Here is a 240,104-nt window from a genome sequence, read left to right as displayed (position 1 = left end):
CACCCAAAAAATTCTCCTTTCTTATATGGTCCGCCGCTACCCAGCTGTTACCGACCTGATATGGGCATTTACTCTGACACTGATTTTAATAGCCCTCTATGGTTTTACCAAACACTTCCTGGACATTCAGGTTTTGGAAGTATGCAAAGTGATGATTTTACTGTAACCTGTAAGTGAACAATGATGTTTCAATCAATAATATGCACTCGGTAAATAAACTCCAAAAACAGCATGCCAAGGTTCTTGTTTTTGGAAGGGTATAAAGGGGCGCAAACCAATGTTTGATCATATCTTGCTCTCTCCTCTCTTACTGTCCTAAATCCCCAATCCTTTTTCTTTCTATTTTATTCATACGGTAATTGAGTGCATGTTTCCCCCCGGTCCTCCGAAGTATATATATATATGTTTTCTCTGTATTACCCAGCCACATTAATATTACATTACTTGCAGTCGTAATAAAAAATTCACCGAGGTCTTATCATCACCAAGGTCTTATCATCGTTAGGGACTTACCATCACTGAGGTCTTATCACCACCGAGGTCTAACAATCACCAAGTTCCTATCATCATCTAGGTCTTATCATCACCGACTTCTTATCACCTGCGTCGTATCATCATTGTAGCCTTATCATCATTGTAGCCTTATCATCACTTTGGTCTTACCATCACCGAGGTCTTATCACAACCAGGGTTTCATCACCACCGAGGTCTTATCACCACCGAGGTCTTACAACACCGAGGTCTTATCACCACGGAGATCCTATCACCGTCGTGGTCTTATCGTCACCAAGGTTTTATCCTCACTGGGGTCGTATCATTACCGAATTCTGGCGCCTTATCATCACCGAGGACTTACCATCACAGACAACTGCGATACAGGTCACGGGAACCACAAATCGTTGTCTAGATTACCTCGATATCAAGCAACGAGCTGATTGACACTGGTACTGGAGATATCCCTCTGTCGTCAGTCATGTGACGTATAGCGTCCTCTTAGTGTCGGGGCAGCACTTCTTTTCAAAGCACCTGCAGGTGCCTTTACCGGGAATAACGCTCTTCATGCAAGCCCTCCAAATCCCAATATCAGGCCAGCCAATTGCAAATGGCACCATGGCCATGGTTTGACCACCAAACTGACTGAAAACATTCTCTGTCCACCAGGGGCTAAGTGATGACAATCCACCGGACCCTTGTTATCTGATCTGCAGGTACTTGTTGTCGGCTGTGCGGAACAAGTGAGGATGTACTGTTCTCAGGCCTGATTGGCTGAAAAGCGCAACTTATACTGGTACCAATGTGATATCTGGAAAAGTCTGTTACGACTGGACCACTCAGGGCCCGTTGCCAATGATACGTGGTTCGCTACTGAAGATAATGTAAGGTGTCTGTATCATGAAGACCTAAGCTATTTGGTGCAGACTCTCACATTGAACGAAGGCTCAACCCAAAGACTATATTTCTATATTTTCAAAGTATCCACTTACTGTTACAAAGAGTATCAAAATCCTTACTGACCCCCAGTCTAACCTGTCGCCACATCTGCACTATATTAGTGGAGATTCTCACCATAGAGCTGAAATATTGCTGAGTGCGGCCTCATCATAATGGGATCAGGGGTCAGGAAAGGGCCCCAGTATGTTTGTGTTATATCCTTCTGACTTACTTTCTTTTGTCCATATCCATGTATCAAGAAAGTTCGCTACACCCCATGAGATCCAAACTCTTTGAGACCTTCAATCAGCGTCTTCTACCCTATATTGGCACCCGTGAACGGCCACCTCCTCGTGGTGGGTGCTGGGTAACGCCAAGAGCCGTTCACCCCCGTTGTGGGCCCGGGGGGATATTTGGTTCACCAACCCGTTTGCCGTGGGTTGCGGCCCTGTGTCGGTGGAGGAAGGGATCCTGGTGGTTGAGGGCATGGGGGCAGGACCATTGTTCTTGTTCCTCAGCACACCACTTTGGCCCTGACTTCACCTAGACCGGTGGTTGAATGGGCCCGGTTCAACCAATCGGCTTTTCATGCCAAGCCCTATGCATGGACTGTGTATGTGTCATTGCACAAATTTTATTTCGAATTGTTTGAATTTTCTTGGCATTACTTTTGATCTCTAACTTTATGGATTGTGAAATATGATAATATGAACTTTGCCTAGAGTCTTATGCCAGAAGGCAGTGGCTCATGGGCCAATCTGGTGGATCAATTATTTATAATTCTTCTGCTGGAGTATATCATCTGAGTATCCTTGGTGCTGCAAGTCGGAGGCCCACTTGTTTTTAGCATTGTCCTTGTGATATTCCGTGGTGGGTGGGGAGCTCAGGCGATGAACCATATTAAAGTAACTATGGCTTACACAACCTTCATTAAAAGAAACAAGCGTCAACTTGACAATATTGATGATAACTACGACCGTGTAATCCGACCGTTGAATACTGGCCACGATTTCTAATGATCGAGACTCTTGACAAATCACCTAACAAATTAAACCCATTTGCGGTATCAAAAGGTATACATGGTATCGCAGGTGAGGTACGAAATATCAGACGACTGCGTTCAGGTTCCCTACTTGTAGAATGTAGCAGGAAACGGCAATCAAGCAGCCTGTTGTCAGCTGAGCTGTTTGCTGGAGTCCAGGTTTCAGTAACTCCACACAGGACTATGAACATGAGCAAAGGGATTGTTAGAGACCGAGATCAATTGTTCGCAAATATGACTGAGCTTGACATCGTATCAGAAATGAAAGATCAAGGGGCGATTTTCGTTAAAAGATTTACAACTCGTATAAACTTAGAAACAAAACCTACTAACACATATCTGTTCCACTTCTCTTCTCCAGGTATTCCAAAATAAGTAAGAGCAGGATATTGTAATATCAGTGTTGATACTTACAACTCCAACCCGCTCAGGTGTTTTAAATGTCAGAAATATGGACACGGTGCAAATACTTGTACATTGTCTGTTGTGTGTGTTCACTGTAGTGAGAAAACACACACAGCAGAAGATTGTGACAGTGATTTTAAAATATGCACCAACTGCTCAGGCGATCATTCTTCATTTCCTAAACAGTGTCTTATTTGGAAAGAGCAAATGGAGATAAACAAAATAAAGTTTATTCAAAATATCTCCTTTTCTGAGGCAAAAAAATTGGTAAAGAGATCTGATCTTCCAGAAAGGTATGCTACAGTAACAAAAACATCATCCGAGTCTTACTCTAAAAGAACAAAATCATCCACAGGCTGCCAAACTACCTTGCCTTGGGTAAATTGCGATTCATTTGTACCCTGTACCCTTTTGTACCCACAGCTTCTGTACCCTGCTATATCATCTCAGACTGAGGAATCACTTTCTAGTACATCAAAGTCTTCTTCTGATCACAAATCATCGGCATCTCAGTCACACTCAAAGTCTCAATCGACAGCTGATAGTCAGCAAATTGTTAAAAGTAAACCTAAACCTAAGCCTGATGCTTCAAAACAACAAAGTTGCAGAGCTCCTAAAGGATCACAAAATGAAATTCAATTGTTCAACAAATATGGGTCTCTTGAAGACATGGACGTTTCTGAAAACGTCCATTCTAGGGCACACAGCTTGTCGCCCTCCAAAAGAGTGCCGGGTAGATCCCCAATAAATTCCCCCAAAAGATAGTTTATTCCAAAAATATTATACATTCTTGTCAAAGAAAACATTATCCATAGCCCCGTTTCACTTAATACTAATCTTCAGGCCGTTGCAGTACTAACTTTGCACGTTGCGTTTACATCATGCTCACCCTATATCTCCCGTCTTTGACGTTTCACAAAACCGATCTTCAAACTCTGTATGACCAACTCCCGAGGCCCTGTATTATAATGGGAGACTTAGATAGTCACAACCCACTCTGGGGTAGTGTAACTACAAACACTAAAGGTAACTTGTTGGAAGACTTTTGTTCTGACAATGATTTATGTATTTATAATGATGGTTCCAACACATATTTATACCCTGATACAGGGACCTATTCTGCTCTCGACTTGTCACTCTCAAATTCAGAACTACTAAATGAATTCGAATGGTCAGTCCACGATGACCTCTGTGGAAGTGACCATTTTCCTTCTATACTAAAATTTGTAACTCCATCTGATGTTCCTCCATCATCACTGCGGAATTTTAAAAAGGCTAACTGGACTTTATATGAAACACGGTGTGCTGCAAAACTTACACCTGAACGTTTTATTGACGTTCCTGATGCTATTGAATGCTTTTCCGATGAATTGAATTCCATTGCTGATGAGTGTATACCAAATTCCTCTGCAGTTCCACACATTCGAAAACCATGGTTCAACGATGACTGCAAACAAGCTAGGAGCGCGGTGTACTTTTAAACAGAACAAACGTCAATATTGGCCAAATGATGTATCCAAAATAAATTCTCGGACACCCATGTCCAAGGTATGAAACATGGTCCAGAAAATTAAAGGTAAAGGTACTAAATCTAGTGCCCATTATCTTAAACATGGAGATCAATTACTAACAGATAAATCAGATATTGCGAATAAACTGGAAGAAACCCTTGCCAAACACTCTTCCTATTCTAATTATGTACCTAAATTCCAGCAATGCCAAAAGCAACAAGAAAAGAAAACTATTAACTTCAGTTCTGATAACGGGGAAGACTATAATGAACTATTTTCTATTCATGAGCTCTATACCGCTCTTGATCAAGCCGACGATACTGCTACAGGAGCTGATAACATACATTATCAACTCCTGTAGCACTTACCAGAATCCTGTCTTCAAACTCTGTTGGCTATTTTTGATGATATTTGGACTTCGGGTAACTTTCCTCCCTCATGGCGTGACGCCATAGTAGTAACAATACCTAAACCTGGACGTGATCATACCGATCCGTCCAATTATCGACCTATTTCACTAACTAGCTGTGTTTGCAAGACCATGGAACGCATGATAAATATTCGACTTGTTTGGTACTTGGAAACTAATAACCTTATAACAGATATACAGTGTGGTTTCAGTAAAAATAGATGTACTATCGATCACCTAGTGCGACAAGAATCATTTGTTAAAAACGCACTAATTAATAAACAACACGCTGTGTCTATCTTTTCTGATCTATCTGAATTATTTGAACTATCTTTACAATACATTAGCTTCTAATGAGGCTAATCCTACATTTAATTGTGCCTTTAATCCTCTCTATGAGGAGTTGTATAACAAAACGTCTTCCCTTGTTCCGCCTCTTGGGCTCAGAATTAAGCCATTTCTTGCTGCTTCTGGCCTTGCGCTGGAAAATATAGCTCATTTCCGACTTCTTTCTTCTCCTCGTTGGCAATTGGTTAGGCCACAAGTTGACCTAACATTAACTGCATTTAAAAAATCAGAAACGAATTAATTACAGTATAAGCTAGAATATAATCAATTGAAACATAAATATAGCAATTATAAATCCTTATTTACAGATGGGTCCAAGGACGGTGGCACAGTGGCTTATGCCACTGTCATTGGATCCAGAACAATATCTTTTAGATTACCAGACAATAGTTCTATTTTTACAACAGAAGCTAACGCAATATAAACAGCTCTTAAATATATTCAAAGACACCCTAAACATAAACAGTATATAATCTATTCAGACTCTCTTTCTTGCCTTCAGGCTATTAAAAAATATTTCTTGTAAACATCTAATTTTAATTGAAATTATTGAATTGTATAATACTCTTGCTACTGGCCAGTACGACATTGTCTTCTGTTGGTTACCCAGCCACGTAGGCATTTCTGGTAACACAATGGCCGATCATCTTGCTACTAAGGGAGCACTCAACAAATCTGTGACACCACTTCTTATTCCCTACACTGATTATAAAGCTACCATTAGATCGTATATCCGTGATCTGATGCAGAAGAAGTGGGACACCCAAGTGGGTGTAAATAAATTACATGCAACAAAACCTTATATTGATTATACCCACTTGGGTTGTCAGTCCAGATTTGAGGAGGTCATTTTGCGGCGATGTCGTATTGGCCATACGAGATATAGTCATGAATACCTTTTGAAAGGTGAGGATCTTCCGTTCTGCATCCCTTGTGATGAAAGAATCACACTCAAGCATATCTTGCTTGACTGTGTTGAGTATTCCATCACAAGGGATCAGTATTTTAATTCACAAATTATGAAAGATCTTTTTAGCAACATTAGCCCTCATTTAATTATTGCATTTTTAAAGGAATTAGATTTGTTAACTGAATTGTAAATAGATAAATATTTCAAATTTTAAAATTAAATTTGTAACTCAAATCGTTAGTGGTAGTACCCTCAAAGGGGGTTGAAGTACTGTAAAATAATTGTCCTCCTGAGAGGGTACGTAAGTCCCAAAACATTTGAAGTAAATTTCAGTTTTCCATCGGTTTTGAATCGTAGAATAAGTGTGTTTTTACTTTATGGATAGATTGGTCTATCTATTATTGCTATTAATTCATTTGTACTTTTCTAATTAATCGTTCTCGTCACCATGTGGCTGCAACATTGCCGATGTGACGTTAAATATTAACTCACTCACTCTACCCTGTATTCAGTTAGACACACAATCAGTTAAATATTAACTCACTCACTCTACCCTGTATTCAGTGAGACACACAATCAGTTAAATATTAACTCACTCACTCTACCCTGTATTCAGTGAGACACACAATCAGTTAAATATTAACTCACTCACTCTACCCTGTATTCAGTTAGACACACAATCAGTTAAATATTAACTCACTCACCCTACCCTGTATTCAGTTAGACACACAATCAGTTAAATATTAACTCACTCACTCTACCCTGTATTCAGTGAGACACACAATCAGTTAAATATTAACTCACTCACTCTACCCTGTATTCAGTGAGACACACAATCAGTTAAATATTAACTCACTCACTCTACCCTGTATTCAGTTAGACACACAATCAGTTAAATATTAACTCACTCACCCTACCCTGTATTCAGTGAGACACACAATCAGTTAAATATTAACTCACTCACTCTACCCTGTATTCAGTGAGACACACAATCAGTTAAATATTAACTCACTCACTCTACCCTGTATTCAGTGAGACACACAATCAGTGAAGCATGCACTCGATAACATCTACAGTTAATGAAACCTACGGTCAGTGGGGTCAACCCTTAAATGGGGCCTACACTCAATTAGACTTTGCACCTACGCGCAATATGGTTGATGCTAAGTGACACAGATGAGACGAATTAAGTCTACGACCCCATAACGTTCCGGGTCTTCAGTAACCCATGATTATTGTAAGAGGGAGTGATCGGGTGGTCGCTGAAGTGGATGACACATGTCATCGTAGCCCAATTCCGTGCTCATGCTGTTGATCACTGGATTGTCTGGTCCAGACTCGAGTATTTACAGACCGCCGTCATATAGCTGAAATATTGCTGAGTGCGGCGTAAAGTTAAATTCACTCACTTAATGAAGTCTGGGTGAATTCTAGCTCATGGTTTAATGAACGAGTTCATCACTTACAGAATTCACTTTGCAAAAGGACCATCTTAAAATCTGGCGTTGTCGTCTTAGGAAGTCCATTTCAAAGGTTCTCCAATCCCTTTTTCAGTCCATCGGGTTTTTTTTAGCTATTCAAATACACACACGTGTGTTTGTTCACAAACAGCGCTCATGTTTCCAGTTGACTGTTGCGAGTGTTGCTTTGGAGATTTTATGCACGCTTTTCGGCATTGTTCCGATCTCCAAGGCGTATCGCTCGACTGTCGATGAATGTCAAGAGCGAGAATACACCAAACCAATAAGAACACGCATAAAAATTGAGATATCGTGATCAAAATAATCCCGAGCACATAAATCGGTCATGGCATTAGGTGACTGTTTTTAAAAAGCATGAATAATGTGTAGGTTAATTCTGGCCAATTTGTTTAAAAACACACACACATGGGCTGTCATGTTTCCAGTTGACCGTTATGTGGGATTGCTTTGGAGATTGTATGTGCGCTTTTCTTTAACTTTTCGGTATTTTAATTATATAATTTTAGCGACTAGATCCAAAACGAAACATATTTACATACACTTAAAAAAAGTAGTGGGGACATCGGCATTCAACTGGGATGGAAAGTATAAGCGAAACTTTATAAAGACAAACACCTTTAAATGCACCACCTTTTCCCTGTATCCCCATCCCCAAAGCAAGCGGTGCACGTGCACAACGCAGTAGCCCCATGCACGTGCATGGGGTGCCATTCTTGATTTAGTAGGTTTTCAAGAAGGCCGAAAAGTCAGTGTAGACAGTCAGTTTCTGACAATCATCTTACATCACACAGTCATTATTGTTTGTTTCTGGTCGTTTTATTGTGTTTGTGAACATCGTACAGACGCAAATTCCATGTCATACTAATCAGCTTTCAAGTATGCATACTATACACACACCTATGGTCATAAGGACATGCCAGTGGTGATGCACTCTCAAAGTATACTTTGTTATCATATCAACATTGATTGACTCCGACATATCTTCCAGTGTTTTAAGGGGCGGTGGGGCTGGTCTAGTGGTTAAAGCGTTCGCTCGTCACCCGGGTTCGATTCCCCACATGGGTACAATGTGTGAAGTCCATTTTCTGGTGTCACCCGCTGGAATATTGCTAAAAAGCGGCGTAAAACTAAACTCACTCACTCACTCCAGTGTTTTGAATCGTAAATAAAAAATGAAGTTAAACCACAAGTTAAACTTAACTCAGTTCGTTATTCACACCGTTAATTAGTGTTACCTGGCACACTCGCGGGGATTGCAAATCAGTTTGCTATAGCCATTAGTACGTTATAGAGAATTCGTTATTCAAGACTTTTTATATGATAATATACAGAGGTTAGTTCGGGACATTAAAAACAGTTCCCTGTAGCCGTTCGTTATAAAAGTATTCCACTGTATTTTTTTAACAGTACACATACACGGCGAAAGATCTTGTACAAGTAACGGAATTTGGGCAAGAAAACATGTCACACAAAATAAATATTTTCCCACTGACTTCCCACTATAGTAACGTTATATAGTTTGTTAAATTAAGCAAGCCATTAACAGTCATAACATGTACGTGTGTGCATAGCCTGGCCTTAAAGGAGCAATAAAATATATAGCATGGCCAACTCAGTTGGGTCTGCTATTAAGACAGTTTGAAACATTTTAAAAGTAGCACTTTTCGAGTGCTTCTGTAATGTTTAGTCCTGCGGGAATTAAACAGAAATAGAGTTGTCTTTCTTGTTTGAAGTAACGCTGATGCTTATAAAAATCATACACAAAATAATCCACTCATAGTTGGGAGTTGCGGCAACTGTTTGTGTAAATATTGTGTATCATCTTCTCATATCACCAGACATCTCCTTGTTTAGGCTGAATAAGTGAAATGTTTCTCTGTCATCGGCGCGTTACTTTCATTTGTGCGCGTAACACTTTTTATTACCATTTTAAAAAATAATTTTGACTTGACCGGCCGCGTCCTGATCATCTACTTGTCTACCATAAGAATGAGTGTCCGTCAACACTGTGAGAACGAGCGTGACAGAATCTACAACTCATTAACACCTATTCAACTTCCCAGACTGTATTTCTAAGAGAAGAAAAGATAAAAATGTGTTTCTCCCTCGTCACTTTTTTGCTATGAAAAACTGAAAACAAGGTCCTACCACACTCGTCACTTTTGAAAAAAATGTGCCAGGGAAACATCTAATTTGTTATGCAGTCGTACACATCTTTAACCACCATAGAGAATCATTAGAGGTAAATCGGTTTGAATATGGTTTGAGTGATATATGCACGTCTTCAGATACCCATGCTTGCCACAAAAGGCGACTATGCTTATTGCAAGAGGCGACTAACGGGATCGGACGGTTAGGCTCGCTGACTTGGCTGGTACATGTCATCTATTCCCATTTACGCAGATCGATGCCAATGTTGATGATCAGTGGGTTGTCCAGTCCTAATTCGATTATTTACAGACCGCCGCCATATAGCCGGAATGTGGCGTAAAACTAAATTTACTCACTCACTCTATGAAATAATCTCCTACCCGAACATGCGGTTAGCCCTTACACGTGAATACCTTGAATAGCTTCAAGCCAAAGATTATACTATTGTTAAACTACATTCCGGATTCTGACTGGAGTCGTACAACCCAGAGAAGCAACTCTACCATCACCTCAGAATGTTTGTAATCAGTCTGGGCTTTGCTAGTGATAAGCCATGTCATATCAAGAGTTGCTTCCGAAACGTAGGAGTGGTCTTTGTTCCACTGCATGTTGATCAGCCTGACTGTGAACTCTGCAAAACAGATAAGACTACCTAGACACAGAAAGAAACCTTCTATTGGTATGCTTGAGCGTTTATTCCTCGAGCTTTGACTTTCATGGCCAGCCCTTCTCGAAGACAGGTGATGTAGCCAAGACTGCTGTCATGAAGAACGAACTCAAGAGACTAAGTTGACATCGCCGGGTTGATAGGTGATAAATGTAGGCTTGGGCCTGCTATCTTTGTACCTAATCCTTGGAATGAGACAAGCAAGCATGGAATTGAGCCCATCACCCCCATGGGACCTTTCAGCAAGAAGGGACCAGTTTCAGTCCTCTGTCAGGCTGCAGACCAATCGAAAATAATAGCTGCTTGGCGACTTCAACGAAAGAGTGGACAATAGCCATGAGCCCAGACTCTGCTGACCGCGACAGTAGGGTAATTGCATGATGAATCAAGACGGCCTTTCGAAGTCCACGAGTTAGTTCGCCTGCTTCAAACCCTTTCTCTAACAGTGGTATAATACGTACTTTATGTTCGTCCGTGAATACTTTGACGGAATTCATCTTCAAACAAATTGGACAATGTCAGAATCCATTCAGCTCAATCAATGAAGTACAATGCCACATAGATTTATTAAGGATATAGATTGTGCGTTAAAAGCATATTCCAAAATTGTTTTTGTTATTCAAACCGCTGGGATTATAAAACAAGCACTGTACACATCAACATCGTTCATTCGCAATGGCATTCTTCTGGACCAGTTTTCTGATTATTGTGTAAATTGTTAAGAATGGATCGTACCAGATGCAGATGGCACCAGGTGCATCCTGTCGGCAACTAGGAAGATCACTGATTGGATCTTTACTGGTTCAAGGTCGTGGACAGACAGCCGATACATTGATTACTTGATACATACATTTACATATGTTTTAATGGTAAATACTTTGAAAACCCTGGGCCAACTGCGCTTTGAAAAGATGCTACCTTTACAATGCAATGTTGCAGTTGCTGGCCCTGCTGTGGGCGTCTCCATCAGCCGCGTTCCCAGACTCAACTCTGAGTACTTGACAGGATTACCTCACTGAGTGCGTCATACGTCTTTGCTAAAATTAAAACGAAGCAAAATAAATTTTGTTTATACTGCTTATTCAGATCGTAGACAGACTCCGGCCTGTGCCTCTGGGGCACCGTGTAGACTTTAGGTGGTCTTATCGTATATTTTTGTGTACAACAGCACCCTGCTCATTAATCCAGGTCATGCTTACACAGGCACATGATTCTTGATATGGACTTCGCAGAAACTTCACAAACAGTCTCAACATGCCTGATTTTTCCATTTTTGTTTGCTTTTTAATATTTCAGGAATATGACAGCGGTCTGTAAATAAAAAAATAATTGTAAATAACTCAGTCTAGACCAAAAAATCCAGTGAACAATATTATGAGCATCAATGTATGCAACTGAGACACGATGGCATGTGTCAATCATGTCAAGGAGCATGGCCACCCAATTCCGTCAACGCTTGACCTACATAAGCGCTGCACGACCGCTCGCTGTGTTACATTCTGTATAACTGTTTCTCACTCTCACATCAAGACTTCCGTGAGTTGACATATTTGTGACCCATCGCCTTAGAATTGACTCAGTTGTACTGTACAAGAAACCAGAGACCATATGGTCTCTGATGAAACCTCTCTTGTGAATCTTTTGTATCTTGCCTTCGTTTTTGCAAATTATGGACAATGTCAGACTTCTCAGTGTTATATTTTGCTGGTTCTGAGGGGATTTCTTACACTTTTTGTCAAGGCAAATTATTCACCGTAACAAGACCAATTCTAATCCGGATCTTCACGGATCTGATTTTGAACGAATTGGATTTTGAAGTGAAGAGCATGTATTGAGAACTACACGTCTTGTGATTAAATTATATTGAAAATGTTAGAACCCAGTTGACAGATTTAAAAAAAACGTTAAAAAGACATTTCGTGAAATGTTCCAGAGACATTGTTGAAAGTGTTCTATGTGCGTGGTTCATTTAATATTATAATTATAAAACAAGTGTTGTGCAGATCAATACCGTTCATTCGCAATGGCATTCTTATGGATCAGCTATTTTCAGGAACATTTTCAAAAACGTTTTTAAAATATTTTCGCGAAAAGGTCAGCAAATGTTTTTAAAACCGTATTATTGACTTGAATTTGTATGGTTGACGTCATCCCGACGTAATTTTCCGCGGTATTAAGGCATTATATTACTCTTAAGATGCATTTGTCGAATTCTGATTGGTTAATAGCCAAAGGATACAAACCCATGTTGGTGGATTTGTTGTGTACGGGACTTACACCCTTTCAAAACACCGTAACTAATAGTGTCATAATATTTTGAAAATCTCAACCCATGTTGTTAAATAATGTTTTGGAAACACATTTTGAAAACATTTCAATGACATAATGACAATAGTTTTGAAACTTTATGAAAATGTTTCGAAAATGATTCTGGGAGTTCACAACAATTAAACATAGCTGAATGTTTTAAAAGCACTATGAACACATATGACAAATAATACAAATAAGGTGTTAATATCTAAAAACTACATGAAATGTTTTTCAAAAACATCGTGCTATAACATAGGTGAAACTATTTCACAACATATTATTGTTTTCAAAACGCTGCATATGTTATGCAATATGCAGTATGTTATATAATGAACGCTACCCTAATGAACTGAAACATGTGCCAAACAAACACAACAATCGCAGTTTATATAATAATATTGCTCTCGGTTGTATGTTTGAATGAGGGCCGTGACTAAGATGCTACCGTGAAGAGTCAGGTAACAAGATCTTATTGTTCTAGCAGAGTGAGAGTGTGGCGCTTCTGCAATACATGCTTTAAGTTTCCTAAGAGACATGCACTTCAAACGCCATTAATTCATTTTTTAACCGCATTTGTACTTTCTCGTTTTAATGTATGGCCAATGTTGTAACATATCAGATGAAGTAATCACGTGTGGGATACGAGCATTTACGCTACTTCCAGGAGATAATTTACGAGGGGATGTCAATAAGTTTTGAGCCTTGAGCATTTTTCATACTCAGGTGTCACAGCCTATGGTACGACATTTAACCTCGGTGTGTAGCTGATGTGATATATAAGTTTTGTTTGGTATCCTACTCTCAGAAGTTATTGAACAGCTCACATTGACAGAAAGAGACCCCCCTCACGGCAGTAAAAATGAATAAAATTGAGCATAGAGCAGTAATTAAGTTTTTAGTTCTTGAAGGAAACTCGGTGAAGAACATTGAAGAAAGGCTTTCAGCAGTTTATGGGAAGTCTTCCCCTTCATCTGCTACCATCAAACGATGGGTCAATGAATTTAAGCATGGTAGAGAGAGTCTTGAAGATGACCCCCGTCCAGGTCGCCCAACAACAACCACTAGTCAGGAAAACATTTACAGAGTGCATAGACTTATGCTGGAAAGTCGTCGAATCACACTCCACGAGTTAGAGGAGACCACAGGCATTTCACACGGATCCATCGAGAAAATTCTTCATGAACATCTCGTCATGTCTAAGGTGTGCGCAAGATGGGTGCCAAGAATGCTTACAGATGAAATGAAGCAAACAAGGGTCACCATAAGCAACTCCATGCTAACCAGATACAACAAGAATTCAGAAGATTTTCACTTTAGGCTAGTAACCTGGGATGAAACCTGGATCCACCACTATGATCCTGAGAGCAAACAAGAATCCATGGAATGGAAACATGTCACTTCTCCCAGGACCAAAAGGTTGAAAGCCTCCAGATCAGTGCACAAGGTAATGGCGACAGTCTTCTGGGGTGGCAAAGGCGTCATCCACATAGATTACTTACCAAAAGGAAGAACAATGAATGGGGAATATTACGCTAACTTGTTGAGGCAAGTGCGACAGTCAGTCAAGGAGAAGCGCCGGAGCAAGATCAGACGTGGTATTCTTCTACATCAAGACAATGCTCCAGTACACACCTCTCGCGTTGCAGCCGCTGCTGTCCAGGAATGCGGGTACGAAATCTTGCAGCATTCCCCCTACTCTCCAGATCTGGCACCAAGTGATTACCATCTGTTCCCAAATCTTAAGAAACACATGCGTGGTCGTAGTTTTCAGGATGATAATGAGCTTATTGCTGCTACTGAGGCTTGGTTTGAGGACCAAAATGGCGCCTTCTACAGAGATGGCATCAGCGCCTGTCAGAAAAGATGGAACAAGTGTCTTGACTCACAAGGGGACTATGTTGAAAAATAAATGTGGTTCATACCAATATTTTGTGTTTTTCTATGCAAGACTCAAAACTTATTGACATCCCCTCGTAAGTGTGCGAGTGAGTTTAGTTTAGTTTTAAGCCACACTCAGCAATAGTCCAGCTATATGGCGGCGGGCTGTAAATAATCGACCAGACAATCGTTGATGAACACCATGAGCATCGTTCTACCAAAATTGGAAGAACTTACTTTTATCAGCGATGTCAGCGAACCTGACCATCTGATCCCGTTAGTCGCTTCCTACGACAAACATAGTCGCCTTTCGTAGAATGGGTTGCTGTAGACCTTTTCTACGCCGGATCTTCACGGGTCATATATAAGTAGATCAGTCCTTTTACGAGCGCGAGCAATGATGTTATTTTTGTTGGAATACAAACAAACTTTAACATCCTGAGTGCAAAATCCAAACCATGCAGGTTACAAGAAGAGTGCCTTCTCTGATTGGCATATCAAGGCCTATCAAACGTAAGCGAGGAAACGCCCCAAACACAAACTTATCAGAATTGTTAAAAGCCATTTACCAAACAGGAAGATACATGCACAGAATAAAGAAATGAGATCAATGTAATGATCGAGTCGCATAAATGTTTTTGGAGATATATGTTTGCATCTTATTATGTCAGGTACAGGTGAGGTGAACAGCATCGATTTATATTGATTTTGAAACGACTGTACCTTTACCAAATGTCTGGATTTTTAGTACAATTGAACAGTATTGGGCCTAAAGAAAAATACACAATAATGCCCCAAAAACTTTTGAACTCATTTTGTTAAACTGAACAATTGCGGGAGATAAAGTCTTAAGTGGATACAGTCAATAGACATTAGCTAGTATCCAATTATCTATAATAGGTTTTAGAAGGTATTCAGAGAATATCGATTGAGACCAAACCCTGTCATCGCAGACATCGTCAGGTCTTGATTGCCACAGAAATAGCCGTAAATCATTGGGTTTTTCAATAACTGTTAATGTTTGTTTAATGCCTGCCTGTCTCTCCTTTGTTGTATATGTTCGGAATATGGCCTAGTATTGTTGGTTTTATTGTTTATACGAGCTGTAGGGATAGTGGTTTGTCAAGTGATGATGTAGCATCATCGTTCAGTTTGTGTTATCTTCCAATGACAGACGGCTGGGAGATCGGAGTGTATGAGTGAGTGAGTTTAGTTTCACGTCGCTTTCAATGGTATTTCAGCGGCGGTAATATCACGGCGGGGGATATCAGAAGTGGACTTCACCTGCACTGATATTGCTGGAATATTGCTGGAATATTGCTAAAAGTGGCGTAAACTCCACCTTACTAAACAAAATAGTGAGTGAGTGAGTGTGATTTGTGTTTTACGCCGCTTTTTGCATTTTGCAGTATTCCAGTAATATCACGGCGAGGGACACCAGAAATAGGCTTCACACATTGTATCCACGTGTGGAATCAAACCCGGGACCTTGGCGTGACGTGCGAACGTTTTAACCACTAGGCTATCTCACCGTCCTACTAAACAAAATAGCCACATGTTTGATCTACATTTAGAATCTGAAAAACTCAATTTTTAACTTTATTAATCAAATCTAAAAGTACAATACAATAGTGTTATACAGTTTCTCTTATATGTCAACGTTCAGAAAATCTGGATACAGATTTACGTAATATATGCGACCGGTGTGCTGGAGCCCACAGACACCAAGGTCGAGGTGGTAAATGTTTGTGTAGTTAGAGGACTATTTAATGCAAGGTGGAAGGCGGGTATAGAGCGTTGTCGTGGTAGAAATTATCGACAATTCAGATGAGCATTAATTCTTTTAGTTCAAGTCATGTCAAATATGAAATGTTAATGTCGTGAAGTGAAACGGAAGGGAATATTGGATATTGAACAGGATTTGAATAGCACTTGGATTTATTATCAACATGGGTTTGAAACGAAGATGTGTGCTCAGAAAAGTAAATATAATTTTTAGGGTTTTACGCCTACCATATAAGGTGTCAGTATAAATGCATCTTTGCAATATCCGTGCGATGTCCAGTTAAATTTCATTTTACTCATAACGTGACTCTGAGTCACTCCGTTGTATGAATTGGAAACAAGTTCTCCTGTTCAGTTTCATACACTTGTCTAGACTAAATGTCAGCTCAATTCAGTTTAAGTCAGCTCATGTCTGCTCAAGTCTGTTCAAGTGAGGTCAGTTCAGCTCAAGACTGTCTAAATCAGCTCAAGCATGTTTAGGACAGTTGAAGTCAGCTGAAGTCAGCTCAAGTTTCCTAACGTCAGCTCAGGTCTCTTCTAGTCAGCGCAAGTCAGCTCAGGTCTGTTCATGTCAGGGCAGTTCAGCTCAAGTCAGTCCAGTTGAGCTCAAGTCCGCTCAAGTCTGTTCATGTCAGGGCAATTCAGCTCAAGTCTATCCAGTTCAGCTCAAGTCCGCTCAAGTCTGTTCAAGCCAGAACAAGTCAGCTCAAGTCTGTCCAGTTCAGCTCAAATGAGCTCAAATCTAAATCAGGTCAAGTCGGTTCAGGTCAGTTGAAGTCAGCTCAAGGCCAGTTCAACTCAAATCTATCTAAATCAGCTCAATCATGCTTAGGGCATCGTGAGCTCAGGTCTCTTATAGTCAGTTCAAGTCAGCTCAAGTCTGTTCAAGTCAAGTCAGTTCAGCTAAGTCGGTCCAAATCCTCTCAAGTCCGTTTAAGTCTGTTCAGGTCAGCTGATGTCAGTTAACGTCAGCTCAGGTCTGTTCCAGTCAGCTCAAGTCTGTTCAAGTCAAGTCAGTTCAGCTCAAGTCTGTTCAAGCCAGCTTAAGTCAGCTCTAGACGGTTCAGGTCAGCTGAAGTCAGCTGAAGTCTGTTCTAGTCAACCCGGCACAGCACAGCAGATCACAGCACAACACACAACGACAGTATAGTCGTATGACCAGAAATTATCGGAATGTGTTTAATTGGATTTCTATAATACAAATCCTTGACCAGTTGTCAAGTGCTTAGTTTCATTCAAGAGAGACAACTCCGAACTCAGTTAATCCTTTTTCATTAGTTTATGAACAAAAATTGCAAATGGTTATGGCATTGAGCACCGGGGAGGCGCAGGTAGGCCTAGAAAATTGATTATCGGTGACAGGGGGCAACTTGGTATCTTGTTTCTAAAACAAACGAAGGAGCTTAAAAACTTAAGGCTGGATATGATCGATAGAGGAACTGCGACTGTATGTAAGGAGGCAATTAGAACTGAGTTGCATGGAATGGGTTGGCAGAAAAAGTCCAGGAATTCCATCACCGACCATGAAACCTGAACAAGAGGAGCGAAGGTTGAACTGGTGCTTACAGCACAGAAATTTTAACTGGGACAATGTGAGTTTCTCAGATGTTTCCTAATAGACTGAAATTCTGGACCAAAAAAAATGGAAAACCTTTCTATCAGTGTCCAAAGTACAGTCCGAAATACAACGTGTGGGATGGCATGCCTGTGTTAGAGACAACGCCCCCCTCTCCCCCGTGTCTTTGAAGGGTATAAGGACAGTGAGCGGTCCACAGATATTCTCGGGAGGCATTCACTTCCATCTTCTCACGTGTTCTATGGGAAGTTTTGGATTTTCTAGTAGGCCAACGACCCAAAACAGGTTCACCAAGCCATGGCTCTGACCTAAATCCTAAATCCTAAATCCAAATGAAAATGTTTGGGGATGTTTGATGGAAAGTGTTAATAAGGAAAATCTGACAGATATTGCTGAAATGAAAGAAGAGGTGGTCCGATATTGGGACAGAATGTAGTATGCGCCGCCGCATTGAAGCCTGCATTGCGGTCCATGTCTTTGAATCTGGAGTTATGTTCTGCTAATGTTCACATTAATTTTAATGCTTGAGTAATGAGTGAAAAAATATGTAAAAAATACAATCCTTAAATTCCTAGTAATTTCTGGTAATACTATACATAGTGTAGCATTAGAGAACACAACACAGCAAGGATCAGCTCAGTTCAGCACAGCAGAGCGCAACCAATGTCCGTTTCCATGTCTTAGGCGACGAGTATTTCACACAAGTACTCATACCCATTCTTACAGAATCGACTTCGAATTTCCCCTCTGTACAGGAACCCGCAGGCGCCATAGCCTATATAGAACTTCTTGCTGCTTTTAGCCCCGCTTCGAATGTAGGTTGAACCGTCGGACCATTCATAATTGTTTGTCCCCTCCACAAACAGTGCAATCCATGGTCCTGCAAAATACAAGCAACACAGCTTCATGCTTAACGTTAGTGCAATGATGATGATGATGATGATGAAGAAGATGATGATGATGACGACGACGACGACGAGATTTTATGTTGGTGTTGACAACTTCCCGGATTGGACAAATGCTTCCACTGTTTATCGCAATACGTAGCGCAATACGGGTATCAGAATCGCAATGTATTGCACTGCATATTTCCTGCCGATACACAGCCCTAATAACGAGACATTTCTCATTATAAAGCGATTTAGGTTAAGAGGCTATCACCATTACTTTCCCGTATAAACTTTCCTGTATGTTCCCATTTTCACAAAACAGATCTCATTGAGGAGCGATCCTGTGGGTAAATACAGGTACAATGAAAACAAAAGAAGTAAGAAGTAATTGCAAATCGTTGGGCATTACGTACGGGAATCGATCCTTTTTGTGTAAGCAGCCATATGGTCATACTTCTCATCTGTATTAAGGATCATCAGTCTCCCGCCCTCATTTTCACATAGGGTGTGGGCCTGTGGCGATGTCTTCCGCGTCGTGTGAAGCCTGTAACACATGCGGGGGTACAGAACAGAGGTGTAGCCTTCAGACACAGGGCAAGGGTCAGGCGTTGGTAGGGCTGAAAACAGAGACACGTGAGTTTCGACGTTAGAAAAGGGGCTAAGAGGTGGAGGGCTAAAAGTGAAGCAGGTGGCTAAATGTGAAACTCTCGGCTAAACCTGAAATTGGGAAATAAGAGGGAAATAGATGGCGTCCTATTTGCTGTCCAAGACCAGTCACATCCCACTAAAATCGCTTCATTCATTCTTTTAGAACTATTAACATGAAATGTCGATCGTGCAGTGAATTCACCGACACTGTCCAGAACTTTGTCAGTGGATGCCCTTCCTTGGCACAAACAGAACATCTTAAACAACATGATGACATGGCTCGTTACTTCTGCCAAGCATCGCGTCATGGAAACTCATGCCTTTACACCTCTTTGGAATAGGTTCATACGCAACCCCAAACAGATTCCTGCAAACAAACATTATCTTGTCCGTATTGATAAGGCTAATGGATTTATTTATGTTTATTAAATTTTCTGCCTCGTTTGAAAGCAGTCTGATTGGCAAGATTCGGGAAAGGCATACTAAGTATGCGAACCTCGCCTTTGAAATGCCTCGCTTGCACCCAAAGTATACTGGTACAGTCGTGAGGCTCCCTATTGTTCTCGGTGCCCTTGGTTTGCTACCTCCTGGTATATCAGGAGTGTGCAAGAGTACTTCGGGGCTGCTCTTCTGACAGCATAGGTAATGCAGAAAGTTGCAGTGTTGGGAACCTCACATTCACAGTAAAGTTTCTGGTGGGTTCGACAAGGAAGCGTTTCTTGGGAGAATTTCCATTTGCTGTCTGGGCTGCACGTATAGGGGTGCCTGAGCTGTTCTGCGAGCCCCTCTCCTTAGCATTTTATTTACATGTGAAAACAGTTAATGTACAAAGCCCTTTAAGCCATGGTCAGTTCACGCTCTTAGAGAGCTAAGTAGTTGAGATGGAAGTCCGTTTCGAAAGGCACTTTCAAAACTTAACTGAGATTTGTAAAACACCGAACGTTGTGGACAAAGGCATAAGATAAGACTGTTCCACTCTGTTGTTGTATCATAATCAAACGGTGGCTGGTCTTAGTTTACGGTTTTCTCAGGCGGACCCTTCAACAGAAACCTGTGTTCCGACCTTGCTGGTTTCTGTCCTGTGCAACATATACATGTAACGGTAACAGAATATTTCAATTGTCCATTGGGTTTACGGCAGGGATGTATGCAGGGATGTCCAATGTTATTCTCATTATTTATAGATGAACTTTCTGTAGAATCACACAATACGGTAAACACGAAGACGGCTTGGTCTGGATGTACTTGAAATGCTAATGTTGGTATTTGTGAATGATGCAGGTATGTTGTCAGATGGTGTTGGTGATCTTTAGTACCAGTTATGACACTTTAGAATGGTAGGCAGATAAGAATGGGTTAACTGTAAATTTAAATAAGTATAAATTCTAGTTTTTAGTAAGATGTAGTGGGAAATTAGCTGCAACGGAAAAATACCTCTATAACGGGAGAAACATTAAAACGGTACACATCCTACAAATGTCTAGGTTTTGTGTTCACTAGCAACTGCAATCTTTCAACTAGTAGTATGGAGACGTCAATAGAATTAGCTATAAACGGAAATTAGGACCAACGCCCAAGGAAGAAGTTGTGGTTGGTTTTTTGTTTGTTTGTTTGTTGTTTTTTTTTGTTTTTTTTTGTTTTTTTGGTTTTGTTTTTGTTTTGTTTTTTGTTTTTTTTAAAACTAGTGACAGTCAAATACAGCCAATATATCTGCCAAGTATATGTGTGATGTGTGTGCGTGAGTGCGCGTGTGTTGGGAGGGAAGGTGGTGAGGAGATGTTAAAAGATAAGCAAAACACAAATGACTCTCAAGCATGTAAAAATGGTTCTATATGTCGGTCCACAAACACCAAATGCAGAAATGCAGTAGAATATGGAGAATGTGGGCGATTTCCAGTCTATATTATATACTTCTGTATTTCCCCCAGTAATGAAGACTTACAACAAAGAGTGAATCATGAAAATGGGTTATGTACACCAAACACAAACTTTTTGAAAAGGAATTGGACGGACAGTTAGTGTGCAAGGGAGGTAATTGGGTGGATAGGTGTTGTACTTCTGTAGGGAATCAAACCGACGCACCGAGCGAGCAACCTAATCCATAGTCCACCTGACAGCTCAGTAATACAGAGACAAATAAAGAATGGCATTTATGACAGGCAGATATCAACGTAGAGAAAGGGGACACAGTAGCAATTCAGATGTCCTTTTCGCGAGATTCGTCATGTAATATTCACATTGCAATAGTCTGATATGTCGAGGTACCGTCGACACATGGCTGTCACAAATCTGACAGCTGTCAAGAGAACTGTTCTTTCTTCAGCACATATCAGGTCACTGTTTTCTCTGGCAGCTAGGAGTGTGCACGTAATGTCCATGTCTGATTTATTGTGCAGATACACACTAAACTCCAGGCTTGCTACATTGGCTAGTTCTGTCCAGAGATTATCACGGTGTGTCATTGTGGATTGACAGCCTGTTACTGCATGTACAATCACATTGTTGAAGAACACTTATGGCACAGGATATCTGATGTCGAACTCGTCACAGAGGCGCACAGTAGAACATGGAACTGTGCACTGCCTGTAATATAGGGGTACAACTTACACAGCTTCCATGCGGAGTGTGTTTCTATTCTTGGATGAATCTGTCTGAATATGTCGAAGTCTCTTTCCTTTGATAATCGATCAGTCCACATCTTGGATTTCACGGAATAGATAGTTTTTGTTGTTAGCGTCTTCCATGATGGGTGAGTTGGGAAAATGTTCATGTCCAAGTGTTTCTCAATGTAAGTGGATAGTCCATATTTGTGTAATATTCCGATGACATTGGGAACGAATCCATAATACTTTTGAGAACGTTGCCGTCTGTATTCCATGAGTCTAGTGAGAAGAAGTTGTTTGGGCAGAGCTCGGGGATGGAGATGAAGAATTTGACTTGGGAATAGAAGTTTCTTCCTGTCGATGAATGATTATATTGGATACCAACCTATCAAACTGTGTAGGCGGAATGAAGTTCCAGCATTCACATCCATAGAATGCTTTTGGAAGACTGCATAGTTTGATAAGTTTGGCACTTGTCATCGGGTTACGAGCTGATTTATGAGCACCATACTTTATGAGTGATCTAACACTTGTTTTAAGAGACCTGCAGGTTGAGACAGTTCTCTCCATGCTATTAAAGGTTTTGTCCAGGAGAATACCCACATGCTTATCACTCTGCGATACAGGAAGTGGTTCTTTGCATATGGTGAGTTGTCCTGTGTTTACTTCATCACTGGCTTGTTGATGAAAGAGATGACAGTGGTCTTCGAGGAGGAAAAGTTGAAACGCCAGAGGCTGCTGTGTTCTTCACAGATGTGGAGAAGGTCTTGAAGACAGGGAATTCTTGGACTGACGGCAGCAACATCGCCTGCTTGTGTTGGACACCCAGCATTTACATCAAGGACTACGGCTGCTTTGTTGGAGGAAGTTAGTTTGTTCAGTAGTTCGTTTGTATAAAGAAGATATAACTTGGCTAAAAGGACACCACCTTGGCGAACACCACGTTGCAAGGTGAAGTAACGGGAGCTCTCAGAACCAATTTTTACTCAACTCTTCATTTCTCTGTAGAGAGAGTCCAGTAGTGACCACCTTCTGTTTGTGATACCCACATTGAATAGCTTCAGTTTTAGTCCATCGTGCCATACAGAGTCAAATGCTTTTGATCAATCTAGGGAAGCAACGTGTACAGAGTCATTACGTTCTTGATAGTGGTATATTGTCTCCTGTAGGTTGCAGGACGCATGGATTGAAGACAGTCCTCTTTGATAGGCCATTTGTTGCTTGTTAGGGAAGTTTGAATCTGTATGTAATTCACGGAGTCTTTTTTCAAGAACCTTCTCGAAGACTTTGGCTATAACGGGAGTGAGAGATATGCTTCTGTAGGAGTTTTTGTCAGACTTTGGTTTGTTTCCTCCTTTGTGGATCGGTACAATAGTGCTACACTTCCAGCTTGATGGGATGTGTCCTGTAGACATTACCAGGTTGAACAGCATAGAGAGGTGTTGATGTAAGCATGTGCCGCCATATTTGAGGTGTCCGAACAGTTCATAAACAAGGCAATCGTCACCGCCTGCTTTATTGTTCTTGTTCATATCGTTGACACTTCTTCGTGACTTGTTAGTTGCACATCACAGGCATTGCTGGAATTATTGCTCCTGATTTGATTTACTTTAGAGGAGACATATTCTGCAAAGTTCTTGACATATTTGGGATTGTTATTACATTTTGGAAGTGGTCTGCCCAGCCGCTTAGGATATCGGCTGTTGATGTAAGTCTTTTACCATTAAGCACAAGACTGCCTATGCTTGGACCCCTGTTAGTGTGACCCCGATCTTTTACAAGACGCCAGAATAGGTTGTGATCTAGTACACATGTAGTGTCTAGATCACAACCTATCCTGGCGTCTTGTAAGAGATCGGGGTCATACTAATGGACAGCTTAATCAACATGTTGTACCAAAATTTGACATCAACTCTTGAAACAGAAGACAGATATAGACAGAACATAAGAGTCTTCTTGAGGGGTATCCGTCTTCCAGGTTGGAATATACTCTCCGTAAAGTATTGATCAGTTTCAGAGCTGGTGTCTTACGTGTAAGGAATAACGCAGGAAGGTGGCAAAAATTGAATCTGATGCATCTCGAAGGAACTGTCCTATATGTAAAGTAGGTATAGGAGATGAATATCACTTTTTGCTCGCATGTTAAGCATATAAAGAACTTCGGTGTAGATTTTTGCCTTTGAATTTCCAAGTTAATATGATATCATTTAGCGTGTACGTTATACATGTGTGTTATGACATGTGCCATGTGTGTGTATGTAAGTGTGCGTTAGTGTGTGTGTGTATATGTGTGTGTTAGTGTTAGTGTTAGTGTGTGTTAGTGTTAGTGTGTGTGTGTGTGTGTTAGTGTGTGTTAGTGTGTGTGTGTGTGTGTGTGTGTGTGTGTGTGTGTGTGTGTGTGTGTGTGTGTATTCTACACCTCAGTGCGCCTCAGTAACCGTTGTTTTACGCATAAAAGTAGTTGGTCATATACATGTTGGTTATAAACGTGACGTACTGTATGCCATCGATGTTGTCAGCTACTCCACTGTATTATGGTTAATTCTCACCTCCATGCTTCAAGTATGTGATGGTGCCTGTTGACGTTCCAGATCTTGACACAGATGATCTGTAGATGGAGCACTTGGTCCCACGGTACGACATGGAAACGCACACATCGTCTCGCACGCAGATACGCACACAGTCCTCTAAGTTCCCTGACGTTTCCACTTTACCTACAAGTTCCTCAAGCCGGGAGTCATCCAGAGCAACGAGTCTTTCAAATTGGTATACGATGTAAGAAGTTCCTTTTGGAAAGATACCTAAGGATAAGAGGACCAGTAAATGCACCTCTCTCATCCTTCTACCTTGCCGTCGACAACGGTGTCATATCATGGAATAGATACAATTATTGACACTACTCTGGAGAATGATTAAGGGCGTAGTTTTACTATCTGTCAGTTATCGGCGGGTCAATACACGTGTGAATAGCGTTTATTTGAAACAAACATGTTCAGTTATTAGCTCACGTGTTGTTGTCGGGGCGGCAGGTAAATTGATTTCAGGTTGTAGCAGGAGACTGTCTGCGAATAGATTAAAGTCACAAGGCGAAACGCATGTCTTATCAACGCATCTCCATTGGAACCCAAACAGTTTTCAAAAGACTTAGTGGGTCTTTGACGCCGCTTTCAGCAACATTCCAGCAATATACGGGTGGGGACACCAGAAATGGGTTTCACGCATTGTACCAATTTGGGGGATCGAACCCGGATATTCTGCGTAGTGAGCGAAGATTTTAACGGAAAGGTGACAAAAGTTTGTGAAAGAAAAATTGCACAAGCAGTTTATCCTACAACACTACCAAACCAACCTTCAATGTATGTGCTAATTCCAAAGTGGTACAGTGAGCAGTGATTCATAAGGTTGGAGATTCATATTATATACATTTTCTTTATAAACGTCAATTTTTTTTCGCGTCACGATACGACTGAAACATGTGACGTTAATGTTAACTCACTCACTCATAAGGTTGGAATAAACCGAAGATAATTCGATACTTTTCCTTGTCTCTTTTTCCGGGCCATGTCTCAACCGACGTCATTTGACGTAGCGACGTGGTCACGGGTTACAAAAACTACTTATCTATCCGATTTTACGTCCAAGGTCAAATTTGTAATTACTTTCATACTCAGAGGGCATCGTACGATTTTCAATATTTTCAACTCAATTATTGCTAAAACATTGTTTGTCAATTCAAATCAAATTTCCTGCAACAGCATGGGTATGCTATATAATTAACACAAATAATACAAATAGAAAATATATGTTTCAGATGCAGATCAAGAAATGACTTATTTTACTGCAAAGTTCAAAGAATCCAAAAAGCAATTGCCATGGTTGCCAGTTGCGCAGAGACGACTGACCACATCAAATCTGCGTCCAAGGAACACAGTGGGTTTATGAATTCAGTTTAAGATGGACCACTTATTTTAAGGCAAACAATGAACTGACTCTGATGTTATAAAAGATCGACCTTCACGACCATGCAGTCAACACGTAGTGTCTACACCAAAATCCCGCTACCCAAATGGTGAAAGAACGCTACCCCAGTGGTGACAAAAGCTGGTCTAAGACACATACATAAACTATCAAACTTTAAGTCTTGCTTGAAAACACTCTTCTTCAGATTGGCATACAACTGAATACCTTCTGTCACAGTTGTCTTTTCCCAAGACGCCGTTAGGCAGACTTTCTTGGACAATAACAAGCGCAATGTTAATAACTTGTTGTTATTAGCTGTAAAAATCTTTCACTTACTTTCAATACAGTGAGACGAGACATTATTGCTGATGTGTTCTGTTAGGCAGTTTAAACTGTTGACTACCTGTATAGGTGAGCTACATTAGATGAGAACATCAGTAATCGACCCTCTCCTTTCTTAAGAAACGTCTAAAATGACTTGATAGACCTTGCCATAAATCGATAAGACTGTGTTTGCATCACTTTCTTTTTGTGAGGCCCATTTAATTTCCGGCGTCAATGATGATCGACGTGTTTTAATGTGTTTTTCCAGAAAATACCTGACGATGCCAATAAAGAAATGCATTATATGACAAAATGTTTACCTTTCTGTTTCTCTTGATTACTTTACGATGAGGAATGTCTTCGTCGTGATCTCGGAGGGAAAGAGAGACAAGGAAAACATATTCGGCCATTTTAACCAATAACGTGCTTTCCCGCGGGCAATAATCCATTTTTATAACACGTACATCGGTAAACACATGAAGACAGGCCTGACAATGAGGGTTAATGAGCGATAGTCCCCTCTAGATGATCAACTGTAACGTCGAAAATCAACAAGCCACATACAGTGATTTACTTTGTTTCTTGTTGTTTAACGCTGAATCCAGCAATATTCCAGCTACATGGCGGAGCGTGGACCAGACAATCCAGTGATCAACAGCAAGGGTATCAATTTACACAACAGGGATACGATGACATGTGACTTATTTTGCTTAATGGGCGTCAGCTTCTTTCTTATAAGGAATGTTTAGTAATACATTCTGACTGCTTCAGCGGGTGAATAGACCCTTTTGAGCAGTTAAGATTTAATCCGCAATGCTGTGTTCATAAAAAAAATGGGCGTTAAAGCGTTCGCTAGTCACGCTGAAGATGCGGGTTTTGGTGCCGTACAATACAGCACAATATGCGAAACCCATTTCTGGTGGCCCCCGTCGTGACGTTACTGTGCCAATGTAGGGGAATCAAACCTTAGTTTTTGGCTTGATGACCAGCGCTAAACCATCCCACTGCCCCTAAACAATTTATGTGCGTGCATGTGTGCGTGTGTGCGTGCGTGCGTGTGTTTGCTTGTGTGTGGTAATGACGACACAACAAATACAAGGGGTAATTAATATTTTATTCATGAAATAACAAAAAAGGCAAAAATATAACAGGATTAAAAGAAAACACTATAGAAAATATGCACGATTTCACAACTGAGAATATATCTTACAAGATTAAGAATGGTAACTGAAATTATTCAATTCAACAAAACACAGAAGACAATGATTGCAAATGATGCACCTCCACCTGCCTAAACACAGCTGTTTTATTAGGCTCCTTATCCCGTTTCTCTATTTTGAAATGCTGCATGGTTCAGCCAGTAACGTGATGAACCTCAGAACAAATAATGTTTTCCATCCACTACTTTCATTTGTTCTTCCTCTCCCATGCACATAGTCCACACCCAAACAGGTCGTCAGTCAGTTCCACAAAAGACCTCTTCAAATTACTTTTATAGATGATACAGAACTAAGGATGAATTTTAAGGATGTTTCTCCCTAAATATGTAGTCCCTGTCTTTAACTCCAGCTGGATGGGAGACAAGAGAAAGTGTAAGCTGTTAATACCATAATGGTCTGAGAAACCATAATGGTCTGAGAACATGAGCAATATCACTGATATAGTAAGAAATTATCAGTTATATGAGAAGCAATTTTAAGTGATATGAGAAGCAATTTCAAGTCATACATCAAGCAATTTTCAGTAATATGGGCAGCAATTATCAGTGATACCTGAAGTAACTGTCAGTGATATGGGAAGCAGTTTTAAGTGATATGAGAAGCAATGTTCGGTGACACATGAAACATTTTTCGGTGATATGGAGAGGCAATTATCAGTGATACATGATGCAACTATCAATGATAAGGGAAACGATTATAAGTGATGTGGGAGGCAGTTGTCATTGATATGGGAAGTAACTATCAGTGATACGTGAAGCAACTGTGCCACAGCTCAAATATCATCTCACAAACATACCATAAAGAATTCCTACCACAATCGGTAGCAAAAACAATAAAGCAACACCTGTCAAATCATTCGTAACTACTTGTGTCATTCCAGCAAGCTGGGTGGCTTGTAGGTCACGGAAAGAGACAAGTAGTTACGAATGCTGTCAAATATAAAAACTGTAAAGGAAGAAATACACTGACATTTCAATATCACCAAATAAGAGAGAAACATAACTGAACTGAGTTAAATAGTGTATGTATCTCTGTGTGTGTGTGTGTGTCCGTGTGTTATGTATCTGTGTGTGTATGTATATGTGTGTATGTATCTTTGTGTGTATGTATCTGTGTATCTGTGTGTGTGTATGTATCCGTGTGTTATGTATCTCTGTGTGTATCTGTGTGTGTATGTATATGTGTGTATGTATCTGTGTGTGTATCTGTGTGTGTGTATGTATCTGTGTGTGTATGTATCTGTGTGTGTGTGTATCTGTGTGTGTGTATCTGTGTGTGAGAGAGAATGAGGATGGATGGAAGGATGAATAGTTGGATGCATGGATGGATGAGAACGTGTGTGTAATGTATGTGACAGTGTGAGTGTGTGTAATGCGCGCGTGAGTGAGACAGTGTGTGTGTGTGCAATGTGGGTGGGAGAGATTGTGAGTGTGTGTGAATTTGTACATTTGTTTTGTCTGTACAAAATACAAAATCTTCTGAGTTCTTACAGGTGTTCAGACTCTCAACAAACTAAACCTTCTCAAAATCTTTTATTAAACTATATACATCTTAACAAACCCCAACCAAAACACATTCACCACAAAGTCACAAAAACGATTCATATCAATTTGCTAAAATACAAAGCAATATTGGCAACAACAGAGGAGACAATGGAGTGCATTGATCAGTGTTAACATCAAGTTCACAAGGCACTGATAACACAGCTTGTCAAGATAACCTGATAAGCCTGCAATCAATAACCAAGACAGATTATAATCAGGCTGCGTTAGTCCAGTCCCTGATAATCCCATCCCATCCAAACAGACTCAAGTTGTAACCAGTCTTGTTTACAGTATAAACTAACAGTTGATTCATTGATCCCACTATTCATTCTCCGACTCCAAACATCAATTATTGGCAACAAATCAGCTAATTGTATTTGTTTTTGCTACATTAATCCAGTTCTACATACACCAGCCATATTGCATACAGCCAATCGCTAACACATTGCACCTACTCACATCTCAAAATGAAATGTATTTGACCGCAAATGCATGCCCATACATATTTTGTTCCAACTTTGTTTGTTTTACAGATTGCTATTTGTGGTCCCGAAAATTTGACTGATCTATGGTAACATGTAACATACATTCTTTTGTCTCTAGGAGGCAAGCGAACAGGAAGTAATTGTACTGTAATGGTATAATGGTGTTTCACTGTCCGAACATTTTTTTTTATGCACTGTCCAGATTAACACAGCCTGAATGTATATCCTTGTCTTCATTTCCTCAAACTCTCACAGACATGATTTGTTCACATACTAGGCTGCATGAAAAACATGTTTCATGTTCACACTTTTCTCAACAGAGAATAGAGTCACTTTTGTCTTCACTGTCCATTCACAATTATCACAGCATTTCTGACTGTTGGTTCTGTCAATGGTAGACATATTGTTAAAGCAAATATTCACGTATTTCATCAAATTAGATGTAAGTTTCTCATTGTGTCATTGGAATGCTTGTAAAGAAGGGCATCCTAACAACATGTTGCTCTCAAGATCATCATGATGACAGTCTGGACACTGGGTGGTACAAGTCGCTCAAATCATCTTTACTCCACAGCAGGGCTGGTTATCAGTATAGATCATAAGGGATCAATTATTCATAATACACCAGATGTAAAAAATGTCAGTAACAAACAACTATGGTTCAAGTCACTGGAGAGAAGTGACATGTTTCTGCACTGTCTATGAACAAAACAGCTTAATGAACATAATTTAGGAGCAGGCCTTGAAGATAGTTCTACATTTGTATATTCTGTGAGATTTATTTCTGTCACACAAAGTAATGTAAGATATAATTAATGACGCAAATGATTGATAATCATTGATTTCATAATATTGATTTCTTATTGATAACTAGGCCAGACAAATTTTATTTCTTGTTTTACAGATCCGCCTGCCCTATTTTTTCAAGAATAAGAAAAAAATAGAAATGAAATTTCAGAGGACAAATATCCGTAAAAGAAGAAATAAAATTGGTCTGGTCTCCGTAATAATATTTCCCTACGATTACTGATTATCGAACATATTAGCCAGGCCTAATGATCAGTTTGGCTTCATATGTACATATACCTCGTAGGTATGAGAAACACGCAATAACGTGGTGCACCTAGTGTCGCTATGCATGAGTTGTTTGATCCCCAGGGAGTGCCTTCCAGACTGACATCCAATGATCAAGGGAAAACAAAACAGCACCTAGTTGCGTGCATATATGTGAACTACATAAATATCCTCTAAAATTAATAACAACATAAATGACTAGACAGAGGACAAGCAGTAAAAAAAGAAATAAGACTGAAAATATGAAAATGTAATTTATTTAAGTACTTGTCCTTTTGAAGGATTTAAACACTTGTAAATCTGTAGAACTCAGTTATCTGTTTTCACTTTCACTTTCCATGAACTTACATTGAATATGAAAAATCTGTTAACAGCAATATTCACTAAATTTATCGAAGCTGATTTTTGCATTACTGCTCCCTGAGCAGTGTCTGTATGTGCAGAAGAGTATTCAAATTCACTTCAACAAGCGATCTTCAAAATGGATGTTACTTGAGAAATTGCCTTCCAGAAATACAATTGGTGCAACACTATGAAATTCATGAACGCCTGACTTACTAGTATGCAAAATTATGAGAAGAAATAGTTACAGAGCTATTTGCACAATTTAAAGATATTGACCACAGAATTAAGGCCATTCGACTACAGAATACACTGGAAGCTGAGGTTGGTGATGTCATGTTACCGCATGGTTGTCATGGCAACAATGATCACGATGGTCAAGAAAACATTGTGAAGTAATATCACTGCAGTGGTATCTGCCAGATGTTACTAAATCTCACTCTATCTTACCTCTATATCTCAAGGAGTTGCATTTCGGTAAACATGTACTATTCCTTGGATCCAAATGCGAGGTCCCTGCAGTCTCAAATTGCCTGCCCTTGATTTTAATTTGTCAATTTGATTGGCTACACTACTTGGCGTAATGTGCCAAATCGATGAAAGTTACAAATCTCAAAGTTGGGATGATGATATCAACAATGCCTTATTGTTTCACCTCTTTTTGCAGCATTCCAGCAATATCATGGCTGGAGACACCAGAAATGGGCTTCACACATCAAACACAGGTCTTCAACGTGACAAGCGAACGCTCTGACCACGAGGTAACCTTGCCACCCCTTGGGAAGGACGTCTTCATGGCATGAAAACCTGCTGTAGTTTTGACTGCTGACTAATAAGAGTTACCTCCCTTACCTTTGACAACATATGATAGTTTGGTAAAATGCTAATGAAAATAAAGGGTGGGCAATTTGTAATGAAAAGAACCACAATAATGGATCCCGGGGTTAGTGTAGGTTGGCTGAAATGCTAGTTCTGGAGACATAGGGACCAAGCAATATGTCCTCTGGAAGGCAGCAACCAAATTTTAAGACAAAAGATACAGAACATTATGCTGATCTCAATACTTCTCTAAATTGAAACACTGATTATGAACATGTCAGAAATTACCAAAAATATGAACAAAGGAATGGCACTGCGACATATTAAGGACACACTGGTGATCTGAAGCATTTGATAAAGGAGAAAGCTAGTTCACATCAGCTTGACAACACAATACTTGATGAAAGATCCATGGGTAGATAACTCTGTGATTAAACCCTGTTAAAAGACTGGGATTCTGTCTCTACGCTTAAGGGACAGGTCATCGTCCAGCAGCAACAGGATCTGAAAAACAAACACAGTGCTTAACTAAATAACTCTCTATTTGCTAGGCATGATGATGATGATGATGATGATGATGATGATGATGATGATGATAGAACACTTCTATTTGATGACTGGTCGGTGCCATACATTTCTTACGAAGTAAGTCATGTATGAAGTCAAACAAAAACCAACCTACCCACAGACGGAAAGCAAACTATAACCAATATCCCCACAGACAGGAAGTCAAATAAAACCAACCTACCCACAGACGGAAAGCAAACTATAACCAATATCCCCACAGACAGGAAGTCAAATAAAACCAACCTACCCACAGACGGAAAGCAAACTATAACCAATATCCCCACAGACAGGAAGTCAAACAAAAACCAACCTACCCACAGACGGAAAGCAAACTATAACCAATATCCCCACAGACAGGAAGTCAAATAAAACCAAACTCCCATACGTGTGAGGTCAAATAAAATTAAACTCCCCATAGGCTGGATATCAAATAAGTGTAAACTCCCCACAGGTGGGATATCATGTAAGTGTAAACTCCCCACAGGTGGGATAACAAATAAGTGTAAATTACCCACAGGCAGAATCTCAAATAAGTGGTAACTCCCCACAGGTGAGATAACAAATAAGTGTAACTCCCCACAGGCGGGATAAGAAATAAGTGTAAGCTCCCCACAAGTGGGATAACAATAAGTGTAAACTTCCAAAAGTTGGGATATCAAGTAAGTGTAAACTCCCAACAGGTGGGATAACAAATAAGTGTAAACTCCCCACAGGCAGGATATCAAATTAGTGTAAACTCCCCACAGGTGGGATAACAAATAAGTGTAAACTCTCAACAGGTGGGATATCATGTAAGAGGTAAACTCCCCACAGGTGTGATAACAAATTAGTGTAAACTCCCCACAGGCAGGATATCAAATCAGTGGAAAATCCATACAGGTGGGATAGCAAATAAGTATAAACTCCCCACAGGCAGGACATCAAATAAGTGTCAACTCCCCACAGGTGGGATATCATGTATGTGTAAACTCCCACGGGTGGAATAACAAATAAGCATAAACTCCCCACAAGCAGGATATCAAATAAAGGTAAACTCTGCATAGGTGGGATATCAAATAAGCCTTTATCTATTGACGGGTATATTTAAAAAGGTGAAAGATTAAAGATACAGCGGATATTATCTGTATCACTCACCAGGAATGAAAGAAAGAGGCTAACAGCAGACATAAAGTGCCATACATCGTGGGCGTCATAAAACTCCAGCAGGATGCAGGGACGGTTACCCTCTCTCGAACCTGCTGGTGTTTTCTGAAAATCATCGAAACATGATCTTTAGTATGATGCAGAAGGTAACTACTAATATAAGATTACTTGTCTGTTTTCTGAAAGCTGCTCTCAGCAATAATCAAGCTACATGACTGTCTCTACCCAGTCTGGGATCACACACCCTTCCTCAATGTGATCTTTAAAGTCTACATGGCAACATTAGAATAATGATGATCTTTGAGGAATGACATTGAAATCTAGCACTTCAATTATGTACAAGGACCCATGAGGTTTTATACATCGTCAAACAAAAGTCACAGTGTTTTTTAATCCAATCGGTTGAAAAACATGATCGAATACTACCAGATTCCTTGAAACTGCAAAACCATTCACTGCAAAAATTGCAAAACCAAGTCCTCAAAGAGTGACAAGCAACAATGCTCTTAAGGTTATAGATAACTTTAGGACCCAAAAGGGTATCAAGCAAGAGGGAGTTTAAGTCAATGCAGAATGACTTGCAATATAGTGATGGGGACACATTGTAAGCCACGTCCCAGCAGGCCAAGTGGAAACATTTCCTTCCCTAGTCCCCATATTTACTTTTAATCATTCCATGCATAATAATTGTTTTTTGGAGCTGTGTTTAAAAAACCAGAAACCTAAGCCTAAATCCTAAACCTAAACCCTCAAAATAACCCTAATAAACAGAATACATTTCAAGCAGGGGTTACTGGCAGAACTCTTACCGCAAAAGTTTGAACATACTTACATGCCAGGATGTGAGGTGGGAGAAGAAGAAGAAGAGTGCCGAGCCCCACGTCACCATGGACAGCAGGATTATAAAGATGGCTATCCACTTGATCTTCTCTCCACTCAGTAGCTGAACAAACACAGAATTAAGTCATTCGGTTAGACAGTGTATTCCTCTGAAGATGGTAACATAACTTTCGTGTCTGAATTTGATTCTTTTGAAAAGCATCTGAAATGGTAAACAGATATTGATGAATATGTTTATACATCTTAATATGAATATATAAAAAATATCAAATATTAAAATTTCAAACAGGGGTACTGTATGTGAAGCCAGTTTCTGCTGTCCCAAGCCATCATATTGCTGGACTATTGCCAAAACAATACTCCCTCTCAGAAATATTACAAAAAATGTGTCCTTTTAAGGATTGACTGTGTATTTCTTTCATTGTATTGAGGTATGAAACTAAAAACCAATGTGCAAACTGTATGAATCCGCATAACAGATAAGTGTAAAAGTTAGATACAAAAGTTTGCCTCTTTTAGTAATATTCCAGCAATATCACAGGGCACAAGAAATGGACTTGACATGTTGTACCAATGTGGAGAATTGATCCTGGGTCTTTGGCATGACAAGCGAATGCTAGGTTACCCCATAAGGTCGAAGATGACATAAGTGACCCTACCTTCATGAGGATGTAGAATAGGCAGTACAAGAGGAGGTTGCCAATAAAGATGGCAAGGAGGTAGCTGGCGAAGTCAGTCGGCTGCTGGACAGCTCCATAGATGGCACTGAAACAAGGATTAAGTCTTCCAGAGTCAGTGAGTAAGTATGGTTTTCTGCCCCTTTTAGCAATATTCCAGCAATATCATGGCAGGGGACACTTAAAATGAGCTTCATGCATTGTACCCATGTGCGGAATCGAACCCAGGTTTTCAGCATGATAAGCCAACGCATTAACCACTAGGCTACCCCACCACCTCTGAAGTCTTCCACAGCTCCAAATAGCTTGTGTTAAAGTGTGAATGACACAGATTATAATGGTTGAAAGTAAGTTGTTATCACAAATTCAACTGTTTGTCAAGGCATTTCTGTGTATAACGTGTTAATCTAGATGTCGGTATGTTCAACCATTGAGTCCTTGGGGGTTAAACTGTACATAACTGCCACATCTTCTGATATCTAACTTCTTAAAAAATTGTCAAAACTCTTGACCTTTAATTCAAAGACAACAAAGCCATCTAAAAAGATGATAATCTACATTTAACCACTCAAACAGAAGGAAACAGCTATAAATGTTTTATTTCATCGAAAGTGTTCATCCTAGGTCAAGCCCTGTGCTATTTGTGCATGGTGCACTGTACTTCACTTGGAATCTCAAGCAAAACTCTTTAATGCTCTTGTTGACCTCATCTGGATTTAAAGTACAAAAAAATGAAATAAACTAACACTAGTAATTAGTAATTAGTAAACTTACAATGCCCAGTTGATTGCATTGCCAACCAGCAGGAGGAAGAAACGGTCCTGGGAACAAGAAACAAATTCCATGTCAAGAAGTTTATTGATAGTCATACAGAGTCTGCTAGAGAGACATATAGTCATATACAGTCTGTTAGACAGACATATAGTCATATAGAGTCTGTTAGATAGACATATAGTCATACAGAGTCTGTTAGACAGACATATAGTCATATAGAGTCTGTCAGAGAGACATATAGTCATATACAGTCTGTTGGAGAGACATATAGTCATACCGAGTCTGTTAGACATATAGTCATATACAGTCTGTTGGAGAGACATATAGTCATACAGAGTCTGTTAGACATATAGTCATATACAGTCTGTTAGAGAGACATACAGTCATATACAGTCTGTTAGGGAGACATACAGTCATATACAGTCTGTTATAGAGACATATAGTCATATACAGTCTGTTAGACAGACATACAGTCATATACAGTCTGTTAGAGAGACATATAGTCATATACAGTCTGTTAGACAGACATATAGTCATACACAGTCTGTTAGACAGACATATAGTCATACTGAGTCTGTTAGAGAGACATATAGTCATATACAGTCTGTTAGACAGACATATAGTCATATACAGTCTGTTAGACATATAGTCATATACAGTCTGGTAGACAGACATATAGTCATACTGAGTCTGTTAGAGAGACATATAGTCATATACAGTCTGTCAGAGAGACATATAGTCATATACAGTCTGTCAGAGAGATATATAGTCATATACAGTCTGTCAGAGAGACATATAGTCATATACAGTCTGTTAGAGAGACATACAGTCATATACATTCTGTTAATGAGACATATAGTCATATACAGTCTGTTAGACAGACATATAGTCATATACAGTCTGTTAGACAGACATATAGTCATATACAGTCTGTTAGAGAGACATATAGTCATATACAGTCTGTTAGACAGACATATAGTCATACCGAGTCTGTTAGAGAGACATATAGTCATATACAGTCTGTTGGAGAGACATATAGTCATATACAGTCTGTCAGAGAGACATATAGTCATATACAATCTGTTAGAGAGACACATAGTCATATACAGTCTGTTAGAGAGACATATAGTCATATACAGTCTGTTAGAGAGACATACAGCCATATACAGTCTGTTATACAGACATATAGTCATATACAGTCTGTTAGACAGACATACAGTCATATACAGTCTGTTAGAGAGACATATAGTCATATACAGTCTGTTAGACAGACATATAGTCTTATACAGTCTGTTAGACAGACATATAGTCATATACAATCTGTTAGAGAGACACATAGTCATATACAATCTGTTAGAGAGACATATAGTCATACTGAGTCTGTTAGAGAGACATATAGTCATATACAGTCTGCTAGAGAGACATATAGTCATATACCATCTGTTAGACAGACATATAGTCATATACAGTCTGTTAGAGAGACATATAGTCATATACAGTCTGTTAGACAGACATATAGTCATATACCATCTGTTAGAGAGACATATAGTCATATACCATCTGTTAGACAGACATATAGTCATATACAGTCTGTTAGAGAGACATATAGTCATATACAGTCTGTTAGAGAGACATATAGTCATATACAGTCTGTTAGAGAGACATATAGTCATATACAGTCTGTTAGAGAGACATATAGTCATATACAGTCTGTCAGAGAGACATACAGTCATATACAGTCTGTTAGAAAGACATATAGTCATATACAGTCTGTTAGAGAGACATATAGTCATATACCATCTGTTAGACAGACATATAGTCATATACAGTCTGGTAGACAGACATATAGTCATATACCATCTGTTAGAGAGACATATAGTCATATACAGTCTGTTAGACAGACATATAGTCATATACGATCTGTTAGAGAGACATATAGTCATATACAGTCTGTTAGAGAGACATATAGTCATATACAGTCTGTTAGAGAGACATATAGTCATATACCATCTGTTAGAGAGACATATAGTCATATACAGTCTGTTAGAGAGACATACAGTCATATACAGTCTGTCAGAGAGACATACAGTCATATACAGTCTGTTAGACAGACATATAGTCATATACCATCTGTTAGAGAGACATATAGTCATATACCATCTGTTAGACAGACATATAGTCATATACAGTCTGTTAGAGAGACATATAGTCATATACAGTCTGTTAGAGAGACATATAGTCATATACAGTCTGTTAGAGAGACATATAGTCTTATACAGTCTGTTAGAGAGACATATAGTCATATACAGTCTGTCAGAGAGACATACAGTCATATACAGTCTGTTAGAGAGACATATAGTCATATACAGTCTGTTAGAGAGACATATAGTCATATACCATCTGTTAGACAGACATATAGTCATATACAGTCTGGTAGACAGACATATAGTCATATACCATCTGTTAGAGAGACATATAGTCATATACAGTCTGTTAGACAGACATATAGTCATATACGATCTGTTAGAGAGACATATAGTCATATACAGTCTGTTAGAGAGACATATAGTCATATACAGTCTGTTAGAGAGACATATAGTCATATACCATCTGTTAGAGAGACATATAGTCATATACAGTCTGTTAGAGAGACATATAGTCATATACAGTCTGTCAGAGAGACATACAGTCATATACAGTCTGTTAGAGAGACATATAGTCATATACCATCTGTCAGCAGTCAGCAATGTGCATCATGCCAGAAATACAGCCAACAATCTTCTGCTGCAAGTTCTTACCAAGATGAATTCAAATGTCTCCTTATAAGTAACGGCAGTTTTTTGGAACTGACCTTCTAACACTCTTGGAGGCAAATGCCCAGGGAGTTTTATTTAAAACAGCTTAAATTTGATCAACGCTTGAAGACATGGTCCTTTGCTCAGAAATATGGGGCTTTAATATATTTAACATCAGTTTTAAAGGAAAACAATGAGTCATCATGAATCTCTTGGCTCCCACACTTCCAGAAACTTTAATGTAGATCTGTGTTACCTGCATATTTAAATATTGGTTTCATATTCAGATTAGCTGTGTTAACTGTCCTTGTCCCTGGTTCCTAGATACCTGTAGCTGGCAAAAGAACATTGTCCATGAAGACTCACCCTGTACGTCGGCCGAGCACATTTCAAACAGTCAGTCACAAACACGTACCATAGTCGCTTGAATATGTACCGATCTGAAATCAGTTAAATTTGTCATAATTACCTAACACAATCTCATAAGAAAACTCAGCACTGTTTCATAGTCAGATAACAAACCTTATTACAGCACATTTAGTTCCAACTAGATGAAACCAGATTGATCAACAAGGGGCAGGCAATTTTGTTAATCTCAGTTGTGAGTCAGATGATGTGATGAGGTCAGATCATGTCTAAGAAAGAAAACAGCAGCCTGGCCTACTCACCAATCTGCCACCTGCCCATGTAGTAGATCTGTGCACTGAGAAGCAGACTGACAAACATATGTACGATGGCATAGATGATCCAAAACAGGCCAGTAGCATAAACCTGCAAACAAATCCACCAAATGTATATACCTGAACATACCTATTGAATATTACATCTGACAAATTGACATTGACTTTGATTACACTATACCTGATCTGGAACATCTTAATATATTTTTGACTTTCATCAATTTATACAAACAAGCGTCATCAGAAGATGACATATTCCCCCGGCCCCCACATATTTGAAGGACAAATTATCTGATAGTTACTTGATGTTTTCTTAGATTAAGTTTGAATCGTTTCCATGGAAGTCATGAAAAATATAAATGCCATATATCTGTAAACAGCAAAAGGCACCACTTCAAGACCTGTCTCATATATCTGCCAAGATCTGTTCAAAGATATGAAATGGTTCTCGAGTTGTGCTCTGGAAACGAAGCCTATCTCTCCATTTTGAGATTAACTCAGAATTGTTTCAACAGAAACCGGGAAAATAAAAATGCCAAAATATTGAAAATAAAAATAGGCACCACTTTGTGGTCTGCCTAAAATATCTGCCAAGTTTTGCTGTAAGATATTAAATAGTTTTCCAGTTGTGCTCCGGAAACAAAGCCCATCCCTCCATTTTGAGACTCGTCCAAAACATTTCCATGGAAACTGAGAAAACAATAAATCACAAAAACCTGGAAATAGCAAAAGGCACCACTTTGGGGTCTGCCACACATATCTACCAAGTTTTGCAGAAAAATATTGAATGGTTTTTGAGTTCTGCTGTGGAAACGAAGCCCATACCACCATTAGACTAACAACAAAATGTTCCATGGAAAGACAAAAAAATAAAAATGCCCAAACTGTGTAAATAGCAAAAGGTACAACTATAGGTTGAGATTACTATATCTATCATGTCTAAAAATATTGAACGGTTTCTGAGTTATGCTCCAGAAACAAAATGATTATGGATAGACGAATGGAGGATGATGGACGAGTGGACAGACGGGCAGACAGACAGACGAGGCGTTGACTATATAAAAAATGCTTCACAAGAGTTTTAATATATGGTAGACTGAATTTTTGTTGTTACTTATATTCAAAGTCAAAGATGTTTATTTGTACAAAAGACCCCCAGTTCATATACACTGGAGTTATACATATACATTATACATAGGTAGCAATAAGCAGTAATTTGTCATCCAAATAGCAAACAGCTGGAGCAATAATTTGTATATTCTATAAGAGTCATACCGTGAACTATTACTGAATGCCATTCTTGATTGAACATTTTTAGACTTTTTTCTCGAAACAGATTTAAAACAAACTTACAACCCCATCTAACTGTGCCATACAAAACCGTAATTATGTGAAAATATAAGTGTTCTTACAAAAGATGCCCACCTCACTACACCAATGTTGTCCAAGTGAACAAGCATGTTATAGGACATTTTAGGTAATCTATTTTCTTGCACGCACAAGAAACCTGTAGATGATATCAAATGTTTTGGTGTGTTTATGGCAAAGTGGAAGGAGGGTACTGAAAGATTCTTAAGTTCTGCTCCTGAATGGAACACTACCACCAAATTCAGTCAAAGTCAAACTTGTTGCCTTGGAAAACCGCGAAACATATTTTATTCAGAATTCCAAAACCACCAAAATGTACAGTACACCACAAGATCTATCCATGTGCCAAGTTTGGTGAAGAAATAGTGAATGGTTTTGAAGTTCTGGTCCAGAAAAAAAGCACATCCACCAAATTCAAAGTCAAGCTTGCTGCAATGAAAACGCAAAACATATTTTATTCAGAATTCAAAAAATGTTCTACAGCAGTTTTTGTATGTATTTAGTTCTTTACTGCACAGTTTTCTATTGCTACTGTTAACTTTACCTCTACATCTCTTTGGATGTTTTCGTGCAACCTATCCTGTCCACCTGTTTTTGCAAATTGAGACAAGCAGGGGTTACTGAAGATCAATTCAAACCCGGATCTTCAAGGGTCTGGATGGAAGAACAATGGAAAACAAAAAGCAACCTTACCACTCCAATGACAGCCATGAAGATGACCAGAGCCATGCAGAGGTACGCCTGGTATGCCTTGGCATTGATGTCGGGATGCCGGGATTGGTAGATCTTCAGCATACACAAACATGCTATGATGTACATGAAGGATGTGTCTGAAACCATCAAGGCAGGCATATTCCACAAATACCGAGATTCACTGACCAAACATTTAATGGCATGTAAAAAGTGACAAAGAGTGCATGGTTTTCTAACTATTCACATATCTTCAAGCCATTCACGTTATCTAACTATTCACATAGTTTGGGGCCAGTCACATTTCTAACTATTCATATATTTTCATGCTATTCATGATTTTAAACTATTCACATATTTTCGTGCCATTCATGTTTTCTATAGAGTCACATATTTTCGGGCCAATCATCTTTCTAACTATTCAACTATTCACATATTTTCATGCCAGTCATGTTATCTAACTATTCACATAGTTTTGGGCCAATCATATTTCTAACTATTCACATATTTTCATATTTTTGTGGTGTATTCTCACCAAACTGGAAGTTGGAGTAGTTGGGGCAAACATGGTAGCAGGCGCTCATCACGCCCTCCATCACCAGGGCAATGCCCATAGCATAGAACAGGCCAAAGTGTTGGGGGATGCCAAACCTCTGTAAAAGCAACAAACAAAACACTCAGTGAATGAAAGCAGCTGAAAGTGAGTGAATGAGTGGGTGGATGCCATAGAATTTAGATGGGAAGAATTGTGGTGCCATCAGTCAATTCTAACACTGGCAGATCAAAGGGGGTTAAAGGAGTTCAACATATGCATGCACACACACACGCACGCACATACACACACCTACACACACTTTCGAAAATGACTGAAGACCACAATGAATTCAACTTTTTGGATTGGCAGAAAACTGAAAATTCCTGGATCTGTCTATGTCTAATATCCCCAGGAATGTTGCACCGAGAGGCCTCTCCACCAAAATATACCTCAAAATCTAAAAACAGAAAATGACAAAAAAGAACTTGATCATCATTCCAATTCTTGCTACAAGAAAGTATCCATCTGTTAGTACTTCATACCTGCTCAACATCTCCATGCTCTCGAACCAGCTTCTTGTGTAAAGAATCTCTGAAAAATAACCAAGACAGACGTCTTACTGTTTGAACAGGATGGAATATAATCTTAAATTCAAATTATTTCACTTCAATGATAACGTATGTGTGTTTTAGGTCAAACATACTGGTCTGGTTGACGGCTCAATCAGATTAAGTAAACTTAGGCTCAGTATTATTCGTTACCCAAAATGCTGAGTCTAACAAATCCTAGTAGAAGGTGTTGTCAGCTTACCTTTGAGCAACCTATGACCATACAATCAACCACAAGACAGCCAAACAATTTAACCAACCAGAAAAAGGTTACTATTTAGGATTCCGCAGGAATATGCAACAAATAAAAGTCCCCATAAAAGACAGATATTGGACTAGCAGTAAATTCTCTTAGGGGTTTCTAATGACATGGATACCATAAGCTTATATCTCCTCAAGATGACATCCTGGAATATTGACAAAAACGCTATTTTCAACGACTGTTTACTCATTGTTTTGAATAATGGCGTCCTCCATGTGTATCACTTGGGAGCGATAATGCAGAAGATAACATTAAGAATTTTCGACGTAAAGATTCCAACGGTATGCATGAATGTTAACTTTTGCAATGTTCTGATTGGTCAATTCAAAAGGTTGCTAACACAACCTTCTACTTGGGTTTGTTAAACTCAGTATCCCAGCATTGTGAGCAATACTGAGCCTAAAGCTAACAAGGCTGACAGGTCAACAGCCCTGTCCCCAGAGATATCATCCTGCAGTTTCACTAAAACACCCATTCAAAATCTCCTCAAACCTGACCAGTCATGTTTATATTTCATCATGCTGAGCACTAGGCAGGGACAACAAGAAGTTCATTTTATACATATTAGTAGAACTTTCATGGCTGACAGATGTTCCTGTGGTGTTGGTTGGTGAACATCATACTTGAAAATATTTCGCTCATATGATGACGTGGGTAATAAATAAAATACCACACCTGGTCCTAATACCTACAATTATTTGAAACTTGTGATCATCCTCTGGTATCTGACTGAGCATTTGTATAATTTGTATGTAATGAGACTGTGTGTTTCTCACACAGGTAAACAGTCCCTAGTGGCGGTGTGTGGTTTTGTACAAATAGCCAAAGCCACAAATCAGGTGAAATTAAGCAAACATTGAGATTCCTTGGATGGGTGACCATGTTTGGCAGCTTGAGTTTCTTTAACTTCAGTCCAGGCAAGAGAGTTTGTTCACCCAGCAGTGAGTGGGTACTAGGTGGGATATCCTCAGAGGAATCTTGTCCATCATATTTTATGCACTTAAAGCAGATAACAGTTCCAGATACTGTTTAACAGATACTGTGCAAACACTGAAGAACAGCTGTGAGAGTGAGTGAGTGATCCTACCGATGCCAAACCAGCAGAATGAAGAGTATCCCAAGGAGGACGTAGCCGATGTTGCTGAAGACGCTGTTGAAGCAGCTCAGGACGCCAAGGGGATGGGCGCAGTCAAAGTTGTAGTAGCACAAATCTTCATTCCCAGTTGCAACTAGAACCTGACAAAAAATCAACTCTTCACTGGGATGTATCTTTGTAAGTGCAAGTATTTTGTTCCATCATTGTTCAGCGACAGTCAACAGTGTGCAGTCTATATGATAATCATACGTAAATAATGAAGTCTGGACAAAGTAAACTAGTGACTGATGTCATGAGGATACAAACACACTTTCAATTTCACACAATATACCAAGTTGCACAGCCTGACTGCCTTTTATGTCCAGGTCCTGGAGATCTTGTCGAATTTGGAGTGGTCTGTTATTTTATGAGCATTTGGTTCCAGCAGGATTATAGTCATGTCACACCATGAAGGTGACACCCTGTTCCCTTCCCCCAAACCCTGAATACCAACAAATATTTCTGTCACTTGACCACCCTAGAATTCAAAACACTCCTCCACAAAAATATCAAAAGCATTTATGAATTCTCTCCACCAGGTAAAACCAAAACAAGTTACTTCAGTCAAAGGTGTACACACAGTACAATACTATTACAAGCAAATGGTCTGGACTAAAGCACGGTCTGCTATATCTGTCGCCTCGTTTAAAGCATGTTAGCTTTAGCTGTAGGTCACCATATGTGAAGGACAATTTTATTCACATAAATGTCCATTTTTTATGACTGCTAACTACATATGACTTCATTTGCATGTAGCACATGAGTCTTGAATACCCCATAACAAAACTCCCTCAATCACCAAGGAGAGGTTGGCACATTCATTTGCAACTTTAGAAAACTCCCCAGTAGGGTGCTGGAAAAATATAATTACATCATAACTAAACAAGAGTGTTTGATTTTGAAAAATTACTGGTTATAATGAATCAATGCCTGTTACTGATAATCTAGTGGGCATGTGGCCCACGTTTACCTTCTGGTATGTGATGACAAGTTGAGCTACTGGCAGACCATAGAAGATGGCAATTGTGAACAGATTCCTGGAAACAGCAGAGAAAACTTTAGGCAAGCACCAATGGAGTGTAGGGGAGTGAGCAATGGATGCAAAACTTTTAGAGGACTTTTTATAACTGTTTTCAAAATCCAAGATGGCTACCTGTCGGCAATGTTACAAGAATCTCAGCATTTTATACATCATATAACAAAGCATCCTGTAGTAGTGTGCAGTAAATCTAGCATCTATAGATCTGCCCCAGAGTTACTCTGCAAGGAGTGGAAAAGAATTATTGATATACACTCAATTCTTTCCACATACCCATCCCTCCCATCCTGTGTTGGGTGACTTATCCTGCCCATCTCACCAAGGAGAAGGTCAAGCCATCCTGATGAAACCATTTTGGATGGTATTGGAGAGACTCACCAATGATAAACCTTGTACAGTTTGGACAACTTCTTGCGACTCTTCCTTGCAAGGTCGGAGACAAACAAGGCTGTCTGGAAAAGAATTGGCAAGTTGTTTGACACAAGCAACAGTCAAGAAGAATGACAAATCACATGACTAACTATCAATAATATGGTGTGGTCTATCACAGATCTAAGTGCGAAAAGGATTTAAATTCTACTATGCATATAAGTACAAACAAGGAGTTCATCTCTACCATGGATCTATGTACAAAAAAGGACCTGAGTCCTACTATGCATCTGAGTAGAAACAAGGATTAAGTCCCGCCATGCATCTAAGTACAAAGAAGGACTTAAAATCCTACCATGGATCCAAGTACAAACAAGGATTCTACCAAACATTTCACAGGATAAGAATGTGCTTGTTGTTCCCACAGTAAAGGTAGTGATGTATGGAAACAGGTCTTTTGTCCATGCAGGATCAATAGCCTGGAACAGTCTCCCCAAGAACCTCAGAGACTGTTGTGACCTTAATACCTCCAAACCTAACCTAAAAACACACTTGTTCAAGACAGCATTTGAACTATAGCTCTTTCCTTTAATCTCATCTCTGTCTTGTGCACTCTCAGCATGCTTAAATATATGCGTGTTACAAATATGCTATGCTATGCTATACATTTAAGTACAAACAAGGATCTGAGGCCAGCTCTGGATCAAAGTCGTACCAAGGAATTCAATTCAACCCCAGTCTAGTTACATCTATCTGAAAACAGAACTTGGGTACACAGCTCCTGGCTCAGTCAAAACACGCCATCTTACTTTTGTCCTGAAGATGTCCTTCTCTTCATTAGCATCGTGAAGAAAGTCTAAGTCAGATTCATCAAGTGAATCAACCCGCCGATGTCCTGGGGGGGTTGCCTGGCCTGGGACCACTGGGCTCATCTCCTTACCTGTAATATCCATCAGAAAGTGACAGGGGTGAGGCTGAATCGGAATGTGAGGCAAGGTGAACTGTTGTCAGGGTGTATGGATGGATAGGTGTGTGGGTGTGACAATGCCAAGGTGTCTAGGTGGGTGTAGAGCTGTCAAAGTGTTAGGTGGTTTGAGGGTGCCAGGCAAATGTGTCCCTCTCCACCAAAACATCCTGTATGTGTCTTATTTGTTTCTGACTGTACTGGTGATGGCATTTTGATAGCATGTTGATGGTAGAATGACAAAAAGTTTATAACAGCATGTTGGTATTTTGATAGCATGTCAATAATGTCAGTTGATATGTTGATAGCTTATTTATAGTCTGTTGATGGCATTTTCATAGTATGTTGATTATGTGTTGATATGTTGATAGCATGTTCATAATATGTTGATATCTTGATAGCATGTTCATAATGTGTTGACAACACATTGCTAGAGCATTTCATTTTGTGTTGATATCTTGATAGCATGTTCATCGTGTGTTAACATTTTAATATCATGCTCATAATGTGTTGATACCTTGATATTACCTTCATAGTGAGTTGATATTTTTATATCATGTTCTTTATGTGTTGATAGTTTGATATCATGTTCATAGTGTGTTGATATCTTGATAATATGTTCTTGTGTTCATAACATGTTGATATTTTGATAGCATGTTCATTATGTGTTGATATTTTTATATCATGTTCATCATATGTTGATAAGTTGATAACATGTTAGTAATTTGTTGATAACATGGTATTTTGATAGCATGTCTAATATCTGTTCCAATTTGATATCATGTTCATAAGATGCTGATAGTTATCATTCTGATGGCAGCAGACATGGGGCACATGTTTCAGTCCACATACATCTCTGTGACTGAATCTAATGATGAGGTGACGATAGAGCCCATGCACACGACCTACACTTTGGAGAAAGACATGAACACATGTAATGTTTATACATAAAAAAAACTATAACTCGGCCAAAGCTTGGATGCACTGGATCATGGGAAGGCAAGGCAGACAACTCTTACCTATATTTGAACTCATGGACCCATAACTGGCACTGCTCTGAACAAAAGAGTGAGAGCTGTCGATATCTGTAAACAATCCATTCAAAACAATCAATATTACAGTAAAGAGCTATCATTCAGTTTCAAACATTATTTACTTTGTGCATCCGATAATTTAGTCAGATAATAAATCAAGATAAATGTAACTTTCTGTTGATCCTGACGTGATAAGGGAGATAACTCATGTCTTTTAAAAAGACACAAAGATTTGTACCTTATTCCATTTAGTCACTATGAGGAAGGAGAGAGCCTACTGCTTGCATTAATTTACTGTAACTGATTTCAAGTTGTACTTATGAATTCTTATTGTTACAGGTTTGAAGTAAACAAAACAAACTGGTTATTAGTCGACGTGGATAAATATTCCCCAAATATTAGATTTTGCTGATCTCTAACACAGTTGAAATAAAGAAGAACAATTTGGTTTGTACAAAAACAAATAAACAAACTTCAGGGAACATATATTTTCAAGTAACCTTAAGAAGTACAGTTGAAAAACTGAAATACAGAAACATTATTCCATTGGTGCAAAATGATGAAATATTAATTCTATGAGATTAGTCTTGGGGAAATCTCTTAAATGAGAGACTGAAACAAGGTTATACAGTTTGGATGGTAGTAAATAAAAAATCAGTAACATCAAAATAAGCGCAAGAGAATTCAAAACACAGGCACATTTTAACCTAACGAAGAATCAATGTATCCAAAACCCTTGTACATAAACATTTCCAAAAGATGGCAGAATATTCAGAGAAGCAAATACCAAATTCAGGCCAGATAAGTGAAGTGTTTTATTTGTTCCAGCATCAATCATTATCGGCTAAAATATGCCATCAGTTCTGCTGACAGACTTGATGTGTGCATTGATTTTCAAGTTCAAAATATCCCGCCTTTTGCATTGTTTCCAAGGCAATACTAGCAGCTTCCACTATCCAAAATAAATGGTGACAGAAGACTTTTTAGAATGTGAGGGAGAAGGAAATGGGCAATTATAAGTGTCCACAGAAGTAGGCCACATTTGAAAAATACCAATCGCTGCCAGAGCCACATTTTAGAAACAAACCTTGGTGCTGCAAACTGTCGCGAAATCCACAGTGAATACCGTTTTGTTTTTTCAAATAAACATCACATATTGATCAAAATGGATTGAAGTTGTTTTAGTGATCATTGCTTTGATAAGTTATGATGAGAGCTTCTTTGCTCTCTTTGAAGTTTTCCATTAACATATGATAAAATATGTTCTGAGATAAAATGACACATGCTACTGGGTCATTCTATGGAAAAGGGAAATCACAGCTTTTGCTTTGAGGAAACTTCCATTCAGATTTACTGTATTTTTATGCCTTCATGTAAACTACTTTGGTTCATATGATTGATAATAGTATAGTTTCAACTTTAAATCAGTTTCAACTTTAAATCAGTTTCAACTTTAAATCAAAATGTCATTACTGAAATGGTGGCAAAAATACTGAATTTGGAAAATCTAGCCACAAATCTTGCTTAAAAACAGCTATAAAATGGAAAGAGATAAGGGTGAAAAAAAATAATTCATAAAAGGTGTTTGAGTACCTATGTCAGGAAGCTAGTTTGTATGATCTGGGTCTAGATTTTCGAAGATCTCTTAGTGCTAATGTTAACGTATGGCACTTATGGCTATCGCAGTGCTAAGTGAGATTCGAAAATCAAGGCCCTGGACTTTTCTCCATGAATAATTCAACTGGATTTCTAGATTTTACATAATGAATATTTCATATTATTTATGGATTAGTCAATAGCATATTGCCAGGAAACCCACATTCATACAATCACTCCACCATGGCATGCCCATTGCCAGTTGTGCCACACCATTTCAAACTCTTAAATGTGATCCAACCAAAGTACTAGAATCTGTAATTTACAGAATAAGTAAAATCCCAAACAACATACATTCTATTTTACCACTTTCTAAATGGCATTGTGTACTCATAGCTGTCAACCATGTGCTAATTTAGTCTTGTTACAGGGGTACACCATACCCATAGCCTAGACAAACAGTTGTTCGACTTCCAGTTTTGTGGAAGCCATGGTGACTGAGTGGGTTAGGCCGCTCACTTTGTGAGCTGGCGATTAGGTGTGTGGGTTTGTCACAGTAGTGACTCAACCAAACAAAACTGCTATAATCTGTACTTTAGGCCAGACCAATTTTAACTCTTGTTTTGCAGATCCACCAGTTGATTTTTTTTTTCAAGAATAGGAGAAATATCTAAAATTATTTTCCCTGCTCAAAAAGTAAAATCATGATGTTTTACTGGTCAAAAATGTAAATTGACAAGAAATTGTTTTACTGTTTTTAGTCCAATAAAATAAGAAACAAAACTGGTCTGGCTTTACAAAGAAATGGTAGCCTGACAATAACACATGTTACTTTGACCACTTTCTATATGGCATTGTGTGGCACTGTCATAAGTCACACTTCAACTAAAATATTCAAATAAGTAATTCTGTACAAATTCAAAACATTTTCAAGATATTCCAAGATTGACAATTAAAAGCAAGACTTTCAAAAAAATAAACCTCAAAGTTCAAACCTAATCAAGCCAGCATAAACCTAATCAACAGTTGAGGATAGGGCACCTTTTCTTTGAGGAAAAGTTAACATGAAATAACCCACACCACAATACACAAAGATTTTATACAACAATCTACTCTACAACAAACAGCATGCATCATCATGGTTACCACTAGGCGTCCCTGCATTCTGATTGGTTGATTGGTATCCAGGTTGAATGAACCCAATAAGCTTGTCTAAAGGAAGGAAAAACAAGACATTTGATATGTATAAGTTTGGCCACCAATCACCAAAGTCCTCAAAAGGACTCAGTGAGCTGAGCTAGTGTTTGAATTAACTACTTGTCCACTGGCCAAATGCCAGCTGATCGCGAATCGGACCAGTAATTTACTGTTGAAGCTACCTGGCTAGGTAAATATTTCAGAAAATTTGTTCTTTATAAATGAATGACTATGATCAAGTCATTTATTCAGGTGTTAAAAGTCTTCTCACCACTTCTACCAGATTGTAATCTCTACCCAATGACAAATGTATCCATTTTTTTCTGTACATTTGTCCTAAAAATTTGTCCTTATGGCAGGGTGCAACTCACATTCTTTGGCTTCCATCATTCTTCACTACCATTGTTAAATGATCTTATTACTCATGGAACACTACAGAACCTGAAATCACATGCTATGCAGATGGAGAACCTTTGCCATTTCAAGGTATGCAGAGTAAAATATCACTCCTGTATCATCACTGTTGATTGGCTGCTTGATGTCTGGTAAGTTTTAATTGGTCAAGTTACATGCATGAACTTTCACTTCACGTGATTCACTGAATAGTAAAAGTGTGTCAGAAACTGTTAAAATTATAACAGTCTCAATTCTCTCTGCTCTTAGTAATTGACGACAAAGGTTTGGAAGCTCACCTCGCTCTGACTCTGAAATATCCATGAGGCTCTGACTGGTGTTACTGAAAGAGAATGAATAAATGAATCCAAGACCGTGGAAATTGACTTGTGGATAGTTTTCCATGTTGTACAAATGTTGTGGTGCATAGAAGAATATAAAGTGAGTGTGTGAGTTTTATACCACACTCAGCAGTATTCCAGCTATATGGAAGAAAAAACTAAAGATAATGCCCTTACCACTATCAACAACTTACCAACTGAGCAAGTAAGGTTTAATGTCAAATATAGCAGCATCCCAATACCATGGAAGTGGATACCAGAAATGGACTTTGATGTGGGAAGAGAACCTGGCTGTTCAATGGCTACACCATTGCCCATTACTATAAAATGAAATTTATTAAATATTATTAATTGACCTCCAGCAAACCATGCCTGTTGTGTTGTAAGACGCAGCTAATGGGGTGGGGTGGTGACGATGGCTGGCTAGGTTGATTCATGACATTGTATCACTGCACACATCAATGCTCATGTTGTTGATCACTGGATTGTCTGATCCAGATTTGACCACCATCACATAGCTCGAATATTACTGATACTTTCTACCCAACCCCATGCCACCCTCAACCCTTTACCCAATCAATCCCCTTTAACTCTCTACCACAATACACACCTCAAAACTCTACCCCATACCTCCCCACTAAACCTCACCACCCAACTCCATCACCATTAACTTTTTACCCCATCCCTCACCCTAAACCTCTCCATCCAGCTCCATCACCATCAACTCTCTACCCCATCCCCCACCCTAAATCTCTCCACCCAGCTCCATCACCATCAACTCTCTACCCCATCCCTGACCCTAAACCTAACCACCCAACTCCATCACCATTAACTTTTTACCCCATCCCTCACCCTAAACCTCTCCATCCAGCTCCATCACCATCAACTCTCTACCCCATCCCCCACCCTAAATCTCTCCACCCAGCTCCATCACCATCAACTCTCTACCCCATCCCTCACCCTAAACCTCTCCACCCAACTCCATCACCATCAACTCTCTACCCCATCCCTCACCCTAAATCTCCAAAACCTAACTCCATCACCATCAACTCTCTACCCCATCCCTCACCCTAAACCGCTCCACCCAACTCCATCACCATCAACTCTCTACCCCATCCCTCACCTAAATCTCTCCACCCAACTCCATCACCATCAACTCTCTACCCCATCCCTCACCCTAAATCTCCAAAACCTAACTCCATCACCATCAACTCTCTACCCCATCCCTCACCCTAAACCTCTCCACCCAACTCCATCACCATCAACTCTCTACCCCATCCCTCACCCTAAATCTCCAAAACCTAACTCCATCACCATCAACTCTCTACCCCATCCCTCACCCTAAATCTCTCCACCCAGCTCCATCACCATCAACTCTCTACCTCATCCCTTACTCTAAACCTCTCTGGCTAACTCCATCACCATTAACTTTCTACCCCATCCCTCAACCTCTCTACCCCACCTCATCACCTTCAACTCTCTAACCCAACAACATAATGTCAGTTGAACCTAAATACCATCTGTTCTATAATACTTGTACCAAAAAATGATATTGAATTTAAATATTTATAGCTGATTTTTCATGTCATATGACATGCAACCCTCAGAAAATACATGCTTTCACAAAACTCTGTTTACATAAATCTACAATGGATCAACACTATTAAGTGTTTGACATGCAAGCAAATCTGCACAAAAAACTCCTTACCATCTGTGAAAACAGCACAACACAACAAGAGCAATCACATAAAATATTGAGAAGAATCCAACTGCAGCGAAGATTCCTTTAAAGTACTGAGACTCTGCAATAATAGGAATAAAAACATGATTAATATCTAAAATATTATATATCTGATACTTTTCTTGCATTAAGTGTATTCATTTTCGTTTCATACAATAGCAGGAATGTTACGTTTGCTATGAATGGGTAGTACTAATCTTCAGTGGTTCTCAAATTTTCTATACCCACCCTGTCTTAACATGGATATTTTCTATGTCAGTAATTTAAACAGATTGAAAAATACAGCCAAATATTTGTACTTCAGATATTAACATGGTTGCTGTTTACAGAGAAATACATGTCAGGTCTGATCAGGTTACACATCTAAATACTTGGTCTACATCATTAAGGGACACACTCGTAAGGGACAAACTTATCTTTGCCGACTGACACAAAATGCAGCACAGTCTCATTTCATCAAGTTGTTTTATTGAAAGATAGTCATGGATGCATCCTGATTTTTTTTCTAAAAGTCTATTCCCGAAATTTTTCTTTGCCAGTGCGTGACTAACAGCAGGAATCAAATCTGTCAATATGTAATACATAGCAAACTCAGTTAAAAATAATATATTTCCAAAAGATTCATCAATAATTTCTTTGGCATTAACGGAATTTTCAAAAGACTGACGTCGAATACTGAAATATGACAATTTACTTTTAAATGATGTCTTAAAAGACAAATGCACATGCGATTTATTCGAGGCCATCTCTGCTGATAAACAATGCATGACTTTCTAACAAGACAAGCAATTTCAAGAATACAATCATACACCGTCAGATGATACTTTCAAAATAATTTATGAAAATGTGTTACAAACATAACTAGCAGCGTTTGAGAACATTTTTCTTGCTGTAGTTCGCAAAGTGTAAAGTTACATGATGGAATTCAATCGATTATCTACTCATAACATTCGACAGTTAGCTTTTGTTATGCATTTGTTTTTACTGGTAAGTCAGGGTACGCAAGTCAACAACTAACAAAAGTGTTCCTGTATTTTCTGTTGCATCTTTGGGTTGCTACAGATATATTTCAGTGTGTATTTTGGAAAATTCAATGCATACTTTATGCACATATGCAGTTAATACAGACTTCATTCAACTGACACACTGTTCTCAAGACAATATTCCTGACTGGAACTAAATAATGGATAAACAATAAACATACTCGGTATTGTTTCCTCGACAAAGATCGACACGTTCTTGACTCGAGATATGGCAGCTCCTGAAGTTTGTATCTCTTCAATTCCAAGACAGTCAAGGTCAAAGGGCTTCACAATCAGTACCACATAGAAAGCTCTCCGTTCATAGTTTGACGCCTGCAACAGATATCGGTCACTTAAAACTGCTCTGAACAGTATTCTGTTTGTTCACAAGGGGTTGGCACTGAGGTGAAGTGGAGGGACTAGGTAATGATCAACATATATTTATATCTCTCTACAATATGCATCTCATACACACCACTTCTTTCATATCATGATTTGTAATTTGCCTAATGGCCTACTCTGGAAGCTGTCAAAAGTGACAGTTGTCCAATCTGGCAAGTTGTCTACGTGTGAAGAAAGTCTCAGTCCTGTCCGTGCCTGGACGTTTATCATCGTTCAAAGTTCTACCAATACAGCAGCTGTCAATTCCACATTTCGGCACCAGTGACATGACAACTCAACAGGAAAAAAACAGACATAGAGTAGGGGGCCAACTGTTGACGGCACACCTACGGAAGAAGACACAATGCAATTTTCCTCCGATCCAGTGTCAGAGGCTTCTGAGAAGCAGCCCTCAATGACAGTGAGAGACTTCCTCAAAATGTACACACAAAGGAAGAACTTTGCTTCATCGCGCTTGACACATTTGGTATCCTACATTGAGAACTTGAAAAATTGATCACGAATCAGGTATTAAGATGAAACATACCCGATGTCTATTTTTTTCTCATGAGTTGATTTATCATAATTATGTTATCAAGTCAATAAAAAAGAATGTGAGCGCAGTTCTAATAACCATGTCAGCTCTACAATATGGCACACTGTCTAAACCAGATTATTGCTCCAGTCTAAACAAGTGCCAGTTTAGACAGCTTCCACTGTGCATAAAATAAACTAGAGCTGAGTCAAACCTCAAGTAAACAGCAGGTATTACTAGGGATGTATTTTCCCAGAATTCCTCTGTGTTCTGCCTACCTGAAGCAACATGGCAGCTTGAGTGCTCATTGTCTGGTACTTGCCAGCAAACTCCACATTACGGTCAAGGTCGTACACAGGGCACTGGAAAGAGTAATATCGCAAAACCAGATTCATTAAAAGCCTTCTTTGAGTATGATTTTAATGGCAGATATTGACAGATAGATATGAAATGCCTAAATAATATGGTTCTTTTTTCCCATTAGAAGCACACAAGCACATGACATGGTCATGAAAAGGACATACATGTGAGCAAATCCCAGCACATATTAGTACAGATGCCTTGTTCCACATACATTACCCTGGTGGAATAGCATTACCCTAGTAAAACATGGCATGTTTTGACATAAGTTACGATGAAGCCCAAGGGAAAGTGTAACCCAGATAAACAAGCATGTTACCCTGACAGGACAGTGTTACCCAGATAAACAAGTATGTTATCCTGATAGGACACTGTTACCCAGTAAACAAGTATGATGCCCTGATGGGACAGTGTTACTCAGTAGAACAAGTATGTTACCCTGATTTCCTGGATTGAGACCACCATGCAGGTTTTGGAGTCAGAATTGACTTTGATGAGGACGGATGTCACATTTTCTGGAAACTTGTACATGAAGTACTGGGGCTCCGATGGAGAGACAGTTGCATTCTTCATCTCATTATGTCTACAACATACAGGTTCATAGGAAGTAATGGTGGTCGATAATTTAAATAATCAAAGACTGGTTACTGTAACTAAGCCACCAAGCACATAATATATTTATACTGACAATCAAACAACGTATTTAATTATTAACACTGCGTAACTTTTGACTTGATCAAAAGTAGTGCCTCTGTTCACATGGTTCACCCAGCAGTCAATGGGTACCCAGGTAGAATGACATAGTAAAGTTGACCTTTTAGCACATGTCAGTTATATCTCAGATGCAAGTCAAGCCAAAGTAAGTAAACAATATCTAGTCAACTACCTGGGTGCCATTCCACAAACCAACTATAGCTCCATGACAGTCGCAAACCCCTAAAATCACAATCTTTGTGTGACATTGCAATTGGCATACTGTTCCACTAAGCATGCTAAGTAATCTCACTCAAGTCAATCATAAATTTGAAATCCAAAGTCAGATTTGCTTATGACCAACTTAGGATTTCGAAATCCTAGAGAAACTAACATTGCAGCTTTCATAACTCTAAGCAAAGAAGAAGAGCGAGCATTACTGTCAGTGTCTGTCAAGATTCTAGACACATCATTAGATGATATGCTTGTGGCAGAATGCTTGGTTTATGCTGATCAACAAAGTTTAGCTACATATATTCACAGGTACCAAGTGTTCATACTCACTTGCTCCTGAAACCAAGGTTATCACTTCTCTAAGATTTCTTGGGAAGGGTGAGATCTTAATGGGATATCTAAGTCAAGCACATGTAGGTTAGACAAAGGGAGATAACTCCTGCCTCACATTTCTCTATCTCTCCCATGAAAGACTCTCGATCTTAGCTAGGATCGGACTGTAAGTTCAAGACCGGCTACAATTGGCCTACGATGGGTGGGATAGGCATAACTTAAACCAATATGACAGAAAAATTGGCATAGCTTACTAAGACTGACTATAGATAAGATCGGTTGGTGGAACAGTTGGGTGGAGACTGGCAAACAATAACAAGTCTTTTAACTCTACTCAAAATTTGCTTGAGATAAGTGGTCACCTACCTCAGCTCAAAGTTGGGTAGGAGTTCGGCAGAAAATGTGAAGGGTGTGGCATTGACAGCCATTGAAGAAACGTCAACATAAATTGCCTCTTCTGCGTCTTCTGTGTCAGAATCAGGCAGGTGAAAGATGGGGCACAGGGTGCGGCTCACTGAGTAGTAGGCATAGCTGAAACAATAACATCAACAAGTGGTTAAAATGTCCACAAGACAGCTATTGAAATAGCAAGTTGGAATTTATTAGGGGTTTCTGTAAGTAAAGGGGAGGTGGGGTAGTCTTGTGGTTACAGCATTCGCTCATCAAGCCGAAGACCCAGGTTTGATACCCCACATAAGTACAAAGTGTGAATCCTATTTCTGGTGCCCCAAACCATGATATTGTTGGAACATTGCTAACAGCAGCGTAAAACCAATCTCAATCTCGTACTGCGTGTAAACCGTCCATTAAGCTGCTCTTGAAATAGCAAACTGGAACTGAAATTTATGGGGGATTTCTAAGCCTAAAATGTCCATAAGACTGCTCTATAAATAGCATGTTGGAAGTTAAGGAGGAATTCTGAGGTTAAAAGGTCCATATATTTTTAACTGGCATGATGGGTGATGGTGGGGCTAAATGACCCAAATTTAAAATTGCCATTGGTGACTCATGAAGTGTTTTATAGTTCTCTAGACCTGCAGTTATCCTACATGAATCTAGGAACTCCAGAAACATTCTCGTCTTCACATTAAAGTCAAGGTCAAGTCTCTCTGACAACATATCTTTCATGTTTAACTTGAGGTTATGAGAAAAATATTTGGTGTAGAAAAATCATGAAACGTAAACATATTGGCTAACAAAGTCCAAGCACTAATATTTCAACTAACATTTGTTTCTTTAATAATGTTACTTTGTTAATGCCACACTCAGCAATACTCCAGCTACACAATTGTAGATGGTAAATAATCAAGCCTGGGCCTGACAATCCAGTGACTGGCACTGCGAACAGATATTCTTGTTGTAGTGGCATTCCACCAACCACCTCACCAAGCATAACACTTGGGTTGGTGAAAAATAATCACCAATCAGAAATATTGTAGACAGGAAGTATTATTAACAATTATCGACATGAAAACTGTATCACTAACACTACCAGTATAATAATACATACTGGTAAATTATTGTGTTGAAATAGTCTGAATCTACAGATGTCATACGCAAAGTTCCATCTGTATTTACAAGCCATTCCTAATTATGTTCAGAATGCTGTTTTTGTTTGTAATTTATGCCACCTCTAATGACCTTTGAAGGTCCCAGGGTAGAATAGGCTTTCAGCAACCACTGCTTGCCACAAAAGGCAACTATGCTTGTCGTAAGAGGCAACTAACGGGATCGGGTGGTCAGGCTCACTGACTTGGTTGACACGTCATCGGTTCCCAATTGTGCAGATCGATGCTCATGTTGTTGATCACTGGATTGTCTAGTCCAGACTCGATTATTTACAGACCGCCGCCATATAGCTGGAACATTGCTGAGTGCGGCGTAAAACTAAACTCACCCATGCCACCTCTAACAACTGACAGGATAAAAGTTCATTTCTTTTTAGCACATCAAGCACAAATGGTCACTTTTGTAACAAAACTGGCAAACAAAACTAGAAAGTAAGGACGCTGATCCTTTGATTTCTATTCAAAAACATTTTGGCATTTTTTTCTCAAATTTACTTCTCCAAATATTTACTAAAAATCATCAATATTTAGTTGTCATTATTGATCTCTGTGATATATATTTGTAGATAGCCCTGTTTAACACTAAGTACAACAGGCCACCTTTTAAACAAGTGGCACAAAGAGCCAGGAAGTAATGATGCTGGATCACAGTTCAGGCATACATGAATCACTGTCTGATATCAAAGTCACAGGAAACCATTGGCACAGTTTCATGACAAACAACACACTTCCATCACATACCACACTTTATGATTACTTTCAAAATTGTTTCAATATTCTTTTATTGTAATTATTATTGGATATTTATATATTGCACATATCCATACAAGTAGCACATGCTCAAGGCACTGGTATTTTTTATGAGGCCAGTATCTACTTCATGGAGGTAATCAAGTAAATGTTGCAAGAAATAACTGAACCATAATCAAGTAAATTTTCCTAGAAACAATTTTCAAGCGTACAAGTGTCCATAGAATCCACTTTAATTGATATGTATCTGAAAAAATAACATCAACAAAAACTGCTGAACTCAAAATAAAATGCTGGTTAGCCTATCACCATGAGCTGAAAATGAAATATTGAATGACTAAATTATATAATGGTGTGCCAGCTTTATGTGGAAAGTAAGCCTCAAGGATTTATATGTTTACCACTTAAATGAAATGTGGTGGGGTAGCATAATGGTAAAAGTGTTCACGCATCATACTGAAGACCCAGGTTTGATTCCCCACGTGGGTACAATGTGTGAAGTCCATTTCTGATGTTCCCTACCACGATACTAACAGAATATTGCTTAATTCCACAAAGGTTATTCTCTGAATCGTGCTGCAATAAGGTTCCTCAGTTGTCTGAGATGCTTTAGTTAGCATACAGAGTTATGTCCCTTGGACACACCGGGAACAAGTGATCATGGGTTCGAATCACAGTTCAGCACCATATCCTTGTGGCCTTAATTAAAGAGCAAGTGGCTTACGCCGCTTTTAGCAATATTCAAGCAATATCACATAAGGCATACCAAAAATGAGCTTTACACAATGCATGCATGTGGGGAATCGAACCTTGTCTCTGGTGTGATAAGCGAACACTTTAACCACTAGGCTACCCTACCATCCCTACAAGGGTTGAAATGAAGAAGTATTACATGTAGTCGATGAAGAGCGGCACTGCCCAGGACATAATTCCTTCCCTCTGTCTTACAACGACCATCACAGGGGAGGACCTTGTGCTATTAACGCTGCTGACCGACACACGGACAGCGGTCATCTGAAACATATAAAGAAGCCTTATCTTACCTTTATGCAAAATAGTTTGATTTCAATGGTCAATGACATGTAAGAAGTTTCCGTGTCACCATTCCCAGGAAGGTGACAACTAAAAGAAAATATTACCCTGTGCCACAATAACCACCAATCTCTACACAGAGAAGCTGTATCATCTACAGTCTAACAAAGTCATTATACGACACATGCAGTGCATGGAGTTCAAAAACCATTTGACTGACTGTTTTTAAGTTTGCTATGTACACATTTATATTACTGAATTTCAATGCTTTATAAATACTCTTGGCAAGGGGACTGTTGATATTCAGAGCTTTCAAACCATCCCCGCCATCAAACGTTATTGATACAGCCCTTTGATAACGGAGGTACTTGCCCTGTTGTATCCCATTACTGAGCGGAAACCTACTGGTATTGGGAAAAGGACAACATCGTGGCTCTCAGCTGGGGGATGTAATGACATGTTACAAAATCAAAAGGAATTATATACCCCTACTCCAAATTCCAATAATCTCCCACTTCTTGAAAGTGCTTGTGCAAACAACAAAACAATAGCAATCAGGTCCGTTATTAACAGTGCTTGTGTATCACTCACATGGCATTACAAAACAACAGGATTATAACTTTTTGGGATTATTATTGTGTGTAAGTAGGTAGGCATGGAACTTAATAATGACTAAGAGCAAAATAATCTGAAATAATGAAAACTGTATACTTCAATATGTATCACTTATAACAAAGTGGCTGTAATCATATAATAGTGGTCAACTTCCTAGAGGGTGTACCACTAACCTGTAAGATCGCCCTGACAGGGCACTGACAACCTAAAAAGTACTTTTGTGACACTGTGTCTCATAGATAAAACAACCCCCTTCTACAGACTGCATTTTTTGGTCTTCAAAATTCAGCCTATGCCAAAATTTGGCTTATACACAGTAATATAGGTAAACGTTTACGTAAAAACTGAAACATTGTCTGCTTATAGAACTGTTAAAATCCCCCAATACAAGTTGCAATTTCACTATCAATGGATTGCAGTGAGTGAGTAAGTGAGTTTAGCTTTACACTGCACTCGACAATATTCCAGCTATGTGGAAGTCTGTAAATAATAGAGACTGACCCAGACAATCCAGTGATCAACAGCATGAGGATGGTTTTGTGAAGTGGGGAACCGATGATGTGTAAACCACGTCAGCGAGCCTGACCACCCCATCCCATTAGTCACCTCTTACGACAAGTTGCTGAAGGTCTATTCTACCCTGAACCTTCATGGGTCTCAATGGATTGCAATTGTTGAATCTCTGATAGCAATTAATCAGGACACAGGAGGGTGTTTGTACTTATTAAAGTTATGACTAGTTACATATGTGTATTAACAGGGAAATAATCTGGGAGTATCTTGATAAAACCTTTCCACACAAATATTCAGGAAATATTTTCTCAGTACACTGTATAACATGAACGGAAGTCAGACATCACAATCACCGCAAACAGGATTGATGACAATGTTAAGTGAGAAAAGCCAAATCATAGGTCTTAGCTTGCATCATTGCATACAGCCTGTGCTGCTGCACCCTCATGCATAGATCGATAATCATGATGTCAATCACAGGATTGCCTTGTCCACTCACAACTTCTTAGGGTAAGAGTTCTGGACATAATCCCTGTTTGAAATGTTATTTGTTTATTATGATTATTTCAAGGGTTTAGGTTTAGGGTTAGGGTTAGTTTTAAAAATTATCGATTTTTAGACATAGAATGCTAAAAAAATGTGGGTTATAAGGTGAAACAGGAAAGACTTCCACCCAAAACACCCAAGAATTTTAACAGTGAGGGAAGAAATCTTGGAGTGACATTTTCAGAAGTTGGATATGTCTTTCAGCAGAGTCGCCATCAACACATAGAGGGGAAAAAAATGACACACTATCCCTTGACCTGGTATGTCCAGTTAGCATACCATAAAAATAAAATGAGAAAAAACAATCCGGCATAAACCTGCATACCCTGCCTGTACTTTCCTTTGTATTTCCAACTTATTTTCACATTTTCTACTGATCAATCAGCATTTGTAATCCTCGCAGCTGTATGCACGCTTTCCAAATTCCAGTGCGGTGCCTAAATAAATGCACGGAGCTAACAGGTGACATGAATTGACTTATTCAAGTCATGCTGTGTGTCTAAAGATACATAAAAGTTATGCCCCTTAGTAGTAAATTTGTATATCGAACGGCAGTAACTGAATTTGGAGGTAGTTATTTGAATCAAAATGCTGTGGCAAAATCGCCTGCCGCTATGAAGTGACAGCTGTTAAAGGTCACATATACTCGAATAGGGTACAAATGCAAAATCACTTGCTGACATCGTTATAAATGAAACCCTGTCATTAAAACTGCTCATTTCGATCTTTAATTACCTTAAATCGACCTTTTTCTCAACAGTGCACAATTCTCAGCCGCAAATGAAATTTCAACCAATCAGAGCAGCGCATCTCCGTGACGTAATAGTGGGTACAGAAATGAGGGTCTGTGCAGTATTCATCTACATTTCAGGGGTTAAACTATTTCGTTTATAGGTTTTTATCGATCAAAGGATTAACCGCTAACATGCTGATTGATTAATTAGTTTTATGGGGATTTAAATGGGAGATTTGTCAAAAGGTAGAGTTTATGTATGTACATTTACTAATCTATACTGAATACACTCTGTCACGTCTGTGTCTATGTAAAACAACACCCTTCTTTCAAAGGATTAACCGCCAATACATTGATTGCTAATTATTGGCTGACTAAATAACTTTTTAAAAAGAATGACGCACATAATGCAATTAGTGATGGATACATATTGATGGATACATTCCTCAATTAAGGTAATAGCCTGACATTGCTCCTATAAATTTTAATATTTGCATTTTTTTTTTAATAAGTTGTCGTAGCTTTCAACAGAAATATTGTTTTCGTCGTTAAGTGTAATGATGCAGACGACATACACTTGGGCGTGCGTGTGAATTATGATTCATATAGGAAAACTATGAAATCTCTACACATTACATTCCTGTTATACATTCGCAGATTGCTTCTTTTTCTTAAGTTTCAAAATTCACACAAGTATGATTATAAAGTAATTAGGATTAAGTATAAAGTATAAAGACGTAGATTGACAAGTGTCTACATACTGGTGAGTGAACGTTACAAACCAAGTAAATTTAGCAAGTGAAGGAATTTATCGCACAGTATTTTCACTTCGACCCTGACCTCGCTTAGGTTATGTTACAGGTTGTGTCATGCAAACTCCTTTTGGTAATGATTCAAATACATATTTATGTAGTTTTGATTTTCTAACGTGATGTGAACAAACCATACATAATCTCATTAATTCAAATGGATTTGACTTCACGATTTTCAAAAATGGCAGCGCCCTGGCTTGGGATGAATGCTATTTAAGTTTGTTTTCACCAACTTACAAAAGGACAATTACTTTCTACTGGTAGTAAAATATATATTTTATTGATGGACAATAGGATTTTGCATGACATTGCTTATAACATAACAATTTCGCTCTTGGAAGTGAGGTGGAGGTCAGTATAACATTGCTTGCAATATAAATGTCACTTCGACCCCCACCTTGCTTCCTTGGAAGAAATCCTTATGATAAAAGTTGTGTCATGCAAAATCCTTCTGGCCATGATTCAAATGCATCTTTAAGTACCAGTAAAAGTAGTTTTGATTTTCTAACTTGATGAAAACAAATCATAATCTCAATAATTCTAACGGACTTTAGCCCCTGACTTCAGGATTCTCAAAAATGGCGGCGCCCTGTCTGAGGATGAATGCTATTTAAGCTTGTTTCACCGACTTACAAAAGGACAATTACTTTCTACTGGTAGTAAAATATGTATTTTATTGATGGACATTAGGATTTTATATGACATTGCTTATAACATAACAATTTCACTCTTGGAATCGGTCAACATAAGGGGTCAATATAATATTACTTACGATAATATTGTCACTTCCACCACAACCACATTAGTGACACCATCACCCAACCCCAAGGAACAATTGACGGCAACACAATTCGGCATGTCTTTGGTGACGTCGACAAATCAGCAAAATGACGAGCTTCCTACACATTTTCTATACATTTAACTGGAAACCGTTCCTTATATGACGTCACTGTAGGGCTCTGGTGACAGAGTTACGTAACCTGTCTGCGGTTCGTTTGCGGGCGAGAGAGAAGCAGACGGCCTTTTAGCAACTTTTAAGCGCATGGTATTAATTAACCACAAGTTAAGTTTTTTTAGGAAAAAAAATGGTGTTTCGTTTAGGACTAACCAAAAGTCTTTCATATGCAGTAATAAAAAGAGTACCAAAAAATTGAGTTTAGTGGTCCTTTAATACGTTTGTTAAAATTAAAAGAGTGATAGAGGAGTGTAGGGAACAGATGTGTGGGTCAAATGATGGACATTGTAATTCTGGCACTGCCATGGAAACACCGCATATCGATGACATGGTCATCGCAGTGGATGTTGAAACTGAGAGCAAGACGATCTTTCCAAAGAAAGTTTTAAATCGGGGGTTTTGTTCAATTGAAGTCAAAATAAGTCTAATAATTGAAAATTATCTGAGTGAATATATTATCGCCCTTGTTTTTTCGACTCAAATGCAGGTAACCAGAAGCAGCATCAATCAACGCCTCAGAGCAATTATCTCACTCTAGCACCAGAGCAATTATCTCACTATAGCACCATGCTGTCTCGTTATATTGCTTATTGTCTCATGCTCAACTTATCTCTTAGAGACAAACAACCCTTTACGATTCTTGCGGTTTGGGGTTACGGTTAGGCACCCTTCACAATCCTTGGGTTTAAGGTTTGACACCTTTACTATCCTTAAGGTTTGGGTTTGGTGTTTGGGTTAGGCATCCCTTTACAATCCCCTGGGATACGGATTGGGGTTAGGTTTAGGGCTTGGGTCTGGATCTGGTACCCTTTCCAATCTGTTGGGACACATTTTCAGGGGCAAACAACCCATACGTTTAGAGTTTGCCTTTACCTTAGAGCAGTAAAATCTGCTTTAATACAATGCTGACACATATTTCATGCCATCTAGGTCTCATCAGTACAGTCCCAGAAACAAAGGCTTAAAAAAATTAATAGGAAGGGTGTGGCATAGTGAGGTGGAAGCATGCGAAACAAAGCAGAATGGTTTGTTTTCATTTCGCGTGCTTCCGCCTTACTGCGGTATAAATGACCCGTTAAACAAGCACTCCTTAACTGTGAACGTGCTTGTAGTCCCCAGGTAGAGTGTCCGCTAATTGCGTCACTAAATAACGGAGTAAGTAATCCAGCACAGCATGTTTGAACCCCAACAGCGCTAATTAATCTGGAAAAGTGAGCCTGGTAAAGTGCAATACTCCTGTTTCGGAAAGAGTTTTGCCCATAACCCCTATGTTTCACATTGTAAATTGGCTCCAGGTGAGTCCTTCCCTGGTGTAATATTTCAACACTAAAATAAGTTCAATGATTGTTTTTTGAACATGTTCTGGTTTATTGAAAGTATATTTAGGGTGAGGTACGCTGTCAGTTTGTACGGTGGGGGTGGGTGTGGGGGTGGGTGCGGGGGTGGGGGTGGGGGTGGGGGTTACAGGCAGAACTCTTACCAAAAAGTAAAACAGACACAGTTTTATTATGTTCAGATACAAAAAAAGAAGCATGTCAAAACTCATCCTAATCAGATGAAGAATAGAATCAGAGTGCAGTTTACAAGGTACTACCTGGGGACTGCTGAGCGCTTGATAATGCTGTATCCTTAGCCCTTGGGCAGCCCCCTTCTAGATAATTAGCCCTTGGGCACCCCCCTACTAGATCCACAGAGTTAGTGAGTTAATGTTAGGGTTGGCTTACCTTTGGTGCGAGTATATGAATCCGAAAAACATCGCCGGGTAAAATGCACTACTCCCGAACTTACATTCATGTCATATGATTTGACTAGAATGAAACTGAATGGTAAATAAGGGTGGAAGTCTTTCCCTGAGAGACCGCCGTCATATCGCAATAAAATTGATCAACAACAAACAAAAAATGCAACTTGCACCATATGATCATGTTGATAGGTGCGTTTCTTACCTCGTTGAGGTCTTTAGTTCCATTGAAGCTGTAAACAAACACTATCTCAGACTTCAAGTCTACGATTTCTCTGTAAGTAGTTCCGAACTCGGCTTCAACAACAAGAGTCTGAAAGTCATTCTTCAGTTCTCCGTACGGACTGATCACTGTTCTCACATGATGATCAACCTCGCCATCAAGGGTGTTGTTCGCGCTGCTCCCTTGAGAAGCAGTGCCGATAAACAAAACAACCGATAATACCCTTAAAACTGAAACAACCATTGCAACCAAAACATTAACTCAAGCACCGGTGTTTCTTGTTGGAGAATCTGGATGGACAATCACGTGCAGTTATGAACTTCCCACGATTTCGACATTTCTTGTTATTGACGGAAGTAGGAAGTAATGAGTGATGGCGCATGCGTTAAAGGGCTCACATTTTCATTCGCCCTATCTGAACCAGCCCGAGTACAATCTGGCAATTTTATAAGTATATATTTATAAACGACATCATTTTTCATTTTCAGTCAATCAATAGATCATCTTATTTCGGTAATTGGGTCCTTAGGCCCAGAGTACAAACGACATACAACATTTTATTGTGGTGACTCATAAATAAGAGTATGAATGACATTGTCGTTCAAGCAGGTACATTGTCGAGCAGTGTAGCACATTATGACACTATGATAGTACAAAAGATGCTAGTTAACCCTTTTACATTAGGGAAGTTTCAACAATGTATAAGAGTTAGGTGTAATGTTCTCAAAAAGAGCTTGATGTATAAGTTTAATGCAATGTGCTCTAGAAAGGCATAATGATTCGTGGCAAATATTATGCATATGTATACATAAATAAGCACACAATTCTCTAAAAGTTAAAAGTCAACAAATTGAACCATACCAGTAGTAGGTAGACAAGATGTTATGTGATGTTTTTCATTTTCACAGCAAGTATATCTCGTGAAGTATATCATGTGTGGGTAGTTGCATTAGTAACAAATCTAACGTATTAAGTTCAACCTGCAAGCGAAAATTTATACTAATGTTCATTTTTCATAATTGATTAAGTCCGTGCTGAAAGGCATCATAATCTGCAAAGTTGTGTTTTCGTTGCACATGTAAAATTTAAGTAATTCATCAGCCTGTCAGTGATGAAGAATGGGAGGAAAACATCACCATTTTTTTACACATCGCATGATACAGGTTCAGGCTAAAATGTCACTACAGCAAAACGGCACCTGGCGACATATTAAGTCCGGTAAATATGCTTTGAAGTTAGAAATGATTGTTCCTACATCAAGTTTCAATTCTGGAGCACTTATTTGCATGAACAATAGTTATTTTTCACAGGGTTGATTTTTAGTCCTTGTCATTTCATAAGTATTGTACTACAAGCAACTCGTGAAGGTCCCGGGGTAGAATAGGCCTTCAGCAACTCATGCTTGCCATAAAAGGCGACTCAGCTTGTCGTAAGAGGCGACTAACGGGATCGGGTGGTCAGGCTCGCTGACTTGGTTGACGCATGTCATCGGTTCCCAATTGCGCAGATCGATGCTCATGTTGTTGATCACTGGATTGTCTGGTCCAGACTCGATTATTTACAGACCGCCGCCATATAGCTGTAATATTGCTGAGTGTGGCGTAAAACTCAACTCACTCACTCACTCACTCACTACTACAAGCTCGTTCAAAGTCTCTGTTGAGCTTCTCATGAAGACTGTCATGAATCTCTCATAAAGATGTGAAGTTAACAAATGCATATTTTGCGCAATTTAAAAAAAGGATAGGTCTTAATTAGGAGCAAAACATCTATGAGAATGGATAAAAGAAATGAAGGAAAAAACAAAAGAAAGAAATACATGTACGTAAGTGAATGAAACAAATAGTAAATGATACACCACGGTCATCCCCTCCTCTCCCTAAACATGTTAAAGAATGCAAAACTATCTCTAGAACACGTGTGATTTTTAAGAGTCTACTTTGAGACATTGTTACGATAATAATTTATTCAGATATCTTATAACGTGGGGAAAACACCTTTCAAGTTTTGTAAAACATTAAGATCAACAAGGAACAGATTTTAGAACTATATCGATCAAGCATCACAAGCATCAATGACGGATCAGATCAGATCGGCGATATGTCATATTTTGCCCACACATCAAATTCGCCCTAACAATTTGTCTAAAATTATTGAACTATCACTATTACTTGCAAACACATTTCACCCGATGGCATATTCCTCTCATAAAAATCAAAAGTGCGTGTGAAAGAAGTTTTTTAGATCAATAACTAGAAACACTCAAACAACGCCCAGTGCATGATGCTTGAGTGTTACAGTACTAAAACTTCTTTCTTTCGTGTTGATCTTAGTATTTGGCAAAACCTGAAAGGTGGTGTGATTTATACTTTGTACGTATTGTTTTTTCAGGGGAGATGGGCCGGTGGTGGGTGGCGAGGAGGGGAGGTGGGTTCACCCACATTGTACATGCTACGCCATAAAATTCTTCAGCCATGAGTTATGAACTGTCCCTATGATATGGGTGTGTGAGTGTATTTGATGTGTAGGGGAATGTGACATATCGCCGATGTGGTCTGATCTGATTGATGGTCGTGATGTTTGAGTGTTTGGGTTCTATTCATTCTTGTTGATTTTACTGTTTGCAGGGAGACTACAAAATGTATGTAACGGAGCGTGGTTACTCCTCGAAAAGCCAATTGCCATATTTGAGATGTGTATGAAAAATGTTATAGCGATTGCCTCACGTTCTTTAACATGTTTAGGGAGAGGTGGCCGTGGTGTATCATTTATTCTTTCATTCATTCACACATGTATTTCTTTCGTTTGTTCTTTTTCTTTATTTCACTCATTAGCATAACACCTGTTATTCCGGGAAAAGCCGAAGTCTTCTTGGCGGTTACGGGAAGGAGCGAATGGTGACGAATGCTATCCGACCTGCCGGAAGGACACGAACAGATGCGGTTCGCGAAGAGTTATCTGACTTGGGAATCACACGAGACAGATGGAGAAGAGAAGGCGAGAGGATTGTGCTGTCATAACGTAGTAAAGATGACTATCTAATGCATTGCTTCAAGTATTAATGCAGATAGTTTTATAGACAACGCTTCATACTGCCAGGCCGACCATACGTTGGTATCGTCATTTCCAAAGGAATAGTGAAATGTCTCGCGGATGTTTTTAGTTTATGAGACAGTTGTCACCAGGTATGTGATCCCTGTTTGTTCTTAAGTGTTATTATTCATTTGTCGCAGTGTCTTATATGTTAAAACATGTTGTATTCAAACCTTCAAAAAGAATTGTTGGTTTTACGTATTGACGTTCGAGGTCGCGAAGTAGGATCTAACGTATCCGGGAAACGACTGTTGTCGCATCATTTGTTACTTTTGTTTGTTTGTTATACGTCTCCATTCACACAGGTCGTCTATTTCTGTTTTTAAAGTTTATGCCGTCATGTTTTGAAGGACTGTCATGAGTGCAGACACAAACACAAATAATCGTAAATGACTCAATCTAACGCCAAAGTATAAATGGGAAAAACACACCAAATCTGCAGAGTTTTGTTATAATTTGTTGTCAACAATATAACAGTTGTTTAACACACCATCATCATTTTCATTCGATATTGCAAGATTTGTGACAAGGGTGTAGCAACAGCTGAGGTAACAGCCAGGTAAGTGCATGATTGATTCATCTCACACAATGAAGTTTACTGCCGATGTTAAAGCCTTAATTTACATAAGTCTGAAACTCAAAGGGGCCGACCATTTTACGCACTTGATAAATTTCTTAAATGTACATCTTGTGCTTTTGGGGTTCCAAAGCAGCATTGAAAACATTAAAATCACAGCAAACTCCATCTTCAAACACGAGTGCCCAGGATGGGGTGTATCAAAATCCACGAAATTTGAAAAACTTCATTTGTTTCAAAAACACATCTGAAGTTTATATAGCAAGAATAGATACTATTGAAACACAGTGGGTCGTTAGCACTGAAAAAGCATATTCCAGAAGACCGCCAATATGCAAAGGAGAGCTACTCCTCATGCTTCATTCAGGTTGTAAATGTGTTTGATTCTTACGTGTTTAGGGCTAAGGCCAAAGACGACCGAGGTTACCACACCAAAATAATCACACCTGCCTGTCTGTGTAATTACATATGTGACAAAGACAGAACCCAGGTGCATGAGCCATAAATCAATAAAATCTGTATTATATTGGTGTATAGCCTGGTCATTGATTGAAATTGTATATCATATATTGTCATTAGCAACCAGGCAGGCAGGCACGACAAAACAGGCATTAAGTTTTGTCAGTGACAGAGACAGCTTGTCACAATAAACATACTTTTCTCAGTTTCCATAGACATGTATTGAAACGTTTCAGTTTTCAAGCTGAGAAATTTTTAGCAATGAAGAATATTTCTCATGCTACTCTTCCTGGAAACTTGGTTTGCAAATCTGCATGTATGGGATCAGTGTGTATTTATTACTGCAGACCCAAGATGCTTGTCATCACAAGAAACATCCATTGTTCTCAAACTTTGACCATAGTGATAATCCGAGCACGCATCATTTGCTGTGTTCATATGAGTGGCCATCCCGTTCAAAAAGCTGTGCTAACCTAATCACTGCACACATGCTTTGGGTGCAGCGCAGCAAAGCTGGTGAAACCACTTTTTTCCCCCAGCATCGTTAAACTTTACAAGTTGAATTTTCATTTTTGATGATTTGTTTCTGTATGTCCCATGCCAGATTACGCAGTGTCTTCTATGGAACGAAGAAGTTGATTTTAAAGCAGTTATTGTAGAAAAGATAAACATAGTTACATACTATGTTTAGAAATTAGATGAATGTTAGACTGAATTGATAGTCTGTAAATTTTATTTGACGCCAAACTTTTACTAAATGTCCACTGGCCACGCTCTGGTTTGGTTATACAGTATGGTTCAAAATTATTGAGAATAGCTAAAGCGTTTCATATTATTAAACGAGAACAAATCAGATAAAATTGAATGTATTGTAAAAGTGAACTGACCTTTTCATGTTGTGTAGGTAACAATTTAATATTTTATCAAGTCTCCTTGAGCTTCACGGCACAGTCTAAGACGGGTAGGCATACTTCCTATCAGAGAGGTTAGTGTCTCGTGAGTTATGCTGTCCCAGTATCGGACCACTTCTCTCTTCACGTCTTCAATTTTTGTCAACCCCTTTTGATTCACACATTCCTTCATCATCCCCCAAATGTTCTCAATGGGATTTAAGTCAGGACTATATGCAGGAAATGGTAATGCAGTCACATTTTTCTCCTGAAACCACTGCTTGGCATGTTTTGCGGTGTGTTTAGGATCATTATCTTGCTGCAAAATCCAGTCATTTCCATAAAACACATGTGCACTTGGAAGGAGAAAATTATCTAATATGTTAGTGTAGCGTTGACTAGTCAGATTTCCCTCAAACACACACAGCGGGGTCGTTCCTAATAAGGATATCCCTCCCCATGCATGAAACTTTGGGCTGTATGTAGGTCGTCGATACAACGGTGCTGACGCAGACTTTGTCCATATTTTCACATTATTGGGATATACCCATATTGAGCTTTCATCAGTAAAAATCACATTTTCCCAGTCAAAGTTTTCATGTGCCAAACACCACTCAACACGCCTGTCTTTATGTTCTTGTTTCATGAGAGGAGAAGGAATTCCAGTCTTTTTCTCCCATCTAAGATCAATCAAATTTCTTCTAACTGTAGATTTTGATACAACTGTTGATCCCCTTTCTATCATTTCATACCTGATGTTGGAGATGCTTGCCCTTTGCTTTTTAGACGCTAAAATTCCCAGCCGGACGCGATCTGAGAAGTCCAATTTTCTGGGGCTCCCTGCTCCTTTCTGGTGCCCAAAATCCTTTCCCTCTTTAAAATTCTTCCTAATCCTATACACAGTAGAAAGAGGAGTTCCTGTTCTCTCTGCCAATGTATTTACATCATCAATTCCTTGATTACACAACTCAAAAATCAACCTTCTTTTATCTTCAGCAGACATTGTTGACAGTGCTGAGGAAAATGACGTCTGCTACAAATTCAGGGGAGGTAACTCTAATTGTACTATACTCAGTAGGCCAAGATGAGTTACCTCCCTTATACCATAACTTAGTTTTAAGTATCAGTGAATCAGTTGAGGTGTTAGGATAGCTCAAAGTAAGAAGAAAAATTCTCAATAATTATGAACCAGACTATACATGTATGTTTAGTGTAAACACATGTTACAGAAAACTAACATCAAACCAAAGACATGTCTATAGCTTCATGTCAAATCCAACAAAACTCAATTCATTTATGAAAACTGGCATTCACTGCCTGTCTTGTAACAGAAACATATTTGGTGCACACATCTATAATACACAGGGTCTAGGACAACTCCCACCCGGACAACTCCCACCCGGACAATTGCCATCTGGACAAATTCCACCCAGTTATTTTCACTATAATCCCCACCATACTGAAATAAAGAAATTTTACTTTGAATTTTTTTGTGTAATATTAACTTGATAAAATTGTAACATTAAAACAGATTGACTTTTATGAAGTTTTTGCTTTGTGTAATTGAAATTGAAAAGAAAAATGTATTTTATGATTTATTTTTGTGGTGTGTTTAATATTAGCTTTGAAAAATTGTGACATTAAAACCAATTCACATTGATGAAGTTTTTACTTTGTGCAATATTCTCTTTGATAAAATATAAACTGGATGAAATTTTAAGATCAAATGTTTATAAAACCAGTTTATTTGTGCTTTGTTGCTACTGTTGTACAATATCATGCAAACATGGCAATATCATCAAAAGTTACAGGAACCGTATGTATTTCACAAGATAGTGCTTCCTTACTTGCTTCCTTAAATGCTATGATTTGTTATGTATTAAATAGGATCAGTAAAACTGATAATAAAGCATGTCAAGAAGAAGGTAATAGTTCATGCTTGTTTTATATGGAATATCGTTATATGGTACATATGTTAAAATGAATACATGTTGAAACTGAACTATGTTCTTCATGTTACTTTACTTTTGGGGTGGGAATTGTCCTAGGTGGCATTTGGCCAGGTGGGAATTGTCCTGCTCCCAAAACGTGTGCCTATGACCCATCATTGGTACGCACAGGACACGTTCTGTGTGGTGATCAAGGAACCTTGCACTTGTGTCTGTAATAGTTTTTAGTGACTGTTTTCAGATTTTCTTTCTGACTTGGTTGACATGTCAACGTACCAATGCCCATAATATCAGTCACTGGATTGTCTGGTCTTGACTTGATTATCTACAGACAGCCATCATGTAGAGAAATATTGCGGAGTGTGGTGTGCACACGAACAAACTAACGAAAGTGTTTATGAAACCACTTTTGCAACGATACAAGAATCTGTTGCGAAACGTTGCATCACCTAATTTCAGAAGTTGTTCCATAAAGTTTGTTCTTATCTGACTGGGTTTTTTTGTGATTTTTTTCACAAGGTGAAGGAAGATGGAGATGGCGAGCAGCAGTGACAGCAGCATGAACAGTGCTGGCAACATCCTCATCATCATGCAAGATGAAAATGGCTGTGAGACAACAATAGACAGTGGCACTCTCAACACAGAATCCCTCATGACAAGTCAAGCTTTACAACACTTTCACAGCAATTCCATCGAAACGCATACAGGTAGCCATACAAGTATAACATCATCCAAACCAATGGAGGTTGTTTCCATGGAAACAGTTGCTGGTAATGAGGTGGAGATACACCCGAACAGCAATTTCCCAGGAGAGATGTCATACACATCTTGTCTTGTGTGTGGAGATCGAGCATCAGGATACCACTACTCAGTGTTCTCGTGCGAGGGTTGCAAGGGTTTTTTCAAGAGGACTGTACAAAAAAGCTTGACCTACTGCTGCAAGGAAGGTGGCACCTGTGAAATCAACAAATATACCCGAAACAGCTGCCAAGCATGTCGCTTTAACAAGTGCCTTCAGATGGGGATGAAGCGAGAAGGTTTGTGTCTGGAATATTGTTTTGGTCCCTACTGTATTTTGTGGGAAAAAAAGAAGCATTTTTGCCAAACTTTGGTAAATTTTGCAATCAAATTTTGGAATCACTTCTGCAAATTTTGTAACTTAATCAATTTCAAAATGTTCCTTGTATTTCTGGGCTTGATTTAAGAAGTGTTGCAAGATAACAACCTAGTTGCACTAGACAGATTTCAGATCTAGTACTTATATTTCAATATGTAATGAAAGAAATATGCATTTGAACTATTTAGATGCTTTAGTCAGGAGTTTACCCATTCAAACATTGACTTGTTCCTGGTGCAAGTTAGACAAATAACTATCAATGTTAATATTTTAATGCGTTAAAAAGTATTCTGTTAAAATTTTCTAGAGGTCAGATTTTCTGTCAGTGTAATCTGCTGGTCAACTTTGTGTGGACAGACCTTTACCCAATGGAATGTTGACTGGCAAATCACATGCTTAGTTCTAAGACCAAATCTGTCCAACAAGTTAGTATGTTACTGGTTTCTGTTCTGTTACCTTGCGCTATTTTCAGTGGAGTATCTACAGCTACCATGACCTTTTGGATGCTTTTTCTGTTTGATATCGGTGCATTTTTCAGAACTAATACAAGTTGTGATGCTTTCATTGAATAATCTTTTCATTGCTGATTTCACTGTCTGATAGTTTCTGTCACAAGTCCCTGTTGACTTGCCTGTCTCTAAATGAAAGATTTGTGCAGTCCAGAAGTTTGAATGCAAGAATGGTGTCAGGAAATTCCAAATGGTATCTTTTGCACAAGCCATTTCTTCTCTCAAATTCAATGATGTATTCGTTCATACTTGTCCCACCTGCTTGACAACAGCTATCAAACTGAGTGTATTTATTTAGAATAGGCCAACTCTTTGCTGTCTTGTTGGTACAGAGAGTCAAGTGCTTTCAGTAATGTTTTCATTTCTCCTATTTTCTTAAAATCTGTCACATCAATCTCCAAAGCTTTAGCCTCAGCTTGTCCGATAAGTGTGAGGGTAACTGCCAATGCATGCTTTTCTTCAACTACATCTGTCATAAGACTCCAAACTTCACAAACATTATCTTCCTTCAGTGTTAAGTCTTTGAAGGGCATTTAGAAGTGAAATGCATAAGAATGAAGATTTTATGGATGTCAACTTCTTTATATGAGAACACAACGTTTCGGAGTTAATGCTTACTCCTTCATCAGGTGTTGGTGATGACTTTAGATTCAAAGCCATTTTCGTCTATAAGGTGAATCTTCCGCTCTGTTACCATGTAAATTCAGCTATATATTTACTCACCAACATAAAACATCTTCTCTTAGCCACTGTCTGAAGTCAACTCCTTGTGCCTTTCAATCAGTCTAGTCCACTCTGGGTAGTCCAAACCAATCAGGATCCAAGCTCATCTGTCTTTCTGTTACAGTCTTGGTTTTATCAGGTTTGTTGTTAAACAGTATACATGCATGTATGTCATACAACTAGCTATTGTGGATCAAATCTGCTTGTTGAATATATAAATGAGTGCACTGAAATTAAAAGTTGTTTATCTGCTGTTGAAGAACAGTTTTTGTTTCCAAACAAAACTAAGTTCAGGTCACTTTCCAAAAGTCATTTGCCCTGTGGCAAATGGCTTTTCAAAATATTTTTGAACCCCTGCTTTTAATGAGTGACCATTTCAGGAAACCTATGTAGCTTTTAGCTTGTTTAAAACTAACCAATGTCCTGGAACATGTCAAGAACATATGGATAAATGCCAAATTCTGGCAGATATACACAAAAGTGCTGTATGATAGCCTTATTTACCAAGTGAGAATTTCTGCAGAAAACACAGAGCCTGACAAGTTTTTACGTTCTGTGTATTTCTTCAGGGAACCTTAGTTTAGGGAAAAGAAATTCACACAATATCTTAAACATGTCTTTAGAAATGATATTGTGTCAGGATTGCATGTGCAAATATTGGGATTTGTTGTTTAAAGTAATTTGCATCTGTTAATCTTGATAATATTTGAAAAACATTTTTTAGGAAAAATTCTTTTGGTGTACTTTCTGACCATGTTATATAATTTAAAAGATACTCAGCATGGTTTTAAAGTGTGGGTATTTTGAAGTAAATATTCAAATTTGTTTTCAGCTGTACGAGAAGACCGATCTCCTGGAGGAAAGCACAGACTAAAGCGACAACGTGTTGATGAGACGTCTCCCCTGGTAATGTCTGATGGCCTCATTGGATTTCCACAAGGGCAGAGAAAAGAGTTCATTGATACACTGGTGGAAAGTCTAATCGAGGCAGGGCCAGATGCAGTTCCCAAATATGAAGGTGGGCTCATTAGTCCAGCATCAGTGAATTGTGTGGGACTCCCTTCGAGGAGATCTGCTTTCTGTGTATCAACAGATCATGTTTGATCTCTAGGGTCAGTAAAGTTCACTTATAACGTACACGCTTACAACGAATTGCCGGTTACAACGAACAAATTCAGAAGTCCCGACTGCTTTCCTATATCTTTGTTATGAATTAACTACCGTATACACCGAACACTGATAGTACGAATTATCTGTTACAACAAACAAATTGATGGGTCCCTCTGTGCTATTTCACGCGTTAATTGACGTGTTTATAACGAACAACAAACAGGCTTCCTCGCATGGGATCAAGGGGATAATAAAATAAACTTACCTGTGAAATTTTATCATTTATTTAATCTTGTGAATCTTGTTGACATTGTCAAGGCATAAATAGCGATCTAGGAAGTCTTTCTTTCAAGTCAGCATGGAAGGCTTGTCACGGAAACGTAAAGCTCTAGATCTCGACACAAAATACCAAATCATCCAAGCTGTAGATGCAGGCGGTAAATCCAAGACTGACATTGCAGCAGACTTGGACATACAGATTTCAAGGCCAATCAGTCGTGGTTAGAGAGATTTAAGAAGCGACGAGGGATATGTTCAGCCATGACACACGGAGAAAGCTCGATTTTGTTAAAGATGCATAATAAAATACATGATCGATGATGAAATGAACGATCCATGACAATTATGTTTTGTCTTATTTTATTTTCTGTGTGAACATGATCTTGTCTGAAACCAGTGGCGTGGTGATGATTCTTAGTAATTTCCGAATGTTCACGAACATTCCCGAATCACTTACAACGAACTTCACTTACAACGAACTGAAAACTACAGTCCCCTTGAGTTCGTTATAAACGAATATTACTGTATATCATGATATCATACTCCTATGTATTGTATCATATGACCTCTGTTTCAGGATAACTGACGTCCTGTATGATAGATCATGTACAATCACTAATTTACTTTGTCAGACCATGAACCCCATTGTATCATGTGTGACTTCTGTTTCAGGGGTCTGACCGCCACCCCCACTGTGTCTTGTGTGACCTCTGTTTTAGGATTCTGGTGCCAGCCCCAAAGTATCATGTGTAACGTTTTTCAAATTTCTGACTGCCAGTATCATGTGTGATCTTTGTTTTAGAAGTCTTGCCAGTTCCACTGTATTATGTGTGACCTCTGTTTCAGGGTTCTGACGCCAGCCCACTGTATCATCTGTGACCTTTGTTTTTGGGTTCTCACCGCCAGCCCCACTGTATTATGTGTGACCTCTGTTTCAGAAGGTCTTACTGCCTTTCCCACTGTATCATGTGTGATCTCTGTTTCAGGAGGTCTGACGGCTGGCATCAGCGTGAATGAGCTGATGCAGTGTGGGTACTCAGAACTCAAGTACATCATCGAGTGGGCCAAGAAGGTACCAGGTGAGAATGCAAATATTACAATCAAGGAAAACACATTTTATTCCACATATTTATTGTTTAATGTTCCTAAATATTGGTGAATTAAATATACATTTAAATCTTTCAAGTTACTTTAAATCACACTGAAAAAGCCATCCATTTTGCAAAAAACTCGAATAAAATGTTTGACAAAATGTATTGAAGTCATTCTCTTTTGAATTTCAATGTTGACAGTACCCTGTGATTAGACTACACTTTACATTGGGGTACATTTGAAGTGATAGTGGGTGGTGGGTAGTCTAGTGAATATGGCAATCGCTCATCATGCCAAAGACCTACACGGGTACAATGTGTGGAGTCCCATTTCTGGAACATGACATGGATTATTGTGCACAGTGTTGCAGCAACTAATTTAAACCATATCACATTCCAAAACTATGTGTATACGAGTATCAGCAATGGCAATACTCTGCAAATGTGCAGAAATCTGCAGATTTGAATGCAAATCAATCAACCCTGTCCCCCAAAAGTCACTGTCATTTGTTGCCATTCCTGAAATATGCTTGTTTTGAACTGAAGTCCAGGTTTTATGCAAGAATTTCATTTGCGATTGTATTTGGTTAAGGTGTTTGAGAGTATAACTCTATCCAGCAGTTTTAAGTGTTGTGCAACAGTATACCTGAATACATCACAGTGAGTGTTGACAGTGGGGTGTACAATTCTGTAATTGCATGAATCATAGTGACTCTATTGACAGTGGGGTGTATTGACATTGGGGTGTACATCTCTATAGACGAATACATCAGAGCAGCTGTGTGGATAGTTGGGTGCACAAGAGTATTACTGAATGCATCAAAATTTATCTTTGGATGTCATGTGACATGACTATTCTCTAATGCAAAGTTTTGTATTTTCAGGTTTCCGTGATCTAGACATGGTAGACCAGATGGCCTTGTTAAAATCTTCCTTCATGGAATTGAACGTATTGAGGTTAGCATACAGGTAAGATTCAGCTCTGGACCAAAATTGAAGAAATGGTACAATTACTGAATGCCCACCACATAATGTCTGATGTGTGTGTTGTCATAACAGGATGCCCATTTGTGGTGTGTCCCACTGTCATATTGTTGAAACATTGCTAAAAGCTGTGTAGAACTAAACTCTTTCACTCCTGTTCTTGCAGTCTCAAGCAATGAGGGTGGTGGGGTAGCCTAGTGGTTATGGTGTTTGCTCGTCACACCGACAACTCCTGTTTGATTACACACATGGGCAATATGCGTGAAGCCCATTACTGGTGTTCCCCACCATGATATTTCTGGATTATTGCAAAACATGGCATAAAATTCCTTCACTCACTCACTCACCCACCCGACAGGTAATGAAAGTCTTCATGCTTTTTAAGACCCGTGAAGGTTCCGGGGTAGAATAGGCCTTCAGCAACCCATGCTTGCTATTAAAGGCGACTCAGCTTGTCGTAAGAGGCGACTAACGGGATCGGGTGGTCAGGCTAGCTGACTTGGTTGACACATGTCATCGGTTCCCAAGTACGCAGATCGATGCTCATGTTGTTGATCACTGGATTGTCTGGTCCAGACTCGATTATTTACAGACCGCCGCCATATAGCTGGAATATTGCTGAGTGCGGTGTAAAACTAAAACTCACTCACTCACTTCATGCTTTTTGTTTCAGGTCCATGGGGCTAGACAACACAATCAAGTTTGCCGAGGGATTGTTGGTTCCATCCGAGATCGCCCAGACAATGGGCTGGGGGAAGGAACTGATCAATGCAACGCTGGAGTTTGCCATTAGACTGAAGGAAGTCCACCTTGACCATAGTGAATTCTGTATCCTGAATGCCTTGGTCCTTACTTACCCTGGTAAGATGGGTTCACTTTGTACAGTTGTGTTCCTTTCAGTGGTGTAGAATTCCAGGCTTCACATTCAGTAATGTTAATGAGGGGCTTCCAGTACCTCAAGGGTGGTGGTGTAGCCTAGTGGTCAATTCGTCTGCTCGTCATGCTGAAGACCTGGGTTTAAATTCCCCACACAGATACAATATGTGAAGCCCATATCTGGCGTTCCCCTTCATGTTGTTTCAGGGAATACAGTCATGCCCCGTTTATCTGAACACTTGTGTTTTTATTGAAATTGTCCGGATAAGTGAATTTTCGGATATCACAGGCCATATGTACAAAGAAACGTACAAAGAAATGAATATAGCAGGCATCAGACATAATGTTTATTGATTACACATAAACAAACATCAGTGAATACATAATATGTCTCTTACCTGCTCATGCAGTTATGCTCGCTTCAAGAAATCAGTCATAGCTTTTTGCACTGGCTGTGTAGAAAAGGACTTTCACTGGTCAGTTCATCACTGTCGACATTCACAAGATCATCGGCAGTAACAGTCACAGTTGCAACTTGTGCATAAGATCGTAGTGCATCGTGAAATTCCGACAAGGCGGTGTCTTCTTGTGGGTCCTCATTTAATTGGATAATATCCACATGACGAAAGCAGTTAGCAATTGTCTGTTCCCTCACAGCTGTCCAAGCTAGCTTGATCATCCAGATTAATTAATTATAGTGACCCACAAATTAACTCGGTCTCACCTTGCTACTCAGAGGTAGTTTATCCTCGCACGCTTCAAAGGCTGCCGACTTCTTTCATGTTACGGCACGAGAGGCCCTCGGTAATCATACATACAGGTGCTCAGCCATCCGGTTACACAAGACAAAAAATGCACATTATTTAGTGTTTTGTATGTGAAAATGACAGTACGGTTACGGAAACCTGATTTCCAGATAGGTGAGTAATTTTACAACCTTGTGAATTCATTACGCTATATGACAATGCATATTTTATTTCAATCCCTGTCCAATTCCCAGATGCTGTGGGTATACAGAACAAGGAAAGTGTGATCAGACTTCAGATTGAGATCCTGGAAGCAATGCTGCGCTACATGAAGTTTCACTATCCATCAGATACACGCAGATATGGAAAGATGTTGCTCCGTTTACCGTCTTTACGGACAGTTAGCGCTAAAGCGGCAGAACGTTTCCTGTCCCTGACTTTGGACGGCAGCATCCAGTTGAATGAACTTGTCTTGGAAATGATTAACTAAGTGACAGTTTATTAGAAGAAAGCTGATTGTGCTTTAAGGATCAAATGTTGCTTCATCAGGACCTCCAGGTACCCAGTGGACTTTGTTGTCATGGCGGCAAATGTTACTTCAGCAACAGTTACGGACTGATTATTTTGAATCTCACTTTATGTCAGCTACACTTCATCACGTGATCGTGTCATAATGAAATGTTTCTATGGTAATTTGAAGTGGATGAGAGGCAAGTAATTGTTGTCACAGTAACATGATGTTGATGATGTTGTAACGCCTGTCTTGTATGCTGCCGTGTGACTGGAACACTGCTGAGTGTGACATAAATCTGAACTCACTCACTGACTGCTGTGTAGGACAAACATGGCGGAGATATAAGTTTATGGATGTTGAATGTCAATTGTGCAGTTTGAACAAGCATATCTTGGCAGAGTGTTTGTGGGTTTCGGATGGGACTTCATTGCGAAGAACCAGGCAGGGAAACCAGATACACTGTTTACCCTGCCTCCATTGTCCACTATCCTTGGACCCTACGGCATCCCGTCAGAGCACTTAGAGTCTATGTTGCAAAGATTGTTTGACACATCTGTGAAAAAAGTGACCCTTTGTATTCTTGCATGATATAATGGGGAGATGAAACCAACAACATTTCTGTCCCTCCATCATCATTTCTTTTCTGCAGAAGATTAGAAAAATTATTTTTTCCCCAAAACTTGGTAGACATCAAACAAATTTTTAGGGGATGCCGTTTGTTATTTTTTGGCAGGTATGGTTTTGCTGTTTCAGTTGAAATAAGTTTGATTAAGCCAAAATGGTGGCAGATTTCATTTTTCATGCAGAACTTAAAGCATATTCAACATTTTTCATCTGAACATAAGAGCTATATTTATCAGGGCAGAAGTTCTGCCTTTGACTGTTTAGATGAGACCAATGTTACTTCTTCAGATTTTTGTCCCTAGAAAACCTAAAGGCAGGAATGAAAAGCATTTGTTAGAAAATCTCCACAGCAAAAATTCATTTGAGTTTTTCAGAGGGTATGTTTGTTCAGGTTTCCACTCGCCAAGGTGCTCGAAGCACTGATAAAAATACTGTGTTGGAAAATCAGAGGTGTATAACAAAATTATAATAGCTCTAAATTTGATTTAAAACTGAACACGTAGCATATTCTACCTTTCACAGTCCAGCCATGTTGTAGTAATGGCCTTTCCTGGTGCACACGTTTAATAACAGTTACATGCATACTTTTTGATTATTGTAGTCATTTCTAAGGTACTCCATTTAGAATATCAAAACAGTTGACTTCAGCTGGTGAGATTTTCAAATGAAGACCTGTGTGTCTTCAAACTTAGTTCCCCTTGAGGAGTTTATATGGTTCATTTTGCAGTCACAGGATGTGGATAGGCGGTGTACCTTTGATGTCGTATGTTATTTTTGTAAGGGATTTTCTGAGGAAGTGTTAAAATGTGAACTGTGTTTGCCAGAATTGTTTAGGTTTCATGAACTCTGTTCACTCTGGTAAGCATCTAACTAAGATAGGTGAGTGAGTTCACTCAGAAATTGTTTTCAGTGTTCATTGATTTCGTAAATATGTTCACTCCAATGAGTATACACTGAGAGTTGAGTAAATTAACTCAAACATTTAACCATTGTCAAGAAATTGTACTATTCCATTCTCGTAAAGGTAAAGAATATTGATGAGAAAACAAAATGACTTTTGTTCTTGGCAGTGCACAATCAAGGTTTGTAAATCAGTTGCATCTACTATCAGTGACATCCTCACCAGGCCACTCAGTATGCACAACCACCCTGTTCCGAATGGAAGTGAGATGTGTCCATGTTTATTAATAAAATTCGCCAACCTGCAAGAAAGATACAAGGCCACCAGGCCTAGTGGTTAAGGTATTTGCTCGTAACGCTGAAGATACAGGTTTGATTCTCCACATGGGTACAACATGTGGAGCCCATTTCTGGTGCCCCCACCCATGCTCTTGCTGGGATACGCTAGAAGCGACATAAAACTAACCTCACTCTCATCAAAGGTTTGCTTGTTTTCATCAAGTTGAAACAAAATCAAAACTACATACTAGTTGTAGTAAATGACCATCTGTGCTTAGATTTTCGAAGCTCTCTTAGCGTTAAGATAGTCGTAAGTTCCTGTTAACGTATGACACTTACAACTATCTTAGCGCTAAGAGAGCTTCGAAAATCTAGGACCTGGATCATGCATGCCCCACAACATAACAATTTCTTCCTGGGAAGGGAGGTTGTGGTCTAAGTGACAATACTATTGCAAGTAGTATCATCCTGACACCCACCTCGCTTACAAAAGGGAAATTGTGTTATAAGCAATGTCATGCAAAATCCTATTGTCCATCAATCAAATACATAGTAGAAAGTAGTTTAGATTTTGTAACTGGGTGAAAACAATAGCATTTATGCTCAGACTGGCTGATATTTGCAACAGGGTGCCGCCATTTTTAAAATTGTGGCGTCATGGTCTTAAGTCAGTTTGAGAATCAATTAGATCATAGTTTGTTTTCATCAAGCTGAAAGGTCAAAACTACTTCCTACTCGTAGTTAAATATGTTTTTTAATCATGACCAAAAAGATTTTGCATGACACCGCTTGTAACAGAACTACAAGATCGATGTATAACCATTATGACAAGAAGTGATTTTGACAGAATGGTCAATGAAAATTAGTTGTATCTTGGAAAATAAGCAAAACAGGTGACAAGATTACCTGGCAGTAGATGATGAAAACTTCATGTTTCAAAACAATTGTCATGATTACAGGTTTAGACAAACCAGTAAATCTACCCCCAGATATGTACATGACTACTACAGTAACCCACATAGGTACACCTCACAATTACGTCTCGCAGATTGGGGATTGGTTGAAATCTCGTTCGCGGGAGAGAATTGTGCACTGTTGTATAAAACAAAGGGTCGATATAAGGCAATTAAATGTCAAAGTGAGTAGTTTTCATGAGGGGATATTATTTATGACGATGTCAATAAATGATTAATGAATTTGTACCCTGTAGAGTAAAAGTGATCTTTAATATTGGTTATTTAATGCCAGTCTGTTCGATGTGAAAGTGGTCAGAAGAGAGTAGTTGTTAAGATTTTGTTGGGTTTTTTGGTTGTTTTTGTTTTTGTGCTTGACCGTTCTCAATCCTGTTATTTACCAACTACTGTCTTAAAGATGGAAAAGTGTGCAACTTTAAACAGAATAGATGCAGATTTTAAGACAGGATGGAGATGTATTCTTTGTGTTTAGTGCATGTGTTGTAATTTATGTACGATAAGACTGGTTAGCCCAGAGTAAACTTTTCAGTCAATTTAATCTAGATTATTTGAAATAAAAAATGGAGAAGAGGTTGTGTTATTGGGGCAAAGGATTATGTCTTCGATTCCCTACAAAGGAAACTTTTCTAGCACATTCATTTTGGGACTTGATAACAGTTCTTCAAGTGAGTTGGGTTTTACCCCGCAGTCAGAAATATTCCAACTATGTGACGGAGGTCTGTAAATAATCGAGTCTGGACCAGACAGTCGAGTGGTCAACAGCATGCGCATGTAACTGCGTAACTGGGAACCATGACAAGTGTCAACCAAGTCAGCGAGCCTGACCATCAGATCCCGTAAGTCGCCTCTTTCGACAAGCATAGTGGCCTTTTATGGCAAGCAATGGTTTCTGAAAGCCTTGTCTACCCCGGACCTTCAGGGGTCTCTTCAAGTTATAAGTTCAGATGTATTACAACATTACATTAGATGCAGCAGCATATTACTAAAGGTTTAGGTCCGTTTTCTTGTTGGTACTGTTATCATGGAAATTTCAATTTACTCCAAAATACTAGCCTCTGAACTGGTCAGGAAACGAAGGTTGAGAATACTCAGAACGATGTTTTACTGACTGTTCTGGAAGATTCCTGCTGGTTAGTTGTTGGTAAATATTTGTGAATAAAGGATTTATGAAGCAAATGTGGTTTAGAGAAAATGTCTTTTTTTTCAAGTTCCGATTTAAAAAAACAACTTATTCAGTCCTAGTTTACTTTTTGATTTCAAGTAGTAGTCACTTTTTCAAGGCAATTGTCGCTTTTATTATCCCACGCGTTTAATATATAATATTAGTGGCAACCAAGGATAAGTTGGACCAGTCCAGAGAACACTTTTACAAAGAGTAGTCAGGTGGACGGTAACGAACAAACCCATTTGTTTGTTTTTTTGGAAAGGAGAGCATATGAGGGCTACTGCACATTCATGATAAAATTGCACACACCTTGCTCAGAGGATTTTAAACGCTTCACCCAACGCACTTCACATGATCATGGACAGCCTGGGACCATTCGTTCACAAAGGCAAGCGCCAGTGGACAGCACTCATACATGCTAATAGAAGCCATTTGTCAGGTCGGTGCTCAAATTATCCTTGTTTGCCAGTAGACTCCTTTCATCCATGCGCACATATAAATTGGTGCAACTTAACCGTTGACTAGATTCTTTTCATACTTACCTAAGTTCATACCTAAGTTCATACCTAAGTTCATCACAATATGAAAGGTACTAGGGACTTTAACCCTTATCAGTGAGACATCTCAAGAACCGTTCACTGGTTTGTCTTCACATTTACCACTATGCTTCATAATGGGAAGGCACAGGGCCTAGACGATTTTGATAATGTTCATGCTGTTTTCAAGGTCACTACGACACATTTCAGAATGTTAAGATATCTTAAGAACGATTCACTGGAATTTCTCCGTATACTTTCAAGACTACCTTTGACTCTTTCATTTGTGTTTTTTATAAGCAAAGTCTTTATCAGTATTATTTGTTTTTACATATTTTGTACACCATCAGTCCATGAGTCTTGAGAATGTTTCAGTGTTTGAGCACAGATTGGGAGCTAGAGAGCACGATCTTTCCATTTTTTTCTGAAACTCATTCCAGTAAGGCAAGAATGCTGCTAATATGAGCTGTAAAGTTTGTTCACCACTCCCAGATAATTTTTACGAATAAAAATATGTTTAATCCAGGTATCCAGAGACGTTGAATGGTCGTGATTTGTTGACATTTAACGTCATCCAAAACAACGACCTTCACTTTCATTACTGGATCATTTGCGGCTTGGGTTTATGTCGCCTTAGTGACAATTGCTGGTATTTCAATTGTCACCAACTCAAGACATCTATCCCCAGCTCAGGGTTTTCGTCATTTGTTGAAACCAGATGTCACGTGTTCAGAAATAGTCGAATCTGCACCAGACAATTGAGTGATCAGTAACAAGAACACCGATCTACGTAACTGGGATATGATGACATGTGAACCAGTCGGCCATCCCGACCACCCGGTTCCTGTTAGTTTCCTCTTACGAAAAGCATGGGTTGCTGAAGATCAATTCTAACCCGGATCTTCGTAGTCGATCCAAATGTATAATGAAATTCAACATGGTAACAACGAAGCCGCACGGTTTACTGTCAATTTTTGAAACTGTCGGCTTTGTGTAAAACTTTTCAAAAAATAAAGTCATAAAAATACTATAGTGAATTAGACACTGTCGTGTTCACCACACAAAATGTCTTTTAGTTGCTGCAAGATCGAAAGAGAGCACCTCACGTGTACTGCAGGCGGTACAAACAATCCCCCGTATGTTCGGAAGAGATCTATTTGGGACTACACCTTTTCCGTAAAGCACAGATTCTAATACTTTTTTGCGTTGGGTCATCTGGGTTTCGAAACCACATCCTCAGCGACAGACATCTAATCGCCATCAAAGCCGATGATCTAACCCACTCTTCCCTCGCGGCCTCCACATATAAATGGAAATGTGACAACTCGTAGCCATGATCACGTTTTTGTTTACCAACACTAGTAGATGCTGGAGTGTGAATTTATCTTCATAAACTTCAGTGCAAAGTTTCCCGAGGCGCGCTGCAAACCTTTCATCGTGTGTTCAAATGCCCGGCTCCTCTGGTCATTTCCTGGTTTGTCACCACCCAACGTCGGGTCAGAATTGATCTTAGCAACTCATGCTTGTTGTAATACTCATGCTTGTTGGGACGTAAGATGCTTGTTGGGACATAACTGGCTTGGGTGCTCAGGCAAATCAATTACTGGCCCAAGTCGCACTATAACTGTAAAACCAACCAACCAACCAGGCAAATCAATCGATCTTGAGATTTGTCTAAATCCGGGGAGAAAATAGTTAGAAGGTTGAGGTCCCACTTATCAACATGAATTGGTTAGTTTATTACGGCGTCTGATTGCGGCACTTACTGGGGGTGCGTGCGTGCATACATCATGTTCGTAAACTTTCTTTTAGGTTTGTCGTCTTTAATGATTAATGAGGGTAGGAAAACCTCTGTCGATGTCCATGTTATCACGATTTAGACAAACATATATGCAACACCATTTTGTATCAAGGCAACACCTGTATGCATGTTTACCTTTCTTACTAACAACTTTTTTAAACGTTCTTGTTAAGTTGTCTTTGTATATAAAGTGCATTAACTAAAATATTCTTATGAAACGAATTGTATAGCCTTAAATATACATGTAAATATCCAAAATATTCCTTTTTCACAGTAACTCTCGTGTATATGAGCTGGAGGTCTTTCATACTATAAATATCTTTAAACTTTGAATTGGGCTTGCAGATTTCAAATCTGGGTCTACTGGAGTGATTATCAGGTCTTGTCTCCCATGCTTTACATTTGTCAGACGTAGGCAATACATGCATCACCAAATACTTCGAATTCATTTGATTTAAAGCATGTAAATACTTGTACGTCAGGAGTTACCATCACCAAACGCGTTCGTATAACTAATAATACATTTCTGTTAGTTCACAAAATAGTTTGTCAGTCATCTGGGGGACCTATTTTTGGCTGTCCTCTCTGCCCTCTCCGAAAGAATGAATAAACTATTGTCTTGTTGCCAGCAGATGTTTTCTGTGAGCCGTTTATGTAATGTTCACCACTGTCGTCATTTACGACCAAATGAATCTGTTTAGGGCTAATGTAGACAGGCAGCGTTCTATCGCTGACGCTTTATGTATACTTGGACTACGTCTGTCGGACTAAGATTTGTGATGAAATTCGTGACGGTTTTATTCCCGTAACGCAGACCTCCCAAAATCCAGACAAAAATAGCAAACTAATTAATTTGGCTATGCTGGTCACCCCAAATTGAGGAATGGCCTGGATAATTCTTTGCTAAAATATGAGAACAACAAGGGACTAAGTAGACAGCCTTGTCTAACATAGTGAAACAATCAAAATAATCCGATAGTTTTCTCCCTTCGCCGGCAACTACAGCAGACTCCACGCTGTCATATAAATGTTGAAGAACACAAAACATTTTTCCACTGATACCATTTCTTAAAAGAAGGTAATTTAGTTCCTTTAACAATGTAGAATCCTTTAAATCTACGAAAGCACAATCAAATCTAGCTTTCCTTCGAGTTATAAGCTTTTGAACAACGAATTGAAAAATGAACATGTCGACTGTTGAATGATGTTTTTCATGGTATTCACCAGTTACACCTTCATTCTCGACAAAGGTATTAAATATCTTGTGTATGATAGCTATAAATAATCTACTCAAAGTGTTCAACGACGACATGCCCCTTATAGTTACCGGGTTCATTATTACATCCCTTTTTGTATATAGGTATTGTAATAGCAGTAGTCCATGCTGCTGGGAAATGATCTTCACACAGTATATATGAAAACAATACAGCAACGTAGGGTGCAATCATATCCTTAATTTTCTTTAAAAGTTTTGTCGTCTCCTGGTGACTTCTTCAGTGTAGCATCGCCTGCGGCAGATATAATTTCTGCAGTTGTTATAACATAAGACAGTTCATCACTTGTACAATCAGTATAATGTTGATAACTATGCTTAGTAATATAGTTTCCAATACAAGTGTCCGACTCCTGGGCACAATCATCATGAGATACAGGATTTAATAAATGGTTAGAATATGTATGCCATGCTTCTGATAAATATTATCCTTTTCCGATCGCCTAGATGAATATTATTTAACAACTTTTAAATAATGTTGATTAAATAGGTAATGATAAAATGAAGGATCACTTTCTACATTGTCAAAACTCGTTACATGGGTGATACCAGTTTTCTTAATCAAGAGTACAGCCTACTAATCACGGATGTAACCAACCACAAGTGGTTAACTGGTCTGCGTTTTGAGATGTCAACGTTTTGCCCGTCACACTATGTGACCCACACAGGTAATTGAGCCATGACATTAACATGTCTCCTGTGTTGCGCAAGGCAACACATATAGCCATCACAGATTTTACTTTTCTAGTTATCGCATTCCCACCGCTATATGCCTTTTACGCCGAATGTCCAGAATGGGTTCCATTGGAAAATGTTGTCACGTTTCCAAGTCACACCACACACAGAAAAGCATAAATTGCAATCCGGCTCAGTTACGTATGAAAAACTACTTTTGGTATATTCTATATATACATAGAACATCTCCATTACGCACAGACGTATAGGTTTGAGAACATCCTTAATTCTCACACCAGCTTTTCTGTGGTTTTTGTGTAACTGAAATATCTCTCCGTGGATGCATCGTGTCCAACAATTCTGTGCACGTCATGTCAACAAGCAGAAAATTTGGCATGTAGGAGACAGTGGAATATCAACATGTGGCAGACATGTGGTAGTTATTTGTGTACGTAGCAGACTAGTTACGTGTAGAATACTAGTATTGTGTGTATGTAGCAGACTAGTTACGTGTAGAATACTAGTATTGTGTGTATGTAGCAGACTAGTTACGTGTAGAATACTAGTATTGTGTGTATGTAGCAGACTAGTTACGTGTAGAATACTAGTATTGTGTGTACGTAGCAGACTAGTTGTGTGTAGAATACTAGTATTGTGTGTATGTAGTAGACTAGTTGCGTGTAGAATACTAGTATTGTGTGTATGTAGTAGACTAGTTGCGTGTAGAATACTAGTATTGTGTGTATGTAGTAGACTAGTTGCGTGTAGAATACTAGTATTGTGTGTATGTAGCAGACTAGTTACGTGTAGAATACTAGTATTGTGTGTATGTAGCAGACTAGTTGCGTGTAGCATACTAGTATTGTGTGTATGTAGCAGACTAGTTGCGTGTAGCATACTAGTATTGTGTGTATGTAGCAGACTAGTTGCGTGTAGCATACTAGTATTGTGTGTATGTAGCAGACTAGTTGCGTGTAGCATACTAGTATTGTGTGTATGTAGCAGACTAGTTGCGTGTAGCATACTAGTATTGTGTGTATGTAGCAGACTAGTTGCGTGTAGCATACTAGTATTGTGTGTATGTAGCAGACTAGTTGCGTGTAGCATACTAGTATTGTGTGTATGTAGCAGACTAGTGTGTAGCATACTAGTATTGTGTGTATGTAGTAGACTAGTTGCGTGTAGCATACTAGTATTGTGTGTATGTAGCAGACTAGTTACGTGTAGCATACTAGTATTGTGTGTATGTAGCAGACTAGTTACGTGTAGAATACTAGTATTGTGTGTATGTAGCAGACTAGTTACGTGTAGAATACTAGTATTGTGTGCATGTAGCAGACTAGTTACGTGTAGAATACTAGTATTGTGTGTATGTAGCAGACTAGTTACGTGTAGAATACTAGTATTGTGTGTATGTAGCAGACTAGTTACGTGTAGAATACTAGTATTGTGTGTATGTAGCAGACTAGTTACGTGTAGAATACTAGTATTGTGTGTATGTAGCAGACTAGTTATATACACATGAACATTAACCAAAAATAATTGTCGATTGTAGCAAAAAAGGATCAAAATACAGAAGTCAACCAGTTATATCTAAATACACATGCAGTTAGCATGAAATTCACGTGCTGACTCAAATGCATGCTTTTCATGCTAAAGTTTTGTCATGGTACAAGCGATTGAGGGGTACAAAGAGGTGAAATGAAGTATTCTCATTGCTTTCTTATCGACGCATCAACAAGTGAACAGTGCTGAAATTGAACCTTTTTGGACATGCCGAGGCGTAGGCTTTCTGTAAATACCCGATTGCAGATTATTGGCATGCATGAGGCTGGTTTATCCTGTCGCAGCACTGGGTCCAGATTGAATATCAATCACACTGTCATTAGTCGCCTTGTAAGGAAACATGCGGCCACTGGTTACGTCAAGGATCGTCCACGATGAAGAAGGCCGAGAAAGACCACCTCCCGTGATGACCGTGCCCTATTTCGCCTAGTGATTGGCCCATGACCAATGCCAAAGATCTCAGAGAACAATGGAGAGTGGGTGTTCGTCTCTCAACCAGCACCGTCCGATGAAAGCCGTTTTTTCTTCGTGTTACTGAGGACCGTTGGCGAGTTTGGAGAAGGAGTAATGAGGCTTATCAACAGCCGATTGTCCATGCAGCTGAACCCTTTGGAGGTGTCTCTGTAATGGTGAAGGGGTGAATCCTATGACTGTATGCTGAATCTTATCACCATACAAGGGACACTCAATGGTCAGAGATACCAATACCAGGAAGTACTGGAAGCTGCTGTTGTTCCGCATTTTGATAACCATCCCCTAGCCAGTCGGTCGGCCAGTAGTTATGGACGATGATGCTAGGCCCCATGGTTCCAAAGCTGTTATCGCACACTTGCAGAAAAAACGCACTTGACATATTACCTTGACTTGCGTGAAGCCCTGACCTCAACCCATTTGGGCATTTATGGGGCCATCTGAGGCGTCAAGTTCAAGTAAGGGATACACCTGTTCAAATTCTACAGGAATTAACCCAGGCTCTTCATGAAGAATGGCAGGGGATTCCAATGATGCGCATTCGGCGTTTGATTTTTTTTTGGTTTTTTATTTGTTTTTTTTTTGTTTGTACGTTGAACCATAGACATTGTCTGTGTGACCATAGTTTGGGACATGATAATGTATAACATTTTTAGTGCAATCCATATGACCATCAATACATTACAGCCGAAAGTAGCAGCAGTGTTGGTAGTTGTTGGATTGACACTTTAGGTGGTTCAGTTAACGAAATTATAACCATGTGTTTGGTTTCCATATCATGAATAACCAGTGTGTTGTGTTAAAAACAATCTTATAGCATGAAAATGGGTGGTGCTTAATTAATGCTCATGTGTATATATGAGGCTAGTTACCTGTGTATGTTGTAGATTACATATATGTAATAGACTAGTTTTTTTGTCTATGTAGTATAGTAGACTAAATATATGTAGTAGACTAGTTCCTTGTATATGTTGCAGACTAAATATATATAGTAGACTATATACATGTACATGAAATGTCAAAATTAATACAGTTGTTCAGTCATAAGCACATATAGTTAAATAGCTGAATAAAAGCAGAATGCATCTATTAAACTATCTGATATTTATGATTGAACACCTATAATATTTTTGACATTCTGAGCGTATATATGTACGCGACTGTATTGGCAACTCTGAACAGGAGCAGCATTGAGCCGTTAATAAACACCGTGATAAGATATTATTTGAAGAAATTTATCCAGCATTGATTTTGCATCCGATCTCACATTACAAACTTCTGTCACAAATCAATAGATACTGATACTGATACAATATTGATGCCGGTATTGGCACTAATAATCCACTGATAGAGGATCGAAGTCCTGCGCTGTCGGGAGAATGCAACAGTATCGACCAAGTCGAGAAGCCTTACGAATCATCAAGCATTTCGCTTTCCACTAGGCTTGCAACAAGTTTTTTTCCAGATTAAGAGGTCGATAGAGGTTTCAAATAAATAAACAACCATACATACGGTATATTCCAACTTCCGCTTTAAAACACCCAGACGCTATTCCCATGAGTGAGATGATTTTTACGCCACAGTTGCCATAATTCAAGCGATATCAAGGCTGGGGACACAAGAATAGGCTTTACATTGTACCCAGGTAACTGAGCCCAATACACAGCAAGACGAGCGAACTCTTAGTCACTAGGCATTTTCACCACCCCTTTGTACAAGTTAATGCTGATAAGTACGACATTTTAAAAACGTAGTTCATGTTTTTGTGAATATCATCAACGCACTTGGAAGTCTGAATTGTGAAAATATACACGGATATAACGTAATCTATGTTTGTTCTTCCTAACACGAAAAACGGCGGGGTAGCCTAGTGGTTATAACGTTCGCTCATCACGCCTAAAACACGGGTTCGAATCCCCACCTGGGTACAGGCCTATTCCTGCTGTACTCCCGCTGTGATATATATGGTATTGCTACAAGCGGCGTAAACACATGCTCACTAACACTCTGCCTAATACTATGCACAGTTTCTCGTTCCAAGTGTCCACGCCATGTCTCCTTTATGTCTGAGTGATTTTGCGATGTCCAAGTATCCCCTCTTGGACAGATTACATTTCCTTTGTGATTTCGAAAACTCCATCGAGAGACAGACAAATGTCTCCTCTCGGATACACTGTGCAATGCAAAACTTTAGTGATGACGTGGTCAGTGCAAGTGTATTGTGGTACATCATGTCAAGACCTCTGTAGATGGTCATCTGTGGTCCATACGCTTTACAGTCTGAAAATAAACATCATGAATAACACCCAGTATAATCCGGACATAACGTGATTCGAGGAGCGAACACGCCAAATGTATCTAAATGCCTAAAAGCAAACAGGACCCAAGCCCAAGATGGAAGTCTAATTAAATATCACATCGCAGGCATTGCAATCACCAGGTTCTTTGGGTTTGTTGTTTAACGCCAGACTCAGCAATATCCCAGCTACATGGAATAGCCCTGTAAATAATCGAGTTTAGACCAGACAATCCAGTGATCAGCGTTATGAACATCAATGTACCCAAATGGGATACGATGACATGTGTCAGCGAGCGTAACCACCCGATCCCGTAGGTCGCCTCTTACGAGGTGCTGGTCCCTGGCCTGGGTATGATTGGGTAGGGAAATGACTAGCTCATATTCTATGCGCAGTTTACGACAGTTCGAAATAAATTTGTTACTGTAACAAACTCTTGTAGATAAGGTGATACCCTTTATAAGAAAAAGTTCGCCGACATGCAGGATTTTCAAATACCATTTCGTGGTAAACACCTATCTAGTCTCTATCTTTTTTTCCTGTTCTTTGTTTGCAGTACTTCTTACATTATGAATGTATACTTTCAAACATTGATATTAAGCAATTAAAACATTTCATATTAGTTCCCATAAGACAACAAATGTGTTTTTTTTCGTGTACACTTCCCCTTTAAGGTGTATGGACGGGACCGCCGAGTATATACCACGGCAACATTAATTAGCGTAAAAAAGATAAAGCCAGGTTTGAACGTACCGATGCGTTTGAAAAAGATGAGATCACACCGCACCTCATCTCTAGCTCACCTCGCCTCGCCCCGCCCCGCCTCACTCTACAAGCAGCAATTACAGTGAGAAAATTGACTTACTCCTAACGCACGTCTCGCCGGCATAATTAAAGCTGAAACCTGGGGTGCATTTGCACCTTCCCCTGAAGCAGATGAGCCCAGGATCCACACAATCAGCTGTTGCACTGCACATCTTCCCCAGCATGTACAGGATAAGACGATCTGTACATGTGGAAAAATAGCCCACGATCAAGCACGCATTGGTACACACGGAGAGAGAGAAATTGTTGAGGGAAAAAAAGAGGTATGGAAGAGAGAAAGAAATCCCACCCCTCCTGCTTTACATTGTCTACCAAAACCTCGGAGAAGTGTTTTCTCCAATACTTCTAGTCCGGATCTTCACGGACGTGTTAGATAATTGTAACTTCTTTGAGAGGCATCTTCACGGGACAGTTGTAAATGATCAATCAATACTGTATCGTCTTCACTCTCGATCAACTGATCAACTCGATTCACTGTTACCTTTAACACATACTGCACGTCCAAGACGATTCTCCAAACACAGCGACCCGGAAGTGCAACTCGTCAGTGAGCACCTACCTTCTGGTATCTGTCAGGAGAACGAATTAGGAAACATCACAAATTTGAGACAAAAGGTCCCTACACATAGTCCGTGATTCAGATGAGATTTGACTACCAAGCTGAGAGAGAAAGAGTCCCTCTGTGACTTTTCAGTTTATGGAATCACGCAATAAGCTACGTGCGTTTTTTTGGCGTCATTCTTGATCCCGACCATCCGGCTTACGCCGTCGGTTCCAAATGTATTCCCGTGCTTCAAATACTCAATAACACCCGGAAATTGGCCAACACGTGATGTTTATCTCCTAATTGAATTTGTGGGAGTTCAGCATGATTATTCATGTTTAAAAAAACGGGGAAAATGTATGAAATAAATACGATTTTCCCATAAATATGCATACATACTGTTATTTTCTGGGAGAACGTGCATAGTTACAAAGCTCACGTCTTTAAGTATACATTTGCTTCCATTTGATATTCAAATCTTAATTGAAATAGACGTCTAACCAGGTTTATAGCACAGGTCCTACGTTACATTTTAAAAAAATAATTACCATCGCCTTCTTGAAACAATGACCCAGTTCAAACTGTAAGTTTGAAGCTGATTATGTAAGAACCTCAAATGTGTCAAACCACCTTGGTTTATGATACATATTTTATATATCACGTCAACCACATAAGTCGCAAGGAGGAGTGTGACAATATCTAAGTACACGCATTTTGTTGGTTTGTCTAATGCCCCAATATTCCAGTCACTTGTATATGGCGGCGGTCTAGAAACAATCGAGTCTGGACGAGACAATCCAGTGATCAACAGAAAGGGCAGCGATCTACGAAACTGGGATACGATGACATGTGTCAACCAAGCCTAGTATGACAATCTGATCATGTTAGCCGTTAGTGAGTTTAGTTTTACACCGCACTCAGCAAGCAATATTCCAGCTATCGAGTCTGTCTATCGAGTCAGCTATCTATCTGTAAATAATCGAGTCTGCACCAGACAGTCCAATGATCAATAGCACAAGCATCGATCTGCGCAGTTGGGAACCGATGACATGTATCATCCAAGCCTAGTATGACAACCTGATCACGTTAGTCGCCTCAAGCATGTGTTACTGAAGATCATTTCTAATCTGGATCTTCACTGGTGCTGGATACATGTAACTTCTTTGAGAGGTATTTAGATGCTGGAACAGTGGGGAAGAATAACAATCTTTGAAGCAGTAAGAAAGATAACAAGGTATTTAAGAACAACTTTTTTATAACGAGTGTGTGTGTGTGTGTGTGTGTGTGTGTGTGTGTGTGTGTGTGTGTGTGTGTGTGTGTGTGTGTGTGTGTGTGTGTGTGTGTGTGTAGAAAATAGTGAGCTTCACCAGGACAATGATATAAATGCAGCTGTTTTTATGCACTGTAAACCCTCACCGTAAAATATACGGTAGTTCGCTGTATTATTTTAACAGCGCTCCACCGTAATATCTAAATACGGTAAAGTGCCGTCAATATTACGTTCGTACCGTAAACAGATGTATTGTGGGATCGTTTTTCTTGAATGCCGCCATTGTTTGAGGTTTGGGACAGGCTGACAAGACATCTGACAACCGCATGTCAACTGCTATATCACAGGTTACTGGTATGGAATATGATATAATTATCTGAGGAATAGTATGTTGGTTTCTGCTGTACTGATTTGTAGTATAGTCTCATGTCTTTGCCAGGGAATATGCGTTGTCCGTCTCTTCGAGTTTTCGCAGTTGTGCACGAAGGTTATGTTTGGTTGCAAATGTTGTAGTTTTGAAACGTCCACGCTTAGGCACTATGTTGACCATTACCAGCTTCACCTAAATGTTCCAAATATACAGTTTCCATGCTGTTTCGTCACGTGTGAAAGGGCCTTTCATACTTACTCTGCATTCAAATCTCATACACTGAGAGATCATGGACAATTACACGTGTGTAGGTCAAAATCTACTCGGGTCAGAACATGTTTGAAATGTAGTATTGAATGGTGTGGAAGCCACTTTGACAGTCTAAGTAAGCATTTATCACATTTAAGAGAACACCTGTCTCTACATGAGGAAGTATTGTGTCCGTTTAAGAATTGTGGCCTTCGTTTCAATAAAAAGTCATCATTTTCTTCACATTTGTCTCGCAAGCACCAAACCTCTGATATTCACCATATCTCTGTACACCTACTCCAACAAGCAGAAAAGGATGTTGAAGAATCCTACCAAACTATAGATTGCGATGAACATCTCTCAAGAACTTTGACTGACTCGGAACATGGTGCCACCACAGCTATTGCTGTCAGTGAATATAATGATCTCGACGTCATAGTTCCGTTACAAAACAGAGATATAGATGAAACTGATGTATCTGAAAGTCAAAATTGGAATGATGAAGGAAGTCACTTTGGCCCCATCACGAATGAACAATATTTGAGAAACTTGGCATTATTTTATTTGAAATTAGAAAGCAAGTATTTGCTTCCAGTTTCAACAATCCAAAGCATTATTGAAGAGTTTAATTCATGGCATGAATTTAGTCAAAAGTTTGTGAAACATGCTGTCACAGAAACGTTAAGATTATGTGGGACAGATAATGATGTTATTAGAAATGTTAGAGAGGAAATTCAATCAAGTGACATATTTTCTGCCTGTAACAATGGACCATTGAGATCACAAAAGTTCAGATCACATTTCTACAAGAAACACTTTCCTTTCGTAGAACCTCGAGAGATATTCCTTGGATATAGCAATAAACAATTGCGGAAAACATTTCAGTATGTTTCAGTAATTGAAAGTCTGTTAGCACTGTATAGATATCAGAGAGATTCTATGAACTTGTGTCAGAAGTCTGAACAGATTGATGATGAAGATGTTTTAACTAGTCTTCATCAAGGATCTCTATTTAAAAACCATCCCATCTTGAGTAGTGGAGAAGCCTGCTTTGAGATCTTGCTGTACCAGGATGCTTTTGAGGTTGTTAATCCCTTGGGATCAGCAAGAAAGAAACACAAATTGATTGGCGTGTATTATACCCTTGGAAATTTTCCTGCTTATCGCCGTTCCAATATAGATCATATGCAGCTCGTATTGTTATGTAGGGAGGCATATCTTAAGGAATATGGACAGGACAAGATATTTTCACCCTTAGTGAGGGATCTACATGATGTGGAAGTAAACGGTGTTGAAACTGGACATGGACAAATTAAAGGGGTTTTAGTTTACATCCTAGGTGACAACCTTGGATCGCACATGATAGGTGGATTCTTGGAAAACTTTTGTGGTGAGAACTTTTGTAGATACTGTTCAGCAACAAAAACAGATATAAGAGGGTCAGTACTACCAATCAGAGGTGTAAAGAGAACAAAACACACTTATGAAGAGTCCCTTAAGGCTTTAGATGAAAATCCAGACCTTGCTCACCATAATGGCATCAAACATGAATCCGTATTCAACCAGCTAAACAGTTTCCATGTCACAAGTGGTTTGCCCCCATGTCTAGGCCATGACCTGTTCGAAGGCATTGTACCATATGATATGATGCTGATGATTGATTACTTTGTAAGGAACGTGAAATGGTTCACTTATGAACACCTAAATACACGGATTTCAGAATTTTCTTATGTGGAGTGTGATGCTCTTGACAAGCCAAGTCTTGTCAAGGCAAAATCTGATAAATTGTCAGGTCATGCTATTCAGAATTGGGTTTTTGTGAGAACCTTTCCCCTACTAATAGGGAATTGTGTGGCTGATGCTGAAAATGATGTTTGGCAACTGTTTCTGTTACTGAAAACAGTTACTGAAATTATTTGCAGTCACAGACTCAATGTTTCAAAAATAGCTACTTTGAACTCTATCATTGAAGAGTATCTCTATTATAGGAAAACCCTCTTTCCTAATCAAGACCTCAGACCAAAACATCATTTTCTTTATCATTACCCTGAGCCAATCGCGTCCAATGGTCCCCTGATCCAGTTGTGGACCCTTCGTTTTGAAAGCAAACACTCATACTTCAAGAAATGTGCTAGAAAGCTTCAAAACTATAAAAGTTTGGCCAAAACACTCGCACAGAAACATCAACTCCTACAAGCATATTACATGACTGGAAATTTGTTTCAGAGTGAACTACAAGCTGATCATAGCTCACCATTTTCACCTAGTATCTATAGCCAGTCAGTCTTGAAGGCAGTTTCAAAATATGATGTTAACGAAACCAATACGGTTTCATCATTACAACTCGTATACAGAGGTGTACAGTACAAAGTTGGCAATTATTTAGTAGTTGAAGAGAATGACAAAGGTTTGATGCTTGGTAAAGTTGAGATCATTCTACTTAGAGCAAAAACAGTCCTCATTGTATTTAAGTCTATTCAGTCCATACCCGTGCCAACAATGGGTTTACATGGCTTTGAAAATGAAAATGAATGCAAAGAGCTGAACTGTTTGCCAGTTTCAGACTTTGCAGATATCTGGCCATTGTCTGTGTACTTTTATTCAGGCAGTTTCTATTTCTCTTTGAAGGGCACAGTGCTACGCGGACACAATGGCTAGTACATCTGATGATTCTAACCACACAGATTGCGCTGATAAGTGTTTAAAGGACTACATTATGAGGATATTTGTAAACCTGGAGACTGCAGAACATGTTGTTGAGAAACTAAAGTTGATTGGGGTAGAGTCTGTGCAGGATTTATCTTTGGTCCAAGAGAAAGACTTAACTGAAGGCCAAAACCACCTCAAAACAATAGTAGCCAGGAAATTATTGAAGCATGCGTGTCAGCTGAAACGGCCTTTATTAACCTCTGCAGGTAAGACGTTTCATAATGCCTTGTAAGAATCTAATCATTGTGAAATAATTGCTTTATAGAAATATGGCATGTTGAATAACTGCAGTTGTACATGATTTGTCATAACTTTCAGAAGGGGAATATGATATCATGCAGATGTATCCTAACAATTAGATTCTAAAGTAAAACTGATACGATTAATGATAACATAATAAACAGTGAGATTTCTTCTCTTCATTATTATGTATTTCAGAAACTGAAAGTGACCTAAGTGATTGCTCAACACCTAGTACCAGCAGTACGTTCTCACCACCTCCACCGCCACCTATTGTGTTTGAAGGTAGAAATAGAGACCCTAACTGGCCACTCAAACTTGACCTAAATTGGAGTTCTATGACAAGGGATGTCATGAAGCCTCTAGAATCGAAACAGCGCCTCGTACCTACACTGAAAAGGAAATTGGTTAGACATTTAATGGATATGGTCAGATCTGTGACTGTGCAAGCCACAAAAAGACAGTTGTCTATCATTGCACAAAGAGCCGTGGCCAAATATCCAGATTCTCTTGAGGACAGGATAGATGACGATGTTGTGGGTTCGGGGTATGAATCTTTGTTGAATAGGTTAATCTCGCGAAATGACAATCTCAATCGAGGAATCTCTGTTGATAAACTCTGTTTAACTAAACATAATTTGAAAAGACGGCAAGCTGATACTGACTCATCTGATGCCGACAGAAGCAGAAACACGGGCATTTCTGCACCAAGAAGTGATTCCTATGGCTGTATAAACTGGGAGCCACATGTTGAAGAGGAGGATGAACTCAAAATAAAACATGTTCAGGCAGAACTTTTGAAACTTAATGAGGGTGATCCAAAAGAAGTCGATGCAGAAGTCATTGCAAAGGGGATGGAAACTGTATATCCCCTCCTCAGGAGCGTGATCAACAATGGCGCAAGCATGGCAAACATAAAAGCTGAGTGGCCATTTCTATTTCACACTGTAGGAATGCTGAATCACTTTGAAAAACTTGTTGGAATAAACATGAAGGATGCACTGGCCAATTCATACAGGATTAAAGCTCCGAGAATGAACAGATTTTTCAGAAATAAACTGCCACACAAGTCTTCGCATATATTTGAAGAAGCAATCAGACAGAGTCAAAATGACAATGTCAAAGCGTGGCTGGTGGCTGTGTTATTGTGCATTATGGAGTACATGGGCGAGAAACAGGAATCCCTGTTTCTAGTGGCTGATGTAAGTGAAACAAAAGCATTTACTTTTTTGTACCGGGTTGACACAAGTGTTCATACCCAGCTAGTTCATGTTTTTTCCCAGTCAGTAGTTTACGGAGAACAACAATATTGTTAGGGAAGACGAGTTACTCCATGTCACTTCATTGCCCCTTGAAATTCACGCTTCATTCCTGGATTGCCAAAATATCTGTAATGTCCTGTGACCCTGTCATTGGAAAATATATGTCTGTGATATCATAGCTTTGACAGGTTAATGTGTCTTTACTGGCCTTATATGCAAAATGTCTATTGTAGGTCACAGTCCCCGACATATTCAAACAGTACACTATCAAATCCATAACTGTAATCTGTCTTTTTGTAGGAATGACATGATTCAGTTATGTCTACATTCCTGATTTTTAAATTTACAGGTAACCTCAACACCAGAGTTTATTGAAGCAATGGACACCCCTGAGAACCCCATGATGATCGTCCATGGTGTGTACTTTGGTGTCAGTAACAATCTGTCAGATTACCAGTTCTGTGTACTAAGGATTTACAGAAAGAAGGTCACATTGCTAGATCTATATAAAATATATATATCATCTTGCTTGTTGATATCATTTGCATCTTTTTCAGGTGACTCAGTTTTAGCTGGCCAGCACTACACTGTGATGTGTGACCATTTGGTAATCAGCCCAAGACTTAACAGCTTCATTGATGCATTTGCTATGCTCTTCGCTGCTTTCTATGTGTTTAACATTGAATATCAGACTGGGTCTGCTGCCACACTTGAGTTCATACAGAGGTAAATTAAACGTGTATCTTAAACAGACTCTTGAATTCAGCAACCAGCTAGAGACGGATAAAACTATATGGAATCCGGTTAAAGAGACTCACGCAAGAGCAATAGTTCTGCATATTCACCTTTTACGTAAATTGTGGTTCAGAGCAATGCCCCTCAGAAGCCTCTGTTCTACTTACCAGGGACTTCAAGCTTAGATTCACTGATAACAGATGTTACCCTTGTCCTGTCTGCTTGTTAAAGGTATATGTGACCAATATCTCATTGGCCCAACCCTCCAGTATCAAGATAAATGGCTGTAGGATAAATGAACGGCTTCTGAAAATTGCAGACTTTCTGTTTTTCCGAAAACTGTAAATGTAGTTTACTTAGTCCTATGTATCTATTGTGAATAGCTTTGATAACGCAGAAACAATGACGTCACTGCTTTCATTTCCAGATGCTTCGTTCGCATTAATCCAGACAAGGGATCAAAAGGTTGCAAGGGAAAAAGAAAAAAGACAGTTATGAGTGCGAAAGTTCTCAAACTCATCAACGAACTTGCCGATTTTGAATGGATCGAGGCATGAGAGGGCAAAGTCTAGCAGTTGCAATACTAAGTAATGATTGGTTTGCATTAATGACAGCCAAACATGTTTTTTCCAGGAGTTTTTTAGATATTGTTTGAATTAAGTTCATTGAGTTAATTGCTGGAAGAGAAATGCATAATTTCAAGTTTAATGATAGTCAAACATGTCTTTCCAGAAGCGGTTTAGATATTGTTTGAATTGAAGTTATTGAGTTAATTGATGGAAGAGAAATGCATAATTTCATGTTCAGTGATAGCCAAACATGTCTTTCCAGAGGTTGTTTAGATATTGTTTGAATTGAGGTCACTGAGTAATTTGTTGGAAGAGAAGTACTTAATTTCGTTTTCAATGATAGTAAAACGTGTTTTTTCCAGAAGTTGTTTAGATATTGTTTAAATTGAGTTCACTGAGTTAATTGCTGGAAGAGAAATGCATAATTTCAAGTTCCATGATAGCCAAACATGTCTTTCCCGAAGCGGTTTAGATATTGTTTGAATTGAAGTTACTGAGTTAATTGCTCGAAGAGAAATGCATAATTCCGTGTCTATTGATAGCCAAACATGTCTTTCTAGGAGATGTTTAGATATTGTTTGAATTGTGTTCATTGAGTTAATTGCTGGAAGAGAAATGCATAATTTCAAGTTTAATGATAGTCAAACATGTCTTTCCAGAAGCGGTTTAGATATTGTTTGAATTGAAGTTATTGAGTTAATTGATGGAAGAGAAATGCATAATTTCATGTTCAGTGATAGCCAAACATGTCTTTCCAGAGGTTGTTTAGATATTGTTTGAATTGAGGTCACTGAGTAATTTGTTGGAAGAGAAGTACTTAATTTCGTTTTCAATGATAGTAAAACGTGTTTTTTCCAGAAGTTGTTTAGATATTGTTTAAATTGAGTTCACTGAGTTAATTGCTGGAAGAGAAATGCATAATTTCAAGTTCCATGATAGTCAAACATGTCTTTCCCGAAGCGGTTTAGATATTGTTTGAATTGAAGTTACTGAGTTAATTGCTGGAATAGAAATGCATAATTCCGTGTCTATTGATAGCCAAACATGTCTTTCTAGGAGATGTTTAGATATTGTTTGAATTGTGTTCATTGAGTTAATTGCTGGAAGAGAAATGCATAATTTCAAGTTTAATGATAGTCATACATGTCTTTCCAGAAGCGGTTTAGATATTGTTTGAATTGAAGTTATTGAGTTAATTGATGGAAGAGAAATGCATAATTTCATGTTCAGTGATAGCCAAACATGTCTTTCCAGAGGTTGTTTAGATATTGTTTGAATTGAGGTCACTGAGTAATTTGTTGGAAGAGAAGTACTTAATTTCGTTTTCAATGATAGTAAAACGTGTTTTTTCCAGAAGTTGTTTAGATATTGTTTAAATTAAGTTCACTGAGTTAATTGCTAGAAGAGAAATGCATAATTTCAAATTCAATAATAGTCAAACATGTCTTTCAGAAGTGTTTTACATATTGTTTGAATTGAGGTTATTGAGTTAATTGCCGGAGGAGAAATGCATAATTTCATGTTCAGTGATAGCCAAACATGTCTTTCCAGAAGTGGTTTACATATTGTTTGAATTAAGTTCATTGAGTTAATTGCTGGAAGAGAAATGCATAATTTCAAATTCAATGATAGCCAAACATGTCTTTCCAGAAGTGTTTTACATATTGTTTGAATTGAAGTTATTGAGTTAACTGCTGGAAGAGAAATGCATAATTTCAAATTCAATGATAGCCAAACATGTCTTTCTAGATGTTTAGATATTGTTTGAATTGTGTTCATTGAGTTAATTGCTGGAAGAGAAATGCATAATTTCGTGTTCAGTGATCGCCAAATATGTTTTTTTTCCAGAAGTTGTTTAGATATTGTTTGTTTTCAGTTAATACATTATCAGGTTGATTTTGCTGATGCTATACTGGCAATATGTTTTTTTTTCTTTTCCACTTTACCTATATCGGCAATGAGCTGTTGCAATCTTTCATCAAATGAAAGCATATGAATGGGCCATTTTCCAATAATATCGTTTTATATTTGACTAATGTCAAACAACATAAATCCCAAAGATGTTATTTTCAGCTGTTGATCATTGTGATATGGTGTCACTTACAATGCTTGGACTCAGATTTATTTCTTCTTTTAATAAATGTTCTTCAAACTTCGTTTGAGTCTTTTTTTATTGACATGGATATATATTAGAGCATCCTATCGCAGAGGTTGGATGACATTAGGTTGCAGTTGGTTGAGTTAGTTCACCGTTCAAACCCTGATAGTAAAGTCTAAAGTTAAGTAGAAATACAGGAATGTGCACAGCACATTGTATGGTAAGTCCTACCTTAGTTTACTGTTATATTATATCTTAAATGCTATTACAGAATGCTGTTATTTTTACGGTATACCGTGTTTTTTACGGTAAAAGTTTGGCAGCCCAGCTGCCAGTAGTTTACCGTAAAAATACAGGAAATGTTTACAGTGACACTGTAATTCTTACGGTAGTGTACTGTAAAAATTTACGGTAAATACTATTACAAATTGCTGTTATTTTTACGGTATACCGTGTTATTTACGGTAAAAGTTTGGCAGCCTAGCTGCCAGTAGTTTACCGTAAATAATTACAGGAAAGTTTTACAGTGTGTTTTATTTTTTTGCATAATATCTGTCAACACAATCTGTCTAGGAAAACCTCAAGCAAGCTGGTTTGCTTTGATCCAGCCCCTCACGGTCCCGTTTTGTTTGACAGTAAAATGGTTACTTTACAAACATTGGACAAGAATATAGCTATTCTCACTACTTTCTGACATCCCCTCGTACAGCCAGAGCGATGTGTCTTTGAAGGTCAAATACAAGGGTTCCTAACGATTACCGGTGTTTACAGACAGCCATCACATAGGTGAGTGTGGCGTTAAACAACAACAACAACCAACCAATGTAAGCCTTCCTTAGTTTCATGTACTTACCAATTGTTTTCTTTTTGAACGAATGGTGTATCCCTCCATCTTCCTTGTTGTAGCTTCCTGGCGTGACAGGCTGCATGAGAGAGTGTTCAAGTTATAAGCGAAACTTTGACATGAGCTTCTGTGAAGGCACCGGTCAGCGCACAGTGTGATGCCAATGTTGTAGACAAGAGCGTCACCGTGCACGTGGGAAGGAGATACCACCACCAACAGCCGCAGGATTAGCTGACGCATCATCCGAGTAGGAAGGACGGACTGCCACAGACAACACCTCCGTCTTTTAAAGCATATTCTGCTGATTTGCATGATGTGTTTGAAAGCAAGAATAACGTGTCCTTGATATTGTGAAAAAGTGTTTGGGAACACCTGAAATTATCTTTGATAACATTGTTTATGTTGCAAAGTAACATTTTTTTCATTTTCTATTTCAGCATACCGATGTCAATTGCCAAAACCTAGCAATATTCAAGCAGGATTTGCATCAATGCTGTAGGGTATTAAGAGAACCTAAAATGTATGATATGATACAAAAGTACGAGTAATATGCCGCGATTAACTGCTGAAGAGAGACAGAGGCATCGGGGTGGTGCTGATGGGGTCGACACACAATGCTGTTGCCAACGCCCTCGGATTCCAACGACCCGTGAAGGTCACGGGGTAGAATAGGCCTTCAGCAACCCATGCTTGCTATAAAAGGTGAGTGTGCTTGTCGCTAGAGGCGACTAGAGGGATCGGGTGGTCAGACTCGCTGACTTGGTTCATTCATGTCATCGGTTCCCAATTGCGCAGATCGATGCTCATGCTGTTGATCACTGGATTGTCTGGTCCAGACTCGATTATTTACAGACCGCCGTCATATAGCTGGAATATTGCTGAGTGCGGCGTAAAACTAAACTCTCCCATCACCCTCACCTCGGATTCCACTGCACCACGGTTATAAGACTTACTCAGACTGGGGTCAATGAAAACAGACCGAGAAGTGGACGTCCATGCATCACAATGCAGCAGAAAGTTTCAGCCCCACCTGAGTAGAGTTTCAGAAATTTACTATGGAAAGAGGGTACATTTCTTTGGGCGTTTAGTGTATATAGAGTATAAACCTCTTAACATATTTAAAAGGGACAAACACAGTTTACTCATTCACACTCAAGAAAAAGTCTTAAGTGGTTTTATTGTTCTTTACATATATAACACAACTGGACTAATCCCACAATCTGGCCCACTGGTTCAGCCCGGCCTAAACACTTGCAAAGGCGAGTCAATTGTTCCAGTTCAAAACATATATGTGCTCCCCACGTCTACCATAAAGCGTTTTGATGCAATATTTCAAGCAGAATCACAACAAAACAGGAACTGTAACGACACTGCTTCCTGAAAGAGATATTTGACCATTGGTAAATTCTCGTTTTGAGGTTGACACCTCGGGCAGAAAATCTGATTCAAATACATTAAGAAAACGAAAGGCAAGGAGGACTTAAATCACATATTCTCTAGGAGTGTACAGATAGATAAATCATTTACTGGCATCGTTTATGAATGAAGCCACAGGCAAACTGTAGCGCAAATATATTCGTTTGCCTGTGATGAAACCTCCTCATCAAAACTACTTATTTCGAAACTAAATGCACTTAAAGCTGGCAGGGGTGATGGAGGCGAAGAACGGTCTGATGTACCACTTACAAGTTGCACTTAAAATGTTGAATAAAACATATTTCACGTGAGTAATATGGGGTTGGAAATCTGAGAGCACAACCTAGTGAGGAAATGGGAGTGTACCTTTGATGGTGGCGATATGTTATCTTGACAATATTGTTAGCATGCCAAAATTTATCAAGAAAAGGTAGTTAATAGTATTGTTTAAACCGTGCGGTGTCAACCTTTCCTCGCTTCGCTCGCATAAAAGAAGACTGGTCATATTCTCTACGCTGCGCAACCCCTTTTGCGCTACAGTTTGCCTGTGATACAACAAACGGGAACACCCTTCTCATATTACATCACTTCCGGTTCGCTGCAGTGCCCTGGCGACAGAGTTACGTAACCTGTCTGTGGTGAAGGACTTTGGGGCAACTGTAATGGATATGTTGTTTCCCTTAAGACTAACCACTAACTCTGTAAGTCTTTCATATGTAATGGTTAACAGAGAACAAACAATAGAAGTTTATTTGTTTTTTAGAAAACCACCAAGTTACTTTGGTCAGTCCCAACACAGACTTTCGTTTCTTTTTCTTCACACCCAGACTAACAACCTTTACCTTGCATTCCACACATACTAATACAGTCTCAGTGTGTGGAATATTCGTTATCAGTAAACCAAACTGCCTGGCTATTAGAAGATATTAATGCAATAGTCGGCACTCGTAGTTTTATCATGTTGTACAAAGGTGTAGAACGCGACTGTGTAGGTTTGATAGTACAGTGAACGAGGTACTACAACCCTAATATGCAGACATCCTGTCTACCACAGTCTGTGACAAATAGTCACACATCCTCATACGCACGCACGTAGGCACACTCATTTTACTCAAAACAAACAATCACGAACTACTTATGAACGACGCGGAATGTTGATATCACCAACGCCTTGCCTCTTTTCGTTTTTCAATCCGGGTTAGAAGGTCAGAAGGCTGCTAACGTATAACATTGTATTATGGGCCGATGACCTACATTCACATAAAAAAAAGAAAAGAACTGATTTTCTGTAAGATGCAAGTAACGGGATCGGGTGGTCAGACTCGCCAACTTGCTTTACACATGTAATCTTATCCCCATTTGCGAAGACGACGCTCATGATGTTGATCACTGGATCGTCTGGTGCAATCTCGATTATTTCCAGACCGCCGCCATAGGGCAAGAATATCGCTCAATGCAACGTTAAACACAAAAACGATGAACCATCCAGCTGAAACATGTATGATAATCGCAAAGGTTGCTGACATACTGCCTCATACCTTGCTTCTTTTTGTGTCGGGGCGGTGGGGTAGCCTAGTGGTTAAGGCTCATCGCGCTGAGTGACCCGATTCGATTCCCTACATGGGTTCATTTTCTGGTGTCCCCCGCCGTGATATTGCTAGGGTATTGCTAAAGACATCCAACGCCATACGTGTTCACTCTTTTTGCGTCTGACACCTTTTTTCAGTCTGTAGATGAGTTACTGCATCAAAGGTCCCGACTGACCCGACTTCTCTCCTACACGTGAAGATACCAGGTAGAACAGGGCTTCAGCAATCCATGCTTGCGCCTAGAGGCGACTGTTCTTGTCGTAAGAGGTGACTAACGGGATAAATAGATTGCTATCCTTCTTACTGCTCGAAAGAGTGTTACTGCTCTTCTTCCTCACTGCTCCAACATCTCAATACCTCTCAAAGAGGTTACATGTATCTAGCACCAGTGAAGATCTGGATTAGAAATGTTTGAGACGGCTAACATGATCAGGTTGTCATACTAGGCTTGGTTGACACATGTCATCGGTTCCCAACTGCGCAGATCGATGTTCGTGCTGTTGATCATTGGACTGTCTGGTCCAGACTCCCTTATTTACAGAGAGATAGCTGGAATATTGCTTGTTGAGTGCGGTGTAAAACTAAACTCATTCACTCCGCCTCTCATGTTTAAATGTTGACTGACCAAAGTGTCAACATTCAAAGCCTCAATAATGTTCAAACAGTTAAAATACGCATATGTGGATCGCATTTCTAAGCTTGAGGAATCAGTCATACAAATATGACAGATGCATTTCCCTAGTTTGACTTTTACTATTTCTTGCTTATCCTCAGGTCAAACAAGGACGGTGAGGTAGCCTAGTGGCGAAAGCGTTCGCTCGTCATGCCGACGACCCGGGTTCGATTCCCCACAATGGGTACAATGTGCGAAGACCATCTCTGGCGTTCTCTGCTGTGATATTGCTGGACTATTACCATAGGCGGCGTAAAACCATACTCTCTTACTCACTCATTCATTGAAGACAAGGAGCGACTTTTGTGATAACTTCTTACTCCGTCATTCATTGAAGACAAGGAGCGACTTATGTGATAACCTGTTACTCACTCATTCATTGAAGCCAAAGAAGCGACTTTTGTGATAACTTCTTACTCCGTCATTCATTGAAGACAAGGAGCGACTTATGTGATAACCTCTTACTCACTCATTCATTGAAGCCAAAGAAGCGACTTTTGTGATAACTTCTTACTCCGTCATTCATTGAAGACAAGGAGCGACTTATGTGATAACCTCTTACTCACTCATTCATTGAAGACAAGGAGCGACTTATGTGAACCACTTTGACACTCTTGGCCCAAGAACAACCAATTGTGTGGAAGGGTGGCATTCTAAGCTTGCTGTTTGCCTCCCTAATGCGTTAAATGTAGTTAGTCTGTTAAAGGCAGAACAGAGCTACACAATAATACCTTTCGTGTAGTTGCACTCACTCAGTAACGATATTATTGCAAAAATTGCAGAGTCTAACCTGTGATTCATTGTCTCTTACTTGTTCGATCACAATTCGAGTAGAAAATGCACTTGCAATAGCTTGAACCCTGCCGTATTTGATACGAAGGTTTGTTCTGAAAGTGAGTAATATATATATTTTCCAACACACAACAGAAGGTCACGTAAGCTAATCTCTGAGCGACCTCTACGTCCAATCAAATGCGATACGGTCGAGCGGATTTAACCAGTCCGACAACTCATATTGTTCAGGATTCGGCGGGTCTTTCAAAATTCCCCTGTCACTGACACTGATTTTTAAACAAACGAAAATCCACATAAAGCACTGATATTTGGCGTTAAGTATATAAACATAGGCTTTCCTGACGACATGGTTACCATTTTCTAACAATTCTGCAACATGGCATTCTTGCATATTAAACAAAAAACCTATTTCAGAGACTGTCTTACTCACTGTAGTGGCGTGCTACATGTGTACCAATCGGAAACGTTCTTACGGAAAATAGCATTCGGAATCGTTCGGGAATAAACTTTTTCGGGGTAAAAGTTCAAAAGGTATGTGAAAATGTTGTCTTTTGCCATTTGGTAAGCAGTGTTCTGATTGGTCAGTTGAAAAGGTTAGCTGACGCGACCTTCTACTAGGGTTGTTGGACTTATATAGCAGTGTGCAGAATAAAACTTAGACTGTACGACTATGATACCTGTCAGCAGTTGTGTTTCGTGGGACTGTTTTTGTTTTCATGTAAGTTACAAATCGAAATTATATCACAAAAATTATATAAACAGCATTGTAGAGGTATACGAACTCATGAGCGCTGACGATGTTCTGAAGACGTCAAACACTATTTAGGAAGTGTACTGGTATGACAGGTGTTCACTGTAGAGGGACACCGAAAATCGCTTGAAATAAAGCAGTTGAATTTGGCTTCCAGATTGGAAAATGTTTAATCGCTCCACAAGTATAACAAACCTCTTGCTGGGAAAAGAATCCGATTTAAGCACTATATTTTTGAAAAACACTCTACTAATTTACACCAAACATTCCAATAACGAAGTGACAGAAATGACGAAGTTTCTTTCATGGGCCTTCCCTAGTAGTGATGTTACTGATGGGGTTATAACCATATTATATTAGATATTGCTTTATATTTTTCTTGTGTAACTGAGACTCATAAATAAGTTGGAATGGTGGCTTTTGTGACATCGACATTGTGGCAACCGACTGCCCTATAAACTGAGCACAGTGAAGACATAAATTGTCTAGAATGTCATTATAATGTTCACGATAATCCCTCTTTTAAGAGTAAGCCTCGAGGAAGTATTCATGGGTGCACGAAATAAGTCTGGCAGTTGATTTATCTCCCGAGAGGAATGTTGGTTGGTTGGTTGTTGTTTTTTCGCGCCGCACTCAGCAATATTCCAGCTATATGGCGGCGGTCTTAAAATAATTGAGTCTGGACCAGGCAATCCAGTGATCAACAGAATAAGCATCAATCCGCGCAACTGAGTCAAAATACCCGATCCCGTTAGTCGCCTAATACGACAAAAGGCTAAAGACCAATTCTTAAGAAGATCTTCTTGGGCCCAGAGGAATGCTAAACATGAACTCTTCTCTACAAAATGAGTTAGGGAGTTTTACTCCGCTTTAATATTTTGCAATCTCACGATAGGAACACCAGAAGTTGGTTTCCCACATTGTATCCATGTTGCAATCCAACTCAAGCGTTTAACGTGAGAAGCGGACTCTTTAGAGGACAGAGATTTACCAGTTTAATGTTATCCACAAACACTTGTATGGTGTTGTAAAAACAAAATAATATTCGGGGCCAAACAAAATTTGAATCCACAATCCCTGGTGTAACTCTGCACCGCGACTGGGACACCTGAGGTTCCACTCTGTTTATGAGTTGACTTCTATTGTTTCGCTTTCCTCGCGTCGGGCTGAAGACACGTGTCCGAACCCCATGAGAAGGAAAAGTCTTTACCATAGTTTTCCTGTATCTTGATCTGAAGACAGTATTTCTGCTTGAGTCTGCTTAATAACAAAACCAAAAAAAATCATAAATTGAGCTGTTTTAATTGTTCCGTAACACCATTTAGACGCCACACAGAAAATACAAGCCTTTTGGTATGTACACATCTTCACCGAGGCGGTTACAGGAGAATACATCACACGGAGATATCAAGATTTACCTGTGAGTAGTAACATGTACACACACTTGCAACAGAGATGTGTGGTGTTTCAAGAAACCAATGGCGTAAAGGAATGGTTAAATTAATGGTCCTTGTGCCGGAAGAGAAGGATGCCTCCTCAAGCACGCATGCGTAAGGTAAGCTCACACATGGCGACCTTGTGTTCTGCTCTGTGTTCACAATAAATCACTATTATGCTCCCAGTTGCGTGTAGTACTTGACAAGATGACATGCAAAACCCGAATCTTTGTAAGGCGCATTGTTCTGTCTGAAGGCTCCTTTCACACATCAAATGACAAACCCGAATTGGATTTTGTCAATGGCGGATACCTTAGAGAAGAAAGCCTATTTCTCATTTACGCTCACGGTTGGGAAGAGGCTACAGGTTTATCGAATACAAATTGTGATTGTTTGATACATACAGTAGTAGGCCATAAGTGAGTTATTAGAGAAATTTCCATAGACGTTCATGTTAATTAACTGTTGAAAGAATAATTTTCATAATTTTCATTTAAATATTTTGAAAATATGGACATTATCTTCAGCTACGTGTAGATAATGTTCTTTCATATTTCCGTTGATTATCGGATGACACCTGATTAAGCACCACAAGTACAACTTAATTTTAATCTATCCCCCAGACAGCCATGTCAAACCTTAGTGCTATGTCTAAAATATGTTGTTTGAATAGTTGCAGGTTTCTTAATAATCATCAGAATTTGAATTGAATGAAAATTATGTGTATGGAGCTGAGACGATTTCCCAGCTGCTAGATAAGAATTGAAAGCAACCGAAACTAAATTTATGAAAATTCTTCTTGCAAGAGTTAATTATCATGCAAGTGTGTGGGAATTTCACTAATGGTGACTTACTTATTGCCAACTACGGTAGTTCTGTTTGGGATCTGCAGCTGCAGCATTTTGGCGATTGTGTTCAGTCAAATCACGTTCAAAATGTGAGGGTCGAGCCCAATTTCCAGATTAACGTTGCATATAAAGGTATTCGTGACATATTGATTCTTAAAATGTGGACTCCAAAGGGATCGTATGGCAAGACTATTATTATGCGTTTCAAGGTATCACAAATTCGTGTTCAAAAAGGTTGCAGTAGGTTTGACATGTACTACGTGACCGTTTCTGAAGCTAAGGAATATTTTGAGCACAGCGGAGGTAGATAGAATACAGGAAGACAAAACACTCACTTTTCGCTCAAAGCCATTTAACATCACTAGCTGGTATATTTTCTGACGAATATTCAACGACATGATTCTGCAACAATTGTACGAGACAACAGACAAGAACCCAATACACAGGTTTCATTCAAATCCATTTAACATCACGTACATTATTTTGTTATGACTCATCAGCTTTTCTGACTGGAAAGATAGTTACCATGACGATTGTCAGTCGAGAACAGAATAACAATGTCCAGACCATAACAACTTGTTGTTGCTTGTCTGTGTGAGTCAGAATGTCTATATTTAACAATACTCTCAAGTTCGTCCAGTACAGGCCAACCACAGCCTGTCCGCTGGAAAGACAGCATGAACGTCTTAGTTAATGTAAACGATACGATGGCAGCACCATGCACGGCGGTCGTGTCTGTGAGACCCAGGTAACAAAACAAAGCTTTAGTTGATTCCCGCCAGTAAAAGCCTATTTGACCGCCATTTTGTATTCCTGAAAAGGAGAACAAATTGTTGGCAAAATGTAAAATATGAAATGGGTCAACTAAATCGGTTAGTCATAATTGCTCAGTTCGAATGCTCGTTTTGTTCGAATGCTTATGATTTGAATATGTCATATTTTAGTTTACGCATTGCCGAATGGACATTTGTAATTTCTGTGTACTCATTGTTGACATTTTATATAATTATTGCACTCATACGAATTCTGCGTCTCATTTAGGCAGAAAGTTTCAGAATTATTTTCAATATTGGTAACAAGCTAAGGTCAAAACCGGCTTTAAATGAACTGCACTGGAACGCAACCACCTTCCTGAAGATGACGAACCTGACGTAATAAAGCTAACATAAAGCTGCATTGAAAACGAACCTGGACACGAAGACCCAAACGTTTACGACACGGCAATACTGTGCAGATTGCAAAATATAATTATATTTGTGGGTTGGAATCGCGGTTCACATTTGTCAGTACGATGTCTATGCTTGAGAATTTGCCAAAATGGCAAGCGTCCAAGGGATTGCATTATCAGTCTGTCATGCCTTGAATAAACCAAACTACTATTAAACGTAACGTCCAGTCACAAGTAACTACCAGGTTCTTACTATGTGAGATACAAACACTGGCATATCGCTAATATCGCAAAGGCGCTTTCTTCTCCCTAAGGTCAATGGATGTCAGTCTCAACGGCACATAGTATTATCTATCTCAACTCCCTGGGGATCATGCAACTCTTGCAATCATTAGGCGCACCAAGTTATTGCAGCATTCCCATCATTACGACAGTACCCATTCACAGCTGGGTGGAATGGGACACATAGTCACAGTACTTTGTCCATATTTACTGATGGTTGCTGTATACGCAACTTGGTGTTTGCACGTATTCATGCAGAAACCATTTGGTCATTACCAACGGATTCGTGGGTTCCTTTACGTGCATAGGAATGTGTACTGTACACTAGGGGTTGTGACAACACTGAAAGAGTCTATGCACAAAATTGACTCCAAGGTTTTTCTACACACGGTCACTGGTGGGCTCAATCTCGGCACCTTAACCTCGATGGATCACTAGTTTAGCCTCTTAGACAACTTGCCCATGACTGTTGAGACTCCCCGTGAGATAATGCCTGTACGTATTTCGTCTCCTAAAGTCAGTGAGTGAGTTTAATATTACGTTGCACTCAGCAACATTCCACCTATATGGCTGTGGTCTGGAAATAATCGAGTCTGGACCAGTCAGTCAAGCGATCAATAGCATCGATCTGCGCAGTTGAGATACAATGACATGTGGTCAACCAAGTCAGCGACCCTGACCACCCGATCCCGTTAGTCGCCTCTTACGACAAGCATAGTCGCCCACTGTGGCAAATTTATGAAGGCCTATTCTACCCTAGATCTTCATTGGTCACTTCTAATATTCATTACCAGTGAACTCAGCACAGCTGTCAAAGCGACAATATGCAATGCCTCGCACATTTGTTCCGTATCAATCAATAATGACTTTCCAAATATAAACATACCGTCCGTTTAGATTCAGTTTAAGTTGCTCACGTACCGAATGTGTTACGCCACTGAAAGTACAACGATGCCATCATTTCTTCCATGCAGGTGTTTTCTGGCGTTGTTCCTCGTCGCCACCTTGTGCCAGTTAAAACTGTATGTGTTCAAAGGTTTCAGAGGAACAGGCGATACAGGGAGCTCTAGCTGCTCCACGTTGTCATACTCTGTGGGTTTAGCTTCAGTTCCATTCATGATGGCTTGCGATGGACCCTGCTCCAATGAAGGTTTGTGGACTTGAATTCCGACTCGCTCTATTCCTCTCATGTTTGGAAACGAAATAACATCTGTATCCTCCCTTCTAATGTTCTCTCCAGCTATACCTTCTGAAGCTGCTTGACCAGTTGTCACCGAAAGAGAAGGTTCAGTTTGCATTGGAGCCTTACTGTGGACGGTTGAATCAGGCAATGGGCTCTTTCGTCTCATTGTTATCAGTTTAAGCTGTGTAGCTGCTGGGCTATCATGTACTAGGGGGTCGGCTAGACGTTCCCCAACAATCCCTCCCAACACTGACGAAGACAGAACAGGTGTTTCAGATATCCCTGGTTTTTTAGATGCTTCAAGACCTGCTCCTCTCGAACCCCGCACACTACGCTTCCCTCTGGCCTGAGTGTTGTATCGACTCCATCTCTGCTCACTTGGAAACCACCGGTACTGCTGCTGACCATATCTGAAACAAAAGATGAGGAAAACCTGCAATAACGAATTTCACGACTACAACATATAAATAAGTTAGGCGCATTGGCATCATTAGCTTGACAATGGCCCGCAATTCTGACAAGCATACCAGACATCTACAGCCACTTCTTTTAAAAGTTTTACTCACCATCAAACACTGATGTATTCTTTTGTCCTGCATTTCATATCTTAAAGGTCACATGCAACCAAAAAATCAAACATAATTAAAACACATTTATCACTTATTCATGACATACAATATACATTGCTGCTTTTAAAAAAAGAAATAAAAAAATTGTAAGCGTACAATCGCGATTCAAAAGTGCCTTATTTTGTACTTGGGCTTACTTCCCCCGAAACGAAGCCCTCGGGAGACCGAACCCAGTCATAGCTGATGGATATGCACTCAAGTGTAACGACGGCTTCCGATTGGCTGTTTCATTTGCTGATATGCTAAGGGTTCATTCTGTGTACAGAAAGATGATCTGTTTGATGGGCATTTTAGAAGTATAGCCAGTCACAAGAAAGTAAGATTCTGTATGGATAACAACTTCTTTTTGTGTACTTGATGCGTCGTTTCAGTATGGATTCATATACTGTTGTCAAACAAAATCATATACCCTAAAAGAAGCCGTTATCCATGAAGAATGTAGAGATGTTGGGTTTGGAAAATACATGTTCTCCGAATTTGCGCTCGATCCAATCAAAAATCATTTCAGTAGAGATGATAAACTACTGGAATCTGTCATTCGTACAAAGCAGGACTTGAAACTGACAAGAGTTTGCACCAGTTTCCGTCAGATCCAGTCATCCGAAAAAAATGAAAGTAGTATGTTTGCAACCCACAGACATAAAAACATGACATGTGTATCTCACGTGCCTAATTACATAATGTGGCAGACACGGGACTCGGGTGCACGAGTCATAAATCAACTTATTTTCTTTATGTCGTATAGTCTGATAGGTGTTAAGTTCAAATTGCACGTGGTCAATGATCGAAGCTGTGTATTGCATGTTGTCTTTAGCAGACAGGCAGGTAGACATATAGGTGTGAATAAACCAGACACTGAGCTTTCTCTGTGACAGAGACTGCTTACCACAATCAACAAGTTTTTTTACGTAACGAGTAGATTATTTACTTGTTACACGTGACAGGAAGAACATAGGATAAGGATAAGGTATAGGTCAGGCTGTAATAATGATTTGAAAGTCGAGTAATATTTTAAAATGTGGATGTGCAAAGTGAGTCATATACATTTGTATATTTCCTGCATCTTGCGCTATCCAGACATGTGAAAAAGTAAGTGACGGATATGGAACAGATTAACCAGAATCTGCTGAGTACAAAGATTTCACGATAACGTGTGTCATTGATGTATCGTGCACTTATCCAAATGTCGATTTCAGTTATTCATTTGTCGGACTATAAATGGTATGACATGACATATGTTTATTTTGTACGCGTTTGCGTCGTTGGAACGGGATTTTACTTACGATTTTTTGTTAGGACTTATCCTACTCACTAGTGGATCTATGAGCGTTAGTGAGTATGGCCGTGAGAAGAATTTGTTTTTCTCAGACGTTATCGATAAAAGCAATAACCACGGAGAAAGTTAAAAAATATCATGGTTCCCTATGGTTCATGGTGTTGAAAAAGATGCAAGAGGTTAGATGCAACACTTCTTGCAATGTATACAGGCACATAGTTTTAACTGAAAACCTTCTGACGTCCAAACAAAATCTTGGATCCGCATGTTCTCGAAACGTCCAAGTGATTGATTAAATGCCCACAGTTTGTAGTTTGGGATTTTTAAAATTAGACGGCATACGCAAATTCTCGGATGTAAAATAAAACCAGCTTGCCCCCGCAAGTATATGCGAGTTATATTAATCATCTGACAAATGCTCATATGTACAAACCATAGTGAGTACAGGTACGTCAACTGGCAACTGAATTCCCCAAATTATCTATATAGATTTAATTGCAAGTAGATTCATTAAATGTAATGCCAATTATATTTCAAAATAGTTGAACCAACTACGGCAACTCTCTTTCAGGCCCAATATATCTGAGAAATCTTACAGGTGTCATCGTAAAACAGACTTATAACCCTTCAAACACAGACATATGCAGATATCTCTCTCGTCTCACTATGATAAAAGTTTGCAGATTTAATACTTGCCACCATAGCAGTGATGTTCACGAGAATGGCGTCGGAGATTTTTTTACTTTCGACAAAGCGAGTGAATAATATATGTAAATGGAATATTCAATATACTGTAGCTCACCTTCCGAGTCCAGCATTACCAATGTAATTTTGTTGTTGGGGAGGCGTTGGCGGATTCCGTGGCTGAACAGCTGGTCGACGCTGAGGGCGTGAGGTCGTTGTGGTAGGGGGAGGTTTCGGAATTAGGTGATTGGGCATGTGGAATCGCACCTCCTTGCGGAGTGATTTAGATGCAGCAGGGAGGGGTCTGGAAGGCTGGGGCTGGCGAGGTTTAGGAAGAGGACGAGCCGCAGGCATTCGTGCAGCTCTTGATTCGTAAGTCCGTTGTTGGGATCGGATAGGTTCCCGGAAGACTTGTCGAGGTTGGTACGCCGGTTTGTACGGTTCATATGGCCTTTGTTGTGAGTAAGCCTGCGCAGGTTGGTTATACGGCTGGGCTTGCGCCGCATACCGTTGATGCGTTGCTTCAGGTCGCGTTTCAGGGTAACCTCTTCTACGAGCTTGTGGTTGAGGTCGGGGTGGATATCTAGGAGGAGGGTAACGTTGCGGTTGTTGTCCTTGTGGAGGGTAGGCACGCTGAGGATATCGTTGTTGCTGATGCTGCTGATGTTGCGGGGGTGGGTATCGTGCATTGGCTGTAATATGACACATCCGATGATTATTGAAAACCCGTGTATTTCAGATCTGGAGCTAATTCGAGATAAATTCAAACAAAGGCATCGACAGAAAAAGCATGCATGAAATACGAGTACAGGAATAACATGACAGGGCACTTAACATGACACACAAATTTCACATCCTTCCCACGGCTTGTATACAGACGGATGAACACAACGCATTGAACAGAAAGCTTAGAACCTATTCGTGTTGACATTAAGACGTTAGTTGTAGGACACATTTTCTGTTACACAGAACACAGTTTTGTTAGGCACAGACATATTAGTTTGTCAGATGTAAGTCATGCAGAAAATTGCTTTATGTTTAGGGGATTATCAACTTCCCAGAGATGGAATGCTTTGTTTTGACTATACAGTGTGTGTTTCTAGTTTCTGATTAAATTAACATAAAATTATATCTAGTCAGTTTTACAGATTCGATAGAGTTTGAAGATGTTGTGTATGGTTGTCATTAAACAGCATGACACGACATGACATGAACTTGAAGTTCAGGACACCAGGACAGGAGGAATTTATCCTCAAAGTCTCTTATGCGAAGGGTGGGGGTTGGATCGGATGGGAGCGGTCTCTCTCTCTCCTTGCACAACATCCCACGTGTATGATTTGCTCTGATAAACCTAGAAATATCATCCGGCAGGAATTGTGGAGGCATGTGAAGCGTTATGCTCGGTTGCCAGCTGTACTCTCAGTGGCGTATATCACGTTCATTAGAGGCGGTGAGGTAGCCTAGTGGTTAAAGCGTCCACTCGTCACGCCGTAGACCCGGGATCGATTCCCTACATGGGTACAGTGTGTGAAACCAATATCTGGATTCGCCGTGATATTGCTGGAATATTGCTTAAAGCGGCGTAAAATTATACTCATCCACTCATGTTGATTGCTCTAAAATTATCTTTTTTGTGCTGGCAGTGACGCCCAGTGTGCTTGCTGTTTGTAAGGCAGGGTTTAAGCAATCAAACCAAAGGTCAGATTCCTAGATTCTAAAAAATTGGACACTCGTAAATATAGGTTGCTTGAGATAAAATAATAGGTTTGTTTCAGGATTCTTTTCACAGCTAACTAAATGGGGATCTGCATAAACGCTGTGAAGTTCACACGAAATAAACGCAGCCAAGATTTAATTTGTTCCCTGTTAATAACATGCAAAATGCAATGTGTATTTTTATTCATTAGGTCCACCATCACACGTGCTGAATGAAACGATTTTAGAACGTGTTGCTTTAATATCATTAGTCGAGAGAAAATGTGGACTATTTTAATGGATATACAACTTCCTGATTTCGTAAAGGCGACGTTTAGACACATGCTTGATAACGACATTACAATCTATGTTGACATCACTTGCTTGACAACGACATTAGGATGTTGACATCACTTGCTTGACAACGACATTACAATCTATGTTGAAATCACTTGCTTGACAACGACATTACAATCTTTGTCGAAACGACGCCTTTACAAAATAAAGTTATATGTCCATAAAAAAAACGTCTTCACTCTTCATCTACCCAACTTCTAGAATGCCAGTCAAAGGAATCATTAGTTGAAAGTTTGATTCTTTTTTACTGAATGACATGCACCATATTCTAGCTCCATGCAATTCTTGCCTGGACTTGTTTTGGTGTTTGATGGCCGCTTGGAGGATCCCGCTCTGACAGACTGTTGTTTCAACAACAGTGACAGCAATTTTTGATAATTTTCACTGGATCTTGGCCGCGGGCTCTTTCTTTGAGGAGTAGGTGAACTGGGGCCCTTGTTTTGTTGGTTTGTACGAATATTGGAAGCTTTACGTGGTTTGGGATTGACATATCTTGGCTTCAAGGACGATGCAGGTACGCCACTGACTTTAATCAGTCTTTGCACCTGCGTCTGTCCATGTTTGGCTGTTGGGCGTTTAGGAAGGGAATGGGATGTCGTCCGCGCAGACGTGGACGGCTGACGGTTGGGTTTGAACATGGTGATCTGACCTGACTGATACACACGGTACGGGGCAGCTATGTTGGATGAGAAGGGTCGATATCTGAAAGAGCGGGATGGCGTCCATCTGTTCTGACGTTGGTTCCATGGGTATCTATATTGGTCATTCTTGCGACTGACGATTGGAGCTGTAATGAGTTTAAATTTAAACTAAAATTAACTTGAAACTTGACTGAAACACAGAGTTTAGAACATTAATCCACGTTCATTTCTTAGAACGGTAAGGAAAGAGTTGGACTGAATGAAAGTGAATGTAAATATCAGGTGAAACCATTTACCATTGCCTACCCTCTATCACCCCTTCTGGCTGCTTCCCACCTCCCATCCCCACATGGGTACACTACGTGAAGCCAATTGCTGGTGTGAAGCGCCGTGATGTTGCTGGAATATTGCTAATGCGGCGTAAAACCAGTCTCAGTCAATCAGCATTATCTGTCTGAATGTTCACCATTAGTCTTACAGGTAGGAACTGCCCACCAGAGCTCTAGCAACCACCAATATTAACTCATTATGCAAAACGTCTATTCTATAGATTAGCCTGGACAACGAAACATTTACTATTTCCTGTTAATGTGTTAGACAGACTTTAAAATTAAACATTTCGTATATAATTTGCGGATCCTTCACACGATTAAGTTGTAAGATGTTCTCCACATTCTAGAAAAGATTCATATACGGATCAGACAAAGGTAATACATATAGAGAATTTCACAATCTCACAATATATCAACACGATTTGATAAAGTAACAAATATCCCAGGCTTCCCGAAGATATTTTTACCCTTATGAACGAGTGTTGATATATTTAATATCAGTAGACACCAGGGTGAGATTCTGTTTGTCATCCAAAATCATTCTTTATTAGTTTTCAATGTAAAACGTACATCTCTGAACACAGATTGAGTGCTGCCGTTAGATTTGCAGTGCAGCCATGTCATAGCATTGTGATAACATCAACGTCATGACGTCGTAGCATCGTCAAGGCATTGTACATTGTCTGATCTTATACAAGCGATATCTCCTGTTGACTGCAGGTTTAGTTGATAAATGACGATATCATTATGATAGCGGAAACAAAATAGGTTCAAATCGTGAGAAGGAGAGTATGTTCACCATGTATGACAGAGAAACAAGCTGTAATATAGAATCAAACGAAAGCATCATAAAACATTGTTATGATCAAATGAGAGTACGATCAAACATGATTTAGGATCAAATGATCCTATGATCCAAACCGTATGATCAAAACATGATTTGATGAACAACCAAGATGGAAATATATAGGATGTTAGTATATATCACAATCATAACATACATACATATATTTTAGGCGATTTGGTACATACAGGACATTAATTGTTCCGTTCCGTTAGTGGTTTAGGAGCATATATATGTTACATACCGGAGACCGTTACTCGTTATTCAAACACCTGATCATGAAAGAAAATTGAGGCATTGTTATTAAGCCAAAGACTACCGTGTATTTGAACTTATGGCGAGATATGACGCCGAGGATGTTTGGTTTTCAGCCGCTTTTAGCAACATTCCAGCAATATCACGGTGGGGGACACAAACAATGGGCTTCACACATTGTATCCAAGTGGGGAATCGAACCCGGATCTTCGGCGTGACGAGCGAACGTTGCAACCACTAGACTTCCCCATCGCCCGTTGAGACGATGAATCATGACTGACTGATTGAGTTGGGTTTTACGCCGCTTTTATCAATATTCCAGCAACATCACGGCGGGGAACACCAGAAATTGGCTTCACACACTGTACCCATGTGGGAATTCGAACCCGGGTCTTTGACGTGAAGAGCCAACGCTGTAACCACTCGGCTACACCACCGCCCCTGCAGACGATGAAACATGATGTCATGAGGCGGAAGAGATGCTGTTCCCGCGCTTCTACCACGTTGTTGAAGAGCTTGCAGCTGATGCACTATCTGTAGTATCAGGATTCGAACCCCTAATCACAGGTTACTTCGTGTCTAAGGGAGGCAACTCTCTACAGAAAATGCGGCGTGCGGCGACGAGTTAGTTTCTTATTCGAGAACCCGAACTCTTGAGAAAGTTAGGTCCAACATAATCAACTTAGTATATCACTACCATCAGTTAAGTCTTTACATAAATTAGACAGTATTTTCTTGACATCAAGTGTCCCCCAAAGGCCAGAATGATGAATATGAACTCCATAAGCCCATTCTTAACACACTGACTACGATCAAAGAATTCTTAGGGCTACGAACGTTTCGAGAATATGGGCCCTGGGTTTTCAATGTGACTAGCGGACGCTTTAACCGCAAGGCTAGCTCATCGACAGTAGAGGGGTGAACCCTGCGGGGTGGGCCAGTACTACTATGGTCCAGTCTTGAAGAAGCAGAAATTGGTCTCTATGGCGACTACCTCCTCCTGTCTATGTTCTACACACACACACACACACACACACACACACACACACGTACACACGTACACACACACACACGTACACACGTACACACACACACACGTACACACACACACGTACATATATATATGTATATACACACATATACATATACATATGTATGTATGTATGTATGTATACACACACATACACACACACACACACACACACATATATATATATATATATATATATATATATGTAGCGTCGCAATTCTATTATAAGGCTATGAATTGTATTGAATTATCAAGCTATGAATCCAAGACATGCAGGTTTACACGCATTCATAGATAAAAGCTATCATTGCCAAATAATATATAGTGTATCTAGATAGCATAAGCTCAAGCAAGAGAGGCGATATATTTCTACAACCACGAAGCACACCATGAAAGAATTACCAGGAACGCCGAGAATTTTGTCTTCGTGCCTTTACAGATTGGAATGCGGAAGAGGCTAAAAACTAGAAACTTGGTGTTTGGGGAATGCATTACACAAAGTAACTTTTAAGTGTTCTATATGAACAAAATTTGGTGACTTGTAAGTCGTATTTCTTTGTTAAGGAAGAAGATCTCCAAGGACTAAGTGGAAGCTTTCTTCTGTGCCTCAGTGCATTCATAACATTGTGCATTTGGTATTCGTTTTCAGAGAATGTGGACATGAGAGATTTGTCCAGCATCAAGAGCGATTTCAACATTTACCTTTGCTATGGAGGGTGCATGAATGAATAACAAGCGCAAAGTTTCAAAGTACGCGATATAGTCTAAAACAATATGTTTTCGTTCTTTGAGTGTAAAAATACAGCTTCTTATTTTGAACACAAATCTTTCATGGCGTGTTCCCTTTGAACATTAATGTCAAAGCAGTAAGAACAGTTTAAACATTGAGATTCCTGTGTTAGCAGTAAGATTGGCATAGGTCACTATTGAGCCATCACCGTTGATGACCTTGCTGAGATGGATCCAGTGGTCGGTGTTGCTGTGTAGTAGTTGGTGTCGGGGTCGTTGTGGTCGATGAGGCGGTTACCTCTGGCAACTCAATATCAGGAGGTTCGTATTCACCAGCGAACGTTGTAGTCGGGGCCGTGGTTGTCGTCGTCGTCGTCGTCGTCGTTGTTGTTGTTGTAGGCGCCGGTGGAGATGGAGCTTTAACAACGGAATGCATTCCTCCTGGATGACTGGTCAAAGGACCACCGTGATAATAATATGACGTAGTTTGGCCTCCTCTAGAGGATTTTACGATCAGCCAAGGTGATTGCCGAGGCTGAATGGTTATTTGTGGTTGCTCGTTAGGATAGATGACGATTGCACCTGAGTAACGGCCTTGCCTCTTTGGATCTGGCTGGGGTAGGAATGCACCAGCGTGTGCTTGGTAACCGGAGGTTCCATGATTCCATGAGTACGGCTGATAGTCCTTGTATGTCGAATAGCCACTACGCCGGGTGTTAATCTGGTCATATCTCCGCTCTGCGAAAGCACCCCTTCAAAATTATAGCGTGACGGCACGACTCCGTACGCCTTCTACTCTTACGACAGTCGTACCGCTAAAATTGCTAAATGAAACGGACCCAGTCTATTGGCACTTGCTGTTCGTTATGGATTTTAAGGGGTTTTATTGATCTCCAGTGCTTAGTTACTTTTCCATCTTCGTTACCTTTAGTCATATTTCCATGGTAAAGTTTGTTAGCAGAATGTGAATAGGCCAATTCCAAGTTGTTCTTCAGAATCTATGAGCTAGAGCTGTCATTGATACATTCTCCGAATGGTTAGTTTTGATTTAGGAAAAAGAAACGTACTTATCCAAAACAGCAATCACGTGAAAAAAAGATAAAATGACACAGTGCCGTTTTAACTGAACAGATTGTTGTACACATCTTGTTAGTGATTTTCCAAGGGCCACGTGACGCCAGGATGAGTTAGAATTTATCTTCAGCGGTTCTTAGTTGAAAGAGGCAAAAACATGATCTGGTGAGTCTCCCCGATGTGGCTGATGCACGAACCGTATCCCGCATGACTGTTGCTCATGGAATCGATCACTCGGTATTTACAGAGGTACAGATCTTGGGCCCGTTTCACAAAGCATTCGTAGAACTACAACAGTCGCAAGTCTGTGTCAAAGTATGAGAGTTACAATCACCTTAGCGTTACAACAATCGCAAGTTTGTGTCAAAGTATGAGAGTTACGATCACCTTAGCGTTACAACAATCGCAAGTTTGTGTCAAAGTATGAGAGTTACAATCACCTTAGCGTTTCAACAGTCGCAAGTCTGTGTCAAAGTATGAGAGTTACAATCACCTTAGCGTTACAACAGTCGCAAGTCGGTGTCAAAGTATGAGAGTTACGATCACCTTAGCGTTACAACAATCGCAAGTCGGTGTCAAAGTATGAGAGTTACGATCATCGTAGCACTACAACAGTCGCAAGTGTGTGTCAAAGTATGAGAGTTACAATCACCTTAGCGTTACAACAGTCGCAAGTCTGTGTCAAAGTATGAGAGTTACGATCACCTTAGCGTTACAACAGTCGCAAGTCTGTGTCAAAGTATGAGAGTTACGATCATCTTAGCGTTACGACCTCTTTCTGAAATATCGTCCTGGGCCCGCTTGCACAAAGCGATCTTAGCGCTACAATGATTGTAACTCCCATTCTCCAACATAGGCTTAAGATAGTCGTAGCGCTAAGATCGCTTTGTGCAAGTGAGCCCTGGAACATTTCTGCTTGTGGAAGCAAATCAAATACAATAAATCATGTGCAAATATCAGTGCATGACAGAATCTACACTCGACGTCGACACATACTGACTACAGTAGCAGGTGGGCAGACTGTGGACACTGGAACACTTTGAAACATTAGTTACAAAACATGTACCACAGATGTGAAGGCCTGAAAGTCAGATACAAAGGTACGGACAAAGGTTAAGGACAGTCTGTATCCCAGGTACATTGTACAAACACGTAACATTTACACTGCAGTAGGTTCCAAAACGTGATGAACGACACACACACACCGACTTCAGAATCTCAAAGCAACTTCACCAGAAATTACATCTGTGATATATGTAAAAGTAAAGAGAACTAATACTGAGGGAAACACTAACGGTTTTTCCCTGTATTCATTACGAGGTATATATAATAAGTTAGTAAACGGCTTAGCCGGTGTAACTATGATCTGTTTACAAGAGCACCAACTGTGATTAAATGTGTGGCATCGTTTGCTGATGATGTGGGTAAAATATACCACCCAGAAAAAGTTTAGACCTACTAGTGTAAATGTAGCCACTTACGGCACAGTCAGCTGTTTTATACGGGAAAGTTTGCAAAACATTCCATGCTGTTTGAAAGTGCAGTTTGCACATGAACTCATGTATTTTTAAGCAAATTTGTAACTTTGAAAAGATTATTGTCATGAGTTCAATAAATGATAAAACTCAATGAAAATTGGTGATTTCTAAATAAAGCCATACTACATAACGCAGCTGTTTACATGCACGATATTTGCAGATGCTTTTCGGCAATTGGATGCATGGTCATTGCACAATTCATCTGCATACATTTGGTTAGTGGAGAAATTAATCTTCGATGTAACCATATACATATATTCATAACATATAGTGAGTGCTTAAAATCAAAACTTTTGATGGGTGGTATATTTCGCCTCTTGTTATATCAGCCTCTTGTTTTTTTTCTGGTCAGTACTCGTATAACTAACTACAGAAATGCCTGTGTAGTGATTTCTATCTGTTAACTGTGACACAAAACAGCATTCTAACTATCCTGATCGTGGATTCAAAAGAAGTATAGTACAACTAGTGACTGTACTCTACCTAGTACAGAGATGGCTGCTTGCTGTGAACAGGATCACCTACCTGGTGGGTGCCAATGGTTTCTCTGTGCCTGCTGATTGCGGGGAGGATACTGGTTTTGTTGCACCTGGGGCCGATGATGGTGCACCCGATGTGGTCGTGGTGGTGGAGGCGTTGTGTTTTGGACGGTGGTAGTTGTTGGTGTAGGTGTGGTTGGTGTTGTCGTTCCACCCGTGCCGGTCACCCCTTCATACTCAGGGGGTTCAATTTCTCCAGCCATTGTGGTCGGTAGGCCTGTCAAACAGGAGGTAATATTACTAAAACCCGACTAAAAGCACCTTATTACCATCAAAAGAGTGGATTATTTACAGGGCACATAGCTTGAATGTCAATCAGTGCAGCGTTAAACAGCAACTCAACCAACTATCACCAGAAATGACCTTTACACATGTATGGAATCAGTCTTTGCGTGACGTGCTAATGTTTTAACAACTAGGTTACCTCAACGCCCTTTTCATGCTTCAGAAACCGACAAACCCTTAACGAGTAATAAGATAGTAAGGTTCTTTATTGGTAACAACCTCTTTATTACATATGATGCGACGTTTCGTTTCCTAATCAAACAAATCATCCGCCGTCTACGTGGAGACGTGGCAATCAAGATCCTCCACGGCCTCAGCCGCCTAGTGAAGTAGTACATACTAGCCAGCATCCACCTGACATTTCTCATGACATGTAGAGATCAAGATCCGATCAAACAAATCAAACCCTTAACCAGGTGACGAGTGTATAACAGCGCCGACACGTACTTTCAGGTGCAACTCAGCACAGCCCCTACAAGTCATGATACAACCGGTGCTGTTCCACCAGCCGTTGTGAAGAGTGAAAATAAAACAATGTTACATGACAGGTTTTTTTTGGTTTTTTATCGATCTTAACTCATGTCATTTCATCCCATATGCGTATTTAGCCCCATATGTCTTTTATCCCATATGTCCACTTTACCTCATATGTCTATTCAGTCCCATGTCTCTTTTACCAAATGTCTTTTATTTCATATGTCAGTTTCATCTCATATGTCTTTTATTTCATATGTCAGTTTCATCTCATATGTCTTTTATTTCATATGTCAGTTTCATCTCATATGTCTTTTATTTCATATGTCAGTTTCATCTCACATGTCTTTTATTTCATATGTCAGTTTCATCTCATATGTCTTTTATTTCATATGTCAGTTTCATCTCATATGTCTTTTATTTCATATGTCAGTTTCATCTCATATGTCTTTTATTTCATATGTCAGTTTCATCTCATATGTCTTTTATTTCATATGTCAGTTTCATCTCATATGTCTTTTATTTCATATGTCAGTTTCATCTCATATGTCTTTTATTTCATATGTCAGTTTCATCTCATATGTCTTTTATTCCAAATGTCCATTGCATCGCATATATCTACTTTATCCTGTGTGTCAGGTTTATGAACGCTGAGGCTATGTTCACCTCATTCCATTTCACTACCGATTCTCTATGTGGGAGCAAGTCCCGAAGTAACGCATACCTTGGGTGTTACCAATAGTCTACAAACCTAAAACCATATTCAAGGCAAGCCAGGACTGGAACTCACGATCACCGATTTCTGGCGTGCTCAAGGCTCGCAACTCTGCATAGTGAACTACGTTGTCTCAGTAGCCTAGCTCAGTTCTCTCCCTTCCCACTCACCTGAATAAACTTGCACTGCACGAACAATTCATCATTATGGGGATACGTGCATGGCCCATACATACTGGACTATAAAAACGTGGCGTTGCAGTATTTCTGCGTATTTTAAAATGAGTGGATTTTAGCAGAAATTCCTTATGGGTTTTGTCCCTTTCCTCTCCGTGCCGGATGTCCTTTTGCCACAGCATTCTAACTAGAACGGAGGTCACAGGTAGACAACCTAGTTTCCGCGCGACCATGACAAAACATGTAAAACAAGTGATATATTTAGTTATTTTAAGAGTGAGGACATATACGCCACTCCCAACAGACGTCCTGTGACATATCTCAGCTAGGAGTGATGCAAGAGGTATCTGTTCTATCATATCATTAGCATCCTTATATAGGATCCTCTGAAAAAGGTATCTGTTAAACGGATACATTTTCGACATATCTTGGACTTATTTTTAACTTCTATGTTATCCCAATGGTGATGGAATAACATGTACATACTAACAGGAAACATGTCGTTGTGTAAAATATGTGTAGTTATATTTTACGGATCCTTTTACTTTAAACCTGGATTTAACTAAACTTAAAATTAAAGCATTTGTTCAAAAGCTATTCATCACAATGACATCAAATCAAACAGGTAAACACATTAAGGAACCTGCGGCTAACAGATATATCTTGTATGCAAACAACTATATACTGAAGATGATCGCCATTTTGCATTTGTGTGAAATGTTTGATAGAGTTTAAGACCTTTGTATTTGACAAAGACATGATGTAAATCCTACTTTACACACATTTAGCCATAAAATAAAATCATAACATCAGTTCTTTTGTCCATCTATTAAAGGAAAACGATAGTGCGACCAGGAATGTCAACATAGCGTACATCAAACTCCTCAGTTGTACACACTCAAATATACCTCACGTGTAGATTCTCATTGTGTAGATCATCAGTAACCCAAGCTTGTCGTAAGAGGCGACTAACAGGATTGGGTGGTCAGCATCGCTGACTTGGTTGACATGTCATCGCTTCCCCATTGCGTAGATCGATGCTCATGCTGTTGATCACTGGATTGTCAGGACCAGACTCAATTATTTACACATCGCCGCTATATAGCTGGAAAAGTGCTCGAGTGTGGTGTAAAACTAAACTCACTCGCTCTCCTTGTGCAGAATGTTGTGTATCACCTGCTTAACAAAGGTGTCAGCATTTACACCGAAACGTTGCATCTGTTGCAACAAAGTAGTTGTCAATCCACACAAAAATAGTTCCTCTTCGTCAGACGTAAATCGGAAACACCAAACGATCTATACTTACCCGCAAATAAAACGCATAAGGTTTTCTCACGTCATTTTTTAAACATAACGGCAGTTCCAATGAATATATGAAATGAATGTTCAAGACTTCACTAGGAACAGTTGTTCGAGTTTAGAGCCACTTCGTGCGTCCGGAAACTGAAACAGTCGTGAAAACGCATATTTCATCATTCAACCACACCAAGGCAATCTTGACCATAAAAATGCACGTGCACTTTGTGAGGTCTTTTCCATATAATGCACGTGTATAGAGAGCTCAGTAGCCAGTCTTAAACATGCCGCGGCTGATTCTGCAGCAACGGGCACACACTCTGAAACTCCTGAAGCCGGTATTTCACAATATGCTGTTGCTGGGCGCCTTTTGTATCAACCAGTTCATCATTAATCATATTGTCAGTAGCGTTGCTGACCGACCTCGACCAGGACTACTTCCGGTTACGACGGCACCTTCAGGATCTCTTAAGAATGGCAACAGCAACAGAAGCAGCAACAGCAACGATTGCTACCCACTGAAGAAGGATCCAGGCGGTGGTGGAGGGGGACGTCAACGCATCTTTCAGGAGTGATGTGATGTGCATAGAGTCATGAGAACTTGTAAATCATACATTGGTGGGTTACGAGGGAATGTCAATAAGTTTTGAGCCTTGAGCATTTTTCATACCCATGTGTCACAGCCTATATGGTACGACATTGAACCTTTGGGTGTAGCTGATGTGATATATAAGTTTTTGGTATCCTACTCTCAGAAGTTATTGAACAGCTCACATTGACAGAAAGAGATCCCCCTCACGGCAGTGAAAATGAATAAAATTGAGTATAGAGCAGTAATTAAGTTTTTTAGTTCTTGAAGGAAACTTGGCGAAGAACATTAAAGACAGGCTTTCAGCAGTTTATGGGAAGTCTTCCCCGTCATCTGCTACCATCACACGATGGGTCAATGAATTTAAGCATGGTAGAGAGAGTCCTGAAGATGACTCCCGTCCAGGTCGCCCAACAACAAGCACTAGTCAGGAAAACATTGACAGAGTGCATAGACTTCTGATGGAAAATCGCCGAATCACACTCCACGAGTCAGAGGAGACCACAGGCATTTCACACGAATCCATCGAGACAAATCTTCATGAACATTTCGTCAGGTCTAAGGTGTGCGCAAGATGGGTGCCAAGAATGCTTACAGATGAAATGAAGCAAACAAGGGTCAACATAAGCAAATCCATGCTAACCAGATACAACAAGAATCCAGAAGATTTTCACTGTAGGCTAGTAACCTGTGATGAAACCTGGATCCCCCACTTGTGATCCTGAAAGCAAACAAGAATCCATGGAATGGAAACATGTCACTTCTCCCAGGACCAAAAAGTTCAAAGCCTCCAGATCAGTGCAGAAGGTAATGACGACACACTTCTGGGATAGAAAAGGCGTCATCCATATATATTACTTACCAAAAGGAAGAACAATGACAGGGGAATATTACGCTAACTTGTTGAGGCAAGTGCGACAGTCAATCAAGGAGAAGCGCCGTGGCAAGATCAGACGTGGAATTCTTCTACATCAAGGCAATGCTCCAGTGCACACCTCTCGCGTTGCAGCCACTGCTGTCCAGGAATGCGGGTACGAAATCTTGCCGCATCCCCCCTACTCTCCAGACCTGGCACCAAGTGATTACACTTACACTTGCGTGGTCGTAGATTTCAGGATGATAATGAGCTCATTGCTGCTACTGTGGCTTGGTTTGAGGACCAAAATGGCGCCTTCTACAGAGATGGCATCAGCCACTGGCAGAAAAGATGGAACAAGTGTCTTTACTCACAAGGGGACTATGTTGAAAAATAAATGTGGTTCATACCAATATTTTGTGTTTTTCTATGCAAGGATCAAAACTTATTGACATCCCCTCGTATTTATCATATCGATTCTCTACCTGGCTACAATATGTGAAGTCACTTTCTAATGTCGCCCGCCATGACATTGCGGGAATATTGCTAAAAGTGGCTCACTACATATTTTGGGGTAATTTTCTTTCTTCTCAGTTTATTTGGACACCTACGTCATCACTTATAAGTTATACATTCGCGCAGCCAAACAAGATCAAGGTAAAGTTGTGCAAGTGCATGCCGCCAGTAGGAAGTGCACATGTAGTGCAAAACCAATGTTTTCATCCTCCCGTAAAAGAAACGAAGGGCAAGGTTAGTGCAGGCAACAATGGTGACGAGACAGGAAGAGAGGTATAATTTATGATGCTAACAAGACCTTTGGACATGTATAGTTGGAATGGAAATGGGTTTGAAATCGTGTTATGCAAATAAACCGCTTACTAATGCTTCCGCCAGTCAGTGCCGCCCATCAGGTGCAGTCACGTTTGTCATTACATTAGCATTAACACTTCAACATTAGTAGAAACCAACAGCAGTGGTCTCGTGCTTATACCTGTCTGCATGTGCGTAACGTGACTAGAGCGTGGATGATATGATGTAGAGCATGTAGAGTATGAGGAGAGAGTGTGGATGAGATAATGTAGAGCATGTAGAGTATGAGAAGAGAATGTGGATGAGATAATGTAGAATACGTACAGTATGAGGAGAGAATGTGGATGAGATAATGTAGAGCATGTAGGGTATGAGGAGAGAGTGTGGATGAGATAATGTAGAATACGTACAGTATGAGGAGAGAATGTGGATGAGATAATGTAGAGCATGTAGAGTATGAGGAGAGAGTGTGGATGAGATAATGTAGAATACGTACAGTATGAGGAGAGAATGTGGATGAGATAATGTAGAGCATGTAGGGTATGAGGAGAGAGTGTGGATGAGATAATGCAGGGCATGTAGGATATGAGGAGAGTGTGTGGATGAGATAATGTAGAATACGTGCAGTATGAGGAGAGAATGTGGATGAGATAATGTAGGGCATGTAGAGTATGAGGAGAGAGTGGGGATGAGATAATGTAGAGCATGTAGAGTATGAGGATAGACTGTGGATGAGATAATGTAGAGCATGTAGAGTATGAGGATAGAGTGTGGATGAGATAATGTAGAGCATGTAGAGTATGAGGAGAGAGTGAGGATGAGATAATGTAGGGCATGTAGAGTATGAGGATAGAGTGTGGATGAGATAATGTAGGGCATGTAGAGTATGAGGAGAGAGTGATAGAGTATGAGGAGATAATGTAGTGCATGTACAGTAGGGAGAGAGAGAGTGTGGGTGAGATAATGTAGAGTATGTACAGTAGGGGGAGAGACGAGATAATGTCTTGCGCGTGTATTATGCGTAGATCGTAGGTAAGGTGATGTACGAAAATCACGATCAAATCATGATTTAGTGGATGAATTTTTCAATTATGGCCCATAGTTGAGGTCAGCATTTCACAACTGCCAATCAACTTCTGCCCAGGAATCCATTGCAAGAACAATAAATTGTTGTCAGCACAGAGTCTGATTTCATTCAAAAGAAGGCGGTGAAAGCGATTTCTTTGTTAAATATTCTCAGACAATCAAACTTTGAGTGAGTGGGTATGCTTCAATATCAATATCACTGCAGGTGACACCAGAAATTTGCTTCACGCATAGTAAGGAATCGAACCATGACTTGACGCCCGAAGGCTGTAACCACTCTACTATACCACCTCTCCATAACCAAACAAATAAATATGGAAACACTGTGTCAAAAGTAAAAAATGCCAGCGTTTATGTTATTCCATAATTTAAGTCCACCCAGTAAAATAAACACTGAGTCGTTTTCCTGACAACTTAATACCTTGAGTTATACTAAATTATACTAAACGTTCCGCTCTCATACGAAACAATCATTAAGCCATAAATGTCCGTCAGAATAAATCATATGTTAATATATTTCAAGTACGGCGAAGTCGTGTAATTCTAAAATGCTTAACAATCTTAGTATCAGGTTTGCGAGTGGTTGTCCCTCGTTGTGTGATCACGTATTGAGTAGTTGGTTGTGAACGTACTGAGAGCGGGGGGGGGGGGGGGGGGGTACGCTGCTTTTAGCAACATTCCAGCTATATTACAACCTAGGACACAAGAGATGGGCTTCACATATTGCACCCATCTGGGGAATCGAACCAGCGTCTTCGGCATGACGAGCAAACGCTGTAACCACTAGGCTCCCCTATGGGTAGGCTATACTAAGTAACAATGTACATTCATTTTGTCTTAACGCGGCTTTTTCTAGCAATCCAGATATCACGATGTATCTGCTTGAGTGGGGATGAACACCCGAGGTAACGCAAGTCTCAAACGTTACTGTTAAAGAAACTGAATCTTTATAGAATTTTCCCCGTTGCTTACCTTCCCTGAATACAAAATATATCATTCCTTGCTTATATTCATGAATGTGGTTATGATTAATTTTAGGAGTACGAGCGTTTGTGGTGCAACGATATATTTCTCTTTGGTAGGATTTTCAAGAAAGTGTTGGAATCTTCATTTGTACTGTATTTGCATTTTCCAACTATCAGTTGATCTGTGCTTTCATTCTATACGGCGGTAACGCTGTTAGTATCTACACCGAAACATCGCTTTCGTTCATAATAAAGAAGCTGCATTCTAGTAAAGAAGCTGCGATTAATACATTCTCAGGGCGCTAGTACTTTCCCCCCTCAATCATTGGACGTCAGTCTCAAGGACACATCGTATTGATAAAATCTCAACTCCCAGGGGAGCATCCAACTCTTGCAGGCGCACCTGCGGGGTACCCATTCACTGCTGAGTGGACTGGGACACATAGTCACAGTATTTCGTCCACGTTTACTACACGTTGCTGTACTCGCAACTAGGTGTTTGCGGGCACGAATTCATGTGGCCACCATGAACAGTGACAGAGTCTGACGATGTTCACACAAAGCTGACTCCAAGGCTTTTACACCCAGTCACTTGTAGACTCGATCCCGACACCTCAAGCTCGCTGGATCACTAGCCTGGAGGCTTAGCCAACCCTCACATAAGCTTCTAAATACCACTCAAAGTAGATCACAAAGGGCATTTAAGACTACAGTCCGATTGGCTGAAACCCGAACAGATGAACTGCAGTCTAACTTAAAAACAGATTAAACTAGATTAAAAAAGATGATGAATGCGGTGAGAGTGAGTGGGTGAATGGGTGGGTGAGTGAGTGAATTGAGTGAGCCATTCAGTCAGTAAGGACCGTCGCCATATTGCTGAGTGCGGCATTACGCAACAAACAGAATGAAACGAGAAAGTCGTGGGATAATGGCGCAGTGCTTCATTTTCCCAGTGTCGCGATATTGTTATTTTGAGCAACGGCATGAAAGATCAAAGTATGTGAAACCGAGACTCGTCTGTCACTCTCCTTCAATAGCAACAACTTTGTTCCAGACTTTTGAGACACTGGAGAAGACCCATTTCTTGACGGGCACAGTCAGGGCCCTGCCTGGTCACGTGATGTGTATATCTAGATCTTCACTCTGATTCTTTTATTCGTATGTCTACAAAACTCTGAAGACCGTGTACAGACTTTGCTCGTGTTGACAGATATGTCAGTTCTTGACGCCTCGTGTCAAAACCAATCATTGGTGATGTGGCGTACAAAGTTCTGGATCTCAACCGGTATGACGTCATATTTACATACACTGTAGCGTCCTGTAAAATTTACTCTCGTTCTTGGTGTATGGCTTCAGAACCAGTTACTTCTTATGTGATACTTACCATGCCTGTTATGTCTTCACGTTTACATATATTTTAGGGTTATATACTAACACACAAGCTGGAAGATATGGTGCAAGTTAATGAGTTTAGTTTTACGTTTGCTTATAGCAATATTCCAGCAATATCACGACGGAGGGCACCAGAAAAGGGTTTCACACATGGTACCCATGTGAGGAATCGAACACGGTCTTCGCGTGACGAGCGAACGTTTTCACTAGACATGGAACCAGGGCTGTCACGATGTTCCTAGCTCTACTTTGACAACAGCTCTAATTATTATTGCAGAGTAGTGTATTTGGAAAAGTACATAATTATATATTTGTGATATCAGAATTAAACCAAGCTTACTATTAGTTCAATTTTAATGGCGCACTGAACTCTGGAATGACGTCACTTCCCGTAGTTCTGAACAAATTTGTCAACTGTGGATATCGTTGTAACTGACCAGTCAATAACTGACCAATTAACATTTGACCAGTCAACAACTGACTAGACAGTAATTTAGAATCTCTCAGTTGTGTACTACCTATATATACAATAGGCTACGACTACAACAAATTCAGAGGGTGTGAGTGAGTGAGTTTAGTTTAGCACTCGGCAATATTAGCTATATGGCAGTGGCCTGTAAATAATCGAGTCTGGACCAGACAATCAAGTGATCAAAAGCATGAGCATCGATCTGCGCAATTGGGAAGCGATGACATGTGTCAACCAAGTCAGCGAGCCTGACCACCCAATCCCGTTAGTCGCCTCTTGTTATGGCAAGCAAGGGTTGCTGAAGGCCTATTCTACCAGGGTCAGATTCAAAAGGTCCACTGTATTTAGTTCTTGGTAATTTCGGTTATTTCGTTATAACCATTTATACAACAAGTGAGTGGGAAATAGATCTTAATATCCGTCAGCTCGTTAAATGCGTTTTCAGACGTAGTTTACTTAAGCTAGTTTAATCCAGAAGTCGCTTAAGTTTGCTGACGATGAAGTTGCATGTCATGAGTATGTTTCCACCCTTGACCACTGACAATTGACATACACAGTACATAGACGCTTATATATATAATTACCTGTTGTAGTCGTTGATGACGTTGGTAGAGGTGTCGTCGTGGTACTCGGCATGGGGACGAACGCTTGCTGTTGCTGCTGCTGTTGCTGCTGTTGTTGTAGTTGTTGTAGTTGTGGCTGCGGCTGTTGTTGTTGACGAGGACCACCTCGGGGGATGTAGGGGCGTCTTGGAGGCGGCATCAGCCCCCGACCCGGATCCGGGGGTGGGGCGGTGAAGTACTGCACCTGTCCGCTATACCGTTTTGTCGGAAATCTCGATGGGAATCCATCTGAGGGGGGATAGTTCGGCGGGGCGTACCCCCTTGGTGATTCCCCGGGATATGTGTTTTGTGACCCTCCTCGGTACGTTGGCGGGAACCCCCTTGGGGGCGGTGGTTCATTGTAGCCGCCTGACAGGGGTGCACTTTGGTAGCTACTGAGTGCTGGTCCGTTTTGGGATGCTTCGTTCTGATAAGTCGGTTGGCTAGCTTGACCATTTGAGTATCCGTTTTGGGTTGGTGCACTTTGGGGTTGATATCCACCTCTAGGAGGTGGGCCTCCTTCATATCCATTTGATGGCACTGCGTATGATGACTGGGCTTCACCAGGATACCCCCCTTGAGGAGGTGGAGGGCCTCCTATATAACCACCTTGTGCTGGGGGCGGTCCCCCTGGATAGCCACTTTGTTGGGGAGGTGGTCCCCCTGGATAGCCGCTTTGTTGGGGAGGTGGTCCACCTTGATAGCCACTTTGTGGGGGAGGTGGTCCACCCGCATATTCGCCTGGCGGTGGCGGTGGTCCTACCGGGTATGCCCCGGAAGATGATCCAAACTGAGGTGGATTGTTCTGGTATCTCGACTCCGTACCGAACGTTGAAGGGTACCCACGTTTAGGAACATTGGAACTCTGGTATCCGTATGGGGGGCTGTTAAAATTCGCCGACTGGAACATCGCGCCAGTTTGGTGCACCAGACAGACAGCTGAAACATTGAAATTGTTGCCTCAATGACATATCTTTGTAATATCATTAATCACTAGTCTTTAGGAAGAATTGGTGTTTGATTTGTTGTTGTTTTTACGCTACATGCAAAAATATCCCAGCTATATGGAGACGGCCTGAATATAGTGGAACCTGGCCTGGAAAATCTAGTGGCTGATACAATGAGCATCGGTTTACAGAAACGGTGTGCGATGATATGATCCAACTAAGACAGCGATCCCGACCACCCCAATCCTTTCTACGACACACAATGCTGGATTTCAAGTGCAGATAAGAATACTGAAATATGCTGCTTTCTACAACATTTCAGTTATACGAAGGTGAGTGAGTAAGTTGGGTTTTACCCCGCGTTTGCAATATTCCAGGCGGAGTAACACCAGAAATGGACCTCACTGATTGTGCCCATGATCATACCGAAATATAAGAAGAGGTATTAAGATGTCACAGGCTATCTCTTGTTAGTTGAGGTCATAAAATCTTTCACAATGCATCTGGCTCACTGGTTACACCTCTTAATCGGGGTTGTTTTGCGTTTATTCAGTGTACTTCTGTAGCGCACAATGAGCTTGATATAATATCAGTTCCGTGCCAGACCGCCAACCTTTTCTATCGACAGAGCTTCGTTTTGAGTTTTCCGCGATTTCAATGTTTCGGAGCTCGTTGTACAATAGAGCATGCTGTACGAAGTGTATGCAAGGATTAGAAGGAGCGAAGTGTTGCAAATTACAAGGGCTTAGATGTATGAAATCATACTGATTAGTATTTATGTATTCGGTTAATAGAATTAGTCTAAACATTCTGGACTAGCTATTGCTCTAAGTTAGGAGGGAACCCAGTCAACAGCAAACGAGAGTGTTGTGTAATCAAACCGGGTCTTCGGCGTGACAAACTAAGGTTTTAACGTGTCAGAACATCCTGCACACGTCAAAGGGACGTAACTCTGCAGAATGCAAAGTAACGATAACCGTGACATCCACTCCAGCTTGAAATACGCAGACTCTTACCCTCACGCGCCGATGTGTCGAGCTCGAAACAAAAGCTAGTTTCTAACTGAATAATCATTTTACGGATGTTCGGGACCTCCGATAACTCGAGTGATTGAGTAGGTTTATTTGGCCTCTAGACTTCACTTAACCAGGTTGCAGGAAAATAAAGCATATGGTGCATATTTTGGTTGATTTGAATGTGAGGAATAGGAATTTATGAATAATCAGACTGACGAGGATATACAGTCTGAGAAATAGTTGCCAAATTTTGCCAGCCAATCAGGCTAACTATGTCTGAAAGTTAGTAGACCATAAAATAATTCAGTAGCCCGAAATTTGAATGTAGACAAGAGTTTCATGATTAAGCTGCTAATCTGATGAACATTTCTATCAGGCCATAATCTTGTATGGTTTAAAACTGTGTCATAACTTTCAAGCCGGAGATAGTGATATATTTACAAAATGCTCCCACCAGCCAGTCCGACTAGTGACTGCGAAGATTTATTGGCTCGAGTGGGTTTTTACTAGCCCCGGGCTAGCGGGACATGCCCCAAATATGTTACCAGACTGGCAACACGAGCCTTTCATAGATTAAACATTTCATCTTCGTCAGAACTAATTGTTCAGCAGGCCACTCAGATACATTAATAGTTATATAATATATCACAGAACACACACTGTGAATGATAAAAGATTCAACATTACACAATCAAAACTACCCATCCTTCTTAAAAGGACTGCATGAACAGACGCTATTGTTTGAGGTGAAGAGTTGTGTTACTACGCAATATGGTTACATTACCAACACATTTTACACAAAAGAAGCAATCTAGCCATGGCACCATAACACGACCATTGCTAATGAAGAATTTCTCGCAATTATTTTAAAGTTTTATTTGCAAATTCTTACATCTTAAAGAGTCATCCAACACTAATGCATGCACTGGTTATGACAAGACTGACTGACTAAGACTTCTTAGGGCTACGAACGTTTCGAGAATGAGGCCCTTGGTAGGCTTTTGTAAATTAACATGCATAGTCGTAAGAAATCATTTACATTAATAACAACAAAAGCAATTTCTTGGTTGTTTGGAAGTACTTAAGATTTGTTTCTGTCATATGCTTCTGAACATTAAAGGCTTGACATGTCTCGTCCAGCCGCTTGATGACATGATGCTGACTTTGTAACAGTTTCAAAGACCTTTGAACTAATGAACTCATTATAAACCAGGTCACGCAGACAGAGATATGGACTGAAATGGCCATCATGATATTCCCCCAACACAAATCATTGTTATAAGACACCTTGACTGACAAAAGGACAACTGCTCTCTGATTTTACAATATGCATACCTTGGCCACGTACACATATATGTCATATATATGTATCTAAAGGTTACATACACACCCACACGCACGCACGCACTTACATGCATACATACATACATACATACATACATACATACATACATACATACATACATACATACATACATACATACATACATACATACATACATACATACATACATACATACATACATACATACATACATACATACATACATACATACATACATACATACATGCGTGTGTGTGTGTGTGTGGTATGTGTGGTTGTGTGTGTTTGTGTATTCACATTCTGTATGTGTTTTACATATGGCATGCATGTGTGGTATTTTGGTCATAAGATAATACTGTAACACCTGCACCGTTCACACAAACACCTCAATTCAATACAAAGATATTTTATTTTGTTTCTTCCCTTTTGCTTAATGAGGAACAGCATGTCACAAAAATCATAATCATAATGAGTCATCAAAGAACTGCCGCAAGTCGAAATCTAAGTCTTAAATTATCAGAGACCTACGCAAGCCTTTAAGGACAGATATTTATTTGATTTGCAGTTGTTTTAGTTCGAAAATGAATGTACAAGGTGGTATAAAGAGGATTAATAAATAACAGTAAAATGAGTCTTAGCAAGCAAAGACAATTGTATAACGAAGATTGATATACAAACATCACATTTTAATCTTGTTCAATATTTAAAGATAACAATCTGACGAGGTTTGATATACAGATATCACACTATAACCTGGTTCAATATTTAAAGATAACAATCTTACGAGGTTTGATATACAGATATCACACTATAACAAGGACTGATATTCAAAGATAGCAATATAACGAGGATGCCAGTGAGAAGTTAATACAGTGCAATGAATGTGAAGTGGAGAGGATCTCAGAAATTGACTATGTGAGTGACGTGGATTTCGTAACAGAAACAGATTAAGGCAGTTATGACAACAAGTTCATCAACATGTCCAAGATGACCAACTGACAAAATTAAAGTGAGCGGGAGGAGGGGGAGTTTAGGTGTACCCCGCGTTTAGCAATATTCCAGTATATCACGTCGGGGCACGACGTAGGAATAAGGACTCACAAATACATACTGAGTGTGACTTTCACTGGATTTCATGGAAGTGCACGATGGATCTCAGAGAAGATGTTGCATCAACAGTATAAACCTGAAGTGTGCTTCTCACTATATATAAAGGCAGCTCCCAGAATAGACGCATTTGAGGATTTTGTTTTGTGAATGGTGCATTTCTCACCTTTGTTGTATCTGTGAGACCCCACAGCCAAGATTAAAAAATGATCTACCCTTTATGCCCTTAACTTTCAACTCTTACCCAATGGCAACCATTTTTTGGAAATTGTCCAATAAATGCCTACAAAAGAAAAGTTCAGTAGACTGATCCACCTGCTCATGAAATACTCATGCACTGACCCATCCCATTGCATGTCCATGGGGAGAAGCATAGTAGGCACATGCCTAGTGGGTCCTGATCCCTCAAGACCTAAATGGACCAGCCCATAGAAGCGTAAGCCTAGCCTAGCTTGTACCTAACCCTGTCTCTACCCTTAAAAACCAAGCCTAATTTCTACGAAGAAAATAACCCTACCATTTGCTACCATTTACCGTTACCATGTAACTACATGTAGTGTAGAATATCATACAGTGATACATAGATATATACACGCATACACATATGCCATTAGTCTAGTAACATTTTTCCATACACAATATTTTAGACAAAGGCGAGCACTGTTTGTTATTAATGTCGGCACTTGACATTACCTTTAAATGAAAATGTATTTATGTTCGTTGAACCGTCTAATTCCGTATCATTACCCCCTAAAGGCATACGTCAAAACTAATTCTTTAGTCACTGTGTCACAGAAGCAGATGTGACACGAACTACCACTACTGCGGCTACAAACAACATTCAGTTCATGACTTGTACTCCACGTGACCCCAATTTTATCTGTTTCAAGCACTGGTAATGTGACAATGCAGGTGACGGTGTATCAGCGAGGGCGATGTGTCCATTAGTTTTAGAACTAAGAAAGATACTAGCTATAAATAATACATTTCTGTTTGAAGCGTTAACCATGAAATGTGCTTGACCTCGTGTTTCATGTTTGTATTCGTCGTGGATTAAGTTTTATAGGGGCATAAATCACATTTTACCACTTGCATGGACAACATTTTGAAGTGTTTCCAAGCAGCGTCACCCATTTGTGATAAACAAAATACGTGTGACATTAGAAACGTGATATACACTTTCAGATAAACGTCACCATCACCAACGATCCTTTAATGGTAGTTAATCAGTTGTGAAGTTCAATAGATACTGTTCTGTTTTTCTTTTTGCTTTCTTTTTTTTCATTTGCGTCTTTTGCAGTGAAGGGGATTGTATTGACGATGCAAGCTGATGACTCGTTTTGTGTAGTTATTGTTCTGTGGCTTAAGGTTTAACACCACAGCGTAGCGTACTGGTTTTAAAGGCTGCCTGAACGAATAGTCTGTTATATGTAAGCATATGTTTAACGGGGCCTTGATATCTAAGCGTATTGGTTTAACGGCACTCTAATATCTAAGCGTGCTAGTTGAAAGACAACATGAACGGTTGTATCTAAGCATATTTTTCAACGGCGCTCTGATATCTAAGCGTATTGATTGAACGGCATTCTGATATCTATGCAGACTAAAACACTGTCATTTACGAAAACGTTTCCGGAATTATGTTCAAGGCGCAACGAGTCGTGGTTAAAGAAACGTACAATTTGTCAAGGATTAATTGTAGAACTTGATAATGAATATTGAAAGTAACTGTTTTGTAATTTATACTCGATTTAAAAATATACACTGATTTAGTTTTACGTCGAGTGTATGTGAGTGTGTTTGGTTTTACGCCGCATTCAGAAATATTCCAGCTATATGGCAGCGGTCCATACACAGTCGTGTCGCCTCTTATAACAAGCGTGGGTTACTGGGTTACTGAAGATGCATGTACCAAGCATGGGTTCCGTCTGTATATAATGGGAAAGCTGTCCGAGCATTTACGTCACATTTTGTTGTCCATCCACAACTGGATGACGTGCCCTGCAATAGACGATAAATCCCTGTCGTGCCCTGTAATGACAACCACGCTGTCCAAAACGGCATTAAACGACCGTCACGTCAAGCAAATGAGAAGAACATGAAACCAATAAGACAGTACTATCACGGCCGTGTTCAGAATTCCGTGTTCAGAAATATTCGAACGTGCAAAATCTAACTGTACAGACCCGTACTGGAGGTTAGAAGCATCAGTGCTTTCAGCCAGGGGCGATCGGGTGGTAAGGGTAGCTGGATGATTCACGTCATAGTGAGGATGCTACTTATGCCACTCACCGGATTTTCTGGTTCAGACTCATTGTCGCCGTAATAAGCTCAGTGCAACTTTACACAGCAACAAACATTAAGCATGAAAACATGGGTACTTTTAATCATTCACTTGAAAATACCTTCTTCTTCTTCTTTTTTAAAAGTGCAACTTAGGACGCAGATGTAGTCAATTGGACAAAGTGTTTGCACGTCAAGTCGAAGGTCTGGTTCTGTCCCCACATAGGTACAATCTCTGAAGTCCATTTTTTGTGTTTTCCAGCCTTGATATGGCTGGAATATCGCTAAAACCCATTTCACACATTCACTAAATATAACAATGGAATTGAATGTTTGAATATTAATTTTATTCACCCTACCTTTTGCAACATAGGGACTAGAGACAAGAATATAAATGAAGGTTTAAAGTATGCGTTTGAAACAGATGAAATATGTTTCATCTGGTCCAGATACATTTTTAGTTACTATACATAGAATCAAGACATATTAGGTATGTACTTAGAGGGAGAGGGTCATGACGTTGTAAAGTATGTGTGCTGCTTGTTTCGTCACAAGCACCTGTCACTGTCACCGACTTCCTCTTGTCTGTGTCGCCGTGCTGTGAATGTGTCGCTCCACTTCTACAAACATGTGTTAACACATTCACATCAATCAGGGAAGGCTCAGCACATTGGGTACATCCTCATTCTAACTCGCCACTCGCTGTCATGTTGCGCAGTCAGTGGGTGAGTGAGGTTAGGATTTGATGTTTAACGCCGCAATCAGCTACATGTCGGTAGGCGGTCGATACATATTAGAGTCTGGATCATATAATCCAGTGGCCGATAGCATGAGCATCGATCTACGCAAATGGGATTGAGTGAGTGGGTGAGTTTAGTTTTACATCACACTCAGCAATATTCCAGCAATATGGCAACGGTCGGTAAATAATCGAGTCTAGACCAGACAGTCCAGTGATCACCAGTACATATGTTAACCACGTCGGCGAGTCAAACTACCTAATCCCGTTACTCGCCTCCTACGACAAGCGCGACCAATTCTAACTCGGACTTTCACGGGTTGTTGTGTAATGCGTGTAACATCACATAATGATATCATCTGTATGGGTACGCAAGTGGCATAATTAAATAATTGTCAATATTTGCAATAATTGTAAAGTGAGTGAATGTTTTACGCCGCTAGGGAGACACCAGAAATGGGCTTCGAAATTGGATTCATGTGGAGAATCAAACCTGGGAAACTTAAAAAAAGAATTCGCAACAATAATGTGTGTTCTCACGATAATTTATCATTATAGATTAGCTTCGTTTCGTTCACATTTCGTCATTTTCACTTGAACAGGTACATTAATGGGTCAGTCAGCGACAGGTCTGACGGAATGATACGAATAGTCACGAAAGACGTTTGTAAGGACTACGGATCTTTAAGGAAGTGGGCGAATTCGCAATTATATACTGACACACATTAAAAACGCAAAACCCATTTTAGCAATTCTAATAAGGTTTTATGAGCCAGTTTCATTTAAGACACGAAAATATAGTGAGGTTAGCGTGAGGTTGTTGAATAAAACCATTGTCCATATCGATTCGAACCCTTTTCATGTCGACGTCAACGTCAGCCAAACAACGTCCTTGGGTTCACTTTGGCTTTACACCAGGAGTGGCAGAACATCCCCCAAGCACCCTTTCGACTCCGTGCGTGTGTGCAGGCTCAGTGAGATCAGCAGGCTCAGTGAGGTTACACTCGCTATTAATGGACGTAATGTCTGAGTGTAAAGATGGACGTGTCAGCCATATTGGCGGAACTCTTGTAACATTTTTTATGAAATTGAAGCACAATGAAATTCTCAATAACTGCATTACAATTGGCATCCATTCTTGTAGGAGGTTGTGCAAGAGGTGCGGATATCCGGAGCGGATTACATCAATTAAATGTTACATAGCTGGATAAACGTGTCACTGTATGACGTCACTGTATCACTCATTATAGGATTACTTCACGTGAAATTAAATCACTGCAGGATTTAGACGTCACAAGTTCACTGTAATAGATTTATGTTAACACGACAATAATGAAGCTTGTTGTCTCACAAATAGCATTTTTCTAAAGACGTAGAGGTGAAATAGTTACAGGAAGTCATAAAGCGTTTTATATGTTTAATGGCCATTTCTCAGCATGGTGATGCCTGCAGGTTAAACATGTATCCGTTGGAGTCGTGTGTGGATAAATATGCAAATGAAGAAAGGTCGGGGACTATTGTTAGAGTTCACAAGTCTAGCCTCACGTCAACACGTGTTTCAATTATCAATCTGAAAGGCGGTCCACGGCAACGTTCACACCTTGAACAAGTGTAGGTAAAGCTGAGAAAACGTCCAAAGCAACAAGGAGGTCAGGTTTTGCACAGGTATTTCGAGTGTAAAATAGTTGAATTTGGCCGAAATACATTTCTGTAGTGGAACATATAACCTTCAGACCTTCATTTCACATTTCGGGTTTTTTTTTCGATTTATTCTGCTTTGTACTATTGCGATAAACTGATAGAGTGAGTGAGTGAGTGAGTGAGTGAGTTCTAAGCCGATTTTAGCAGTATTCCTGCAATATGACAGAAAATGGGTTTCACACACTGTACCCATTTCGGGACTCGAACCCGGGTCTTTCACGTGATGAGCAAAAACTTTGACCATTTGGCTATCCATATGCTACTAGACAAATGGAGCGACATTGTATTTAGTATTACAACACGCCATGTGTGAGTGAGAGTGAGTCTCAGCAGCGCCATATATGCATATTTAAAATGTGGCGTCATGGAGTCCAGTAAACCCATATATTCAACTCAAATCTCTGGAGTGACGAGATGTATTTTCATGATGATGTCACAGGAAGAATGTATTTGACAAGGTCTAGACCTACAAAACCTGTCCTTTTTTAACTACCAAGTGTTAAGTAGGTTACTATAGCAACTGTCACCGGAATACATAAGTCAAGGTGGATGTTATGAGAAGTGAGCTGGATTATTGTGGCGTGACTTCACAACAGAGGTTTGTTTGTAACGGGTTTGTTCATTGGCGCCCATATTGTTGTTTTAACACATAATACCTAAAGGTCATGTCTGAACACTGTAATTCGAAAATGATTCATAGTTATACGTGATTTTGCTTGTTTATTCATCCCGCAACTGAGATCGATGCTCATGCTGCTGATCACTGGATTGTCCAGACTTGACTGGTTACATAATTATGCTGCCGTACAGCTGGAATACTGCTGCGTCCAGCGTTAAATAACACACAAACAAACCGGATATTGCAGCCGCGATGTAGAGCATATTCTGCGCGGGGTTTTCTCGTCTGTGTGTGAGTGCGTATTTTGGAAATGTGTTGTGCGTTGACTGGCTCATATAATATCTATGGGTAGGCATGCTTGAGCGCCACTTAGCGCTGTTCATTGCCTTTAATATCCAGACACTGTCAATAAAGCCCGAGCATTGTCTCTCACATGCATCATATACAATAGGAGATTTATGATTATTGGAAATACGCCCGGAATAATTCCCCACAGTGGGACACATTTGTCGTGATGCAAGCTATTTATCCCAATACGACTCGTTTGTTTGTTTATTATGCAAGCTCACCATGTAGTGTTTTTTGTAATACTTTAATTAACCAGCTGGCCATCAGGGCCTGCTGCCACCTGCAAGCTTTAAAGTCTGCAGGCCCTGAATGAAATCTGCAGGTCCAATAAAAGCAAAACAGACTACACTGTACACAGTTTCACACTGTTCCTATAAGATCTAGCGAGGCCTATGGCACACAGGGGAGGTTTGATTTGTCAGACTGGTGTTGATAATCCTACTATACACAGCTGAACTACCAGGAAGTGAAACTGTAAGCTATCGTAACATGATGGATTGTGGATGATTCCCGAACTGTAATGAAGACAAAAAAGGAAACATTCCAGCTGAAAAATAATTGACAGATAATTTACTGAAGACCATAATGGCTTTGTAGTAACTTTATATTTTTAAAACTCATCAATACTATCATGACTCCATGTGCAGTATGGCCTGTAAACTAAACTCAATGCAACACAATTTTTGGCTAATCTGTCTGGTTAACTTTCAGGGCACAGGAAGCTGAACACATCAACCCCAGGTCCGCACAAAGTGTCACCTTCTGGAAAATATCTGTACCCACATAAGCATAAGTCATGGTGACAAAACTGACTGCAGTAATACTTAAAATTGTGGTCAGTTTTAATTACTGAATGAAAATGCTTAAAAAATAAACATCTTAGACTATTTCATCCAATCACAGTTGTTAATAGTCCTTGTCTCTTGAGCTGTTTACGGTACGAGTTCAGGAAACATGTAATTCTGCTTTTAGTGTCGAATAACCATGGGTGTTTATTTTGCAGTGTAATCCAGTAGGACACAATCGTTTGTTAAGCTAAACCTTTACGGCTCACTGACTGTTTGAATAAACATTTATGGTTTGTCGAATAGGTTTATGCTAGATATGCTAAACTCAAACTGTAGAGTTTCTGTAGAAATTTACACCTTTCCTCCGATAGAAAATCAGAACTTAAACGTGTGAAAAATTCAAGCACATTTTGAGAGTTGCAGTTTCTCTCGTCTAAAAAATAAAAAAATTCTTAGGGTAGGGTCAATTTTTTGGGACGGGCGGTAATGAGAAACGAGAATATTATTTCATATGGCCTGACATTTTTTTGCCAAGTTATTTGTCAAGTCACGTTTTTTGTTGTTGTACTTTTTTGTTGTAAATAGTATAACTTGCCATTAAACAATGCCCTTTGGTGGTTATTTTTTAGTATGTTTTACATAATCATGTATCATGTTTAGAATGACAGAAAGGTTGTCAATCATCTCCCAACGTCGAGAGCCATGTACGTCCATCAGCAACACAGGTGGACTACCGTGCGCATGCGTGACACCTAACATGACGGATGTCAGTCACTTATTTCATGTCAATGTGTTACCAGCCAGGTGTTCAACATATTTTGGTAACACTCACAGGTAAAACGTTTCACATTTTAAATATATCGGACAGTTTCCAAAATTGAGTTGGACTTTTACGCTTGATGATTTTAGGCAATGTTAGAGGTTGTGTGCCAAAGTCTTAGTTAATACGCATAATATCCTATATTAAACCCCCGTGGTTGTCAGAAGGACATCCTCTTCAACTCTCATTTTGATCTTGAATAAAATTCAAGTTACATCATTCACATAAATACACTTCACAGTCATGAATTCAATGGGAAATGACGTGTTTCTTTATGTCCCTCAGTCTCATTTCAGGTAGAAGAAATACTGTGAAAATGACTTCTGAAAATTAAGCACGTATTACATCTCGCCATTTTGAGACAATGTGAGGTCTGTGTTCACGGCACTTATTGGACTATGTTTTGAAATGCAAATATCGGATATTTACTTGGTGGATTGAAATTAATAAATAACATTCTAGCGATAACTGATTTCTGCTTTTCACCAGTGATTCTGTCCTGTATTAATTTGTACTATGCGTGTCTGTGCCTTTCCGTGTGAGCGAGTATGGTTTTATGCCACTTTTAACCAATAATCCAGCAACATCACTGCGGGGGACATCAGAAATGGACTCCACACTCTGTAACCATGTGGGAACTCGGACCCGGGTCTCCGGCGCTTAATGAGTGGTTAAGTCTGTACGAGCAAGTCGATGGGTCTGTAAGAGTGAGTCGGTGTGATTGTTGTGTGTGAGTCTGTATGTGTCAGAGTGAGTCAGTATGCCTGTCCGAGTGAGTCGGCGTGTCTGCCAATGTGAGTCTGTTAAAATGAGTTGGTACATCATCTAGATGACGGTGGGCGATCTAGGGGCGCGGTGGGCGATCTAGGGGCGCGGTGGGCGATCTGGCTAAAGCGCCAGGCTAGTGATCCAACTAGGTTGACGTGTCGGGATCGAGCCCACCGGGTGTAAAATCCTTGGAGTCATCTTTGTGTGCAGACTCCTTCTGTGTTGTCAAAACCCTTAGTGTGCAGTACACAACCCTGTCCACTTAAAAGAACCCACGAATCCGTTGGTGTATGACCAGAAGGTGGCCACATGAATACGTGTATACACCTAGTTGAGGGTACAGCAACGTGCAGTAGCCTTGGAGAAAGTAGCTGTGAATTGGGTACCTCGTTAGGACGAGAGAGCCACAGTAAACTCGGTGCACCTAGTGGCAGCAAGAGGTGTATACTCCCCAGGGAGTTGAGATTGATACTACCATGTGAAGCTCAGACGGACATCCAATGATCGAGGGAAACAAACACCAGCGCCTTGAGCAAGCAATAGTTCCATGGATATGTGCACTATATAAACATCCAATAAAGATTAAAAAAACCCACAAAAATGATGATGCACAGCACCTTGGGTATTTTTAAAGCTTCCTTTCCACATGCCTATCTGTTAATTTCATACGTCCTTGGATGCGTTGTCAAATTCCATGAATATTATTACGTTTTCATCGTGCTGTTTATTTGCTTCCGCCTTCAGCCTGAGTGACAAAGTTTGATGTAATGCAAGATTGCCCTGATGGCAAGGGAGGTACAAGGGCACATTCTTACACACACAGGGAGGGAGAGAGGAGGTAGGGGTAGAGGGATAGAGAGGATGCACACACACAGAGAGAGAGAGAAAGAGAGAGAGAGAGTCTGTAATAGTAGTATCAAGTGTACGTATGCTAATATATGTCTATTGTTTGTTACGTTTGTTGTTTAACGCAATATCCTAGCTATAGGATACTATGACATGTGTCAACCAAGTCAGATCATCTGAACCCGACCATCCGATTACTTGCCCCTTATCACAAGCATGAGTTACTGAAGACCAATTCTAGTCCGGATCTTCACGGATACATACAAGAGGATCTCTAAAATGCAAATGCACATCAGATCAGATCAGAAATGTTATATATTACTCGATTGGCTGTTAATATCTGAGTCCCACACGCGTTTGGTTCAATACTAGAAGCACCATACAGAAAAACACACCAAGTCACAGACAAACACCCGAGAGAGAGAGTGAGAGAGAGAGAAAGAAAGAGGGGAGAGAGGAGGGAGAATGGGAAAGGGAAGCACACACACACACACACACACACACACACACACACACACACATGTAGCTGTCAGTGTACTTTCGCACACCTCGTTTTCTTGTCATATGTATGTGTCCTGACATGTGGACGCATGCCCAGTGACTTACAATGACGTCACAAACACCACATCAACCTGTCCGCACAGGTTCAACAATAGGTCACACCCTGCCTATCTCCATACGACATCCTGACCAGCCCTCCACGCCATGAGATATAGTAAACAACAATATACACGACTCTCATGGGTTACCGTTCTGTCACGAAAGTCAGAGGTCGAATAATAAAACTAGAGTACCACAATGACCTTGACCTTCTCATTACACGGGAATGACGTTATACTTAAAGTAATGTGTACATTGGTGGTCCAGATACTGATGCTTGATTGATGGGAAGACAAGCTGCTGCTTCCCACAACATATGCTGTGGTATTTATATACAGGAGCAGATCGCCAAATAACATAGAACGTCAGACGGGTTAAGGATTGTGACATGTTGGCTTGTGTAATCGCTTCGTCATATTCTGTCTTTAACAGGTGCGGGCAAGCATGCTGACCTTACAACCTTGTTTGTGTGCGTTTTGTGTCGGCAGCTGCGCCAGTGTCACTGTATGTAGTTGTACATCGTAAAGCAGGTTTACTATTTCATTGCCTACATTTCTGTTCGCCTACGTCTCCAATCGCCAACAAAAAACAAAGCTAACCAATAACAATGCACCCTTACTCTTATAATGAAACCGCCTGACCAGGGCTACAGTGATTTTGATTGACAGTTCTTTATTTATTTAGATGTAAAGTATTGGCATTCTTTTGTCGTGGTTATTTTTATAAATTGCCTAAATGTCAAAATATAAGCTACTTTTGTCAAGTCTATATTTCCAAGAGGTACATGATTTGTAGTATTTTTTGTATTTCACTTTTAATCTGCTGAATGTTTTGCTTAACTTCTTTTCTGTTCACAGTGTAAATATTCCTCTTCACTATTCGGCAGGCAGTGTTTAGAGGGTGGTTATTTTCCCCTTTAAACCAAGTAATATAGTTTCTAATGTTAATTCAATTTGTCCTTCGCCCAATATCCGGTGCCATGAGGACAGTTCGTCCCCTTTACATAACTACACTCAAACAGTAGCTGCCATACAAACTCTCGAGCCTGTTTACAATATGTGCATAATGGTGATTCTCTAATTCCAACCATGAGTAAATATTAAGTATTCGTTGTTAAAGTATTATGAGTAATCTTGTATTGGAAATATTTTAAATTTTCACTCTGTGTACATCTACTGGGCATTAAATGTATATATCCTAATCATTTAGGGAAATTGTCTTCCTAATGTGTCTTCCCAGTAAGACATTAAATATCATTTAACAGCAATAAATGAAAGAATTTTATACCCTTCAAATAGAAGCCCAGTTTCAGATCAAAAGGGAGCGCTTGTTTATCATTGCGTAATCTGTGGTCAACAGATCATAAGTGTTGTTTTAAGAATGTAGGGGAATAGAGAACTACCCAAGCATTGCTAACCTCTGTGTTCATCCCGCTTCCAGTGTCAAGCAAAACCACCATTTTACCAAGAAGCTGCGTTGTTGTCGCTGATTGTTGTGGCCATACCGGCGCTGAACTTTCCAACCCTAGCCCGTACAGACACAAGACTGTATCAGGTTCTTGAAAGGCATTACACATTTGGAAGAACATTTGACAAGAGAGCACTTTAACCAGAAGGCTATCCCACCGATTAATGATTAAACGAAACCCAAAGCTTGGCAGGGTCTCGACATTGTACGAGCGCATCGCATTGGCGCGCGGAATACTGCCACGGCAGGTCACATTCGGTTAGAGTTTTGTTGATTGCAATCCTCAAACAACGCGGCGCTTTCAAATGAACTGGCAATACAGAGGTTGACGACAAGACGTCAGCGAGAAACGATGTCAGATCTACAAGTAAATGGCCGATGGGCGTTCAGAAAAGGACATTTAATTACCGAATCTTTACAACACAATATTCCAGCTATATATCGTCTGTCTGTAAATAATAGAATCTGAACCAAACAATCCAATGATCAACATCATAAGTATCGTTCATTGTAGCTGTGGTGTCAACATATATCAACCAAGTCAGCCATCCTGACCATCCCAACCTGTTAGTCACTTGGTTACGGAAGATCCAATTCTAAACCGGAACCGCAACTGGAATAGTGATAGTATTTTCCAAAATGTAATAGACTGTTTTAAATGTCTTACAAACAGTATTTAATGTATACTGAAGCACAGTTTGTTTCTCTGAAGTATTAATTCGATAGCCGTACAAAGTCTTCTGATGAATAAATATAAAACCATAGCGTAGACAATCTGGGGATATATATATACATGCTTATCAGAAAATCAATAGCAAAATACAGAGAACAGATGTTCGTTGAATTTCATGAGTAAGTGAGCTTAGTTTTACGCCGCACTCAGCAATATTCCAGCCTTATGGCGGCGGTCTGTAAATAATCGAGTCTAGACCAGGCACTCCTGTGATAAACAGCATGAGCATTGATCTGCGAAATTAGAACCGATGATATGTGTCAACCAAGTCAGCGAGTGTGACCACCAGATCCCGTTCTTCGCCTTTTAAGGCAAGCATGGGTTGCTGAAGGTCTATTCTACCCACGGACCTTGAATTTCATAACGTAGTTACAATTGAAATCTGTGAATTTGTGCCGGTGCTGGTGCTGGTAGCTTGTCTTATAACTGAACATGAGATGTTCCCCCAGTTGCTTGAAGTTTTATGCTGCAGGAGACAACATTATAGAAAACGATCTAGTAGTTCAGTGGCTGGTAGAAAGTACAATGACGATCTGTCGCTGACTCACATATTTATACTGAAAAGTGTTCACTGGTCATCGAGGGGTACATCGACCCATGGGCCCTGTTGGACTCGTGAACAGCGCATTTATATCACCGAACACCCAAATGTTAATTTTGAATTGTTTGAATCAGGGTACAAATGTTTTTGTGGCGTTCGCTAGACATATATAAAATTACAAAAGCTGTTTTTTCTACAATGCGCAATTAAACGACCCTTTCATACAGTGACAGATATAACTTTTAAGTATACAGTGTTTGGAGCGAAATGGTGGACTGACTGTCTGTTTACCTATTCTTAACGATTTAACAAAGCATTGTCTACGTGTGTGCCAATTTTCATAAATTTATATCAGTTATTAAATCAAGACGTGGAATCAAAACTTGTCTCATTTATTTTTCTTTTTTCGCTCGATACTATATATATACCTAGTATCTATCATTTGACTCGTGACTCATTACACGTTAATGACGTTATACTCATAGTGGCCTATACATGGGTGACAGATATTTATGGGAAGATGTGTCCATTCCTCCAAAAACTTCTTCTATGGTATTTATTCATAGGAGCAGGTCTTTCCTCTAACATGAAACGTCACACGGATTAAAGATCACGACATGTTGAATTGTGCAAGCGCTTCATCAAGTCTTCTGTCCTCAACAGGCTCGAGCCTGCAGACTGACATCATAACCTTGTTTGTAAGTGTTCACATATTACTTGGGCAATTTAGCTTCCCACGGCCCATCCACAGTGTTGTATTCAGAAGCAATAAATATTTCCGTATCAAAACATCTTTTTTCAGTGTCAAGGGATCTTTTTAACGTTAATTATCATTTAATTATAGCATTTGTATAAGAAATAGAAGTGTTACATAAATTGTGATAAATGGTAAGTGGTAGCGTAATCGGGCAGCTGAGATTGTGAGTGACTGTATCCTCACAGGGTTATTGTGAATGTATTGTCCTTCTATTGGGGTAAACAGGTCTCAAAACTTTCATTGTAAAGATTAACACAAAACGTAACATTAACCACAGATTAAACGTTATTTCTATTTATGGCCAGATTATGTAAATCCGGCTAAGGTCCATGCAGCCCCCATTACCCCTGGTCTGGTAATCTACCTTCAGTAGTTAACAGTCTGTAGCCAGTTTTAAGACTGCATTGTCTTTTGTTGTTAAAAATTTTTGATGTACATACTAGTTTTATATTCATAACTGTTATATTCTAATTGCTTTTACTGTCCTTGGTTGATAGGCTGTTTATAATTAACACTCTGTTTGCCACTTTTTAGACAGCATTGGCTTTAGTAGTTAAAATATTCTACTTTTACATAACAGTTTCATATTCATAACGTTAAATTTCTAGTTGTTTTTACTGCCCTTCGCTGACAGGCTTTTATTATTTAGATGTATTTATGGTGAATTTAAAACTGGTTTTAGTCACGATGTGGCTGAAATATTGTCGTTGTAACTGTAAATCTGAACTCTCGCACCCACTCACTCACAGTGTTCGTGAACCTGCCTCCTGAGAGGGTATGTAAGTTCCAAAACATTTCGAAGTCAAATTTTATCTTCCACGTTTTTAGTTGTAGTATCATTGTCATTTTCATTCGTGGCTAAACTTGCATACAGTCGCCAGCAGCTGAAGGGATGGAGTAAATCCAGCTAGGGACCATGCAGTTAGCAGAAGCACTATAAGTCCCCATGACTTCTAGTATGGTGATCTACCTTCAGTTGTTGGTGATCTATAGCTCGTATTTTATATTGTTTTGTCCAAATAGTGCTACTAGTTTTAACTTTCCACTCTAGTTTTATTTGTAACTGTTATATTCTAGTACTTTTACTGTCCCTTGGTGACAAATTTTTATAATATACTCTTCCAAATAAGTATGGGATCATAAACATTCGATTTGGACAGGACGTGTAAACGTTAACAAACGTTTCACGAGCAGACATCTTATAAACGCACTGCCATTTCCGTCTATTATCACCCCTAAACATAACGCAGTAGCCCTATTTTGACGTTTTTTTCAAGAGGGTCGAGAAATGACTTAGAACATTTGTTAGTGTTTACGTCTTGTCGTTTGTTTTAAAATGAAAATCGCATACATGCAAATTACATGCCATGCACCAATCATCTTTCAAAAGCGACTACATTCCAAATAATTATGGTTGTAAGGAAGTGCAAATGGTGATGCACTCTCAAAACATTCAATAATATCATATCAACATCGACTGACTCCGATAAATCTCGTAAACATTTATAATCGTAAATAAAAAAGTGAAGATCCCTTTCCTTTTTTAAGAGTATATATACAAGTTTCATTTCAATATTAGACATGTTCTCGTCAAGATATGGCTGAAACATTGCCGACCGTTAAATATTAAGTCACACTCACTCACTCGTAAACTTGCCATATTTCAATTCTGTGAACATCATGCCATTGACGGACATAGATACTAGCATTGTGTTGTCATGTAGGCACCAGTATCACCATTACATGGCCAGCCTATGGATTACATGTTTGGTTTTGTTATAAATGTACATTAAAACGCCGTTGTGTCGAATTTAGGTCTGTCGAAGTAAAAGCTCTTTGTGTAATACATATTAGTCATCAGTTTCAGGTTGTGTCGGATTTTTGGTAACTTGCAGCATGGATGAATGTCCTTATGTTTCAACAGAAACACAGTGGCGTCTGAAGGCATAATGTATGTTGTTATAATATGCGTCTAGGAAGCTCAAGTCTTCATACTTGAGGCTGTCAAACATTTGAGTTAAGGTCTATCCATAATGGTCTCCGTGACCAACGAAATGAACACATTTTCTTTTGAAGGCAGTTATATAATACCGATTTTAAACACAGGCTTAATGGTGTTGTCTTCACTGGATGGCCGACCTAGTGTATGTAGGTTTCGTGGTCGTGTTGTGTATACATATTCACTTTCCAAAAAAGGAACCAAAATGGTAAACAAACAGTATGTTGGTTATCTGAATACCGCTCCGGAATACAAATAAATTATAGATATACCAGTCGTGAGGGGAAAAGCATACTTTTAACAAACAAACACTAATTTTCGGGAAATTTAACAATCAATAACTGTAAAGATTGCTGCTTTTAACATTAGAACCATTAGTGTCAGAAAATATTTAATAGTAAGTTCAATTTCGTTTTACTATTTCAAGACAAATCTGCTCGACATTACACTGAAAGAATGAATAGATTCTAATGATTAATGAATATCTATTGTAGATCCATTAGAGTGGTCGTATAGTATAGATTTTGTGTCATATCCGTTAGTAGAGAAGTGTGTTTTATGTCTTATGCCAGAGTAATTGACATGGAAACAGTGAACCAATCGTGACAACAGCCACAAGAACAATATGGATGTGAAAATATAAAGGTAGAAATCTTATTTTAAAACGATGTAGCAATGGCGACTAGAGCTATAGTCATAATTTTGTGGTCTAGACTGGAATGTAAACACTGTTCGGGTTAAGACCTCGTACACGAAGGTCATAAAGCATCAGATATTTTAAAGGGTATTTCCGTCAGATACCGCGAGCAATCATCGTCCATCGCTCTGACTATTACTGATGACAGGACAGACAGTGTCACATGTGGGTTAAAAAAAGCAACATATAGTTGTCACAGTTTTTGATTGAGTTGGCGGTGGTAGGTGTAGGAGTTTTATGCCGCTTTTAGCAATATTCCAACAGAATCCGGATTTAGACACCAGAAACGGGCTTCATTCACTTGATCCATGTGGGGAATTGTCGGACCTTCGCAGCGAGGAGCGAACGCTCTTGCCACAAGGCTAGCCACCGCTCCGGTCCTAAGACATACCAATACATTAACATGCCGGTATGTCGATGTTTCGTTAGTCGAAGTAAATGCTAGTGTTTTTTCAGACAGTGTCGAGACTTTTATAACTGTCAGTGTGTACGTATACCTTCCATTGTATTTTATTTTTCATTTTAATACAATGGCGTTTAATTGTATATGCTATGCTATGCTATGCTATGCTATGCTATGCTATGCTATGCTATGCTATGCTATGCTATGCTATGCTATGCTATGCTATGCTATGCTATGCTATGCGAAATGTATTGTGAAAATGTCACCCGTGGTTTAAAGTACTGGATTATTGTTTATTGTTGCTACAATGCCACTGGTCACTGCCAGGGATCAGATGTGATTGTGCAAGAGATCAATTGAAAATGTTTCCAAAAGGAAGACTTTTGCATGTAACTGCGACATTCTCTTACCAAGTGCCAGCGAATGTATTAGCATTATTTTGTGGAAATCAGCTGGTAGCTGCAGATGTTGTTGAGACAAGGAAAGACAAGTTGTATGTTACGTAGCAGGACGATGTCATGCATAGACCGTTCAGATAAACGTGGAAACCCTACTTCAAACTCCTTGAAGAAAAGAAATCGTGAGACTTCAGAGGGTTGCTGGATACTTCCAGTTTGCCTATTTCCTGGATTAAAGGGTACAGTTTATTTGGGGGAGCTATTGTGGTGTTCATTTGAAAGCATTGTTTGTGAATTCAAGAAACGAACCATTCAGATTGGTGGTAGATACTTGTGAAACTGATGTCGAGGTGACCTGTTGCAAAATTATGCAGAATGCTTCAATGATCTTTTTTGACATTTTTTCACGAAAGTGAAATGTTTTACTGAATGAAAGGTAGCTCTTTATTCTAGTCCTCGCATATTTGCCAAACATTTTATCTTTGCCTACAGGTATAGGAAGCTCTATGGTTCAACACAGCAGTTGTAATTCGAGATTATCCAATCGGATTTTCCGATTATCTCAGTTATGTGATGGATTCACGCGTAATTCTTCAGCGTGTAGATCTGAACTTCTGTTTCAGTTTGGAAGTTAACAACAAAGAATAGGCAAACATATGGTGGGAGTTGAGGCAATAACACTTGTCGGGGACACACACAAGATACACGTTCTGGACTAAGTGCTGTCAAACTTGAATATTTTATGAAAGCTGAGTGGCCTAGATCGCTGACGATCAGGTGATTGAATTTGGTCGCATGGATTCGAATCCTGGATGGGACTCTACCCGAAAAGAATCTCTACTGTACTGAGAAAGTGTAATCCCAAGTATAATACGTCATGATAACCTTTAGTCATCCTTTTAGTAATGGTTTGACTTAAGAGACGTTTACTCCGTTAGTTCTACATTGTGTGTGTTGTTTTGTCCAATCACGTGTCTCATGTGTCCCACAATTTTGTCTTATTTGTGTACAACGAGGCAGTACAGCTGACATACTAACCTGTGTTTCCTACTTTGAAGCAAAAGTGTATTTCAGCGTTACATGACTGGTTTGATTTAGCTCTGAGTAAAGTACTGAAAACTACAATGAGCATAGAGGGACGACTAATTGTGGTTTGGTATAACTATAGTTCTTATTTGGGTGGCATTTAGAAGTTGAGGTGTACAAATACGACAAACTGTTATGGATAAAGAACTTGTTATCCATAACAATTTGTCCTATTTATAACTATAGTTCTTATTTGGGTGGCATTTAGAAGTTGAGGTGTACAAATACGACAAACTGTTATGGATAAAGAAGTTGTTATCCATAACAATTTGTCCTATTTATAACTATAGTTCTTATTTGGGTGGCATTTAGAAGTTGAGGTGTACAAATACGACAAACTGTTATGGATAAAGAAGTTGTTATCCATAACAATTTGTCCTATTTATAACTATAGTTCTTATTTGGGTGGCATTTAGAAGTTGAGGTGTACAAATACGACAAACTGTTATGGATAAAGAAGTTGTTATCCATAACAATTTGTCCTATTTATAACTATAGTTCTTATTTGGGTGGCATTTAGAAGTTGAGGTGTACAAATACGACAAACTGTTATGGATAAAGAAGTTGTTATCCATAACAATTTGTCCTATTTATAACTATAGTTCTTATTTGGGTGGCATTTAGAAGTTGAGGTGTACAAATACGACAAACTGTTATGGATAAAGAAGTTGTTATCCATAACAATTTGTCCTATTTATAACTATAGTTCTTATTTGGGTGGCATTTAGAAGTTGAGGTGTACAAATACGACAAACTGTTATGGATAAAGAAGTTGTTATCCATAACAATTTGTCCTATTTATAACTATAGTTCTTATTTGGGTGGCATTTAGAAGTTCAGGTGTACAAATACGACAAACTGTTATGGATAAAGAAGTTGTTATCCATAACAATTTGTCCTATTTATAACTATAGTTCTTATTTGGGTGGCATTTAGAAGTTCAGGTGTACAAATACGACAAACTGTTATGGATAAAGAAGTTGTTATCCATAACAATTTGTCCTATTTATAACTATAGTTCTTATTTGGGTGGCATTTAGAAGTTGAGGTGTACAAATGCGACAAACTGTTATGGATAAAGAAGTTGTTATCCATAACAATTTGTCCTATTTATAACTATAGTTCTTGTTTGAGTGACATTTAGAAGTTGAGGTGTACAAATACGACAAACTGTTATGGATAAAGAAGTTGTTATCCATAACAATTTGTCCTATTTATAACTATAGTTCTTGTTTGGGTGGCATTTAGAAGTTGAGGTGTACAAATACGACAAACTGTTATGGATAAAGAAGTTGTTATCCATAACAATTTGTCCTATTTATAACTATAGTTCTTATTTGGGTGGCATTTAGAAGTTGAGGTGTACAAATGCGACAAACTGTTATGGATAAAGAAGTTGTTATCCATAACAATTTGTCCTATTTATAACTATAGTTCTTATTTGGGTGGCATTTAGAAGTTGAGGTGTACAAATACGACAAACTGTTATGGATAAAGAAGTTGTTATCCATAACAATTTGTCCTATTTATAACTATAGTTCTTGTTTGAGTAACATTTAGAAGTTGAGGTGTACAAATACGACAAACTGTTATGGATAAAGAAGTTGTTATCCATAACAATTTGTCCTATTTATAACTATAGTTCTTATTTGGGTGGCATTTAGAAGTTGAGGTGTACAAATACGACAAACTGTTATGGATAAAGAAGTTGTTATCCATAACAATTTGTCCTATTTATAACTATAGTTCTTGTTTGAGTGACATTTAGAAGTTGAGGTGTACAAATACGACAAACTGTTATGGATAAAGAAGTTGTTATCCATAACAATTTGTCCTATTTATAACTATAGTTCTTGTTTGGGTGGCATTTAGAAGTTGAGGTGTACAAATACGACAAACTGTTATGGATAAAGAAGTTGTTATCCATAACAATTTGTCCTATTTATAACTATAGTTCTTGTTTGAGTGACATTTAGAAGTTCAGGTGTACAAATACGACAAACTGTTATGGATAAAGAAGTTGTTATCCATAACAATTTGTCCTATTTATAACTATAGTTCTTGTTTGGGTGGCATTTAGAAGTTCAGGTGTACAAATACGACAAACTGTTATGGATAAAGAAGTTGTTATCCATAACAATTTGTCCTATTTATAACTATAGTTCTTGTTTGGGTGGCATTTAGAAGTTGAGGTGTACAAATACGACAAACTGTTATGGATAAAGAAGTTGTTATCCATAACAATTTGTCCTATTTATAACTATAGTTCTTGTTTGGGTGGCATTTAGAAGTTCAGGTGTACAAATACGACAAACTGTTATGGATAAAGAAGTTGTTATCCATAACAATTTGTCCTATTTATAACTATAGTTCTTGTTTGGGTGGCATTTAGAAGTTGAGGTGTACAAATACGACAAACTGTTATGGATAAAGAAGTTGTTATCCATAACAATTTGTCCTATTTATAACTATAGTTCTTGTTTGGGTGGCATTTAGAAGTTCAGGTGTACAAATACGACAAACTGTTATGGATAAAGAAGTTGTTATCCATAACAATTTGTCCTATTTATAACTATAGTTCTTGTTTGGGTGGCATTTAGAAGTTGAGGTGTACAAATACGACAAACTGTTATGGATAAAGAAGTTGTTATCCATAACAATTTGTCCTATTTATAACTATAGTTCTTGTTTGGGTGGCATTTAGAAGTTCAGGTGTACAAATACGACAAACTGTTATGGATAAAGAAGTATTCCATAACAATTTGTCCTGTTTATAACCATAGCTCGTTTTACGCATTTTGACAGAAATATAAAGCAACTAGCAACTAACCGGTATGACCTTCTTCCAAATCAGATATTTGACGGAAAGCTATAGTATTTCCAATACTGATACATTTGCAGGCTTGTAAGTGATCACATATATTAAATCCAACCGCCCTACAATACAAGACTCTTTAACATTTTTAAAGCAAAATCAACCTCACCAAATAATAATGCTTAGAGATTTTATATCATTCGGTAATTGCAAACATACTTATAAAATCACAGGTCCACAACGAAACAAATACCATCAAATCAAAGTGCTTCGAAGTTTCATACCTTTCAAGAGATGATTTCAACTGCAAACGTATCATAATACCAGATTAATCAAGTCATTGGTTTACAACAAAGCTAACACCACGAAATCAAATTAAAGTCATAAGTGTGATCACATTTATTAAATACCTGCATTAAAACTGTAAAAAATCAAATAGTTGTTTTCCTAATACAAAACAAGTCACAAATACACAAAAGGTCCTCTGCAAAACTACCACCACAAACTCAAAGTGCTACGAGTGTTCACGCACCTGTCTTAAAACTGTAAAAAAAAATCAAATATTTCTTTTCCAAATAACCGTATGCATGTTTCCAGTTTTAGCACAGCTGCTGCAGCACTCGAAGCATTTTGATGTCGTGGTGCTACAAGTGTTCAAGTACATGTATTGAACCTTTTAAACAATCAGCTACTTCCTTTCTAAAAGGAAAGCCGTCACATTGCTTTGCAAACCAAATCACACAGCACCTGTATCAAAACTTTAGATATAAATTAAGGGTGTCTTTTCTAATCACAAACAAATCACAAATATACAAAGGTATAAGCACAACACAGAACAAAGGATCTCCTACCTATGATGAATGCACACGAGTACAGCCAGGGAGCGGCGGACCCCATAGCAGCGCCCACGGTGTGAATATCCCAAGTGTTCGTGACTGCTCCAGGAAGGACAATGAATCACAGGGGTATGATGGGACATTAAAGCTAACCAAGGTGGTTTGTAAATAGTTGAGACGGTGGATAAGAGGAGGGACGACAACACTACCCATCAGGCTGTGACAGATGTCGCTCACGCATGTCAGTCTCACCCTCTTGCCTTTATGTCCCGGCTCTTGTTTGTCATCTGGACAGGTGAACCGGGGTGAGCTCTGTGATGACTGGGGCAGGTCTGTGTGTGCTTGAAATTAACTGCCTTTTTAAAGCACGAAGGATAGCGGTGAGGGATGTTTTTCGATGTGAATGCATGATGAGCATGATGTGAGGAGCATGCTGTACAAGTGCACTCATCGTTGTCGTTCTCATCACCACCACCACTGTCATCATCATCATCATCATCATCATCATCATCAGTGTATTGCCTTATTATCCTTGTAAGGAAATAACAAGGAAGGGTGGAGGGGTGCAGGGTGATCTGAATGATCTTTAGTAACCCATGCATGTCATAACATTCGACTAACGGGATCGGGTGGTCAGGCTAACTGACTGGCTTGACACATGTCATCGCATCCCAACTGCGTAGATCGATGTTCGTGAAGTTGATCAGTGGATAGTCTGGTCCAGACTTGATTACTAACGGACCGCAGCCAAGCAACATAACGGCCTTGCACATTTTCCTTCAGTTCATTTTGTTAACATAAATCTTAATTCAGAAGGGACATTGTCACATCTGCCGGCCTCAGAACAAACACAACACATCATCTATGAAGTTGGCTATTCTCAGTATCAGTAACAACATCAAGTATGATTAACCCACACACTCACACACATAGCACAACTGATGATACATTCAGAAAAAAAACCTGCATGATTTTATACTCACGGCTGATCTGTCCACGACTGATTATAACGTGTCTTCTTCACCCAAGCTGTCATCGTACTGTTACAGAGAAAACACTAACTGCAACAAAGGTAGACGAATTGAGTGAGTATGGTCTTGCGCAGCGTTTAGCATTAGAGCAAGGTCAGCGGGGATAACAGAAATGGGTTCAAAACCTGCACTGGAACCCGGGTCATCAGCGTAAGGAGCGAACGTTTTAGACTCAAGGCTACATGTACACGAAAATTGCACACCAGCTTCAGAGAAGCATTATCTTCCAGAAGATTTGTCACTGGTTGTCCTTGCGCAGCGGCGACGATAGAAGACGGTTTTCTGGTTCTCGGTAAGTATATTTATCAAAGTTCAAACAAAGCGTGAAACATTCAATACCACAAGAGCACATAATGATTACCACCCCAATGATCATACTTTGGTATCTAATAATTCCTGTTCCTCTTATGATCCATATCCATATAATACCTAAATGCAGCGGAATCTGTCAAAACCGGCTTCTGTCCAATCCGGCATGTTGTCCAATCCGGCATGTTGTCCACACCTTCATGAAATCTCAGCCATGGCTTGTACATCTACCATCAACCCTACAATCCATCACTTTGTTTAAACTGGATTGTTTCTTCAGTCCCAATGAGTGCCGGTTTAGACAGCTTCCACTGTATTGAATATTTGGGTGGTACTTAATTGATTTGTTGGGTGTACAAGAAATATGTAAATAAAAACGATCCATTAACTTAGGTTTCATACAATGTCCCTTTTGGACAATATTTCACCTTAACTATTCTTCTGGTATGTTATGATATTCTAAATATTTTTTGGACAAGATTTGCATAAGATATGTACAGGACACAACACTGTGCACTTAAAAGAACCCATGAATCTTTTGGTAAATGATCAAATGGTGGCCACATGAAAACGTGCAAAAACCTAGTTGCGGGCCAGCAACGTGCAGTAAACTTGGACATAGTGTTGTGACTGTAGTGTCCCAGTCCATCCAGCTGTAAATGGGTATCTCGTAAATATTGGAATGCCATATTAATTCTGTGCGTGTCTGAATTGTATGCGCCAAAGGCAATTTCATCGTTTGGTTCTAACGCTTTGGGTTGTGTGAATAACGTTTTCTGTAGGTTCCAAGCAAGCATAACTCAAACTCCTGTCGCATTATACAGAAAAGTAGGAACTGTTAACGTTGGCTATCATCAGATGCATTTACACAATCTCACTTACATGACCCTCGAATTCTTCTCTTCAAAACCAATTACAAAACACGCCCACAGTTTGTGAGGTAACCATTTATCACTCGCCTCTACCAGGAACACCTTTGCATGTTAGATGTCACGAACTGATGAATATGTGTGTCTTTCCTAATTTCCATGCTTTATTTAAACACCCAAGATAAATATGAACGCTTAGGAAATGAATTTTAACGCCCATATTATTCAGCTGCAGCTTTCAAGATGCTTCTGTTATGATCAGTTCTATACCCACATCGGTAGGGTACTTTACTGGCTGCAGTTTGAGTTTTGTTTGTTTTTCATCACCTTCAATCTCGCCGCTTTCATATTGTTGTTTTTATAGCCTTGTCGACCATTTTGCGGAAAGCAATGCAAAAGCATCATGTTTTTCAAGTGTTTACCACATTAGTTGTTTAACCACGTACTCACATTATTCCAGATATATGGTGACGGTCCGTAAATAATAGATTCTGTACCTACCCGAAAACTCGGGTTCGGTGCCCTGAAAGGTACAGTGTGTGAAGCCTAGGTCTGGGTTTTACTGCAGTGGCATTACGTGCATCATGCTCGAAACGGCGTAAGAATACAAGTGCTCGCATATTTGGCCAGTCAGCTGTATCCATTTAATTCGTTATTCAAGATCCACGATTCTTTAAAATGGATATTCATTCAGCTACTTTGGTAATTGTGTGTTCAGTATTTCCTTTTACTCTGAAAATATCTGTTAAATGTGGTCTGAAAACGTAATTAAAGGAACTAGGGAATAATCAGGATCAAAACGTTTCTGTTCAAGAACATGATTTTTTTATTCAGGATCAGAACAATCAGGATCAAAATGTTTCCTCAGGATCAGAAAAATCAGGATCAAAAACTTTCTTCAGGATCAAAAGAACCAGGATTAAAACGTGCCTTCAGGATCAGAAAAATAAGGACGAAAACGTTTCTGCACGATAAGAACAATCAGATCAAAGCGTTTCTTCACGATTAGATCAATCAGGATCGAAACGATTGTCACGATCAGAACAATCAGGATCAAACCGTTTTTTTTTCAGGATCAGAACAAGATCTAGTAAAGCACAGACATACTACCATATGGCGTCAGAGGGGCGTCTTTCACAGTTTGTCAAAGTTCGCGCAATTTCCCGGGTTTCAAATGACAACTTTACACGCACACGTTATGATGTTACAATTCAAAAACCGGGAAGCATAAGCGCACCAACATCTAGCCTGCAGCGAAAACGTTTTCCGATCAACTTTTTTTGTTAAGTGAATTCCTATTGTTCAATAATGTATGCGTTATGGGTCACGAAGGGTGTGTATCGGGTTATGTCCTTAAATGGTACAATAGGTTTACCTATTAAACGATACCTCGTAGTATCTTTAACCAATGACCCGAGGTTAATATCGTTTCATCTTTTACGAGACCCGAAACAAGTGCGGCTGTCTTATCTACCTAAGGGACTATAGCTTGATTTAATGACCAACACTGTTCAGTTCATGTCATATGGGATCCTGCATGTGTATATAAATGATGTTATATGAGATGATGCTGTCATCTGTCTTTACAGGAGTACAGAACTCCGTGTACGATGAGTGTGATGGATGGCACAAGCACTCGTCAGCGACTCTCGCGAAGGTTACATCAGAGCTCGCGTTCGATTTCCACATTCTCCGCGACCCTGATGAACCCAGTTTGAACTTACACATCATGTTCACTTGTTCCACTTAATGCTGTTCACATATCACAACGTTTCCGTTTCAGTCGAGATCTTATTTCCAAGATTTCAAGTCACTGACTCACATTGTAACAAATCGAGCCACTGTCTTTGAAACTAGTTTTTAATATGTTTTACTCTAAAGTCGTGCCAATGTTAATGTATGGGGTGGCGATTTGGTGTCTGCCACACTGTAAGCAAATTCAAATTGAATCTGTACACGTTCTTATAACGCTTTTGTGAATTCTGAAACTTCCAGTCACGTAGTGCGAGGAGAATGTATTGGTACCCTCTCTATATAACCGCTTATAAATTGGTATAAAATATTGGTTTAAAATTACATAATATGACAGATTACGATTTCTACAAAATAGGTGCTACCGCCAGTTTATGGAAAATGTAATTAGATTTCAGGGATATGATCCCTTATGATTCCCTTAATATAAAAGTAGGTTGTACATAAGTGTTTCTTTCAGAGTCCAGGGGTGGAAATAACATTAAAATTCCTACAGTACTCCGGTACAGTTGCACATGTAAAATCACTTGTCCTGGTGAATTTTTCCATTATACCAGCCAAATTTCTTGTTGATTTTTTTATTTAAGAAACATAATTAACAATGGAAAGTTAACTGGACACTGGTACAGCGTCACATATAAATTGGACTGGGACGTCGGGCAATGGGTTATTTCCACCCCTGCAGAGTTCGTGTTTTCCGTTTAAATGTTCATATGAATGGCATATATGTTTTGTTAGCAACTCTAACTTTATCTCGTATATGCTTCATAACTTACTTTTTGAATCAGAATTGTATATTTCAGCAAATTACAGTCCATTAGCTGTACTGGCACTTGCAAAAAAATCGTCGTAGATCACCCTTATAATATTGCTGGGACAGTTTTCCTGTCAACATTAATAAACGAATGGTTGATCTCTAAAGTTCGGTGTTTTCAATGAAAATGGTGAATTAGGTTTGTATCTAGAGGCAGCGTGGGACTCATTTTCAAAGTAGTTCTAACTATCTTCCTAATGCTATTAACAGTTCCAACTTACATAATCATACAGACATAATGTCCAATAATATGAATCTAGAGGGACATATTCTGAATACTTGAAGCTAACTGACGTAGACAAGCTCAAAACTACAGGTCCTCTTTATCTATCACCATTTTACGGTTGGGTGATTTCAGTCCTGGTGTGATCCCCTTGGCACAGATTCTTGGGTATGATTCTTTGACCAGTGAGGAAGGTAGATATCTCAATCTACCAAGGAATGACTGAATTTGTAAAGTGTGTAGCTGTGGCTATGTTGAGGCAGAAAATCAGTTCGTATTGATCTGTACAGGTTTCGAAAATCTACGTCAACGATACATTGGGCGGTGGGGTAGTCTGAAGGGTAAAGCGTTCGCTCGTCACGCCGAAGACTGGGGTTCGATTCCTAACATAGGTAAAATGTGTGAAGCCCATTTCTGGTGTCCCCTACACTGGAATATTGCTATCAGCGGCGTAAAACTAAACCCACGCACTCTCACCAAACATAAGTTTCACTTAACACCCCAGACATGCTATAGTAAAGTGAACCACCTCATGTAATGCATATGTCTGTATACAAATGTGTAATGGATCCATCAGTGTTATTCCATGGGTCGTTGGCCCACATCGACACTGAGATAAAAATGACTCTCTTAGTACGATTGTATGGTAAAATTGAACGAATAGGCATTGGAGGTAGAACTCGGATAAACATTTCGTATTCTCAGGAAGTTAAACATATCTATGATAAATTGATAATTGTTTGTGAACAAAGAAACAATTCGGACAATAACAATGGAATAGTACGAGATGTGAAAAGTGTATTATAACAGCATTTTCAGCAAGGAAATGGTTCTGCTGGAACCACTGTGCTTTATCCTTTTGTATGGATATGGAAAGGTTTCATGATAAATTAACTTACATACTCATAGTAAGCTGATATGTGAAGAAAGTGAAGTGTGAAGAAAGTGAAGATTTATTCGACATACGTCGTGCTGCCACTGAAATGAAACGATATACACTTACGACCTCAGTTCAATGAATCTGGTTAAGGGTTGGTCTTAAGTAGCCTTTGTCGCTAATGACAGAAAAGGTTTGGAGTGAGTTAGTGAGTTTTACGCCGCTTACGGCATGTTTCCAACACTATCACCGCGGTGGACACCAGAAAAGCGTTTCACACATTGTACACATGTGGGGATTCGAACTTGGGTCTTGGGCGTAAAGCGTAAGCGTTTTCAGCACTAGACTACCCACCTTCCCTACAGTGTTTGGAAATTTAATGTTGTCTGAAACCTCTTTCCACGCACAACCGATGCTTATGAATATATCGAAGCGTTCAGTTCGATCAACAAAAGATGGCTGCCAAGAACCTGTCAGAACAGTATACTTATCACCCGCAGTTAGCCTGTGGACCTCTCATGCATACCAGTATCTAATACAGTAACTTATCGACACGATATGTACCGATTTGCAATCAGATGATTTTGGCGACGTTCTTTGCAAGAACGCAGTTGGTTTCTTTTGTTTGGTGTACTGTTTTACGCCACACACAGCACCATTCCATCTATATGACGACAATCTGTAAGTAATTGAATCCAGACAATACAGTGATCAAGAGCAAGAGCGTGGATCTACGCAGTTGGGAACCGATGACATGTGTCAACCATGACAGCCAGCCTGAGCAACGACCCCGACAAGTGCGAGTTCCTGAAGGCCCTTATTATCCCTGATCTTAATGGTCGTCTTCATCGTAACAACAGCCAATCCAGCTCCTAATTAATCTTGTTATTCAATTGGGTAACAACTGTCGTAGGAACTAAGACAGTCGACTCTGGCTGATGTTTTTACTGAAAGGACGAATAAAGCCTGTGGATCACAACATGCTAGAGTTGTTGCCTGACATGGCGTATCTTCACAGACAGGATAAAGACTAAATCATTGTCAGATACTCAAATTATATTCTATGGAATTAATTGTATTTTAAACAGTTGATTTTATTACTGACAGTTATGAATATACTTCATACCCGAGAAATAAATAAATGCTGTGGAATTAATTGTATTTTAAACAATTAATTGTATTTTAAACAATTAACAATTAATTGTATTTTAAACAATTAATCACTGGCAGTTTCCCCCATAACATTCCCTTCTGAGATACATGTACCTACAGTTCTTGCCTGACATGGGTCTGTGCTGGGACACATGTGACCTGCCTCTGCAACATTTGCATGTACCACAGCCCAAGTTGTACCTGTCAGAGCACAAGTATGATGGGCTGTTTACGCTAGCATCAGTGTGGTGATGGAAAGTATGGTGCAGTGTTAGGGACAAACAGCTTCTATCCTGTGACACAACCATATAGACTTTTGTTTGTATGGTTTTAGTATAAGTACATTTGAAGCGGTTGTTGCTTGTTCTAAATGTAGTATCGATTAAATTTAGTGTTTTTCAGTCGCATTATAAAGCATTAACGTAAAATGAAATCAAAACGTTAAACGCCACGTGCATCCTTTGTTACGCCGAGGATGTCTGTTGTTTGTAACAACTGCATACATCGCGTGTAACAGGTGAGAGAGGTGTAGCAAGATACGTTAACCTTTCTTGATATCAAAACCTTTGGATAGTGATATCATAAACACATGCTCTGTCATCGTGTTTAGACCAGTGAAAATTCGGGATAGACTAGGTCTTCGGCAACCCATACTGTGCTTCTCGCTAGATGCGACTAACGGGATCGGATGGTCAGGCTCGCTGACTTACTGATGACAAGCACGGGTTACTGAAGACCAATTCTAACCCGGATCTTCACGGATAGCTCCGAAGCTGTTTTGCGTAGTCGTCCGGGAAATGTCCAGGGACGGCTGTAGTGACCAGTGGAAGTCATCACTGATGTGGCCAGCGAGGAAACCCAATTTCATTATGAGACACACAAGCAGCGGTCATTCTGGGAGACAAGGGCTGTCCATCTCTGTCTGTGACAGGTCAGGTGTCTGGTGGCTGTCAGTCAGAGCAGTCTCTTTCCCATGAGGTCAAGCCTTGTCCTTCACGTAGCATGACGTCTTTACATAACTGTATTCAGTGTAAAGGCCACAGGCACATGCGCAATGTATATTACAATACAAAAGGAATGATGAGCACAATAACAAGAGCAGGTTTGCAAAAACAATGCGCCGCGTCGCATATGCGCTTCCTTAATATATTTTGCACACATTTATAAATAATTGCTTCTTTCACTTTGAAGAAGGTGAATAAGATAATATCTGTCTTTACGGTCAGTATTGAAGATACATCTTTCTCTTAAATCATTATGAAGAGAAAATCTTAATATTATTTCTTCTGCCTGTATTCTTCATGAGATTTAATTCATCTGATCTTAAGAGTGATAAAAATCTTCTTAAATGACGTCTTTTCTCAATATTGGTGCGTTGATCTTCATATGTTATTTAACATCAGTATAGGCGGATACAAATGACGTGCACAATACTTTCACAGCAAATTCTCGCTGATCTGTGTTCCACAGGAAAATTGTTTTGTTAGATGTGTTTCTGAAAAGAATTTGTACCCTTCAAAGGGCATTTGATACAAAATTACAAAGTTAATTTTTATTACGTTTGTTCGTCAGTTTGGAAACAAAAATTACTACTAGCTGTTGTTTAACCAAGAAAGATAGAAATACCGTTTGTGAAACAAGTCAGTTTTATGTGTGAATTACGTGATCGAATGAGAGTGTTGCTTTGCAAGAAAAACTGAGTGACTTAAGATTTTAATTCTCATCGGCAGTATTTCCACCATATGGTGACTATATCAAGTTAAATATCAGTAATTGTCACAAGTAAAGAACAAGAAAATGTCAACGAAGGACAGTAAAAGAAGTAGTCTATCACTTGACGCAAAATTATGTACAGGGAAATATACATACATAGATATACACGAGACCAGTCAGTGACCTTTAACGCTTGGCTACACCATCGCCCCTTCTTCCTCTTGGAATGTCAGTGACATGACATAATTATTGTTATTTTTTACAAGTTACACAAAACAAAATAATATTGTCCCATAACTTCTGCAGTAATGTTATGCGTCTTTCTTATTTCAACTAACAACCCTTAACAGCTTTTATTACATACGGGGACGAAAATATCGGGCTTCTTCAATGACTTTGCGTTCTAAATGCGACGGAGGGTAGCCAGCCTACGTTTGAAAGTAGATTTGATTATATTTTACTCAATGTAACGACATCTGTATTAACCAGAATGTCATATTCGTGCCCATATCATACTATGTTTATGACACTCGTACCTAAATACTGGTATATTCTAACATCTATGCACTCGTGTGGTAAACATAGCATGACAGGGGCACTCATACAGTAACACCTATTTACCTGTACACAGTGTGTGCATAGTCGTAATGCAGCAAAGAAAGTTAAAGGAGCTCAAGATATCCTGGCTATGGTCGGCTGTAAAACGGAAATCACAATTATAGCGTTTATATATACTGGTGCTCAAAAGAAACTACACAGCAAAGCGTTACAAACAAATGCACACAAATGAAAACACATACTGAGTCATGTTACACACGTACAGACCCACCCTTTCCGTCGAAAGAACACAAAAAATGTGCCACCATTGATTCAAAGCGAAACAGAGAGAGAGAAGTGTTGAAATGACCCAGTACAGAACTAACCACACCGTCATTGCCATTCGAGACCAACTCGTGTTATTCCGGGACAAGCCGAATTCTTGGAGGTTACGGAAAGGGGCGAGTGGTGACGAATGTGTCATTGCCAGAACCTTCGGCGGCACTCAGCAAGTGTCATTAGACTGATGCAACGACAAAGACAAACAGTCAGTACGTCAGACAGACCACGAGTGATAACGCCCGATTATGATCGCCACGTCCGGACAATTCATTTGAGAAATCGTTTTGTAAAGGCGACGTCAGCGGCAGCGAGAGCGCTAGAACACCGTATCAGTCGACATACAGTGTACCGGCAACTAAGACAGCATTGTATTCGGGCACTTCGACCATACCACTTAGTGCATCTTACTCTTCAAAACTCACTTCGATTAACACGGGAAAGGCGAGTTCAACATTGGCAGATGCATGATTGGTGGCGAGAAAGCGATAGCACGACACGAGAAATGTCTCGTCACGACACGTCTCTGGTTATCGCTTTCTCGTCTTGAAATATCCCCTTCTCGTCTCGTGTGATCGCTTTACCGCCTCTGAATTTTAAGCCGAGAAAGCGATGACCCTAATCAGCCACTATAGCACTATAGAGAAAGCGATGACCCTAATCAGCCACTATAGCACTATAGAAAAAGTGATGGCCCTAATCAGCCACTATAGCATCGAGAAACCAGAAGACTACCAGCACCACCTGCCACCGCTCAGCATGTGGAACAACGTCTCGTACAGGAATGGCAACGGATCACGCTTAACGTCATTTATCGTCCTACGTCGACGTCATCAACGTGTTTCGGCGTGGTCACACTCACTACTGATTCAACATTTGATGGCATTTTGCAGGGAAAACAAGTGAGTCAGTTGGGTTTTACGCCGATTTTAGCATTATTCTAGCAATATCACGACAGGGGACACCAAAGATGGGCTTCACACATTGTACCCATATGGGGAATAGAACCTGGGTCTTCGGCGTGACGAGCGGACGCTTTTACGGCAAGGCTACCCCACCGCTCCACACATGCATGGGGAAGTTTGCTAATTTTAATGGAAACAACAGAAATTCATGTAAATAGAAGTCAGACAAGGACGGTGTATACAGCGAGATTTTATGAACACTTCCACAAACACTTATCAGAGGGGTGCACAAAGCCCGCAGTCTAGACTACCAGTTGTCCCACGAGGGCTTCTATTGCTGAAAATAATACCTTCTGGGTCCACCAAGCGTACACTGATGTCCATACACATATAAAGAAAGAAAGGGATGTAACGCGCACAAAGTTGTCGAACACTCCACTCTCGATTAGAGGCGAATTCTGAGTGGGAACTTGTGGAATATACAGCCGCTTGTTGGACCCAGGACGTAATATTTTCAGCAATACAAGCTCCTGTGAGCTGTCCGACTTTCATTTTGTGGGAACTTGTAGAATATACAGCCGTTTAAGCTTGTTGGACTCAGGACATATTACTTTGAGCAATACAAGCCTCTCCGAAGTCTCCGTTGCTGAGCGGATTAGGCGGCTAACTTTGTGTGCTTGCGATTAGGACCCTAACCCTGACCGTGTGAGTTCGAGTCCCGCATGGGATTCGGCTCAAAAAAGTACTAGAATTTGTACTTGACTTGTACGTGTAATCCCAAATATAGCATATGTTACATTTGACCACTTTCTAAATTATGCATTGTGTAATCATGATCATTTAAAGATGGCGGCCACATTAGCAACCCTCGCCACCTCAAACTAAACTTGCACTATTTCACCACTCAGACACTGTATGTGAAAACATAACTGGTATTATCCTAAGACCTAACTTTTTGGCAAATTATCAATCAAGATTAATGACTGTCTTGACAATCTTGACAAGGGAATTTATAAATAAACAAACCCAGTCTGAAATCCTGTACAACTGAAAGTGTTTTTAATTAATGGGTCACAATGATCTTATCTGTGTTTTCTTGAGAAACATTATCTTGAAGCCCCAATTTCCCTCTGTCATACGAAATTAGCAGAGTTTAGGGTCGGCTGTATTCTAAACGGAGCAAGCGTAAGAGTTAATCTCGCTGGAATTCGTTTTTAAAATGGAGAGGAAATGTGAAGATCATTTTTTTAAAATGGATTTTGTGGTAAAAACAAGTACTGTTTGGCCATGTAAACATTGACAGAATTTATCATGTCGCTGGCACGGATGTTAGCTGACAATAGTTTACATCAACAGTTTTTCTGTGCGACCTGTTACAACATGACATACGTCTAATTGACATGCGTGACTAACCTGTTCCCTGACAGTGACATTAAGATTTTGGATACACTTGTCAATGACAGTTTAGATAGCCTGTTCATATTTCTCATATTAACTGCAGTGAATGGATTCGGCAGTTTCAAAACAGTGAGTCAATTCCCTATGATTTTAAAATCACATGTATGGAATGTCAACTTTTTGACTGAATACATACATACATACATACATACATACATACATACATACATACATACATACATACATACATACATACATACATACATACATACATACATACATACATACATACATACATACATACATACATACATACATCTTAAATGTGAGTAGATAGCAGTGATGTATGTAGCAACCTTCACAAAATTCCATTGTATATTAGTAACTAACGGAAGCACATCAACACACACTCGGGTTTTATATGGCATGTGCGAACTAGATGTGGGATGAGGAATGGACAGGCCACGGGAGAGCATCAACACACACTCGGGTTTTATATAGCATGTGCACACTAGATGTGGAATGGGGAATGGACAGGCCACGGGAGCACATCAACACACACTCGGGTTTTATATAGCATGTGCACACTAGATGTGGAATGGGGAATGGACAGGCCACGGGGGCACATCAACACACACTCGGGTTTTATATAGCATGTGCGAACTAGATTTGGGATGAGGAATGGACAGGCCACGGGAGAACATCAACACACACTCGGGTTTTATATAGCATGTGCACACTAGATGTGGGATGAGGAATGGACAGGCCACGGGAGCACATCAGCACACACTCGGGTGTTATATAGAATGTGCGAACTAGATGTGGGATGAGGAATGGACAGGCCACGGGGGCACATCAACACACACTCGGGTTTTATATAGAATGTGCACACTAGATGTGGGATGAGGAATGGACATGCCACGGGAGAACATCAACACACACTCGGGTTTTATATAGAATGTGCGAACTAGATGTGGAAAGAGGAATGGACAGGCCACGGGGGCACATCAACACACACTTAGATGTGGGATGAGTGAGTGAGTGAGTGAGTTAATATTTTACGTCACATCGGCAATATCTCAGCCATATCGTGACGAGAACAACTAATATCAAAATCAATTATATGTCTACTATAAAACCTGTCAACGACGGACAGTAAAACAACTAGAATATCACAAATGGAATTAAAACTAGCATGGAAAGTTAAAAATAACATCACCATTTGGACAATACACTATAAAATCAGGCTATAGATCGCCAACAACTGAAGGTAGATCACCATACTAGGACCATGGGGACTTACAGTACCTTTGCTACCTACATGGACCCTAGTTGGATTTACACCATCCCTTCAGCCGCTGGCGAGTGTACAATATGCTAGCCACAATTAAAACAACAGGAATACTACGATTAAAAACAGTGGTAGACTTAAATTTACTATGAATGTTTTTGGACTTACGTACCCTCTCAGGAGGACAATAATTTTACAATACTTCAACCCCCTTTGAGGGTACAGCCACCAACAATTCTAGTTACGAATTCAAACTACCCACTATTAAAATATATCTTTTTACAGAAACATATTACTCAAAATTCAGTCAAAAAATCAATTTCTTTTAAAAAACCAAGAATTAAATGATAACTAACGCTGCTAAAAAGATCCTTCATTGTTTTAACTGAAAAATACATATCCCTTGTGATGGAGAATTCAACACAGTCAAGCAGAATATGCTTGACTGTGACTCTCTCATCACAAGGGATACAGAAAGGAGGATCCTCACCTTTTAACAGGTACGCATGAGTATATCGAGTGTGTCCAATACGACATCGTCGTAGAATAACCTCTTCAATTCTGGACTGACAACCCAAGTAGGTATAACCAATGTGAGGTTTTATCTCATGTAATTTATTCATACCCACTTGGGTGTCCCACTTCCTCTGCATCAGGTCACGAATATAACATCTAATGGTGGCTTTGTAATCACTGTAAGGAATGAGCAGTGGTGTCACAGATTTGTTGAGTGCTGCTTTAGCAGCAAGGTCAGCCAATGTGTTACCAGAGATCCCTACATGGCTAGGTAACCAGCAGAAGACGATGTCGTATTGGCCAGTAGCAAGATCATTATACAGTTCAATAATTTCTATTAAAAGTGGATGTTTACAAGAAATATTTTTAATAGCCTGAAGGCAAGAAAGAGAGTCGGAATAAATTATATGTTGTTTACGTTTAGGGTGTCTTTGAATATATTTAAGGGCTGTTAATATGGCGTTAGCCTCTGCGGTAAAAATAGAACTATTATCGGGTAATCTAGAAGATATTGTTCTGGATCCAATGACAGCGGCACAAGCCACAGCGTCACCGTCCTTGGACCCATCTGTAAATAAGGATTTATAATGGCTATATTTATGTTTCAATTGATTATATTCTTGTTTATACTGTAATTCATTCGTTTCTGATTTTTTAAGTGATGTTAATGTTATGTCAACTTGTGGCCTAACCAACTGCCAAGGAGGAGAAGACAGAAGACGGGAAGGAGCTATATTTTCCAGCTCAATGCTAGATGCTGCAAGAAATGGCTTAATTCTGAGCCCAAGAGGCAGAACAAGGGAAGACTTTTTGGTATACAAATCCTCGTAGAGAGGATTAAAGACACAATTAAATGCGGGATTAGACTCATTTGAAGCTAATTTTGTAATGTATTGTAAAGATAGTTTTATACGACGTAAGTTGAGAGAAGGCTCATCAGCTTCGACGTATAGACTGTCAATAGGAGAGGTTCTAAAAGAACCGAGACAAAGTCTTAGGCCTTGGTGGTGCACAGGATCTAGTAGTTTTAGGTTGCTTTGACAAGCTCCACCATATACGATGGAGCCGTAATCAAGTTTAGATCGGATCAGTGATCTATATAAGTGGAGAAGGGTAGACTGATCCCCTCCCCATTTTGAATTTGAAACAACCTTTAATAAATCGAGTGCCTTCAGACATTTGGCTTTCAGGGATTTAATATGCGGCAAAAAGGTCAAATGTGAGTCGAAAATAAGTCCCAAGAATTTAGCCTCCTTGACCACTTTGATTGGGGTACCACTGAGAAATAGTTCTGGGTCCTTATGGGGTTTGTATTTACGACAGAAGTGTATACAATTGGTTTTAGATTTAGAAAATTTGAAGCCGTTTTCAAGACACCATTTATCTATTTTGTTTAAACACAGCTGCAGTTGCCGTTCAACAGTATGCATGTTTTTACCACGGCAAGAAATATTAAAATCATCCACAAATAAAAATCCATCGATTAAATCGTTTAAAACTTTAGATAGACTGTTGATCTTGATGCTAAAAAGAGTGACAGACAGAATACTGCCTTGTGGAACACCCTGATCCTGATTGTAATGATCAGACAGGGTAGAACCCACGCGCACTTGAAATTGCCTGTTATTTAAAAATTTGGCTATGAATTCAGGCAAACGACCTCGCAAACCGAAATCATGTAAATCTCTTAAAATACCATATTTCCAGGTTGTGTCATATGCTTTTTCTAGATCAAAAAAGATAGACACAGCATGTTGTTTATTAATTAGTGCATTTTTAACAAATGATTCTAAACGCACTAAGTGATCGACTGTACTTCTATTTTTACGGAAACCACATTGTATATCTGTGATAAGGTTATTAGTTTCCAAGTACCAAACAAGTCGATTATTTATCATGCGTTCCATGGTCTTGCAAACACAGCTAGTTAGTGAAATAGGTCGATAATTGGACGGATCCGTGTGATCACGTCCAGGTTTAGGTATTGGTACTACTATGGCGTCACGCCATGAGGGAGGAAAGTTACCCGATGTCCAAATATCATCAAAAATATTTAGGAGAGTTTCTAGGCAGGATTCTGGTAAATGCTTCAGGAGTTGATAATGTATGTTATCAGCTCCTGTAGCAGTATCATGAGCTTGATCAAGAGCAGTATGGAGCTCATGAATAGAAAAAGTTTCATTATAATCTTCCCCATTAGCAGAATTGAAATTAATACTTTTCTTTTCTTGTTGTTTTTGATACTGCTGAAATTTAGGTGTATAATTCGAAGAGGAAGAGTGTTTAGCAAGGGTTTCACCCAGTTTATTAGCAATATCTGATTTATCAGTAAGCAATTGATCTCCATGTTTAAGATGATGGACAGTAGATTTAGTACCTTTACCTTTAATTTTCTGGACCATGTTCCACACCTTGGACATGGGTGTCCGAGAATTTATTTTAGATACATAATTTTGCCAAGATTGGCGTTTGTTCTGTTTAAAAGTACGCCGTGCTTTAGCATTTAAAATTTAAAATTTATTGAAATTATGCACCATAGGATGGCGACGGAAATAATGTTCTGCTTTTTTCCTTGCCTTCCTAGATTGTTTGCACTCATCGTTGAACCATGGTTTTCTTATGTGTGGAAGTGCAGAGGACTTTGGTATGCATTCATCAGCTATAGATTTTAGGTCATCAGAAAACCTTTTGATAGCGTCAGGAACATCAATAAAATATTCAGGTTGAAGCCTGGCAGCACACAACGTTTCATATAAAGGCCAGTCAGCCTTTTTAAAATTCCATCTTGATGATGGAGGAACATCAGATGGTGTTACAGATTTCAGTATAGTAGGAAAATGGTCACTTCCACAGAGGTCATTGTGGACTGACCATTCGAATTCATTTAGTAAGTTGGAGTCAGTTAATGACAAATCAAGAGCTGTATATGTTCCCGTGCCAGGATGTAAATATGTATTGGTACCATCATTATATATACATAAATTATTATTTGAAATGAAATCCTTCAGAAGCTGACCTTTAGTGTTCGTGATTACACCACCCCAAAGTGGGTTGTGCCCATTTAAATCACCCATGAGAATACATGGTTTGGGTAATTGATCGTAGAGAGTTTGTAGATCAGCCTGCATAAGAGTTGATGAAGGCGGAATGTACAGTGAACATAAAGTAAGCGTAATGTTCAAAGTCATTCGCACTGCAACAGCTTGAAGATTACTTTTGAGTTTTACAGGACTGTGAATAACATCATGTCTTACAAGGATTGAAGATCCTCCACTGGCTCTATCACCAGGTGGGGAAAAGTGATGATATGCATTATATTGACGTAAGTTAAAAGTATTTGTCTGCTTTAGATACGTTTCTTGCAAGCAGAATGCTGATGGTGTAAAGTTTTGGACTAATAGGTGAAGCTCATTAAGATTAGTCGTTACGCCCCTGCAATTCCACTGAATAATATATGAAGAAACTATTTCTTTGGGGGATTTATTGGGGATCTACCCCTTGATTTCCTAGAGGGTGACAAGCTATGTGCCCTACTTTGGATGTTTTCGGACACATCCATGTCTTCTAAGGATCCAAACTTATTAAAAAGTTTGATGGTGTCATTTGAACCTTTGGAGGTTCTGCTACTCTGACATTTTTGTATGTCATTTTTGGTTTTGATTTTATTTTTGGTAATATCTTTCCCATTATTTTGTGATTGAAGCTTAGGCATAGGCTGTGCTGATGAGGACGATTGTTCTTGAGAAGATGACCGTGATTGAAATGGAGCAAGTGTTTTTGGAAGTGATTTAGCGGTCTGGGTCGACTGGTTGGGTGTGTATATTTCAGGTTTCTCTGTATCCACCCATGTCAGATCAGTTTGGCACTCCATTGACGAAGTGGATACAGTTGCTTTGTGACTGGCGGCAGAGGGTATTCTCGTAACTGAGGCATAAGAAGTGGTCTGGTCTGTTGGGGAAAGAACAAGTTTCTTGGCATCAGCAAAACTAACATTTTGCGTGAACTTAATTTTGTTTATTTCCATTTGTTGAATCCAGATGGGACATTGTTTCGAGAAAGATGAATGTGTCCCAGAGCAGTTTGCACATTTTTTAATTCTGTTATTGCAATCCTCAGTAACATGAGTTTTCTCGCTGCAATGAGCGCATGTTACCGAGTTAGTACATGTAGTGACACCGTGTCCATACTTTTGACATTTGAAACATCTCAGTGGATTGGGAATATAGGTATCAACACTGAGATTGCAATATCCTGCTCTAACTGATTTTGGAATGGTTGGCGAAGAAAAATGGAAAAGATAAGTATTAGTAGGTTTTGTTTCAGAGTTTATTCGTGTTGTAAATCTTTTGACAAAAATCACTCCTTGCTCTTTCATTTCTGCCGCTATATCAAGTTCTGACATATCAGAAAACAGTCGATCTCTGTCTCTGACAATCCCTTTGCTCGTATTCAGCGTCCTGTGAGCGGAAATTGAGACTGGAACTCCAACGAACAACTCGGTAGACATCAGGTTGGTGGATTGCTGTTTCCGATTACACTCTATAAGGAGAGAGCCTGAACGTAATCGCCTGACATTTCTGACCTCACCCGCAATACCCTGTATACCTTTTGATACTGCAAAAGGATTTAATTTAATAGGTGATTTGTCAAGAGTTTCCATAACGAGAAATCGTGGCCAATATTCGATTGAGCTGGACGGTCGAGGGTCATCATCATCATCATCATAGTCAAGGTGACGTTTGTTTCTTTTTAGGGGGGTTGTGTAAGCCATGGGTAATTTAGTATGGTTCATCATCTGAGCTCCCCACCCACCACGGAGTATCACAAGGACAATGCTAAAAACAAGTGGGCCTCCGACTTGCAGCACCAAGGATACTCAGATGATATACTCTAGCGGAAGAATTATAAATAACTAATCCACCAGATTGGCCCATGAGCCACCGCCTTCTGGCATAAGACTCTAGGCAAAGTTTAAATACATATTAACATTTTTCCAATTCCAAATCATTGCACTGTAATAATAAGTCCAAGTCCGAAATCAAACAATTCCAAATAAAATGTGTGCATTGACATGTAAACAGTCCATACACAGGGCTTGGCATGACCAGCCGATTGGTTGAACCGGGCCCATTCAACCTCCCGTCTAGGTGAAGTAAGGGTCGAAGGGGTGTGTTGAACAAAGGGAACGCGGTTACAGGTTCCCAGTGCTCTCAACCCCCAGAGTCCCGTCCTCCACCGACACAGGGCCGCAACCCACGGCAAACGGGTTGGTGGACCAAATATCCCCCCGGGTCCACTACGGGGGTGTCGGCGAGCTCTTGGCGTTACCCAGCACCCACCAGGAGGAGGTGGCTCGCCACGGGTGCCAGATGTGGGATGAGGAATGGACATGCCACGGGAGCACATCAACACACACTCGGGTTTTATATAGCATGTGCGAACTAGATGTGGGATGAGGAATGGACAGGCCACGGGAGCACATCAACACACACTCGGGTTTTATATAGCATGTGCACACTAGATATGGGATGAGGAATCGACAGGCCACGGGAGAACATCAACACACACTCGGGTTTTATATAGAATGTGCACACTAGATGTGGAAAGAGGAATGGACAGGCCACGGGGGCACATCAACACACACTTAGATGTGGGATGAGGAATGGACATACCACGGGAGAACATCAACACACACTGGGGTTTTATATAGAATGTGCACGCTAGATGTGGGATGAGGAATGGACAGGCCACGGGAGCACATCAGCACACACTCGGGTTTTACATAGAATGTGCGAACTAGATGTTTGATGAGGAATGGACATGCCACGGGGGCACATCAACACACACTCGGGTTTTATATAGCATGTGCACACTAGATGTGGGATGACGAATGGACATGCCACGGGAGAACATCAACACACACTCGGGTTTTATATAGAATGTGCACACTAGATGTGGAAAGAGGAATGGACAGGCCACGGGGGCACATCAACACACACTTAGATGTGGGATGAGGAATGGACATACCACGGGAGAACATCAACACACACTCGGGTTTTATATGGCATGTGCGAACTAGATGTGGGATGAGGAATGGACAGGCCACGGGAGAGCATCAACACACACTCGGGTTTTATATAGCATGTGCACACTAGATGTGGAATGGGGAATGGACAGGCCACGGGAGCACATCAACACACACTCGGGTTTTATATAGCATGTGCACACTAGATGTGGAATGGGGAATGGACAGGCCACGGGGGCACATCAACACACACTCGGGTTTTATATAGCATGTGCGAACTAGATTTGGGATGAGGAATGGACAGGCCACGGGGGCACATCAACACACACTCGGGTTTTATATAGCATGTGCACACTAGATGTGGGATGAGGAATGGACAGGCCACGGGAGCACATCAGCACACACTCGGGTTTTATATAGAATGTGCGAACTAGATGTGGGATGAGGAATGGACAGGCCACGGGGGCACATCAACACACACTCGGGTTTTATATAGCATGTGCACACTAGATGTGGGATGAGGAATGGACATGCCACGGGAGAACATCAACACACACTCGGGTTTTATATAGCATGTGCACACTAGATGTGGGATGAGGAATGGACAGGCCACGGGAGGACGTCAACACACACTCGGGTTTTATATAGAATGTGCGAACTAGATGTGGGATGAGGAATGGACAGGCCACGGGGGCACATCAACACACACTCGGGTTTTATATAACATGTGCGAACTAGATGTGGGATGAGGAATGGACAGGCCACGGGAGCACATCAGCACACACTCGGGTTTTATATAGCATGTGCGAACTAGATGTGGGATGAGGAATGGACAGGCCACGGGGGCACATCAACACACACTCGGGTTTTATATAGAATGTGCGAACTAGATGTGGGATGAGGAATGGACATGCCACGGGAGCATACATACATACATACATACATACATACATACATACATACATACATACATACATACATACATACATACATACATACATACATACATACATACATACATACATACATACATACATACATACATACATACATACATACATACATACATACATACATACATACATACATACATACATACATACATCTTAAATGTGAGTAGATAGCAGTGATGTATGTAGCAACCTTCACAAAATTCCATTGTATATTAGTAACTAACGGAAGCACATCAACACACACTCGGGTTTTATATGGCATGTGCGAACTAGATGTGGGATGAGGAATGGACAGGCCACGGGAGAGCATCAACACACACTCGGGTTTTATATAGAATGTGCGAACTAGATGTGGGATGAGGAATGGACAGGCCACGGGAGCACATCAGCACACACTCGGGTTTTATATATAATGTGCGAACTAGATGTGGGATGAGGAATGGACAGGCCACGGGGGCACATCAACACACACTCGGGTTTTATATAGCATGTGCACACTAGATGTGGGATGAGGAATGGACATACCACGGGAGAACATCAACACACACTCGGGTTTTATATAGAATGTGCACACTAGATGTGGGATGAGGAATGGACAGGCCACGGGAGGACGTCAACACACACTGGGGTTTTATATAGAATGTGCGAACTAGATGTGGGATGAGGAATGGACAGGCCACGGGGGCACATCAACACACACTCGGGTTTTATATAGCATGTGCACACTAGATGTGGGATGAGGAATGGACATGCCACGGGAGAACATCAACACACACTCGGGTTTTATATAGAATGTGCACACTAGATGTGGAAAGAGGAATGGACAGGCCATGGGGGCACATCAACACACACTTAGATGTGGGATGAGGAATGGACAGGCCACGGGAGAACATCAACACACACTCGGGTTTTATATAGCATGTGCACACTAGATGTGGGATGAGGAATGGACAGGCCACGGGAGAACATCAACACACACTCGGGTTTTATATAGCATGTGCACACTAGATATGGGATGAGGAATCGACAGGCCACGGGAGAACATCAACACACACTCGGGTTTTATATAGAATGTGCGAACTAGATGTGGAAAGAGGAATGGACAGGCCAACCCCACCGCCTTATCTCTCTCTGCCTTCCTGACTCAGCCAGCTAAGCTGTGTGTAGCAGCTAAATCTCCTGGTCCTTAACAGCTGTGCATTCCGAACAGAAAAGGACTTAATGAAAAGTCCCCAGGCAGGGAACCTTCCCAGAAAGGGTAGTGTCAGAAGTGGACCTTGAAGTCCTGGCAGGGAGACTGCCAAGAAGACAAGAGAAGACAAGCTTTTCTAAACGATTATTGAAGAAAACATTGAAAATAAGCTGCTACGAAAGGTATTCATTGTACGTGTATATTTTTAACTGAGGTTCATATATTTTTAAATTATTCGAAATGAAAAATATTTCCGACATAATATAGTGTGGATTCATTGGAAGACCGCACGAATTCTTCGGTGTTTACAGCGAGAAATCCAGTCTGCACTCTGTTACCACGTTTCAGTTGTTACTTTGTTGAAGGCACCTGATCCAAGTTAGAACTGATCTTCAATGACCCATGTTTGTCGTTAGAGTCTATTAACGGAATCGGGTGGTCCGGCTCGCTTACTTGATTGACATGTGTCAGGAAAATTTCACTCACGAAGCTGTGTTTAAGGTGAATGTTATACTGGTCAACGAATATAAACACAATTCAAGATATGTCTATGACGTTGACGGTGCTTTTAGCAACCCAGAAGTAGTCTGACCGAGCATTGTGATTTGAGTCAAAGTTCAGAATGAAGTAAGAGGGCGTCCCTTTGTTTAATCTAAATTGCAACGTTTTGAGACTTTTATGCAGTGGTTTGTAGGAGGAAATAATTCTATTTTATGGGTTTAAGCGCAATTCAGCAAAAGTTTATTTAAGCATCCAGTGCCAATTCGTACAACACGGAAGGTTCACTTTAACCTTGGTAGGGCATATTGGCCTTTTCGACGGGACACTGGGTATACAGTAATATGTCTTTTTCTAACTAATTTAGTTAGAAGGTGAATAGTTTGGTTTGTTCGATTTCCGGGGTTCATTGGAATTCAACCTAGGCAAATTTAGTTTTAAAAGTTAAAATTTGACTATGTGAATCCCGATAATTGAACAAACCAAACTATTAATAGACATTGTAAACCATATTGTTGTGAGAAGCTATTATCTAATGGGGGATAGGTTACGTCGTGTTCGAAATGAAAAATTGTCTATATAACACACACAAAATGTATTCGGTCATTTTTTAAATTATATTTGATGAAAAGCATATTACATGTCTCAGTTGCTGCCGTACAACTGGAATTACAATGATGAAACAATGGCAAACGTCCGGACACGATGGCGATCAGATCCATATACAATGGCCAAGTAAGACTTCTTCTGCACACTTCTGTAAACCAATAGTGAGTGTTTTATGGAATCGGATTGGTTAATTACCCATGTAGAATAGTGCTCGACACATCCGAAATGATGGCCAAATAACCGCACATTAATACGTTGGCAGTTATACCATACTACTACTGCTGCATGAATTTGCATGATGGAGGGACATGACCACCTCAGTTTCTTTCTCCGGGATTTTGATGCAATCTTTGAAGATGACAAACTCTTGAAAGAATTATTCAAAGATGATGGGGAGTGCAATCAGAGGGATCAGATAATAGTGAAGTGATTGAAGAGCCATAAAATAATATCCTTCACTTCTCAAGCATTCGTGTACCTTGGTACAATATTCAAAGTGTAAAGATTACGTAAGAGTACCTCCCGTTCCCTCATCCCAAATAATATTTCATAAAGACAAACATATCAACAAAAATTAACGACAATTACTGTAGAACTCACAAATATGACTAAAATTTAAGTTAGCGTTAGGTTCAGGTTTAGAGTTAGGTTTAGGGGCTGGGGGAATGGAAGGTACTCTTTCTAGACATTTTTATATTCACGCAAAGAGTGAAGTAATGCTACTTGTTTCTGGATATTAATCTCCCAAAAGATACAAGTGCCAGCAATCCGGGCATGTCCTCTTCCATTGAAAAATCGCACCCTAATGCTGACCCGATTTCATCTTGTCCAACGAGCGTCCATCCACAGTCTAGCTTTGCCAAGGATGATGAGTATGGCCTAAGGGAAATTATTAATTGACGGGTAATTATAGAAAGGAAACAAGATAACTACAATTAAGAGCTTAAAGGTTACATGATAGTACAGGACTTCTAAGTTCAATTATCAAAATTTGTTACAAAACAGCTTTAGTTGCGTGAAAACTGATAGTTTTCGACCAAGTCCCTCTATAAGGCATGTTTGATTTTTAAATGAGGCTCAGTGAAAAAAAAAGATTTTTTGTTTTTGGTTTTGATTGAGGGATTGTAACACCAAAATCATACCTCCAAAGTCATACACATTCCCTTTACATCAGCAATGTTGTTCTACCAGTGGCAGTGTAATAAAGCTATATATAGCAAATACGCCTTCTAAAATAATGGATTGTGGCTTCTAAATAATGTTTCAGTGTACATCGATCCATTCATCGTGGTTAGCGTAGTTGATACTACATTACATTGATTCGAGGTAAAAACGCAACAAACGTTTTCGAAGCGATTGACCTCATTTTCCAAGAGTGAAGTGGAAGTGGAGAGCCACCAGCCACTATACCCCGGCCGTGTATCGGGCCGTGTAACCTGAGCATGATTGGGTTGCCCTATGGTACGTTTTTCAAGCCGATCCGCATATCTTGTTCCATTTGATGTCTGATCTCGCCAATTTGTCACAAATGAAAACCCTCCATGGTTCCGAACGTTTTGGGACCTTTCGGTCATGGCTGGATATGCATGTGCTCATGAAATAATATTTGATCAAGTATTTAAAGCTGATAAGGTTCAGATAATCGTACACGTAAATATTGAATGAATATTATTTGAACACGAACTCCATCGAAGAGGGTGTTGATCTTGGTCCTAGGACGATACCACAAAATTGGTAATTGTGTCTGTCCAAACAGTGCATTGTCAACCCCTCCAAAGGTTGTCGTCCATGAGCATTTTCGAGAATAGACGTCTATTACAAGCGTGGTCTGTAATTTGATAGCGAAATTTGAACCGAAAGAAACTCATTGGTAAATAGGTATGTCGAACCGTAAATCTGAAGCCACGTCGTTTGAAGCTAACATATTACCTGTGTCACCTGGTAAACGTGTATATATTAAGCTGGAGTGAAACACGTGAAAATGACTCTGTTATTCGTAATTTCAGGTATGTAACCACGTTTTTAAAAAAGAGATGTAGGGTGAGGTGAGGTTCACGTTGATCAACCAGTCGGGCTTTCTTAGGTCTGCCAGTGACACCCGCTCGTACACGTTGTCTCTTGAGTTCGGGCTGTACAAGGTGATTCGCGTTCTGACTACCGCAAAGCTGAACACAATCAACGTTCATGTATCCAAAGCACTCCCGGACAGTAAGATCTCCAAGGAAGGATTCCGTCTGGTGAAAGCGGAACTTGCAAAGTATCACAGAATGAAAGGGGCGCTTCAAACCAAGACTCGGAAAACCGCTGGCGTCAGTGTAGACGCGTGATAAGGGAGACAACAAATCATTCAAGCCTTCCTTACCAAGAACAAAGAACCCATAAAAGATTAACATTGAACTTGTTTTCTCGATGTCAACATCACATATTCAAGCAACCAAAAATAAAGATAGAAAGGTTGACAGATGAACTAAAGTCCTCGACAGCCACAATTCCCTTGGGAGAAATTATTGAAAGATTATTGTTGCCCAATTTCTCCCTAGGTGTACTTTGGCTAGTGTTCGCCTTGAGAGTGGCCCTACTCAGAAAGACACTTTTTAGGATCCAACCGAGGTCATCTTGGTTTGAATCGAAAGGTGCAGGGAATCCAACAGAGGCATCAATGGGATACGAACTGACAAAGAAAAGCTGCGCACATGCACATCATAAACGCACAGCACTCAACCCCTTGTGCTAGCAGGGATCTGAAGGGATCTGGGCTTCTCAGAACTTAGTGCCAGAGCTGAGAATTTGTATCCGGGCTCCATCTATACTATAGGAAAGGGAGTCAGGAACCAGTCATTCCACTTCCGCTTCAAACGTTGAAAATGAGGTCACTCGCTTCGAAAACGCGTATGAGCTTCCGTTCCACCAACCCCTAAACCTAACTCTAACGCTAAACCTAAGCATACATGTTTGCGGAAAGGGTAATTAAGCAATCAGAATACAGAAAACACTCACTACTGTTTTACAGCAGTGTACATAGGACGCTTCACTCGGCCATTTTGCAGGAGTTTTGTCGCCAAAGCGTCGTGCCATTGCTCTCTTCACGCTTGCAAAATTCTTCAGTTGTGTCTGTGATGGGGATGTTTCAGGGAATACACAATTCTACCATAAATGTCAGCGTCGCTAATCGACAGTAGGCGTATACCTGACATGATCAAATCCATGGGGTTATCTTTGATTGGGCCATTGTAAGTAAGAATACACGAAGACATGTAATGTATTACTCATGACAAAGATGACTGTGTTGTGTTGTGTATTATACTGACAGTTATTCATTTCGAACATAACATAACCTATCTCCCCCATTAGAGAATAGCCTAACCCTTCTTGTGTCGTTTCCCGTATCTGGGGCGACAGTGAAGTAACCACGTGAGGCTACCCACATTGCGAGCTACGATCGTGCCATATTCAAAGAGCTACTTGAAACAACATCTCATCACCTGGGCCTATTGTTACACAATAATAGCCACAGTACACATTTTTGGACATATTTCTCCACCTGGACATATTGTTACACAACAGCCTTAGCACACATCTCGGGACATCTCTCCACCTGGACAGATTGTTACACAACAGCCTGCGCACACATCTCGTGACTGCCCTGTCTGCTCCAAATCTGACCACTGACGGACTCCTCCCTTAATCTAGCGTCATCTTGATATTTTAGACCATGCACATCAAAGGAAAAGTTGCCATAGTTACCGGCGGCACAGGTGCTCTTGGACAGGCAATAGCCAGAACTTTGTTGGAGGAAGAAGCCAAGGTAGCGCATAAATGATTAGTTTTCCAGTAATTTAACGTTATTATTTTTACACGAATTCCAAATCGACATTTTTATGCTCCCCGGTCCCGTTGGCGTTTAAGTGCCCTATTTGTTGTTTGAGAAGAAGTGTTTATCTATGTAGTCAATGAGTACGATTCACAAGACACAGAAAATATTCATATTAATTTCAATTTACGGTTCCTATGGCCTTGTACAAAGGAGTTATTGGTCTTCTTTGTAATGTTGTATTCCCATGTTCCTGTTTAAAGGGGTGCTCGAATTCCACAACATACGCGGAGGATTATCGTAATCCCAGAAGGGGTTCCCCCTTTGCCTGACACGTTTGTTCTACGTGAAAATTCGCTGATGTGCGATAATTCCTTAAACAATAGGGTATTGTTTACAGTCTATTTTCGGTTTGGAGGTGTATGTCGTTTAGGTCCACTAATTCCAAACAATGGACTGTCGATGTTTTTCACAACGGCACGTGGGTTAGTAATGATATACATAATGATGTTGTACACATTCCTATTTTTCCCACCTTTCAGGAATGACAGACGCAAACAAGTTGGTAGGGTTGCCATTTACGTTAATGACTATTTAGCTGCTAAAATCCTAGATGATCTCTCCTGCGCCGGGCTTGAGGCCATTAGGATTCAGTTAAACAGCAAAAACAATAAATTTTTAAAATATTTTTATCGAGCTGAGTGCTCTTTATTGGAACTTGATCAATGAATCACTTAGTAACGCTATCGATCTCAATATGGATAGAATCATTCTGGATAATTTTAATACACTTTTTCAAACAGTACAAAATTTAACTTCTTAGAGTCTGCAATCGATCTAACCCAAATAATTACTGTATTAACTAGAATCACTGCGACTAGCTGCTCATTACTTGATCTTATACTCGTTACTCGCCCACAAAGTGCCAGTTGTTCAGGCCCAGTTTCATAAAGCTCTCGTAAGCCTAAGGTTAAGATCTCGCAACGTTTCTCGTAGCATTTGATCCCCCTGTACCGTAATTTAATGTGTGTGTGTGTGTGTGTGTGTGTGTGTGTGTGTGTGTGTGTGTGTGGGTGTGGGTGTGGGTGTGGGTGTGGGTGTGGGTGTGTGTGGGTGTGGGTGTGGGTGTGGGAACGATTGCTACTGTTACTAATGTGAGAAAATTATAGGAAAAAAAATGATAATTTGGGCAGTAAACTGTGTTGGGGCTAGGAAGCAATGACGAAAACTGAGAAAAGGAAGTTTACACCCGTTACAATTGATGACAAACTGATGCAACAAATGCATTTAATGATCACTTCATACACCAATCTACTGTCGAGAACCCTTAGCAAGCCTTACCACCATTACATTTACAAATAAAGAAATGAACCTAACCAGGAGCTACACCACACCGTGACTGCCAGAACATTTGCCTGAACCCGAGCAACTGTCATCAGACTAAGACAAACAGGCGGTACGTCAGACAGGATTCATGTCATACCTGATTACTTTTAATGACTGAGCTGACTAACCATAAATGTGTCCACTGTGATCGTTTAGTGAGCTTGGTGGTGATCCCAAGATATAGGTAATCTAAATTTATTTATTGACGCTTCTTACAGAAAATAGGCTCTGTAAACCTTGCGATTCTCCGTCTGTTGGGGACGAATTCCATTAACCTTTTTTAACAACTGATGACATACATCCGAAAATATTCCCACCGTGGGTGGGTCTTTAGAGAATAAAAAGTGTTCTGTCTGATGGCTTTCTCGCAAAGGTTGTCTGATAGTTTATGTCAAGCCTGGCATGCCATAGTATTTGATACATCAAAATGTAATGTAGGGTTAGGTAGACAGTGATGCTGATAGGATTCGTGCTCATTGTTGGTTTGCATGTGGTCGATGATGAATGTTCCGCTAATATACGAGAGATATGGAAACAGCAGAAAAGAATACCTTCCTTCATGTGCCCTTGTTAACCGCATTAACGTCAAGTGTCTCCTTTCATCGTTATTGACTCGACGTGTTATGACGTGTATTTAAGTCATTGGTGGTCACACTCAGTACTGATGCAACATTTTATTACATTCTGCAGAAAAAAACGCCTTGTTGAATTGTGTAAAAGTTCAGACTATGATACCACGTGTTTTTCAGTGTCAGTCAAACGGTACATTCGACCTTGTATGAAATGAAATTTAGTCCGATTGCTGTAGAAATGAAATTAAACATATGTTCATTGATAAAAGCTTTGGGTTTCTTTCCAAGTTTGGTCAAGCATTATGTATACTTTCTTTTGAGCACTAGTTTATATACAGTATTTAAAGGAGCCTTTGTTAAATACCTTTGATACACAGGATGTAAAGATATTTGTCCTTTCCTATGAATTAGTATTACTGATGGTGCTTTCCATGCCGAGGGAAAGAGTGATTGGTGGAGAGATAAGTTAAATAATTATGTGAATATTGTGCTAGGCAATTACAATATGTTCCGTTTTTTAAGAACTTTATCTGGTCATGTTGTTTTTGGAGCGTCTAATGAACATATCTCTAGCTAACATTGGGTAAGATCTGTTTTCGTTAACAGTGAGTTACGACGGCGCTCACAATCAGGCAGAAGTTATTAAGAGCGTTAGCGATTTCCATCTGACCATTGCAGACTCTGTCACTCAAAACAATACGGAAAAACTTGCTTTCATTACGCTATTTCATTCGTAGAATATCTGTTTTGTTTATGTTTGGTTTGGTTTGGCTTTTTTAGAATGGCTAGATATCAGTGCAATCGCCAGTGACTGAAGGGATGGTGTAGAGAGATAGGCGATGCGACTGTAAACTTTAACTCACTCACTCATTCATTGCGTGATTTTAAAAATGGTTTGGTCAGTCGCCACCATGTTCCATAAACAAGGTGGAAATTCGTAACGGTATTAGTTTTTGAAAAATAGAACCACAACAGACAATCTCACTACGTCCCACAATCTTTAACCTGTCAAGGGTCACATTGATAACGAGTGTCCGAGGACTGTATCTTGTATGGTGTTGCCAGATAGAGATGGGCTAATCTATATAGTCCATTTGGGTTTGAGAACAATGAATGATTAAATATTTCGAAATCGGGATAAGTGCACAGAACCGAGATAAGACACGTTGTCCTGAGACCTCTATACCCAACAGGATCTCAAATGAGACGTTTTATGATCGATCGCGGAAAAGTTTAATGTTTAAGAAATCATCATGTAGTATTGTGCTATTTTCACGCTTCAAACCGAGGGGTGACAAACGGCTGGTAGAATAGCACTACCACATATCCAGATGAAACTCGTGAGGTGGCCCCAGCTTCACAGCCTCTGTTCCATCAGCCGTTTGTAACACCTGGTGTGAAGCATGGAAATAGCACAATATTACATGATGGTTTCTTTAAACAACCTTCTTAAAAATAATTTTAGCTTTGGTGGTCACTTGAGGGTAAGTTACCTTAAGAAACTAGTATTAAAATTTCTGTTTGTTTTGGTAACGGGGTGTAGGAAACGCAACAGCTTACGAGTTACGTCGGTGCGCGATTCACGTGCTAGACCTTGGGTCACCATCAGGTGACTTGGAAGGACACAGCTACTCATGTAACTTTTACAAATATTTATTGACATCATATACTATTGGAAATAATAAAGACTAAAGTAGAAATAGACACAATCGTTTATTTATCTTCAAATTATGGACTTGACATGTGAAAGTGTGAAATATCTGTTAAACTACGTTCGGCCTAACTACAGTCTCAGTGGTAGGGAGACAGGAAACGTAGACAAATGACGTTACTAAGGAGAGATTTCCGCAGAAATGAGCAACGGGGTCCAAAACTCCCTATTCGGAACAGACCGTGGCTTTAAAGTCAGCTTCACTATAAACGAAAGATGACGTAAATATAATAACTTTTAACTATTAAGGATGGAGTCTCACTATCACTATGAAAAGCAACAGGTAGGAGGGGTCGTCTCAAAATCAAAATCAGGACGGGTGTCGAAGACGGTGGCTGGGGTCGGGCTGGGTGATAGCGTTATCAGCTGAGATAAGATAATCCTTTATTGAATTAGTCTGGTAAGGTAACCGACATTTTACGAGTAAACGTGTTTTTCTGGATATACTATAACTGAACTGAACTGAATTTTCATTAAATATACCTATATTTTCCAACTTCTTAAGTTATAATTTAATACACTTTTGAATCATGCAAGAGTATGTTCATCATATTTACAGCAAACCTTCGTGTAATATTTTGCCTAGTTTCGGTCTAGTGAAGTATTTCAGGGACTAGTAACTTTCAGGCCTAACTAATACTACTGGCTAGCAAATGGTGGACACTATCTCGCACACTGTTGCCAATGTTAGTTAAACAGGGACCTATATGTTCTTCCTCTTCGACCACTACTTTCAAATCCAATATAATTCGAAATATATCACGCACACAAATACCCGTCAGTGTTTTAATTTTGCTTCAGGGTTCTTGATACCATTCCTGCTATCACAAAGCTTGAGTGCAGAAAACGCCCTTCCTTTCAAAATCGGTTGTATTGTTAATATTGAAGTGTTGAAAGAAAAAGAAAATGTTTGAGTTCATACAAACGTACACACATTTAATTCAAAGTTACTTCACTGAATGTTCCGACAATACCGCAATAACGACGCACTGACGCTGAAAGTCGGACATCAATATTTGAACTTAAGGCTACAAAACTAACGTCGATTAGTAGATAAAATACGATGAACGATTCGATAAATTGTTGGTTCTTAGATAGGTAGGATTATACAAAAGACACATTAATTCTCAAACACAGGCAACAACTGAGGTTGTTGTGGTGTACTTCATTTATCATGAACGTCACAAAACATCTCTTTACGTTTGTCCCAGTTTACCGTCTCAGGAATTTCAATTCGGAAGCGATATCACAGACTGAAAATATTTCAGTTTTCCTGGATGCTTCTGAAATCTATATCCTGGTGTGATACAAAAATATTCTCAGCCTTGTACAGGAATAAATAAAATCCAGGTCATTTATGATGAAAATGTTTCATGGTCCGTTATCAGTAGAAACGTATGGATAATGCAATCATTTGCCACAGATAACGATTGAATCTCTCTGACGTACTTTCATACTTTTACTTCAGCTGTTAACTCTGATACGCGCAGTTGTTGTGAGGATTTGTTTTTGTTGATTAAAAGGATACAATAATCATTTTTTGGTTATTATGGGTCAAAGTGAGTGAGTGAGTTGAAATTTTACATCGCAACGGCAATATAGCAGCCATATAGCGATGAAAACAAGGTAATAAATTTTAAATAGCTGCCGATAAAGGGCAGTAGAACCAACTAGTGTATCACAGATGTATATTAAAACTAGTAATGAAATCTAAAATACTTTAACTATAGAAGACAATACAATATAAAAACAGGCTACAGGTCGCCAACAAATGATGGTAGATCAAAAGTCTAGCCGCTGTCGACTGTAAGAAATGTTAGCCAAAATTGAAATAACACAAATAATACGTTTAAGAATATGTTTACGTCGACTTTGAACGTTTTGGGACTTACGTACCCTCCCAAGAGGACAATAATTGTACAGTACTCCAACCCCCTTTGAGGGTACAGCCACTAACAATTACAGTTACTAATCTAAACTACCAATAGTAAAATCATTATCTATTTACAAACCACATAACAAATCTAGATCGTTTAAAAATGCAATAATTAAATGACAGCTGATGTTACTAAAAACATCCTTCATAGTTCGTGCTTTAAAATAGTTATCCCTTGTGATGGAATATTCAACAGAGTCAGGCAAGACATACCTAACTGTGATTATTCCATCAAAAGAAATGCAAAAGGGAGGATTCTCACCTTTCAACAGGTATTCATGAATATACCCTGTGTGACCAATACGGCATCGACGCATGATTACCTCTTCAAATCTGGACTGACAACCCAAGGACGTAAAACCAACATAAGGCTTCACTGTATTTATTTTTAATTGATTGTTTATATTGTAATTCATTAGTTTGTGACGTCTTAAAAGTTGTCAGTGTTAAGTCAACTTGTGGCCTCACTAATTGCCAAGGAGGAGAAGACGGAAGGCGGAAAGGAGCTATTTTCCAGCTCAATGCCGGCAGCAGAAATGAGTGATTGAATTCTGAGCCCCAGAGGTGGAACAAGAGAAGACTTTTTGTTATACAGATCCTCATAAAGAAGAGAGTAAACACACAGTTATAAGCATCACTCATTACAATATTATGGGTCACAAAAGTGTAAAGCGCTGAGTGTAGATTTGAACTCACATCTACCTTGAACTTGCGCTATGTAATTTCACCTAATTATAGACGAGTAAGCTAAGGAGTTAGAATCACCTCCTCTTTGCTGTTGCTGTTGTTGTTGCTGCTTCCGGCGGAAGACGGTGGAAACCGTTGGGTTCCTAGTGCTAACTAAATGACGTGGCTTCTACTGGAGTTCTCTGGAATTGTGCAATATGTATGTAAAATACTGTTGCTGAGAGAAAGGATGGACTACTATTTTGGAATTACGATCATCTGTCGGCTAACAATAACGTTTCAGAACCGAGTCCGTGTCTAATTTGATCTGACCTACAAGTCGTCTACACTGGTCTTTCAACAGCTGTCAACAGCCTTAAATTAGTGTATCTGTTTACACGACAAATACCTGGACTTCGATGAACATATACTTTAGACTTCAGATTTGTGCTCCAGTTGTATTGTATTGGGAATTTGTGCTGCCATTCCTTGTAAGTTTATTATTCAATATGTAATTGGACATTATAATTGTCTTACCAATTAAAGATAATATGCAGTCAGGCTCACCATTAGCTCAGGTCCCTTGCTCCCTCTGCACACAGCCCAGACAGCGACTGGGACCATTCCCAGGAAACGCTGCCTAGTCAAACCCACCAAGAACGTACCGGAGAATAAGAAGGTTCCCATACACTGCAACCTTCTGCATTACACAGAGTGCCAGGAGGGCTATGCTACCGATGGACCGTGCATCCTAATCTACTCCAAGAGATCAGGAGGTACCAAACCAAGGGCACAGAGGACAATGGGGAGCCTGACGACAGTTTACTTGGGTTGCAAGTGAGACATTTCAAGGTCTGCATATTTAGAATGCTTTTCATGAATCTTGTCAATGACATTTGCTGACAGAAAATCCAACGATATATGTAAATTCATTGGCTCTATCAAAAAGGACAAGATCAAGTTTGTTGATTGGAATTCGTCTCAGACTATTTATTGGCCTATTCCACAGCACCGTGACCAACTCGTGTTATTCCGGGACAAGACGACTCATGGCCCTCTAGAAGGATTGCATATTAACGCAGGAACATAAAAACTACTTCAAACAAGAACGATAACTCTATACCTGTTCGATTCTTACGGTACAGAATATCATCGGAGTACTAGTACATTGTATTGCTGTTTTTGTTTGCTTTACTTAATAATGTCCCTTCTTGATACAACTAAAAAATATGACAGAAACATATGTGTTAAAGACATGGTGACGAAATTATTACCAGATATTCACCTTATATTTCCAGTTATATTTCTAAATAGGGTTTTATAATCAGAAATGGCAATTATTTTATTGAATATTGAAATACTTCTTAAAACCCAAGCTGCATTAAATCCCAAAGTCGAAAGTCCTACAATATTTCTCAAACTGAACATTCGTGTAACCTTGCTGTTATACCTCAACTGGAAGTTTTACTGAATTCGCTGAAAAATACATGATTGACCCAAACAAGTGATACTAAAATATTCCTAGAGATGTGAAATGTATGCCCAGTGTTAAAGAATACAGTTGATTAGTAATACAGATATAATAAAAGTATTGTTTTGAAACTCCCAGCAAGACATGCCATTTATAATTACAGTTCCAGAACTCTTACAATCACCAAGAAATGGTCTGCAAGATGGTCACTAATACAGTCAGTTGAACCAGTGGAAACAGTTATGTCAATCGGATGATATATATATTGCCATGAACGATTAAGTCAAAGTATCGCATCCATTAAGTGCTATCTCTTTGGCTTATCATATTTTCGCACTTAAAAAGCATCGACTGGGGGACGTGTCTTCTTGGTGGTTACGCATAGGGGCGAGTGGTGACGAATGATTCCACAGAACTTAGAAAGCATCCTTTTCCATGATACCTTGGGCTTGTTCAGGGTCGTACCATGGATGAACCTCGGAGTCAAAGACACAGGAATGGTGGAGGCGGTAGTAAAAGCAGCGATCCTTGCCATAATGTCGTTTAAGACGTGCTGTGCAAAGGAAAGGCATCCACTGCCAAGGTGTTGGACAGCCTCTATGAATTCATCGCCCAATCGACATTTCATGTTAATACTTTATTCTTTCAGGATCACATTTAGGGAAGTGACTGGTTCTGAGGAGCAAAAGGGAAGCCTCATCCAGGCGAAAAGTCGATTCTGTTCCACAGACTAACACCACACCAATTTTCTCACGCATTGCATAATCATAATAACGGACCCACGGTGCCTCAAGGTGGCCGGGTACAGAGCACAACTGTTTCCACAACCTTTCACTGGCATCCATGGGAGGCTGTGTATAATGTTCAATATCACCCTTTGTTTTCCGTTGACTGCAGAAATGTTTTTCATTATTTCTAAAAACTTTATTTTGCTTGGAAAATCTATTTCTCTTCCCCTTTTTTTGTTCTTTCTTCCGATCCTAATTTTTAGTTTTGCCACAGGGGAATCGACAATTTGGAGAGTATATCTTCATTTTTAATTTTCTCCAAACTTTTCCGAATAGGGAGCTTTTTGCTGTTTTGACATTGGATTCCCTGATGATCTTAAGACACAACTCTATCCAGGAAATGTGTGTTATAACTTTGTTAGTTTTACTAGACACACCTCAGTGTTTTATTCTGAGCATTAGATTATTTTTTCTTGGAAACTGCGGTAAGATTCTCCAGAGTTCAAAAGGCAGCATAAACAGCAATTTACTTCATGTAATGAACAGCCTGCATAACGTCCGTTGAACCATCTCTTAACCATCGCCATATAAAATTAAGTTTACAGTATATTACAAAACTATTCCCTAACGAATCAAATCATGCAAATCAAGATTGACGAATGTTTACATTTTGTATAATAAACACTATTTCTGTCATATATGTCTTGGTGTCAGCTTTATGAACCATAACATCAGGTGATAAGTTTCTTTTGCCCACGAATTTAATTCAATGTTAAAACAATGACGGATCTTTGAGGGTAAGGTTGACAATTATCAGTTAATTATTCAATTTTGTGTGAAATAGAATTTTAGACAAATTTTGACAAGTATGGTTTGTAAATAAATATTATATTACTGGTAGTTTAATTGAAGAACTGAGATTGTGAGTGGCTGTATCTTCAGAGGGCGTTATAAGATCATAGTCCTCCCGAGAGGGTACGTAAGTCACAAAGCAGTCAAAGTAAATTTATTTTACCAAATATTTTAAACATGGTATCTTTGTAATTGAATATTATGGCCAAATGTAACTACAATCACTAGTGACTGAAGGGATTATATCAATCCGGCTAGGGGTCCATACATGTACACAAAAGTACAGAAGTCCACATGGTCCCCAGTACGGTGATTTATTTTCAGTTACTACTGATCTAGAGACCGTTTTTATAGCTCATTGTCTTGCACTATAGTATATGTTTGTAACTGCATACTAGTTTTATTTTTCCAACTGTGATAACCTAGTTGTTTTACTGTCATTTGTTGACAGGTTTTTATAATTCAGTTTTAAGTATCATTAACGTATAACTTGATTTAATCATGATATGACAGAAATACTGCCAGAGTGACTTAACGCAATTCTCACTCACTCACTCGATGTAATTCAAACATTTCTTTGTATATTCTATACAATATAGGTGTGTATCTTTGACATCCATGCTGACAGAGGTGCTGAGATAGAGTCTTCTCTGCAGAGTCAGTTTGGAGGAGGCAACGTGTCGTTCTGGCTGTGTGATGTAACTGACGAAAAGGGTTTTAAAGGTATAGAGCATAATGACTTTACGCCTTAACGATATTCGTAAATGCTGTAAAGAGAAAGTATTTGTTTACGGGGCAGCATTTCAGTGAATGTTTTAACTCAACAATTCTTTATTGATTCCCAATAAATTATGGGATCAGTAAGAGGGAAGCTGAAGGGATGGGGTGCTTACTTCTTGCTTATATGACCTGTTCCCTCTTTTCACATTTGCGATCTGACCGTTAGGGGTCCACGGTATTGAGGCTGTTGGGTTTTCGGCTATAAAGATTCTAACGATCTTGTTTTAATGACATATGCCATTGGGACACACGTTAGTTATTTGCAAAGATTGGGCATTTCCTTACGAGGTACCCATTCACAGCTGGGTGGACTTGGACAAAGGACCTTCAGAAATGACTGTGTCCGAGACACAACTGGAAACTTTTGTGTTCAGGCCCATATATGCTGGCTGACACATGAACGAAATATTTGCCAAATCAACTTCAAAGATGAATTCAATGTCGCAGATGACGTTTCCAGGTTGATATGACAAGAGTCTTGAAGAGGTCGTGTGAGCTACTTATATAATTAACCCTCCTCTACACATGTTATTCTTTGTTGCACAGAGGCCTTCGACAGCGTCGTAACACGCCATGGACAGGTGGACATCATGGTCAATAATGCAGCCATCGTCAACGAGAGGATAGACATCGACAAGATGCTTCTTGTCAACCTGGTAAGAGTAAATAGCTGAGCATGAGACTTTGTGATCAAATGTATTTGTTTCTTGTCAATATTATTCAAGCTACATGACTGATGAAGCCACGTTCATCGATGTATGCAAATGGGAAACTTTTGAGATCGAAATCGGACATCAAACTCATGTATGGTTTAAACTCACTCTGCATATGTATTTCAATCACTATCATTCTGTGCATGGGCCTGTTCTGCTCAAATCATTAACTAGCTATGTACCTTGTCAATCAACCAGGTCAGTTGTATATGTACTCTGTATGCTACTGTGTATATATTCTTCTTGTTTCAACTCTTTGTATCACTTCCTTGATAACGGTGTTCGTACCTACACCGAAAAACACTGCACTATAGAATTTGACTATTCACACACCATGGTTTTCCTTTACCTTTACAATTTCTGAAATGCCTCTCAAAGAAGTTAACTGTAGAAAAGCTGAGGTACGTGTTATTAAAACATATGAAACTGTCTCGGTCACAGGGTGGCACCATCAGAGGTTCGAACCTTGCCATCAAGCACATGAGGAAGGATGAAGGTGGAGCAGGTGGTGTGGTCGTTAACGTCTCCTCCATTGCAGGTATGTGCCCTTGCCTTCTCTGCTCGAGTATGTGGCCCTGTGGACCAGTACGATTATAAAGAACCACGAACAACATACTCCTGTATAAATACCATTTTGTTTTGTTTATCATATGAATTGAAAAAAAACTTAAGTGTGGGTCAGTTAGTTTCATCCGTCACCTGGAAGCGTGTTCGTTGTTATGAAAAAAGCTATGTATGTATGTGGTCGTGTAAATGATATATTCAACAAGAGGGTGGGGTAGCCCAATAGTTAAAGCGTCCGGCCGTCACATGGGTGCAATGTGTGAAGACCATTTCTGGCATCCCCATCCCACCACCCACCCCCTCCCAGAGACATTGCTGGAATATTGCTCAAAGCGGCGTGAAACTATACTCCCTCACTCCTTCAAGACGATTGTCAGGAATCAGGATTAGAAGGATCAATTTAGCTAGATGTAGTCGCTGTCAGCGTGTTGGTGACTCTATCATGACAGTGTGGATATTTAGAAGCAGCGTTTTATGTTTTCTAGGATTAGAGCCTCACTTTCAACTTCCCATATACACAGCCACAAAGACCGGGATAACTGGATTCACAAGATCATGGGCAGTAAGTATAGACGTGAAATATTATAAAGAATAGAAGTCTAAATATTGAACAACAGACTGACACAAAGTAAATCAACAATAATCACTTTTTATCCTGATACTTTAATCACTGACATAAAAAGATGGAAATGAAAAGAAGTCATGGACCTATTTCAAAGCAGTGTTTAAAGTCCCCCAACACAATTATCACTCAAACAAAAACACGGAAATATGTTAGTTCTCGGGGATAACTGTTAGTAGACTCTGGGAAACATAAACGTTAGCTGAACATTATCCAACTGGTTAGCTAAACATTATCTTTATGAATCACTAAGGGTTGTTTATTGGATAGAGTACATTCATGTCATGATATCAGAACAAACAACAGAAAAATAAACATGGGCTAACGGTCTCAAGCATGCCAACATTATCAGCTTTGACAACAACAGACAGAGATAGTGACCACCTGCCGAAATGATGCATTGTGAGAATGTTAAATGTTCCAGACAAATCCCTATGTGAAGGACCTGGGCTTGAGGTTCTGCTTGGTGTGCCCCACAGCCTTCACGTCGTTTATAGTTCCTGACCCAGACTTTCAAGTGTTGTATTTTGATGACATGAAGAAGAATCATGAGAAATCTGGCTTTGAAGAGTAAGTAATCTCAGTATGAGACATCAGTATGTTTGTCAAAAGCTGCTCAAATGTCGGATCATATGACAATGTCAGATAACGGTAAAAATATGGATTCACTGTGTGTTTTGCAACACCAGAAGTGAGACACCGGAGATCCTAGCAAAATATTTATATTTGTGATTCCTCCGTTTTTGTTAATTTTCTTTTTCAATTTCATTCTGTTTTATTTTTTGTCTTGTATAAACGGTAACCAAAATCCATTGACAAGCTGTCCCAACAAATTATTACCATCTGCAGAGATCTAGAGATAATGTTCCTACAAAACTCAAGCTTCCTGTCGCAACGACTAAGGCCTATAGACCAATCTTACAATCTTTTGAAGGATAACAGTACTTACAGGCATTGTATACTTGTGGGAAATAGGAACAGTTGTAGTATAAATGTAACAGAAGATACTGTTGTGAAGGATAACAGTACTTACAGATATTGTATACTTGTGGAAAATAGGAACAGTTGTAGTATAAATGTAACAGAAGATACTGTTGTGAAGGATAACAGTACTTACAGATATTGTATACTTGTGGGAAATAGGAACCGTTGTAGTATAAAAGTAACAGAAGATACTGTTGTGAAGGATAACAGTACTTACAGGGGTTGTATACTTGTGGGAAATAGGAACCATTGTAGTATAAATGTAACAGAAGATACTGTTGTGAAGGATAACAGTACTTACAGATATTGTATACTTGTGGGAAATAGGAACAGTTGTAGTATAAATGTAACAGAAGATACTGTTGTGAAGGATAACAGTACTTACAGATATTGTATACTTGTGGGAAATAGGAACCGTTGTAGTATAAAAGTAACAGAAGATACTGTTGTGAAGGATAACAACACTTACAGGGGTTGTATACTTGTGGGAAATAGGAACCATTGTAGTATAAATGTAACAGAAGATGGCGTAAACAGGAGAGAGGGACGAGCAAGATGGCTAGGGGTTACATTAACAGTGTCAACATCTGACTGGACAATCATGTCGGCTGACATTGCAGAGACAGGTTGCAGGAAGCTGATGATTGAAACTGAGATTGATGTTCCAAATGTCGAAAAAAGAATGCATATCCAAAACGGATTGCAGTACTGTTGGTTCTAATTCTACTCGCCCCATGCATATTCTGTGTGGCACACACATCTGAGGAGATAGCCTGCCATAGCAGCAAAACATGTAACAATATGTCAGAAGGAGCCTCCCAAAAACTGATAAACGCATCATGTAACATTCACTGAGGCATTACCATAACACAGCATGACGTTACCTCACTCCATTTGCGCAAATGGCAGAAGGCCTTACCTTGAGTGATGTTGTTAATAATTTGCCATTAACAACGGAACGTTTTCTCATGAGTTGTGATAAGCGCCTGCAGCATTACATAATCATCAGACTGACAAATGTAATTAAGGCGTGCTACAATAATGAATAATATTGTTGCCTCATATTTTACAGCCCAAAGGACATAGCTGTGTCTGTGATTGGTCTGCTGGAGGATGATAACAGTAACGGTACCATAATTCTCACGCATGCCAAAGAAGGCAATCGCAAAATGAAGATAGAGGCGACTGATGAATCAACTTAAGGCGTCACTCTCAACGACCACGCAGTTGGTCACCATAGAGGTTCTGAGACCGATTGGCGGGAACGTCTGTATAGGAAAACGTTAATGTTTTTGTTGGGGTTTTTTTTGTAATTAAAACATAGTATTACACTGAAGCAGTATCACATATTTCTGTATTTTTTAAGGCATCCGTCATTTTTCTGATATCGAAATATTTCCAGAGAGATGTATTTGTGGAATACAGGCTATCTTTCGCGTTACTTTGATTACTAATTAAATAAAATACAAAACCCTGTACAGTACATACAGAATATACCACACTGATTCTATTGTTGGCGCACTTTGTTCTTCTAGTAATTGAGTATGTCGTCTCTTCTTATCTGGTCTTTTGAAACGGAATAAATATCTCAGGACATCTCTCGACCAGGGCAGATACTTACATAATAGCCTTAGCATACATCTCGGGACATCTCTCAGCCTGGGCAGACTGTTATATAGCAGTCTTAGCCCACAACTCGGGACATCTCTTCACCTGGGCCGATATTTACACGTACAGTCGAAGGGAGTTTTACGGGACAGCTCACAAACTGGGCAGATTGTTAAGCTAAAGCTTAAGGACACATCTCGGGACATCTCTCAACCTGGGCCTATAGTTACACAACAGTCTGAGGGCACATTTCGGAATATTTCTCAACCTGGGCCGATAGTTAGACAACAGTCGAAGTAAGCTTTACGGGATGTCTCACAAACTGGGCAGATTGTTAAGCTACAGTCTAAGGACACATCTCGGGACATATCTCAACGTGGGCCTATAGTTACACAACTGTCTAAGGGTGTATCTCGGAATATTTATCAACCTGGGCCGATAGTCTAGTGGCCTATCACGGTAAATCTCACAAACTGGACCGCTTGTTACTCTACAGCTTTAGCACACATCTCGTGTCTCCTCATTCAACTCCAAATCTGACCACTGAGGGACCATGCACATTAAAGGAAAAGTTGCCATAGTTACCGGTGGTGCAGGTGGGTTTGGACAAGCATTGGTCAGAGCTTTGTTAGAGAAGGAAGCCAAGGTAAGGCAAGAATGATCAGTTTAATAATCGCCCCTTCAGGGTATTGTTTTTCATACAATGTTCAAATGTGCAGTTTGCATTGTCTTTGGCTTCTTGCAGTAGCATCGTCTCGTTTGTGGTTTTGCATACTCATACTCATAAAACACGAACAGTATTAAGTTATTGAAATTGTATCATACGATGGCGTTATCAAACATATGCGAACGTCCCTCGTTTTTGTCTGGTTGAACAGCGTTATGAGTGAGTGAGTGAGTTAATATTTAACATCACATCGGCAATGTCTCAGCCATATCGTGACGAGAACATTTAATTCTGAAATGAAATATATATATATATATCTATTATAAAACCTGTCAACGAAGGACAGTAAAACAACTAGAATATCACAGATGAGAATATAAAACTAGTAACTATACCTAAAACAATTTATCTATAGAGGACAATACAAGATAAAATGAGTGAGTGAGTTAATATTTAACGTCACATCGGCAATATTGCAGCCATATCGTGACGAGAACGAGTAATTATGATAATACATATGAATTAATAGCACATACATTGTAAAACCCTGTCAACGAAGGACAGTAAAACTAACTAGGATATCACAGAGTAGAATGTAAAACTAGTGAATAGACCTAAACCAATGTATCTATAGAGGACAGTACAATATAAAAATGAGCTATAGCTTGCCGACAACTGAAGGTAGATCACCATACTAAGGACCATGGGGACTTACAGTACATTTGCTTCCTGCATGGACCTTAGTTGGATTTACATCATCCCCTCAGCTGTTAGCAATTTAGGCAAATCTAGCCATAATGTAAAAACACACTTATTCTACGATTGAAAACCTGGAAAACTGAACTTTACTTCAAATGTTTTTGGACTTATGTACCCACTCAGGAGGACAATTATTTTACGGTACTTCAACCACCTTTGAGGGTACAGCCACTAACGATTTCAGCTACTAATTTAATCTTCCAATTATAAAATATTTATCTATTTACAGTTCAGTTAATAAATCTAATTCCTTTAAAAATGCAATAATTAAATGAGGGCTAATATTGCTAAAAAGATCCTTCATAGTTTGTGAATTAAAATACTGATCCCTTGTGATGGAATACTCAACACAGTCAAGCAAGATATGCTTGACTGTGATTCTTTCATCACAAGCGATGCAGAACAGAGGATCCTCACGTTTCAAAAGGTATTCATGAGTATATCTCGTATGGCCAATACGACATCGCCTCATAATGACCTCCTCAAATCTGGACTGACAACCCAAGTGGGTATAACCAATATAAGGTTTCATTGCATGTAATTTATTTACACCCACATGGGTGTCCCACCTCTCGGATATACGATCTGATTGTAGCTTTATAATCAGAGTATGGGATAAGAAGTGGAGTCACGGATTTCTTGAGTGCTGCCTTGGCAGCAAGATCGGCCATTGTATTGCCAGAAATGCCTACATGGCTTGGTAACCAACAAAAGACGATGTCGCATTGGCCAGTAGCAAGATTATTAATTAATTCAATTATTTCTATTAAAAGTGGATGTTTACAAGAAGTTTTTTGATGGCCTGAAGGCAAGAAAGAGAGTCGGAAAAGATAATATATTGTTTATGTTTAGGGTGTCTTTGAATATATTTGAGAGCTGTTAATATGGCGTTCGCGTCTGCAGTAAAAATAGAACTGTTATTTGGAATTCGAGAAGATATTGTTCTCGATCCAATGACAGTGGCACAAGCTACTGCACCACCGTCTTTGGAACCATCTGTAAATAAGGGTTTGTAATTACTATATTTAATTTTTAATTGATTATATTCTTGTTTATATTGTAATTCATTTGTTTCTGATTTTTTAAATGAAGTTAATGTTAGGTCGACTTGAGGTTTAACCAACTGCCAAGGAGGAGAAGAAAGAAGACGAGAAGGAGCTATGTTTTCCAGCTCAATGTTTGTTTTATTTTAAACATATGTTAAACATATCAGTGAAGAAAGGGATTAGGAACAAGTTATCCAACTTAGGTAACCCTCTCCCGAGTATTTACAACATGATAGATATAATATACAACAACCAAGGAAGGAAAATGGAAGGAAATATGGTACAGAAGTAGTAGAGGTCTATGTACAAAGATAGTTATTTACTTATGTGAAAATATTTACAGCATTCAAGAAAAACGCTTGCTATTTGATATATACTGCTGAACTGCTTTAAATATTGCGTGATTTTGATCATATGATAAGTCCCTGCTGCCATTTAGTAATAAATCTACATTTAAATCATCATCATGTACATGTAATTTTACAAGGTTTAACATCTTCGTTCTATGTTCATTATGTAGGAAACACTCAAGCAGGAAGTGATAAACATTTTCACAGAAATAGCCACACATACATTTTGAGTCCATCTTAATGCCAACATGAAATAAATCATAATTCAAGTCACTTACATGATATCTTAAACGAGTATGAATAATATTTTCTTTGCGGATACGGCACCCGTGGCGAGCCACCTCCTCGTGGTGGGTGCTGGGTCACGCTAAGAGCTCGCCGACACCCCCGTAGTGGACCCGGGGGGATATTTGGTCCACCAACCCGTTTGCCTGTGTCGGCGGAGGAGGGGATCCTGGTGGTTGAGGGCAATAGGGGCCTGCAATCGTGTTCCTGTTGCTCAATACACCACTTTGGCCCTGACTTCGCCTAGACGGGTGGTCGAATAGGCCCGGTTCGACCAATCGGCTGGTCACGCCAAGCCCTGTGCTACATTTGTTTACTGTTGTGAGAAAATTACGAAATTATAACATGTCTAAAGACTTGGCGAATGTTTTGATCTTAATGTTGTTTGTTTTTGCCTAGAGTCGTATGCCAGAAGGCGGTGGCTCATGGGCCAATCTGGTGGAACTATTAATCTTTTAATTTTTCTGCTGGAGTATATCATCCGGGTATCCTTGGTGCTGCAAGCTGGAGATCCGCTTGTTTTTAGCATTGTCCTTGTGATACTCCGTGGTGGGTGGGGAGCTCGGATGATGAAATCTCAACCCTAAATATGGCTTATGAAATCCCCACAAAAAAAAAACAAACGTCCTCTTGAAAATGATGTTGATGATAATGACCTTCGACCGTCCAGATCAATTGAGTTTTGGCCACGCTTTCTTGTGATCGAATCTGCTGATAAAACGCCTCTAAAATTGAACCCGTTCGCAGTTGCCAAAGGTATTCAAGGTATTGCCGGGGAAGTTAAGAACATTAAACGGCTACGTTCAGGTGCACTGCAGGTTGAGTGTGGGAAACGGCAGCAGTCAGTCAATTTGATGAGCATAGAATCGTTTGTTGGAATTCCGGTTTCTGTATCTGCTCATAAGACGTTAAACACGAGCAAAGGAATCATCAGAGACCGTGATCGGTTGTTTTCTGACATGACAGAACTTGACATCATGACTGAAATGAAAGATCAAGGTGTGCTCGATGTCAAACGCTTTTCAGTCCGCAAAAACAATGAAAGTGTTCCAACCAATACTTATCTGTTCTCCTTTTCATCTCCGACAGCTCCAAAATCACTGAAGGCTGGTTACTGCAACATCAAGGTTGACGTGTACATTCCGAACCCGCTCAGGTGTTTTAAATGTCAGAAGTACGGCCATGGTGTAAATACTTGTACATTGTCCGTTGTGTGTGCCCACTGTGGTGAGAAGACACACACAACAGAAGATTGTACCAGTGATTTTAAAAAATGCACCAACTGCTCAGGCGACCATTCCTCATTTTCTAAACAATGTCCTGTTTGGAAAGAACAAATGGAAATAAATAGAATCAAATTCACTCAAAATATCTCTTTTTCCGAGGCCAAAAATATAGTAAAAAGATCTGATCTTCCAGAAAGCTATGCTGCAGTAGCAAAAACAACATTGGAGTCACGCTCTAAAATAACAAAATCATCCACAGGCTGCCAAACTACCTTGACTTGGGTAAATTGCGATTCTCCAGAGCTTTTGTACCCTGCTATATCATCACAGACTGAGGAACCACTCCCTAGTAGCTCAAAGTCGTCTTCTGATCACAAATCATCATCATCTCAGTCACATTCAAGGTCTCAATCAACATCTGATAGTCAGCAAACGGTGAAAAGTAAACCAAAGCCAAAGCCTGATGCTTTAAAACAACACAGTAGCAGAGCTCCTAAGGGGTCACAAAATAAAATTCAATTGTACAATAAATATGGGTCTCTTGAAGATATGGACGTTTCTGAAAACGTCCATTCTAGGGCACATAGCTTGTCGCCCTCCAAAAGAGTGCGGGGTAGATCCCCAATAAATCCCCCCAAAAGATAGTTTATTCCAATAATATTGTACAGTGGAACTGCAGAGGATTGAGGACTAATTTACATGAATTACAGCTATTAGTCCACGATTTTATACCTTCAGCGATATGTCTCCAAGAGACATATTTAAAACAAACAGATACATTTAATTTTCGTCAGTTTAATGCATATCATTGTTTTGCACCTCCGGGTGATCGGGCCACTGGCGGATCATCCATTCTAGTCAAACAAAACGTTATTCAAAGCCCTGTTTCACTTAATACTAATATGCAGGCTGTTGCAGTGAGAATTACGTTACATGTAGTTTACGCTATGCTCTCTTTATATTTCTCCGTCTTCGACGTTTGCCAGAACTGATATTCAAGCTCTATATGATCAGCTCCCGAAGCCCTGTATTATAATGGGAGATTTAAATGGGCACAACCCACTCTGGGGTAGTGTAACTACAAACACTAAAGGGAAATTCTTGGAGGACTTTTGTTCTGACAATGATTTATGTATTTATAATGATGGTTCCAACACATATTTACACCCTGGTACAGGGACCTATTCTGCTCTTGACTTGTCAGTCACAAATTCAGAACTACTTAATGAATTCGAATGGTCAGTCCACGATGACCTCTGTGGAAGTGACCATTTTCCTACTATGTTAAAAGCTGTAACTCCATCCGATGTTCCTCCATCATCAAGACGAAATTTTAAAAAGGCTAACTGGGCTTTATATGAAACACTGTGTGCTGAAAAACTTAAACCTGAAAGTTTTATTGACGTTCCCGATGCTATTAAATCTTTTTCTGATGAATTGAATTTCATAGCTGATGAGTGTATACCAAATTCCTCTGTAGTTCCACACATAAGAAAACCATGGTTCAACGATGAGAGCAAACAAGCTAGGAAGGCAAGGAAGAAAGCTGAACATTATTTCCGTCGGCATCCTATGGTGCATAATTTAAATAAATTTAAAATTTTAAATGCTAAAGCACGGCGTACATTTAAACAAAACAAACGCCAATCTTGGCAAAATTATGTATCCAAAATAAATTCTCGGACACCTATGTCCAAGGTATGGAACATGGTCCAGAAAATAAAAGGTAAAGGTACTAAATCTACTGTCCATCATCTTAAACATGGAGATCAATTGCTTACTGATAAATCAGATATTGCTGATAAACTAGGTGAAACCCTTGCTAAACACTGTTCCTCTTCAAATTATGTACCAAAATTCCAGCAATATCAAAAACAAGAAGAAAAGAAAACTATTAATTTCAATTCTGATAATGGGGAAGATTATAATGAAACGTTTTCTATTTATGAACTCCATACTGCTCTTGATCAAGCTCATGACACTGCTACAGGAGCTGATAACATACATTATCAACTCCTGAAGCACTTACCGGAATCCTGCCTAGAAACTCTTCTCAATATTTTTGACGATATTTGGACATCGGGTAACTTTCCTCCGTCATGGCGTGACGCCATAGTAGTACCAATACCTAAATCTGGACGTGATCATACGGATCCGTCCAATTATCGACCTATTTCACTAACTAGCTGTGTTTGCAAGACCATGGAACGCATGATAAATAATCGACTTGTTTGGTACTTGGAAACAAATAATCTTATCACAGATATACAGTGTGGTTTCCGTAAAAACAGAAGTACTGTCGATCACTTAGTGCGACTGGAATCATTTGTTAAAAACGCACTAATTAATAAACAACATGCTGTGTCTATCTTTTTTGATCTTGAAAAAGCATATGACACAACCTGGAAACATGGTATTTTGAGGGATTTACATGACTTTGGTTTGCGAGGTCGTTTACCTGAATTTATTGCCAACTTTTTAAATGACAGACAATTCCAGGTCCGTGTGGGTTCTACCCTGTCTGATCATTACAATCAGGATCAGGGTGTTCCACAAGTCAGTATTTTATCTGTTACTCTTTTTAGCATCAAGATCAACAGTTTATCAAAAGTTTTAAACGATTCAATAGATGGATCGCTTTTCGTGGATGATTTTAATATTTCTTGCCGAGGTAAAAATATGCATACTATTGAACGGCAACTGCAGTTGTGTTTAAACAAAATAAATAAATGGTGTCTTGAAAACGGCTTCAAATTTTCGAAGTCCAAAACTAATTGTATACATTTTTGCAGAACATATAAGCCACATAAGGACCCTGAACTATCTCTAGATGACACTCCCATCAAAGTTGTAAGGAGGCCAAGTTCTTGGGATTAATTTTTGACTCACATTTAACGTTTCTACCACATATCAAATCCCTCAAAACTAAATGTCTGAAGGCACTTGACTTGTTGAAAGTCGTTTAAAATTCTAAATGGGGAGGGGACCAAGCTACCCTCCTGCAACTTTATCGATCACTGATCCGGTCAAAACTTGATTATGGCTCCATTGTATATGGTGGAGCCTGTAAAAGCAACCTGAAACTTTTAGATTCTGTTCACCATCAAGGTCTAAGACTTTGTCTTGGCTCCTTTCGGACTTCACCTGTTGACAGCCTGTACGTTGAGGCCGATGAGCCATCTCTTGAGCAGCGACGTATCAAATTAGCTTTACAGTATGTAACAAAATTATATTCCAGTGAGTCAAACCCTGCATGTAACTGTGTTTTCAGTCCTCTGTGTGAGGACTTATACAATATGAAATCTTCGCTTGTACCGCCTCTTGGTTTAAGAATTAAACCATTTCTTGCTGCTGCCGGCATTGAGCTGAAAAATATAGCTCCTTCCCGGCTTCTTTCTTCTCCTCCTTGGCAGTTGGTTAGGCCACATGTTGACCTAACACTGACCACATTTAAAAAATCAGAAACTAATGAATTACAGTAAATAACAAGAATATAATGAATTGAAACATAAATATAGCAGTTATAAATCCTTATTTACAGATGGGTCCAAGGACGGTGGCGCAGTAGCTTGTGCCACTGTCATTGGATCCAGAACAATATCTTCTAGATTACCAGAGAACAGTTCTATTTTTACCGCTGAGGCTAACGCCATATTAACAGCTCTTAAATATATTCAAAGACGCCATAAACATAAACAATATATAATCTATTCCGACTCTCTTTCTTGCCTTCAGGCTATTAAAAATCTTTCTTGTAAACATCCACTTTTAATTGAAATTATTGAATTATATAATGATCTTGCTACTGGCCAATACGACATCGTCTTCTGTTGGTTACCCAGCCACGTTGGCATTTCCGGTAACGCAATGGCCGATCTTGCTGCTAAGGCAACACTCAACAAATCTGTGACACCACTTCTTATTCCATACTCAGATTATAAAGCTACAATAAGATCTTATATCCGTGATCTGATGCAGAAGAAGTGGGACACCCAAGTAGGTATAAATAAATTACGTGAAATAAAAACTTATATCGGTTATACTTACTTGGGTTGTCAGTCCAGATTTGAAGAGGTCATTGTGCTACGATGTCGCATTGGCCATACGAGGTATACTCACGATTATCTATTAAAAGGTGAAGATCCTCCGTTTTGTATCCCTTGTGATGAAAGAATCACAGTCAAGCATGTCCTGCTTGACTGTGTTGAATATTCCATCACAAGGGATAAATAATTTAATTCACGAACTTTGAAGGATCTTTTTAATTCTGTTAGCTTTCATTTAATTATTGCATTTTTAAAAGAATTAGATTTGCTAAATGAATTGTAAATAGATAAATATTTTATGCTTGGGAGTTTGAATTAGTAACTTAGAGTGTTAGTGGCTGTATCCTCGAGGGCGGTTAAAGCACTGTAAAATTATTGTCCTCCTGAGAGGGTACGTAAGACCCAAAATATTTGAAGTCAAATTTGATCTTCCATTTGTCTTAGCCGTAGAATATGTGTCATTTTAATTTGTGGCTAATCTTGCATACAATCACCAGCAGCTGAGGGGATGATGTAAATCCAGCTAGGGACCATGCAGGTAGCAGAAGTACTGTAAGTCCCCATGGCCCCTAGTATGGTGATCTACCTTCTTCAGTTGTTGGTGATCTATATAGCCTGTTTTTATATTGTATTGTCTGAATAGGAATATTAGTTTTAACTTTTCACGCTAGTTTTATTTCTTATTGTGATATTCTAGTTGTTTTACTGTCCTTCGTCGACAGGTTTTATCATATACATAGATTCCTTTTTTAAGAATGCTCTCGTCACGATATGGCTGCAATACTGCCGATGTGACGTTAAATGTTAACTCACTCACTCACTCACTTTGCGGATACCTGTAAAAGAAATATGATGGTGCCATGTCAATAGGTTTTTTCAAATATGACTTAAAGTTCTCTGTTGATGGTAACATTCGTTTTTCTAATGGAATATTATTCCATAACATTGCAGTTGATGGGATAAAAGACTGACATGAGTGTTTAAGCCTATATGATGGTTTTACAAAATCTTCAGAGTTTCTGATATCATACGTTGTAGAGTCGCTAACAGTTTGAGGAAGCAAATCTGTCAGATATGAAGGTGCATTACCACATCTCATTTTGTAATATAATGTTAACTTTCTTCTTTCTCTACGTATCGATAATTTTTCCCACCCAGTTTCAAAATAGAGATATTTATGCGGTGTATATTTTGGTAATCCAGTAACAATACGGGCTGCTTCTAGTTGTAGTTGTTCTAGCCTCAGTGACTGTACATGGTTACACCCATCCCAGACCTCGCAGGCATATTCAAAGTGTGGTCTGATAAACATAGAATAAATCTTATTCAAAATTTGCCTACTGAGCAGAAATTTCAATTCACGCATGGAATTTATCATCTTTGAACTTGATTTTACTATTTTATCAATATGTTTATTCCATTTCCCATCTGCCGAGAACATTACACCTAAGTGTTTATGTTCATTTACATTACTAATTTCACAACCGTCAAAGTATAAAGTTATATTGTCACTTTGTTTCTTGAGAGTAGAAATGATAGCCTCTGTTTTATTTGGGTTATATTTAACAAGCCAATGTTTTCCCCAAGTGCTCCGTTTCTGTAGGTTGGAATTTAAAGTAGACTGAAGCAATCTATGATCGGTTGATGAAAGCCCAAGTAATGTATCATCAGCAAAGAGTCTTGTCAAACAGTTTAATTCATCAGCTATGTCATTTATGTAAACAATAAAAAGAAATGGACCCAATACTGATCCTTGGGGAACGCCAGCTGTCAAATATACCCCCTTGGAAAGTGTACCATTCACAAAGACAGATTGACTACGATTGGTTACATAACTTGATAACCATTGGAGTATGCTTCCTTTTAAACCATAATTCTCCAATTTACACAAAAGCCCCTTGTGCCAGACACGATCGAAGGCTTTGGAGACATCACAAAACACCATACAAAATGTTTCCTTGTTATCCAAGGATACACAGATTTGATTATACAATTCAAGTACTTGGTGTACAGTTGAGTGGCCTTTTTGAAAACCGGCTTGATACTTATACAGCAAACTGTTACAATGAAAATAATTATACAGATGTTTATAGACTACCCTTTCAAATACGTTCCCCACACAACTTATGAGAGATATCGGTCTATAATTTGAAACAATGGAACGATCACCTTTTTTAAATAGTGGCATAACATGTGCTGCTTTCCAATAAGTGGGATAAGTAGACGTTTGCAATGAGTAATTGAATAAGAGACATAAAACTTTACTAATTGTATTAACTGTTTTCTTAAGTAACTTGTGGCTTATTCTATCTGGTCCACACGCCTTTTTCTCAGGTAGACATTTAATAATATCAGAAACATCCTTATGAGTTATAACGATATCACATAACTCCTCATCAGTGCGTTTCTCGAAGCATGGAAAATCTTTATTGTCGTCTTCTAACGTGGATACAGACTTAAAATATTCATTTAGCCTGGTAGCTTTTTCAAAATCAGTGAATAAGGATGGGCCTTCATCATCGTCCTTGTTTTTGAGAGGTGATATTTGTGACGTTTCAGAATTTCTAACTACATGACGTAGAATTTTCCAATACGATGATTTGTTAATGATGTATAACTCAGTGAGTAGTTCATCCAAATTACCATAAAAAGTTTCCTTGGCATGATACTTCATATTGTTTACTCGGTTTCTCTGTCTGTTGTATGCTAGGATATCATTTTCCTTTCCTGTTCTTTTTGCTTGCTTTCTTAATCTATCCCTGCGTCTACATTCACGTCTAAGTTCTGAATTAAACCATGGTTTGTCATTTGGTCTTATGGTAACTACTTTTGTGGGAATGCACTTTCTAATAATCTCATCTAATCGTTCATAGAAAACAGTACACATGTCATTTACATTATCACAACAGGTAAATAATTCAAACCATCGATAAGACTGTTCAACTTGGCGAAATCTGCCTGATTGTAACACCATACCTCTCTTTTGTAAGACCGTTTTGTATTTAATCTTTCACTGATTGATATATAGGTTTCCTTGTGGTCAGATATGTTTCTACCAAAGTCAATCACACCACAATCACTGACAATTACATCATCACTTACTATAACTGGGTCCAACAGAGTGCTAGTTGTTGCGGTTACTCTAGTAGGATCTTTAATTACATTTCGTAATTGTTTCCGTTCAAATATATTCTGCAAATGACAACTCTTTCCTGATAATAAGTTTTCATTTAAGTCACCAACTATTATAATTTTGTGGGATATGTCTAATGCTCTCTCAATACTTACATCTAGTCGATTCCAAAACTGAACAGGGTTGTGTTCTGGTCTATAAACTGTACACAGTATAAGTGTTTTTTGCGGAAGAAATATCTATAACCAAATCGATTCATCGTTTATATTTTCCAGATGAATAATTCTTTTGAAAGTTAATTTCTTGGTCACATAAACCGTTACCCCACCTCCTAAACAATTTCTGTCTTCACGAATTGGCAAATGATAGTTGCTTCACTCAAGATTAACATCATTAACTTTGTGATCCAAATGTGTTTCAGTAAAGCATATGATGTCAAAGTCTGACAAATACTCTTTTAAAAACTGCTGCTTACCTCTGACACTTCTACTATTTAAATGAAAAATGGAAATACTGGAGTCACAACTAATATTTTTTTCTTCGTGATTTGGCCCTGGATTTGTTTCAACATCACCCGCAAGTTGAAGTAACAATAAGATAGCAAGCATGGCGTTCTGATTACCTAAGTAAGCTTGAAGAAAACAAAGAAACACGCTTACATTACACGCAGTCAGGTTAACTGACAGTATATCAGACATAAGCTTTCCTTCGTTCAGCAGCAAGTCTATTACATAACAAGAAGTAAATGAAAGTGTTGTAGTATATTTTCTCATGAATCCTTTTATGTAAAATTTACAATGAAAAACCCCAATCGTGACACGATACTGGCTAAGGTCGTTACCCATGTGGAAGTTTTACAATGCGAATAATTAAGCAACGCGCGAAGAGTGTCGGGGTAGATTTAACATGATGTGATTTGTTGGATATTTCGCACAAAATCTGGATAACAGCGAGTGGCTGTAAGTTGCCTGTGTTACATGAACGCTGTGATTGATGCTGTCTTAACAATACACACAATGTAAAGGATAGTAACTGAGAAGGGATAGTTGTTAAATATACAAGAACATGTACAAACAATATATACATTATGATACAAACATGAGGATGACACATGTGCACAATCCTATTGTTGTATGTTGTGGTATAGTTGGTATTGTCTACAGATTATACATGTATTTACATTTGTACTTACACATTCCTTGGTTTGTCCTTGTGAAATAACACAAATATGTCAGTATACTAAATAATCACTAGAGTTCACTTAAGTCACTCTCTATACTTGTCCAGATCAGAGTCATATTTGATGATTCGAGTGAGTCCTTCTGGCTGCTCACAGACATAGATCTTACCATCCGTCGTCCATGTCGAGTGAATCTTCCTGTGGTATCTCAGATCTCTGGCATTCTTGTAGATGAGACTCCTCCTCTGTGTGAGATCCTCGTTGATGTATACGTTTTTAGTCTCCTGGTTGTCGTGCAATGATCGTCTATTCCTGATAACCTAGTTCCTGTCGTAGTAACTGACAAATTTCATTTCGACTCTTTCCTGGCTTCTTTTTTCCAACTCTGTGACATCTGTCAATATTATCGTTACAAATAGCCGGATGCACTTTCCTGAGAATGGAAGAGACTGCAATTTCTGGGTCTTCATCTGGAGTTTCATCGATACCACTGATCCTGAGGGAGTTCCGTCGACTATACTGCTCCAGTTCGTCCGTCTTTTCCTCTAGTTCCTGCCTCAGATCCTGGATCTCCTGGTTGAGCGGGGTCACAACGTCAGCTACGATGCCCTTGATAATATCCTTCGCAATGACTGTGAACATTTCCTTGAACTTGTCCTGTAGTGCCGGCATCATCATAACCTTCGCCAACTTGGTGATGAGTACATCTACTGATACTTCGTTGATGTAGTTGAAGATCGTAGAGGGATAGGAGATGTTATGTCCTGACCCGTCTTGCCTTTTGTCCGCCATCTTGTCCTGTGATGTTGACTTGTTTGTTGATATCGGAGTGCTAGAGTTTCCAAATGTGAATACATCAGCTCCTTCTGGCAGTTGCAACGTCGTCTGAACGAAGTTTTTCGGAGTTTTAGGCGGCATGGCATCAACTGGAGAAGATGATGGCTTTCTCTTCTCGCTGCTACTGCGTTCAGGTCTCTGCTTGCTCGAGTTAGTGCTCCTGTTCTGTCTTCCTCTGTGCAAAGGCATAGTTTCGAATATAATTCTCAAAATCGAGCTGGAAATCACGCACAGGTCTGTTCTGTTCACACAAGGAAGCAAACAAGTTGCAGGGCTGTATTTGCTTTTAAATAAATCACACCACAACACGGAGCTCTCTCACATGCGTCTTACTCCTGCCGCCATGTTGAATTTCTGTGAAAATTCAATGCCAGCAGCAGAAAGAAATGGTTTAATTCTATGTCCTAGAGGCGGGACAAGAGAAGATTTTTTTGTTGTATAAATCCTCATAAGGGGGATTGAAAACACAGTTATAGGCAGGGTTGGATTCATTAGAGTATAATTTAGTAATGTACTGTAAAGCTAACTTTATACGGCGCTGCTCAAGAGATGGTTCATCAGCCTCAACGTAGAGACTGTCAACGGGAGAAGTTCTAAAGGACCCAAGACAAAGTCTTAGACCTTGGTGGTGGATAGAGTCTAGTAGTGTTAAGTTGCTTTCGCAAGCTCCGCCATATATGATGGATCCGTAATCTAGTTTCGAACGGATATGTGATCTATATAAGTTAAGCAGGGTAGTTTGATCTCCTCCCCATTTAGAATTTGAAACAACTTTTAACAAATCTAGTGCCTTCAGACAGTTGGCCTTAAGTGATTTAATATCCGGCAAAAACGTCAAGTGGGAGTCGAAAATAAGACCCAGAAACTTGGCCCCCTTTACAACTTTGATAAATGTATTGTTTAAATACAGTTCAGGGTCCTTATGCGGTTTGTATTTGCGGCAAAAATGTATGCAGTTAGTTTTGGACTTTGAAAATTTAAAGCCATTTTCTAAACACCATTTATCTATTTTGTTTAAACATAACTGCAGTTGCCGTTCAATGGTATGCATATTTTTCCCACGACAAGAAATATTAAAATCATCCACAAAAAGTGATCCATCAACTGAATCGTTTAAAACCTTGGATAAACTATTGATCTTAATACTAAACAATGTGACAGACAATATACTACCCTGTGGGACACCCTGATCCTGACTATAATGGTCAGACAGGGTAGAACCCAGTCGAACTTGGAATCGTCTGTCATTTAAAAAGTTCGATAAAAACTGAGGCAAACGGCCTCGTAGTCCAAAATCATGTAAATCTTTTAAAATCCCACGTTTCCATGTTTTCTAAATCGAGCTTGTTGTTTATTAATTATGGCATTCTTAACAAAAGACTCCAAACGCACCAAATGATCGATAGTACTTCTGTGTTTACGGAAACCACACTGTATATCTGTTATTAGGTTATTGGTTTCCAAGTACCAAACAAGTCGATTATTTATCATGCCTTCCATGGTCTTGCAAACACAGCTAGTTAGTGAAATTGGCCTATAATTGGAAGGATCAGTATGATCACGTCCAGGTTTGGGAATGGGAACAATTAAAGCATCCCGCCAAGACGAGGGAAAGTTTCCAGAAGTCCAAATATCATCAAAAATGTTTAAGAGCGTTTCTAAACATGATTCTGGTAAGTGCTGCGGGAGCTGATAATGCACGTTGATAATGTAGCAGTATCATGAGCCTGGTCAAGAGCAGTACGAAGCTCATGGATCGAAAATACTTCATTGTAATCTTCCCCATTATCTGAAGTGAAATTGATAGGTGTCCTTTCTTGTTGGTTTTTATACTTTTGAAACCGGGGTACATAATTCGACGAGGAAGAGTGTCTGGCCAAAGTTTCTCCAAGTTTATTTGCAATGTCAGATTTACTAGTGAATATTTGGTCTCCGTCTTTAAGATGTTTAATGCTAGATTGTGAGCCCTTGCCCTTGATTTTCTGGATCATGTTCCATACTTTTGATATCGGCGTACGCGAATTGATTTTCGACACATAGTTTCGCGAAGATTGACGTTTATTTTGTTTGAAGATACGTCGCGCTTTTGCATTTAATATTTTGAATTTGTTCAAATTATGGACCATAGGGTGGCGACGGAAATAATGCTCAGCCTTTTTCCGTGCCTTCCTAGCCTGTTTGCAGGCGTTGTTGAACCATGGTTTTCGTATGTGTGGAATCGTAGAGGACTTTGGAATGCAGTCATCGGCTATTTTGTTCAGTTCATCAGAAAAAGGTTGGACGGGGTCAGGAACTCCCATAAACAGTTCAGGCTTCAATCTGTTGGATGAAAGTGATTCAAACAAAAGCCAGTCAGCGTTGGTAAAGTTCCTTCTTGACAATGGAGGGACGTCAGATGGACATATAGCTTTAAGAATAGTTGGAAAATGGTCACTTCCACACAAGTCGTCATGGACTGACCATTCAAACTCACCCAGCAGAGTAGAGTCAGTAATTGATAAGTCAAGGGAAGAATATGTTCCTGTACCAGGATGTAAATAAGTGTTGGAATCATCATTAAAGAGACAGATATTGTTGGCAGAAATAAAATGTTCTAGTATGTTAGCTTTGCTGTTTGTATGTGTACCTCCCCACAAGGGATTGTGTCCAGTCATATCGCCCATGATGATACAGGGCTTAGAAAGTTGGTCATAAAGTGCCTGCAGATCGACAGGCTGCACAGAAAAGGAAGGAGGAAGATAGAGACAGCACAATGTAAAAACAATGTGCATCGTTACACGGACAGCAACAGCTTGCAGATGGGTATTTAGAGGAACAGGACTGTGAATGATGCCCTGTCTCACTAATACTGAAGAACCTCCAGTTGCTTTCGGTCCAGGAGGAGAAAAGCAGTGATATGGAGTATACTGTCGTATATCAATTTGATCGTTTTCTTTAAAATATGTTTCTTGTAAACAAAATGCTGATGGCTTAAAATCTTGTATAAATAAATGTATATCATTAAAATTGTTCTTCAGTCCCCTACAATTCCATTGAATAATAGTATTGGAAGTGTTCATGGAGGCTTAACTGGAGATCGTGATTGGGAGGAGTGTTCACTCCTATGAATTGGTTGTGAAGGAGGAACGTCTATCTCCAGAGGTTCATACGAGTTATGAACCTCAACAGATGCAAGAACTTGAGTGGGCGTCTCCACGTAAGTGAGCGCCTTTCCTCTTTTCTGTACTTTCTTTTTCTCTTTTCTAGTTAGAGTTGCATCACCGGTATGTGTACTTTCCATGGAGTGAGATGGTACATCACGAGTATGATTGTCTGTTTGCGAAGTGGTTGATTTCATATTACTTTTCTGAGATATGTCAGAGGGCTGGTGGAGTACAGTCTGGTCATCTTTGACCCAGGAGATTTCGGTCTGACATGACACGGAGACTGTCTTACAAACTCGAGTGGAGGATGCAATTGCTGCAGAATATGTTTTTACATATGTTTGAGCAGTAGATGGTACTAGTTCTTTTGGTTTGTTTTTGCTTCTTGGTAGGTTACGTTGTTTGTGTGCTTAATTCTTAAGATTTGGGCAAACGATAGACAGGATTTAGAAGACGCCATGTGATCTCCATTGCAGTTAGCACATTTGAGGTCATTTGTGCACTCAGAGCTATCATGGGCTCCAGTGCAACGGCAGCATACTACCATCTTGCTACGGCAGAACTTAGCACCATGACCAAACGTTTGACACTAAACATCGGAGTGGATTTGGTACATAAACCTCCACCCCGATGTTGAAATATCCAGCCTTTAGTGATTTAGGTATTACAGGTTGAGAAAAAGTGAAAAGATAGGTGTTGGTTTTGACAAAGACACCATCTTGTGCTTTTCTGGGAAAACGTTTTACATGTGTGACTCCTTGAGATTTTAATTCAACAGCAATTTCCTCCTCACTCATATCAGAAAGACAGCGAGCAACATCACTCACAATGCCTCTGCTCGTGTTCAGTGTCTTGTGCACTGAAACAACAACGGGAGTATTAACAAATTGTTGTAAACCCAACAGATTGACTGATTGTTGTTTCCTTAAACACTTTAACATCTCCACAGACACCTCTAATGCCCAGTGAGATAGCAAACCGGTTAAGTTTTAAAGGACTTCCGTCAACTGATGCAATTGTGATAAACCGTGGCCAAGAATCAGAAATCTCTGGAGCGACCTCCTTATCAGACGAGAGCACATCTACATGTCTGCGTTTATTTGCTTTGTAGGAACCAGGTGAATTGTATTGAGACATGGTATAACATACGAATTCAGCACCCCTGCTCCCCACCCACCATGGAGTGTCAACAAGGACGGTGTCAATTTGCACCGGATCTCCAGGATGCTAACACCAGGGATACAGGGGTGGTATACTCCAGTAAATATGATATGAATAGCTATATTTGTCCAAAAGATTAGTTGTCAGGCTGGTTCGGCCCATAACAGTAATCCAAAGACATATAGAATTCAGCGGTCAACATCACCAGATTGGCCCATGAGCCACCGCCTTCTGGCATAGGACTCTAGGCAATTTCTTCGATGCAGAGAAATAAAATCTGACTTTGAACAAGACCCAAGACCCAACAGTATAATGAAAATGTGCAAAAATAATCCCCATGCACAGGGCCTGGCGTGACCAGCCGATTGATAAAACCGGGCCCATTCTACCACCCGTCTAGGTGAAGTCAGGGCCAAAGTGGTGTGTTGAGCAATAGGAACACTGGCCCTGCTCCTATGCCCTCAACCACCAGGATCCAATTCTCCACCGACACAGGGCCGCAACCCACGGCAAACGGGTTGGTGGACCAAATATGCCCCCGGGTCCACAACGGGGGGTTGGCGAGCACTTAGCGTTACCCAGCACCCACCACGAGGAGGTGGTTCGCCACGGGTGCCTACAAGATAAAAATGGGCTATAGATTGATAACAACTGAAAGTAGATCACCATACTAGGGACCATGGGGACTTACAGTACCTTTGCTACCTGCATGGATCCTAGCTGGATTTACATCATCCCCTCAGCCATCAGCAATTTGGGAAATCTAGCCATGCAAAGAAAACGACACTTATGCTACGATTAAAAACGTGAAAGTTTGAATTTACTTTGAATGTTTGTGGACTTACGTACCCTCTCAGGGGGACAATAGTTTTACAGTATTTCAACCCCCTTTGAGGATACAGCCACTAACAAGCACAGTTACCAATTTAAACTTCCAATAATAAAATATTTATCTATTTACAATTCTGTCAATAAATCTAATTCTTTTAAAAATGCATTGATTAAATGAGAGCTTGTGTTATTAAAAAGATCCTTCAGAGTTCGTGAATTAAAATACTGATCCCTTGTGATGGAATACTCGACACAGTCAAGCAGGATATGCTTGACTGTGATTCTTCCATCACAAAACGGAGGATCCTCACCTTTAAGCAAATATTTATGTGTATATCTTGTGTGGCCAATACGACGTCGTCGCATGATGACCTCCTCAAATCTGGACTGACAACCCAAGTAGGTGTAGCGAATATACGGTTTTATTTCATGTAATTTATTGATACCTACTTGAGTGTCCCACTGCTTCTGCATCAGATCACGGACATACGTTCTGATGCAAGCTTTGGAATCTGAATATGGAATAAGAAGTGATTTGTTGAGTGCTGCTTTTGCAGCAAGATCGGCCATCACATTCCCAGAAATACCTACGTGACTGGGTAACCAACAAAATACAATGTCGTATTGGCCAATAGCAAGAGTATTATACAGTTCAATAATTTCTATTAAAAGTGGATGTTTACAAGAAATATTTTTAATAGCCTGAAAGAGAAGAAAGAGAGTCGGAATATATTACATACTCTTTACGTTTCGGGTGTCTTTGAATATATTTAAGAGCTGTTAATATGGCGTTAGCTTCTGCCGTAAAAAAATAGAACTATTGTCTGGTAATCTAGAAGATATTGTTCTGGATCCAATGACAGTAGCACAAGCAACTGCTCCACCGTCCTTGGACCCATCTGTAAATAAGGATTTGTAATTGTTATATGTATGTTTGAATTGATTATATTCTTGTTTATACTGTAATTCATTCGTTTCTGATTTTTTAAATGTAGTTAATGTTAGGTCAACCTGTGGCCTAACCAACTACCAAGGGGGAGAGGAAAGAAGACGGAAAGGAGCTATATTGTCCAGCTCAATACCAGCAGCAGCAATAAACGGCTTTATTCTGAGCCCAAGAGGTGGAACAAGAGAAGACTTTTTGCTATACAAATCCTCATAAAGGGGATTGAAGACACAGTTATAGGCAGGGTTAGATTCGTTAGAGTATAGTTTTGTGATATATTGTAAAGATAATTTGATACAGCGTTGTGCAAGAGATGGTTCATCGGCCTCAACGTAAAGACTGTCAATAGGTGAAGTTCGGAAAGACCCAAGACAAAGTCTTAAACCTTGGTGGTGGACGGAATCAAGAAGTTTAAGGTTGCTTTTGCAGGCTCCACCATATACGATGGCGCCATAATCAAGTTTAGAACGTACGAGTGATCGATAGAGATGGCGAAGGGTACATTGATCCCCTCCAATTTAGAATTTGACACCACTTTCAATAAGTCAAGTGCTTTCAGGCATTTAGTTTTAAGTGATGTAATATGCGGCAAAAACGTTAAGTGTGAATCAAGTGAGTGAGTTATCATTTAACGTCACGTGGGCAATATTGCAGCCATATTGTGACGAGAACATACGTGACATAAATAGGAATATAGGCATATTATGAAGAACCTGTCGACGAAGGACAGTAAAACCACTAGACTATCACAGTTCGTATTTAAAACTAGCGTAGAAATTTAAAAGCTAATATTATCACTATTTGGACAGTACAATATAAAAACAGGCCATAGATCGCCAACAAACGAAGGTAAATCACCATACTAGGGACCATGGACGTGTGAATCAAAGATTAGACCCAAGAACTTGAATTCCTTCACAACTTTAATCGGCGTGCCATCTTGAGACAGTTCAGGGGCTTTATATGGTTTGTATTTACGACAAAAATGTATACAGTTAGTTTTTGATTTAGAAATTTATAGCTATTTTCAAGACTCCATTTATTTATCTTCTTTAAACACAACTGCAATTGCCGTTCAATGGTATGCATATTTTTACCACGACAAGAAATATTAAAATCATCCACAAATTACGATCCATCAACTGAATCGTTTAAAACTTTAGATAAACTTGATGCTAAAAAGAGTGACAGACAAAACACTGCCTTGTGGAACACCCTGATCCTGATTGTAATGATCAGACAGGGTAGAACCCACACGGACCTGGAATTGTCTGTTATTTAAAAATTTGGCTATAAATTCAGGAAAACGACCCCGAAGTCATGTAAATCTCTTAAAATGCCATATTTCCAAGTAGTGTCATATGCTTTTTCACGATCAAAAAAGATAGACACAGCATGTTGTTTGTTAATTAGTGCGTTTTTAACAAATGATTCCAAAACAAGAGTTGCCTGCCCCTACTGACAAGACGTGTGTGTGTGTACACGCTCTCGCTAAACCACCCGACAAAAGCAAATACCAAAAGCTGTGAGTAACACCTGACAGATCATATTGCTTTATTAAAGTGTTGCCACTTCAACGTTACCGATGGGGATACCCCTTGACGTTTGGAGAGCGAGAATAGGAACATTCTCACACCCACATGGCACCCGGCAGGTCGGCCATGTCAGCCCGTATACCCCGTACACTGAATGGCCGTGGTATGTCGATGTGGGCTATCGGCTCCTGGCTACATATGTGTTGCTTACCTCCATATACAATGCAAGTTTCATTGTCGTGTTTGTCTGGTCTAATATCTTACTCTCGGGGGATGTTGAACTGAACCCGGGACCCACCGGTAAGACGAGTCATATCAGTGAAAGCGACCTTGAAGCCATGAAAAATGATATTTTACAGGAGTTTCGGGCAATGAAGAATGAACTTATGCGTGACATGAGAGACATAAAAACTCAAACTAGGAAACTTAGTAGTACTGTGGACGACATAAAGCGAAACATACAGGATATTCAAGGGGAACAATCTGTCCTACGTTTAGATATAGAAGCTGTCAGTGACCGTCTGGACAAACTTGAGTGTAACCCTCCACGTCAGAGTGGATCTGGTCAGCATGATGTGACAGACTTGCTAAAGGAAGTTGAAAAATTAGAACAATACAATAGACGTAACAATGTTTTGCTATATGGCGTGTCCGAAAAACCTGAAGAAGTTAGCTGGGATTTGAGAGCCTTGTCATGTGAGATTCTGAATGACTGTTTGGACTCGGACAGTGTCCGGCTGTCTCCAGAGGATATCGCTGAAGCTCACAGGATCGGACGTCGGCCATCACAAACTAAACGTACTAGGCCAATCATAATTAAATTCTTTACCTCGGACTGCAAAATACGCTCACTTGGTCTCCGTAACGCACTAAGGAGCAAAGGTTATGGGGTCGCCAGTGACCTGACTCACAGACAGAGGAAAATACTTCAAGATCTACGATCACAAAACAAACGTGGCTACTTCCGAAACGGCGAACTGGTAGTATTGGAGAGTACGGACACCTCGAATACAGACACAGCCTGCTCCATTGTAGAGAGCATTCCTCATGTAAACCCACCTCCCACAAATACCTAGGGGTGTGGCCACACCCAGCTACACAGCCGTTCGGCTTTGAACGTAAACAAACAGTTTCTCTTTTGGAATATCTCCGGTTTCCTCAATAAACTTTCAGATACTTGTTTTACCGATTATATATCTGACTTTGATATTATTGGTCTTCTAGAAACATGGACTATTGATTATGATTATGACCATATTTTTCATGAACACATACCCTATAGTATCAATGCCCTTAAAACAGCGATTAGAGGAAGACCGTCAGGAGGTATAACTGTTCTTGTGAAAAAGTCCCTCAATAATTATGTGAAAACATCTAAAATCACAGAGAATGCTGTATTTTTGTTATTTGACAAGACTGCCTTTTCATTGGATAAAGATGTCCTATATGCCAGTGTATACGTAAACCCAAGTGGCTCTACCTGGTATACACACAAACAGATTAAGTGTGGTATCACGCTGTTCTGTAACTCACTTGTTGAGGTACTTGGATCAAGAAATAAGGATGTGCATGTGATTGTTGGTGGGGACTTCAATGCTCGAACGGGAACACTATGTGATGCCATTGATAATGACATCTCTGATATCTTGGGGGATGAGTATATGTCGTCGTTTGAGGACAGCGTTAACATCGACAGGTCATCGTGTGATAAAATCATCAACAGTGCTGGTCGTGTCCTGGTGAATATGTGTGCTGCCCTTAATATGTCCATCTTAAACGGCCGTTGTGGTGCGGATTCTGGTATCGGCGACTTTACGTTTATTAATCAGAGTGGATCAAGTGTAATTGATTATATTATTGTATCTAATTGCCTATTTTCATATTGTAAACATTTTGAAGTTGTTTCACGAGCTGACTCAAGCCATCAACCGTTAGCGTGCTCGTTTCAGTCACGTGACCCTGCTACCGACGACAGTGTTGAAGTAGCACGTGCAAAACGTGTGACGGACCGCTATGTGTGGGACCTGAAGTATCTCCAACAGTTCAGGGAGAACCTGTTGTTACCTGCCGTTGTTGACATATTTGAGAAATGTATACTACCTGTTGATGAAATTGATAAGGTTTTTACTCAGTTTACTGCAGTAATCTGTGAAGCGGCCGGTAGTATGAAGCGCTATAAGAAAATTAGACTTGTACACTCCGAACCATGGTTTGACGCGGAATGTAGGTTCCATAGATCAGAAAGGGAAAGACTTCTTAAAGTATTTCGTGGTAATAAAACTGATGTTCACTTGAGTAATTATATCAAGGCCCGGAATAACTACACATCAATACTTAGAAATAAAAGGAAAGCATATTATGACAAAGTGAGCGATAAAATCGCAAGAAGTCTCCATGATAGTAAAGCATTCTGGTCTACTTTAAAAGGGTTGTCCTCCTCTGCCAATACTCGTTCTCCTAATATAACCATCTGCGAATGGGCTGACCATTTCAAAAACCTGTTTCTTTCCGATGATCAGTCCGAAGTCAGTGTTATGGATGAAACTGACTCTGATAACTGTGATGATATGACACGCTTCATTTTAGACTCTCCTATTTCACAGGAGGAGGTTTTCACCGCCATCGAAGGGCTGAAGTGTGGCAAATCCTTAGGTACTGATTTATTAATTCCAGAATTTTTGAAATACACAACCGATATTTTGGTACCATATCTTGCAGCTCCTTTCAATGCCATGTTTGAACAGGCTTACTTTCCAGAATCATGGTCGGAGGCTGTCATTGTTCCTTTATATAAGAAAGGTGATATACACTCCCCATCTAACTATAGAGGTATTTCTCTTCTTAGTGTATTTAGCAAGGTTTATGTGTCTATATTAAACAGGAGATTAACGTATTGGTGTGAAGCATATTGTAAAATTGTAGAGTCACAAGCTGGTTTCCGCCACGATTACTCCACCATTGATAACATATTTATCCTCCAGTCTATTATCCAGAGGTACCTGAGTAAGCAAAAGGTCAAACTTTACTGTGTATTCGTGGATTTTGCAAAGGCATTCGACAGTGTAAGTCGTTTGAAATTATGGTCAGTATTGAAGTCTAGAGGTGTCTCCCCCAAAATGGTTAACTCTGTACAGGCCATTTATTCTTCCGTTAAGGCTACCGTAAAATTTGATAATGTGCTATCAGGATTTTTCCCTTGTTCACGTGGTGTTCGTCAGGGCTGCGTCCTAAGCCCTCTGCTGTTTTCAATTTTTATCAACGAGCTGGCTGTTGAGATAGAACGGTGTTCAGGTCCAGGTATCCAATTACATCCTGATGTTATTCAGATATTTATTCTCCTCTTTGCGGATGACATCGTACTTATATCTGATTCTATTGGTGGACTACAGAAACGCATCAATGTTTTAGAAACGTTTTGTATAGAATACGGTCTTGAAGTCAATTTGGATAAGACAAAAGTTGTCGTGTTTCAGAAAGGTGGTATTTTATCAAGACGAGAAAGTTGGTTTTATAATGGTAGGAAGTTGGAAGCTGTAACTTCATATAAGTATCTTGGTATAACCTTCACGAGGGGCTTGTCTTGGTCTAGTCATTGTTCCAATGCAGCCTTGCAAGGCAAAAAGGCCTTATTTGGTGTCCTTAAAACAATAAGTAAACTAAGCAATATATCTCTTGAGTTATACTTTAAGATATTTGATAGGAAAATAGCTCCTATTCTGCTGTATGGTGCCGAGGTCTGGGGATTCTATCAGAATGACTGTATAGAATCGGTACACACATTGGCTTGCAAACGATTTTTAGGCGTTAAGATCTCTACAACTAATAATATAGCTCGTGGTGAATGTGGGCGGTTTCCCCTATATATTTTAGCATATAAACGGGTTATAAAGTACTGGCTAAAACTATTAGGCATGTCTGAATCTCGTCATCCCAAAAAATGTTATCACATGATGCTAATGGCTTTAGATCATAATAGAGTTAATTGGGCGTCGAAGTGTAGAGATCTGCTTTACAGCTTGGGTTTTGGCTTTGTTTGGGAGCAGCAAACTGTTACTTCCCCTACCTCATTCTTAACTGAATTTGAGAATCGTCTTAAATGTATTCATGAACAGAACTGGTTCAGCTCACTTCAAAATGGCAGTAAATCTACGTTTTATTCTTATTTTAAAACATCACTGTCTAGAGAGCCATATTTAAATGTGATTAGCATTAAAAAGTTTAGAGTAGCACTCGCGCAGTTCAGGTGCTTTTCACACCAGTTACGTATTGAAACTGGAAGATATTATAAAATAGATAGAAATGACAGGCTATGTTTACAATGCGAGGAAGGTTATATTGAGGATGAGTACCACTTTCTCCTCGTGTGTTCCAAATTCAAACAGCTCCGCTTGAACCATTTACCTAAAGCCTTTTGCACCAATCCATGTAAAGCAAAATTCAAACTCCTTATGTCATCATTAGACTGTAATCTTATAAATAATTTAGCTAGCTTTATTTATCATGCAATGCATCTAAGATGTTAAAACTATCGATCTATACTGTATACACCATGTTTTGTCATACACCATGCAACTTTTGTAGTTATGGGCCGATGGCCTACACTTCTGTAATAAAGAATATAACACATGATTCCAGTCGTACGAGGCAATCAACAGTACTTCTGTTTTGACGGAAACCACATTGTATATCTGTTATGAGATTATTTGTTTCCAAGTACCAAAGAAGTCGATTACTTATCATGCGTTCCATGGTCTTGCAAACACAGCTAGTTAGTGAAATCGGACGATAATTGGATGGATCCGTATGATCACGTCCAGGTTTAGGTATTGGTACTACTATGGCGTCACGCCATGAGGGAGGAAAGTTATCCGATGTCCAAATACCATCAAAAATATTTAGGAGAGTTTCCAGACAGGATTCTGGTAAATGTTTCAGGAGTTGATAATGTATGTTATCAGCTCCTGTAGCAGTGTCATGAGCTTGATCAAGTGCAGTATGGAGTTCATGAATAGAAAATGTTTCATTATAATCTTCCCCATTATCGGAATTGAAATTAATAGTTTTCTTTTCTTGTTGTTTTTGATATTGCTGGAATTGTGGTACATAATTTGAAGAGGAAGAATGTTTAGCAAGGGTTTCACCCAGTTTATTAGCAATATCTGATTTATCAGTAAGCAATTGATCTCCCTGTTTAAGATGATGGACACTAGATTTAGCACCTTTACCTTTGATGTTCTGGACCATGTTCCATACCTTGGACATAGGTGTCCGAGAATTTAGTTTCGATACATAATTTTGCCAAGATTGCCGTTTGTTCTGTATAAAAGTACGCCGTGCTTTAGCATTTAAAATCTTAAATTTATTGAAAGTATGCACCATAGGATGGCGACGGAAATAATGTTCTGCTTTTTTCCTTGCCTTCCTAGCTTGTTTGTACTCATCGTTGAACCATGGTTTTCTTATGTGTGGAACTACAGAGGACTTTGGTATACACTCGTCAGCTATGGAATTCAGTTCATCAGAAAAGCATTTAATAGCATTGGGAACGTCAATAAAAAGTTCAGGCTTACGTTTTCCACAGCACACAGTGTTTCATATAAAGCCCAGTTAGCCTTTTAAAAAAACTTCTTCTTGATGATGGAGGAACTTCGGATGGAGTCACAGGTTTTAATAGAGTAGGAAAATGGTCACTTCCACAGAGGTCATCGTGGACTGACCATTCGAATTCATTTAGTAGTTCTGAATTTGTCAATGACAAGTCAAGAGCAGAATAGGTCCTTGTCCCAGGGTGTAAATATGTGCTGAAACCATCATTATAAATACATAAATCATTGTCAGAACAAAAGTCCTCCAACAATTTCCCTTTAGTGTTGGTAGTTACACTACCCCAGAGTGGGTTGTGCCCATTTAAATCTCCCATTATAATACAGGGTTTCGGGAGTTGGTCATATAGAGCCTGAAGATCAGTTTTGGCAAACGTCGAAGACTGCGAAATATAGAGTGAGCATAGCGTAAACGCTACATGTAAAGTAATTCTCACAGTAACAGCCTGCATATTAGCATTAAGTGAAACAGGGCTTTGAATAAGGTTTTGTCTGACTAGAACGGATGACCCACCAGTGGCTCTATCACCCGGAGGTGAAAAAGAATGATATGCATTAAAATAACGAAGGTCAAATGTATCTGTTCGTTTTAAATGTCTCTTGGATACATATCGCTGAAGGTGTAAAATCTTGGACTAATAGCTGTAATTCATGTAAATTAGTCCTCAATCCTCTGCAGTTCCACTGTACAATATTATTGGAATAAACTATCTTTTGGGGGGATTTACTGGGGATCTACCCGGAACTTGTTTGGAGGGCGACAAGCTATGTGCCCTAGAATGGACGTTACTGAAAACGTCCATGTCTTCAAGAGACCCATATTTATTGAGCAATTGAATTTTATTTTGTGACGCTTTAGGAGCTCTGTCACTTTGTTGTTTTGAAGCATCAGGCTTAGGCTTAGATTTACCTTTAGCAGTTTGTTGTCTATCAGCTGTAGATTGAGACTCAGTGCGTGACTGCGAAGATGATTTATGATCAGAAGAAGACTTTGATGTTCCAGGAAGTGATTCCTCAGTCTGTTGACCCAAGTCAAGGTAGGTTGGCAGCTTGTAGATGATTTTGTTATTTTAGAGCTGCGCACAGATGATGCATTTGCTACTGTAGCATAACTTTCTGTAAGGTCAGATCTCTTTACCAGTTTTTTTGCTTCAGAAAAAGAGATGTTTTGGGTATACTTTATTCTGTTTATTTCCATTTGCTCCCTCCAGATTGGACACTGTTTCGATGAAGATGAATAGTCGCCTGAGCAGTTTGTACATTTTTAAAAATTACTGTCACAATCTTCTGTTGTGTGTGTCTTCTTACCACAGTGAGCACACACAACAGACAATGTACAGGTAGATACACCGTGTCCATATTTCTGGCATTTAAAACACCTGAGCGGGTTGGGGATGTATGTCTCAACTTGGATGTAACAGTAACCTGCCTTCACTGACTTGGGAGCATTTGGAGAAGAGAAGGAAAACAGATAGGTGTTTGTTTGGATTGTTTCATTATTTTTCCGGGTTGAAAACGCTTTACATAAAGCACACCCTGATCTTTCATTTCGGATGCTATGTCAAGTTCTGACGTATCAGCAAACAACCGATCACGATCTCTGACAATACCTTTACTTGTGTTCAGGGTCTTGTGAGCAGAGACCGTGACCGGAATGCCCACAAAAGATTCAATACCCATCAGATTGGTTGCTTGCTGCTTTTTCCCACACTCAACTAGCAGGGCACCCGAACGTAAGCGTCTAAGATTCTTCACATCTCCAGTAATACCCGTAGATACTTCAAAAGGGTTCAATTCTAATGGTGTCTTGTCAGGAGTTTCAATTGCAAGGAAACGTGGCCAATACTCAATCGATAAAGACGGTCTATGGTCAGTATCAACAGGATCAATATCAAGTTGACGTTTTGATTTTTTTGGGGGGGGATTTCATAAGCCATGGTTGGTGTCATATGGTTCATCATCCGAGCTCCCCACCCTCCACGGAGTATCACAAAGGGCAATGCTATAGCAAGGGGGCCTCCAGCTTGCAACACCACGGATACTCGGATGATATACTCAAGTAGAATAATCACAAAGTAATTACTCTACCAGAGGCACCCGTGGCGAGCCACCTCCTCGTGGTGGGTGCTGGGTAACGCCAAGAGCTCCCCGACACCCCCGTAGTGGATCCGGGGGGATATTTGGTCCACCAACCCGTTTGCCGTGGGTTGCGGCCCTGTGTCGGTGGAGGAGGGAATCCTGGTGGTTGAGGGCAGTGGGTTCTTGGAACCGTGTTCCTACTGCTCAACACACGCCCTGACTTCGCCTAGACGGGAGGTAGAATGGGCCCGATTCTATCAATCGGCTGGTCATGTCAAGCCCTGTGTTGGACATACCATGTTTTGAGTCTAATATCATATTCTTTTGTGTTTGTGCTTCACATTTTTAAAAAATATTCGTGTTACATTTGCTGGAGTATAGCAGACTGGTAGCCCTGATGACGCAGACTGGATTCCTCTGCAACATCGTCCTTTGTTGACACTCGATGGCGGGTGGGGAGCAAGTTTGCCGAATATAATTCTCTCACCATGTCTTTCAACCAACACTCTGGTTCGTCGAAGAACAAACGCCGTCATGTTGATTATGTATCATCTGATGAGGAAGTTACACCTGAAGTTAATGATTACTGGCCGAGATTTATTGTCATTTCATCTACCGATGGTAATGCGATCAAGTTGAATCCGTTTGCCATATCCTTGGGCATCAAAGGTGCCTGTGGAGAAGTTAAAAACGTCACTCGACTCCGCTCTGGCTCACTTCTTGTGGAATGTATACGTAGACAACAGTCCGTCAATCTGCTTGGATTAAAGCAGTTGTAAATGTCCCGGTTGTTGTCTCAGCACACAATACACTTAACTCCTGCCGTGGAATAATTCGAGATCGTGCTCGTTGTCTTTCTGACATGAGCGAGGAGGAGCTTCTGGTCGAATTCTGGTCTGGAGTAATTGCTGTTAAGCGATTTACAAGGAAACAAAATGACACTTTGATAAAAACTAACACTTATCTTTTCACGTTTGCCCTGCCAACTATCCCAAAATCAATAAAAGTCGGATACTTCAACATCGGAGTTGATGTTTATGTTCCAAATCCTCTCCGGTGTTACCATTGCCAAAAATTTGGTCATGGTGCCAGAACTTGTACTCGCACTCAGATATGTTGTCGCTGCGGTGGTACTCATGCCAATTCTGATTGCAACAATGCAATAAAGTGTGCAAACTGTGATGGTGAGCATTTGGCCTCGTCCAGGTCCGTCCCGTCTTCGTTTATCAGTCAAAAATTATGAAAGTGAAATGCACAAACAATCTTTCTTATTTTGAAGCCAAAAAATTGGTGCCAGATCTGTTTTCAGTTCCAAGTACATTATCCTTTTCAGCTGTAGCATCTTCTCCTGCCCCTATGAAAAAAGTTACTACAGTGGCTACATCGTGCCAGACTGAAATTTCATGGATTCATGATAAACAAATATCTGTTAGTGAAAGTATCCTATCAAGTCAAATGACAAATACGTCGGCCTCTCAAACCGAAAGCCCACCATTGAAGACCACAGAGCCAGAATCTCCAGAACTTTCTGACACCGAGAACAATGTTCTTCGTCATACAAGGAAAGAAAAAAAAACACAAGAAAAAAAGACGAAGGTGCTTCAACACATGGAGGCGCCACCTTCTTCGCAACCACCTATAGAGGTTCAAAATTCTTTTGAACCGCTGGAAATGGAGGTTACTACTCCGTTTCAAACCAAAAGGAATGTTCTTCCCTCACGTTCTCGTTCACCCATTAACCCACCATGAGTGCAAGTCACATTATACAGTGGAATTGTAGGGGACTTCAGAATAATTTCAATGATCTCCAGTTATTAATTCAAGATTACAAACCATCGGTAATTTGTTTACAAGAAACTTTCCTTAAGACAACAGATAAATTTGATTTACGGCTTTACAATTCGTATCATCACTATTCTCCCGCGGGAGATAAAGCTACTGGTGGATCGTCAGTACTAGTGCGACAGGGTGTGATTCACAGTCCTGTTCCTCTAACTACGCCCCTTCAAGCTGTTGCAGTCCGAGTTACATTAAACATAGTGTTTACTCTTTGTTCTTTGTATATACCACCCTCCTATTCACTTCAACAGTCTGAACTCCAGGCTCTATATGACCAGCTCCCTAAGCCATGTGTTATCATGGGTGATTTAAATGGTCATAACCCAATTTGGGGTTCTCGTGATACAAATACCAAGGGCAAAGTACTTGAAGAGTTTTCCTTGAATAATGATTTGTGCATTTTTAATGATGGTTCTCACACGTATTTACATCCTGCCACTGGCACGTATTCGTGCCTTGATTTATCACTAGTTGATTCTAATTTGCTTATAGAATTCGAATGGTCAGTCCACGATGACCTCTGTGGAAGTGATCATTTTCCTACCATTCTAAAATCTGTGACACCTTCTGATGTCCCCCCATCATCACGATGGAATTTTGCTAAAGCTGACTGGGATTTGCATGAAATTCGCTGCTCTGCAAAACTAACACCTGATGCTTTTACTGATGTTTCTGATCCGATAAAAATCTTCTCTAAAGAACTTCTTCAAATAGCTGATGAATGTATCCCTAAGTCCTCTTCAAATCCACACATACGTAAACCATGGTTTACTGCTGACTGCAAACAAGCTAGGAAGGCCCGGAAGAAAGCTGAACAGTATTTCCGTCGCCATCCTATGGTCCATAATTTAAACAAATTTAAAATTTTAAATGCTAAAGCAAGGCGTACTTTTAAACAAAATAAACGCCAGTCATGGCAAAATTACGTTTCAAAAATAAATTCACGTACGCCAATTTCAAAAGTATGGAACATGATCCAGAAAATAAAAGGTAAGGGCTCTAAATATAGTATTCACCATCTTAAAGATGGGAATCAGTTATTGACTAATAAATCAGATATTGCGAATAAACTTGGTGAGACTTTGGCGAAACATTCTTCCTCATCAAATTATGTACCTGAATTCCAAAAATATCAAAAACAGCAGGAAAAGAAATATATTAATTTTACTTCAGAGAATGGGGAAGACTACAATGAAACCTTTTCAATACATGAACTTCATACTGCTCTTGACCAAGCTCACGATACTGCTTCCGGAGCTGATGGTATTCATTATCAACTTCTGAAGCACTTGCCAGAATCCTGTTTAGAGACACTTTTACATATATTTGATGACATTTGGACAACTGCAAAATTTCCTCCCTCGTGGCGAGATGCCATAATTCTACCCATCCCTAAACCTGGACGTGATCATACTGATCCATCGAATTATAGACCAATTTCTCTAACGAGCTGCGTTTGCAAGACCATGGAACGCATGATAAATAATCTTTTTGTTTGGTACTTGGAGACTAATAACCTTATAACAGATATACAATGTGGTTTCCGTAAAAACAGAAGTACCATCGATCACTTAGTGCGTTTAGAATCATTTGTTAAGAATGCCATAATTAATAAACAACATGCAGTGTCAATCTTTTTCGATCTAGAAAAAGCATACGACACGACATGGAAACATGGGATTTTAAACGATTTACATGACTTTGGATTACGAGGCCGAATGCCTCAATTTATATCCAACTTTTTAAACGACAGGCAATTTCAAGTCCGAGTGGGTTCAACCCTGTCTGACCATTATACTCAGGATCAGGGTGTCCCGCAAGGCAGTATTTTGTCTGTCACTCTGTTTAGTATTAAGATCAACAGTCTATCAAAGGTTTTAACTGATTCAATCGATGGATCACTTTTTGTGGATTCTTGTGTGTAATTTTCGATTCTCATTTAACCTTCTTACCACACATTAAATCTCTTAAAGATAAATGCCTGAGGGCACTAGATTTGCTGAAGGTTGTTTCCAATTCTAAGTGGGGATGGGATCAAACTACCCTCCTTCATTTATACAGATCATTGGTACGATCCAAACTTGATTATGGTTCCATTGTGTATGGTGGAGCCTGCAAAAGCAACCTGAAACTATTAGATTCTGTCCATCACCAAGGTCTAAGACTTTGTCTTGGGTCCTTTAGAACTTCACCTATTGACAGTCTCTACGTTGAAGCTGATGAACCATCTCTTACACAACGCCGTATAAAATTGTCTTTACAATATATTACTAAATTATACTCCAATGAATCTAACCCTGCCTATAACTGTGTGTTCAATCCCCTTTATGAGGACTTATACAGTAAAACATCTTCTCTTGTCCCGCCTCTAGGACATAGAATTAAACCATTTCTTTCTTCGGCCGGCATTGAGCTGGAAAACATAGCTCCCTTCCGTCTTCTTTCTTCTCCTCCTTGGCAGTTGGTTAGGCCCCAAGTGGACCTAACATTAACTTCATTTAAAAAATCAGAAACTAATGAATTACAATATAAACAAGAATATAATCAACTAAAACATAAATATAGCAATTATAAATCCTTATTTACAGATGTGTCCAAGGATGGTGGCGCAGTTGCTTGTGCCACTGTCATTGGATCCAGAACAATATCTTCTAGATTACCAGATAATAGCTCTATCTTTACAGCAGAAGCTAAGGCCACACTAACGGCTCTTAAATACATACAAAGACACCCTAAACATAAACAGTATATAATCTATTCAGACTCTCTTTCTTGCCTTCAGGCTATTAAAAATACTTTTTGTAGACATCCACTTTTAATAGAAATTATTGAATTGTACAATAATCTTGCCACTGGCCAGTGCGACATCGTCCTTTGTTGGTTACCTAGTCACGTTGGCATTTCTGGTAACACAATGGCCGATCTTGCTGCTAAGGCAGCACTCAACAAATCTGTGACACCACTTCTTATTCCATACTCAGATTATAAAGCTACAATAAGATCTTATATCCGTGATCTGATGCAGAAGAAGTGGGACACCCAAGTAGGTATAAATAAATTACATGAAATAAAACCTAATATCGGTTATACTTACTTGGGTTGTCAGTCCAGATTTGATGAGGTCATTATGCGACGATGTCGCATTGGCCATACGAGGTATGCTCACGATTATCTATTAAAAGATGAAGATCCCCCGTTTTGTATCCCTTGTGATGAAAGAATCACAGTCAAGCATGTCCTGCTTGACTGTGTTGAATATTCCATCACAAGGGATAAATATTTTAATTCACGAACTTTGAAGGATCTTTTTAATAATGTTAGCTCTCATTTAATTATTGCATTTTTAAAAGAATTAGATTTGCTAAATGAATTGTAAATAGATATATATTTTATGCTAGGAAGTTTGAACTAGTAACTTAGAGTGTTAGTGGCTGTATCCTCGAAGGGGGTTAAAGCACTGTAAAATTATTGTCCTCCTGAGAGGGTACGTAAGTCCCAAAACATTCGAAGTCAAATTTGATCTTCCATTTTTTCTTAACCGTGGTATTTCTGTCATTTTAATTTGTGGCTAATCTTGCATACAATCACCAGCAGCTGAGGGGATGATGTAAATCCAGCTAGGGACCATGCAGGTAGCAGAAGTACTGTAAGTCCCCATGGCCCCTAGTATGGTGATCTACCTTCAGTTGTTGGTGATCTATATAGCCTGTTTTTATATTGTATTGTCTGAATAGGGATAATAATTTTAACTTTTCACGTTTTCGACACGTTTTTATGATATACATACATTCTCAAAATTCTCAAAATCAATCATGTTTCAGAAGCCAATGAATCCAAGACCAAAATTACATCAATTTCAAATCATATTTGTGCAATGATATATATATATATATTTATAATCTATGCACAGGGCTTGGCATGACCATCCGATTGGTTGAACCGGGCCCATTCGGCCTCCCGTCTAGGTGAAGTAAGGGTCGAAGGGGTGTGTTGAGCAAAAAAAACCGCGGTTACAGGCCCCCAGTGCCCTCAACCCCCAGACTCCTGTCCTCCACCGACACAGGGCCGCAACCCACGGCAAACGGGTTGGTGGACCAAATATCCCCCGGGTCCACTACGGGGGTGTCGGCGAGCTCTTGGCGTTACCCAGCACCCACCACGAGGAGGTGGCTCGCCACGGGTGCCTGATAGCATTTCATTGGTTTGTTCTCGTAGTAGCGAAACTGAACATTCGTAGTAAATTTGTAGTAAAAAGTTATGAATGAAAAAAGTAGTTACACATTCCAATGGGGTCATGGAGGTCATGATCGGATAACTGACCAATGAAATTCGTTTTAGGGTTTATTACACGTGTGCAACATATGATTTTTATGTACTCGATTATGTTTCACTGTATGAATAATAATATATAGTTGACACCAAATGAATTGTTTTTGTTTTTTATATCAGTGCAAAACAACTTGTTTTAGTCACACAAACAATGTTAACTTTCAATATATAAATCACCACCATACATTTCCATTTAAAGTATTAAAATCGCTAAAATACCCCTGTCTGCGGGAATAATCTGTAAAACATTATATTACTAGGATGTGACCATACAACATAACTTGTTTTGTGCCCAAGCCATCACTCTAGGAGTGACATGTGTCAAAAAATATCAACAGTATCAACGTCACATGTGGCTGAAAAGAGTCGGTGCTCTTTTTAAGTAAATTTAAGTGGAGAGAAGGCAAACACGACAAAACGGTGGTCATTTCGATTTCTTTTCAAGAACAAATTTCTACAACTTTAGCAATACACAGAAGCTCAAATAAAAGTGATTATATTAGCACTAGTAAAGCTATCTGGGATGAACTTTGAGGTGTTGTCGGGCAGAAAACCAAATGTAACATAAATGCCGGTAGACCCCCACCACGTATAACGGCCTGTAAGAAAAAGCTGTCGCCACAATCACGGGATATAAAGATCACTCCATGAACACAAGATATCATACTATCTGAAAATAGTGGGAGGCTACGATTTCAAATTGCCCCTCCCTTATGACTATTACCACTGCCTCGATGAATGTATAGCCTCGTTTGTGTCCTTAAGTCATATCTCGAGAAAACACTGTGACCTTCTCCTCACAAACATCGATATGTGTGTGTTTTATATCTCAACCAAAAAGCAATAACAAAGGAGTGGTAGTTAATTATCAGGTAGCGTAGGAAGGAACTCAGTAGTCATTACTTCCTACGTAGCTGTCAAATCAGGCAAATACTCATAGCTACTAGTATCTGATATATTGTATCATATCTTAGTTAATCACCAGATAATGGTATGTAGATCTCATAATATATTACTATGGAAATAATGACATTTGGATCCAACGATTTTGAAATAATGTAGGATGGATAAAGCAAAAGGTGCAGAATAGTCTCACTGATTTGTTTATACAGAAGTGGCACTCTGATTTAGAAGTATCATGTACGCGTCGATGCTATAGGTCCTATACCTGATGGACATAAAACTGCATTAACATCATCATGTCATCAATTACCGACACTGGCAGATGGTGCAAAGCGGAGTGTGTACGACCATTTATCTGACACTCTGGGTAATGCAGAAGACTGCACAAAGTTCTTGGGGGGGGGGGGGGGGGGGGGTGACTAGGCAGTGTTTCACTACAGAACCCCATCCGCTGTCTGAGCAGTGAGTCGAAGGGTCAAGGTGAACTGATGGTGAGCCTTATCAGCCTGTCTACGCCACGATCAGCCGAACCCATTCTGCTGTACGTTTACTTTATTCAATAAAACATCGGAGAAACGCCCAAATGACAGTCATAAAGTACCACCTGTACCACTATTTGACGTTTTTTCATCATCAATGGCCATCTTTCCAGCCGGACCTATTCAGATGAAAATGTTATTTCTATAAAATCATATTATATTCTCGATATATCATTTAACATACGTGTGTATCTTGGACATCAATACTGAGGTGCTGACATGGAGTCAGGTTTCTCTACAGAGTCAGTTTGGAGGAGACACAGTGTGCTTCTCGCTGTGTGATGTAACTGACGAAAAGGCGATCCTCTTTACATTATTCCCCGAAGCAGTGAAGTAAAGAGCG

General features: G+C 39.6%; 7 protein-coding genes across 10 annotated transcripts; 3 read left to right on the top strand and 4 right to left on the bottom strand.

Moving 5' to 3' along the window:
- Positions 1–17,980: 17,980 nt before the first annotated feature.
- LOC137279148 (uncharacterized) lies at positions 17,981–24,901 on the bottom strand. Its single transcript, XM_067811628.1, has 3 exons — positions 24,595–24,901; positions 19,208–19,411; positions 17,981–18,784 (listed from the first exon to the last, which is right to left on the bottom strand). The coding sequence occupies exons 1-3, from the start codon at positions 24,881–24,883 to the stop codon at positions 18,585–18,587; spliced, it is 693 nt and encodes a 230-aa protein (XP_067667729.1). The 5' UTR covers positions 24,884–24,901; the 3' UTR covers positions 17,981–18,584.
- A 2,525-nt stretch (positions 24,902–27,426) lies between these two features.
- LOC137291832 (SID1 transmembrane family member 1-like) lies at positions 27,427–65,980 on the bottom strand. Of its 2 annotated transcripts, XM_067823375.1 has the most exons (24): positions 65,590–65,972; positions 59,330–59,451; positions 56,486–56,650; positions 55,298–55,442; positions 54,778–54,861; positions 53,766–53,916; positions 52,529–52,622; positions 50,779–50,822; positions 50,036–50,101; positions 47,279–47,344; positions 46,105–46,235; positions 45,305–45,378; positions 44,858–44,924; positions 43,840–43,988; positions 42,425–42,473; positions 41,883–42,000; positions 41,351–41,487; positions 39,278–39,380; positions 38,976–39,049; positions 35,815–35,861; positions 35,023–35,128; positions 34,356–34,466; positions 33,515–33,628; positions 27,427–32,317 (listed from the first exon to the last, which is right to left on the bottom strand). In XM_067823375.1, the coding sequence occupies exons 1-24, from the start codon at positions 65,848–65,850 to the stop codon at positions 32,255–32,257; spliced, it is 2,541 nt and encodes an 846-aa protein (XP_067679476.1). In that variant the 5' UTR covers positions 65,851–65,972; the 3' UTR covers positions 27,427–32,254. The 2 variants fall into 2 exon arrangements, with proteins under 2 accessions (XP_067679476.1, XP_067679484.1); XM_067823383.1 differs by lacking the exon at positions 50,036–50,101 and having other exon boundaries at positions 30,894–32,317; positions 65,590–65,980.
- A 2,727-nt stretch (positions 65,981–68,707) lies between these two features.
- Positions 68,708–139,546, top strand: LOC137291817 (retinoic acid receptor RXR-alpha-B-like). Of its 2 annotated transcripts, XM_067823362.1 has the most exons (8): positions 68,708–68,792; positions 73,095–73,612; positions 75,757–75,942; positions 77,300–77,392; positions 78,289–78,373; positions 79,062–79,249; positions 80,265–80,531; positions 139,530–139,546. In XM_067823362.1, exons 2-7 carry the CDS (start codon positions 73,105–73,107, stop codon positions 80,498–80,500), a joined length of 1,296 nt encoding a protein of 431 aa, XP_067679463.1. In that variant the 5' UTR covers positions 68,708–68,792; positions 73,095–73,104; the 3' UTR covers positions 80,501–80,531; positions 139,530–139,546. The 2 variants fall into 2 exon arrangements, with proteins under 2 accessions (XP_067679463.1, XP_067679456.1); XM_067823355.1 differs by lacking the exons at positions 68,708–68,792; positions 139,530–139,546 and adding an exon at positions 69,187–69,259 and having other exon boundaries at positions 80,265–82,199.
- On the bottom strand, positions 92,777–105,040 carry LOC137279138 (uncharacterized). Its single transcript, XM_067811617.1, has 4 exons — positions 104,810–105,040; positions 94,392–94,479; positions 93,951–94,091; positions 92,777–93,068 (listed from the first exon to the last, which is right to left on the bottom strand). The coding sequence occupies exons 1-4, from the start codon at positions 105,038–105,040 to the stop codon at positions 92,806–92,808; spliced, it is 723 nt and encodes a 240-aa protein (XP_067667718.1). The 3' UTR covers positions 92,777–92,805.
- On the top strand, positions 95,987–104,013 carry LOC137279128 (uncharacterized). The gene is made up of 6 exons (XM_067811607.1): positions 95,987–96,078; positions 98,972–99,258; positions 99,491–100,494; positions 100,904–100,970; positions 101,112–101,280; positions 101,717–104,013. Exons 2-6 carry the CDS (start codon positions 98,994–98,996, stop codon positions 101,844–101,846), a joined length of 1,635 nt encoding a protein of 544 aa, XP_067667708.1. The 5' UTR covers positions 95,987–96,078; positions 98,972–98,993; the 3' UTR covers positions 101,847–104,013.
- On the bottom strand, positions 111,308–162,029 carry LOC137291802 (uncharacterized). 2 transcript variants are annotated; one of them, XM_067823336.1, is made up of 7 exons: positions 161,933–162,011; positions 136,262–137,218; positions 126,551–126,781; positions 123,633–124,151; positions 117,649–118,222; positions 114,680–115,351; positions 111,308–113,121 (listed from the first exon to the last, which is right to left on the bottom strand). In XM_067823336.1, exons 1-6 carry the CDS (start codon positions 161,976–161,978, stop codon positions 114,688–114,690), a joined length of 2,991 nt encoding a protein of 996 aa, XP_067679437.1. In that variant the 5' UTR covers positions 161,979–162,011; the 3' UTR covers positions 111,308–113,121; positions 114,680–114,687. The 2 variants fall into 2 exon arrangements, with proteins under 2 accessions (XP_067679437.1, XP_067679446.1); XM_067823345.1 differs by lacking the exon at positions 123,633–124,151 and having other exon boundaries at positions 161,933–162,029.
- A 26,603-nt stretch (positions 162,030–188,632) lies between these two features.
- On the top strand, positions 188,633–202,918 carry LOC137279117 (15-hydroxyprostaglandin dehydrogenase [NAD(+)]-like). Its single transcript, XM_067811596.1, has 7 exons — positions 188,633–188,725; positions 198,653–198,776; positions 199,380–199,489; positions 199,988–200,084; positions 200,596–200,672; positions 201,157–201,302; positions 202,789–202,918. Exons 1-7 carry the CDS (start codon positions 188,633–188,635, stop codon positions 202,916–202,918), a joined length of 777 nt encoding a protein of 258 aa, XP_067667697.1.
- The last annotated feature ends 37,186 nt before the right edge of the window (positions 202,919–240,104 follow it).

This window comes from Haliotis asinina, chromosome 1 (assembly GCF_037392515.1).
Source record: "Haliotis asinina isolate JCU_RB_2024 chromosome 1, JCU_Hal_asi_v2, whole genome shotgun sequence".
NCBI classification, from domain to species: domain Eukaryota; kingdom Metazoa; phylum Mollusca; class Gastropoda; order Lepetellida; family Haliotidae; genus Haliotis; species Haliotis asinina.
This window is presented reverse-complemented; position numbering and strand designations above follow the sequence as displayed.

Bases quoted from the DNA above. Each gene is read 5' to 3' on its own strand.
- LOC137279148 (XM_067811628.1), bottom strand. From the start codon at position 24,883: ATGAGAGAGGTGCATTTACTGGTCCTCTTATCCTTAGGTATCTTTCCA. The intron at 19,412-24,594 runs GTGAGAATTAAC...CTCTGTTTTCAG, and splicing joins CACATACTTGAAGCATGGAG to CCCTACCAACGCCTGACCCT. The intron at 18,785-19,207 runs GTACGTAATGCC...TGTATTTTGCAG, and splicing joins CACAAAAAGGATCGATTCCC to GACCATGGATTGCACTGTTT.
- LOC137291832 (XM_067823375.1), bottom strand. From the start codon at position 65,850: ATGGTTGTTTCAGTTTTAAGGGTATTATCGGTTGTTTTGTTTATCGGC. The intron at 44,925-45,304 runs GTGAGTCTCTCC...TGCTGTTTCCAG, and splicing joins CTGTACAAGGTTTATCATTG to GAATCTGTTCACAATTGCCA. The intron at 35,862-38,975 runs GTGAGTCTTCAT...TCTTGTTCCCAG, and splicing joins GTGCTCGGCCGACGTACAGG to GACCGTTTCTTCCTCCTGCT.
- LOC137291817 (XM_067823362.1), top strand. From the start codon at position 73,105: ATGGAGATGGCGAGCAGCAGTGACAGCAGCATGAACAGTGCTGGCAAC. The intron at 77,393-78,288 runs GTGAGAATGCAA...TTGTATTTTCAG, and splicing joins GTGGGCCAAGAAGGTACCAG to GTTTCCGTGATCTAGACATG. The intron at 79,250-80,264 runs GTAAGATGGGTT...TCCAATTCCCAG, and splicing joins CTTGGTCCTTACTTACCCTG to ATGCTGTGGGTATACAGAAC.
- LOC137279128 (XM_067811607.1), top strand. From the start codon at position 98,994: ATGGCTAGTACATCTGATGATTCTAACCACACAGATTGCGCTGATAAG. The intron at 99,259-99,490 runs GTAAGACGTTTC...TATGTATTTCAG, and splicing joins GCCTTTATTAACCTCTGCAG to AAACTGAAAGTGACCTAAGT. The intron at 101,281-101,716 runs GTAAATTAAACG...TTTCATTTCCAG, and splicing joins ACACTTGAGTTCATACAGAG to ATGCTTCGTTCGCATTAATC.
- LOC137279138 (XM_067811617.1), bottom strand. From the start codon at position 105,040: ATGCGTCAGCTAATCCTGCGGCTGTTGGTGGTGGTATCTCCTTCCCAC. The intron at 94,480-104,809 runs GTAAGTACATGA...TTCTCCTGACAG, and splicing joins GTTCAAAAAGAAAACAATTG to ATACCAGAAGGTAGGTGCTC. The intron at 93,069-93,950 runs GTAAGTCAATTT...GTTTATTTTCAG, and splicing joins CGGCGAGACGTGCGTTAGGA to ACTGTAAAGCGTATGGACCA.
- LOC137291802 (XM_067823336.1), bottom strand. From the start codon at position 161,978: ATGGGGTCCGCCGCTCCCTGGCTGTACTCGTGTGCATTCATCATAG. The intron at 126,782-136,261 runs GTAATTATATAT...CCTGTTTGACAG, and splicing joins GTCATCAACGACTACAACAG to GCCTACCGACCACAATGGCT. The intron at 115,352-117,648 runs GTGAGCTACAGT...CTTTTGTTTCAG, and splicing joins GGTAATGCTGGACTCGGAAG to ATATGGTCAGCAGCAGTACC.
- LOC137279117 (XM_067811596.1), top strand. From the start codon at position 188,633: ATGCACATCAAAGGAAAAGTTGCCATAGTTACCGGCGGCACAGGTGCT. The intron at 198,777-199,379 runs GTATAGAGCATA...TTTGTTGCACAG, and splicing joins TGACGAAAAGGGTTTTAAAG to AGGCCTTCGACAGCGTCGTA. The intron at 199,490-199,987 runs GTAAGAGTAAAT...TCTCGGTCACAG, and splicing joins AGATGCTTCTTGTCAACCTG to GGTGGCACCATCAGAGGTTC.